The sequence below is a fragment of the Lepidothrix coronata genome, unplaced genomic scaffold (assembly GCF_001604755.1).
Source record: "Lepidothrix coronata isolate B3197 unplaced genomic scaffold, Lepidothrix_coronata-1.0 Scaffold52, whole genome shotgun sequence".
NCBI classification, from domain to species: domain Eukaryota; kingdom Metazoa; phylum Chordata; class Aves; order Passeriformes; family Pipridae; genus Lepidothrix; species Lepidothrix coronata.
Window position 1 is genome coordinate 4,850,506 of NW_016690232.1, and position 265,621 is coordinate 5,116,126.

Here is a 265,621-nt window from a genome sequence, read left to right on the forward strand (position 1 = left end):
CCTCTGAAGTTTGATGTGATTTCCTTTTCTTCCAGCCACATATTTTCCTCTTTTCATCGCAAAAATAAAAGCTGTGAGAAAATCTGGCCAAGCCCCGGAGCTGGTCCCCACCTCCCTTGTCCCAGCCTTCGTGCCCTCCATCAGAAAACTGTGAGTCATCACCTCTTGGCTCCACTAGCTTTGTAATGTTTCTCTTTTTCTCCTCCTCATTCTCCCATCCCAGCTGGGGTGAAGAAGCGAGAAAGCAAATAGGAATAAATACCTCCAGCCATAAAAGTGAAATAAATCAATATCTCTTCTCTGAAGCCAGAGATGCTTAATAGGCAAGGATCACTGCCAGATTGTAAAAAATGTGTTTAGTGTGCGGCTGGGGCAAGTTTAACCCTTGGACATAAACAGCTGAGCAGCTTCTCACATCTCTGAATTAAATAACTTTAACTGCACAGGGCTGTGATTAATAGAGTTGCCTCTGCTTGGGATGCACCAGGTATTTGGTGCCTGAGGATTGTCTGGGAGGTTGGGAGGGAGAAGTTGTTGCCAGGTCACTTCTGCAGGCCCAGTGATGCTTTCTTTCATGAAGGCACAGCTCTATTTGTGGGTAAGGGAGCTCCTGGGCAATGGGCTGAGCTGGTGGGATTTCAGCTGCCTTTCTCAGGAATTAAGGACTCTTTTATCTCTCCATACTGCCTTTCTGTGGTGGGAAAGCAGAGGAGTAAAGCTCAAATGAGGTAGTGATAGGATATGAGGGAATGGCATGAACATGTGCTAGGGGAGGTCTAGGTTGGGCATTAGGAAAAGGTTCTTCACCCAGAGGGAGCTTGGGTACTGGAACAGGCTCCACAAGGAAGTGATCAGAGCACCAAGCTTAACAGGGGGGAAGTGTTAGTCCCGCTGTTAGTCCAGCTGGTTTGGTGAGACCACCTCAGGAATAACGGGGGTACTCTGGCCAATCTTTCTCAAGACCAATGAAGTCAAACGAGAACAGGGTATAAAGAGCCCTGCTCAGAAATTCAGAGGCGTGAACATCCCATCACACAGAGTGTGGCTTCACAAAATCAAGGCTGAGAGGTGATGCACTTCAGGAGAAGAACTATTTAGAGATGTTGGCACCAGGACAGCTATTTATGGGCTGTCCATGAGCTTGGGAGATTGGTGACAAGCCAGAAGGTACAGATCCCTTCCAGCAGTCATGGAACAGGGAAGCACTGGGACTGATTTAAAGTGAAGTTGAGCAGGAGTGACTATTTGATATAACTGCAGCACTGCTCAGAGGCTGGATGCAGGGATGTGGGGTTTCTCACTGGTCTTATTTACCATAATCTGTGTGCCTTTTGTTGGGGCTCGGAGCCCAAAGATAGCCAAGGTATTTCAGAAGAGTATTAGGGTCAGTTTTCCACAAAGCCTTCTTGCACCTCTATAAGCCATTTGTTCTCCTGGCACAGTCTCACACTCACTTAAGTGAGTGCTGCCTGGCACACACATGTTCTCCTGAACTACAGCAGAAGCCTTTTGCTGTGGAGACCCACATGATGGAAATTCACTTGGTATTCAGGGGCTGGGGACATCTGGCACAACTCTCAAAACCAACTTGTTTCCATGCAGAAGGAAGGCAGGTTGAACTGGGAAAGGTGATCCTGGAAACACTTGTGTTTGTTTTGATTTTTTTTTTTTCACAAGTAGAGGAAATTCCATCTCTTGCTAACATAGCCTCTGCTTGCCACAGGTTTGGGAGTTATTAAAGTAGCAGTGGAACAGGCAATTCCAAATGGACCCACTTTTGCTGTTCTCCCATGGAGAGTATTGCCCTTAGTTGGGACAGAACAAACATGTTGAGGTTGTGGTTCACATAAAGTGGGCAGGATTTGCTCCATCACTTGTGCCAGGCATTCTTTATGGGCAGGAGGGGAGAAACCTGGGTCTTAGGCCAAAAAAAGAGCTTTTACTGACTCTTGATATGTTGCCTCCACCTTGCTCTGTGGTCTGTCGGTGGCTCCTACTCCTCTCTGCCAGATTGCAATTTGGACCTGGAAGTCCCTGTAGTTAGAGCAAGGGGGTGTCAGTGGTAGTTCTCCACACCTTAATCCACTTTAAATAATTAAGGCTGGGAAAGGCTTTTCTTATCAAGTCTAACCATTAACCCAGCACTGCAACTTCTTGTTCTCAGTCTCTTGATCCCCTCAAACAGGAAGAAAGGAGGGACAGCATTGCCTGAGTGAGGTCTGTAAGAGTCCACTGCCTCCAGGATTCCAGTGTTTTGGGTGAGGTGTTGTCCTGTGGGCACCAAACATCTGCGTGGCTTTGCGTGTGTCACTCCTTCCTTGCCCCCTCCTCCACCTCCAAACGTGGGAGAAAATCCTCTTGTCGGTGCCTGCAGAGCTGTCTGTGAGAGCCCAGCCACAGAAGAGCTGGTGGATTGCTTTTCTGCCCAAGGCAATCAAAGTGCTCCTGGTGGGATAATCAATCTCCCCAAGAGCTCCCCCAGCCTGAGGCGACCGCCCTGACTTTATGGAGTGTGGAGCATCTCCCCTGCAGTGGCCACGAGTCCCCCTTCCAGGCAGCAGCTCACCCGTGGGATGGGGAACGTCTGTGTGTGTGTTTAAAGGTCGTAAAACGCTCTGAGGAGGAAAGCTCTGGCCGTTCCACGTGCCGACGGGAGAGCTCCTGGCACTCCAGCTTCCTTGGCATAAAATCGCAGCAGGGAGTAAATCCTGGAGAAATAAAGCTGGTGGAATTAGCCCAGAACCTTGTGCAGGAGGTGGGAAGTGTTTTCACAGTGTTTCCTCCTCTCTTGTGGGTACTGAATCATTGTGGGTGATTTTTCATCTTGGCGCAGGTCAAACTAGCTGAGGCTTCTTGTTGGTTGATCCCAATGAGGGAGAGAGGCCCCTCTTTGATGGTCTGACAGTACCACATTCTTCTTTTGTTTCCCAAAATGGTGAGAAAAGAACCTAGCAGTGGTTTTTTGGGGTGTCCTTTTGCTTCCTCTCTGGAGTTTCTGAGGCTGTGCCCGAAGGCAGGTGGGGTTTGGGGGAAGGATGTTCCCCAGTGTCAGCCAGCACTGGGCTGGGTAGGCTCTGCCTTGCTGGCTCCCCCAGGGCAGGAGCCATCACCCAGGCTGGGATTTCTCCCGAGGGTGGGAAGTAGCTGCCAGGCCAGATCTGGTATGGGGGAAGGGAAAGACTTGGTTTCTTTGAGTATCTGCGGGTGGATTAAGTGGAGCGTTCCTTGTTAGCTAATTGAAACAGTCAAAATGTCAAATGAGGCATTTCAATAATAGTGATGTTTAGGAGCTTTACGTTTTTATTTCTGTCCCTCTCTCCTTTGTATTGTGCCTTCAAGACATGGGGACCTAAGTCTCTGCCTTTACAGAAACCCTCTTAAAGAGGGGCTTCAGGGTGATGGGGCAAGGACTGAAGCCGTTTTAATCCCCTCCAATTCCAACATTATTGTGTTTCAGCAAATATTTTGCAAAAGGATTTTCAGGCTGAACTTCAAACAGGCAAATGCCTCACTCCAGTGACTCGGGGAGCTTTGCAAATTTAGAAAAGAAAATGAAGATTGTTTTAGCTGACATTTAAACCTCTTCTCTTTTCCCAGCCTGTCAGGAAACTTCATACACTTCTGGTCAGACACTCTTTCCCTGAAGAAGAAAAGGATATTTATAGCCAGGTAGGACCATAAAGGGGAAATCTCCAGGCTGCAGCACCTGTCAGAGGAGGTTACTTATGGCCCCAGTAGCAACAGCCAACCTGGAACCCACTACAGGGAAGCAAAAAGGGGATGGTCTAGGCCTTGGCCCCACAGGAGGGTTCTAGCCCAAGTAATTTGGGCTAATTCCTTGAGGGTGAAGGCAGGCTTGGCTGGAGTGTGGTATTTTCTAGGCAAATGTTTTCCTTATGGCTCAATGTGTTTTGTGCCCTTCTGAATCTTGGGGAGTGTTGATACAGAGAGACCTTGAAGTGTGGACCATTCCTGGGACTTGGAGAGGTAGGGAAGGGGTTAACTAGAGATGCCAAACCCAAAGAAAACCAGTTTATCCCACAGAGAGGCTGTGGCTTCCTTACCCTGGCTGGTTAGGAGTTCCTGAGGAGCTGATGGAGCACCTGGCTGCAGGTCCTGATTCCTCCTTGCTCGCTCTCAGCCAGAGCTGAAGCTGGGCCAGCGACGCCAAGCAGTGAGCAGCTGTCTGAGCTGTGTTCGGAGCAGTTTTCTCCCAGGGATTAGAGTGATTGGGGTTTCTTAAGGTAAAGACAGCGTGCAAAGAAAAAGCAGCGTGTCTGGGGACAGCAGAGCTCATCTGCAACCTGCTCTTAACCGCAGCTTGTTCTACACAAAGAGTTTTTGTTGGCACGTCACCTCTGATCCAGCCACCGGTCCAGAAGGATGGGAGCTCGCCATGTGGGGCTGGAGGGTGGGGTTGGGGTTGTTTTTTGTGGCTGATGGGACTGCACAGGAGGTTTTGGCACAAGCATTTCTGCAACCCGAGCCCTGGGGCTTGCTCTGAGGCCCCAGGTAGGACACTGAGGGTATTTTGATGTAGCACAATGTAGCTGGATGAATGTTGGTGTCAGGCTGTTATTTCTGTGTGGTGTTGGCTCATTGGACTATAGTGTGGAAATCTCTGATTAACTTAAACTAGACCTGGGAACATCTCCCATGGTGGAGGTCCCTCGCTTCTCTTTTTGGCCAGTATGGGCTGATCTTTTTCTGTGTTTTCCTGTATCTCCCTAGATTTTAAGGGAAAGGAATGCAGGTGCAGTGCCCTGAGAGGGAACCATGACGTGGTCTGGCCAAGAAGGGTATGGGGACCCATTCTCTGTTGAATGCAGGTGTAGATACCACAAAGAGCTGTGTGAGATGCTGCAGGCACGCTTTTCTTCTAGGAAAGCCACCTGGGGTGAAGGAATAACAAAACTCCTCTCACAGACCATGTCTCATGGAGGTGAGACCCAGAGGGATCTTCCCTGGAGATCACAGGCTGATGTTGCTCCTCTGGGCTGTGTAGAAGTGGGAGAGCCCAGGACACTGTGCAGGATTATGGTCTGGGGGACATCAGGTTTGCACTGTTGGCTCTGCTTCCGTGTCCCTTCCGATCCCACTGCAGTCCCAGAGCTGAGCTGCTCAGGTTTTCATGATCCCAGAAAGGAAAGAAACAAATCTCTTAAACACTGAGCTCTCTACTGGGGTTTTCCTGCCTTCTGCCCACCCTGGTGGATGTTAACAAGCTAGTAGATCTAGACCTGCTGTGCCTTGATAGAAAGATTTATTTTTAGAGCCTTGATATTTAAAATGATCTGTTATAATTTCATGCTTAAATAACACTAAATAATGTTCCCTGTTTGCACAGTGTAATTGGAAGAGGTGAATAAACCAAACAAACCAGCTATGACTGAGCTTCCTTAGTATTTTCAGCGTGAAACAAAGAGTAAAAAACAAGGCCTTGGCCAATTTAACACTTTTGGGGTATTTTCAAGTTGGCATTTCACTTTTTCATTTTCACAGGCCAAGAAACACGAGAGTTCTAAAGAGCCAGTGGCTTCTTGCCAAAGAAAACTCAGTTGATCTTAGATTGGAAAAAAAAAAAATGAAAAAAAATTAGAAGTGAACTTATTGTTTGTTTTTTAGGAACTGGCAGGGCTAATGACTCTGGAGGTGCCATGGGATTTTCTGCGAGCGCAGAAAAGGCTTAGAAAATATTCAGCAAGTTCATTTAGGCTCCTTTCATGCTTCTCAAATCCTGAGGCTCCTTTTATTGCTGCTTTATGTCAATTTGGCACTGCTTGATTTCGCTGCTGCTCTCGACGCTGCTGTGATGGCACTGCCGTGCTGCATGTGGAGCAGGTCCTGCCCTGATCACATCCCTGGCATCCCACATAACCTGCCTGGGCTTTTAGGTGATTGAATTAAAACTCCTGCCTTCAGCTGACCAGGTTTGGGAATAGGAAGTTCAGGCCAAGCTGCGGTTACCTGTGTGCAAAGCCACAGGTGGGTCGTTTAAGCAAAGAGATTTTGTGATTAGTCATGAATGGGTTGTGTTCCCTTCTGGAAAACTGCCATCAGAGAGGGAGTATAGCCCGGGCTGAGGAAGCTGCTGCACATCAGCTCATTGGTGTGTCTTTATCTCCATGCCAGAGTTCAAGAAGCATTTGGACAATGCTCTCAGGCACATGCTGGGATTCTGTGCAGGGCCAGGCATTGGACCTGATGGTCCTCATGGGTCCCTTCTAACTCAGGACTGATTCAGTGATTCTCCTGTTAAAAGGGCATGAGTAACTTTTCCCTCTCTGTCCCTGTGTGTAGATGCCCCATGCACCGTCGTTGCTACAGGTTCAGGCTGTGGCAGTGAAGGTGCTGAGACTCCTTAGCAGCCCTGCATCCTGCTCTTCCCTTTCCCTCCAGCCCTCCCTCTGTCCCACCTGTCCGGGTGTGAGCAGGCTTCCCCCAGCACCTCCCCTCCTTCCAGGCTGGCAAAATCCTTCCCCATCTTCCCCTCCCTCCTCTCCACACAAGCCTCGGCTCTGTTTGTGCCCACATTAGCATTTCTGCTGACTGCAAGGATCGGTTTAATTTCATGGGTGTCATTTCCTTCAAGAAATCTCTCTCTGAGCAGCAGCCCGACGAATGCCTGATAAAACATATTTTCCTACGGTAATGATTTTATGGACCCATAAGTCATGAATTTATTATGATCTCAGCCCCTGCTGCTGATTGCTGTAAAATGCAAAGTAATTAACAGCGAGCGGTAGCAGCTATTCCCACCTGGTAGCGTGTTCTTGGGTACGCTGATGGCTTTGATTAAAGTAATGGCTAAAGTGTACAGCCCGGCTGTAAAATATTAGCATGATTAATGCAGTATCCCAAATAAGAAACAAAACTAATGGGCATGGTTTAAGGAATTAAATATATATATATATATGTACATTCCTCTCCCACCCTCTGGCTATTGTTCTGGCTCATTTGTGCTTTCTTTTCTGTTAAATAATGTATGGTCTGGAGGACCGGGGGCCAGGCTAGAGATGCATATTGCAGTTTCATAACATCTTAAGTGCTTGTGTTAATTTTTCACTCCTTCCTCCTCTTTCCCCTCAACCTGCCATCTCCCATCGTGCAGGGGGAGAAAGATAATCAAGTTTCCCGAACTTGGCCTGAAGTCAGATGTGATTTGATTTGGATTGCAGACAGCCCGGGGAAGTGGCTGGGAGGCAACTTGGAGAGTTGGGCTCCCTCTGTGGCCTCGCAGGAGAGAAACCCTGACGCTGTGTTCGCATTCCCATGGCTGGGGGTGATCTCCGGTCTGTCTCAGCAGCCGGGAAGCCCGTAAGGTTTCTGCGCATGAAGGATAACCACATCTGTCCAAAAACTGCAGTGCTTCTGCTGGGAAAAGAAGGCTTTTGCTTTTCTTTTTCTGAACAGCTTAAAAAAACAGCAGTGACTGGATCTGAGTGGAAAAAAATTAGTGAAAATAAGACCCGAGTCAGATTTCTCCCCGCCACCCTTCCCAAAGCTGTGATAAATTTTACTTCTGCCATTTACCAGTGGGAAAGATTAGAAATTACTTGGGCTTGGGGATGAGAAGAGAAAAGAAAAGGAATTAGGCTTTTTTTTATTTTTTTCTTTTTTTTTTTTTTAAGACAAACACTTAAAAAATTTCATTTAGAAATGGAGAAAATACCCAATTGAAAAAAAAAAAAAGGAAAAAAAGGCTTTTCTGACTTATCCATTTTGATCAGCTCTTCCAATTTCTGAAGATGCATACGCCAGTGTCATCTAATTCCCTCTGATCTGCCCCTACCTTTTCAGGTGTATTGATCTGCTCTAGTTTAAGAAGCTCCCGACTATTGGAAAGAAGAGTTTATAAATAACTACAGAGAAACAGGATTCTGTATCACAGGAGTTCCAGCTGGGCTGCTTTTGTTTATCGCACAACACACATTTTTTTTTTGGAACTTTTCTTAACCAGGAGGTTGCAAAAGGAAGCTCAGCATGCCAATGTCACTGAGAATTGTTGTGTTGTGTTGTACTGTGCAAACGGTGTTTTCTCCCTCTTGGGATGGAGAGGTTTCTGGGTTTGTTTTTGTAGATAAGATATAAACTCAGTAGTGGTTCTGCTAGTAAATACAAGTAGCCCCAAGCTCCAGAATGCATCTTGTTGGTCCCTCCAGTAATTTGACAAAGTATCCTTCCAGCAACCTCCTGAAAGTACAACATGAACAATTTTGTTGATCCTTCAGTATCTGGAATAGTTGTGGGAAGGGATGCTGGGCTCCATCAGTAACTCTGCACAGTGGCCACTGACCTTCCAGCATTGGTGTGGGTTTTGGATGTCTCACCTATGTTCAGGAGCGGTCAAACCCAGGAATTAGATGTGGTACCAGGAGGGTGAGAATGAAGCTGTCTCTCTAAAATTGCCCCTGCTGGAGTTGTGACTACCTTTATTGGGAAGAGTATAGGAAAGCTGTGATCAAAGGGGGAGCTTCCATGCAGAGGGAAATTATTCAGATTGAGACGTGTTTGTTGAGTAGAGGGGCAGATGGGGATGAGTACAGAGGAGAGGGAGGTGATCAAACCATGTACAGTCCAGAGAGGAGTAGAAGAGGGGGCATGGATGGATTTGGATTCTGAGGGTTACCCAGTGGACTCATTAGGTAAAAGGTTTAAAGAAAATGAGGGGAAGTCCATTTTCCTGACATGCATAAGTACATATGTATTTCATCACCACGTCTTGCTGTGGAGTCCAAAAGGGGAGAATTAGAGGTGAAGCAGGACTAGATCATCATGGAAGGCAGATCCTTGGGGATGCTGGACGTAGCCAAAGGGTTTGCAACAAGAAGAGGGCCATAGATATCCCATCCCTCGTTTCCTTTTCCCTCTCCTCCCCTCGGCAAGGCTGTGGCCATGTTTCTGTGCCTGCTGTGTCCTCTTGTCTTGATGCCGGGGCTTGGAGGCCGGGAGCTGGAGGATGTGGTTTGACTGACAGCACTGTCTTTCCTCAGGAATGGATGTCCCAGTGTCTTCCCCCAGCACATCAGACTGGAGCCATGAGGGAGCACAGGGCAGGCGATGAAGGAAGGGCGATGATGCCACATCGTGATTCCCACCAGAAACATCCAGCCTCGGGGACGTGGAGGACACCACCAGCCCATGGGGCTGAGGCAGTGGCCTCGAGAGGTAAGAGCCATGTGTGTGAGCGTCATCCCAACTCTGAGATGTGAGGATGGTGTGTGGTGGCTGGGCAGGGGAGGCAGATCCTTTTCACCCCTCGTTTGGGCACTGTTTGAGTCGGCTGCCGTGGTCGGGCAGTGTGGCTGCGGGGTCATATTTGGAAGGCTTTGTCAGCAGTGCACACATGTTAATGATGTTTGAGGAGTCATTTCTGTGGGAGACCTGAGAGCCAGACGGCTCTGCAAATCAGCCCATTAGTATTTTTAAAAGAAAATCTCCATCCTATAGGAACTGCTTTGGCCTCTGGAGATGTGCTAGAACTGTATCCCAGACTGTACTGCATCCATTTCTATTACGTCTTTTCCTCTCTTCTTTTATCTACCCCTGTTCCTTCCCTCCTGGCTACAGCTTTCTATTGCTATCCTATCCAAAACACACTTTAGCTATTGCTTGGGAAGTTTGCACAAGGATAGGTTGGCGTTTACTTTTTCCACCCCCCCCACTCCGCTCTCCTTACTCTTTTTGAAGCTAATCACCCTGGTGAAATTGAGCTGTAATTCAGTTGGCAGTGGTCAGATTGAGCTGAACGTGTGTGCTCCAGCACATCCCTGGATTCTTTGCATCGACAAAAATGAGCACAGACAGTCACAGAGCGAAGGAGAGATCGCGTGGCCTTGTTTAAAACACACTCGCGCAGCAGCGTCAGCTGCCTGAACAAAAGCTGCCTGTCTCCTCTTTGGAGGTGGGTGAAAGAAGAAGTTATTTGGCTTGATGTGCACAGAGAGAGGGGGAGACGGCGTTCCCCCCCCTCCTCCCCCTGCCATCTGCAGCTGTGTGGCAGGTAGAGCTTGGTTTGGTAGGGAGGATTTATAGCTGTCGTGAGTCAGTCAGTGTGTCAGGGTAAATCAAGCCTGACGTTTTTAACATCTTCCCCACACAAAGGGAGGGGCAAGGGGGAATGGAGGAAGCAGTTGTAATTTTATGTCTATATCCTGCTCGACTAATCAAGGTGAGCAAGAGACATGCCAGCCAGGGGAGATTTTTCTCTTGTTAGCGTGAACGTTTCTTTGCTTTGGCTTTCCCCTTCCTTTCCTGGGCTACTGTAGCAATCTCCTCTGTCAGGAAAGAAAGATCCAGCTGATCGATGCTAGAGGTTCATAGACAAATGATTGTTGCTCCTCCAAACTGTCTCTTGTAGTATGTCTCTAATTAGGTAAGTGAAAACTCATGGCAAAACATGTTTTGGCAGAGGTTTGGCTACCTTTGACCCTGTGTCCTGTCTCCTCGCTCCTACTGAGACCCCAAACCCCGATGGCAGTGCTGTAGTGTACCATATCCTCTCCTGCCCTTCTCAGGAGCACCTTGCTCAGGTTTGACAGGCCTACAGGTGGGCTATGGAGAAAAGAAATATCTGCATCATACCTGGAAGGTAATTCCAGGGGATTTCCAGCAGTAGCATGGAAGAGTTTAAGGAAGAGTTGTCTTGGTATGCCTCTTGTCTTGCCTCAGGCATGTGCTGCTGCAAAGCCTCCCCGTGCCTTTACCTTGCTGCCAGCACAGGCTGCCTGCTCCCATACCAGGTGGGCTAATTCCCTCTGGTGAGCAAGGAGAGGAAAGGAGGCAAAACAAACACATAAGTAGGTGCTGCCCTTCCTCTGCCACAGTCCAGAGTATTGGTGTAACATATTAGGAGCATCCTGGTTTGAATACTGGGATTAGCAGAATGCTCTACCTTTTGCCAGAAGTGATGATCCAGTAGGCTGGAATACCTCATGGCAGGGGGCAGGGTCTCTCTGCAGGGAAAGACCTGGGCAGCCAGCCCATGGCACAGGTTGTCCTGAAGGTGAGTGAGGTGGATCATGCACAGTCCTGAGCTGGAGCTGTTGAGCAGCATTAAAACCTGCACGCTGGGTCCATGTGCCATCTAGGCAGGGCAGCATCGTTAAAATTCCTCGTGTGCACAGAAGTGGACTAAGTCATCAGCATAGGGCAGGGAGCCTCCGAGTTCTGTGGGCTTGTGCTGATTTACACCAGCTGGGGAACTGGGCCAAATCTGTCTCGTTCAGTGAATGATCATTCAATTTTTCTCTCTGCTATCAAGCCCTTAAACAAAAACCAATTGAAATCAATGGGAGACTTTCATCATTTTCAGGGTTATAGGCCTAAAAAAATTGGATGCTTGGGGAAAAAGCAGGCAGGGGAAGAGAAAGGGAAGAAGGAATAAATGCTGCTGTAACATTATGGCTTACAACGGAAACAGATGGGAGTGAGAAATGCTTTCGTTACGATTCTCCAGCAGCATCAATTCAGCAAAGCTGTACATGGAGATGTGAACACTGCAGAGCATCCTTCATTATGTAAACAGCTCTATGGGTGCAAAGGGAGCCCGTCCCTCTGTGAATCCTGTCTCTGCGTGTCCTATTTCTATATGTGATTAAGTTCTCTGCTCTTCCATTGCAGTTAGGGTTGTTATTAGTGGCAAGCACATGTTCCACAGGCTGGCTGTTCCGCACAGAAATGCAGGAAGAAGCGCTGCCTTCTGCTCCCAGAAACCAGCAGGATTTTTTTTCGCCGTAGCTGGAAGAGGGGGAGGTTAATATCTCGCCAGCCTCTGGCTGTGTTTTGATAAAATCCTTTGTCCAATGACTGCAAAGCATTTTGCACATACAGCAGGGTAAAGCCCCTTCAGACAGGTATTATCTGGCCTATTTTTACAGCTGAGAATTCGCAGCCTTCGGAGCCATCCGAAGGCACTGCCTTCACCTTGTGATCTGCTCGGCTGAATGAATATGTCAGGATCGGTCCTTTCAAACCCGGCCCCAGTTCGAACACAGCCCTCCAGTCCGTCTGGGCACGGTTAGATCCTTCCTCCCTCAGCCTCCCCATCCGTATAACAGGTGTGACAATCATCCTTCCCCCCGGGTAAACATTTCATTATGCGGTGCTGCTGAAGTACCTCGGAGGAGAGAGGACCTACAGATAAGTCTGCATTCTCATTTTGGCTGTATTTGTGTGCGTGTTTTCTGCTTTAGCTGCTCTTCTCTTTCTTTGCCTGCTCATTAGTTCTGCCTGAGTGCAGGACCTCTCCAAAAAATGCAGTGTTGGCAGCGGGCATGAATTCTTAACGACTCCTGTCTCTAATGACAGAATCCGGGGCCAGGCAGTCAGTTTGCTTGCTGGGAGAAAGGAGAGGCAGATGAGACAGTGGCTCTTCCCCTCATCGTGGGGTGAGTCTGCAAAATCACAGGAGGATCTGCAAAATATGCTCAGGTCTTGGCCTGCTTCTCATGCTGCAAGGAGAATTGCTTGGGATGGCAGACGGAAAGAGATGCCTCTCAGGCTGTTGAATTTTTTTTTAAAGCTCACTCTGGCCTCTCTCTCTCTCCTCTTCTACCCAAGCAATCAACAACAGATTTTGGATTTTCAGCCAAAGCTGAAAATCTTGAGCCTGACTTGCCCAGTGCCCTTTTGTGCGGTCCAGCTTAATGCAGAGGGAAGTATTAAATGGGGGAAAAAACCCACACAAAACAGCACAACAATCAATTCAAAGGAAAAAAAATGCCAAGGGTTCGATTTTTACCAAACAGGAGAAGGACTTCTCCTAATGAGGAGCTTAAAATTTATTTTTAGTAGTGTTTTTGTTGCCTTTCATTCCTATTCTGTCCTTGATTCAAAGTTTCCTCGACTTTTTTGCAAATGCAGCTTGTAACGTGAGTTAGCTTCTCTTTTCACTTTATTTTTTGTTTAGACCAGAAGGAAGTCTTGGCAAGTTATAAGAGGTAGAGGAAGGGAAAGGCATGTGAACCCTGCCTGGGTGCCATTCTTTCTTTTTCGTTTAATGTCAGGAATAAGAAGCAAGAAAGAAGAAAAAACATTCCAAATCCTGAGAGTTGAGTTTTGATTCTTAAAAGCCGAACCAAGGAAAACTAAATTTTTTAGTGGAGGTGAAATCCTGAATTTTCAGTTTGGTGGATTTGCGCTGCAATGTCGTCTGGTGGAATTGTTTTGTTCCTGATGAAATCTCAGTATGCGCTGAGAAAATGTCAAGTTAATTCTGTGCTGTCCAATCCCTCTGAAACGCTCTGGTTATTTCTTTCAGCTTGTCCTGGTTTCTGCTTTCCACCACCATCCTTGCAGATGCCTTTTCCCACTCCTACTCTGTTACATTAAAATTGCCACGAGAAGACAGTTTAAATGCCCATGAGGTGTTTCCTTCCTGGATGGACTAGTTGGGGTTGAGATCTTTGTGATTCCCAGAGCTGTTATCTCAAACTGCCTTCCATTTCACATGCTGATGCTGGAAAGTTTGCATTGTTTAGCTCAGGGTACCTCTCTCCACTTGTTATAATATGGAAGGGCAGATTCTGGCACTGGGATATTCCATGTGGCCCATGGAGGTCGGTCAGGTAGACTGGATCCCTTCCTGTGGCTTTGCAATAATGGAAGTTCAGCTTCCTTGGTGGCTTACTGTTCCTTGTAACTCAGATCAGTTAAATACATAAGTAAATAAATAAAATTAATGAGATCCATTTGGGGAATCTTCAGAACCACAGGCAGATCTTTGATTTGGAGGAAAGAGAAAGCTGGGAGGTGTCTTGCCCATGGATTTTGCTTTCTCTCTCAGTCCCTTCTGTACCCATGGGCCCAGGGAAGTGAACTGGTGTTCAGCCTGGTTCTGATAGACAAGAGCACGCTGAAACACCAGTGTCTTGTACTTCTGCTGATGGTCTTGACAGAGCTGTCTGAAAATCAAAGGATCTCTGCAATCTGGAGCTCCCTTCAGAGCTCTGGGAAAGCTTCTTCTACATAAAGTCTGTGATGGGACTGTGGAGATGTGACTTGCCCATCCCTGGACCAGAATGTTCTGCAGAAATGTGAAGCACCCTTGATGCTGCAGACCAGCTCTGGGATGAAATATCCAATATCCATTCGTAACGAGGTCTTTGGGGATCCCTTCTCCGTGTCTTGCTGGCAGGCAGAAGTTCCTTTCTTGTCCGTGTACGTCCAGCCCCTCGAGCATATATGTTGATTCCACATTCCTCCTGTTCTGGAGGGCAGGTTTTGAGATCCTGTCATAATTATTCACGAGCTATGATTGGAGCCCACGCTCAGAAACACTATTTGCATCCAGGGAGGATCTGATTATAATTGTCACAGGGAAGTTTGTTTGAGATTGATCCTGTGGCAGCCTGAAATTTCTTGGCGATGCTCCTTGGGCAGGAGAACTTTGCAGGCACAAGGTCCATAGAAGGGTAAGGAAAGGGACTGGGACTGTCAGGTTTGGGGATGGAAACTGCTTTTTCTTCAGAGAAGATGGATGTGGTAGGACTGCTCAGATGGAGAAGGAGCAGAGCAGTAGAAACTGGAATTACCTGACTGATCTTCAGGGTACCACCGTCTTCTCCACTTGAAAGGCTTGAGAAGGAGGCATGTTTTGTTCAGGGTGGTTGATTTAAATCACCCATTTTAATCATGTTTAAATCAGCAAGCAGGAAATCTTGATTTAAAAACCACGTTTTAATCTTGTATTTTAAAGTTCATTTCCTAATGAAACCTGGTTTCTCATTGGTTGGCATAATTTGGTACTATTTTTGGCAAAGCAAAAGGGGACGCGACACCCATGCATATTTATTGGCATAACTGTATAGCTTAACATATATCTGTTCTCACTTTTACATCTTTTTATTACATTGAAGAAATGGAAAACATGTAATTTCTGATTTATTAGCCACGGCTTCGTTTTTTACACTTGTCTCAAGCTATACAAGGACAAAAATTAAAATGCAATTAAAAATGCATGAAGAAGGCAGTTAGAAAGTTTGTTGTTGGCATCACAGAGGACTGAAATGAGCCTCTGCAGATAATCTACTCCGTGTGTTGGCATTGAGGAAAGATCAATTACCTCTCTCCCCCCACACAGGTGTTTGTTTAACCTTTACGTAGAAGTCTCTGGTGAAAAGTTCTGCAACTTCCCTGTATCTGTTCTAGGGAGAAAGTTTCTAGTCTTTTTTTTTTTTTTTTTAAATGTCTAAGCTTAAGCTTTCTTTGCTCCGAGTTAAATTGTTTCTTCTTCTGCCACTGAACACAGAGAACAATCGACTGCTGTCTTAATAACCTGCAAGCTACTGGAGGATTGTTATGCCTCTGTGCCTTAGTCTTCTCCTTTTTTCTTTTTTTTTTTTTTTCCCAGGCTGAATGAACCTAGTTCCTTTAACCTTTCCTTGCCAGCTCTTCCTAAAGCTGTGATGGTTTAATTTCTTCTCCTCCAGACTGCCTCCTGCTTTTTCATCTCATTCTGCATCTGCAGTGAAATGACTCTGGGGGTGTTTCAAGAGGAGAAATTGCTTGCCATGCCACAAACTGTGGAACTCATTGCTATGGGATACTGTGGATGCTGAAGTTTAAATGGGTTTGGAAAGAGTTTAAGCAAAGTAATGAAAGATGTTCCTAAGCTGTGCATTGCTGAAAGGCCTTGGTAGATAGGGATAAACAAAGGGTAAAATGCTACTGCTCTGTCTTAAGGTTTCATTGCTGGTTTTGGGGTGCCACTGCCCTAAAGGGGGTTCTACTGCCACCAGTGCACTGCTCTGCATCCATGTCATGCTGTTGTGATGTCCTGGGAGCTTGTTCCACTACTCTGTTTCAGAGAAGTACTGGGATGTGCCCAAGTCCTCCCTCAGAGCTCCTCTTTCCATGCTTCCCAGCCTCTGCCCTCCAACCAGCTGTAAAAACAGGGGCCAGCTCTGACTCGAGCACGCTGGGAGTCAGAGCCTCAGAAAACCCGGGTGGCAGCAGGGGGTGTACGAGTTTCCTGGGATTTGAATGTTAACTAGATGCTTTTTGAGTAATGTTCTGCTCCTTCCCATGGCAAACACAGGTGTGGGGTGGTGCTGGTGACTTTCCCTGAGCACCGCAGTGGTTGGTGCTGCCCCAGCCAGTCTGGGCTGGTGCTTTAAACAGCCTTCGGGAAGCAACATCTCTCCCTTCCCCCGAATGTGCTGGATTCGACAGCTCTCCTTTCATCTGTTCAGAAAGTGCTGAAGTGTTTCTAGCTGCTCTTCAAAAGCAATTCTGCACTGCCCAGAGGGGGCTGTGATTCACGTGGGGAGCCAGGAGGAAATGATGCTCCTCATCTCAGCAGATGTGTGTAAACCACACCACTTCTGGCTTCAGCTCCTGAGCGAGATGTAAATGTGAGGATGGAAATGTGGTGGCAAGGACTCTGTGGGTCATCAGCAAGGTAAGGTGCCCTGGGAAGCCATCACTTCTGGAAAGGCAAGGTTTGGGGAGAGCACTGCTTAGCCCTGTAGCCTCTTCAAGGGTCTTCAAAAAGGTAATTGGAGTCTTTGACTTTCCTGTTTGCCGAGACCTCATGGTGCTCTGTGGTTTTCATAAGAACACCCTGTAATTGAAGGTCTTTAGATGACAGTCTCTCTTTACTCCCATCATTCTTGGATTTCCAAATCCCTTTTTCCTTTTCAGTTTACCTTGTGGAGGGGAACACTTTCTAGAAGGACCCTGTTTGAGTTTAACTTTGCTGAGGCCACTGGAGCACAGCAGGGATGGGGTAGGTCCACTGTTCCTTGGGGGATAATGAGGCCACATCAACATCTAGGGGGAAAGCTGGAATGTGGCTGCTGGTGGGCCTGGAATCATAAAATCATAGAATCCTGGAATGGTTCAAGTTGGAAGGGACCTTAAAGATCGTCTAGTTCTGACCCCCACTGCCAAGGGCAGGAACACCTGGGATGGGCAAAGCAATAAATTGCTCAGCATCTCCCAGATGATGATCCCAAAAGGAGAATGAACGTGTCTGAAAGAGACTTGTCACACTTATTTAATCTCTTGCACCCCTTGAAAAATATTTGCACTAAGAGATGTCTTTGTTTCAAGAAATAATAAAGCTGGGCAGCTTGCAAGCCACGTGCCTGCCTTCTCCCTGGTGTTCCTGTGCTTGGCAGTGCCTTTGCTTTTGCTGGAGGAGTGTGGATCTGTTTTTTAACTCTTGCTGCTCTGTGAAAGTAGGAGAGCATGCAGAGAATGAACAGTTTTGGAATCTGCAGGTAGGCAGGGGGTGCACACCAGTCCTCTTGTTTAATCTTGGGTGCTGAAGGTGATCAGAGCATTTTATATAGACCTTTATCTGTTGGCAGCTTAATTAACTAATGGTCCCAGAAAGCTTTTAAAGAACAATTGATTTTTTTTCACTTCAGTATCGTTATCTCTGTCCTATTGGCACCCAGGAGGCTCTGCAGGCTTTCTTGGGTGCTGAAAGCTGGTCATGGCTTCCTTTCCCAACTCTGTTTTTTATCCATAGGTTTTTGGATTAGAGATTTAGCTCCAGAGAGAATAAAATCCTCTCTGTCTGTAGCTGTGTGGGGAGCACGTGGCTGCAGCTGTAACAGCCTTAGAGTATGAATGGCACAGGGTGAGGGAAACATGATCAGCATTGTTCCACTGCTGTCTGGGCTCCACACCTGACCCGAGGACACACGTGAGAGCACTGCAAGATGTTCAGCCCCTCATCATGTTGTGCCTTTTCCTTGCCTCTGGGCTGAACCCAGGCCTTCTGGTTACTAGTTCTTGCAATTTTGCTGGTAGCCCTCCTGGTGATACATGTCACGTTGAACTCCCGTGTCGTGGGTGCATGTGACAGAGAGAATCACAGCCTTTATTTTAATAAAGCTTAATTCTCCTGCCTCCACGAAAATATCTATGGAAGAAGACAAAGCTGAACCCTCAGGTCTAGATATGAGAAGGTAGGGGAAGATCTCCCCCTGGGCTGTGTGTGTTTAAGCCCTTTCCCAGTGCAGGGATGTGGGCTCCTGGGATTGTTGGATTCACTGAGACTGCTGCAACAGGGATTGCTGGGGTGAACTGGGATTTGATGAGAATTGAAGCTGGCTGTGGAAAAAAAAATTACCTGAACCCTCCTCCAGCTTCATACTAGGTTGGGTTTTGAATCATCTTTGACAAGGGCAGAAGAAATTCATAATGGCAACTGGGGCCAGAGCAAACAGCTTTGAGACTTGATGGAGGTCCTCCCCTTCTCCCATCCCTCCAGCTCCCCCAGACACCTGCTCATTTCTCCTTCCATCCACCCATCAACCCAGTGGCTCATCATCTGGCCAGTGAAGCACATCCACCTCTGGTCCCTCTGTCTGTCCCCCTTCCCTTCCTACAGCATCCGTGATCCTCTTCCATCATGGCAGACTATTTTCTGGAGCTGAGGGTGGTTGGGCCAGCCCTTCCTGCATCTGGTGCTCTGCAGCAGAGGAAACTACTTCTCTTTTATTAAAACACAGTAAAATAGGCCAGCACGTGTGGTGGCATTTCCATGCAGATGAGATTGGGGTCCTTCAAGCCTGGAAGTGAGCTGAACCATTCCCTTTGCCCCCACAGACTCTGGGATAATCAAAGTTGACTTTCTTACACGTTTTAGTCCCTTGGTGGGTTCTTCTGTGCTGCTGGTGTTTGGGGAGATGATGTTGCTTTGTTTGAAACCCAGAAAGGGTCATTAAATCAGTTTGGCTTCCTGTATGGCTGGGTGAGAGTGCCCCAGAAATGTAATGGGCTGCTTTCATGGGCAGGAGCTCATGCTTTATATTTATAGAGAAACAGTTAGAAGACCCTGTGTCTTAGTCCCTCCTGCTGTTCTCTAGCTGGGGCTGAGCCTTCCTGTTAGTAAGTGAAGTGCAGACATCTCTTCTCAGTAAAGGCAAAAAAAAAAAAAAAGAAAAAGAACCCTTTGCTTTCCTTCCCATCTTGTCAGGAGCACCCTGCTGTGCCCCTCCACTTTCTTCCCATCTCACAGAGGGAACAGATTCTCTCTCTCTCTCTTGGCTGTGCTCCTCACTAGAGCACTGGTTGCTGAGCATGTCCATGCAGCCATACTGTATCACTTCAGCTGGCTTTTAATAGCTAGCAAAAAGCAAAGTGCAATGGTCTGGGGGGGAAGAGAGGGGATTTGGAAGACGTGGGGTTAAGTCTTGATTGTGTTTTGGGTTTACTGGGTAGCCTTGGAAAAGTCACTGCTGTGCATCAGCTCTCTACCTGTAAGCATCAGTGTGGTCTGACCAACTCCTTCAGTATATTAAATGGTCGTTGTGTGTTGCTTTTAACCATATTCCATCCACGGAGGAAAATATGTAGGTGTTGAAGCAAAGGTCACTTTGAAGCTGAGCCTCAGCCGTTTGTGTTTCTCAGGTGCTTTCAGTAATATGACCCATGCTTTATGTTACAGGCTGCAAATACTGCAAAAGGCTATTTTGAGCCCTGCTAGCTTTAATTGAGATCCAGGCTCCTACTAGTCCTTGCAAAATGAGCCTGACACTCTGCACTCTGTCGTTCAAGTGGAAAAATGGGTTTCTTGAGCTTTTCAGCTGTGCTTTGGAGAGATGTTTGTGGTCCGAGGTGTCACCAAAAGAACAGGGGCCCTGGCTCTGCAGGGCTTGTTGGATGTGTGTCACAATTCTGCTTTCATTTTCTCTCTGGCCACACAAGAAACTCCGGTGAGAAATTGCTCAGTTAAAAATTCGGAGGGACGCTCCATGGCAAGCCCATGGGAGAATCCATTTCCCAAGCCTCCTCCTGTCTGCAGGGGCTATTAGGAGATTCATTTATTCTGCCTGAAGCCTGCAGGTTTATAAACACGGGCTCTTTTCTTCAGCTGAGTTGAAAGGAACAACTTCCATTTGATTTCCTTTGGGACTGGTGCTGGCTGTCTCTATCACTCAGTTTAAGAGTGCAGCAGTGGGGAGAAGAGGGGAGGTGGGAAAGCCAGGGGAGCACTGAGGGGGTCTTGGTTTGTGCTAGACTAGGAAAACCTGCATCGTGGCAAGGATGGGTAGAAAATCTCATGATTAAACTTATGCTGCTGCAGCACGGAAGGATTGGCCCCATTAGAAGTCTTACTGCAGCATCCCTGGGGTAGGTGGGTGGATGAGGAAGGGGCTGGGGACTTGACTGGGCTTTTAGGCTTAGCTGAACTACTCAGCTTTGGAAGGTGGGGGCAAGGGGCAGCTTTCCCCAGGCTGGTGCAACACCTAGAAGAAAACACTGGCATTTCTGGGGCCTCTGAATGTCACCAGTGTGTTGAAGATGTCTTTGAGCTCATGGCTGAGAGGTTCTACCACAGGGAAACCCACAGTGTCTGAGAGGTTGCAGAACTGAGGCTGGAGAAAACATGTGGAATGGCTTCTCTTTCCATTTTCTTTTTCCTGTGCCGTACTCGGGAAGATTCAAATACTCTTGGGACCTGTTCAGGTCTGAGGCTTCTCAGTCAGTCTGTAGCTGGCGGGGACACTTTCACCTTGCAGGAGGATTGAAAGGCTTTTCACTGGAGCTCCCCACCCTCCTGCACAGGGATCGAAGGGTTGTGCTCCCTGGCTTGTGAGACAGAATGACTGCCGTTGCTGTGAGAGAGCAGGAAATCATCTCTGTAAAGCTGTCCAGAAAGCCTTGAATTCAGGTACAAGCCTCATGTTTATAGGAACATAAAAGGAACCATGGAAACTAAATGTGGGTCAGAGCACCCGCAGATAGAAAAATCAGAGGGGTTGCAGTGTTACCTTAATTTCTCCACCTTTGGATTTCTTGTGCTGGTTTCAAACCTGCCTGGGGTGCTAGGCTCCAGGATCCATAGGAGGAAGGAATTTTCTGGGGAAGGCAGTGAGGAAAAGACCTCATCTAAATGCTGTTCCACGAGGGTCATGCTGCTCAGTGGTACGTGAGATGTGCTGGCTGTGACGTTCCCGTTGAGCCCCAAGGGAGATCAGGTGCCTGGAGAGGAATGAGGAGCCTTACACGCACTGTTGACATGGAACTTAAACTTTGCTTCCTCCCGTTCCCTTTTCCTGGAGGATTACCCTGTGCATCTCTGCCTGCCCTCCTGGGCCCTTCGCAATGATTCAGCTGCTCTGCAGTCCCCAGCTTCATCACGGGGAAGCTTCTTCACCTAGCTGCTGCCAGCATGCTTTTGGCGACCCTGGGTGTCCTGTCAGCTGTTACAGGCCATTAAAGGATTTGTTTCTCGGTGTATGAAAAGGCTTAATTCAATTCTCATTCTCTCCTGGCATTCCTCGGAGGTGAGCGCGTCCCCTCGGCATGAATCCTCCAATGCCGCTAATTGACTTGAAAGTAGCTCGTGTCTCCTTGGAAATGTCACCCAGCCCTTTTCAAGTGCAATTCCAGGCAATCAGGATCAATATGTTTCTTTAGCTAAGGGTATTAGCACATGACTGACAGCCCTGTGGCATTAGCTTATTCATATGGACTTCCAGATGCTCATTTTTCTTCCCTGTCTCAGCTCCAGCCCCAGTAAGGAGGCAAAGAACTTGGAGTGGAGCCATGCCGTGAGCTGCAGTTGTTCACAAAGCACAGGTGGGTATGGTGCTGCCTCTCCCACCCCTGCCCCAAATCCATAGGGTGCTCTCATCCCTGTCTCTCAGGCGAAATCAAACTGCATCACCCCATCCACTTGTTCATCCCATCACGGCCTCGAGGTGTTCCAGAAAGGAATTTCTCTGTCCGTGTCAGTTAGCGTGGCGCTTTGTTTGACATAGGAGAAGGTGTCAGTATATTTTGGCAGCACCTCTGCACGGAGAGTATTGTCAGTGTAACCATCCCTCCTCAGGTCCCAGCCCCCTCGTGCTCCCAGGGAGGCTGTGGTCTGCAGCAGAGGATTTCCCTTGCTTTCCTCATTGTATGGCAATGATGGGATGGTCCTGGTGACCAAAACGTTTGGGATTTCATTACATTTTTCATCAAGCAGACATTCTTCTGCTTTCTTGCCTCAGAAATGTTTGTGAATTCCTCTTCCCAGCACTCTGTGAGGAAGGGGAGTGCTGCTCTCTCTGCTTAGAGATAGGGGGTGAAAGCACTGGGAAATGAATTTAGAGGAGCTTATGAAAGCACTTGAGGCAGTGCTTCTGTGAGTGAATTCAATCTGAGCCCAGGTACGCTCTGCTTTTCTTGCCTCCCCTTGAATAAAAGTGCCACGTACCAGCTCTGCTCCTCTGGAAAGACTTCCCACCCCTTCTGCACCCCACCTGTGCTTCTTTCCTTGGGAAGCAGAGTGGAACATACCCCCCACTTTGGGAAACACTGACTTCAGAGGACTTAGAAGCAACAACTCAGAAAGAGATCATAGAATATTTCAGCTTTTCAAAGAGACCAAGAGCCATGTCCTAGGTGAGATGACATTTCTCAGACTCGACTCTTCTGGTTCCCTGCTACCCTGCCCTGCAGCTAGTGGTGCTCCCAGCTCTCCAAGAGCTGCTCCCTGGCTTTGGCACTTGTTAGAGCCGCAAGGAAAAGAAACCTGAAGTTGGCTCCCAAGAGGCAAATTTAACATACAGAGGAACAAGGTGTGCTGCACTGGAGTGCTGGGAAAACTTTGAGGGCTTCTCTGCCACGCTGTGAATTGGAGCGCAGGGCTGGTGATGGCACGTCATGTGCTACCACCTGGGATTTGTAACTGCTGCAGAGGCAGAGGTGGGGAATCTGTGTCAGGGAGCTGCTGGGAGCATGATCCTGAAAGGCACATCAAGAGATGAACGAGAAAGCCTGGAAGTTTTAATCCGTGAGGCTGCCTGGATACCTGCGCGTGTGTTTGAGTGTTGAGTTCCCCTGAAGCGAGCCAGGAAGGAGTTAAAACGTGCCCTGTGAGGCAGCCAGAAGAAGTGCATCCGAAACTCTGGCAATCAGAGGCAAGCAACAATTATTAACGCCTCGGCATTTAATGTGGCAGATCGCTTACGCCCCCAGTTATGTCGTGTGTTCAATTCCAGAGCTCTCGCAGTTGTCAGTCAGCAGGTCCATAGATCATGGCGACCTTAGCATCATGTCAAGGGGCTTCACTCCATCAGGGATAATGAGCATCTCCCACCAGCTCCTTCCCATCATTCATTTGGGATCCAGAAGTTCATCATGCAAATGACAAACAATGTTAATTTTCAGCAAATAATTCCTCCAGATGTCCGCAGGATTCCAGCACTCCTTGCCCAGAACAGTAAAATATGTTTGTCTTCCTCCCTATAATTCATCACCAGGCACACAAATCTCCCCAAAGTCTCTATAAACAAAGCAGGAAGCAGAGTGCTGAGGATAATAGTTCACTGCAAACATTTCTCCTAGTTTCACCATGCTACATGCAAGAAAAGGAGCGGTGGAAGACGTCCAGAAGTTTCTTCTCATATGAGCTGACTTTGACTGCATTTAGTCTTGCAAAATACAGTGAGTGTTATGGTCTGAGCCAAGCCTCACACGAACACAAGTCAGTGTGTGAGCAGAAACTCAGGAGGAATTTTTCTGGGCTTAAAATTTAGGTCTGGTGTGCTGGAATGGCTCAATCTGGAGTGAAACCTGCTGCAAAAAACCTTGTCTGCATCACTAGGGGACTCTCCATCAGATCCATGCTTTATCATGGATCTGTATCATGCTGTGTTTTCTGATGAGTACTAAAGCAAATAGCCAGAGTTTGGTTCCTCCAAGAATTTCTCAGCTCCCTGGACTCCAGATCCAGCCAAAAATACATGAAGAGCTCAAATCCATGGAGATTTGGGCCACGGAGCACAAGAAGCAGTTTTGGCTTGGACAAATTTGGAGAAATGATACAAGAATTGGCTCCAGCCAGTCTGTCTGGAACAGAGCGTACCCAAGATGAGGCAGACAGAAAAATGCCTGTATTTTTGACTCACACCAGAGGTCAGCAGGCAGCCACAACCCAAATCCAAGGAGGGTCGCAAAAATCCCATTTCCAAGTAAAGTTCAGGAGAATTTGAGGGCACCCAGGTTGGCCTTAGGCTTGAAAAGCCTCTTTTGGGTTTTATTTGGTTGGATATGTAGAAATATACTCTTGCTTTGGTTGGGTATGTAGAAGTGCATGTACTGTTTTATTTTGCTGGACATGGACAAAAACAAGGACATCCCAAACCTCTTCCTCTTCCGGCTGCTGAGAGCACCCAACGACGTGCTCCTGCCTCCTATTGGCACCCATCAGCTGTTAGAGTCGACCTGCAGGGCTCAGTCCTGAGCCACAGCATGGAAACGGCCTGATCTTGGAGCAAGACTTGTGTATGCCGGAGGAGAGAGCATCCAAAACTCCATGGGAGGTCTTGCGAGGGCACAGCTGGGCAGAGTGGGTGAGTCACCTTACATAGGACAGGTGGGTATTGTTGCTCTGCTCTCTGGTTTTCCACCACTCCAGCAGGCCCAGCTTTGCTGTGGGTTTTTGCTCTCCATTCCCCAGCTCCTGCCAGCCCTGGAAGCACGCGCCCACTCCCTCCCTCGATGACCTTTTTGCACTGGAAGGGGTTTTTAAAGGTCCCTCTGAGCAGTAGCTGCCGTGTGGCTTTTTGTTTTTTTTTGGTGTTTTTTATGATGGGCCTGGAAATTAATTTCTTTTTCACTGGTGTTGGACTATCCATTCCCCACGTCACAGTGCAGAATGAGCTCGTAACTCTCTCGACTGCCTCGCGGCTGAGTTATGGGGTCTTCTGCAGCGTAGCCCAAAGGGTTTAATTTAACAGTGGATGTTTGAAGAAAGCAATGGAGTTCTGACAAGTGTATGGTGCTTTTGCTGTCTGTACACTTGGAAAGCTTTTTTTTAATGTTTGACCGAAAGATTCCTTGTTTTAAATTAAGCTCAGGATTTCTTGTCCTTTCCACAGGTAGGATTGGGTTTGGGGTTTTTTTTTCCCTTTCCTTTTCGTTTGTCTGAAGACTGTAACCATGTCTCCATCCTCTCTACGCTCAGCATCACAAATGCTTTCCATCCTTCTTTGCCAGCTATCTCCTATAGATTTCCAGTCACTGTTGTCTGTCTTCTCTGGACTGTCTCCAATTGTTCACACTGTCTGGGAGATCAGCATCCCAAACTGGACAACATGTTCCAGCTGGGACTGTAACGGGGCAGAAGGCACGCAAGGGTAATTTGGACTTACTTAAACGACATCTTCTTCGTGCTTCGATCCTGGTTGCCCTTGGCGTGATCTTGAGCCTGTTTTGGGGCAAGTGGGGTGAAGTGTTTCAGTTACTGTCTGGGCCACCTGTTGTGGTTTCCTTGTCGCCATACATGGGCACTAATAAGGCCATCTGTCGTAGGAACCTGTGTCTCGGATCGGGGATGCTCGGGTGAGCTAATACAAAAGGACAAAAAGCGCTGGCTGCTCGCGGGAGCTGGAGCTTGTTAACCCCCCTGCAGATGCTCCTCCATATACTTCCCTTCATGAGACCATTTTAATGTGCCTGTTAATGTGCATCCTGTGCTGAATCCCACCTTAGATGATTTGCCATGGCTTTCCCAAGTGTCTGTGTGCAGCCGGATCGAGCTTGTCTTGCATGTCCAGAGACTGGAGGAGCCACCAGTGACTTGGATTTAAACCCCTGTATAAGATATGGTTTGAGGTCAGTCCCTGGCCATGCCACTGGTCCCTTTGCTGCCTGTTTAATGTTCCTTCCCTATGGGAGGCAATTGGTGATGTTGTGTCCACTAGAGCACTCTTCTCCTTGCAGAACTGTGGAGGAGCCATGGGGAAAGAAACCAAGTCCTTGCTCTTTCCTCATCCCTAGCTCTGCCTTTGTCGTTTCCCCTCACAACCGTCAGCTGACTCATGCTTTTTTAAGGCCCAGCTTGTTTTTGGTCCCCTTAATGAGCAATAACATCTTAGTGACACTGTCCTGTGGCTTTGTCCCTTGCAGGGCAGCATCTAATCCTGTGGTGTTTGCTCAGTTGAATGGGTCACTAGTTTTACTGGACTTGCATAAAGGACGTGATAGGGATCTGAAGGGCTGGGCTCTTGCAAGAAGGTGATTATAGACTCACAGAATCATTTAGATTGGAGAAGACCTCTAAGATCATCGAGTCCAGCCATTAAACCAGCACTGCCAAGTCTCCAAGAGTCTTGGGGACTAAACCATGCCCCCAAGTGACACATACACATGTTTTTTGGACACTTCCAGGGATGGTGATTTCACCCCTTCCCTGGTCAGCCTGTTCCAGTGCTTGAACACCCCTTCAGTGGAGAAATTTTTCCTAATATCCAATCTAAACCTCCACTGGCAAAGCTTGAGGCCATTTCCTCTTGTCCTATCCTTTGTTACCTGGGAGAAGAGACGGACCCCCACCTGGCTACAACGTCCTGTCAGGCGGTTTGTAGGGAGTGATGAGGTGCCCCCTGAGCCTCCTTTTCTCCAGAGTAAACAACCCCAGCTCTCTCAGCTGCTCCTCACTGGACTTCTTCCTCCATCTTGACTTTGGGGTGTGGAGAGCAAAACTGAGGCATCCAGCTGTGAAGCAGGATGGCAAAAAAGAGTCACAAACAGGGCAGGATTTGATCCCAGCCTGCCTGCTTGTAAACCAGCCCACCTGGAGGTGTAAGAAAGAGGAGGTCCAGCTGGAAAAGGTGAGTAGGAGCCCTCAGCCTCCTGGGGGAACGAGGGACTGAGGTCCTTGAGTTGTTCTCCTCTTGTTCAGGACTGGGCCTAAACTAGAGCAGGGATCTGACAAGCCCTGAAGACCTTACAACATTGCAGCAGCAGGGATGGAAATGCAGATTGACTGTGATGCTCTGGTGTAACTCCTCAGGTGATGCTTTGTGTAACCCCTGTCTCAGTGGAAATGACCGGAGACCCTGAGAAATCCTTAGTATTTCTCAGGATTCACCCCCAAAATGAGTAAGTAAATCAGTGTAACTGGCTTGCCTTGCCTTTAGCAGTGTATTTTAGGCAATCATCTCTTTCTGGAGTCACTTGGACCCTGTTTGCAGTCCAAATACTGACAAGTTCCGTGGGACAGCCCCCGTCTCCACCTCAAACGCGTCTCCTGGAGTCAGACGATTAGATGAGATTCTTTTTCATCTAAGTGCTTTTTTTATCTTTCTAATCTGTGGAGGGAAGCTGGCAGATATCATCTTTGAAGGTAAGGAAAATGGAGCCAACGTTTTGTATTCCAGAAATCTCATTATTTTCCAACTAATATGCTGATTTTAGATGCTGGGGTTTGGCAGTTACACAAAGGTCATTGCTGAACAAAGCAGAAGCAGGTCCATCCTGGAGAAGCCTGCATGGGTAAAATATGCATTTTCTATGGATGGAAAACATGAATTCTCTGGGTCATGTCAAGGAATGAAGCATGGTGGGTAATTTCCCTTTGGCTCTGACTTGATGAAAGCTTTTACGAGAGGAAAAAGTGTGTTTTAAGAAGTTACTTGATACTTATCTGTCCACAGTGCTTTTCCCAGGCTGGATTTGGGGAGGGATTATCTCAGATTTTCATTTAGTTTTGAAATCCTGGGTATTGGTTTTATAAACTAAAACCCCTTCTCAGCAGGTTGCTTGTTCTGCCTTGTTGTTTTAGCTTGATGCATAGGAAGGAATTTAAATTTCCTGAGCGGATGGGGCCCGGGCCTCGCCGGGGTAAATCGGCATCGTTCAAATATTTAAAGGCAGATGCATCAATACTGGCAGCTGAGGATCTGGCTTACTTTGATTAAAATCTGATTGAGATTACTCAGCCTTGCCAAGGGACTTGGATTACCAGTCTATAAAAAGAAGAGGAGGAGAGGAGAGGACATTAAATATAAAAATAATCCAGTGAAGGACGTGAAACTCAACTCACTGCAAATTGAACAGTAATGAAAACGTCCTCCTTAAGCAGGTGGAGCAGCAGGGCTTGCAGGCAAGCAGTGGGCTTGGAGCTGGGGCTGAGGTATAAATATTGCTCCTGGGTTTCTCGTGGGCATGGCCTCATCTTTTAAAGGCAGATTTTTTTTTTTTTCAAAGGAGGGCCTTGCTCATTAAAAAATCCCCGCGGAAACATTGCGGGAGGAGATGTGGGTGACAAATCCTTCGGAAAATCCTTGCCTCTGCTTCCTCAGGAGACCTGGGCTAGTGCCAAATCTCACTAGCAAAGAGGTGATTGAAGCTGAGGAACAGAAAATCAACTCTCTTACAGATTTCAGAATGTGAAATGTGCTTTTGTCTTTAGGGCTTCTTACAGGGGTTGAATTTCAACTCTCTGCTTCCATTGCAGCATTTTTTTCGCCCTGGCTCTTCATTCTTTTTTAAGTGGAAAGAGTATTTAAGGGCTGTTGTTATGCTGTGGGATCAGGCTCAGTGGCCAGTGACTGATGGGGACACTACACCAAGCCCGTTGCTTACTGGGCCATTTCAGGAGTCTGTCAAACAACTTGGCACGTGTCTGGATTTCCCAAGACTTCCAATGTTTGTGGTCCCTAAACCCTGGTCTAGTGGAAGGTGTCCCTGCTCATGGCAGGGGGGTTGGAACTAGGTGATCTTTAAGGTCCTTTCCAACCCATTCTAGGGTTCTATGGTTCCCTGTGCTCCTGTGAAGTGCTGTAGCTGGCACACTTGGGTCCTAAACTAGATGGTTTTGGAAGCCCCCAAACCCCACTGAGGATAGCAGATTTCTCCCTCCATTTTATGGAGCATGCTGGCCTGCTGGGATGGGTAGCACATCCCTTGCTGATCTCTGTAGAGGACACATGGAAGGAGATCTGTGGAAGTTGCAGGGCTTGAGTGTCCTTTTGTATCCAAGACAGGCCATGGTGAGCTGGATGCACGGAGGGCTATCTCGTACAGGACCTCTCCACAGAGACTGGAAGATGCTTTGGCTACGTCAGAGGGCTCTGGGAGCCTGGAGAGTGGGGCTGAGTGGCCTTAAAACACAATATTAGAATCCTAGAATGGTTTGGCTTGGAAGGGACCTTAAAGATCACTTTGTTCCAACCCCCCTGCCATGGAGGGGTGACATAAGCTGAGGCATCTCAGAGAGCCGAGGGGAAGGCAAGGGGGTGGTTGTGGGACCTCCTGGGCAATTACATCCATGGATGGTCAGAGATATCGCCTGAGTGCCCCGGCAGTGATGCCAGTCTGTCTGCGTTCCTTTAATCAGAATCAGGGTCAGATGAGGATAAGATTGTGTTCTAATAAATATTTGTTAGCAAGTGCTTTCCCTTCTCCCCCCTCCCCCTCGATATTGTTAATTTTCCTTGCGGTAACACGTGCGTTCTTCAGCTTCTGCTGCTCCATGTGTCGTGCTCCGTTACTCCGTCTCACTCGCAGCCATGGAGGGAGCGGGAGGAACGCTGCCAAGGCTTTTTCTGGGAATTCGCTCTGGTCCTGCTGCTTCCCTGGGAGTGCTCAACCGATGTGTTTTGTTTGCAGGGGGAATAAAATGCTCAGCTGTCAGCTACCTGAAAGGGCAGTGCAAGACCGAGGCAAGGACCAGCTGCTCCTTTGGCTCCGTGTGCAGGTGCCCACACAGCCAGGGTAAGCTTTGGACAATGGCTTTTGGGAGAGAAAAGTTGCTAAGCAGTAAAATGTGACCTTCTTGCCCTGTTTTAAAAGATGTGAGGCTTTGCTTGAGGCATCCTTAAAATAAAGGTGGATCCCTCCTCACCTTTCCCAGGTGGGGAAGCCACGGGCTACAAACAGCTGTGATACCCCTGGAAGGGCACCCCTCTCTTTCTGGAGACGTGACTGTGTTTGCACCGGGTGTGAAACGGTGTTTAAAAACATCGTTAATTGAAATGCACCGGCGAACACGTTTTTCAGACACCTGCTTTCTTGCTGGAGACAGGATTATCCCTTCTCAGACTGAATGGCTGCAGGGAAGGTGGAGCTGCAGGCAGTGCTCTCTGCAGCGCCTGGGCCCTGCGCTGGTTAACGTGAGGCTGAATTTCTGATGACTCAGAAGGGAGCTTGGCTGCCCCTCAGCTGTTTGCAGATCTGAGGATCAGTGGGTATGAACCAGCACTGCGTTGAACAGAGCTGGGACCAAAAGCCAACTCAGTCTTGAAAGTGCCTATAAAAACAAGCAAGGTTTTTAGGGTTCCCAAGTGTCATGTTTGCACAGGGCAGTCGCAGGCAAGTCCCAGAAAAATAATGAAGTGGATACTGGGCAGGGATTCTTGCTGCTCACTTCAGTTTCTTTCAGGCCATGTGAGGGAGTGGGGGAAATTTGAACCATCTGACGTATGTTAGTAATGAGAGATACAAATGTTGTGTATAAACAGGGGCTTTACCACTGCAGGATCTGGTGATATTGAGTATATTATACTTTCTGACTTATAAGTCCTTCCTGGTCTGGAATCTTCTGTCAAATATTTTTGTACACAAAGCCAGAGGAATATTTGATGGGAAAGCCCCCTTTCCTTGTGGGACATGCCTGGAAGCCTTTGCTACCAGGCCACAGCAACTTCAAAGCTCTTGGCCACCAAAGTGGGCCAGAATGACACAGGATTGGTAAGCAGTGGTCTCTGGTTTGTGTAGCTCCATGACCCACCCCTGTTTCTGCAGCACCTCTGTGCTCGCTCAAGGTGTTTCACCTCAGCTCTGAGTTATCTTCAGGTTGTTCTCTGAGCTCCTGGGCTGTGTTTGACCCACTGTCCCACCTGGATTTCTTCTCTCTGAGGTCTCTAAGAGTTGGACAGGGCAGCTGCCCACACTCAGTTGTAACACCCTTTCCTTCTTGCCTTTTTTTCCCCTGAGAAAACAGGGTTAATGTGGTTTTGGCTCCTTTTTGCCCACTCCTAATAACTTTCCAACCTGATGGCTGATTGCAGCTGTTCATGCCAGAGATCTTAAAGATAACAAGTTCCTACCAGCTTGATATAAATAGAAGGCCAGGGAGAAGACTTTATCTTTGCCCCTCTATGCAAGAAGAGTTCAATCCTTATCAGTCCAAGGGCATCTGTGTGTGAGAGAAGGAGGAAGAGAGATGTTATGAGTGCCTGTGGGGAAAACTGTGCTTGGAGACAGTATTCTACTGCACCCTGGGGAATCCCACCAAGATGTCTAAATCCATGTAAATGGAAGTACTGCTGGCCCTGCGATGGGCTGAGCCCTGTGTGAGGCTTTCTGCTGTTTGCTTTCACCACAGCCTTTCATCAGAGAATGAAAACAGTGATGTGCGTGGTGTTGCCGGCCTGACTCTGAGGAGGAAGCTCAGGAACAGGAGCCTGGCACAGGAGCAGAGGGTTGCAGCCTGCTTCCCAAGGGGATGAGGCTATTTTAGCCTCTGGCTAGTTGATGGGACATCTTTCTGTTGCAACAGCACTTGCTTTCCCTGGAGGATAATCCCTGTTTCTCAGATGGGCCTCTGGCTCATCACCCAGCTCCTTTCCTGCCCTCTTTGCCTTCTACAGTAAGCTGTTTAATCAAGGGTGTATCAAAATCCATCTGTCTACGCTGGTGTCAACAACTTGGCTTCAGGGACATTTTAAATCATTTTCTTACTGCATTGTGTAATGGATTTTGTTGCTGAGAGAATGGAAAGCAGGGCAGCAAAGGTGTTTTAATTACATCTGATTGTGGCATCTTGCAGACTTGCCCTGTCAGTTGTTCTGGCACAGCACTATTTAGAGCCTGCTTTTGCCAGCACAGGCATGTTATCTGGGGATTTACTGATCACAGAGGAAATCATTGCTATTTTTCACTCCTGCCATCATCTTGGGGCTGTGTCTTCTTTCTCTACCTTACTTTTGTGGCATGAACTTCTTCCACATTAGAGGATTTTAGTCCTTCCTTATCATGTCACTTGGAAGCAGTGAAAACCACAGTCACCTGCCTGTTGTCTGAGTGTCATATCTGGGCAGAGCAGAGGTGCTTTTCTTGCTTTAAGAACCTGTGTTGCTGCAAGAGAAACATCCCTCTGAACCTTTCCCTAGCTCACATCTTCGTTTCACAGCCTGTCAACATTAAACCAGCTTCCCTTTTTCTGAATCAGGCAGGGGAAGATTGAAATGATGTCTCCAGCAAGACTATTTGGAAGAAGGAGGGAATGAGACAAGGAAAGTTGCTGGTCTTGCTGGGCTGGGACACCCTGATCAGACCCATGGGGCCAGATCAGTGGGTGGAGTAAATCCTGGGAAGGGCAGGAGTGTGGTAGGTGCAATAAAGCACATTTTTGGAAGTGCCTGCTCACCACACAAGAGGAACTACAGCTCGTACAAGTTGAAATGCCAAGAACTGTTGTACCTGTCCATGTTTTAGGTGTATTTGCACTGACACTCAGGGCTGGTGGTTTGTGCAATGCTGCCTGTGTGTTTTCTGGAGCATTCAGCAGGTAGCAGCTCCCAGTGCCCTTACTTTGACCTGCCTTCCCAAAGCGTTTAACAGGCAGTAACTGTTTGTATCTAACCTGGGGTTTGGAGGAAGGAGAGTCTGAGGAGGAGGAGGAGGGTGGAGTTAGTGTCATTTTTCTGTGTAACTGCTAATATGTGCTTCTTACCAAAGCTTTTGGCTCTGACTTAATAGGTACCAATCCACAATTTTTCAATGCTAGAGCGTGTCTGTGGTCCTGACAACACTCATCTGTGTCATTTCCTCCTCTTAAATAGATATAACCTCAGCTGCAGATTGGAAGTGCTTTGTGATTTCTAGGTGCTCTACACTTGATGCATCATCTTTTGACAGACACAGGGCAAACTCTGCTCCTCCCTTCTGGCCTGGGTTGCAATGATGGATTAAGGAGGTAAGTAATAGAGTGGTAATGAGATAACCACTGACATCGAGCATTAACGTGGGAATAAATGAAGTTACCATCCAGAACTAATGGCCTGAACTATCACTGGGTTGTAATTAATGAAGGTGGTGGCTGAGATTTACAAGGATATCTTAGGATGCTGCTTGCATGCAGCTTTGGGTTTTATGGCTTGGTTGGAGAGAAATCTGTTAATGCCAAGAACTTAATGAATGGGCAGAAGCTGTTCTTTGTCAGTTTATAGTGCCCTTTTTGTGGAAGAGGCCAGACTGGCACATGTGGACTATCTGCCTTTTCATTACTTCAGGATGTGGAAGAGGGTAGGATGCTGTGGCCCCTGACTCTGGGTCGCTCACTCTTTCAGTGCAAGGTATCTTGTAAGTCTTGTTTCTTCTGTTTTATAAGGGCAGATAGCAGGAGTCCTGGTGCAAACAACACATTCGAAGTGAACCCATGGACGAGTTTGCTTGTGTGTAGAAGAGATTGCTGATGACAGGAATTCTCCATCCAGGACCTCTGAACTGAGCAATGACAAGCTGTCCTGTTCTGCCCTGTGAAGGTGGGACATCTGGTTCCTTCTTCAGGTCTCCTCCTCCCTGTGGCTCTGTCTCCTGCATGTCACCCCCTCCCTCGCCCTGCTCTGGTGTCCATGTGATCCACTGATGGCCTGCACCTCTGCATGAGCTTCCTGGAGCAGGAATTGAGGTGTTCAAGCTGCACACAGGCAGTGTGTCCCTGCCCAAGACCCATCCCTGCCTGCTTCCTTGGCATGTAACCCTGCCAAACGCTTCTCCATGTGTGTGTAACACTTAGGAAGTGGTTGCTAGGCTCTTGCAGGAAACACAGCAGAGCAGTCAAAATTCTTCATGGTCATTGGTAGGAATACTCCAGCCACCACACTGCTGCCTCCCTCATCTTTCCATGGCAACACACTCCCTACAGCAGCCCAGGTGCTTGTGGTTGGATATAGTAGGAGTTTTTGAACCCTCCGTCTTCCAAATCGTCCCTTGGAGCATGGAGGGAACATCTGTACTTTTAAAGGATGGGCATCATGTGATACATCAGGCAGCTTCCCTTACTCTCACCACATTCCTGTTTTATGCTGTCAGAGACAGAAAACTTTGGAAACATGCCTGAATTTGAACCCTTGCATATCTTTTGTGGAAAGAACTGTTGCCCTGTTTTCTGTAGTGGGAATGTAAAGGTGCTGAAAGAGTCCTGAGAGTTTCTCTTCCTTCCCATGGTCTGAGCCATCACACCTCTCTGTGAGCAGGAGAAAGGAGTGGAACCACACTCACAGCATCTGGTGAGGAGGAAGAAATTCCATTTGCTGTGCCAGCACAAGCCAAGACCCAAACTGAACCAAGAAGGGACAGTGTATTCTGGAATATGTATTCTCCTCCCCCGGCCTTGGGAAGTTTATTGCCCTCCACAAAGAACACAGTATGGTTGTCATTTCTGAGCAGCCCAGGCGGGCTGTTAAATGACAAGGGAAAATTACCCAGTCTGTTCTCCAGAAGGCAAGTGAGTAGGAATTTTCCTCCAACTGATTCAGGACAAAGTTAATGTAGGGAAAGCCATTAAAATTAATGCTGGTAAACAAGGATAAAAACCAGCAGGGTTGTAACAAAATTTGGATCAGATTGGGTTTCCCAGCTGTCATGCTGCACGCTGTCTTAAAGGCAGTGGGCAGAGGGAGGGGGTAAGCTGAGCTCATAAAATTCTTGCTGGAGGGGGCTGTGAGGTTGGGGCTGGGGCATCTGGGCTTCAGTGCCACCAGCTTTGTGCTCCAGCACTTTAATCCACTCGGGCCTACTGTCATTTTCTGGGAAGCAGTGATGCTGTTGTGTGTGATGGTCGTTCCGTGGGGTATCTGTTCATGGGATGGTTATCTGCTGCTCTCCAGAGGCTGCCCTCAGCATTCAAGCCCTGCTCTAGGACTCTGGGAACATGCCCACGTGGTCGCTGGCAGCAGGTGTTTTGTAAGCGTGTTTGGGAGCAGATCTTGGTCTGTTGGGGCAGTGACTTGCTCCGGGAAGATGATCCTGAGTTCAGATGAGAAAGGTGCAAAGGGGCACAGCAATTCCCCTCTCTGTTTTGACTACTCCAGTGGTAATGGGAGCATGCCCAGGTTGGGCAGAGTGAGGATTACTGGGGATGTAGGTCCACTGTACCTGGAGGAAGGCTCAGGTTTGATGCCTGGTCTCATAGCCATGGTAGGTACAGGCTCAATGGGGCCCAGAGCATCCCAGGGAAAACATCCTGGCACAGGAGCTGTGTATCATGGCAGTCCTCTAGGTAAACAGCTTTTTCCAACCCCACAGCATACTGACAAAAGCCAGTCAACTTCTCCAGAACTCCTGGCACTGGATGTTCAACTGACTTGACACTTTGGAATAGGTCAAATCCAGTATAACCAAGCCAAAATTTCTAGCCCCAGAACTGAAGCAATGGCCCATATTTTCAAAAGCAGTCAGCCATTTCCTTGCAGTCCCTGAGAGAACTGGATATTATGTTTGGAAAGAAAGAAGGTAACAGTCTCATCTCTGAGCACAGCCATCTTCAGCACAGATGAACAACATAGATGCCAATATCCATAGAAAACTTCCCAGTCCACCAGTCAGGGAAAACCATAACAGGAAGATCCTTTGATTCCTCAAGAAGCATCATATCCCTTATACATCTCCCTGATGAGGCTGTGTTTGCTCAGATTTCACAATGATTTTGATGGCTCTGTCCTGGATGGTCAGGTTTTGCAGGGTAGGTTGGGTTTTTGTGGGATCTCCACGCAGCAGCTCATCACAGAACAAAGTGAAGCTGCTGAGATGAGGAGCTGTGATGCCTCCAGCCCAGTGCAGAGAGCTAGAGCTGGGTGTCTGAAGTCATCTTCATCAAAGAGATGAAGGAGAGTCTGGGCAGGTCAAGACCAATGCTGGAATGGGAAGCAGCATGGAGGGAGGCCAAGAGCTCAAAAAGCTCTTCTTTTTGAGCCCTCATCCCTGTGAGAATCTACAGGCTGCCTCTACAGGGAGGCATCAGCCCCTTTTCACCAGTCAAGCTGCTGACAGGTTGGTGCCTCAGAGGTGAGGAACTTTCTTTTCTTTTTCATGAGACTTCACCAAAGAATCAAGGTAACAGAATTATTTTTCTGTGACTATGTGAAACACTTTTTTTTTTCATTTGAATTATTTGAAAACTAAAACTGTTCATGGGTTTTAAAATTCATGTCCCCTCCAGGTTGCTTTACTTTGTTTTGTTTCTTATTCCCTCTCCCTTATTCCTCAGAGGGAACCATCCAAACCTACACAGTGTGTTATTTCTTAAGGAAATGCAATCGTTTTCCAGTCAAACCTAGGCTAGAAATGCTTCTGGTGATTCATTTGTCTTGGATGGAACAGAAACCAGGCTGATTCAGGGAGAGTTTTCTTCTGTGTGAAGACCTACTTGAGTGGGGGAGTTCTTTCAAAAGCTTTTTATTGAAAAAATAGAAGTTTTATAGGCTTTGTCTGGGAGACCTGGGCTCCAGCCATTCTTTTGTTGCTACTTCTTGTATGGTGCCAAGATCTGGAGCCTGGTTATCTTGGTCCCAGCTTCCTGTGCCTGCTGCTTTGAGGGTCACTGCTTCCTCAGGGTGGGATGGGTGGGATGATGGTGATGACATCTTTGCCTTGACTGCTCTTTGCACCACAAGTCTTTCCGAAGAACAAGGGTCACATGGGGGCAGAGCTGCCTTGAGTGGAACCTCCTGCTATCACATGGTGAGGGGTCCAGGCCCTACATTCATTGTTCGTCTCCTCAAGCTCCTTACAACCAAAAACCCCTTTCTGAGGTTTCCCAGCATCCAGCAAGGTTCAGGTCCAGCCACCAGGAAGGCAGATTCAGTGGCAATAACCACCACAAGTGGTTCTCCCACTTTTAAACCAAGCCTGTTTAATGGTGTGCTCTTTGAGACACAGCTTTCTGTTCCCTCAGGCAATGAGGAGCTGTGGGAAACCCCCAGGCAGTGGCTGAAATCAGATGAGCTGATATGTCACATCCCAAGAGGGATCCTGGTTTTTGAGGGCTGTTATTATCATCTCTGTGGGATGTCCCAGAGATAGCAAGACTAGCAAGGGGCCATTGTGGAAACAGGGCTGGCTGGAGAAGCTCAGGCAGCAGGGATGCTTCACGGGGGACAGGAGTGGTGGCAAGTGCTGGTGTGACTGGGAAGAGAGCACTACAGGGGCTGGAGAGAACACCCCTCCTGTAGTGACTGCTCTTCAAGCTGCTACCTCTGCTGTCTAGTGCTGGCCAGATCCATGGTGTAACTGCTCATCTCCAGTCCCTGCCTTCTCTGTGTCCCACGTGCTGGTTTTCCTATAAATAGTCCAGTGGGAAGCCACAGAGCCACCGCAGATGGCCCCCAGGTCCACGTGCAGTCTTGTGTGAGATCCCAGATAGGAGCTGTCAATTCCTTGCCTCGAGCCACCCATGAAACCTCATTAAAAATTGTGTCCTCTTCCTTAACCCCCATCACTTCCTCGCTTCCCATTCTGACTTGCCTGCATTCAAGCACCCTTATTAAACATGCACTTCTAAGCAAGGAGCGCTGACTTTCCCTTAATTGAGGCATAATAATTAGAGCATTAACACATTAGGAGGGTGAGACAGCATGTTTAGCTTTTGTGATTAATTATCTGAGGATTGTAATAAGTTGTTAAGACATTAATTACTCTGGCATGTTTATTGCTCTTTATTGCAGAACAGACACTTGGTGGCTGCAAGTGCTGGTTCATCTGGCAACGGAGTGAGAAGTGGGCTGGAGGGAGGAGACCACCTACCCACCCACAGTGAGTTGCTGGTGGTGGGGACAGGACAGGGGCATCCCCTGGGTGTGCCTTGGTGACCAAATAGGTTTATTTCTAGCAGATGGATATAGAAGTGATATCTAAGTCCCTTAGGGCAATCCAGGACCTGGAAGGTCCTTTCTGATCTTTTCATCTGGATTTTTCTCCTCTTTCAAATGCAGTGTTTCTTTCCTGGTGGTTTGAGCTCCCCCTGATTGGGCTCTTTGTGTTGCCGGGTTTGGTCAGTGTGGCTCAGTCTCTGTCTGGATCTTACCAGGAGGGTTGTCTGTATTAAAAACAGGCTGAAGTTCGGAGTGTCAGCAGTGGGCAGGGAATGAACCAGGACTCCCGTGCCCTCCCTTACCCCTCCATTGGATGAATTTTCTGCTGGATTTTTGGGAAGTAAGTTAGGGAAGGGTTTGGAGAGGTTTGAATTGATATAGCCTCCTCTTCACACAGGAAGCTGCTCTGTGTGCCCTAGGCAACTTCACGCTGGTGAGTAAGATTGGGTCTGATGGCAGAGCTCAGGCCTGGAGGATGAGTAGTTCTTGTGTGTTCCTGAAACTCTGAGAAATAGAAAAGGCAGCCAAATCAGCAGGATGACATGGTGGGCCTGTTCCTAACCTTCTGCTCTTCCCATTAAATACTCCTGCTGAGGGACCCTCCCTGCCCCTGCAGTTTTCTGGGCTAGGGAGAACACTGGAGACACAGAGGCAGCCCCAACCACTGTCATGGGTAAAGAGATTTGGGAAGGTGATGGAAGACAAGAAGACAGGGAAGCTATGAGTGCAGTGTGTTGATATCAATTTCCTTTGGGACCCCTGGACCTGATGTTTCTGATTTCCAGGCTGTTCTGTGCCCTCATGTTATTGCAACGTGGGCTTGTGTCTCGGACAGCAGCTGATGGATGCAGGGGGCAGGAAGGGGGGCTTTCTCTGTTGCCTCTTTTTAAAATTAAAACTTTAAAACATCAGTGATGATCCTGACTAGTCTTTATCCTTCCAGGATTGACCCAGTGGTCACTTTCCCTGTGGCTTCCACCAGCTCAAGCCAGCATCACTGTCACTCAGTTGTCTGGATGGCTGGGGAGGAAAAATCCCTTCCCTGTGTACAGTCTGGGATCAGTCCTGTGTCAGCTGAATGTGATCTGCTGCCTTCAGCCCCTCAGAGCCCCAGCCTGCCTCTCCCCAGCCCAGCCTGGGATTGGCATTCACTGTCAGGTACCTGCTTCCTGCATTCAGAGTATGGGACGTGTCAGCCTGGCATTCCCAGCTCAGCTCTTGGGGGCAAGGCAGGTCATGACTTATGAGTTTTAGCGTTAAACAGAGCATTTCCTCTAGATGTGTGCAATAAGACAATGGCACTGACCTGTGATCCTGGCATTGAGCAGCGTTAATGACTCCCCTTTGCAGGTAATAAGCAGCAAATGTACACATTTTGGGGAGATCTGAATATTTTTTCTTCCTTTTAAGACTGCTGTCTTCCTAGGCTAGACTTAATTAGTAGACCTCATTATTTCCTGAAATGTAACTTGACTTCCATTGAATGAGAATTGTTCAGTGGATGGGGAGCAGCAGAGCGGTGCTGCAATATTCATATTGTTTTAATTGCAACATTAACATTTCATGCCGCTCTTGGCACACTTTCAGGTGCGGCCCTTTAGCTCAATACAACACTGTGAAAGGCTGGATCAGAACAATTAGGATGGAGTGACTGGGTTTCTGGATTTTCTTTCTTTTTTTTTTTTCCTTCTATTTTAGTGAACATAAGCTTGGATTCAGTTCCCATCACTCCTTTTGTTGGGCAGAACAGGGAGTCAAGCACCCCTGGAGTGTAAATCCTTTTTTTTTTTTTTTTTTTGGAATAAGGGATGTGCTGTAGTGCATGTTTGAATTGTCCTTTTGTGGAGCCAAGGCCCCACAGGTACAAGCCATACGTGATCCACCAGGCTGATGGCACCTCCTGGGACTTGACCTTTGCTGGGTGAATCAGTCAAGTCCCAAAATGAGTCTGGCCAGCCGGGCCAGTGTCACCACGTGTGAGCTGGAGGGAAAAAGGCTATTTCTCACTTCTCAGTTACTTCCAGGGCTCTGGAAGGCCTGGGCTGGAAATGACACTGTGAACAGATAACGACTGGGTCAGTGCAGATCCTAAATGAGCACAGATCCCTGCTCTGTCTGCATATTGCATATAGGGTTTGGCTTTCCTACAGCAGGGTCAGACAACCCTGAAATGCTGAGCTCAGCCTCAGCAAGCTCTGGTCACCTTTGCTGCCTTTCCAGGTACCCTATGCTTACCCTTAAACTTCCCCATATGAGAGAGTGGTGAAGGAGTTCCTGGCAAAAGCAACTCTGGATTTCACCCTGGAACAACCTAATGAGGGTCTCCTAATTAGGTCACTGGAAGGGGCTGAGCAAGGAAGGCCAGCCAGCAAGCCTGGTCAGTGGCTTCTTGGTGTTGTTCTCCAAAGGTTGTATCACACTGTGAGATATGTGAACTTTAATTGACTTCAAAGGAGAACCAAGAGGCTGTTGTGTCCCCTTCAGCCTTTAAGAGGAAGAGGAAGGGTCTCTGTGGCTGCCTCTGTCCTGCTGAGAAAGGATAGCCATGCCGCTGGCTCCAGCTTGCAGATCCATATGGGAGCTGGTGTGTGGGTCTGGTGGACAGCAAGGACTTGTGTATGGAGGAACAGGCTCTCTCTCACTCACAGCAAGAGCCACTAATCAGTCAACCTGCTAATGGGTAGCTTGATGAGTAAGTGATCCTGCTCAGAGCTCACCGAGCGGCTGCTCGGGCTCTGGGCTGCCTTCCTGGCATTTGCTGGCAGCAGCCTGTGGATGAAACATCTTGCTGGAAGGTGAAATCTCTGTCAGTGTGGCAGAGAGGCAATGGGAGGGTTGTGGGGAAAAGGGAGCTGGTCTGCCCATCAGTGCTTTTCCTTGGAGCTGGGCGTGTCCCTTCCATTTTAGGCAGCAGCTGAACTCAAGCGTAAGTGTGGGACAGCAATTGAAGTTGGAAATGCAGCAGGACCTTGGCTTGGCCACTAGAGGAAGGGCAAGGGAAGGGCACATATTCCATTTTCAAAGGCTTTCCAAGGGCTAACATGGCATATTAGCTGACTGGCTCTCCTATGAGCTAAAAAGGCTTGAAACCTTCTCCAGCTAGTACTGTGTGCAGTGAAATCCATGAAATCTCATCTCTTGCGGATGTACAGTTTGGGTTTGGAGTCTCTGGTGTCTAGTAAGCTGTTTGTGCTGAATGGAGCATCTCCCTTTCCCGGGATATTTATAGCCTCTCTCTCTCTCCCACGCAGATTGTCTGATGTCTAATAAGGGATGATACAATACAGTTTGGAAGGTGCTAATGATGTCTCTCCTCTGATAGTCTATTCCCATGAAATTTATAGACTCTGACTGTCTCCAAGACCTCTGTTTCTCGGTCACATCAGGTTGAAATCTGTTTGCAGTGTCAGAAGTTGCTGGGGAGTGGGCAGAGGACAGACTGATGCAGCAGGATTGCATATGCTTTCCACTTCTTAGGAAACTAGGCTGAAAATGCGCCCAGCTCTGTTTCCTGCAGATCTGGGGTGGGGGGCAGCTGTGGCTCAGATCATGGAATTGTGTGTTTGGGAAAGCAAGCTGGTTGTGTGGGAGGAAGGTGATGAGCTCAGAGACTACCCAGGAGGAGGAGTGCTCAGCCTCCACTGCCATGCTGTGGGTTCCTCAGGCACATTCGAGCTGCCTGGGGTGGCCAGCGAGTGCAGAGTGTGGCCTCTTGTGGGAAACAGCCCCTGAGGAGGATAAACGAGCCAGCCCAGAGCTCGTGGCTGGTGTGAAGAATTGCCTGGCTAAAGGATAATGAATGCCACAGCAGGAGACAGAGCGTTTCTCTGAGGCCATTCATCCCCTTTATCACCCCGCTAACAAGCCCCAGAGCGCCTCTGGAGAGAGTTCTCTGGAGCAGCACCATCCCTCAGCCGTGCTGCTGGCTGGGTGCTGGGAGTCAGGGGCACAGAAAACCACAGACCATCCCCCCCAAACAGCAGCCCTGAATTTGGGTGTCAGCAGTGAGGACAGTGCTGTGGCTTTGCTGGTGTGGAGCCCATGCCCTCCTTCGTGCCATGCTTGGTGCCACCTGAGAGATCTGGATGTCAAAGCCAAGCATCCGTGTTTTTTTAAAGTACTTCTGGGCAGCACCTGCAGCACCCTTAGGAGCATTGCTCGATCCTAACTCCCAGCTTGTCTGAGATGTAGGATTTATAAGATTTATACAAGACCCAGGAGGAGTTTGGGGCCGCCGGCACAGAGGTGAGTTGGTTCTGCTTCACTTGCAGCACAGCTGAGCCCGTGCGTGAGCCTTGTGCGAGGAGGAAAGGGCAGGAGTGATGTGCTCTTGGTAAAAGCTAATAAAAGCTAATTCATCCCTTTGCTCCGAGACAGTAGGAAGCATTAGTGGCTGGCTGAGTGCCTCCTCCACTGCGGCAGCGTGCTGGGTGCCTCCGCCTTCCCCCTGGCTGGGAGCAGAGCGTGTCCTCCCGTGGAGGGGAAGGCGTCTCTGTCGGAGCTGCGCCGTCTGCAGCTGCGTCAGCAGGCAGCCCGTGGGGCTCTCTGTAGCTGGCATCCCTCCTGGGAAGAGAAACCAGCCTGAAAACCTGGGCAGGTGGGTCTGGAAATGAGGATGGACATCCCTCAGGTGATCTGGACTTCTGCTCCAGGCAAATGCCTTTGGCTCTGCCCCAGGGCTTGGGCTACAGCTCGTGGGAGCAGAGCAAAGCACCATCCCGGATTTAGCTGGGCTATAGGAGACCCTCAAAAAGGCTGGAGCCGTTTGTGCCCAAGGGGGTGAACAAATAGGTTGGAATACCTTCACCAAACATCTTGTGTGCTCACCTTGTGTGCTGCATGTGCAGGTACGTGCTGTGCCACCCTGCATGCCCACCTGCCAGAGTGATTTGTGTCTGGGGCACGGGGCACAGTGGGTGAGCATCAAGTAGAACTAATTGCCAGTAATTGGAAGTTTTTTCCTTTTGTTCTTCCTGTTTGTTTTCTTAATTTCTCCTTCTTATCCTCCTCCAGGTTTGGCTGTTGGAGGATGCGTTTTGTGTGGTCCATGGTAAGAAGAGAAAGCAAACAGGAGAGTCTGTGTTGTGTTTGTGTGTCCTCAACAAATGCTGGTGGTGTTTTGTAGGGGCAAAAAAAAAAGAAGAAGAGCTGCAAAGCTTTGCAGATGAAGAGGGCTGTGATGTGTAATTGGGTTGTTCCAGTGAGGGCAGCAACAGCAGGGAAGCAGCAGTTGGTGGGGAAGATCTGGAGTGTGTCTGCAGAGCTGTGGAGCAGAGGAGAAAGTGTGTCTTGGAGGTGGGTATCTCCTTGAGAGTGAGCAGCACACCAGCAAGAGGATTTTAACCCTAATTTTTTCTCTCCATTTTTTTATCAGGAGGTCTCCAAGCATTTTAAAAGGAAGCTAACACCACAGATTGGAAAACTTTACATTCTGAGGCTTCAGTGACTGGTTTAGAGCCAGCCAGAGGAACCTGTGAGTGCTGAGCCCTCACGCTCTCCTCCCAAACCATTTGCACTCCAGACCCTGGCCTCTCTCCCAGGCCCCTGTGCTGACCAGACTGATGCTGGGGAGCTCACTGGAGGCCAGTCTTGTCCCATAGGGTAGAGGCAGGACATGTTGCCACCTGTGGCCACTGCCATCAGCTGGACTGGCTCTGGGAGGGAGGATGCTGGCACAACAAATGGTCCTTCAAAATGGGGTTGGATTTATAGGGGTGCACTCTAGTCCCAGTCTGTGAGGCCCCTGTTTCTGCCCTGACCTCTCTCAGCATTTTGGGAGGAGTTCACTTACAATTTCAAAACATGTGGTGCTTTTTCTTCTTTTTGCCCAGCACCGCTAAGTGTCGAGTCGAAGGGAAATACAATACATCACCTTCCTCATGGGCTGCCATTCAGCCAAGAGTAACAGAGATTAGCCTTCAATCACAGGGGGGCCAGAGCTGAAGGAAACCTTCCCGAGGACACGCTGGAGAAACATTTTCATTAGTGGAGGAGAAGCTGACGGAGATGGAGTGGCCCTTCACCTCAGCTGCCAGACCTCTCGCCTGCCTGGCCTTAACAGGACAGGGAGATGCTAATGGAGGAGCTGGTGCCAGCTGCAAGTCTTTAAGTGCTGTCTGCATCCAGATGTGAGGAACAGCTGTGACACAGCAAAGCAGTGCTTTTAGAGCCTGGTGGGGGTGGGTTTGTTTTGGGGTTTTTTCCCTGCCTGTGAGCGCTCACTGCTGGAAGCAAAGTGGCTCTCAGTTAAAAGGGAAAAATGGGTGCTGGGCCATATACCAGAATGGATACCCTGGCATGGGCCAGAAAATTATGTCCTTGGGGGATAAGGTCCATAGATCCAGGAGATATCATGGTCTCTGCCTCCTGCAACACGTTTTGCAATTTTAACAGGACTGCCTTAGTGGTAGTGGAGGCTTTCTCTGCTCCATGGAAAGCTGTGGAAAGCTGTTCCACAGTCTGCTGTTGCAGGCATTTGCTCTTATTTTGCATCCCCCCAGAGCAGTTGAGGTACCCAGGGTTCACTTTTGCTATTGATGTCTCCTTTGTGTTGAAGAAACACCCCCTGGACCCCAGCTGGATGCCTGGCACAGACCTGTCTGTCCTGGTTACTGGGAATTAGCCAGCAGGATCCCTGCAGCCACATCTGCCGTCCCCCACCACCTCACCTCCCTGGGGCTGGCGTGCTCCTGACAAAGGCAGGCTCCATCTCTTTCACTCACAGCTGAAGGATGCCTTGCCTGGTCCTGTCTTGCAGGTTGGAGGGAAATCGTTTTAATTTGTGTGGCACATTCCTTTGGGCGGGAGGTGGGGGGAGAAAAGAAACAACAAAAAAAAATCCAACAGAAACTCTGGCTGTTCTGAGTATTTTTAGCTGTTTGTAAAGGACCATTAATATCTCTCTCTCTTTTTTTTTTTTTTTTTTTTTTTTTTTTTTTTTTTTAAAAAATTATTTTTTTTTTTTTTTTTTTTTTTTTTTTTTTTTTTTTTTTTTTTTTTGTTTTTAACTCCCTGCAGACCGTTCTCTCTCGGGGGCTGCCTATGGTGCTGCATTAACAGCACATCTCCGTGGTGAAGGTAAGCAGGTTCTCAGTTTTCTGAGAGACTCCCAGGGAGCTTCATCTCTCCTCTTCCTGTGTGCCCACTGTGTGCACAGCCCTCTGAGAAGGGACTCCCTGGCTGGGAGGGTGAAGGCTCAGAGATATTCACGCCTTCTGGGATGGGTTTTATCAGGAATGGGATTTAAGCTTCCTGAGAGGGAGGCGGCACAGCCTGGCAGCCAGGGAATTGGGTTGGAACGCCAAATCAGATGTGGCTTCTGGTTTTGGAGCATTCTCACATTAAGGTACTTCTCATATCACCCTTCTCCGTTTCAGAACTGAGTGCAGCCAAAATGAGAGGAAAACCTGGCTCCTGAGCACTTTTTCCCCCACAATGCCTTCACCTGGCTTGTATTCCCTTTTCTCCTACAATCTCAGCTGGCTGAGTTTCAGTGCCAGCCTATTGAAAGGAAAGGCACGTGCTGGCTTATGGAGGGAGAGAGACCTGAGACAGGATAAATCTGGAGGCAATGAGATTGGGGGGAGGCAAGTCAGCTGCTCTGACACTTTTATTATGGAGCCAGGCTGCTTGGGAATGAATCTTTCTTGAAATGTGTTGCTGGATGACATTTCTGCCAGGTCTCGGCTGTAACCTTCTCCAAGCCTTGCTGCCCAGCCCTGTGCTTGCCTTTTCTTGGGACAGAGAGAAGGAATATCATCTAGAAATGCCACAGGCTCCATACACCTCCAGTCAGTTTGAAGACACATGGACTTTGGCACCAGAAGCTCCTCAAGCTTTGGTGACTTACAGCTGCATGTGTTGTTTTGCAAAGGAGGTGTCTGCCCTTATGTTTCTCATTTCAGAAACAATGAGGATATAACGGAGACCCAAATGAAATCCTCCCTGGAGTTGCCAAGAATGATGGATAACTGCAAGAAAATATTATTCTATGGCTCTGGAAAAGGAAGATCTACTTTCTTAGTAACCTGGTAATGAGGTAGTGGCTCTGCTCTGTGCAGAGGCTGGAAGCCAGGGGAGATTTGGGGTTACAGAGAGGGCTGGACAGAGTTTGCTGCCCTCTCAGCTCCTTTCCTGTATCACTGTCAACTTAGATTTCACATCAAGAGGGTGATGTTATGCCTGGCAGTGACAACAGCAGAATGTCACTGGCAGAGGTGAAATCTTTCCCTCCGTGAGGGTAATTCTTCCTTTCCCTTCCCCTTGGCTTATGTCAAGGACCTCTGGCTCCCTGTGCCGAGTGGGCCATGCACACATGCTGCTCAGGGGACAACACATTCTGTGCTGAGCTTCGCTTTTCCTGCTGTCTTGGTAAGCAGCTCTGTGTCACTGATGCCTCTTGGCTGCGTGGTGACCCAGGACAAAGGGAAACCCCTTGTCACTGTCTGAGAGAAATTGGGGCCATTGGAAGCTGCCATGTTTGCCATCATGGCAGCACTGCTCAGAGTGCTCCTCTGCCATGCTGGCACACTTATATCATCGTCAGCTTTGCCAGGGATGTCCCTTCAGAGACCATTTGTGCTCTTCAGGGGCCAGGTCTGAGCTAGGTCAGAGTCTGAGGGGCAGACTTACACATGTTAAAGGGTAATGTTCCCCACAGGCTGTCTCTCACCTCCTCTGAACAGCAGCTGATCTTGCAGGAGTGTGCCTGTGCCCACCCTCTCCGGCAACCCCTCTGCCAGCTTCTGTCCCCAAGGGCCGGTTCAGCAAAGCTTAGTGTTGTTCTGGGTCCGGCTTCCATTTTCTAGCTAGTTATGGAGGAGAGGATGAAGGTTGTTGCTGCTGCTGCCAGGCCACACTAGAAAACAGGCAGGGGACCAGCCTCTTAGTGCCCTTAAAGATCCAAGAGTTTAATCTGACCCTGGTTCTCTCTTAGCCCTGAACCTGTTGTGTCTTTTCCAGCTGGTGCCCGAGCCTTTCTTTGTTATTTTTACTTTTTTTTCCCTTTTCTCCTCACCTTATGAAAAATGGCTTTCCCATCTGCATCTGTCAGGAGTGTGCCGAGCCGGGGGTATGGCTCAGTGAATATACAAATGCGCGGTTGGACCGTGGCCCCCCTGACAGGCTGGAGATGAATTCCAAACGTGCAGGGAGAAGAGCTCCTGCTGCCTCTGATGGTTGTTTTTCTTATCCCGAGGAGGTGTGAGAATCGCCTTTGGGAGCAGTGCTTCCTTCTGCTCCTGTTCTGCCTTTACCAAGGATCAGTTCTCTGCCATCCATCATCAGACGAGCCCTCTCCTCGCTCCCACGTCTCAGCTGCTGATGGCAGTGCTGGAGAAGGGGGAAACTGTTTTATCCTGCTTTTTACTACCATCCTTTTTCCTCTCCCTTTTGCATTCCACCTCCTAGGCCTCTATTACAAGGCAGCTGGCAGGCTGGGGCTGGAGGGCACTTGCCTTTTCTTGCTGATCCAGGTAGAGGGGAGGGGATGGTTTCATATAATCATTGGATATCCTGAGTTGGAAGGGACTCACGAGGATCATTAAGTCCAACTCTTAGACCTGCACAGGACACCTCAGCAATTCCACCGTGTCCCTGAGAGTGTTGTCCAAACACTTTTTGAACTCTGTTGGGCTTGGAGCTGTGACCTCTACTCTGGGGGGCCTGTTCAGTGCACGACCACCCTCTGAGTGAAGAACCTTTTCCTAATATCCAACCTAAACCTGCCCTGACAGAGCTTCATGCTGTTCCCTTGAGTCCTGTCACTGGTCACTGCTTTGACCTTACCCAGGGGGCTTAAAATGTCATTTTGATTGGAGTTTTTCAGAGGTGTTGAGCGTGACTCCATGTAAGATGCACTGAAAGCACCCAAGTGCTCCTGCATGTCTCAGCCTTCCCCTGCTGCAGGTGACCAGAGCTCTGGGGCTCTGCAAGGAGGAATTCACCATCTCTGAGTTGTGGAACTCTGCAGGGTCGCTCAGGTACCCAAAGAGAGATGACAGCCTGCCCTGACAGCCATGAATTTGCTGAGCTCTTTTCCTGCCTCTTGGCTTTCTGCAGTGAGGTACATGAGCTGCTTCCCTGGCCTTGATGTGCAGAGAAGCTTTCAGCCAGGTGGGCTCAGAGGAGCAGGCAGGCAGAAAATGAAATGAGTGTCTCCATGCTCTTGCCACAGCTATCTGGTCAAGGAGGGGAACTTTCTGGGTGGGCAGATCCCCTCTTTGGCAGGAAGAGAGAGCAGGCAGCTTGAGCTGAGCTGGTTTTTTTGACAAGCAGATGGATGTTCAGTGGGGACCCAAGAAAACCCTCTCGCTCCAGGCTATCCGTGAGCCCTCCATACCAGAGAGTTGTGCTGACACAAAAGCATCGCTCTGTTGATGCTCAGCTTGAATTGCCTCTTCCAGGTGCCTGATTCGGGACACAGCGACCGTCCCCTCCTGCCACCAGCTCCCGGGAGGAGCCAGCTGCCTGCCTGCAACCGGGCGAGGATGGAGCCAGAGCCGTGGAGCAGCGAGGAGGGAGGGAGGAGAGCGACGGCAGATTCCTCCGGCATCTCCACACCGCGGGGCTCTTGGCGAGCGAGTGCTCGTCTGCTTTGAAAGCTCTTAGTGCTCCTGCAGGTGGGAGCCAATTTGTCTGCTTTCCTGCCCAGGTGCCATCTGTTTGTAGCATTGCCTGTGCGGTGGATGAGCACGACGGGGATGGCGAAGGGAAAGGGCTGCTGGGCTGGGAAAGATGAGCCTAAAACTTTCCTTGAGTATCTTCAGCGCTTCTGGCTGCCGTTGTTCTCTCTCCCCTGCATCGCAGCGGGGAAATCGGAGCCTGTCATTTGCTGTTCCCGGAGCGTAGAGGGGAGCTGAGGCACTGCTAATAGCGAACTATCATTCTAATGCTAATTTCCTACCATTAGCTCAGGCTGGGGGAGGCTCAGCCTGGGTGGAGGGAAGCCATTAGCAGATGGAGAAGGGGAGATGTGTGCGGATTTGTTCTGCACCCCCAGAAGGGATTTTCAGAGGGCAGATGATTAACCACCACTGGGCAAATTGGTAACACGAGCTGGGTTCAGTCTCTGGTGGACGTGGGAGGAAGGGAGAGGATGCTTTGTTCCAAGTTGTCCTTCCTCTAGGGATTTCCTGAGTGCTTCAGGCTTTGGCTTGAGTTTGGTCTTAGCTGCTTGTTGCCAGGCCTCGTGTGTTGTGACCCAAGGGATGCTCAGAGCGCTGGCAGGGCTGCAGCTGGTGGCACCAATGTCCTTTCAACAAAGGAGCCAAGCAGGGTTGGGTTTAGCTGCTGTCTTTTTGGGAGGAGCTTCCCAGTTCAGGAGCCTGGACATCCGTGTTTGGTGGCAGGCTTCAAAGCAGGGAAATTTTGAATCCACCCTTGAGATACCCAAGAGCTAAAAAAGAAACCTGTCCTTTTGCCATGGAAGCAAACCCAGCTGCCCCAAGCTGGAGACCTGTCAGGAGAAACCAGGGGCTGAGTTTGGAGTTGTGAAGGAAAATGAACTATTTCCCTGCCCTTTCCAGAGGTGAGCGTTCCTACATCCAGCCTCTTCATCAGTCTCCTCTAGACAAGTGGAAGAGCCTGTGCTGCTCCCTGGATTGGTGAGGTGCCTGGGAGCTTCTGGGGTGTGTGTAGAAGGTGATTGGCTACAGTAGGACTGTAGGGCCTGTTTGGAATTCTTTGGGCAACAGTCAGAGAGGTTTCTCTACCATTCCTAGACCAGCTTGGAAACCTTGGGACTAAAGGGGTGCAAGCTGTGCCTGGCTGGGAAGAAACTGGTTGCCTGCTACTGAGGACAGCGATGTTTGAAGGCAAGGGCCCAGTAGTGTCCTGATCTTGGTGTGACACACCTCCTGAAGACCCAGCAGCCTGTCTGTGGTGATCTAGACCACTGGCTTCATCATTTCATAGGGAAGCATACAAGGATTTTTTTTTTAAACCACTTAAAGACCATTTTAAAACTCTTCTGTCATCTAGCAGAGATGCAGTGGAGGGACAAAAGCAGCCACAATAAACCAGGAACTGGTTAAATGGCAAAGGGGGGAGTAAGGCAAGAAGGGACTATCCTGCCAGGAGGACAATAGCACAAGGCTCCATTAGCAGAACAGCACTGCTCACTGTGGTTACCAGCTATCAGATCCATCCCGGTGTGGAGCATGACTCACTGTTGTTTAAGAAGCTATTTCCATCTGAAAAAAACCAGCTCCTACCTTTTCTAGAGACTCTTCCCTGCCTTGTTCGAAGAGAGAAACAAAAAAGTGAAGGGCTACTTTTTCCTAGTCAAGGAGGCTCAAACAAACTTTCCCTCAAGTAGCTGAGCAAGGGAATCAGCACGTTATGTGTTCTCGAGAATAATACAATCAAAGTAGTTGTGGGGGGAAAAAAGTAAGAATAAAATAGCATTGCTTTTCCCAGTTCAGCACTTTGAATAATGAGCTTACAAGCCAGAGGCAGAGCTCCCAGGAGAGGAGCTGTGTTCAGGAGATGGACACAAGTGTTTCGGATGGGCCTGGATCTGAAGCCATCTCTCTCTAATTTTCTACATCAGTGAGAACACAGCACAGCATCATCGATCATAGTCAACCTCTCTTCAAAAGCCACCTCCTGCCTCTCTGTATGGCAGGTCCCCCTTTGCTCCTGTCTCCGCTGGGGACCGCAGGTGTCCTGGACAGCAGCGCTGCCGGCACATTTCCCTCACAGGAGGGTTCTTCCTGTTTGAGCCTGCTTGTGTTTCTGCCTTTCTCCTTCCTCCACCCCTAGCACCTGTTCCTCGCCGGTGCTTCATTTCCAGATGTGTCTCCCCCTCCTGGAGTCAGGAAAGGCCAAATACTCCTTTAATCCCCGATGAGGAGAAGGTGTGGAGCTGCCTGTCCCAGTAAACCTGCTGTGTGCTGCGAGGGGGAGGGGTGAGTGTGGTTTTAGTGCCTGTACTGCTCATCCGGGGTCGAAGAGGTTGGACTTCGCAGCTTCCCTGAGGCCATCAGGGCATGTTCTGGGGATTGCTGGTGCTGGGACTGGCTTCTTCTCCCCAGCTCTGGGCGTGGAGCACCTAAAGGGATCATCATTCATGCTGGGCTGGTGGTGCGATGCAGCAGCTTCTGGTCCCTTGTTTCTCCTTCTGTGAAGTCCTCTCTGCTCCTTCCTGGCCTGGCCAGGTGTTTCTGCCAGACCCAGGGGCACCAGTTTGGCAGGAGCACTGGTGATGGGGCTCCTCCTGGTCAGGCCAAGGCCAGGCACTTCTAGGCTGGCCAGAGGGATGTGGGTTTGTGCTTGTGGCTGTTCCTTCTGCTGGAGCGTGGACACAGCTGGTGGGTTCGGTGCCTCTTGCTACTTCATCTGTCTCATGTGCTCTTGCTCAGCTGTGGTGGCTCTCAGACCTACCAAAACCTGGCTGAATGTCATGACACAAAAGTGGTTTTCCAGCCCTGTTTCTGGCTTCATGGGCTCAAGCACTAGCTAGAAAACCAAGGACTGAGCTTCTTTCTTGAGCACAGCCCTAGAGAGGAGCATCTTCTGAAGAAACTCTTGCAATTGCCACCTCCCTCTCAGCCTTTTCACTGGCTTCTGAGAGCTGCAGAGCATCCTTGACCTCTGTCTCAGGCATGGTTTCCTGCATGTATCAGCCCTGCTCCAGTGTTGTGGAGCTATTGCTGGCATCTGTAATAGCTGTGTTGTTTACTTCCCAAGTGCCTGCCCTTTCCCTAATGAGCTGTAATTCATCCTGGTTTATACAGGGCTCGGAGATACCTGGAGCGAGGAAGGTGTGCCATTAAACCACCTTCTAGGCTGCTCTCTGGACCTGGGATTGCTGATCTCCTGGAGATGTAAAACAAGGAGGACAAGGGGGACCAGATGGAAATGGGGAATAATTACCTTGCAGGGTTTTTGCCCAGGGCTGGTTGGGTTGGGAACTGCTGTGAGCTGACACACAGGTGCAGATGGATGGTTACGGCACACAGGGCAGAGGGATGAAAGATGTCTTTTTAAAGCATCTGCCTTTCTCTCTTCCTCTGCTTTATAACCTGTTTTTATAGAGACTGCACAAGGAACACATTTTTTTTATTAGCAGCTTGGGAGTGGAGAGTAATAAAGATTAATTTTTTTAAATAATTCCTTGCATTATCTTTTAATTTCCTGTGGCAGGGTTTGACTTTTAAATCTGCAAATGGTCTTTACTGCTAATGTGCTCATCAGTTCAGAAGCAGCAGCCAAAGGAGCTGTGGGACTTGGTGAAGGGGGGAAAGGCCCCAAGGTTGAGCCTGGAGTCCCAGAAGAGGCTGTTCCATGGGCTATTCCCTGGCCAGAAGGACCCTTTCAGGTCCACAGCTGTATCTCCATCCCAGGAAGACTTGGAGAGGTCTAATCTGTACTGCAGCTCACGGTGTCCATTTTGCTTCCTTCCACTGATGGTAATGGTGAAGCTCCCATGAGGAGAAGGAGAGAAGCCTGGTGGCCATGCTGTGCTGCTGTGGGTGATAGATCCTTGCTGGCCTCCACCCAGGATGGTGTGCCCTGCTGGAACCTGTGCTGAGCGGTGTGGGAGGGTGGGCACAGGGGTTGTCCAGACCAGTGGCCTTGCTGGCATTAAGGGAAGGTGGGTACAGGACTGGGGAGGGGGGAGATGTCAGGAAGGGGGTGAAGTGTGGGAGGGAAGTGACCACACTTGGGATCTGATAGAAAAGACTCTCTCTGTCCCCTGCATCCACACTGCCCTTCCCAGCCTCCACGAGCACAGAAGACCTGATGCTCTGCTGGGCTTTAACCTGCTTGGGAGACTGGTTTACACTGGAGCTGGACAGAAGTGATGCCCAGCATGCAGAGAGCCCAGCCCCAGCTTACTTTGACCACTGACCTTCTTCTCATAGCTTGTTCTTCATCACATGGCCACTCTGGTGGCTCAGAGTTGCTCTGAACTTCTGATCTCCCTGAGGAAAATGTGAAGGAGGCAGAGAGCAGCCGTATGGAGAACCAGCCACTGTGGACAGGAGTGTTTTGGCTCACACAGGTATGAAAGCAGCTGTAGCTCAAGTGCCTGGTGTGGGCTTTGGGAAGGCAGAGGGGAAGCTGAGGGAGGGGGGGAGCACAGCTGGAGCATTGACTGAGTCCTGGAAAGGCATTTAATGGGATTACATCACTGCAGTGTTGGAACCAGGATTGGGATGAGAGTTTATGGAGGTGCCTGGGAGCACTGTGACCCAGACTGCTCCTGGCTCCCTCTGCCAGATGCCATCTGGAGCAGGCTCTGTGCACGCCTGGGTGTCTGTGTGCCTTGGCAGCCCTGATGGCCAGCTCTGCTGACCCAGCGTGGGAGGGCTGTGCTCTCCCTCCTCCTAGTGCTCAGAAGATTGTGCAGGGGATCTCCAGGCTTGATCCAACCTGATCCAGCCTCACTGCTGCTCCCACACCTCCCCTTGCTCCTGGGAAGAGAAGAAGCCCACCTCAGCCCATCCCCAGGTCAGTTGGCCCGTGCCAGGCCACCTGTGTTTGTTGGCATTTCTCTGGGCAAAGCTGTCCCCGATGAGGTCTGGGTTTGTGGGCACAGTGCAGGGGATGTGGAAGGGCTGCCTTTGGATCTGTGTGACTGCCTGGCACCAGGAATCCTGCCTGCAGCAGTAAATGTGGTTTGGGTTCTGGTTTTGTACTTTGGCAGCAGGCTGAGCTCTCATCCTGCTGGCCAGGCTTCATCAGACTGGAACCTCTGGTGTCCAAGGGAATGCCAAAAAGCTTTGGTGCCTGTGGCTTGCGCATGTTTTGGGTGGGAAAGCATTCCCCAGCCCTTTCTTTGGATTCCCCATTTACTGAAGGCTTGGACCAAGAAAAAGGACCCTGCCCTCTGCCAGTAAAAGATGACAGAAGCACGATGTGGGTGCTCCTGATCTCAGGGAGGAAACCGAGGCACAAAGAGGTACTCGATGCCTGTACAGCTGCCAACCCCCATGTCCCAACGTGCTACAAATAACTACAGCTCTGAGTTGTTGTTTTTCAGCCAAAAGAAGCATCATTTTTTAAAGTTCCCAGGCGTCAGGAAAACAGGGGGGAGGGGGGTGCAGTTCCTGATTGTCAATATCTGTCCAAATGCAGAAGCCTCTGCTGTTGTGGTGGGTTCTTTTTTTACCTTCTGAAGTTAGAGAGAGAAAAATGGAAATAAAAAGCAACAGGGAGAGAGCTGTTAAAAAGCTTAAAGCTGTCACAAGGCATTGGTTAGTTTATGTGCAGCGAAGTATACAAACAAGTTTTCAGCTTGTTGGTTGCAGCCAAGGAGCAGGCTTTCTTTTTTGTGTGATAAATATGTTTTATGGGTCTTTTATGGGATTTTTTTAAAATGCCTGTCCCAATAAATTATTTACCAGGGTAATAAAAGATCAAGGAAATTGTTTCAACCCTATCACTGAGCATCTAAATCCCAAACTTTTACTGGGGTGGAAGGACCCTCTGAATTCCTCTGTCCTTATGAAAGATGGTCCAGGTGTGCTACAGTGTTCTTCTGGAGGCCAGGTCCCCGGCCACACTGGCACTCCATGTATATCCAGGAGGTCCCAGAGGCTTGACATTGGTTTTCCATCCCCTCAGCATCTATTCCTGGAGATGAATAGTGTTTCCCTCTGCCGCTGCAAATCTCTTGATAGTGTCTGACTCTTTATTTAGGCTTCCAAAAGGCCTCAGAAGTTTAATGGTCCTTTCTGGGGTGAAATGGGAGGTAGGAATTGCTTAGAGATCAGGGAGGAGTTTGAAGAACGTCCTCAGCTCCTGCAGCACGGGCTGGAAAGACAGTCATGTCTTCTTACAGGCAGCAGGGACCTCCTCCCACCCCAGGTGGCTGGATGGGTTTGTTCCTCCTTGCTTGGTATCCACCTCTGCACAGGGGAAGGGACAGGTTCCGCTGGCTTGGTCTCCATGGCAGACAAACCCAGAATAGCCTTTGCAGAGGTGAAATAAAAATTGATGCCGTTTTTCAGCCACAAAGTCTATAAATACATGTTTTTTGGGCATTGGAGTAGGCTTTGAGGTGTTGTCAGTCCCTCTCTCTGCTCCTCCCAAGAGGAAGGAAAGGGCTGGGGATCCTATTAAAGGTTCCCCCCTCAGGACAGGGTAAATCATTTGGCTCCAGCCCAGACTTTCTATAGTAAGTGGGATTAAGTGTTACCTCTGGTAGGGTTTAAAAGACATCCAGTTGTTAATGTGCTGGCTTTTGTGAGGACTCTGGTTGGGAGAGATGTATCCCTGTGTGGTAAGCTGGTCATAAATAAATTTAGATGGGGTTTTAGAAGCAATTTCTGAGGCTTGAAAGAGATCCTTCCGGAGTGGCCCTCAAAAGGGCTGGTGGGTGGGAAGGGACAGCCACTGTTTCAAGATAGCTCTCAATATTCATGGGAAGGATTATTCACTCAGAGGCTTTCCAGAGGGGAGAGTCCTTGTGTATCTGATGTGTTGAAGCGAGACTGGATTGATCTTTGTTTGTGCTGTCTTTGGTTTATGTTAATCCCTCGCTTCAGGGTGTCTGCTCTCCTCTGCAGGGTCCAGGGAGGAATCCTCTTCTCCCTTGGTGCCTAATTTGGCTCCTGTGTTTGGTGGCGGCCCTGTCTCTCTGAGGTAGTGGGGAGTGGCCACATCTGGGGACAGGGAGCAATTTCCTTAGTCAGCCAACAGGGAGCACAGAGCTTTATTTGGCTTCCTTCTGGTGCCTGGAGGCTTCCTCAGATCTTACAGTTTTGTGAAATAATTCCTCTGCAGTCACGAGGCTGTAGGAAATTCACGGAGCTGCTAATCTTCCTTGTTTGCTTCCTATGCTATGTTACAGTGGTGGCTTTTGGACTTCCCTTGGGCTGGCCCTGCAGCCTGAGGCATGGCTGTGTCTCCAGGTCTATCAGAAGCACTGGGATGGAGACTCTGGGCAGCTCCTGGATGTCCTGTTCTGCCCTTGTGCCCCTCTCATCTGAGAGCTGGGCCAGCAGGAACAGCCCTGTGGCATACATTCCCTGGTGGCTGCCAAAGTTCTGGGGTCTGTTGGCTGCACCCCAGAGGGTGTCAGTGCTGGTGCCCACTTTTGTGAGTGGGCTAAGTCAGGCTGAGGGCTCCAAGCCCATGAATCATTAAGGCTTTAGCCTGGGAAAAGCGTAAATTAGTGCTGTGTCTTGTAGTGGGGGATGTTTGCTGGGGTCAAGGCCCTGTGGTTTGGCTGTAGGCTGGCAGCTGGGGACCAGGTTTTGGAGCAGGCTTTGCATCACAGGGAGCAGAGGCTGGAACAGTGTCTGATGTTCAGCTTTAAAGAAGAAAAAAGGACTCATCTCCCCACATCCCTCTTATTAATTATAAACACATCCCGCTAGTTTGGGAATGGATGCCATAAATTTAAATGAGGGTTGAGCCGGCACAGGGCAGGTGCAAGAGGCCCGGATGGTGTGTGTAGGCCAGGCTTAGAAGCTCCTCCTGCTCGCTCCAGACTGTGCAGCACGACTCCGCTGACTTCGGTGGCATTTCCTCCTGGCTCTCCTCCTCGTGATGGGAATTGGACTGCACGTAATTGAAAAGGATGGAGCGTCTGCCAGCAGACTGTGAGCCACATTCCCCTTGGCAGCTTGAGCTCGCTGGTCGAGGACGGGGGAGACAGGCTAGGGCAGACACCTGTGTTGGGGGGAGATGAGTCTCAGCATCGCGGGGATCCCAAATCCATCTCCATCTCAAGCTCCCTGGCCGTGGTTTCCCCGCTGTGCAGGGGTTGCCCGTGCCCGGAGGGGGACTGATGTCTCACGCTGCTGGTGCATGAGCAGTAATTTGCTCTTACTCGTGATCTCCCCCACACTGGCACCAGGACAGACATGTGAACAGCTGCTCCTCCAGCAGCTTTCTGAACCGAGGACTTGAACTTGAAAAGCATCCTGTGATCCGTCCGGCTGCTGCTGACCCTGGGCTTTGCACCCCTGCCCGGGCATCAGTCAAGAGCAACTGAAGGAGGTAAAAGGCTCCTGGGGTTTGTGTGGTCCTGAACACTAACAAGAGCTCATCACACACGAACGGTGCAGGGGGCCTTGGTGTAAGGCCAGTGATCAAGATGCGAGGGCGTTGTAAATCCGGCACCTACAAAGACGCGGGAACAAAGCCGGGCAGGATCTGCATTTCAAAGAGGGTTGTTTCTGCAGCGCTGGAGCTGCCGTGCTCCTGCTGCCAAGGCAGAGACCAAGCTGTTTGAACTGCGGTCTCTGGGAGCCTGTAAACCACCAGCTCCACGCTCAGGGCACGGTTAAAGGAAAGCTGTGTGACCCCGCACTAATTGCACGGTGAGCTGAGGCCTGTTGGGCACAGCTCTGCCTTACACGGGCTGCGGCAGATGAAGATGTCTTGGAGCTGGGCTTTGCTTTCAAGTGTTCATGGTCCCTCACTCGGCTGCTAATGACAGAAGCATCCCTGCCACCGACTCATAGAATCAGAGAATATCCTGAGTTGGAAAGGAGCCACAAGGATCATTGAGTCCAACTCCTGGCCCTGCACAGGACAACCCGAGTCAAGGCTGGCCGTGCCAGCGCTGGGAGATTCTCTTAGGGAGAGCCAGTTCCTGCCTCAAAAGCTTGTGGTCCAGGCAGGAAGGGCAGTCATGGAAGTAGGAAATGAAATAAGATCCAGTGGTGATGAAATGATTTGGTTTTGTCTTCCAGTTATGACAGGGATTGAGTCAGGAATGACTGGACACAGCCAGAGCTTGGCCATGGTCTCTGGACACAGTGGCCTCCTTCATTACAAATGGCTTTTTTTTTTTTTTAATGGGGTTATTTTTGGCTGTGAATTGGTTTTTTCTGTTGGTATTTTATGGAAGGGGAAATTCTAGAGTGTGGGTGGTTTTGAGCAGTATAGCACCATTTGAATTTCTCTTTGCTGGCCAACTTGGTGGGAGACGGAACATCTTCTTCCCAGCATTGCTGGCTGACATCACACTCCCGGGGCAGCTGCTTCCCTGGGGGAAGAGGGAGCACCAGCAAATCCCAATTTCTGAGTGATTCCAACCTGCCCTGCCTCGCATGGAGCCACGACAGTCCCAAGGTGATGGGTGAGCAGAGCTCTGGGTTCCTTGGTGGCCTTGCTGCCATCAAGACCCTCCCAGACGAAACCAGGAGAAGATTTTGATGTCTGGCTTTTGTTGGAACCTTGTGTGCCTCAGAGGGACTGGAAGGAAGGACAATTACAGGGAGAGATGCTTCCTCTAGGAAGCAAAATTAAATAGAGCAAGGAGGTGGCTGGACATAGGAAGTGAGGCAGTTCAGTGTGTCCACCCATCACCAAATTGAGTGGGAAGCAAGGATGGTTTTGTGAATAAAACTCTGTGTGTCCTGATCAGGCACCTGTCCAGGTCACTGCTGTGCAGTTATTTACATCTCAGAGGGCACCACCAGGGAAACTAAAAAACAAACAAAAAAAGGAAAGAAAGAAAATGCCATCTGTGTCGCTAAACCCCCTCAGTTCACTTGGGCTGTGGTCCAGAAAAGCACTTAAGCGTGTGTGAACGCCTCCCTGGGCAGCAGCGTGTGGCATCCCTGCCCAGGGCAGGTCAGAGGGGGCTTGGCTGTTGATTTTGGGAACCAGGCATCACAGAGAGGAGCCCCTGCCTCTCAGCACCCTCATGAGATGCTCTGCAAGGTAACCCCCCTTGGCCATTCCTGATCCGATTGCAGCTTGGCTGCAAAGTTTCTGCATTTTTACTTTTGTTCCTCAGTTAAGTGGCCCTGCCTGTGAGAAGTTGAAACCTTCCTGGAAATGAGGACTCCTTCCTACTGGGATGGCTGGAGACCTGCAGGATGTCACCCTCAGGCAGGGCGTCTTTCCTTGGAAAAACAGGTACTTTGGGGCCTCTGGGATGTTCCTCTCCAGAAACACCCAAGCCAGGTGGGGTGGGCTTCTCCTCTGGCTCATTGAGCTAATCTAGAGAGCAGAAGGATGACGAGCAGCCCCACAGCTGAGACTCAGAATGGCACCACCGTGGTAACAAGGGGCAGGACAAGAACAGACATCCTCAAGTTGCACCAGGGGAGATTTAGATTGAATATTGGGGAAAATTTGTTCACTGAAAGAGTGGTTAAGCACTGGAACGGGGATATGGTGAATCCCCATTCTTGGAAGTGTTCGAGAAACGCGTAGGTGTGACACTTGGGGACATGGTTTAGTGGTGGGCTTGGCAGTGTTGGGTTAATGGTTGGATTCGATGATCTTACAGCTCTTTTCCAACCTTAATGATTCCATGATTCCACAATTGCCAGGCTGCCCTGGTCTGCTGTGACAGGGCACGTGGCTGAGTACCACTCTGGTGGTCGCTGCCACCACCGTGGAGACATCACAGAACCCACCCTGTGCTGGCTGTCACCGTGCAGGGCATCACACCACCAGTACCACTTGTGCATTTGCTGTTTTACAAACCTTGGCCGGGTCGTTAGCGGAGGAAGGAAATAAAAAAGCAAGGGCTCCAAATGGGTCCCAGAGGGAATCCCTGTAGCAATTAGCTTTATACTTGAAAACATATTTCCAGTCTTTACTGCCTGCTCTCTGTATTTGAAATAATTTTCTACCCAATAAACTTTAGTAGCCCCCAAACATAATTTCAGCGGTGCATTAATTAACAACAAGGTGACCCAGTGGTTCACAGCTGAGCAAAACCTGATGCATCTCAAGGCAGCCAGGCAGTATTTCCTTGGGGCTCACCAGGGCAGCACGTGGAGTTAGGAGCTTTATATAGGACATTACCTAAGGCCTGGCTGGCCCCAGGGCAGTCTGGGCTCTGAGGTGCTGACAGGCACCTTCTGCACTGGATGATCACACTGGAATTCGAGACTTGCAAAGCTCTGGTCTGTTTTTTGGTCCTTCGTAAAGAATAATTTTGGGTATCTATTAGGCTTGAAAAGGTCTCTAAACCTAAAAAAAACCCCACTTAACATTCCTGGTGCCTTGTGGCAGGGAGTTTCAGGGGCTGGACATGTGCACTGTATCCCTTGAGCTGTGGTGCAATTGCTCACCTTCCTTGTGATTTCCGTCCCTGTGGGTGCATTAACCAGCAGGACCAGCTGAAAATCCCTGGTGGCTCCTTGCCTGCTGCTCCCTTGGCTTAATTCACCCTGGAGGGAAGCACAAGCCTGGAGGTTCCTGGTTGCTTCTGGAGATCCAAGCCATTGGATCAAAGCCGGTGAAGGCTCCTGGGCTGGGGAAAGCATCAGGTGGAGAAGGAATATGGACTTGCTGTGCCATGTAGTGCTGGTGCAGCTGGAGCTGGGCTCCCCTGAGCTCAGTTAACCCAGTCCTAAATTGCCTCTGGGACTTGTTCCCACACAGAGAGTGAGTGAGGATGTGGGAGCATCTCCAAGGAGATTGGATCTGCAGGTCTGGAGCTCACTGTGGGCTGGTGGAGAAGGATGCACTGGTGTGATGCCTTCAGCGGGACTCAGCTGTCCATCTGGGAAATGATGAGCCATGACCATCAGGGTGGGGACCCTGCTGGTTGCCACTATTGTGGAGGTAACCAGGGCATGGATCCAGTGCTTCTCAGTCTCTGAGCACGAGGTGAGCGTGTAATCTCCTGCTTAACAGAGAGGGGAGGTGGCATTACAGGCTGCTGCTGCTATCTGGCTTTTCAGCTATCATGGGCTCATCCTGCTTTATCTGTTGCATGTGAAATATCCCATGTAAAGCTACGCAAAGCTGCAAAGCTACCGTAATCCTTCCTAAAGCCACCCTGCCCTTCCCTGCAAATATTACATTAGATATGCTTATTAAACTCACTCAGCTGAAGTTTTTACTTCCAGCCGGTGGTGATAGTCTTGAAATGCCATTAAGGTGATAATTATATCACGTCGTCCTTCATCCAGATTTTGGGTGGCAATTGTTCACACCTGCTGCCAGCTATTTAAAAATGGTGGTAGGTGCAAGGGAAGGTTGTGGCATAGTGGGTGGTGAGATTCCAGCTGGATAATGTGGTGGTGCCAGGCTGGTCAAGGACTCCCTCTGGCTACATGTGAATCAGCACCCCACGCAGGGTGAGATGATGGGTGGGAAGTTCCCTGTCCTGCCCTTGCCCATCAGGGTTGTCCCCATGCCTTGGACATTGAGATGGTGCCATTTAATACCTTCTTAAAATGCCTTAAGTTCTGCTGGCAGAGTGATGATCTTCATGCTCAGAGGAGGAGAAAAGGAAGGGAAGTCTCTGACATGAGGCTGTTGTGGCTCATTCTTACTATCCAAAGTGTTGTGGGATCCAGGTCCCTCTGGTTTGCCTGGTTTATGAGAAGCAGCTGGTTGGCCAAACCCCTGGGTTGGAGGTAAGACACAGAGCCACGAATATCACTTTGCTCCTGGCTCCTCCACTCAGATGGAAGGCTGGATTGACTTCAGTTATTTCTATGAATCTTACGTGGGACTAATTCCCACCAGTTCCACTTGAATCTCTGTGGGGTAAGAAGTTGCAGTTTAAAGTTTAGCAAAATTGCAGTAGGTGGTTATTTTCTGAGTTAAGTGAACTCTGTTTATCCTGCAGTCAGCTGTAATCCCACTGCCTATCACCCATCCCACCCCGCTCTGCCACAGCCCTACTGAAATGATCTGGTTCTGGGTAATCCCTGTGAACCTCCTGGGTTAAAATTGGATTTAGCAGAGATGAAAGCTTCCCCTCACTTTGCTGGTATCGAGTAAGAGCAGAGCACAACCTGACACCCCGGTCCAGTGGGATTTGTAAGGCTCAAGACTCCCAAGATTTGTTGAGGTGTCTCCTTGGGCTGCAGTGACCCTTTACTTCTAGCAAAGAAATTGGTTCAGATTTTGCATGAAATGGGATTGCTCTCAGTGACTTTGCCAGATCCTCCTCCTCCCTTGGCCTCAGTGAGATACCAGGGAGCCTGTTAGGCTGCTGGGTGGCTTGGAGAGGGATCCAGAAGGGAAAACAAGCCAGGAAGGCTTATGGCTGTGGGCTGAGGTAGCACTTCGTTCCTGTACCTCAAATCCTGTGTTCAGTTTTGGGCCTCTGACTACAGGAAAGACACTGAGGTGCTGGAGTGTGTCCAGAGAATGGCAGTGGAGCTGGGGAATGGTCTGGAGCACCAGTCTTGTGGCTGAGGGATCTGGGAGTGTTTATCCTGGAGAAAAGGAGGCTCACCTTGGGGGGAACCTTGTTGCTGTCTACAACTACCTGAAAGGAATCATAGAGGTAAAGAGATGGACACGCCCTGACCCTGGGCTCTGGTGTTGGGCATCCCATCCTCTGCCTTCACCTTCCCACCTCTCTGAACCTCTGGAACAGAAGTTGCTGGCTTGCTACCACCAGCCATGGGCGGGGAGTGATCAACTGGGTTAGCATGACACTGATGTAAATTTAAAGCCTTCTTTTACTCTCACTGCTGGCAGCCCTGTATTTTTGGGAAGAAAGAGAATGGGAAACAACTTTTTTAATGAAGTAGAGCATTTAAATTCTCTTTATATTTAGTCCTATCTGGAGCTCTTTACCCAAATGAAGCAGAAAGCATTTACAGCTGTATTTTCCATTACACCAACCAAGGAATATATTCATTTGCACCAACATGGCACTCAATGAAGCGGAAAATAAGCTCCCAAAATTGCTCTCTCTCTATGAAACTGTCTCAATGAGTAGGAAAAGCCTGCTTGGATTCCACTGACCAGTCACTTTGGTTACGATAAAAATTAATTTGATTGAACACCTGAGCCGTGGCAGAGCAGAGGCTTGGCCCTGGGATCACTCTGTGGTCCAGGTTCAGGGCTGGCTCCTCCACTGCCACTGTGGCTCCCACTGCTCCTGATGGTGGCTTTGCTTGTCCAGGAGACTTAGTGGAGACCCTGGTGGCTCCAAGGGCTGGTCACTGGTGGCATGTGGAAGCACAGCAGCCCATGTCCCACGTGTCCTGCTCCACACGGCCGCAGGAGGGGACAACGCCAGCGCCGTGGCAGGGCTGGCCCGTGGTGGGTGACATCGCTGCCCCTGCCCACCGTGCACAGACAGGCTCCGAGCAGAGGGGATGGGAATGGTTCCCCCTTCCCTGCACCGCAGCCCAGGGAGGACGTGAGCGGAGCGTTAAGCAGGTACTGACCGAACGCCAGTGGAGGGTTCTGCTAATTGCTTGTGATGTCTCGTCCAACTCCATCGGCACGAGCAACAATTGCTACTGGAAACGTGATTAATAATTAAGCACTCGGCGCTGGCAGGTGTCAGCAGGAATCTGCAGGGCCTGGCACCCCCGCCTGGGCGCCTCCCCCTGCCCGCGCCGGAGCCGAGCCGGCAGTGCCGGGCGGGAAGCAGCCCCTCGCTGCCTGGATCGATACTGGGCAGATTCCACACCTTGAAGAAATAACTCGCTGTAGGTGTTTCCTCAGCACGGGTGAGGCTGCTGGCTGTCGGGCAGCGGGATGGGGGCCCAAGGCTGCCTGCCCAGCTGGTGAGAACTGTATGTAGTCCACACTGAGCATTTCAGGGATGCTTCCCAGGTCAATCCATCTCCACCGAGGATGTTCTGTGGGCATTTTCCGTTTTTGCTGTACAGACAGAGCGACTTTGGGTGGAGACAGCTCTGCAGCACTTCTCCACAGTGGTGGAGGCTGAGAGCATCCCCTGCAGCTGGCACAGGGTGGCTGGGCTGCAGTGGCTGAACGATGATGCCCTGTCCCAGCAGTGGAGGCAGCTGGGGGTGATAGGACACCCACGGAGATATCCTAGGCCTAGCTGGCAGAAAGCAGCACCTTGATGGATTGGATGTCCTGCTGAGATGCTGTCCTGGCTCACTGCAGACTCAGGACCCCCTGTGTCCCCACTTGCAGGCTCTGCCAGCATCGCTTTCTCTCGCAGCGTTGGCTGCTGCTTGTGATGACTTACAGCCTTCTTCAAGCTGGCTTTTATTTTTAATTACATTTTGCCTCTGAAGATGGGCTGCTTTGCTGGTTCATTATTTTCCCCTGCTTTTTTTTTTTTTCTTTTCCTTTTTTATTTTTTTTCCCTTCTTTTTCCTTTTAAAGTACAGCAGAGTTTAGGCTCCCTGAGAAATAGCTTCACCCTTTAGAAAAGTGCAGAGCCTTTTCCCTGAGTAGCAAAATGTTGATTTGCTACCACAGGGTTGAGTGATGGTGATTCCCTTATTAAACTGCACTTAGAGGCAGCGACTGTCAGGCAGGGATGGAGAGCTTCTCCGATAAGTTGGAGCTATTCATTATTAAATTATCTTCATTCACTTGAACATCTCATTTTCATTGAACTAGATGAAAAGTGCTCAAAGGCAGCTGCTGCAGCGGCTTGGAGGCTGCCAGGAGCAGCATGCAAATGTCACTGCTGGCCTTTCTGGCTGCATCTGACCCTTTCCATTGGATGGATGGACCTCGTGGCTGGTGTTAAATCTCCTGGAGTTGCACCTGCTGATGGCCTGACCTTGCAGATCTGATTCACCAGCTCTGAGACCTGGAGTTTGAGGAGATTGAGCCCACCAGGGAATAAGGTAGTGTAGCCCCTGGGTTGATGTCTGGAGTTGGAAAAGATGATCAAGGTGGGTGTCACCAATAACTGGGGGCTGGTGTGACCTCTCAGGAGAGCCTGCCCCAGTATTTTGAAGGCTGTGTGTCCTTCTGGGGGGCTGCAGCTGAATGTGGCTGAGTTCCTCCTTAAGCTTGGCTTCAAGGACCTTGTAGGGACCTTGTGGGAGCTCACCCAGGGGCTGCCTCTTGGTGGTGGGTTGTGCGGTTGTCCCGCCAACAGTGACCTTTGTTGGTCACCCAAGTAAGAGCTTCCCCCTCCTGCCACCACCTCTTCCCCACCTTCCCCCCTTTTGTTGCTCCCTTTCTCAACAGCACATGCTGGGCAATCACAAGCCAGGCATAAAGGCATGGCTCACACTTAAACGTGAAGCCAGGCAGACTCCAGGTGCTCCTGGGAAGCACCAGCGATGGCACTGGCTCCCTGCCTGCCTATCCCTGCACTTGGCTTGACCTTGCTCCTGCTGCCCCCTCCCCACCTGGGACATTCCCCCTCAGGGCAGCCACTGGCCACATCGGGCCCAGCTTTAGCCCCCAGTTGCAGATGAGCTGTGTTGTGTCCCGGTGGTTATTTCTGTGGGAAGATGCCATCTGGCTGCCTGATCTCTGCTTTCACCTTGGCATGAGTACCTGGCACCCAGCCCCGTCGCTCGGCACCGAACCAGGGGGCTGCTGTCTGGGCCTGCCAGCCCAACACTCTTCACTGGGCTTTGTGGAGTCTGAGCTGCTTTAAAGCTGCCCCCTAGGAATGGGAGGCTTTTGTTACCAGGCAAAAGACTTTGGACACAGCCACGCTGTGCCCAGGCATCATTGATCTCTGTCCCAGTCGTATGTAAAGTTGCATCTTTCCCTAGGAGAGCCCAGAAGTAGGACGTCTGGCTGCTGCTCAATCCCGAATCTCACAGCATTCCTCTCTCCTGTGACAGCCTACAACCCCACTGGTCACTGAAAATCTCTTTGCTTCGCTGCCCTGGGCTCTGTGAAGTCCTTCTCACTTCCTACCCACCACTACCGTCTTCTTCCTGGCAAGGAACCGTGGGCCCCTTGGACCAGCTCCCCAACAACTGTTGCTTTTCCTTGCCAGTGAATCTCGCCCGAAGAAGCCGCTTTGATCAATGTACTTGGATTTCAGCCCTCAGCCTTGATCAAGGCAGGGGGAGGGACGAGAGAGCGAGTACTAGAAGGCTCTTTGGGGACGGTCTGGAAAACGAAGCTCATTCTCCGAGAGAAACCTGCTTCAAAGTAAGAGGCGTTGCTGTCAGAATAAGAGTGAATCAGGCAGGCAGAGGAGGAGGAGGAGGAAGGCTGCTGGGTGCCCAGAGCCCCAGCTGGGATAGGGCTGGTGTGAATCCAGCACGTGGCATTGCTGTGGGGGCCGGAGCTGCTGATGGCAGAGGGCAGAAACCCATAGTTTGGGAGGTGGGGAGGGGGAATCTACGTCTGCCCCTGCGCTTAATTCTGTGGCAAACCGGGCTTTCTGTACTCATTAGCTTTTTTGGCTCTCCCAGCTTCCCTGGGGGACCTTGGGAGTGAGAAAGTTTTCAGAGCTGAGAACGGACTGTGTTTGCTTCCTTGGGTCAGTGGTTTCCTCTGTCTTTAACTGGTGGGGATGGTGCTGCAGGTCAGGTGTTGCAGACCTGAAGACAGCTCTGGAACAGGGGCAGGGTGGACAGAGCACCCCTTTTTTGCCAGCAGGGTCTGACCATTTCAGCCATAAGGTCTTTGTGTGGGATGAAGGGTTGCATAAGGCACTGCTCAAGGTTGGAGCAGATCAGAGCTTCTGGTTAATGGAAATTAATGGCCAGGAGGAGACTTCCAGAGACTTGCTGACTTTGTTTCCCCTACCAATGCCTGCAGGAATACTGTGTCAGCAGCTGTGGCAGGAATGGGCCCTTCCTTTGAGGGCTGCATTACCTGGAGAGAAGCACAGGACCGAGCAGAGATACAGAACCTGGAGTTCCCCATGAGCAGGGAAAAGCCCTGGCCAGAAACCACCCTCCAGCAACAACCTTCCTTGCTCCAGCAATCCTCCTCCTCCTCCGTTCCTGCTCCCACTCCCTCTCCCACCTTGCTCAGGTGCACACACACACACCTCTCGCATTTCCTTTTGGCTACAGATGGCAGGCAGGAAAACCAGCCAGCCAGATGTGTTTTTCATAGCTCCCAAGCCAGGCATAACTAAACATTTACATTTATTACCAATTAGAGGGGAAACAGACTGTAGTTTTATGTACTGGATGTGTCTGGATGTATTTCGGTGTGTGACCTTACTAAAACCCCCCCTCTCCTCCAGCAACTAAATCTCTCTTGGTTTGGAGCAAACCCCTGGGAAGCACCTGTAGCAATGGACCCCATCCCAGCATTCCATCACCCTGTGACTGGATGACGTGGGTGCTGTAGCAGCCCCTGACACTCGGCCACTGTGCAAGAAAGCCTGTGCAGGGGTTTGATCCTAAGTGATGTTGTGTATCCCCAGGGCCTAGAGTGCCATGGTGGAGGTGATATCCATTAACTCCATGTATGGATGTGACCACAGTGCAGTGGTCAATGGAGGGCTCATGAGTGCCCGGGGCCCACAGCTCCCGAGCCAACATCACAGCAGCTCTTTAACAATGTGTGAGCCAACAGCAAAATGCAAATAAATCCATAACCAGACTCTGAGCCTTGCTGAGAGCAGGAAGAGAGGGGGGGATAAATGTGTGTGGTGCTAGTGATGTCCCAGCCTTTACCAGCAGGGTCACTATGGGATTGATGTCCTAACAAAGACTGGATCCTGGCTGGCAGTGGTCCAGCCCTGAGGTGGTCACGGTGCCACTGCCATGGGCTCACCTCTGCCTGACCAACACCTGAGCCAGGGCTGTTCGAGGCACAGGGGTTCAGGACAGAGTTTGCATGTGCCCACCAAGCCTTGGACGGGCCAACAGACTCACAGTCAGGTGGAGATGAGGACTCATTGTTTCTAGGGGCATACTGGGTTTGCTGTACTGGGTCAATCACTCCTGCCTCTGGGCAAAGAAAAGCATCTCAGTCTCCTTCTTCAGGTCACCTTGGCAAGAGAGGAAGGAGAAATGTGTGGTGAGGCCAGGGCATGTTGGACAACAGTATTCTTTAAATGAGATTGTCTCAAATTCACCCTGATACAGGTAAAATGTTCCCCCACCACCACTTCCCCCCGCCCAGCCACCCAGCTGGGATGCAGGATGCTGTAGGCACTGACCCTGCTCAGCCTGTCATGCTTTCCCTACCTCCCCACAAGTCCCACAGCCACTGATTTATGCAGCAACATCCCAATTCCTTCCTTGCTCCCACTTTTTTCCCACAGGGTGCCCCTAACCCTCCGGCAATTCTGTCTGAAGTTCACCTCTGGCTGTGCCGCCCGGATCCCTGCACCCACCCCTGCTGTTGCTCAGGCAACAACCTCTGGGTTGGACACAGGGTTCTATTTCCCTCTTTTTTTGCAGGATGCAGCTGCTGGGGCGGCAGCCCAGACGTGGAGGGAGAGCCATGGGCGATGCCGTGCAGCAGTTGTGTGCATCCCTCGGGGGATGCCGGGGGGAATTATTCCATCGTGGGGAGCTTCAGAAATGCAATATTTCATTAGAAGTCCATTAAACTGTTCCAACAGGTGATTAAGAGAGGGGTGATGATGCAAATTGGAGCAAAGCAGGGGCAGATTTCCACCTGAGCCGTGGCCGCAGGGCTGAGGTCGGCTCTGTGAGGGCTAGATTAGGAATGGATAAAGCTGAGATGCTGAAGTGGGTAGGAATGAAGGGCTGCAGTATTTTGGGAGAGCTGTTGGAGAGTGGAGGAGTGGAAAAGGTCCACTCCAACCTCAGCCCATGGAGGAACACATTGATATTCTCCAGTAAGGGCTGCATGGAGGGGCAGCATCTATGGCTCCATGCATGGATTTTTCCCATCATCCTGCAGATCAGCAAAAGCAGGTGATGGTTTAACTGGAGAGCTGGATTTAAGATTCAAAAATAAAGTATTATTTTTTTCCTCCTCTCCCTTAACTTTGCTGGAGCATGGCAGGGTGGGAGCTCATGGCAGCTGGGATGTTAAATGTTTTTCCACATGGTCTCTTGATTATTAATGGATTTTAGCACTTGACAAAGTAGAAATTAGGAGATAAAAGCTATTAGAAACTAATTTGGGTAATCACTGATTCTGTTCCCCCAGGAGCTTTTCTGCGAGCACTGCTCCCGTCGCCACTGCCGAGGCTCAGGAGAGAAGGAATCTCTTCCTAAGGGAGTTTTGTGGGCTTTGGGGGACCCCCCCGATTTACAGCCTCCTGATGAGATGACTTGGATGGAGCAGGCACAATCCAAACATCTCTCTTCTTCCAGCAGCCTCCTGGGATTTATAGGATTTCCCACCCCTGGACACTATTTGGGGTGGTTTATGTGCCATACTTTTTTACTGTTATGTTGGCGAAACACCCATAGAAACCAGTTTGGGAAAACAAGGTGGGAGATAAATCCTTGCTGGAGTGGGCTCTCCCAGTGATAAAATGGGCTACAGGTGGAGAAATAGGCCCCTGAGACCCTTTATCTCCCTCAATTCCCATCTCCCTGAGTGGATCGATAATGCCAGGGGCAAGGAAAAGGAGAGGAACTATTGCAGGCAATCATATTAAGGGAAAAGCTGGAAGGTGGTAACCGATGTAGCAACCACTGCTGATTTTGAGGCAGATGGGCTGGGAGGGTTTGTGTATCCCAGGAGGGTTTGTGTACGGAGAAGAGGATGCCTGTAGGCTGGGAGAGCACTTTTAAAAATAATTTGACTGATTTATCTCCTTCTTTCTTTCCATCCAGTCAGTCTCTGCTCCTGGCATGTGTAGCAGGAGCAAGAGGTCTGTCTTGCAGATTTGTCTGGGATATTATTCCACAGAGCTTTACCCTCTAGCAAGATCCCTCCAAAATGTATCCTGTCATCCCACCAAAATTCAACTGTCTCAACCTTTGATCCAGAAGCACAGCCCAGAGGTCCCCTGGGAGCATTGTGGGGGGTTCAGTGTCCCAGGGGGGTTCTCTCCTGAGACCACTGTCCCAGGATGCGGGGTGAGGGTCCAGCCTGATGAGGTAAGTCCTCCAGCCAGGCTCCTGGCCATGAATCAGCCATGCCCCTGGCTCCAGCAGGGCTGATTTACGCCGGCTGAGGTGCCAGCCCAGGGCAGGGCACCCGTATTTAATGCATGGTGGTACCACTGCTGGCAGCAGCAGCTCCCAGCCCTGAGCCTGGGGACGAAACAGCGATTTGCCATCGTCATTCTCAGTCCCCAGCAAATTTCTCTGCTTGCAGAATGGGATGCTGTGAAGAGGCTTTATTTGATGGTGTCTAAAGAGGTCTCCCCAGGGTCTCCTTGAGAGCTGGGAGCAGCTGAGGGCACTCAAGGAGGCCAAGAGGTAGTGCAGGCGGTGGGGTTGGGTGGGTAAGGTTGTGCTTTTCCATCTTTGCTTAAGGAGGAGTCAGTGGGGAAGGAAGAAGGGAACTGAGGAACTGGGATCGGGGATTCCTGAGGTCCCCACCAGTTTGAGCCACCCCAGGTCCTCACTGGGCTCCTAGTGGGGACACGGGAGGGTGGCTGGGATATCTCCTGCATACCTGGGTTCACAGAAACCTCCCTCTTACCTGTACTGTGCTGCTTCTCCTGCCTTCTTCAGAGACTGCGGCAGGAAGCTGAGGAGGAGGAAGAGGGAGGAGGAAGATGAGGTTGTCATCATTTCAAGAGCCTATTAATTGTCCCCTCATGCTCTCTAAGAAGTGGCCATTTACCACAGGCCCTGTGAATGCTTTCTGGAGAGAAAACACCAGGGAGCATGGCATGGGAGGATGAGAGCCTCGATGGATTTGAAAGAATCAAAACCCAGTCCACCGTCAGCGAAGGGAGAAAATAGACCCAAAGAGAGAGAAGCTGAAAATGTGCTGAAGCAGCTGATGACAGCCCAAACAGCAGGAGAAGGCTCCTGCCTGCCAATTAACAAGGCTCTGGTGCTAATTTGCCACCTTGACTGCACTTCTGAGCTTGTCAGGAGAAGGGGGAGGAAAAAAAAGATGAGGCTAAAAAAGAGGTTTTGGCTCATCTCCTGGCTATGCAGATGCCACTGGGCTTCAGAGAGGCAGTGGGAAGCAGGGAGGCTGATGGCAAACCCCACCACCCACGAGCCTGGAGTGTGAAGAGAACAATGACAAGTTTGTGGGCTTGTGTTGGCAGAGCAGCTCCGGAGCAGGACACTGCCCAACCAGGGGATGCTGGTTTCCCAGGGATCACATCCCACCATCTGCTGGGTTAGTCAGGAGAGTGAGTAGTGATCCCATGCGTGCCCAGGGGCATCTCTGGTACCTGTGGTGAAACTGTGTTATAAGGAAGAAGCTGGAGCAGCCCCGTGCTGGCATGGAGAGGTCTGCAGGCGAACTGGTATGGCCTGCCTCCCCCAGAAATGCTGTCAAACAGCAGAGCAGATCTGTTGGCAGCTGCCTGGTGGTTCTGTGCACCTAACAGAGCCAGAGGAGCCCTGGGTAAAATGCTCAGCATGAAGCCTCCTGCCAAGCCAAACATGTGATTCCCACTTCTTGCCCATCCTGCAGCCCAAACCAAGAGACCATGGTGATGGATTTCAAGCAACATCTGCACCAACATGCAGTTTGCACGCAAAGAAAGAGAGTGTTACCCTCCTCAGCCCTCCCTCCTCTCCTGTGATGTTTTATTCCCTGCACATTCCATGTTCTCCCAGGCTGACACAGCATCAGCTGGGAGCTATGAGAGGGTAAACTGAGGCAGGCTGGAGCAAGGATGCAGATTTAGCCCCACAGCATCTCTCCATCCTGGCTCGTCATGGAAAAACTGTCCTGGCTGTTTCGGCACAACCTGATGTGGTGATGCCCTTGGCACACAGGGCTGGAGGCTCAGCCAGTGCTGCAGAAAAGGGGTGAAAACAGGAAGGGGGAAAAGGGTGTAAGTTAGACAGCTGGAGCTGTGAGCTGTTTGGTTCAGCTGTAGCTCATCCCTGGCAGTCTCAAGGCGGGACACGGAGGTGGGACCAGCCCCCATCTGGGAGCCGTTAGCTCTTCCTGGGGAGAGCTCTGCAGATAACCCCCTCCTGCTGCTGGGCCAGGGGGTGAAACATCCCAGCCTTTCCCCGGCCTCCTTTTCCCTGGCAGAGCTGCTGAATAAATGTGTCCAGAGGGAACTGAGGTGTCTGCAGTCAAGCAAGTGAGGAGCTCCGCTCGTTATTTAAAGGCAGTTTTCTGGCTTTTGTGCTGCAGAGAATCTCCTGTGAACACAGAGCCCAGGTAAAGATAAACCCAGTTTTTAAAACCTAATGGGTTTGACGTTGAATTCCTGGTTCAGGGTGGCACACTGGCTGTTTATATCCCGAGGCCAGACCCTGCTGGTGCTGTGCAGCAGTGACTCTCCAGCCAGCTCTGCTGCCATTGGGGTTGTTCTTTGCAGGGGAAAACACTGCAAGGTAATCAAATGCTGACCTCCAGTTATTAACCTCATCCTCTTAATCACCTCCATTGAGTGCCTTAATTGCCCAACAGGGATGGGAGGACCTGGCTGCTTCCACCTGAGATTCCCATGCAGCCTGGCGGTCCCTTCCTGGGACACGTACAGTGCTGCTGCTCTAACTCACACATTTACCCCTCAGCCCCCCTGAAAAGGTGGAAGTGGTTCTCTCCCAAAATACAGCAATTTGGCAGCAAAATTGAAGGAACCAGCCCTGTCTTTTCTTCCAGTGGGTTAAAGAGAGTGTGCAGCCCCATGGTGTTGGGGGCTGATGGTTTTGTCTGCAGGCTCCTATGCTTCCCAATGGGGTGCTTTGCTGAGAAGGTGCTGTGCCAGCTGCCAGCCTTGGAATGTTGTGCACCGCCTCATTCCTGATGGGAACTGGCAATTTTGGGCCAAAATTTTGCTTTTGATCCATAGTCGATGGAATCTTGCTGGGGGGGGGGCTGTGGAGAGAGGAGAGTGCAGTCTTGGGGGCAGCTGCTGAGGATGCAGAGTTGACAGCACATCTCTCCAGCTGTCTGCCTCCCCCTCTCTCCCCCTTTTTATTTTTTGCATTAGATTGAAAGAGCCTTCATCCACCTCTGTCCTTGCATACCCGCCTGTCTCTGGATCCAGCACCAAGGCAGAGAAGCCTGGGGTCCATCCCTCAGTGGACGCCTCAAGAGGCTCCATGAGATGCTGCCAATCATCCCAACAGCTCTTGCGTTCATGTTCAAGTGGGTTTAGGATGTGGGACTGGTTCAGGGCACTGAAAAACACAGTAAGAAATGCTCTGTCTGGAGAAGACAGAGGGTGGAGTAGATCAATGTTAGCCTGACACATGGCCCATGTGATGATGGGGAGAAGAATCATAGCATGGTTTGGGTTGGAAGAGACCTTAAAGCTCACCTGGTTCCAAACCTCCTGCCATGGACAGGGACCAGGTTGATCAGAGCCCCACCCAATCTGGCCTTGAACACTTCCAAGGATGGGGCAGCCACAGCTTCTCTGGGCAACCAAGAAGTGATGTGAATTCAGGCCCAGGAAGATGCATAGCAGAAGCCAAAATAGCCTTACTAGCTGGGAAGCCTCCCAGCAGCCCTGCCTGCTCAGGAGCATTGTCAGCCTTCCCACCTATACCCTCCTCATCCCTGGGCTGATGTCTCCTGGCTTCCCCTGGGGAGCAGAGATGATGGCTTTGACTTCCCATTTCCTCCTGGTGTGTTTAATTGCCTGATTTTTTTCTTTTTTCCTTTAGGACTGGGAGGCAAGGGAGGAGAGGTGGGCAAAGGAAGACAGATGTGTGGAGAAGAGACATCCAGGTGACAGATTGAGGGATGCTACAGCCACAAGAGCCAGGCTGATGGACTGATAGATTAGACAGGGAATATAAATAGCAAGTGTGGTTTATCTATCCCAGTTTTATTTTCCTCTCACCTATCTATTTATCTCTCCTGCTGTTATTTTACTCATGTTTATCTCTTTATCTGCCCAGCCCGAGGATGGAGGAGAGTCGGGTGACAGAAGCAGGATGGATGAGTTTGGGTTACCACTGCTTTTGCAGCATCCAAGCAGGCAAGTCTTGACAGGCGGGGAGGATTAGGGAGCAGGCTCAGATCCACACACTGCTACACTTTTCACACTCCTCTCCTTTTCCCTGGACCATCCCCTCTGTCCACACCTCCTGCTTTGGGGATGCTGTGGGTCAGAGGGTTGATTCCTTCCTCTCCCTAGCTCATCCTCATCCTAGGAATGAGGGCATCCAGTGAAGCAGTGAGCTCCACTTGTCTGGGTACCCATCGTTCCCATCTGACAGACGGGCAGCTCCACTGCTTGATATTCCAGTCAGGCACTGAGCACGGCAGTGGCAGCAGCACCAGGAAGGAGGGAGAGAGGGAGGGAGCCTCACAGCACAGGAAAAGCCAGGGCCAGGGATGACAGTAACTGTTCTGTTCTTTTCTTTCTTTTTTTTTTTTTTTAATCTCAGTTGGTTTTGGTTGCTCTTTTGCTCAAAAAAGGCATTTTTTTAAAAAATATATTAAACAGATACATTTTACTAAGATGTCTCTTGGCTGGAGCCACTGACAAGAAATGACACTCCCCAAATAAATAAGCTTAAAAAAACCCCTCCCAAACAAACCAAATAAATAAATACATAAATAAAACTTTTTTTTTTTCTTTTTTCTTTCTTTTGCTTTAGGGTTTTTTGTTTTTTTTGTAGGGAATTGTGGCCCAGAGGTCTCCGCCGGTGTCTGTGCTGGCAGCGTCCATGGTGCAGGTGCCAGGTCCTTCCCACACAAGGCAGGGATGATGCCTTGGTGCCCCAGCAGGTGTGAGATGCTTCTGAAGAGGGCCCAGGGGAGATCTGCTGGATCTCGGGGCCCTGCGCTGTGGACCCCCACCAGCACTGTGTGCGAGGGTCTGGCTGCAGGATGGATCGTGGGGGATGTGGGTGCAAAGGCGCCTGTAGAAACCTCTTAAAAAGACTACAAAAGTTGGGATGACGAGGAGGCCGCTGCCGGGGGATCCTCACGGTGGGTGGGGCACCTGCTCCAGCAGGACCAGCAGCTGCCTCTGGCCAGGCCACATCCCCCTGGGCCATTGGCACATCTCCCCGGCCACTGACGTGGCGGCTGTGCTGGCATCATCCCCGCACCTGGAGCCAGACTGTGCTGCACGAGCCATCCTTCCTCCACAGTCCCCTGGCACCCTCCATCCACTCGAGCCCCGTGTCTCTTTGGCCAGTCGCTGGGTGTACCATGGAAGCACGCGGTTGGCACTAAGGTAAGGCCTTGATTTAAACTTTTTTAGGGTGGTTGTTTTCCCCCCCCTTCCCCAGGAAGTCCTTTCTCCCAGCCCCCTGGCTCCGAGGCCGTTAGCTGCACAGCTTGCCTGTCTCCTGCTCCAGGGCGTTGGGCAGCCTGGCGTTGAAGGCTCTCAGGGAGGACTGGATCCTTGCCACCTCGTTGTTGGCCAACTTGAGCCGGTGGCGGAGCAAGCATGTGAAGAGGTCGAGGCGGGTTTTGCCAGGGGGTGACAACCTGTTCACCCGGTCCCTGATCTCCAGCAGCTGGAGCATGGCCGAGTCCTGGGAGCCCTGGGTGTAGGGGTAGTCCAGCTGGAGAATCAGGTCACGGATAGCATCCGGCTCAAAGGGCAGGCTGTAGCCGAAGACTTGCAAGCTGTTGATTTTCATGTACCCCAGGTTCTTAGAGGGATCTGACATCTCCAGGGGTTCATAGTAGATTGTCTCATTGGAGCTGTCATCCAGGGACTTGATGCGGCTCCGCAAGTAGACGTGGACCGTTTCAAAGAAGGTCTTCCACTTGTTGCCCAAGGTGAGCGTCCAGTTTTGGCACTGGGCAGAGGCATCTACGTTAGTCCTTTCCCAGTCTGGGAAGCTGCCCTCGTTGACGGGCATGAACCAGCTCTCCGAGTGGCTTCCCCCAAAGGGGTTGACATAGATGGCCATGACGGGCTCCAGCGTGCTGTTCTTGGTGAGGCAGATCTGCAGGGAGAGGGCCAACATGACGTGAACCAGCCCGGGCTTGTACTTGTTGCTCTTCAGGGTCAGGAGCATGCGCTTCCTCCAGGAGGGGTCGAACCAGCTGCCCAGGCGCATGTCGTTGCTGATGAAGATGGAGTGCACCTCGATGCGGCTGTCCCGCTTCTGCAGGAGGTACTTGAGCTCCAAGTCCTGCAGGTCCGTCTCCAGCCCCAGGTAGTGCTCCAACGAGTCGGCCACCTCGGGGCGGCAGAAGCCCTGGGTGAGCACGTAGCCGTGGTTGCAGGTCCCGCAGCGGGTGCTGTTGTCCTCGGCACAGCTGGCACAGGCTGGCCCCTCGCCCAAGGCACACGGAATGGAGCCCTGGCAGGAGGGCTGGTCCGAGGGACAGGTGCAGCTGTGGCTTTCTTCCAGGAAGGTCCCAGGCACGGTGGTCTCGCTGCAGTACAGGAGCGACTGTGCACGGCTCCACCAGTAAGGGAGGGACCTGATGGAGAGCAGACACAGAAGGAGAGGTGCTTACATGGGACACAACTGACTTTCCCTAGGGATGGATGAGCTCCCCACTTTGTGTTCATTTTCTGCTCCGCTGGTGGCCCCCTATAAATTGAGCCCCATTTTCCACCTCCAGGTTTGGACCCCCTCTCAGGGCCACATCCCAAGGTGGCATGGCAGAGGCATGCTGTCTGCTCATCCCCAGGCACCCCTCCAGCAAGGCAGGAGCTCCTCCAGTCCCAGCCACAGGGAGGTGGGCTGCGGATCTGAGCCCTACTCGGGCAGCTGAGCAGCATCCCTGGCACGGGATGGGGATGTTGGGACACCCTACCTCTCCTTCGGCAGCTTGAAGCGCGGCTGCCGGTGGCAGCGCTTGCTGAGGTTGAAGAGCCGCCGGATGAGTCGGTAGGTTTTCCTGGAGAGCAGCTTCAGGCTGGTGCCCAGCTGTTGGTAGCGATGCTGGACATCCAGATCCATAGCCCAGAAGTGGGAGATGGCCGTCCTGTTCAGGAAACGGTCCATGGGGAGCCTCTTCACCAAGGCCTGAAACTCCTCTGTGCGGAGAAAGAGACGGCATCAGGAGAGCAAGCAGCGAAGGTGGGGCTGACAGCCACCTCCCTCCACCCGAGCTCCGAGGTCTTCACGGTAAGATAACCACCCTGGAGCCCCACCGCCCACCCTGGTCTGCTCACAAGGGGAAGGAGATGCTTGGTAGGGTCTCCCCAGCCTCACCTGACTCCTCGAACTGGCCGTGGTGGCTCTCCCAGGCTCTCCAGAGCTGGGCCAGGCTGCTCTCCAGCGCCTGGATGTCGGCCTCGGGGCAGTTGCAGCGGGGGAAGGCGGGCTGGCACTGGCAGCGGCAGTCGCTCCGGCGGCACACCAGCTCCCCGGCCGAGCTGCAGGCGATGTAGCTGAGGGCGGCCGCCACGAACCTCTCCCGCAGGTAGGAGGGGAGCACCGTCTGCAGCCCTGCGAGCGGGAGGCAGCCCCGGGAGCGTCAGGGCACCCGCAGAGCCCCTCAAACATTGCCCGGGCGAGGAGGGCATGAGCCTCCTCCCTGCCCTGGGCACCCACCCTCGCACGATTATCATATCAATTTGCTATGGAGCCGCTTGTCTGGGCTCTGCATCGATCTTGGCTCCTCTTGGCAGACAAGCAACAGCCTCATCCTGCCCAGCTTTCATTACTTTCATCCCCTCTCCTCCCCAGCCCTTAAATTCAAAGCAGCATCTTGTGCCAGCATCCTCCCCTACAACCCCCTGTGCGCCCACAAGCATCCCACGGTGGCACTTGTCCGTCTCCATGTCCCCACCAGCCCGGTCCTACCTTGGAGCTGCACTTTGTTCTCAGGGCTCTGCACCAAGACGGAGCTCACCGAGTCCAGGTTGTCGTAGTTGCTGCAGCCGAGTGGCCCTGTCCGTGTTTCGGTCACCTAAGGGGGGGTGTGCAGGTGGTCAGGGACATAGGAAAGGACCCAGGGCATGTGCTACCCCATGCCCAAGTGAGGCAATGCTTGGAGAGGACAAGTAATTACCTGCTAATTGGCTTGTTGACAGGCGGCAGCCCTGCCTGCAGCCCGCTGAAAAATGTGCCTTTATTAGCGTGCCCAATTTCCCGTAAATAACGGGAATGTGTTACCTTTCAGTGCTCTGCCCTATTTGGTGATGCTGTTTGAGGGTCTCAGCCAGCTTTGAGGGGCCACTGGCGAGGCCCGGGGCTGCTGCTTCCCCGCTCTGCCCCTTCCCTCCCTCCCTCTCTCCCTCCCTCCCGCCCTCGCCCACCTTGATGGCAGCCGTGGCGATCTGGATGTGGTGGAGCCGCCGGAGTGTGCTCTCCCTGTCGATGAAGTAGGAGGCTGCCAGCTGGTGCAGGGTCTCCAGCGAGACCCCCGAGCTGTTCCCAGCCCCCACAGCAGGCTCTGCCCTCCGGCTCAGCTTGCGCTTGTCCACAAAAATGGTCAGGGACTCCTCTCCTGGGGGGACACACAATGCTTTTGGGAGGCTGCTGGGGTCCTCACATTCCCTTTCTTGGCCGTGTTTCCTCCTGCAGTGCTTGTTTTCCCACTCTCCCTCCTTTGCACACTCCTTGTGCAAGGGAAGTGAGTTGGGGTGAGGACCCCCAGCACTCACCTCCCAGCGTGGCAGCCAGCAGGAAGTGGGTCCCATACTTTTTGATGAGGCTGTCAGTGATCTGCTGGGGGCTTGGCCGGCGTCCCAGCAGCCGGATGTTGCGGATGAATTCAGGGGCCAGGGGAAGTGGTAGGCTGAAGAAGTCTTTCCTCTCCAGGGCCAAATTATTCACCTTCCAACGAGCAAACTCTCTGCGGGAGGAGAGCAGCAGTGGGGAGACAGTTTGAAGCAGGTCTGGCCATGCCACATGCATGCTCTCCCTTCTTCTGTCCCCAGTTTCCACCTCAAGACGGGTGGTGAGTAGCTGGAAAACTCCTCTCAGGATCATTCCCACCTCCCTATCGGAGGTGAAGGATTTGCTGTGTGCTCGCCAGGTATGGATCCAGCCAGGACAGAAGTGCTGTCCCTCCCTAAGCCATTGATGCTGATAACGAGCTACAAGCAGCAGAGATGCCTGATATTGATTAATCCAGCACCTCCGGCAGGCATTCATCACAGCCCAGGGCAGGGCTGGGCCAGATGGATCTCATCCATCCTCCAGCCCCACGCCTACAGATCCAAGTGAAAATCCAACATCTGGGGGTATCATGGTGTTAAGTATAGGCAGTGTTTTCTTGGAAGCTGGAGGTGCTGGGATGCAGTGGGTTGTAGCCTCAGAGGCTGTGAATGGGCCCCCTGGCCTTGCCTGGCCCCAGGGAGCAGCACCAGCCTGTCACTGCCTCCAACAACTAATGGCCCCGTAAACAACCGGCGGCAAATTTCAGCCTAATCTTTGGCATTTTGCTCTAATTAAAACCAGGTGGTGGCTTTCAGACAGTTTAATTAGGGCTGGTGGGGAAAGGGAGGGAGAGGGAGAAGGAGAGAGGGGTGGATGGTTGCAAAGCAGCCGGTGGGCTTGGTGGATGTCAGGTTGCCTCCCATCATGATCTTTGGGCCTAGAAAGTGGGATGTTGGTGCCAGTAGCAGAGCTGAGGGGGATGCTGCCTCTCCCCTTGCAGGCACATTCCCTCAGGACTGGGGCTGGGGTGCCAGTTTCTTCCATCCCACAGACAAAGCAAGCCCCGGAGGCTGATGGCATGTTCTCTGCCTCAGAGGAGGTGTGAGACAGCTGCTGTTCCTCCAGGTCCTCCTTCCTGTCCCACCACCGTCACCAGCAACATCCCCGGAGGATGCGGGTCCCTCGGCATGGCAGTGTGAGCACACAGGAAAGGGGAGAGAAGCTCTCTGGGGGTGCCAGGCTGCATAACAAGGCTGCCATCCCAGCAGCCATGTCAGCATTCCCAAGAGGCAGCGGGCAGGCTGGAAACCCCCAGGGCTCAGCACTGGTGGCGAGGAGAGGAAGGAAAAAGGGCTCGTTGGGAGGTGACAGCCCCACTTAGGTCCTGGAGGTAGGTGGAGTGGGTTTCCCAGGGCGGCTATCATGGGGTGACCCTTTGCTGCAGTCAGTGGACCCCAGTGCTGCCAAATCTGGTTCTCTGCTGACAAGAAACCCCCTCCAGCTTTGGCCCCACACATATAGCGTCCCACTGCAGCAGTCCAGGGGGTGATGGCACTGGGGACATGCCAGAGGGTCAGTCAGGGTGGCTTTTCACATGCTGGTCAGTCAGCAGCACCCCAGCCCCAGATGGCTGCCAGTCCAGGTAGGCTCAGTAACTTGGCACAGAGATGTCTCTGTGCATGGCAAAAGGACAAAGGGGCTGAAGGATGAACGCCACGTGCATGCTGGCCCTTCTGCTCTCCCCAGTTTCCAGTTCAGGGCAGATCAGTAGGTGGAGGATGTCCAAAGGGGCTGGAGTATGCATGAGACCCATCCAGCCCTGTGGGCTCTGTGCCTCCTGCCCTAAGGGCTGATTCCATCCCAGCCTCTGCACCAAAGCCTGCCTGGCTTAGGGCAAATCCTATCTGAAGCCTAGCCTGGCCACACCACGAGCATCCCTGGGAAAGCAGCATCTCACATCCACCCACCCACTGTCTGTGCTGATGGGCAGCCTCCTCCCACACATTGGGGTCAGCTCACGTGGATTAGGGAGTGTCTGCCATGCCCCCTGCAGCCCCCCACCCCACATCTCCCTCTCGGGGTGCCCATGGCCTCTCTCTCACCTGTAGATCCTGTACCTGGTGGTGAAACCCTGCCGGTAGCGCTCCATGAAGTCCACGTACTCCTGGGCTCGGTAGAAGGGTCCGCGGTCGGTGAGGAGCCAGTCGAGGGGTGCCCGGGTGGACGAAGAGGAGGATGAAGAGGAAGGGGTCGAGGGGGCAGCATGCTGCTGGGGCACTGCGCTGCCCGCCCCACCGGCCACCCCCCAGCGACAGCACGCGCTCAGGGCCAGCAGGGCCAGTGGCCACGGGAGCATCGGCGGGGGCCCGTCAGCGCGTGGGAGGTCCTGCCGCCCCATCCTGCTGCTGCCTGGCAGGATTCTTCATTCTCTCACCCCACGGAGATCCTCCAGGACAGCCCTGCCCTGTAACACGGAGCAGGGAAGCCCATGAGGACTTGGATATAAACCAGGAGCAACCACAAGCTTTGGAATGCCTGCTGGGATGCTGACACGGGGAAAGCTGCGATCCAGGGAGGGCATGGACCGGTTGTGCCACAGGAGGTAAGGGTTTATGGGGTTAGGGGTGCTGGCTGCTGCTGAAGTTAAATAAAGTCCTGACTAATGGCTGTTTAAGGAATTTGTGGCTTTCTCTTTATGTTTTTCTCTGCCACACATCAGCCCATCAAGCTGAGTTTGCTACTGTGGTAGGACAGCAGGGTGACTGTGCTCCACATTTTGGGGCTGCCTGTCATGAGCGTGTGCAGCTCATTTCAGGGGGAGGCTAAAAAATAACAATCATAGGGAACTGGAAAAATGAGCTTCTCCAGATATGGATTGAACCATGTGTGGTTAATGTTAGACTTTTCTTTGTGTCCTGCTAGTGGCTGAGATGATAAATGGATGGAGGTTCACCCCAAGGGTGAGTGAGTGGATGAATGGATGGATATTCACCCCAAGGATGGATGGATGGATGTCCACCACAAGATTGGCTGGGCTTATTGCAGCGGTGTTTCGAGTGCAAATGATGTTTATCTCGAGTCAAGGCTTTTCCACTTTCAAAGTCCAATGTAGCAGTATCTGCAGGACTAAAGACAGAGTTTTTCTGGAGGCAGCAGCCACAGGGCCAGAGCCTGAATTTGTAAGTGAAGGTGGGAGATGGGGATCTGCAAGGTCTGGCCAAGCCAGGGTGAGGCAAGGTGTGCTGTCAGGCAGCAAGAGCTGTTTGCCTAAAAGCAGGGACCCTGTCACTGCAGTGCTTCCAGGGCAGGTGATTTTTATTCCAGGAAGGTGGCTGGTGGGGGCCTAGAGCCCAGGCGCTTGTCCCTGCCGAGCACGCACCAACCCCGTCTTCTCCCAAACGGGGCTTTGCCAGATGAATCATCATGCTTTAACATGTAATAATATGGTTTTTAAATTTTTTTTCCTCCCTCTTTTCTATTTTTAAACCCTTAAGGGTGCCCTTTGATTACGTTTTCTCAGCTTCTCGCTCAGCCCTCGGGGCTGGGGCCCTGTGAATTTTAAACAAAAGCTGAGATTTTCGCATCACCAGGTTGGGGTGCTGGGGCAGTGGGGCAGGCAGGAGCAGCAGGCAGGGCTTTTTCTGTCCCCCCACACTATCTTTTCGCATGTCACCTTGGTTTTTCCCGTCCTGGCAGGGAGCCACATAACGCCCTGGCAGATGCCTCCTGCTCCTGGCAAGTGGAGTCGCCCATGGCCACAAGGTGGCCAAATCCTGGCCCAAAAAATCAGGACCCCATGCTGGGGTGGGATACAGGGCAATGCCAGGTTGGTTTCCTAACTCTGTGTCACAAGTGTTGGAGGGGGCATCTGCCACCCCCAAAATGTGGCAGGACCTGATGCCGGCTGCTCACAGAGCTGCTCGTGCGCTGTCACGTGTGGGTGATGGCTGAGCAGCTGAGGCACTTTGGCTGCTCTGTAATCCTCCCTGCCTGCAACCAAAGCTGGCCCAGGGGGGAAGCAGGCAGCCGGGATGCAGCGTCTGTCTGAAGCAGACAAGCACCTCGCTCCCCTCCTCAGGAATATCTGCTGGTGGACTTTAAGTTGATGTGGTCTGGGGACAAAAGGGGCCCTCAAGGATCAGGATTGAACCCCCCTGAACCTCTGCTGCCTTGCAGCAATGGGTCCTGCTGCCGCACTGATCTGGGACAAGCTGCTGTGCCCAGGAGGCAATGGTGGGAGCCAGGGTCTGGCAGGAAACCCTGTGGATGTTTTAGATGCTGATCATGGGCTAAACTCTCCGTGATTTCATCCCCTTCCCACATTGCAGGGAGGAAAGCAGCGCTCTGGCTCTCAGCTGAGAAGCCAAGGCGAAAGCATCCTTGAACAGCATCTTTCTAAACCCTGCCCATGGAAACACACTGCTTGTAGCATTAAATATGGCTGTGACAGCAAAACACCTTGTTTAAATATCTGGTGCACTGGGAGCCTGCCTGTTGCCTCACAAACAGGCTTGGCGCAGCCGATCTCATCATCCCGTCACCATCCATGGATTTTAGGTGGCTCCTGACCCACTTCCAGCTGAGGTGGGGCTGGGCAGGGGATGCTCCCTGGCTGGGTCCCTCTCCCCTCTTCCTCCACCTGGGTCTGTACAGCAAAGGGGATGCTTTTCCACAAGGTCCATGGGACATTGGCCTCATCCATCGCCACTTCACACCGCCACAGACTGGTATGGATGGTCTTACACCAGTCACCCCACAGCCTTCCCTGGTGTATATGAGGACATGGGAGTATCCTTTCTTTGATTCAAAGCACAGAGGGGGTTTTTTAGTGGGTGGGCACACCAGGCAGAGCAATGTCTTTTCCAGCAAACCATCCTGGGTATTAACAGCTTCCCCTTTCCACCACTACCCTGGGGGACACCACTAAATGCCTTCCCCAAAAGGGCCTCCCCATGCTCTCCTTCCCCTCCAAACACCCTCTCCCACCCAAGCACCACACCTAAGGCAGGAAGCATCTGGGTGAGCATTGTGGAGATGGATATTAGGGATAGAGCCAGTTTGGGTCACCTCTTTCCTTAGGCTGTGGTCCCTAGAGCAGCTAGACCCCAATGCCTTCCCTGGAAGGCTTGTCCTGAGATTCAAGGCTGAGCATGAGACATGTCCTTGTGGAGGCTTCATGTTGTACTACAGAGCAATAAAAATAGTCAGGATTGGGCATTTCCAGCACTTGACTGGGGTCAAACTGGTGCAAAACCAGTGAAGGTCCCCTTTGGTATGGAAGCAAAGTTTGCAGCTGTGCTCAGTGAGCTTTTATTTACACCTCCCTCTTATTTACACCGTGTGTGCCGGCACCTCCGAGGTGGCTCCTGCTTGGGGACACGCTCTGACGCACACCAGCATCCTTACCAACGGGAACTTGAAGCCCCAGGTCAGGCAGGAACAGCCAAGGAGAGAGCCTGTGTGGGGGCTGCACTGAGCTACCCAGCAGCTTTTCCTCAAGGAACAGCTCTCCTGCACCACCCTTAGCTGGGCTGATTTATTTCCTATCGATCAGGGGTTATAGAAAACAAGTATGTGCAGATGTTGCCATAGCTCTGTATAGTCCTTAGTCCAGACAGCAGGCTCTGATTTTGCTGGGGGGGGAACTGCACTGCTGCTCTGTGGGGTTGGGGCAATGCTTTTTGGGGTGCACCTCCACGTGCTCACACCAGCATCCTCCTGAGATGCTGGGGAGAGTAAAGCTCTTTGGAAAGGAGTAACCCCCTTGACCTTACTATAAGAGCTGGAAATAACTTTCTAATCACTTTTCCTTGATCCAAAAGAATGAAGATTTGATGAGAAGCATCTGACTACTCTTTTTTTTCCATCCTTTTGATTTAGGGTTTTGCATCACAAAAGTTGGAAAACTTCCAGCTTGCTAATTTTTTTTTTCCCCTCCTTTTCCCCCTTCTATAAAAACTCCAAAGTGAGGGAAGGAGAGTGCCAACGCAAATACTCTTGGCAAATTTTCCCAGGACCACAACCTCCTTCCTGGCCAAGTCCTCCTGAGCTTGTTGCAGCCCTCAGTGTCTCTGTTGCCTGCAGCAGAACACCCTGGTGCCTCTCCAGTGGTGCCTGATGCATGACCCAGACTGTCATTCATCACAAGCTGCATCTTAAAAATAACTTGTGGCAATTTCTGGAGATGGCAATGTGTGGTGGGTGTTCTCACCCAAAATGGCTCAAGAGAGACCAAAGCACTGGTATGAGGTGTGGATGGGGATGCCCAAGTGAGCTGCAAAAGCCTCTCTACTGCCCTTGGAGTTGGCAGTGGCAGCAGCAACATCCTCAGCACAACACCGGAGCTATGCCAAGGTCTTGCTTGCTTCCATGCCGACAGCATCTCCAGAGCCACGTGCTCCACCACTAATCAGGCTGAGTTCGATAATTAAGACGTTAGCTAATTGTTAGGGACATTAGCATTGATTTCTGCCCTTTCATGCTGCAGGAGCAGATTTAGAGATACAGAAACTGGGAAGCGTGCACTGGGGAGAGGCAGCAGTGGTATTTGCCAGGTGCCACGAGGAAGAACAGGAAGATTCCAGATGGACTCTGAAACTACCCCCTGTACACGCTGAGTTGAAGGCCAGAGCAAAAGCGAGACCCAACATCTGTGCCAGGTACATGATACCTTTTGGTGGTGGAGCTGTGGGATGTGCCCAGTCACAGGCTGGCCCCTGGGGTGCAGGGAGAGCAAAGGTGCATCTGTGTGGGAGTGATGGGGAGGGGTCTCAAGCTCCTTGGGGATGCCTTTTAGTGGGAATGAACGTAAAACCTAGTGACTGAATCACTTATTAAATGTGGGAAAGCTTTATCAAATTAGGGCCCCTTAAGAGAGCCCGGGCAAAGGCTAAGTGCAGTTTAGTTTCTGAAGTGGATTGGCTAAGCTGAGCCTTGTCTATGAATCCATGCAGGCGCCCAGGGCACCTCTTGCTCTGCTGCTTGCACCCCCCGGGACAGAGAATCCCAAAGGGCTCAGTTTTGCTGGATTCTCCCACTGCTCTGGAGCCACCAGCCTTACTTGGGGCTTCGTGGCACCCAGCTTCCTCACACCCTGCCTTGCCTCTCCTGCCTGCGTCGCCGCCCCCTCCCCGGCTCTGTGTGGTTTGCAGCGAGCTGCATCCCCAGGCTCGCATCCGCACGCTCCCAAGGAAGCGCCAGGGCCTCATTGATCTGCCGGGGTAATTAAGAGAGCGAGCCAGGCACCGCCGGAGCGACAGCAGCGTGGTAATCACTGGCAAAGTGGGCACGGCGGGGTGCTGTCAGCCGCCTGGCACCCGGCCCCGGAGACACGGCTCCAGGCGGCGAGTGTGGGGACAGCCACCTCGGAGCCTTCCGTCCTGCCGGAGCAGGGATGCTGAAGATCACGGTGGTGGCTGTGAACTGATTCTCGCTGGGCTCCCGCAAACCACCCTCTGCAGCTCGTTCAGTCGCTACAGCCAAGGGACTTTAAGTCACCGCCTCCCTCCCGGCTCATGAGACTGGTTAGAAAACCTGCAAGACTCGATGACTTGGGTTCTTTTTATTAGCTTTTCTTCATATCCTCGAGAGCAAGACACTTGAAGATGAGAGTAAAGGAAAATAGCAGAAAATCCCAGGACTCGGGGAGCCAAGGATTTGCATAAGACATCAAATGAGATGAAGCCTGGGCTGCCACCAGGGGAGATGGCAGCTGCGTGCAGTGTGTCGTACCAGTGCCATGTGTTCTGCCCTCTGGCTTTGCACACCCGAGACTTTCACACCCACAGGCGAAAAAGCCTCTTAAGTAAAGCAGTGTGCAAAATACAACTCCCCCGAGCGTGGTGACAGCAGGAGCAGCCCCGGCTTCCCCCACCTTGTGCTGAGGTCTCAGCCCAAAGCATCCCTGCAGATGGATCGCTGGAGAAGAGCACTCCCCTCCACAAGGGGCTGGGGGAGAAAGAGCACCCCTGCAGCCCCCTCCCCAGGGAGGACGGCTCCTGCCCCTCAACGGACCCTGCAAGCCCAGTACCAGCCTCCTGCAGGAGCTGGAGGCAGTGCAAGGTGAGGACCATTCCCTCCCATCTCTCCCTTGCCTTCACGCGGGTGACAAGTGTCACGGGTGGGCAGTGATGCACAGCAGCAGCTCAGCGTTAGCGGCACAGGATAAATAAGGTGGTGGGTGGCTGGTGCTGGGCAGAGAGAGGGAGGAGATCTGGGCTGTCAGAGTGGGGCCACTCCCCTTCCCAGAACCCTGCTGCTCCCCAGGTCTCCAAACTGTCACCGAGCGGCCACCAAAGACAGCTCCGCTTCGAGAAAAAGTGCAGGGGCCTCCTTGCAACATTTCCAGGGCTGGCAGGGACCCTCCTGGCTGCTGACAGAGAGGGGACACTGACATCTGCCGGCAGGTCCCACGCTGCCCGGCAGCGCCCGGGCTCACCCTGCCCGGCCCCGGGACCACAGCGGGGGCACCTCGCGACCCGCCACCGCTGCTCCAGGACAGCGACACGCGGGTCCCCTGGGAAGCGACAGGGCAGGGTGGGCACTACTGCGCCGAGAGCTGACGCTCTCCAGTGCTTTAAAGACCCAGAGTTTTGTTTCCTACTGAAAAAATGTGTGTTTAGGGAAGGGAACGGAGCCTCGCAGCGGGAACCTCCCGATCCCTGAGCTGCCGATGCTGTGCCCCGTAGCCGCCCGCGGCGAGAAAACACCGCCCGACGGGTCACCCGCTGCTCGGCCCGGTGCTCCGGTGAAGCGGGGCCCTGCGAGGATGAAAATGGGGGGAAATTCCCCCCACCGGCTATTGATACAGCGGTGCCCACCGGAGAAACGCGTGTTTAAACATTTCAGGAGGCATCTCCTCCGGTCCCTGCGGGCGCAGGGTGTCTCACACGGGCATCTCCCACTGAGCAGAGCCCGTTGCATACAGCAGCAGGTCCCCAGCATCCCGGGCATCCCGTTTATCCCGGCAGTCCGCCAGCACCCGGTCCCACCGGGCCGGTCGCAGCTCCCTGCACCTGCAGCGCCCCGCACCGCGATGGCTCCCGCCCGGGAAGGGCTCGGTGCCTTCCCCGACTCCAAACCTCGCAGGAGAGGCTGCAAAGCGATCCCAGAGCAGGGACACAACTTGACCAAGGTCACCGAGCGAGCCGGCGGCGGTACCCGGCATCTCCGCCGTGCGGGGCCGCCACGGCTCCTTCCCCATCCCACCCCCGGCGGAGTCCCTACGCGGGCTCACCCCGATCCCCAACTTCCCCCCCGCGACCCCGCAGACTCACCCCAGGCTCCGGCTCAGCGCCGGCGGGGCACCGGCCGCCTCTCCGTGCCGTCCCGCTCCGACCCGCTCCGCCTCAGCGGCCCCGGGCGCTGCCCCGCCGCCGCCTCCCGGCCGTCCCATCGCCAGGCGGACAGGCGGCCCCGGGCGGCGCCGCCATCATCGCGCGATCGCGACTGTCGCGACTGTCGCGACCGGCGCTGCCGGTGCCGCGGCCCCGCCGGGTCCCGCCGCGCTCCGCGGGCGCCGCCGCCGCACCGCCGATAATATATGCAGCGGCCGCAGCCAATCAGAGGCGCCGCCGGCCTCCCCGCGGCTCCCCATTGGCGGGCGGGGCGGGGCGGGGCGGGGCCAGGCGGGCGCGCGCGGGGTTCCCGGAGCCGCCGCGTTCCCGCTCCCGCCCGAGGGTCCCAAAGGAGTGACCGGGATCGGGGCGTCGTTGGGTCATGGGTTGGTTTGGGTGGGAAGGGACCTTACAGGTCACCCAGTCCATCCCCTGCCACGGGCAGGGGCACCATCCGCTATCCCAGGTTGCTCCAAGCCCCGTCCAACCTGGCCTTGGACACTGCCAGGGATGGGGCAGCCACAGCTTCTCTGGAAACCTCATGCGTTGGTGATCAGCAGGAGAACGGCGTTGGTGACGCCAGGTTTACTGCTCTTGGCTGTTTTTTGTTGTTTGTTTGGGTTTTTTTTCATGTATGTTTTATTTATCCACCTGTATTCCTCATACCTCCCACCAAACTCTTCTTCCAGGGGCACCACTCCTGGAGATGCACCTAATTTCCAAAAGGGGAAGCCAAAAAGACCTTCTTGAAGACACCTTCTTGCATACTTCTGAGTAATGCAATTGCACCTTTTTTTTTTGGGTGTGGCTTTTTTTTTTTTTGGATAAAATAGCTTCTTTTAATGAGTTTGTGTGTCCCCCGGTGAAAAAAGAAGAGCAGCTAAAGGGCCTGGCAGAGGACATCCAAAGGGATTACCTTATGCTCCCCAAAAGCAGGGCCATGTCTGTTACTCTTTTTTCCTTATTTTTTCCTCTGATTTTCCCGGTTTTCCCAGATTTTCTCAGTTTGGTTTTCCCCCCTTCCCCGATTTTTCCTAATTTTTACTTTTTTTTTCTGGCAGCTGCAGACGGTTGGTGCCGAAGGGGGACAGTGCTGCTGATACACATCCCGCTACATTCTCACTGGTTTAGTTCAGTGCTTGGCTCTGACTGTTGAATACAGGTAATATCTGGTAAGCATGGTTTTTCCTTCCCAGAATATCACGGAAGTTATAAATACGGGGTGTCATAAATCAGCCTGGGGAAAAGCACCCACTGTGGCTCCTCTGCTTGGGGTGTCTGGGGCACAGCACTGTCCCTCCTGGATCCCAACTCTGGCGCATGTTAAGCTTCACAGCTGGCATGGATGAGGGAGGAGGAATTTGGGAAAACCCCTGCAAGGGGAGGAGAAGAAGCACTACAAAAGAAAAATACAAAAAATTGCAAGAGTATTTAAAGTAACGTCCTGTGTGTGGTTCCACACAAGGAGACAGGGTGGATCTGTGGGGTGGGAGCTCTGCTTCCAGGTCATCAATGCCTCCATACCCAGGTCCAGAGATGTCTGCCATCAGGAGACTCCCCGGGGAGGAAAACCACACCGGCATGGTCGCGTATTCCTGCTGGCATGGGGATTGGGCCTTTCCCCCAAACTGGAAGAGGAGAACGTTTTCCATCAGAACATTTTGGCTGCAGGGATGACCACAGATGTTTGCAGGAAGGTGTGGCTGTCGGACAAGCTGTCACTGCTGCTTTGTGCTCAAAAAGTGAAAATAAAAAGCATCCAGTGCAAAAGGAGACAGATCCGGCAGGTTTGGGGTTGGCTCTACTGCTCCATATATGTATGTATATGCATGGGGGATTTGGAGGTCTGTGACTTCTCCTGAGCTTTGGAGTCCATGACTTCTCCTGGGATTTTGGAGGTCTGGGATTTTAGAGGTCTGTGACTTCTTCTGGGGCTTTGGGGTCCATAACTTCTGGGATTTTGGGGGTCAGTGACTTCTTCTGGGACTTTGGGGTCCATAACTTCTCCTGGGATTTTGGAGGTCCATGACTTCTCCTGAGATTTTGGAGGTTTGGGATTTTGGAGGTCTGTGATTTCTTCTGGGGCTTTGGGGTCCATGACTTTTCCTGGGATTTTGGAGGCCTGGGACTTCTCCTGGGATTTTGGAGGTCTGGGATTTCTCCTAGGATTTTGAAAGTCTGTGATTTTTGGAGGTCTGCAATTTATCCTGGGGACGGGGGGTGGTACCTGCACGCTCTTCCCAGCGCAGAAGCAGGCAGAGGTAGCCGGGCCGGGCAGCCCCGCATCCCTCCCGCCACCGCATCGCTAAAAACCGCAGCTCTCCCAGTTTTTCCAGGGATGGGGGGTGGAAAGGGCGAAGCGGAGGAGGGGGGAGGCGGGGGGCCGGGAAAGCCGATCCGTGCCGAGCCGCGCCGCACGGGGAGGCGCCGGGCCGCGGTGCCCGCCCCTCGCCGCCGCCTCCCGCCCGGCGCCGGGAGCGCGGCGCGGGGCTCCAAGATGGCTTTGGCCGGGCTGTGCTCGCTGCTGGCCGGCTGCTGCCTGGCCGCGGGCAGCGGCCCCGCCGAGGCGGCGGCGGAGGCGGCGGCCAAGGAGCTGGAGTGCAAGCTGAAGAGCATCACGGTGTCGGCGCTGCCCTTCCTGCGGGAGAACGACCTCAGCATCATGCACGGCCCCTCGGCCGCCGAGCCCAAGCTGCTCTTCTCTGTCCGCAACGACTTCCCCGGCGAGATGGTGGTGGTGGATGACCTGGAGAACACGGAGCTGCCCTACTTCGTGCTGGGTGAGCCTGCGGGAGCGCGGCGGGGCCCCCCGAGCATCCCCTGCGGCGGGGCTCCTCCCTGCCGCACCGGCGGGCGCCCTGCGGCTGCTCGGCCCCGGGGCCGGTACATCCCGCTGCAGCATCTCTGCCCCGGTGTCATTTCACCCCGCCGCAGCATCCCGGCCGCGGGGCCGGTTCGCCCTGCTGCAGCATCTCTGCCCCGGCGCCAGCTCACCCACTGCAGCATCGCGGCTGGAGATGCTGCAGGCCTGGGGCACCTGGTACATTCCCAGGTTGTCATCCGCGGGGCTCGTCCCCAGCTCGATCCATGGCCACCGGCGACTTGTGCTGGCAGGAGGCCCACAGTCAGCTCCCAGCGTGCCCAGCTGGAGGTGAGGGTTTCTGCTTTGTCTGCCCCTGAGCAGAGTCACCTTTCCTGCAGCTTGATGGAAAAATACTCGGGTGCCCAGTGTATCCCAGTCTGCCTGGTTGTGTGCTGCCTCCAGCACTCCTGCCGCCAGGTGTTGGGCTTTGGCCTGCTCACATGGTCTGGGTGGTTCCCACCTGCTCTTCACCCACTGTATGAGGCTCATCTGCCCTTATCTCATGGACTCCTTCAGCTTTCTTCCACTAAAAAAAGCCAACAATTTGCTCCTTTGTTTATGCTGGGATCAGAGCGAGGCCTCCACCCCTTGTGCTCAGGGATATGCTTCCCTCCTCACCATCTGGAACAAGTCACTGAGATGTTTAATTTTGGGTGACATTGGTGCAGAATACCAGTTCCCTGCCCACACATAACCTCCCGCCCTGGGCAAATGCCACCAATGCTTTTGTAGCAGGCCCAAGGTGGCTGTGCCACCTCCTGCAAGCCTTGTCCATCTGTTGCTCCTCTAGCAGCACCTTGGGTGTCCCATTAAGTTTTTAAAATGCCATGCTTGTTTGGATGTTGGCCCAAAAATGAGGCGCTGTGTGTTGCTTGATGTGATGCTCCTCTCGATGCTTCTCTGTACCACCCTTGTGTGTAGCGGTGACCCCAGACTGGGTTTTCTCCCCAGCAATTCATCGCCTCCATGGCCTCTAGACCCTTCCATGTGCTAAAAAACCCCAGTCCTGGACGCTGGGTGGGCTTGGGGCAGCTCTGGCTGCTGAGTGGGCATCCCCCTTCTCCTGGGGGGAAGGCAGAGGCAGGCGTGGGGCTGCTGATGCCATGGGGGAGGTGTGTGGGGACACCCAGGGATGTTTTGCTGGAGGCCAGGGGCCGTGTGGGGAGGGGGCTGCAGGCTGTGGTGCCCCCCTGTCCCCCTGGTCCAGCCCTGTGCTGCGGGATGCTGCAGAGGAGGCCGGAGAGCGTTGCTGTGGCAACAAGGCAGCAGCTCTGCGGATGCGGGGGACGCCGGCATGGCCGCCAGCCCTGCGCCACCTTGGTGCCCCAAAGGCCACCCAGGCTTGTGCTCTGGCCCCCTCAGACCCGATCCCGAGGAGCTGGACCCCGATGGGCCCCAGGGCCTGGGGCGCTGCCAGTGGGGAGCATCTGGGCGGGAATCGGGAGGGGGTCCCTGGGCACAACCCTGGCTGGTGCTGTGGGATTTCCCCAGGGATTTTTCAAACCTTCCTGTGCTGGGCTGTGCAGTAAAGGACCCTGACAGCCCCCTGCTGCACCCGTAGCTTGCACTGATGGTGCTTGGCAGGGTTTTGTTTTTGCCTCCTGCTTTCTGCTGCCAGACAAATGCAAGGATGACTGGCCCCGTGCCAGTGCACCCTGATGTCCTGGTGGTGGCTGGGCTCCCCGGGGCTTTGCAACCTGGGACACTGGTTCCCCAAGAACCTGGGGATGCATAGGGCTGTGCCAGCCCCCAGCAGGCAGGGGTTTGGGCTGTGGAGACACAGCGGGGATCCCAGTACAAGTCTCCCTGCCTGGAATGCTGGGGCTGAGGGCTGAGCTGGCAGGGTACCCTGTACCTTTCAGGCTCCCTATTTGCCAGGGTTTTGGCTTGGTGACTTCTGGGAAATGGCACGCTACGTCTTCCTCTCTCCTGTGAAAGAAGAGCTTGCTTTGAAGCTGGTATGGCCCCTTTGCCATGTGTGGGTGTTATTGTTGTTGTGCTGCTTTACCATGAGTGGGTGTTGGTTTTATTATTATTAGAATCATTATTATTATCATTATCATTATTACTACTACTGTTAGCCTGGGCACTGGCATGGCAGAAGCTCTGAAATGCGCAGGGGTCTTGCAAGACCCAGACTTGGTGATTAAGAGGCTGAACCTCTGGAGCTGGAGAGCCCTCAGCCCAAAAATCCCAAGAGCATCACTGTGCACTCGGTGGGGACGTGGTCAGATCAGTGTATGGAACTGATGTGGGTGGTAAGTTGCGTTTCCACAAGCCCTTGTGCATGGGCTGGGGGTATGTTTAAACATCCTTCCAGGAATATGGCTTCACACAGTGCTGCTTGCACCATTCCTGGCAAACACCAGGCCCATTTGTGCCCACCTCGTTGAGCTTGAATGTGTCAGAGGGCTGGATAATCCCCACACCCACTCTGAGCCTGGTCTGGTTCCGTGTCTGAACTGGGGGAAGCTGGGCAGCTGCTCCTTCTCCTCTGGTGTCTTTCAGATCCAGGGCTTGTGCACAGGGAGCAGGTTCCCAAGGGAAAGTGAGCTGCCTCCCAGTTGGCAGAGTCTTGGACCAGACCCAGGTGCTGCCCCCGCATCAGGGAGGGCCTGGGTTTGGGCTGGGAGCACCAGGAAGTGCTGCACAGCGGCTCATGGCAGTGGCACCTTGGCTCTGCCACATGGGCTCTCAATCAACTCCCCCGGGGGTCTCCCCATTCCACCGTTTCCCCACAAAGAGGGTGGGAGCACGTGGGGAGGTGGCTGCAGCAGGCCGGGATCATGGCAGGGGAAAGGGTGAAGGGAGCAGCTGGAAAAGGGTCTGGACTGGGGAGCCCAAGGGTGGTAGGCTGTCATCCCATTCTGATGCTGTCTGTCCCCCTCAAATTCTCCCTAAATAATCCAAGGGCTTTCAAGCTTGGCCAGTGTTCATGGACACTGTTGTGAGTGGTTCCCCTGCCTTGGTGGCACCTCCCTGCCACAGCGGCCAAACTGACGGGCACATGGGTCAAGGTTTGTCCCCCAGCTAGAGATGTGCTGGGGTGTTTGGAGAACGGGGTCTTTGGAGAGCCACGTATGGTGCTTGTTAAAAATAAAGTGCCGGGGGAGGTGTGTGTTGAGCGGGGCATCCCAAAACCGGCTCTTGCTCCTGACCCCTGATGACTCCTGATGAGATGCTCTGGTAACATAAATTAATGATGAGCTCTAACTTTATAGTTATCTTAACACTAGAGGGTGAGGCATCGGTTGCTGCCTGCTTTCCATGTGCCTGATTTAGACCTCATCCTCCCTGTTGTGGCCATCCTGGTGCCAGAGGTGGGCGCGTTGAGTGTGTTGGTGCTCAGCTCTCCTAAACGTTGGGACCCTGAATCTACTCGTGTATTCTTCCAAAAGCAGAGGGACAGTGTGTGGGACTATTACCTGTGGTTTAGGAGGGGAGGAGACACTTGGGCAAAGCTTTCTGCTGCTTCGTAGCTCTCTTTGCTAATGAACAGAGAGAGTTTTAATTGCACTGGCTGCCTTCCTGTGCACGTGCTGCCTCACTGAGGAGCAACTTGGCGCTCCCGCCCATAAACCTGCCTTATGTGCCTGTCCTCAGAGGGACTCTGACAGCACTTCCCTGTCTTGCTGTGGATTTGCTGAATTTTCCGGAAGCACCAGTTTTCAGGTGGGAGCCGGGATAGGGCCACTTGCTGGTGCACACCGAGCTGCCTGCATTTAAAATCTCCTGGTTTCATCCTGCTTTAAACCAAGGAAACCTTAATTTGGAATGGTTGCCTTTCATCTCATTTTGTGTTTGTTGCATTAGCTGTATTTTTTCCTGAAGGGAGGAAGCATTTCACTGGTCGGTGCCCATTAAGAAATGCTAATTTGCAGCTCAATATTCCCTGTCCGCTCACCTTCACACCCCCTTCTTCCTCACTGCTTGGCTCGGCGGCATCCAGCCACATTTGATATGTCATTAACTGGATTCACAGTCCTGCAGGCTGCTAATTTTTTTGGGCCCCATCCTTCTCAGCTTATAAAGCAGCAAGAGGGGTATTTATGAGCACCCTGGCCTCCCTCGGGCTCGGTGGAGATTTGCGATGCAATTAAAAACCGCGCCAAAGACGGTGCCTTTGACTCCTTCGCCTTCTCTGTAGTGCAATGAATGTTTGAAAAGTGAAGTCTTGAAATACCTTTTCGAGTGTAAAATTGACTTGAGGAATGGGAAGGCGCAGCTGATGTGTTGAACTCGTGCTTTCTGGATATTTCAAGATCTTGAAATGCTGGGTGTTTTTTGCATCCTGTTTTTTTTTTTTTCCCCTGAGTGTGGAAGAGCTGAAGGAGATTTTTCTGCCTCTCCAGTTTCCAGCCCAGCTGCTGTGCCCTGAAATAGGGCAGTGCAGCCCCTCACCCCCGACTTCCCGCTCCCCATCACCCTCCTGGGACCCTCAGCAGCAGAGGATGGGAGACGGTTCTTAACTTCAGTGACTTTAATAGATTATCATAAACTCCAGCATTAATACAAGCTGTCATGATTTCAAATTATCTTACTTTTAAATGAAATAGATCCCTTTTTAAATACAAAATCAATTCTAATTTTTTAGAGGGGTGAGATTTTTCAAAGGCACCGATGAGCTGGGCATATTTAACTGCCCTCGAATATCTCCCCGAAATATCTAATGATTTTTTTTTTTTTGTTAAATCCTAGCTAAGCTTTTTGGTTGTGACTTCCCTGGGTTAATAGCAGGGTAGCACAGGGGGTTGTGGGGTTGTGAGACAGATCACAGTGGGGATGTTGGCTGCTGCTAATTGGGACGACGGGCCACCACAGAGCCTGCCCGCCCCGGCTCTCCTTCCAGGCTGCGCAGGGACGCGGCCAGATGTGACACCCGTAGGCTCTCATCCTCATCCCACACATCTCCCCGCTGCTGCAGACTGCAGGACATGGTGTCCTCCCCCTCTGTCCTCAACCCCCAGCTCCTAAAAGGCCCTGGAGGAGGGAAGCAGGAGCCGAGGGGCTGCAGGGTTGCATTATCCCTTTTTTTTTTCTTTTCCAATTCCACGTCTAGTGAGAAGAGCATCCCAGTGAATTTTTTTCCTCTCACCTGGATCTGGATGCTGGTTGTGATCCCAAAGCTGTTGGCACGCGGGGCAGCCCTTTATTCCCAGCTCTCTGCGTTAGGAAAATGGTTTTTGGGGTGTTGCAGTGCCAGTCCCCAGCTTGACTTAATTCCTAGGGGAAACAGTGGCACCCTGGCATCACCACCAGAACTCTCCTTCCCCATCACAGGGACCAGGACATGACAGAGGGCTACAGCAGAGCTGATCCCACCATGGGACCCACAGCATCGCTCCAGTGCGAACCCTGCACCTGGAAATAGGTGTAATGGTGAAATAATGAAGCCAATATTAAGAAATTCTTAAGTACCCAGAGAATAACCAAGTTAAATTATACCAGGGGAGCTCAATTGCCTTGCTTAGATTGATTGAATTACTAAATGAGCCTGACTAATGGAATGGAGTGGATATATCGGACTTTTACTCAAGATCCTGAAATAATTTCTCTAATAAGATTGTGAGCCATTAATTGAACTTGGCTTTGATCCTGGACACTGTCGCATGCTCTGAAACCCGCCGGTGTGATCTATGTGCCTGGCCAGGGGGGAGGCTGCTGTCATCTTCCTGCTGGGTGGCTTGGAGGGCAGCCAGGGAATTTGCCTCAGGGGGTCCCAAGCAGGAGCTGCAGTGGGGAAGGGACTCCAAAATGCCCTGTCCCAGCAGCCCCCCTGCCCCTTGGCAAAATCTGCCTTGGCAGTGGGATGCACTGAATTCCCTCCTGCTTGGGTTTTATATCTACTGAAAATCCATGAATGTTATGTTCTTCCTACATCCTCCTGGAGTGATTGCTGCTGGTGATGGGGCATGATTGTAGCATCCAGAGTGCTGCTGGGTGTCCACTCTGCTGTGGGAGACGTTTATCACCAGGGCCTGGGGGCTTGCAGAGCAAAGCAGAGAGGGATCTGTTGAGGGGATGCATCCTGCCCTGGACCTGCCCTGGAGCACCTGGTGGGACAGGACAGGCTCATCTAACAGCAATATCTAATAGCTTACTAATAATTGGGTGCAAATTGCTGGTGGGACCCCATTCCAGCCCTTCCTCTTGGCCATGCAATGTAAATCTGACCTCTCCACATCCCTCTTCCAGCTGAAGGATGGAGCCAGAGGGGTGAGCCACTGGAGCACTGAGGGCACCCCCATGCTTGATCACACGCCCTCCTCCAGACAGTGCAGCCCAGGACCAACTTCAGCTACAAGCAGGGGCAGCCCTTAAAACGCCATAACGGGGTGGAAAACGCTGCAGGACAGCTGGCAGCATCCCAGGGAGGAGCAGGGATTCCCCCATGGCGAACCGGGAGGTGATGGAGTCTCAGGAGGGAGGCGCAGGGTGCAGGTCCCCATCCTTATCCTTGTCCCCATGCTGTGCCCCATCGCTCTCTTGCTGGGCACAGAGGTTTCAGTGGCACTGTGGATGCACAGGGCCTCTTGTATATTTTTTCCTTAGCCAAGGGGGAAAAAAAGTAAGAAATAAGGATTTCGTCTCTGGGAACCCGTTGCCACAGCAACCGTGCATCCAGCTGGCTCCAGCGGCAGCGGGGCTGGGAGGGGATCTCGCTGACCCAGAAAGCAGTGGGGGGAGTGGGATGTGGGGCTGGTCGGGGGGGTGTCAGGGTCTGGCAGGGCAGGCAGGGAGCTCAGCCAAGGGGGCTGCAGGGGGCCCAGACCCAGGTTTCAGCTCCCTTTAATCACTCCCAGCCTGAGTTTCTCAGCCCACCTCCAGGCAGGGATGCTCAGGCTTGGTCCTGTTCCTGCCCTGAGACCCATCCCAGTTTTGGGGGCTGGGCTGCCCCTGTGGGTGCTCCTCAAAGACCCCCGAAGCTTTGTGGCAGGTTTTACCCCCTGGAATTGGCTGTGGTTCCAGTGGTGGAGGGGACCCTTGGGCAGCCACACTCTTTATGATGCCACCATCTCACCCCTGCTCTTCTCTCCACATGCTGGTAGCATTTGCTTCTGGGCTGCATCCCTTTTCCTACCTTTTATTTTATTTTATTTTATTTTATTTTATTTTATTTTATTTATTTTATTTTACTCTATTCTGGCTTATTCTGGTTTATTTTATATTCTGTTCTGTTTTATTTTTTTTCATGGTTGCTTAGCCAGCTAAACAGAGGCTCTGAAATCATCTCTCTTGGATCCTTGCTGCAGAGCAGTCCTTCAAATGAAGGAATTTTTGCCTGGTGGGATTAAGGCAGTGCTTGGATGATGACGGCTCTGTCATTTAAGACTGGTTGTCCTTTTCCTTCCAGATTGCTGGGCTCTGGCTTCTCTGCAGCAGTGGCCGGTGGCTCACCCCAAGCAGCAGCTGGGGGATTTGTGTAGATCAGGGAAGATTTTTGATTGCCAGGTTCTGGCTGTCCCACTACGGCTTAACGCTGAGAAATCACCCAGAGGAGAGTGTGCCCTGCTCCTGTGGGAGTGTGTTGGTATTTCTGATCCCATTTTCCTGCCCTGCAGCTGGGGGGGTGCTTGGGATGGAGGCTCACCCAGAGCTGGGCTCTTTGGAGCCTGCTTTAGGGTGTGGTTAAGCTGACCCCACGCTTTGCTTTGCTGTGAGGTCTTGTTTGCTCCTGAGACAGGAGTCTAAGTCTGTCCCCTCCATGTCTGCAGAGCCTGAGATCCGCTGGGGAATGGGCATTTTTTTACCATTCTGAATCAAAGGGGAGTAAAGGATCCTTGAGCTGGTGATGGCACATGTGTCACAGAAGTTTGGGGTCTGCAGCCCTGATGCAAGAGGTGACATGGTCCCTTTTCTGGCCGACCCTGAGGCATTTCAGTAATTAGGATGACTAATGAGCGCAGCAGAGCAGCAGCTATGGGGGATGCAGAGGGCTGGCTTTGCTCCCACAGGGAGCTGATCCAGCTGAAAACTAACCTGGTGGAGGAAAGAAATTGGAGAATCATAGAACTGTAGAATGGTTTGGGTTGGAAGGGACCCTAAAGACCATCTTGTTCCACCCCCTGCCTTGGGCAGGGATACCTTCCACTAGATCAGGTTGCTCCAAGCCCCATCCTGGCCTTGGACACTTCCAGGGATGGGGCAGCCACAGCTTCTCTGGGCAACCTGTGCCAGGGCCTCATCACCCTCACAGGGGAGAATTTCTTTCCAAGGGTTGGAAGAAGGGTAGGAGAAGGTGGCAGAAGATGTCAGGGAGACTGTGCCTGTGATCTTGCTTGGCCACGTCACTTCTGCTTGGCCTGGCAAGGGCTGCATTGCCTTGGGAGTGCTTCCCAAATCAGGTCAGTGGTCCAAGTGAAACCACAGCCTGGCTGCCTGAGCCCTTTGGGATGGAGATCTGCCTGCTGGGCAGGGTAAACCAGGTACAGGCAGGACCTTGACCTTAGTTTTTGGGAGCGGCACCCCCTTTTCCTCTCTCCTGAACCCTTGCCCTCCTCCCTTGCCAAAAAAACCCAGCTGCGATGTCACCGTCACAACACAGCAGCTTCCTGGGAAGGCAGATATTAGCAACCCCGAAATATCCCCGGGACAGGCTCTTGTGTGATGGGAGACAGTTACCATGGAAACCTCCTTCAAATAAAAAAAAAAAAAAAGGAAAAAAGAAAAACCCACGAAATTTAAAGCAGCCCTTGTAGCTCAGAGGAACTGTAGACCTTATTATGGGTTTTGGCAACCCCCCTTTTTCTTTTATTTGTTCCAGCTAAAAGCTCCGGGAGACAAGGCAATTAATTTGGCATCCCAAGGGGAGTGAGAGAGGGAGGGCACAGTGCTGGGAACGAGTTCCCTGGTGCATCCAAGTGCTGCTGCCCCACAGCCATCAAATGCCCTCTTGTAACAGGGTTGCTCCAACACAGAGGAAGAAGCAGGGTGGGTTTTTAGAAGAGGTGTCTAAAGGCTTAAAAAAACCCTTTCTAGCTCCGTAGGTGGAGGGTTTGGGGAGGGACTGGTGTGAGTGAAGGGTTCAGGGAACTGCAGGAGGGGTGAGGATGTTGGAAAACACCACAGATTACAGGTTCAGCATGGGGATGGGTGGCTCAGCGTGTGTCGGGGGGGTGTCTGTACATGGGTGGCAGTAGAAGGTGGTGCCCTTTCTCCTGCAAGAAGGAGCAGGGGAGCTCCTGCATGGATCAGTCAAACTGGCCAACTTTGGTGGGGAAGGGGAGATGCTTGGGAGAGGAGACATCCCACTGCTAAATTTTCTTGCCAGAGTCTACTTCGCAGCAGTGGCTGCAGGGTCTTTAAATTGCTGCGGTGCTCTCAGCCCGTTTGCTCCCCTAATGATGTCCCCAGTGTCCACAGCCTCTGGGAAATCTCCTGGAAGCTTCAGGTTTGGACTGGAGAGCCTTTTATGCCTCCCACTGCCCTGGGCTGGCCCCGAGCTCCCCTGAGCGCTGCTTTCCCAGCAGTGGTTGTGCTGGTGCAGAGCTGTTTTCCCAGCCTTTCCTGTATTGCTCAGCCAGAAATAGCTGGGCTCTTCCTTTTGCCACTTTGGGAGAGCTCTGGAGAGGAGCAGGGACGGGACTCAGAGCCATCAAGCTGCCGTGGAGCTGCTGGCTTTCCTGCTGGCCACGGGCACAAGCCGGGGAGTTTGTCTCTGCAGACAGGACATGTATGGCCTGGGAATTTGGGGTGAATTATGAATGTCTCTGCTGGTGCATGACCAAGGAGCTGCAGGGGTCTCATCCCAGCTCATGCCAAGGCGCAGCTTTAGTGGACTGGGATGTCTGTCCAAGCATCTGCAAGCAAGACAGTGCCTGAAACATCCTTCCAGGGAAAAATGAAAGCAATTTTATTACTTCTTCAGCAGGATCTGCTCTCCTCCTGGGTGTGCTGTGCTCCTAGTGGACCTGAGAAGTAGCTCAGCCCCTGTGGTGGATGGTGGGAATGCCTGTGAGCCAGGGAGGGGAGGGGAGTCAGCCTTGGAGCCAGGCTGGCTTCCACACCTTTTATTATCATGTTTCCACCTTTTCTTGCTTGTAGAGTGAGGCACATCTCTGGTTAACAGTTGGAGGACTCAGCCTCAGCCCCAGCATCCTCCCACAGTCCGTTCATGCCTGTCAGCACAAACTGGAATGAAGGGATGTCCTGTGGGCACTGGGGCTGGAGGCTGAGTGAGGGATGTGGAGGTTCCTGGGATGGACCTGGTGCAATTCTCACCATGGGATGGGATTGGTGTGGGCAGCCTGGGTTGGATCCAACCTCCTTGTAATTAAAGAGCTGGGAAGAAGGGATTTCACATGCTGGTGGATGAAAGGCAGCATGGATGTGAAACACCAGCATGCCAGGAGCAGGGAAGTACTGGGGTGATGGAGGGAGGGCAGGAAAAGGCAGACCATGAGGAGAGAGGAGAGGCACAATGTCAGGAGGTAGTAAATGCAGGAACCAGGCAACAGCCAAGGGGCATTAGGAGCAGTGATGGCAGAGCCACTCGCTCTGGGTGTGAGCCACAGCATCCTTGGTGCCTTCTTTAGGCTGTTGGACACAGAGCACAGTAAAGTGCCTTTTGGAGCTAATCACAGCAGGAATTAATGGCTGTTTTCACACCAGGTGGCAGTATCCATGTCCTGGGAATAGCACTGCGAGGGCTGTGTGTTCAGTGGGTTTCTGGCCAAGGGAGGGAGGAGGTGGCAGGAGGAAATGGCAGGATGACTCGTTGAGCCCTGGACTCAGCAACAGCCAGAGCTCGCAGGGTTAAGGCAAAGATTTGGCCATAAATGCAGTAGTTTGCAGTTACTGGTGCTCAGAGTCCAGCAGGGCTCTTTGCTCTTGAGATACTGAAAATGCAGCTCACTCCTCACCTTGATTTGATTTTGTTTGCTTACAGAGATGCTGCTTATTTGCTAAAATGGGCTGCTGCTTCTCTGGTGCAGGAGAAGCAAGAGGCAGCAGCCTCTTGCTCAGAAATGTTCCCTGGTCGTGGTCATGGGGGTGCTGTCCTGGCCAGGGTGACTCTTGGCACTTGACAGGGTTGGAGCATCCCGACTCCATCCCCTTTTTTTCTGGCCATCTCAGATTTTAGCACTGGGCTAAGAAAATCAGTAGATTTTCCTCCTTTTTCTCTTCTCGTGCAAACATAAGGGAATTTTCTTCCTGTGGCTATGACATTGGGATTGCCTCTTCCCTACCAAGGGTGCAAGCCCTACCTCAAAAGGCAGGCAGGTAAATACAGGCAGGGTCTGTGCTGCTGTGTGATGGCACTAAAGCTGATGGGTGCTGAAACCCGAGAGCAGTGTTACATAATTCGGACTGCAATGCAGAAACTCTTCCTTAATTTTTAATTATCCAATTGCCGCACGTACGTAGCCCTCAACTGGGGACGTGGACTTGGCCCGTGGGCACGTGCGAGGGGGCTTGGCTGGCAAAGATGACAGGAAACCCTTCCCTCGTGTTCCTGTCCCTCATGGCATGGCGGGAAGAAGTGTATCCCCATGGCACCGAGCGGGGCTGCTCTGTGGGGGCTGGAGAGGATGCTCTGCACCCGCCACAGGGACTGAGGGACGTCCCACTGAGCAGTAGGAGAGGGAGGTTTCTCTGGGCTGCAGTGATAGAGAAATGGGCGACACCCTGGTCAGTTTGCATCCAGATTTCCCGTAGCTGCTGGTAAAAGAGCCCCGAGTGCCTCCCAGGATGGGTTTGTTGGGATGCGGGAGAAACAGTGAAGGAGCTGTTGCAGACCTCAGCTGTGAAGCACCGTTTTTCCCCTCCCTGTTTCTCTCCCTCTTTCAAATTCCCCCTCTGCACTTTCTGTCCTTCCTACAAAGGCAGCTGCCTCAGAGCAGCTTAGGCTTCAAAGTTCCCAAAATAACAAAGGTTAAAATAAATTAAAAAAAAAGGGTCGCTACAAGATCAAGCCAGTGCCCCACTTGCACCTGGGCTCAGAGCTTCAAAGCAGCTGCAAAGAGCCCCCCACAGTGTCCATGGTCGGGCATCTCAATGCTTGTGGTCCCATCTTCATCCTCCTGCAGTCACAGGAGATTTTGTAGTAGCCAGGAAGAGGCTGCAGGTAATTGAAAGAGGTGGGGGGTCCAACTGCTTTTGTTGCCTGTGAGGGCAATTGGAGAAGGTCTCTCATGGAGGAGAAGGTTGTGGTGGTGGTTGCAGCCCCAGGGCTGTGTCCTGTGCCCATGAGCCCTGTCCCCTGGCCAAGTGCGTGGGCAAACAGCTCCTCTGAGCTCAATGTGGTGGTTTGTGTCTCTGCTGGCTCTGCTGATTTATATAGATCATCAATATGACAATTATATACACCTGCAGGTTTAATTACCTCCATTTTTGTCAGGCAGCGAGAGATTTATGCCTCTATTCAGTTCCTGTAAATCTGAAACAAGCTTGACTAGACCCAAAAGTCCTCCCATTGATCACCGTGCACTGGCTGGTCTCTGGCCCTCTTGACAATCTCTTCTTTCAAGAGTGATAAATTCAAGATGCACAGTTAACTTTTTCCCCTTCTACATCTTTCTTCCTCCTTCTTTCTTCTTCTTTTTTTTTTTCTTTTTTTCATTCTCACTTTTCCATCTTTCAAAGCCTCTCCACAAACTTGAAAATGGAGCTTGAAGTCAGGTAAGAGCTCCTAAGGCACCAAAGAGTTTGTGGTAGCAATATCCCTTGCCTGCCTTGTCCATCCCAGTAGAGATGAGGTGAGGGTTCTTCCTGCTCCAAAAGCAGCATCAGTCCCACCAGGGGAGGTGGGAGGAAGGGGAGGATCACCTCCTGAAAAAGCTCTTGGTCCTGCTGTGGATAAGTGAGCAGACAGGGTTATTTTGGCCCAGTTTACACCTCTGGGAAGGCCACCCTATCCCTCCTGTGTCCCAGAAGACCGACAGGTGCTGGCTCTCCCCCCAGGAGATGAGAAATGAGCAGCTGTTCCCGTTTCCTGTGCTGAGCACAAGAATGCCAAAATAATGTCAAATTTGCGTGACCTCTTGGCCTCGGCACAATGAGCACTTAAACAAATTAGTGTGCAGGAGCGAGCTGAAGTTTACCCTTGAAGTGAAGTCCATGTCACGGCTGTAATGCCTCCCCCCACCTCCCCTGCCAGTCCCACCACCATAGCCTGACCTCTCCTGTACGATATGCTCCAGTGTCCTGCTAAGTGCCTGGCAGATGGGCTGGAGTGGCCGGCCATTACCTTCCCTGCCAGCCCACGATGGATATAAATAGGCCTTTGCCCCCCCATGAAAATTGCTGGCTGGCTTGGAAAGCTGAAGGGAATCTTGGCAAGAGCCTTGGGTCTGTAGGGCCTGGCAGCACGGAGGGCTGGAGTTTGGACAGGGGGAGTTGTTGGCTGGATGTTAAGAAGCTCTCTCAGTGTGAGGGAGCTGCCCTGGGGTCTCCCTCACTCAGCGAGGCGGTGCCTGGGGGAGCAGAGGGTCTCAGCCTGTCCTTGAAGGGACATGTGGATGTGGGATGCATTCAAGAAGGGTGGTCTGGGTAGCACCTGGCTGGCTTTGCAGTCACCCTTCAACCCCAAGAGACTGGGCAGTGTGGGGACAGTGGGTTGTGGTCTCTTGGCATCTCCAGCCACAGCTGATTATATGGGAAAAAATGTTAAAACCACAGCATACCTGTATACAGTCCTTTCCCTGCTGCAGGGATTTCCCAAGCTGGGAGATGCCTCTGGGCTCTCTGGCTCAATAGCTGTTGGTGACTCTGTCTTCCCTGAATTTGATTCCTTTCTCAGCGCTTCCCTACTTAATGCTGGTTGAAAAGGAACCTATTGTTAGTTTTTACATGCCTAATTTTTGCAAAGTGAGAAAAGATGAATAACCATTACCTTTCCCACTGCTCCACAGGCCTGCTGATTTTATAGGCTTTTATCATGTCCCTGCTCAGTTGTTTGCTTCCTTTACTGAGGAGTCCTGACACAGTTGGCTTCTCCTCTTCACAGAGCTGTTTGCAACATCTCAAATTCCTCGTACCCCTCCTCCGAACCTTCCCAGCTTTGCCTCCTCCTTTTCGAGATGGTTGACCTGAATACCACTTGCAGGATTCGAGATTGGCTTCTTTCACCAAAGTTGAATTTCACCTGCCCACTTCCTTGCCCGCTTTCCACCAGCACTTCACAGCTTTAGCTTTGAGGAGACTAAATTTAGCCTTGGTGACCAACTTTGTTGTTCGCCTCCTCTTCCAGAATGTTTCTTGAGCAGCCGAGGTCCTGACAAAGATCTCCGTGGGGCTTCTTGGTAACCTCCTTTCATCGAGAAAAATAACCTCTTACTCCTCCCCCACCTGGTGGGCTTCAAGAGGGCTTTCCCTCTTATCCCAGCCCCACTTTGGAGCTTTGGGAAAATTTGAGGGTGGATTTTGACAAGAACTCTTTGAAATGAGTCCATCACCCTTTACAGCGTTGGGTGACCCGTATTTACCCACCTACCAGTTCCTCTAACAAAGTGTCCAGGGCAGAAGCCGAATTTACTGCTCTTTAATTTCCATGATGCATGAGAGCTTGTTTAAGAGGTTGGGGTCTCCTCTGCCAGGTTTTGCTTCCCCAGTATCTCACCCTTTTGGAGTGATGGTGATTGTGCTGGTGGAGTTCAGCAGCTCGTAAGCGAACACCATCTGAGCTGAGGGGTTCGTGCCTTCCATCCCATTGGTTTGCTGGGAGATGATTTAGCCAGGGCAGTAATTTTCCATGGCTGATTAGGAGCTTCTTAATCATTTGGGCTCTTTCCATGGAGACCTGAGTTCCCCTCTGGAAGAGGTGATGTGATAGCATTGCAGAGTGGGGTATCAGCTACAAATGTGGTCCCTTCTGGAGTCTGTATATCAACCTCACATCTATAGGCTGTTGTCACACATTCTCTTTATTTTACTTTTGCTCACTGTCATCGTGTGGGGCTTTGGGGTTTTTGTTTTACATGAGTGTTGTTCCAGGAGGTGGATTTGGTCTCTCTTCCCACAGTAGTTCACAGTTATGGCAGATGGGACCAAACTAACAAGACAGGAGTGGAAATCAAACACCAGCGAACGTCCCAGTCTGCTTGTTTTTTTTCCCCAGCTTTTGGTCAAAATTGACAAACGCGATGGAAAAATAACCTTGAAGGGGATGTTGGGCAGGTGTGGTTGGGCACATCCTTAGGTCCATGGGGAAGAGCAGGGCAATGGGGCACGTTGTGCTGTAAGGTCAGCAGCTGCAGAGCAAACCCAGTCGACTGAGACCCATTAGTGATGAATCAGTGTCCTTCTCTCTGGAAGCGGTCGTGCAGCACAGCGTCACTCCCAGGGTGACGGAGGGGTTTGTTAAAGAAAGGGATGAATTAGGGCCGTGGCATATTTGGGACAAAAATCCCAGTTCAGGCGGGGCTAAAGCATGGCTACAGCTTTGAAACGTAACTCCTTGATGACCTTCCCAAAAGCAAAGGCACCCTATGTTCTGAGGAGACACCTGGTTATCTGTCAGCCTTGCTGCGGCTTCACGTGTGCCAGCCTCACGTGCAGACATCATGGGGGGGTGATCTCTCTGACACAGCCAGAGAGTGGCTCCAGGGAGATCACCAGTGCCTTTTCCTTGAGCCTTTATGTTCTCCCGTATCTATGAGTCTTTTGGAAATTTTGTCCCAGGACCGAAGCAGGTTCCTAATATATAAAGTGAGGTTTATGTTTGCTGGTATGGAAAAGCTGGATTGTCTTGGAAAGGTGAAATGACCTACAGAATGAGCTGGTTTTCCTACCTGAGATGGGAGGCAGGGGAAAAAAAAGCAAATAAAATATGGATAGTCAGTGATGAATGTGGGTTTTTTTAACAGGCCCATAAAAACATGAATATTACACCATGAGTGATGTGTCACTAAAACCTTGGAAGTATAAATGAGTTAAATATCAGAATAAGCATTTTGACATCTGAATTGATAGTAATCAAGGCCTGAGATGACTCATGGTGGGAAAGTCTCCTCAGTCTCTTCAGACATTGGAGGCCCTTGCACAGGAGTGCAAGACTTGCTTTAGCTGAATTTGAGCCCTTTAAAGGATTTGTGAGATTTAGACATGGAGCAAAAGCCTTAGCTAATGGGGAACTTAAATAAAAACACAGTCAGGTTCCAGATGGAAAATAAGCCAGGTTTAAATGTTAACAAGGAAATACAAGTCCAAGTCAAAATCCGTGCTCTGCTGTATGAAATGAGTCTGTGGAGACAGGCATTATGGCAGAGTTGATTTGACTTATTGGAGGCACCTATTAGTGCAAAACACTTCCAAATGGAGAGGAAAATTGTTTTGCTGGGTGGTTTTTTCCATCGAAATGCTGACGTGAGGTTTTAAGGAGAGCTGTTTTCTTTGTGTGCCACGATGCCAGGGCCCAGTGGGGAGGTGAGTACATGGAAATGGGTCCATGTCAGCACTGGGCTCCCGGGCCATGGTTTTAATGTTGCACCAGCTCAGGTGCAGAATTGGGCTGTGACAGAGCTGTTACCTCCCAAAATTGGGAGATGCAGTGGTGTTGCCTCCAGGATTGGGTTTGCTTTGGGTGGGACGGCTGTCCCTCGGGAAATGAGGTTGTTTGGGATAATCAATATTGAAGCAGGTATAAATCCATGCACCTCCAGCACCTTCAATCTGGTCATTTGTCCTCTCCTCAAATCACTCCTCCAGAACCTTTCCTTCCCTGTCCCTCCCCTCGCAGATGGTTTGGGAGGGGAGCAGCCACAGCTGTTATGTTGAAAGCATCAGCTGGGGCCTTTGGAGGCTGCTGCTCCTGTAGATATGAAGGACCTGGGCCACGTTTGATTCCAGGTGAATGCAGCACAGCCTAATTAGTGGTCTCCTACTGTTATTAACCTCTGACTCAGGCAGGCTATTTTTTAACAGAGGTGCAAGAAGTTAATACTCGTGCTAATGGCTTCCTATCCAAGGCCTTAATGAAAGCCACAGAGGGGCCAGGCTTTTCATCAATATCCTTCAAACTTTGAACTTGAAATTATCCTCTCCCCCTGGGCTTTTTTTTTTTAATTTTTGGCTTTCTGCCTGCTTTTCCACCTCCTCTGGGACATCCTGACCCCATGGTACAACCTGGTTAGGAGAGTTGGCACCTGCCAGTCCCGTGGCAGAGATGACTCCCTGTGGCATCCAGATAAATGGTCCTAGCTGGCTACATGGGTCACCGTGGCATCTCCCACCAGGTGATGAGATGTCTGCTTGGAGAGCAAGATAAAAGTGGAATGCATTGGACTGGGAGAAGAGATAACAGAGAAATGCTGTGTTAGGGAGGAAGCTTGGGCTTGTCTTGGTCTTGGTGTTGCTGGAACCAAACTCCATGAGAACTTCAGAGGTGCAGGAAAGCATTTATATGTGTAATTTTGTCAAGTACAAATGGAGTAGGATTCGGGCAGCTGACGTGTTGCTAAGGCACTTGAGGAGAGGAGGAGAAGATCCAAGGGTGAAGCCCATTCATCCAGGTGCTGCCTCAAGAGCCCTTGCCCAGGGCAGGAGCAGCGATGGTGGATCAGCCTTGTCCTGCAGTGTGATGAAGAGGTCACAGCCTCCCAGTTTGGGGTGATGGTGGTTGATTTTTGGGGTGTTTTCTTCTGTCTCTAGCATTTTTAACTTGTGTGCAATGTGGCTGCAGGATCATGTCGTGATGTCTGGTGAGAAAAGATAATGCACCCAGGCTCTGTGGCTGGATTCTGCTCTTTTAAAACAAGAATCCATTTTTTACTGGAATACATTTTTCTTTTAAAAAATAAGCCTGTTTAAATAAAATTGAAATTATGACAACCTATTTTAAGGCTTAAATTTACTATAATCTATTAATCATTTAAATAACTTCCATCAAGGATTTCTCCTCAAATATTAATGAGCTGGAGGGTGCTGCTTTTACAATGATATGTCAGATCAGGGGAAAAACATCTCTAACTCTAGCTTTCTAAATGTCACAATGTCACATTCTTAGTATCTATTATTTTCACTCTTTACAATGAAGCAAATGCTGATATTTACATTTTTTCCAAATGTCAGTATGTTGAGTTCCTGTTGTGCATAAAAGCTCTTGCCTTAATTACTCCTAATTTCACATTAGCAGGCAGGTGCAGGGAGAGTGTTTTCTTCCATTTGAGCTGGTTCATTCCAAGTTGAGAAGCCGTGGGGAGTTGGGAAAGCGGGCAAGCTTGTTTCCCCCTTCCAGCCCATGAATAAAGACCAGGTGGGAGAGGAGGAGATGTGCCGTTTCAAACCCTCCCAGCTCCCAGGGCCAGCTTTTCAAAGGGGATGTGTGTCCCTAAACACGCAGCTCGGCAGTTAGAGGGAATTTCAAAAGTGCTTCTGGCTTCCTGGTGACTTTAACTCCTCTTGGTTTTGCTTCCCGGTGGCACCGCAGAGCGCTCGGCATCCCTCTGCTCGGGACACTCCAAGTGCACTGATTACTGCCAGAAATGCGGCCCGTGCTGAGCACAAACAATCTGCCAATTCACTCGCTGTGGCTAATGTTTCCTTTGATTAATCAAATCAGTTTGGGAGGATGAACCTGGTTCCTCACGCAGATTCCCCCCCCCCCCCCCCCGCTGCCATCCCCGGCAGCCGGCTCACTTAAGGCAGCCTAATGAAATTAATTAACAGCAAATTTAAAATGTTGCTTTTCGGCACTGTAATTGAATTCCAGTTTTCATTTGAAGGCAGCATGAAACAAGCAAAATAAAGATGTTAATTTGCCCGAAGTGAGCCAGGCTCTTTCCCACTGCCCTCAAAATGCGTGGCTACGAATGGGATGGAGCGGATGGGTCTGGCTGGACTGTCTCCACAGGGCCGAGGCAGGAGGGGGAGTTGTGCCTCACTGGGAAGCTCATCATGGTATTTTTTGTTGTTCCAACAAAATCTGCTATTTTCAGGAAAATTAGCTAATGGGCAAATGGCAGGCTTGAGCTGATGGCTGAGATCAAGGTAGTGTGAGATGGTGATCGAGGTGATCTGGCTGGAGGTGGAGGTAATGATTAAAATGGTGCCCATGTCTCCTAGGGATGGGCTGGTGTGACCCTCTCTTTGGCTGAGACCCAGCCATAGGATGTTCTTGAAATTTTGGAGTCAGCCAGGTGAATTTGGTTTGATTTAGCATTTAGTGTACTGGAGCACATGTTGTGTCCCTGTCCTCAGCTGCTCCTCCTGCTTGGGTATCCTCTACTGCCATCACTCATCAGCACAGCTCTGTTGATCTGACCCATTGTCCCTAAACCTTGAAGTTAAAAGCACTTAGGGAAAGTCAGGGTACTTGGGCAGAAGCTGCAGGTACCTCTGCAGGTCTTTGGGCTGAGTCCCATGTGGGGAGCTGTAAAACATGATTGAAGACTGAGAACCTCTGAAATCACCTCAATCAAAGTCAGAGCTTCAGGTGTGACTGCAGCTCCGTGCATGTTTTATTGTTCACAAAGGATGGGAGATATTTTGTCTGCAATAATTTGTGACGTGGCCCCGGTGATCCCATCAGTGCTGCTGAGAAGTTGCTCTGCTCCCAGTGCCTGGAGCTGTGTTGAACATGAGGTGTGTGGGTGAAACCTGCCCAAATTAGAGCTGGAAGGATGCTGCTGGGTTCCCCACCTCTGGCCCCAAGATGCTGTCAGTGAGTGCTCTCTCCCTGCACCACATCTGGATTTTTGGAGAGGCCTTCATCTGGGTTATAACTAGAAATATGATTTCACTCTGCTTTAACCATTTAGGTTGTGGTTTGTGTAGGGGCAGCCATGGTGCTGACAGGAGGTGACCAGAGGGAGCCTTCTGTATGTAACCCTGGATCCTTCCACCCATTTTTTTGGGAAGAGGGGAATGTCCCCATCAACCCTCTCCTCTGTACTTCCCCCCTGACCAGCTTTGCTTTCGCAGAGATCTCAGGCAACACGGACGACATCCCCCTGGTGCGCTGGCGGCAGCAATGGCTGGAGAATGGCACGTTGCTCTTCCACATCCACCACCAAGATGGGGCCCCCAACCTGCCCGGCTTCGACCCCACAGAGGAGCCCCAGACCGAGTCGGCAGAGGAGGAGCTGAGGATCCTCCACATCTCCGTCATGGTACGTGGTGGGAAGGCAGCCCCTCCTTAGCTGTCCAGAAGCCTGTAGAAAATGTAGTGGCTTTTGAAAGGCCATTTATATTCCCCATCTGGCTCCAGCTGCCCTAGGATGGGGAACTGAGCCCCCCTTTGGGGGTAGTTGAGATGCCTTGGGCACCTCTCCGAGTGATGCTTTAACACTGAACTTCTTTAAACCTCTCCCTTAGTTTGCATCACTTTGAAAATATGTTTGCGGGGTGCCTTTATCCCCTGGGGGGGGGGGGTGTTCTGTGCTTCAAAGGTCTCAGCCACCCTAACCCAGGGTTAATTCACACTAGCTTTGTCAGGAGCCCTTTGCCCATGGATGGTGCCTGCTGTCCACTGCTCTGACACGCAGCGGGTGTCACGGTGCCACCGGGCACTGTCACTGCCGCTTTTGTCAGCGTGGCAGCCCCGTGGCCGTGGTGTCACAGCTTGCAGCCAGAGCATCCCACCTGTCGAGGTTGGACAGCTCTCCTCCTCCCCCCAGACACACGGAGACAAGCTTTTGATGGCAGAGAAAGGAGGGGTCTGCATGTTGGAAGTGAGTCTGTGGTGTGTTGATTGTTTGGGGTTCTTTTCGTTATGCCGGAAAAAATTAGAAGAATCCTACAATTTTTGTGCCACTGGAAGATAATTAGCCGGAGACAATGTGTTGCCGAGGCTGCAAACAGGCTGTTTAATGGTGCCTACCCTAATGAGAGCTTCAATTGCTCTTCCAGATTGCAGCCCCAGGCCGGGTTTCTCCTCCATCATTTGTGCTTGATTAGTCTCGAGGAAAAAAAATAACTGGCAAAGCCACTCCCCAAAACATCTTACACCATTATCTCTATTTTATTGTCCATTCCCAGCTGCTCCTGAGGGGGTGCATCACCTCTGGAGAGCCTGGCCCCACTCTGCTGCTGTGGTCTTGGTCTTCCTGGGTCCTGCTGGATTCCAAGATCAAGGCAGGAGTAACTGGAACAAGGCTCATTATCAGGATGATGAAAAGGATATCTGCAACTCGTTACTCCCCTACCAAAATGTGCAAATACAGATTGAGTCCTCCCTCTGCCCTTTTTTCCCATCACTCTCAGCTCCGCTCCAGCAGCATCCTTTCACTCTGAAAAATAGAGGTTGGATTTTGTGCCAGGAGTGGGGATCACGTGGAGTGTTCAAGGCTGATTTTCTTTCTTTCCTGTGTGGTTGCCAAGAGAAGAGATGTGAGCAAGGGGCTGTATCCATTGTGACTGTGGTCCTCACATGGACTGTGCAAGGAGCACTCCCACAGCCATCAGGTGCAGGGCTCCTCACAGCCATCGTGTGGGTCAGGGGGAAGACAGAATGGGATCTCTGTGCTCCCATGGAGGGAACCAGGGGCCTGAGGTGGTGCCCTGGTCCCCTCCAATGTGCAGTGGGTGGAGAACACTTTAGTGCTGGCTTTCATCCTCCCCACAGAGCCTCTTGAAATCTCCAGAGGCCACAGGCAGCTTTTCCTCAGGGACAGTTTTAGCTCTCAGACTATCAGGGCAAAAGACATCAAATTTCAGTGAAATAACAAGTCTTTTTTGAGAACCCGCAGTCACAGTCTGAAGCAAATGGTTGTCCACCAAACTCAAGTCTCCCCTGTTTAGCAGAGGCATATGGCAGAGCTCTCTGGTGTCTGGGGGATTTTATGTGCATAGAGAGAGTGAGGAAAAGCCAGGAATGCCCCAGTATTCCTCCCACCAGCTTGTCACCCCATCTGCAGATGGGCCTTTTCCCAGGGTGATGGAGAGCTATGACACAGGAGGCCATCTCCAGTAGGGATGGGGATAGCCCCCACTTATTTATGGATCAGAAGAACTCATAGGGATTGGACATGATATGGAATTAGGCTCTGACTTTACCACTAAAAACCTCTGCGTGAACACGGCCAGGCACTTTTTACAAGGGCATGTAGAGATGGATTTAAACTGAAAAAGAGCAGGTTTAGATTGCATATTATTGGAAATTATTTATAGTGAGGGTGGTGAGGCCCTGGCACAGGTTGCCCAGAGAAGCTGTGGCTGCCCCATCCCTGAAGTGTTCAAGGCCAGGTTGGATGGGGCTTGGACCAACCTGGGATAGTTGAAGATGTCCCTGCCCATGGCAAGGGCATGGAACAAGGTGACCTTTAAGGTGCCTTCCAATCAAAACTATTCTAGGGTTCTAGGATTCTATGGTTCAGTGCCAGTTTTCAGCCCCAGCAAGAGATTTCCCCACTTCCTGGCTGCAGACTCCTAGCCAGAGAGAGTGTGCCAGCCAGCCCCACCTTTGCAGATCCTTAATCAATGGAGTTTGTTTGTTCTTTCTTTTTTTTTTTTTTTGTTTTAAAGAAAGTTTGGAAGGAGGCTCAGAGGGTACATCACAGCTCCATTATCCTGGAAATGAAAGAGAGTTAAACTGTAATGGCCATTAAACTTCCTTTTCCAGCTGCCTCTCCTGCTTCTCATTCAGTAATTCCCTTAATGTTTTATCCTAATGGAGCAGATTATTACTATTATTTTATTTTATCAAGATCACCTGTTGCATAGAAAAGAGGAGGGAGGCTGGAGCCGTGGATGGACACAGAGCTCTTAGCTGGCTCCACATGCTTTTTATTGTTATTATTGTTATTATTCTTGGCAGATTGTGCATAAAGGGCCAGTTTGGGGCTTTCATCTCACCGCCTCCATCTGTGTACAGTGACGGGATGTCGCAGGAGGGCGGCCTTGGGGACAGTGGTGAGATGGCAGGGCTAGGTGCAGTTTTGGGGTCTGTCTCTGTGGAGCAGGAGCTTTTTCAGCCTCTTCCTTCCAAGACATTCCCCAAACAACACTTCAATCATCTGTCTCTCTTGAGCCGTGATCTCCTTTAATCTGTGCTGCAATTTCTTCGGGATGCCCTGGGAAAATCTCCTAAGATTGAGAGTGACAGCACTGAAACCAGTTGGAAATGGGTCAGAAAAAGTTGCCCATAGGAGCATTTGCCTGGAATAAATCTGATCTCTCTTTTCAAAGGCATGTTGCGGGAGAGCAAAACAAAACATGCTTTGCTTTAAATGCTGCTTTTTCATGCCTCGGTGGTGACTTCAAAGCTGGTCCAGACCGAGGCAGGATTCAGCTGGGAGTGCTTGGCCAGCATCGGGTGCTCCTGGTGCCAGCAATTCCTTATCGGCGTGACCAGGCTCCTCTCGCCAGTGCCTTTGCTTTGGCCACCCCGGGGTGTCTGTGTCCCCAGGGATGGCTGGTGCTGGCCCCTGGCTCAGCCCTGCCCGCGTTTGCGCCCGCAGGGAGGGATGATCGCCCTGCTGCTCTCCATCCTCTGCCTGGTGATGATCCTCTACACCCGCCGGCGGTGGTGCAAGCGGCGCCGGGTGCCGCAGCCACAGAAGAGCGCGAGCGCCGAGGCAGCCAACGAGATCCACTACATCCCATCGGTGCTGATCGGGGGCCACGGGCGGGAGAGCCTGCGCAACGCCCGCGTGCAGGGCCACAACTCCAGCGGGACGCTCAGCATCCGAGAGACCCCCATCCTGGACGGCTACGAGTACGACATCACCGACCTGCGGCACCACCTGCAGCGCGAGTGCATGAACGGCGGGGAGGACTTCGCCAGCCAGGTCACCCGCACGCTGGACTCACTGCAGGGCTGCAACGAGAAGGCCAGCATGGACCTCACGCCAGGTGGGCACGGGCTGAGCTGGGTCCCTTCCAGCCCGTCTTCTCTCTGTTGTTCCATGCACGTGTTTTCCGTCGAGCGTTTTCCCTGTTTCTCTGGGTTTTCGTTGGGTGTGAGATGTTGGTGCCCCTCAGGAGGCACTTCCACTGCTGGGAGGCCTTGCAGCCCGTTGAGAGCAGTCCCTGCTGAGCTGGAGCTTTGAGGGAAAGGACTGTGGTTCCTGTGGCTTGATGAAGAACCAGAACCAGACCACTGTGCTTTCTGAGCTCCCCATAGTGACCCCCTAAAATCCCTTCTGTATCCCAGGATTTCCACTGTCTTTTTCAGCTTAGGTTTTGAGTAGCAAAATTATACATGCCATCAGTATGATTCAGAGTTAATGCCACCTTCTGAGCACCAGCAGGGATTCTTTGAGGCTTGTTACACACTTGTTCTTTGGCCATATTACTAACTGGGCCATCCATCTGGAGCCTTCTCAGCTGAGAAGGTTTGGGAAGACCATAGTGTGGTGCTTAAAGCTTTGCAGGGGTTTTCTTCACAGATTTGGTTATGAAGAAGTGCCCTGAGAGGCTTAGTGTTAGAGCTCAGCTTTTGGCTAGTTTGGTGAGGTGCCAGTCCCCTTCAGTATTTGAGTTGCTCCTGAGGGTGCATTGGGGGCAGCTCAGCTCATTGGCAGCAGCACCCTGATCACCTCAGGATGATCTGGAGATGGATCCAAGGAAACCTTTCTCTCACCTCCCTCCCTGTTTTAAAATCTTTGTCCTGAGAGATTTTGCCTTCAATTCTTCCTGCTCAGGGAGTGATAATGCCAAGCTGTCCCTGATGAACAAGTACAAGGACAACATCATTGCCACCAGCCCCGTGGACTCGAACCACCAGCAGGCCACGCTGCTGTCCCACACCTCCAGCAGCCAGCGCAAGCGCATCAACAACAAAGCGCGAGGTAGGGGGGTCCCCGGGGTGGGTGGGGTGCTCTGGGCTTCCACCCACCCACATTCCAACAACTCACCCTCTCCTGGGATGGATAAATAGGATCAGCGTCGGGCAAGAGCATGGAAAGGAGGGTTTGGGTGGGGAGACACAGCAAATGTGGTGCCTGCAGGGAAGCAAGTCCTGTTGGGCTGGTTGGTTGCAAAGATGCAGAGGGTGTCTGCCATGGTAAATATTTCAGGGTACTGGCACAGCCACGGGGAAATGTTGTAAGGTAATGGGATGTGTGGCAGGTGGGGGCACGGGTGTGTGAGGTGGGAAGGGGAGAAGATGCTGTCCCTGCCGCACCTGGCAGATGGGGCTCCTCAGTGTAAGGCTTTCCCTGAAGGGTTATGTAGGATGCCAAGGCTTGGGGTGGCACGGTGCCAACCCCTCCATGACTACACTCAGTGTCCCCTGCAGCTGGCTCAGCATTTCTCAACCCCGAGGGGGACTCAGGGACAGAGGTGGACACCGATCCCCAGCTGACCTTCTACACAGACCCCTCGCGGAGCCGGAGGCGCAGCCGAGGTGGGTGGGGAGCCGTGACCTCTTTTGCCATATTTGCTGTTGCTTCTCTGCGTTTGGAGACTTTCCACTGGCAAGAGATGGAAACCCAGGTGTAATCCCAGCTGCCGCAGGCAGGCGCCGGTCCCCGCTCCGCAGCGGGCTGCTGCTGCTCTCCGGTGGAGCTTCTCAGCAGAGGATGAAATATATTCTGATGTTTTGCTGGAGGCTTCTGCCGGGCACTGGTGTATATTAATAAGTAACACGCTTCAAAGGCCGGCCCGTGCGTTCCCAGGCTGCTGCTCAGCACGGAGCTGCCGCGGGTTCGCTCCGGCACCGTGCACACACGAGCTGTGTGTGCAGCAGAGCATGGGGACAGCCTCAGTCCCTAGGCAGGAGTCTTGCCCCACTGCCCTGCACTGTCCCTTCAGGAGGTTTTCTCCTCCCAAGAGGAGAGTTGGTGTCTGTTTTCCCCCGTCGAGCCTCGTTTGCTGGATGATGCCTTGTTTTCCTGGGAGCGGTGGGACTGGGATCCATCTCCTTCAGCTGGTGCTGAGAGGCTCGTTCAGGCTTTGTCTCCATACAGTTTTTTTCCACTCAGCTTCTTCAGCTGAGAGTTTAAAAGTCAAAGACCTGCATGCCCTGAGCAGTTAGGGCTCTCCAGTACTTTTACAAAAGCATCCACGGGCCTGTTGTCATGACAAAATTAACTCGAGTGAAGTGCCAAGAAGGAGGGGAAAAAGCCAGGACACTGCATTTACCTTTCTTTTCCTCAGTATCTCAGCTCTGCTTTAAAGCTCTGCTGCTGCAAAGTTCTCAGCCTGCTGCAGTGCAGGGTGTGGGAGAGCTCGGGCTGAGGGGGATCAGGAAGACCCCAGTTGCAGCAGGTGGGAGGGAGGGTCCCATTGCAAGGGCTACTTCATGCTCTTCAAAATCCAAAGTGGCTCCATTTGGTTGGATTGATGCTGGATTTTCAGGGGGCTGGGCAGGATCTCTGCACCCTGAGGTCCCCTGGCTGCACCCCAAAGCCTTCCTGGGTCCTGCAGGTGTCAGGTTTGACTGTGCTTCCATGTTTTGCAGTGGGGTCCCCCCGGAGCCCTGTGAACAAGACCACCCTGACCCTCATCAGTGTGACGAGCTGTGTCATCAGCCTGGTGTGCTCTTCCCACATGAACTGCCCCCTTGTTGTCAAGATCACCCTCCATGTCCCCGAGCACCTCATCGCTGATGGTGAGCATCCCACAGTCTCACCCACCCCTTTCTGCCCCATTCTGTGAGGTGTGATGGAGGAGAGGAGGGAATGTGGAGAGGACGGGTGCAGGATGGGTGCAGGACAGAGGGGACGGGCTGGATGAAGATCACCAGTGTGGGAGAGAGGGGATGGGCATGGGATTGAGGGGATGGGCGCAGGGCAGAGGGGATGAGTAGAGGACAGAGGTGGCTGTTATGGGATGGAGGGGATGGGTCCTTGACAAAGGGGACAGGTGTGAGATGGAGGATACCAGTGTGGGAACAAGGGATGGAGGGGTACAGGATGGAGGGGATAGGCATGGGACAGAAGAGACAGACACAGGATGGAGATGGCTGTTGTGGGACACAGGGCATGGTGCAGAATGGAGAGGATGGGCCTGGGACCAAGCAGACTGTTGTGGGATGGAGGAATCAGAAATGGGACTGAGGGGATGGTTATAGGATAGGGGTGGCTGTTGTGAGACCGAGGGGACAGGCACAGGATGAAGGGAACTGTCATGGGATGGAGGAGACAGATATGGGATGGTGGGGACTGTCATGGGGCAGAGAGGATGGGCACAGGACAGAGGATCCATTGTGGAACAGAGAGGGCTGTTGTGGGACAGAGAGTACTGTGTCAAGCTGGAGGGAATGGGCAGCAGATGCAGGGATCAATCACAGGATGGGGGGAAACATCACAGGATGGAGGGGTCCATTAAGGGATGCAGGGGACAACCATGGGATGGAGGGGACAGCATCAGGTTCCCCTGCTGATTGCCCTTGTCTCGGTGCCAGGGAGCCGGTTCATCCTGCTGGAGGGGAGCCAGCTGGATGCCAGCGACTGGCTGAACCCAGCCCAGGTCGTCCTCTTCTCTCAGCAAAACTCCAGCGGGCCCTGGGCCCTGGACCTCTGCGCCCGGCGCCTCCTCGACCCCTGTGAGCACCAGTGTGACCCCGAGACTGGTAGGTGGTCCAGCAGCTGAGGTGGGTTTGGGGGCTCACCTCTGCCGTCCCAGCCCAGCTCTGATGGGAAGATGCTTCCTTGCCTTGCTCCCTGGGCAATAACAGAGCTGCCAGGTGCCCTGGGGTGGCTGCAGGCTGCTCTTGGCAGGGAAGCACATGGAAAGCCTTGTCCTCCCATATCCCTCATGTCCCCCCCTTTCTCTGTAGGTGAGTGTCTCTGCTATGAAGGATACATGAAGGACCCCGTGCACAAGCACCTCTGCATCCGGAATGAGTGGGGAACGAACCAGGGGTGAGTGTGCCTTCCACAGCACGCCTGGGCTTGGGCTGCCCTCACAAGCTGCTGGGCTTCAGCATCAGCATAGGAGGGCTGTGGTAAACTTCTTGGATGAAAGAGTTACAGGCATCTTGGTGAATTGTAAGGTCAGTGCACGGCTGGGCTCTGCAGCAGGTCTGCGGGAGGCGAGGATTTCTATCCTTTGAAATAATCAGAAATGATGTAGAAGAGGCCATTGTGGTGTTTTACAGTAAACACCCCCTGGAGAAGATGGAGATTGTTCCTCCTCCCCGTGTGAAGACTCTCCTTGGCATCCTGCACTTTGTGGGGCTTTTGGTTTGGCTGTGTGAGGCATCAGAGGACAGCTGAGGTCAGGCTGAGGTCCTCACTGAAAATTGGGCAAATGAGATGCTTTGATACCATAGCTGAGGGAACAGAGTAGTCGCTGTCTGCTCCACACCTTTAAACCCCTGGAAGTGCCAAGGGAAGTTTTTCTGATGCTTTGGCAGCAATTTGGTGGTCCTTAACACTCATGGGTCTCTGACATGCAGCTGGGGCCTCCTGGGGATGGCTGGAGGTAGTGTGCAGAAACCCAAAACACCCTCAAATCCAGAGATCCCATGTGCCCCGGCACCTCCAAGCCCTCATTTTCCCCCCTTGTCTCACTGTGCTGCAGCTGGATCGGCGGTGGCCCTGCCCACGTCAGGATACCCTCTCTGAAGTTATTAGTCTTCACAGTGGGAAGGGAAAAATCATCAAAGGCTGGGCTTGGCGGCACCCCCGCGGTGTGGCTGCGCTGGAGGATGGCAGCGGTGGGGGGCTGTCTGTGCCAGCTGGCCCCGGCTCTGTCCCTTTGAACTGGGGGCCCGGGGAGAGCATCCCTGCTCTGTCTCCACCCCCACTCTCTGTTTTTTATCATTTTAAAGGCAATTTAGCAATTAAGCCCAGTGTGGAGCACCCACTGTGTGAGACGAGGGCGGTTGTTGCTGTGAGTGCCCTGAGCCAGGGCGATGCTCGGGACACAGGCGGTCCTGTGCTGGGGATGTGCTGTGTGCCGTGGTGAATGTCCCCAAACCTCTTCAAGGTACCACTGCTGGGTTGGGAAAATACAGGCAGAAATACAGCTCCCTGTCCTGCTTGTCCCGAGAGGACAGTTGTCCAACAGGGATGTTCCCAGATCCTTTGTGCCCATCTCATAAGAGGCACTGAGTGATGGGGTCTGGGGTGTGGGAGAGGGTATCCCCCTGCCAGGGATTTCCCTGTTTTAGGATGTATTGTGTTTGGGAGTGTCTCATGGTGGGTTGGAAAGAGCCCATGGCCACTGATGACCACAATGGCTTTGGTGCCAGCCTCTGCCTCCGTCTGCGCTGGACTCACCACCTTGCAAAAAGCAAAGTAGCAAATGACTCTGTCCACTGAGGCAGGTAATAAAAATGGATAAGCAGTGTGGAGAAACATTTGCTTCCTTCCCCTCTACTTTTCCTTTGCTCCTGGGTGTGGATCTGCAGCTTCACACTTTTCCTCCCATGCACATTGCTCTTCTCTAGCTTTTTCCTGATTTAGCTGCTTCACCATCTTAAGGGAAAGGGGAGAAAAAGCTGCTTTCAGGTGAATTGCTAGAAAATACAGGTGGTAACAAGCAGGAGAGAAGCCAAGGGCAGGAAAGGCAAATCCATTCCTGAAGCCCTCTGGACCCATTCACAGCTCCAGACCAGCTTTGGTCTCAACTATGCCAAACCAAAAGGTGCTCAGGACCCACTCTGTTCCTCTGGGGAATTTGGGGCTGCTTTTCAGACCCAGCTCCAACTCAGTGCCCCCACAGGAGCCTTCTCCATGCTATGCCTGAGCCTTTTCTCCTGCAACAGTGTTCATACCTGGCCAGGATACAGCTTGTCTTGTGTCTCTTCTTGTATACTAAAGTTGGCTATGACAAATTATGTGCAGTATTTCCAGCATAGTTTTCTGTTTGGGGCAGAGAAACTTGGCAGATCTCTTTTTCCCCAAGGTGCAACACAGCCCCAGACAATGGTGAGGCTGTCAAAGTCCTCCTGCCCTTCTCTGAGCTCTCAAGAAGGCTCCGATGCTGCAATGTTGCGGCTTTTTCAACACCATCCTTAGAGAGCTCCTCTCTTGAGCTGCTTGAAACCGGGGTTATTTTGTGTTTCTTCCTTGAACTTATCAGGTTTTTGTTTCAGAAAATGGTAGCAGCTGAGACCACACTTCACCATCCCTGCCTGCAGCTTTCACTATTTTTAGGGGCTGTGGAAAGCATGTCCACACTAAGCATCATGATGCTTGGGGTAGCTTGGTGTTTAATGAGCGTTCTTTTCCTTCTCTGTAGTCTGTTCTGATGTCCAGGTGCTGCTTGGTGCAGCTCTGCCTGCAAGGGCTTGTGATGCTGAGATCCCTTCTACCTGTCCATGGTGTCCCCTGTGAACTCTTGGCCTCCACAGGGTCATGACTGTGATGAACTCTCTTTAGTCCAGCAGAACCATCTTGTCAGAGCCTGTTTAACTGAATAACTTGTAACTTTAAGCTGGTATTTATGTTTTTTGGGGTGGAGGTTGAGCTGCCATGCTGTCTTTGTCACACTCATCAGCTCATTCCCAACTCTAACCCGACAAGGCTGCCTGCAGGTTCACCTGAAGGAGATGTCTGGAAGTCTTTTGCCCTCTCCCCCCATCCCAAGGTGCCTGAATAATTTCTGACACTGTTTTGTCTGATGTGCTCCTAAACCCTCCAATGTTGGAGTGATGTGCTGCTGCCACAGGTCAGTCCCCAGAGAAGCCACGTTGGCTCTTGGTCAACAAAGCAGGACTTGGAGGCTTTGCCAAATCCCTCGGCGTGCTTGGGAGCGACATGTTCTGGTTATGACCTCCTCCGTTTTCCCAGGGTGGCTTTTTTATCTGAAAACTCATTTCAACCCTGTGGTTTAGACAGTTTTGCCGTTGGTTTGTTTTTATTTACAGTGATGACAAGTCGACTCAGTGCCTGTTCCCTCAGCAGCATCTAATTTTGCTCATGAAGGCGAGCTCATCTTTGTGCTTTATTGGCGATGGCAGGGAGAGGCTTTGTGTGGTGTGTGTATTTTGGGTACCAGACTGAGTTCCACGCCTCCGCGGTGCCTCTCTTACCCAACACATCCAGACCCTAAATCTTCATCCATTTTTCAAAAAATCAGATCTTTTTGATCATGGGTAGCAGATACATTTGATCAGCTGCCTTCCTTTTTTTTATTTTTTTCCTGTGCTGCTCTTCAGCTGTTTTAAACAAATCTGTCTGGTGCTGTTTGTGTGTTCACAGTCTGTCTCCCTACTTTGATATGCATTGTTAATTAGCTGCTTTTCGGCTCTTACTCTAATGTTTCCCAAGTAGGATGCAGTTTCCAGCAATCCAACCAGGTCTGCCTCATCTTTGCTCATCAAACCCATTTTCTGTGGTTCTTTTTGTGGTATGACTTGGCCAAAGATCAAATCAGCTCATTCTACCTTTAGTTAATAAACTGTTACCTGTCCACATTTGTACTTATTTATCTCAGCCCTTAGATCCATCATGGATGGTTTCCCCTCTCCACCTGCAGTTCTTGCCTGGGTGCCCTTTTCAGACTCCCTTGATGAGATTTAAGATGTTCTGCATTTAAAGGGTCTTTATCAGTGTGCTCTTTCAACTCCTAATGGGTTCAGCCTGGCATGGGGAGGTTTTAGGCCAGTTTAATGTTATAAGGCAAATGCATCTGGCTGGGTGCTCTCATCCTCTTGTAGCGCTTGGCAAACTGGGCTACACCAGCCCTGCTCCCATGCAGGACAAGTTACCTCCTTCTGCCCCCTTGCAGATGTTTTTTTCCAGCACAGGACACAAATTAGTGCAGTAGCCCATGTCCTGTTCACCCACCTCCCCTCCCCTGCTCCTCCCTCCCCATGATGCCTCTTCTCTTCTGCACACAGTTATCCCCCTTCCTGCCCATGCACCTGCTCCTCTTGTCCCATCCCCACACATCATCCACTCCCCACCCCACAGAGGAGCCAGGGACACACTGAAGTGACAAGGACAGCACTTTTCCTGCTTAAAGTCTTCCTCTTTTTCTTTTTTTTCCCCCACCCCTTTTTCTCTCTCTCTCTCTTTTTTTTTTTTTTTTTGCCTCTCTCCATTCCCTGCTGTGTGCCTCGGCTTTGCAAGCTTGAAGGACAGCCAGATAAAAAGCTCCTCTTTCTTTCAGATCCTTTCACCAAACCACCCATCCGCCTCCTCCTCCCGCCTCATTCTCCTCGCAGATTTATGGGCAGCCCAGGGAGAAAGTGCCGGCATTAGCATTTTTAATAAAGCCCTGCTTCCAAGGGATGGCAGGGGGTGGGGAGCTCGGAAGGGGAGAAGCATCGGCAGCTGAAGCCCAAGCAAAGCTGTTGCAAAGCAAAGCGAAGTTGGGGAGGAGCCACAACAGGCATCACCGGTGGGAGAAGTGGGCAGCTCAGTGCTTGTGTCACATCTGCTCTCTGCTCTTCCCCCACCAGGGTGGTGTTGGGTCTTCATGGGTCCCCCCTTTGGGGTCTGGCATGCAGGAGGGGTGCAGCAGCTGTGGGGATGCTCTGGTCTTTTCTCCCTGGGCTTGAACTCCTGAGCTGCCAGTGAAGGGATGTGGGGGACCATTTTGTCCACGGCACTCTCTCCCAGCACACACTTGGAGCTGGTGCTTAGGTGCCATGATGGGGTTTGGCATGGCCCTGGTTGGAAACCCCCAGGAGTACGGAGGATCAGGGAGCCAAATGTGTGGTCACCTATTTCAGTGTGTGACAGCCAACCACCTTCTCCTCCAGTGGCATTTCAGCCACGCTCACGTGCAGCGACTTGTGCCTTCTGCAAAGACCCTCTCCTGCAGCCCCTCCGACCTCCTGACAGCTCCCCTCAAACCAGCTGCTCCAGGTTAGTTCATGGCAGTCACATCCTGCTAGTGCCAGGCTTTAATTCTCCATCCCACCCATCTTCTCTGGAAGGATTTTGCAGGGAGCACAAACAAGCAGGAGCACAGTTCTCGATGCTAGAAGTCAGTCTGGCCTTGGCCCCTTGGGACTGCAATTTGAGCATGGCCAGGGGCCTGTAGAGGTGGTTCAAAGCATCACCAGCAGCAACAGGTTTGGAAGGCTTAGCCAGAATTTCTTGAGCTTCCACTCAAGCCCAGATGTGGAGCAAAGCATAGCTGAGGGTCCATCTGGAAAAAGCCAAGAGGCCTGAAAATTGTCTTGGGGATGCACTGGCAGCGCTTTGGCCATGGGAACTTGCTCACTGAGCATGAGGAGTTTCTGGTTCTCAGCTGCCCCGGGTTTTGTTGTTTCAGGTGCCTGCCTGAATGCCAAGGCTTGCCAGGGGGACGAGAGCTGTTGTTTCTGGCCCGTTTAATCCAACCTGATCATCTGCAGGGCTGCTGATCAGTCCCACTTTCCCCTGTGAGCTCTGAAGACCACACAACCAAAATACCCACCGAGAACAATAAAAACCAAGCAAGTGATCACAGAAAGCAGGGAGGGAGACAGGCACGTGGGGACACACTCACGTGCATGGGAGAGGAAGGAGGAGGTGAAACAGCAGCAGAGGCACAGGGGGCAAGAGGCGGAAATGGAGGGGGTGAGGTGTGCCTGGGAGAGCAGATGCCACCCCATCCTCTGCAACAGAAGGTACAAGTCAACAAGAGCGTGTGGGTGGAAATGTCATCACTGAGCTCCTGGAGAGCTTCCTCAGAGATGAGGATGGATAAGTGTCTCCTGTTGAGCTGGAATTCTTGTGTGGAGGACCTTTCAGGGCTTACCCACAGAAGGTATCATGTCCTCCCAGATCCAATGGTGCCTGGCAACACTGGGTCTCCCCTGCCAGGTAGACATGTAGCTAAAGGCTGAACATTATTTTTAATGGGCTTTTTTTGACCCCAAGTAAAGACTGAGTGGGGCAGGCTAGGGAGATGCCACACAGTCCCTTTCTGGAGCATGGAAACCTTTTCCCCATCTCAAAGCCATCACTGCATTTTGCAAGAGTAGGTAGGAATAGGACAAGAGGGAATGGGTTCAAAGTGACAGAGGGCAAGTTTGATTACACATCCGGAAGAAATTCTTTCCTGTGAAGGTGGTGAGGCCCTGGCACAGGTTGCCCAGAGAAGCTGTGGTTGCCCCATCCCTGGAAGAATTCAAGTACAGGTTAGATGGGATTTGGAGCAACCTGGTGTAGTGGAAGGTGTCCCTGCCCATGGCAGGGGGCTGCAATGAGATGATCTTTAAGATCCCTTCCAAACCATTCTATGATTCCATGACCTCAAGAATTTTAGCCACAGTTGGAAGTTGCACCCTGGGTGGACACAACATGGCTGCTGATTTTGATCTCCCAGGTGGGTCCAGACACACTGGCTGCATGTCCTGGATGTCTTGACTTCCATGGGCCGCCAGATGTGTCACCTGACAGAGGTGCAGCAGCCACCGTGTCCCTGCAGCACCTGCCCCAGTGCTGAGCCCTGCTGCAAGCCAAGAGCAGCTCCTCACAACCGCTTTTCTGCCCGAGTTGATGCGGAACAATACCTTGCCTTGGCTTTTGTTCCCGGCCCCACGTGCTCCTCAGAAGCAAGAATAAAACCCATCTGCGGGAGCGCTGGAAGGCGGAGGCGTGAAGCATTCAAGGTGTTGCTGAAGACACAAGGAGCACATCTCTTTCTGGACGAGGCTGACCTCATTCAGGGCAATCGGATCTGCGGGCTGAATGTAATCCCCCGCTCCCAGCCGACCGGACGGGAAAACGGCATTGTATCCCAGCGAGGAAATGAGACGGCACGCTGTAATCCTGCAATCAGGATTTTTTTTCTTTTGTTATTATTATTTTTGTCCCTGCTGAAGTAACCCCGGATTAGAAATTAAAGTGCTTGTGCAGGAAAACTGTAATTGCCTCTGGAGAAAACCCCCGGGCTTGTCGGTGGCACCTGATACTCTCACCCTGAATTTTACCAGCAGTGATGTGATGGGATGGCAAATCTCTTTCTCTCTCCAGCTCTGAGCTCTTGCAAAGGGGATTTGGAGTTTTAGGGTTTGGGAGCTGGGTTCATGTTGCCTGATTCAAAGTCCACCACAGCTGGGTCTCTTGTCAGCCTTGGTCTGCAAGTGGGTCTGTGATGCTGGGGGTGCACGTCCCAGAAGTGTCATGGCCATGGTTGTCCCACTGAAGGGCACTGGCCACCAAATCTTGGTGGCTCATCACCCTGTGTATCTACAACAACAGGTAGGGAGTAGTTGGGGCCAACAGCTCTCTAGGCTGCCCCCTTGACTCCAAGCTTCCAGCCTGTCTTCCAATCCCCTTTGTTAGGCGTCCTCAGTTCCTCTCCTGGAACAATGAAACCCAGGGGGAATAAGGCAGGTGGTGAAATTGTGGACTCGGACCTGACGTGCTCCCTTGGAAAAGCCTCACAGAGAGAGGGTTCAGCTGCAGTTGGGTTTCTTTTATTAGCAATTCAATAGCTGTGATGCAAACCCCTAAAACAGGAACAGGCACACAGGGATGCAGGGATGTCTGGAGTGCACTGTACTCCAAAATAATGGATGCGATACACTTCTGCACCATTGGCAGGTTGGGGCTGGTGTGAGGATCTGATGTTATAGGGACTCCAAGATTAAGATCTTGAATGAGGGGCTGTTTTATCCCATTGTCCTGACTTTGTTTGAGTCGTTTTATGCGTGTGTGCTGGGGGCTATGCAGGGAAAGCATTTTGGGCTCTGAGCAGCAGTGGGGGCACAATATCAGTGTGATGCTCCTGGGTTTCTTTTCCAGGCCCTGGCCATACACCATTTTCCAGCGTGGCTTTGACTTGGTGCTGGGCGAGCAGCCATCTGACAAGATTTTTCGGTAAGTGGCAAAGGCAACTCAGTCAGCACATTTTGGGGCTTAAAATATGACCCAGGGCATACAGGCGTGCAGGTAGCCCAGCTGGCAGGGCTGAGCACAGCTGTCCTGTGCCACCTCCTGGGGACATGTGAGTATGGCTGGGAAGTGTGGGATGCTGGATGCCCAGCAGTCAGTTCCTTCTCTCTATTCACAGTGAGAGCGAGGTTTAGGCTCTGCAGGAGGATTTCTACTGAAAAAATGAAAGTGCCTTTATTTTTTTATGTATTACCTAAGTTGCATGTGATTTTTGGTGGTCGTTTGGGTGCATTTGGAGAAGCCACCTCTCTTTAGCCTGCCCATCCACCTTTGTTCAGGCTGGCATCCCTGCAGGGCAGTGGGGAGGTTCAAGGGCTTGGTTTTGGGCAGAGACAGCCCTCCAGGCTCAGCATTTCCCTCCTTGCCAGCCTTTGCTGCTCTCCCTGGCAGGTTCACCTATACCCTGGGGGAAGGCATGTGGCTGCCCCTGAGCAAGAGCTTCGTCATCCCACCAGCTGAGCTGGCCATCAACCCCTCAGCCAAATGTAAGACGGACATGACAGTGATGGAGGATGCAGTGGAGGTCAGGTAGGTGCAATGGCAGGATGATGGAGTTTAGGAGGAGTTTCAGCAAACAGAGCTGAGATCCCCATCCCACGTTTTGCAGGTGGAGATTAGTACATCCTTTAAGCTGCCCCGCTTTGGTACCTGTAAAGTTGAGCCATTGGAGGTACCTCCAATCATCTCAGTAGCTCCTGCATCCCTCTAAAAGCCTGGCTGCCATCCAGTTCACTGTCAGCCCGAGGGAAACCTGAGCTCTGGAAAAACCCACGCAGCAGCCACGGTCATGCACATGTTCACAACGTCTCATCGGAGCAGTGACACATCTCCTTCTCCTCCTCACAGGGAAGAGCTGATGACCTCCTCCTCCTTTGACAGCCTGGAGGTCCTCCTTGACTCCTTCGGCCCTGTCCGTGACTGCTCCCGGGACAATGGGGGCTGCAGCAAGAACTTCCGCTGCATCTCGGACCGCAAGCTGGACTCGACGGGCTGTGTGGTGCGTGGCCCCCTGGGGACCTGGAATCTCCTTTGGTGTGAGCAAGGAGGGGGAGGGCAGAAAGGAAATCCTTCCTCCCTTACCATCACTTTGGGACGGATATTTTGGGGTTGATTTCGTAGCAAGAAGATGTTTTTGGGTTGGCATCTCCTTTGTTGCTGCATGCACACATGAGGGAGAGAGAGTCCATCTGCTTGTTGGCTCTCTGGGAGGTCCCACATCACTCACGTGTGTCCCCTGTCACCACCACAGCTGCTCTGTCCCAAAACGGAGGGGCTTGTGGGACTGGGGTGCCCTGCTGTGATGCCACCAGTGCTGGGCATTGGGATGGAGAGGCTGTGAGTGTGGGGCAGACAGTGGGCTTGGAAAGGGCAGCATTGCTTTGGTGGTCACTGGAGCTCTGTGCTGGTGTGTGGAGTTGATGCCAGCACATTACTTTGGTGAGGCATGGCTTGGGGGGCTCTCACTTTGGAGGATACACTCTCCAGGGCTGCAGAGAGGCTGTGGTGCAGGAGGAATACCTAGAGCTGTGGGTGGTGGTGCTGCTGTCTGCCCCGCAGCCTCCGAGCACTGCTCCTGCTGCAGTGTCCAATGGAGAGCAACACTCCCCTCTGCCTCAGCCCCAGGGCCAGATTTCCCTGGGGGTTTCACCTCTTGCTTCCCCCACCCCTGCCAGTGCCCGACGGGACTGAGCCCCATGAAGGACGGCACGGGCTGCTACGACCGTCACGTCGGCGTGGACTGCTCCGATGGCTTCAATGGGGGCTGCGAGCAGCTGTGCCTGCAGCAGATGGTCCCTCTGCCCGAAGACCCCCTGCTCTACAACATCCTCATGTTCTGTGGGTGAGTGACCCAGCACCCACAAGGTGCTGCTGTACCTGGCTGCTGCCACCCTGATCTCCTAGGGTTGGCATGGAGGGGGGCTGCAGCTGATGGTGGGCCCTGTGCTGGCTTCCCAGGTGCATTGAGGACTACAAGCTGGGCACGGACGGGCGGTCATGCCAGCTCATCTCGGAGTCGTGCCCCGAGGCGGGGGACTGCGGGGAGCCCCGCGAGCTGCCCATGAACCAGACACTCTTTGGGGAGATCTTCTATGGCTACAACAACCACTCCAAGGAGGTGGCACCAGGGCAGGTGCTCAAAGGGACGTTCAGGTGAGCTGGGGAGGTGGGGAGGTGACCCCAGCAGGGTCAGACCTCACCATCCTCTCCAAGAAGAAGGCATGGTAAGGAGCCTGGTCCGTCCATGTCTGGCCAAACTTTGCAGGAGATGGAAGGGCTGGTGGAGAGAGCACATCTGATGCTTTCCATCAAGAGTAGACACCTCTGTAATCTGTGCCTGAAGGAAAGGCTTCATGCCAGGTGTTTTTTTGGGATGGGTCACCGGCTGGTGGGGATGATCCCAGGCATTTCTCCTGTCCTCCAACCCTGCCCTCCTCTCTGTGATTAACTTCCAGGCAGAACAACTTTGCCCGGGGCCTGGAGCAGCAGCTGCCAGATGGGCTGGTGGTGGCCACGGTGCCCTTGGAGAACCAGTGCCAAGAGGAGCTCTCTGACCCCACACCTGACCCTGAGTTCCTCACCGGTGAGTGGGTCCAGCCCCACACCTCTCCCAGCTGCCAGCATGCCCAGCTAGAGCCCCTAAATCTCCCAGGAGATACATCTCCTAGAGGATATATCTAGTCAGGCTTTAGCATCCCAGGCTCACCTGCAGCAACAGCAGCAGTGATAAAACAAAGGCATTAAAAATGAAGGAGAGGCAAAGGCTGCAAATTAATTGTGTGGTGTAAAAGCTCAACCATCCATTGAATATTTGGGGCATTTGCAAAAAGTATTTTTTCTTTTCTTTTTCAAGGCAGAAAAAGTTTTCCAGCTACCTTTAATTTGATTTCTTTGCCCATGTAACAAACATTCAAAGCCTGCTGCCACCAAATTGAAGTGTTTTGGTTTGCTCTGCCAGAGCATTGTGGGCCACGAGCAACAGGGTTATCATGGATTCCTAGACTGCCTTCAAGGATTTACCTTTCTTCCAGCAAGTTGCCAGAACCCCTAAAATAGCCCTTGTTTCCTTGGTGTTTGTTGCTGTTGGCTGAAATGGCTCAGGGCATTGAGGAGCCACTAAGGAAAGGATATGGTTAATGAGGTGTTTTGGTCTCATACAAGACCTCCTGCTTTTGCTTTGTTTGGCAGAGCTTCCAGGATTTTGGGAAGCACCCATGGGCTGCACCCAGGGTCCAATGGACACTGGTTACCCTAACAGGGTGCATGGAAATGTAGGGGTGTGTATGCAGGCAGATTCAGGCAGAGGGGAGAGTGCCACTGGGTCTTGAGTGCTGAGCTACCCCAAGAGAGCTGTGTGGGTGGGTCACTCCTGCTTCCATGGGGATGCTCATCCCTGTTTGGAGGTGCTGGAGGACACCTGCATCCCAGTGAGATTCTCTTGCCTGTAACATGGGTACACGGATGTAAGGAAGGCACTGCCTCCACAATCCCAGCATCATCAGCAGTGTCAGTGGGAGCAGGACTTTGCTGGCAATTACGCTGGGGAGGCAGAAGCCAGTAAATTATCCTATTCATTTCCCACCGCTCTGCTGGCTTTGTGGCTGATTAAGGCAAAAAAAAAAAAAAGGAAAAGAGGTAAAATATTCTCTGCTTGTCAGAAGCAGATCTGGATATCGCTGTGAATACACGAGAGGCAGAGCTGCTGAGTAAGGAAGGACTGTTTTTGCATAAACACTTTGCAGGAAAGAGCAAGGCTTTGAAGCTGTCGGGAGCAGCCAGCACTGAAGAGAGAGAGGCGCTGGAAGGCAAAGGATCTTATCCTGCTTATCCTCTGCCTTCAGTTCTTGTTAGAGGGGGGGATGCCTGCCGTTATCCTCCTGAACTCCTGCTGGGTGCCTGTTTAGCAGCAAAGTTGCTACTTTGCTGCCAAGCGGAGCTGTGAGGGAGGAGGTGGCCGTGTCCCGGCATCCTCGTGTGCCACACCCAGGTCACCAAAGTCAGAGCCACGATTACCCTTGAGTTCCCTTTCTGGGCCTCTGTCTGAGGCTCAGTGGCCTCTCTGTCCCTCTGCTCATGGAAGCTGAGCTGCCACGTGCCTTGGGCAGAAGTAAGTGGCCGCCCAGCCCTGTTCTCCATGAATTTCTGCCTTCTGTAGCTCACAGTTAAATGGCTGAAGAATGACAAACGGCTGGAGAAGGACAAACCCTGGGTCCTGCTCAGCCCCAGTATTGCTGTAATGTCCTGGGGGAACCTCAGCATCAACTCTGCAGATTTCCCCTGTCCATCTGTGCCCACTCAGCTCAGTCCCAGCCGAAAGGGACCCAAGGCCCCTTGGCTGTTTGCACTTGGGTACACGTGGCGTGACGGTGACCGTTCCCAGGCCTGCAAACAGCTCATTAAAAAGCGCAGCTCTCATTAGTGAAATAATTAGCACACCTGGGCATGCCTTGGGAGCAGGCACCAGGAAGGAAGCAGGAGGGGATGCAGGAGGAGGCTCGTTATCTGCCGCCGCAGAGCCCCGGACGGCAGGATGAAACGAGCCTACGTGTGTTCCTTCAAAGCCATCATTTTAATTGCTGGGGAGCAGCTGACCCTCAGCTCTGAATGCTTCCCTGGGGGGGACCATGGTGTGTGAACAACCCTTTTCCCTGGCTTCTTCCCACCCTGCTGGCTGCATTGCCCCAGGTATGAAGGGGTGCAACCATTCCCAGGGAGAGTCATCCCCGGGCAGTGGCACTGAGCCCCCATGTCCTTTCTCTGGCAGGGATGGTGAACTTCAGCGAGGTGTCCGGGTACCCTCTCTTGCAGCACTGGAAGGTGCAGTCTGTAATGTACCACGTCCGGCTCAACCAGATGACCATCTCCCAGTGTAAGCATGTGGGGATGGGGGGAATGGGGGAAAAAGGAGTGGCAAGAGGATACATAGCTTTCTGCTGGCAGGTGATGGGCTCAGGGGTCGGTTGCCCATCACAAGTGTGTAGGGAGGTGATAAGGGCTTGGTGTACTCTGGGATCTGAGCATCTCCTCCATCTCTTCTCCTTCCCAGCCTTCAGCAATGCCCTCCACTCCCTGGATGGGGCCACCTCCCGTGGAGATTTTGTGGCACTGCTGGACCAGTTTGGCAACCACTACATCCAGGAGGCAGTGTATGGCTTTGAGGAGTCCTGCTCCATCTGGTATCCCAACAGGCAGGTCCAGCGGCAGCTCTGGCTGGAGTACGAGGACATCAGCAAAGGTAGGAGCCCTGCTGGTCCCCAGAAAGGATTTCTACAACACCCCATGGGATTGAAAAGCTCACTTTGCTTTCAGCATAGCAAGGAAAGCACCCAGCCTGTCCCATCTCACCACGTTATTTACACCCTGCTCTCTCACCCTTGGAAGCCAGGCGAAGGACTCCCGTGGATTGCAGCAGGCACTGATCTGGGCCATAAAGAAAGATCAATACCCACATCCCCAGGGAGATGAAAGATGAGTGCACTAATCCCACCAAGCCATCCTGCCTGGTTCTGGACTTAACTGTTGTTTGTCTTTAATCCTGTTCCTTCCTTCCTTTTGTCTCCTCCATATCTGCTCTCTTCCACTTGCATCCCACAGCCTGACTTTTCTCTGTTTAATGTATTCCCTTCTCCTGGGCTGTCAGTGCCGTGCTTTTAATGCCTGGAAACCAGGTAGGAACTGGGAGATTCCTCGTGGTGCAGAGGGCATCTGGCACTGCTGCATCCCCTTCGGTGCCCTCGCTGCAGTGAGCTCTGATGGATCCCCAGTAGAAGAGCTGATGGCTGGTTTGGATGCGAGCTTTACAAAAGCTGAGGCAGCCTAAGGCCTGCCTGCTGCCACCTGTCCCCAGGACCACGGGCAACCTGGTCCAGTGGAAGGTGTCCCTGCCCATGGTAGGGAGGTTGGAATGAAATAATCTGTAAGGTCCCTTCCAACTCAAACCATTCTAGGATTCTATGATCTCTTGCACTGCCGCCTGCAGGCGCTATGCTGCCTGTGTGGGGGACATTGTTTTGCAACATCCAGGCTTGGGCAGCAAGCAAGAGCCAGCTCCCAAACCTGGACACAGGGGATTCTGAGCAGAGCTGCTGCTTTTTAGGCGACCTTTGGTTGCTGCCGGTGCACGGGAGCTGTCGGGTGTGGGCAGCGTGAGCTCGGAGCTCACAGGCACCGTGACCGAAACATCGTTTCCATCACAAAACTTCCTAGTTCTCAGTATTGGCACCAGCCTGCAGTGCTGCCCTTGCTGTGCCCCAGCCACGGAGACATTTGTTTTCTCCCCAGGGCTCTTGTGTGGGAAGGGCTTCTTTCAAAGCCTGAGTCTGGATCCTGCGGGCTCAGACCTCCTGGAGCCTGGACTTCTTTCCAAGCCCACCTGGAAGAGTACAGACCCATTGCTGTTTTGCTGTGGGCTGTCTCCAGATGTAGCATCTTTTGATTGCAAGTGCTTCTTTTTCTTTTTTTTTCTCCTGCAATTTCCTCCTCTTTGATTTTCCTGCTTGGAGGCTTTTCAGGTCTGGCAGTCTTTTTCCACCCACAATATCACATTTCAGTTTCACTCTGGCACCTGCCACTTTCCCTCCTTTGCTTTTTGTTTGCAAACGTCAGGAGCTGGATATCGATTGAGAAATTGCAAGAGACAAATCATTCCCTGGTTCCTCTGCTTTCCCTCAGTGCCTGCTAAGCTGCAATCCACAGCCAACTCAAAGTGATCCAAAGCTTGCTGGGGGAGCAGAGCAACACTTTTGTATCCTGGTTTTGTTTAAAAGCTTTGTTTCCTTTGCAGGAGTCTCAAAGATGGGCTAGTGCTGACCCATTTATCTGCGAATCCTTGCTATAGGAAGATTTTCCTATTGAGCCACGGATGTGCTCCATGGTGGCTCCCCACAGCAGCCAGCCTGTACCAAACCACCACTAGCGATGGCCTGAGCCTGCTCCAGGGGCGAGGCTTTGCCTGGGCATCCTTCAGCTTCCCCCACCCCCACTGACCATCCTCAATGGCCCCTCTAGGCCCCTCTTTCTTCTGTGTAAAGCCAGGGTTATCCTTTAGCAGGGATTTTGTGTGAAAAGTGCAGGACGATGCTCCCCAGGGCACAGCAGTGATGGACAGGTCCTCCCTTCTTGACTTCTGGGCCAACGATTTTCCCCTTGTGCCAAAATATTTCCTGCCATGAGAATGCTGGAGAAAAGCCCACTGAGTGCAGGGTCTGGCTCACTGCCCTGTGTGTTGGGAGCACAGTGGCACCAGTGTCAGGCATCTCTGCGTGGAGCTGGGAAAGGCATAAACCATGGCACTGCTTTCCTGCTGCAACTTTTTTTCCGAGCTGGTTGCATTTCACGGTAACCTGAGGGTTGGCAGCATCTGCTTCCCATCTCCATTTCCTACGGTGGATTAGTGGGATTTGGGGAGACCTCCAGGCCTTAGGATGCTGGCCCCATAACCTGCGAGGTGAATGCCCTTCCCCCCGCCCCTGCACGTGGCCCGGCGACCCCGCAAGGAGCACACACAGACCACACAGGGAGGGACGGACGAAAGAGAGCGTTTATTGTGGGGTTGGGGTTTATAAGGCTTTTAGGAGGGTCAAAAGGGGACCAATTGCAAGGTCAGGGTCACACAGAAAAAACCATCAGGTAAAGGGTCAACAACCAATAGAAAAAGGGGTTAACAAGGGACCAATGAGAAACATCTCAGGACACCTTCCCAGAACACCTTGTGTGAGACAATAGCTTCACAGGGGGTGTCGGGAAGAAGGAGACAGTGACACTGCAGAAAATACAAAAAGCCATTTTGAAACATGTTTAAACCACAGTAAAAACTTCTGTCTCCATAATGTTTGAGCTGTTTTCCTCACCAATCCATCTCTGACAGGAGTTTTTCCATCCTGCATATGGCAAATCCATTGCCACAATTTCCCTGTGTGGGGACCAAGTGTAGGAGAAGTGGAGGGTCTGGAGAGGCGCTTGGTGGGTCTGTAGCCACCTTGGGAGCTTTCTGGGCATCATGAGGCACTGGCGTGTCTTCCCTCCTCACTCTGAGCTCTTCAGTTCTGCCAGCCTTTGCTGGGGGCGGGGTGTGAATCAAGTCAGCATCATTACTGTGCACCGTGGTCTGACACTCCTCCTCTCTGGTCTCCAACCCACCCTGTCACATCAGCTGTGGTGGGGATCCTTGGGATCTAAAGGAGAAATCAGCCGTTGGGCCAGGAGGGCTTTTGCGGGGGAGTGGTTTGGCAGAGGGCTTTGGCGGGGCGTCAGCGTGGGGTGAAGGTGCCCAGGCAGGTCCTTCACAAGTCTCCAGCCACGTGAAGGAGGCTCCCTCTCGTGGGCACCTGCTGCAAGGGTGGTCTGTCCCACCACCTTCCCAGTGCCAGGTGAAGGGATGGGGCTGGGGGAACTGAGGCACGGGGAGACCAAAAGACCTGCGATGGCAGAGGCCAGGGTGGGCTTTTCAATTCTGATTCCTCCTCTGAAGACCAGTGAGCATTTCATCCCTACAGAGCAAACAGCTCTCAAGGATACAGGGACCTGCGGGCAGTGCTGCCTCTCTGCAGGGTGGAAGGCAGAGCTCTAGCCCCCTCACATTCCCTTATCAGTGGCTCGGATCCCACGCTGGTGCCTCTCTTTTCCCCCTTCCCCAGGCAACTCGCCCTCGGACGAGTCAGAGGAGCGCGAGCGGGACCCCAAGGTGCTCACCTTCCCCGAGTACATTGCCAGCCTCTCCGAGTCAGGCACCAAGCGCATGGCAGCCGGCGTGCGGATGGAGTGCCAGAGCCGCGGGCGCTGCCCCTCCTCCTGCCCGCTCTGCCACGGCGCCGCCAGCCCCGACGTGCCAGCCGAGCCCATCCTGCTGGAGGTCACCAAAGCAGCCCCCCTCTACGAGCTGGTCACCAACAACCAGACCCAGCGGGTGAGGAGCCACGTGCTGGGGGTGCTGGGGTGGGCATGGGGGGTGGCAGGACAGCATTGTGGTGGTCTTTGAAGGCAGCTTGCCCTGATAGCACCATGTCAAGCCGAGGGAACCCTTGCCCATTGGCCTGCCTTGCTCTCAGGGTGAATGCACTGTGCTGAACCCACCGGGGGAATGGATGAATGCTGGCTCAAGTGGGATGGGAGGTCACCAGGTCACCTGCCCAATGCTCAACCCTCTCCTCTCTATCCCAGCTCCTGCAGGAGGCCACCATGAGCATGCTGTGGTGCTCAGGCAGCGGGGATGTCATCGAGGACTGGTGCCGCTGTGACTCCAGTGCCTTCGGGGCTGACGGGCTGCCCACCTGTGCACCTCTCCCCCACCCCATGTAGGTCTCCACGTGTGCCCAGTCTGGCCTTTTGGTGTGGTGGGTCTGTGAGGAGGTGGTAATGGCCAACAGCATGGTGGCAGGAGGTGGTGGGACTGGGTGCTTTTATGGGACAGGTTTGCAAACTGATGGTTGACCTGGAAAACAAGCAGAGAGTACAGAGCTGTAGTGTCTTTTCTAAATTCAGCTGAGGACTGGCGAACTGGTTGTGGATCCATCCTGGTAGAGCAACCCTAGGGAAGGAATCCTTTGGACCAGCATTCCCAGAGCCAGGAGGGGTAGGGCAGGGGCAGTCACTTCTCTCCTGAAGTTGCTGTCTCCCATGTGTTAATGGCTTTGAATCCCTTTTGTTGTGAGAGAGTAACACAAAAATTTTTCCCCAGCCTGCACCTCTCCACCATTCACGAGCCCAGCAGCACACTGGTGGTTCTGGAGTGGGGGCACTCAGAGCCCCCCATCGGGGTGCAGATTGTCGACTACCTCCTCCGCCAGGAGAAAGTCACCGACAGAATGGACCACTCCAAGGTGGAGACAGGTGAGTGGGGACTCCACTGGCGCTCTCTGGGGAGAGTGGGATGGAGATGCTGGAGGAGTCTCCCTTTTAGCAAGGGGATGCTGCAACATATCCAGTATCCTGTGGAAGAGACAGCAGCCCCTCTTGCCCACCCTGCTGCAGGAGTGGCATCTCCACACCTCCGTGGTGATGAGCCTTGCTGGAAAAGCAATGTGTCCATCTCTACAGCAACCAAGGCACGAGCCTTGGTCCCCCTGGGCACCAGGCAGCGTGTCAGTGGGCACAGACCTCAGTGGCTCTCCACAGTCCCAGGGATACCCATGTCATTGCCTGTGGCACATCCTCCCCTCTCTCCCTAGAGACAGTGCTGAGCTTTGTGGACGACATCATCTCCGGTGCCAAGTCACCCTGTGCCATGCCAGCCCAAGTGCCTGACAGACTCTCCTCCACCATCTCCCTCATCATTCGCTGCCTGGAGCCCGACACCACCTACATGTGAGTTTCTTCCCCCATGCCATGCCCATGGCAGTGCTGTCACCCTCACTGTGGTGATCCTGCCTGATGCTGCCTGTATTTCCATGAGGTCCTGGGAGTCCAGAGCTTCATTTTTTTCCTTCTGATACAGGTTCACACTCTGGGGAGTTGACAACACAGGAAGGCGTTCCAGGTCCAGTGATGTGACGGTCAAGACCCCCTGTCCTGTGGTAGATGATGTGAAAGCTCAAGGTGAGAGGGAGGGAGCTGCTGGACTGTGGTCCTTGGGACCAGCAACAGAGATTTCCCCCTTCCAGTACATCCCTGCACTTGTCTTGTGTCTTGGCTATAACATCTCCTTCACCCGTGGTGGCCCAGGAGCTGCCATGTGTTGTAGAGGGTTGGGGTGGAGGGCTGCAGGAGACACATGTCCTCTCTGAAAACAGACATGGATGAATGGTATTTCACTAACAGTACCTGATGGCACCACCCATTTCTTTTCCTAATTAGCCCAAACTGTGGGAAGCTAACCTGGACTGAGTCCAGGGAATGCCATCTATTCTGTTGCTCCTCCACTGAGACCTTGCCTTGATATGACATAAATCATAATTCAGGGGACAAATCTTCATTCTGGTCCTGGTTTCCCTAGAGCTGAGCTTCAGACTGGTGGGCTTAATTCACGCCTCTCCTGGCACCCCACTGAATACCCCCTGTCTTTCTGCCCAGAAATAGCAGACAAGATCTACAACCTGTTCAACGGCTACACGAGCGGCAAGGAGCAGCAGACAGCCTACAACACTCTGCTGGACCTGGGCTCCCCCAGCCTCCACCGAGTCCTCTACCACTACAACCAGCACTACGAGAGCTTTGGGGAGTTCACCTGGCGCTGTGAAGATGAGCTGGGGCCCAGGTAGGCTCAGGAGCTGGGTCAACTAGGCAGGCAGGTCTGCCCACCAACATGCTTGTCCCTTGTAGATGTTGGTCACTGGGACCAGCTCTCTAAAAATCTCATGAGTTAATGACAGATGATAGGGCTTACAGTCTCACAGTGGGGTTTCTGTTTTGCTGGATGATGTGCATGTGTTCAGAGACCAGTCATCTCCCCTGAAGGACCATAAACGTAGGACAAGGTGGAAAGTGGTTGACCACTGTCAACCCAACATCCTTGTTCATCCCATCAGCCCTTTCCTGCCTCTGGGGTTTTTCCTGCTATGTTCATGCTATGTAGAGTAGTGAGGACATGGGATTTTCTTTTCTCCTTGGTAGTTGATGCCACAGGCAAAAAGGGAGAAGGTCTCAAAAAAATAATGCACCTTTGAGGGATGGAGACTCTGCTTTCCCCCTTTTCCTGGGCTTTGGCTTGAGTTGCATGCATCTCTGTGTGCTGAACTCACTGTCAGTTGTGGTCCAAAGCAGGCAGTGGCCTGACCTTACGTCTGAATTGCACGTTCCCTCCCTTTTGATTCGTGTCTGTGGTTGTACAGGGTGACACAAGTGTTTTTGGTGCCCAGGCAGTGCTGAGCTGCCACGGCAGGTTTTGGAAGAGATTGTCCTGAGCTCTTCCTGGCTGGAACAGTCCTTTTGTGGCTGAGTAAGCACCATGTCTTCTCCTAGGGCTCCTCCAGGTCATTAAAGGCCTCCAGCTGCCTGAGAATGGTACACCTCATGTCCCAGGCTTGTGGAGGCAGCCAGATGTTCCCTTCTCCCCACATCCTTCAACATCCGCTTTAGTCTGCGTGGTTTCCCAGTAACGTAGATGTTTCCAGTCAGTTTAGCAAGCTGGACTGGGAGACTGTGTGTGCTGCAGTGGTTTTTCACAGCATCTGGCCTCCAAAGAACCAGAGCTGTGAGCTCATCTGCAGAGTTACTTCAAATGTGCGTCAGCAACAGCTCCCGTGTATGAAATCCATGGCCTCCACCTTGCCCTATGCCCCACACCTCCTCTTGCTGGTCTCACCACTAGATGTCTTCCAGCCCTGCTTCTCCAGGTGATCACTTCAGGATTTCTAGCAGAGGATTGGAGATCCTCCAAGTGCCTTCTTTGTGCTCCAGACCTTTGCTAACCAGTCAGAAAGACTCAGCAAATAGCTGGTGGCTGTCTTGCACTTAATGTCTTCGACATGTCTCCTAGTTCAGCTTTGGTGGGAGACTCCAGATAGATTCTCCATGCCCTGGAGCAAAGCTGGGGGCTCTCTCTTTCCCCTCTTCCCATTTATGTCCTAAGAAATGTGAGCTCAGCCTCAAAGCTCAGTAGCGACATCTCAGTACATGGAGTCTTGTTAAGGCAGAGGCTCCCACCAGCTCCTCTGCCCAGGGTTGCCTCATTCCCATGACACCAAGTAGGATCAGCAGGCTTGGGCTTACGTCTCACCTTTGTCTCGAGCCCAGCTGCAGTGATGCCGCTCTGTCTCTGCTTCCAGATGTGAAATCCAGCCCTGGTTTGCACAGACCATCCGACATCTGTTGTGATGATTTGCAAAAGGAGTACATAGCATACCTTACGTGACACGCTGGAGTTGTCACACAGCCACTGCCATCACTGGGGATGAGCTTTGCCATCACTGCTCTCTGCCCCGGTGAGGAGACTGAGCACCAGCCAGAACGTGGCGTGGAAGCCACCTCCTCGAGCCCCGAGAGGCAGAGCTGCATTGGCATGGAGCAACCAGAAATGCCACTGAATTACCCAAGGGATACCATTTGCTGCGTGAACCTACGAGCCAAGAGGGTTAATTCCACCCTCTGGAAATGCTGGAGCGCCGAGGATGGGATGACGCAAGTTGCTGATGAAGTGTTTGCAGCTCGCACTACTTGGAAAGAGACATTCAGGCAGCTGCAGCGGGTTCTGGTGATGACAAATCTTGGAAAGCAGACCTCCTGTTTGATCGTCTGTGAAGGCAAAGCACCCAGACTGGTGGTGACAGGACAAATCACTTGCAGATGACATTATTTAGCCAGCAGACAGAGTTTGTTTGACTGTTACTGATGCTCCTTTGAAGTCCTGGATGTGGACCCACGCGACTGACTCTACCGTGTCCCTCCTCCGCGCCTCCATCCCATCTCCTGCTTTGCTCATTTGGGGTGCACTTGCCTCCCTTCCTGGCAATGCTGGCTGCTGGACTGAAGGAAGATAACTTGTCTGAGTGCAGATAACTTGTCTGGGGTTATGAAAACGAGTCACTCCCTCCTGGTCTGAGAAGGGCTGCAGAGAGCCCTGGACTTTGCATAAGGAAAGGAAATGGAGAGAAAAATGAGTAATAAGTGGAAGCTGGACTTGAAGCAAAGCCTGGTGAAATGTGGTGTCTATGGGCTTCAAGCCAAAATCTGTGGGATCATATTTGGCATTCCTGTGAGGCATATTTGGCATGCTGGAGGAAGAGAGGCAGTTGTAGCACCTTGCCTAGGTGTCCAGATGCAGGGACCAAGGCCAGTGAGACCTCGGTACCTTCTCATGGCTGGAAGACCTGACCAGCTTGGGTGGCTGTCTCCAGAATCAGCATCATGCTGAGCACCTCCTCCTCTCTGCCATGCTCTGGTTGTGAGCCCTGGGGTGGCAACTGTCAGGTGGCTGCAGAGCTGGAAAACCACTCAGTGGCTCCAGACTGGCCCCTTGGAGCTGCAGCCACATCTATGAGGGACCTCTTGAGAGTTTTCTCTCCAGGAAAGCTGAGGTTGGCTCTGGCTGGACTTGAGGTCAATTAAATCCTCTCTAAGCAGCTCTCCCACAATGTACCCTGCCTGGAGGAAGGTGTGGAGGGGCTGTGGATATTCCTTCATGGTTGGTAAACGTGCCCTTGAGCTGTCAAACCAGGCACAACACAGCTGTGTGCTCCACACACCACCCCTGCTTATCCAAGTAAGAATGTGGCAAGGAGGGATTCTTTTCTCCAGCATCATGATTTGTGCCCCCACTGCCTGTTCTGTGCTGAGCATATGCTGAGTTAAAGCTACCAAGGGGATGTATCCTCTCTTCTTTGACTGTACCAACCCACCAACTGACCTTGAAGCTGTATAGGAAACTTATCCCAGCTCTTCAGACGCTTAAACTTTTGTCTGGGTTTCCAGGCACAAGATACTCACCTTCAAGACACTTCATTTGAATCCATTACCTCCACATTTGCCAGAATCCCTGGAGATCACCCAAAGTGCTAGACAAGTTTAAAATGAACATAATGTGTTTTATCTGTACAAACTGATTTTCTTCATAAAACCATTAGAAGCACAATTTTAAGAGGAAAAATTTGAAGAGAACACAGTTTAGGTCATATTTGGCCGGGATCCTCTGAGCTCTTCCAATATCTCATCTAACACGAGAGGTTGGTAGTTTAGCACTTTCTCACCACCAGAACAAGCCTGCACTGAGGCCGTGTTGCCCTGGGGGTGCTGTATGTCTGCTGCAGAAGATGGATTCATCTTGGACCTACTCTCCCTCTGTCATCCAACCTCGTCTCCTGGCTGGGTTGCAGCTTTTCAGGAAGTGCTACTACTGTGACTTGTCTTTCCTTGATTTGCTCTCTGCAATTGGAAGATGCAAAATGCATATACAAAGAAGTGGGGAGTTCTGCCACGTCCTCTGCTCTCTCAGAGCTTTTTGGATTAAACCTGTGTTTGATGTATACCTCAGTATATCCCTTCTAGTTTGCACACTGTCCTGTGGGACATGTTTCCCAAAATGTTACTAAACATCACAAGTCATGTACCAGGAGTGTTGTTCACTGCACTTATGCCTTGTGATATTGCATCTTACGAGGATCATAGTTTTTATCTCACTTTCAGCTTCCATACAGATCCCCACAAGCCAGGCATGACATTGTGATTTGGTTTTTTTATTTCTTAAATCTCCTTCATCCTCAGTGGTCCAATTGGGACTGCTCATTTCTGGTACTGGAGAAGCTGTAGATGCCCCACTCCTGGAAATGCTCAAGGCCAGGTTGGATGGGGCTTGGAGTAACCTGGTCTAGTGGAAGGTGTCCCTGCCCCCATGGCAGGGGGAGTGGAATGAGATAATCTTTTAGGTTCCTTCCAGCCCAAACCTTTCTGTGATTCTATGTGCTACACCAAGTCATGAATGACCAGCATAGTTCTCAAACATGCAACACATGTACTTCATGATGACACGTGGTGACTCTGGTCTGGGCTGGCTCTATGTGTCATGCCTGACACTTTTTAGCCTTTGTCCCCACTGCTTGCAGTGCTGTTGGCTCCTAGTTTCCCATCCTGTTGTGTTTAGGGTCCAGTAGCTGCAGCAGGGACAGGTGTTGCCCTTTGAGTCATTGGTGATGTCCACCCCAAAGGGGGTTTCACAGCTACGCCTGTGACTGTCTCCTCACTCAACACTCAGCAAACCCAGCCTTGTTGCACAGGTGAAACAAGAAGAGGGGACATGACAGGGAAATGTGAGGGGAGTCCCAGTGCAGCAGGTCCAGCACCACTATGGTGACATGGGCATCTCTGCCCTGGGTAGAGGCTGTTCTCACATGCATTTAGTTTGCAGTGCTGCCTTGGGGATGGTGTGTTCCTGCAGCCCCGCCACCCCTCCTCATCCTGGCAGCATCAGCCTCCACTCACCTGCTCTGGAGTTCTCTCTTCTCAAGAAGCTCCCATCATGTCCTTAACTGTCTTTACTTTTCTCTCCTCACACACTCCTGCTGCCCATCCCGCCATCCCCCTCCGTGGTGTCTCCATCCCTCCCGCCACCCACTCGCTGTCCATCGTCCCCCTTGGCATCTCCCCTTGCCCGCCCTCGCTGCAGGAAGGCCGGCCTCATCCTCTCTCAGCTGGGGGACCTCAGCAGCTGGTGCAATGGCCTCCTGCAGGAGCCCAAGATCAACCTCCAGCGTTCATCCCTCAAGTACCTCGCCTGCCGCTACAGCGAGATCAAGCCCTATGGGCTCGACTGGTCGGAGCTCAGCCGGGACCTCAAGAAGACGTGCGAGGAGCAGACGCTGAGTGTCCTTTACAATGACTATGGGGACAAGGACTACTGAGGGTCGCGGGCGCCCGCTCTCACGCTGTCCTTCCCATGGGCATTTGTGAGGGTTTTATACGTGGACCCGTGGAGGGGGAGGGTGTCACTGATGTTTCTGGAGGCAAAAATTTGGACTGGGGAGCAAAACCGACTGCTCTATGCAGGACTGTCTCAGTATTAGTTTCTTCTTTGACTTGGGCAAAAGCCTTTCTAGTTAGAAGTCTTGTGGGACCCAGTTTTCTTGGTTTTGTTTTATTCATTTTGCCAAGAGGTTCCTCAGCACTGGTGGAGAGGGCAGGCTGGGAGGGCACAGCCCTCTCCTCCTGCCCCATTCCTGCCCTGGCTGTGGGGACTGTCCCCAAGGGTGGGGGACACCAGTCATGAGAGAAACACGGTGACACAACCAGGATGGGAGAGCAGGTGATGCAGGGTTGGGAAAATGGAAGCAGGGCATGCAAGTCAGGTGGAGATGCTTATGGTTATGGCTGAGCTAAACAGCCACTGGATGGCCAACAGGGCTGGGATGTGTTTTTTTGCAGCTGTGAAGCATGATGTCTGGATGAGACATGGCCAAGTGATGGTGTCATTGGTGGGCAGGGCTGGCGCGGTGTCACCGTCTGGGGTGAGGAGAGAGGGGCCTTGGTGAGCCCATCTCCTCAGGTTCTGTGCCACGGTCAAAGCCCACGTGTGCTCCAAGATGCAGAGTCCTCCAGAACAAAGGCAGCTTGGCCTCAGGGCTGGTGGTCAGCTGGACATCACGAGCTTTCTTCCTGTGGGACCACGTTCCTAGGAAGTCAACTTTAAAATCCCCTCCGTTACTTTTTGTTCTTTTTTTACCCACCATAGTAAAGACTTCGAAGCAATGTCAAACTGCTGCTGTGGCCCAACCAGGAGAGCAGCAGCCAGATGGTATGGACAGGGTGGCCATCTGCACCAGCCAATATAGCTGTGGTGTAGCCCAGGCTCTGCATGGGGAAGGGAGAGGAGTGCGGGGTACCCCAACACAGTGGTTCAGGATGGTCCTGGAGGGCATGGAGGGCAGGCTTCTGGGGGTATTGCTTGCCTGTGTTCGGGCTCACATCTGCAGCTCTCAGTGGCTTTTTTTTTTTAAACCAGAGAGCTAGGGTTGTACTGGGACACTGGGCTTCGTTCGGAGCAAACTGTTCTCCAAAACCCTGTCACTGCTGATGGTGTTGGAGGCAGAAAACAGCTTCCTTTCAGCTTCAGCTTCCAGCCTGGTTTGCAGAGGAGGCGTCTCTGGACTTGCCAGCTGCGCACCTTTGATCTGGACAAGCCCGTAGCCCTACAGTGGGATTTTTACGATGCCTCTTCAGAGAGAAATTTCCTTTTAATTTTTTTCAGTCTTGGCAGGAGCAGTCTTCAGCCTGTCTCATACAATTTTCTGCCTCATTCCTCCTCCTACCTGCCAAGGACATGGTTCGAATATTTGCGTGGTGCTGAGAGGGAGGCGGCTGTGCTCTGCCGCCGGTCGCAGCCCACAGCGCTGTATCACAGCACTTTCTCAACAGCAGTATCTCCCTGCAGGACCACACCGTGCTTTTCTCTTCCCTTTTAGTGGACAGACCTCTCTCCAGGGGCAGCTGGCCTGGACTGGGGAGCTGCTGGGAGCAGCCACCAGCAGTCAGTGTTACCTGGGCATCCCTGTGTCATTGCTGTAATGAATGTGTCTAGCAGGGGTCATCAGACAAGCGCCTGCTGTGTGCAAGAAAAAAGTCTGCTGGATCCTTTTGGCTTTTTCTCATGTTTGTCCTTATATTTTGATGTGCCTGATGCTGCCAAGGACTTGGGGCTCAGAGCAAGACCAGCACCACCTCCATGCACAGATACATACAGGCAGGTGATCCATACTGAGCCGCCACTCCTTTTCCTTTCAGCCGTCGAGACTCTTGGCCCAGACACTTCAGTTTATCCTTTTGCTTATCCCAGCATATACTGGGGCAACTTTTAACTTCCAGCCAGGCAGCTGTCCAGGGTTGGGCAAAGGGCACCTCCGCCCAAGGCCTCGGTGGGATGCTTGAACGAAGGCTGCTCTGGCCCAGATGCCGGTTGGTTTCTCGCCAAGTAATACCGCATATACGGCCTTTATATGAAACACAGACTGTTTTTCTTTGAGTAGCAGACTCCTTTCTTTTATTGCTTACTAGGTGCAGCAGCAGGGACGGGAGCAGTGCCATGTGCCAGCCACTCGCTGCGACGCTGCCAGGAAAACCCTGGACATCCCATGTGTTCACACCTGCCTAGGTTACTTTTTCATCTGGCCTCAAGATTTGCACTGAGGCTCTGCAGAGATTCCTGTTCTGCTCCTGTGCTGACACTTCAAAGCCCTTGCATGGGCAACCGACACCCTGCAGCATCATCAGCTGGCTGGGCTGGACTCTGCTCCCTCGGCCCCAGTTCCCCATGGGCTGGGATATGGAGGGCGAGGGGAAAGCCACCCCTCTGAGATTCTTTGGCATCACCCCTTGCATGGCTGGATGGGGCTCAGCATCCCCATCCCGTTATGGACAGCACAGTCTGCTGGTAGGGCTGTGCTCTTCCTGGACCGCTGTGGTGTCCCTGCAGCCACTGTGCCGGCAGGTCCTGCCAGGGTGGCACATCTGTGGGGCCACTCACACCATGACCCTGGCTTTGGGAAGGCTTCCCTCTTGGTTTCCTCACTCTGGCTTTGCCAGTCAGAATTCTGCCCAAACTTGGATTTTCTTGCCAAAATCTCTCCACTGACACACGAGCCCATCTCAGACAAATGCCAGCATCCTGCCACGGGGGCCCAGACCAGAGCAGGGGGTTGCACCATGGCTGTAGACCTGGCCTTGGTGAGATGAGTTGTGTGAGGCTTGCTCACCCAAAACAGGTGTGCCCTGGTCTAGTGAAAGGTGTCCCTGCCCATTGCGGTGGGGTTGGAAATACGTGATTTTTAAGGTCCCTTCCAAACCAAACCATTATATGATTCTGTGATTCCCTGCAGAGCTGACACTGTCCACATCTGGCACAGGGTCCTACGGTTGGGTCTGCACAATATTTTCTCTCTTGGACTCCTGATTCTTCCTATGCTGCCAGCGACATGAAAACTGGATAAGGCACTGTTTTCCATCCATTTCTGCAACCTCCTTTGCCCCCCTGCCCTCCCTTTATGTTTTATTTCTGAATTAATGAGCGATCATTCACCTGAGATGAACCTCTGGGTCGTTTCCTTTTCTTTGCTACGTCCGTACCCCTGTAATAGCATTACTACCTTTTACTTGTCGTGGAGTTATTTAACATATAAAGATGGTTTGGTCCTTTTCTTTACAAAGATGGCTACAGTTCATGTTCCTTGATGTTCTATTAAAACTCTGATGTGACGTTTTACTACTGTAGATTGAAAGTAGGGTGCTTTAGGGTGAGATAGCCATGTGGCAAGAAACACAAAACCCTTCCAGATTACCTTAAAAAAAAAAAAAAGAAAAGAAGAAAAAGGTTTTAAACAACAGCAACAAAAAAAAAATAAAAATCATTGTAACACTATGTAAAACTCCAGATGATAATTTAACTGACTATTAAATGGAGCTATTAGTAATCCCTGGCTCTGGCAAACTGGAGTGTTTGTTTATAGTTTTGGTCCTGTTGATGTCATCTTTTGGTCACGGATGAAACACTCCCAGCCTTTGAACTTGGTGAGTCTTCACACAAGTTTAGCATTAGCCTGTCTGCCCACTGGGTTAGCCAAGTCCCAGAGCACTCAGCACACACAGATGGAGCCGTGTCCTGCTCCTCGCCTTGCCCACCTGCTCTGCCAGGCATGGGAAGGTGTGGATGTCTGCAGGCACTTTTGGGTTTTGGGGGGGAAAAATGCATTTACACATCCTTGGCAAGGGTGTCTCAGTCTGCAAACCTCCACAGGGGCTGGGAATTTGGAAGCAGAGTCCAAAGAAGCTTCTTTTAGTTGTTTTTTTAGTACAGAAGGCAGATGGGGTGGTGCTGTCTGGTGGTCAACCACCCCCCCCAAGAACATCCTGGTCCACCTGGCAGACTTTTGACAGAGGACTAGGAGCATCATGAATATTAACATCCTTCAAATGATGTGAAAACCAGTGCCTGAACAGAGATGAGAGCTGCAAAGGATGCCTTAAAAGCCACTCATAGTGCAGTGTTGTGTCTAATGCTCAGGCCATCAGGACTTAAAAGGGCTGGTCCCTTGGCCAAGCCCAATGTGTATTCCCACCTGCCCTGCCAGATGGGTTGGGAGACCTGGGGAGGGCCAGGGATTACTGCAGGCAGGCAGACAGGATGCCTGGGAGGACACAGGAGAGTGGGAATTTAGGGGCTATAGCACACAAACCCATAGGAAACCAGACTTCATTAAGTCTCATGGAACAACTTGATTTTTATTTTTTTTTTCTCTTCCTGCTGCTAAAATGCAGGAAAATAAGCTAAAAATACACCCAATACTTTCCTTCTGCTAATTTCCGTCGCACAGTAACCTGTGGCTGTGGAATGAGACATGAGGAGGAGGAAAAGAAAGGAGGGACAGGATGGGAAAGCAGCTCTTCACTTGGCTACTGCCACAGACAGCTGCTCTTTATGTTTTATATGCAAGACCCACAAGTGGGGTCCTTGTTTGCTTGGGGCTGTGGGGGATCCCTTAATGTGCTCTCTCCTTCATAGCAGCAAATCTGGCTCCTCAAAACGCGTGATTTGGGGAGCTTTGCCCTAGAGAGGACATTCAGTGTCACCAGGAGATGCTGTTCCTCCTCTAGGAGTGATGAGAAAGTCCAAGCAAAGACTAGACATAAAGAGGAGGCCAGTGAGGAGCAAAGGGGCGCACATGACCATCAGAGATGGATAGAAGAAGAGCAAGGTTAAAACACAGGACAAGGGCTTTTTGGTGTTTCCCAGTCAATATGTACAAAGTTTATCTGGTTACTTACAAAAAAAAAAAAAATTCCCAAATCTTTAATTAATTTTTTTGATTGTCTTTGGTTTTAACTCTCTTGCCAGGATGTCACATGGCATGGCCCTCTGGCTCCAGTGTGAGCCACCCTCTGCTCCCCATCCCCAGGGAGGTGGTGTGTGAACATACACACACACGCTTTTCCCTACATTTAAAGTGGATTAATTACAAAAACTGATCAACCTTGGACCAGTCTGTAGCATAACCAGCAGAAGACCTTCTGCAAAAGTGTTCTCGCACCTGGTGGCACAGCAAAAGCTGCCTGGGTGGCAGCCTTGAATTGTGGGGGGCATTGGAGGTGAGTGTCCCCCTCCAACTAAAAACCCAAAGGACATCTTCCACTGGGCTGGGACAGCTCTGGGCGAGTCCATAGTTTGGGGCAGAGGAAAAGCATGTGGGATCGAAGGTGCTGGGAGCAGCCAAACCACCTCCCTGGCCCCCTTTTGGGTGAATCAAGGAGACAAAAGAGATGGAGGATGAGAAGATTATTTATTTTTCATAGATTTTTATAAAAAATAATTATCAAATACAAAAAAATAAAAATAGCAGCAGCCTCCATTGTGAATAAAACCCTAAAGGGGACAAAAACCGCTCAGTGTCGCTATAGAAGAACAATATTTCAGTACATAGAAGCTGTCCGGTCATGAGAAGCACAAATGTCTACCAGCCAAGCCAGTGCCTCCAGTCCCACCCTCCCCAGCTCCCCTGTCCATGGGTCACAGTCCCTTCCCTGCACACACAGGTGAGCAGGGACAAGACCAGGATTTTTGTGCCAAAAGGGTAATAATTTGTCATCTAAACACACAGGTATCTAGATAACGCTGCCGCCAGGCAGGGAAGGGTTTGGCATGGCAAGATGCTGGGACTTGAAACTCTCTCTCTGTGTGTGTTACCCTCATACCACGTCCCCACCGTCCCCACTGTGGGGGGCTGCTGGGACCCTCACTCCATCTCTGTTAGGACCCCTGGATCTCCCCTTCCCTGCACTGGTGGAACGGTGCAGGCTGCCCAAGCTGCACCCCCTGGGGATGTTGGGCCAACTTTTATTTAAATTTCCTTGGCTTATCTGAGGGGTTTCTTTTATTGAAAAGTGGATTATCTGACAAAAAATTGCCCAATTGACAGCGCATATTGGGTGAAAACCCTGGGGTCACTCGTTTATGATGGGAACAGAAATGTCAGTGTCCCTGCTGCAAAAGGAGATGGGACCCACTGTCCCCCACCTCTCCTCCAGTCTCTGCTTAGACCAGAGATCAGGAACACATGTGATCAGGAAAGGGCTTGGAGAAGGACAGGTAATCCCCTGCCTGGACGCTGTGGGATGTCCAGGCACCTCTGCCCCTACTCCTGTCTTCCAGTAAAGCACAACTGTAGGAAACGCCTGACAAAAAAAGGATGGGGGAGATCTAGCAGAAGCCAAACGATGCCCTGAAAATCCCCAGTCTCTCCACACCGTGTCACCCTCTCTCCACCACTCCTTCACCAGACAAACCCTGGCTTGGAGCCTGTCTCCAACAGCACAGGCTATGCAGGGAGAAGGCAGCAGGGCAGCCCGGAGTCCCTTGGTCCCAGCCTGCAGCTGAACCTGGGGGACACCATGGGCTGTGCTCCTACTCTGTGGTCCCTTCTCTGCTCTCTTCTCCTCTTTCTATCCCTTTTCTCTGCCTCTTACAGCACAAGACCATCAGGGATAATCCCAGCAGGAGCCAGGCACCTTCCCTATTGCTGCCTCTATGGGGCTGGGTCCCGGCTGCCAAGCTGAGCTTCTGGGAATCAATTATGGGGGCAAAGTTTCTTGATGGGCTTCTTTGGGGCTTGAAGTGAATCTGAAGATTTTTCTCTTGGTGCCTACAAGAGCAAGAGACTCATTACAATCAGTGACTGTATGTCCAGTGTGATGGGCTTGGACACAGGTAATAATGATACTACTAGGAAGATCTCAGTGGGAAAAGATGATGTTCAGAGTCTCCTGACAGGTTTTTTGGGTCTTGTCTCTCCTTGCACGACAGGATCTGATCTCCTCTGAGAACTGCTGACAACACTGTTGAAACTCAGATGTGGGGAAAGAGAAGGACCACCTCATCATCCTTCATTTGAGCACCACACAGCTACTCTGGGTTGCCCACTACAACCCTTGTTTAGTTGGGTCCACAGTGGCCGGGGCAGCGAGGCAGAGGACTGTGGTGAGTCTGCTCCTACTGACCATGCAGTGACCCCATGGACACATAACCTTTCCCAGAGGGCTTTGAAATAATGTCTGGTGGATGCCTGTGGTGCCCTTGGAGTCCATTGTGCTCGCTGGGGTGATTCAATGGCACAGCAGTGTTTTTCTCAACCCCAGAATCCTGATCCAGGTCTCTAAGCAGAGCAAGGCAAAGCATTGGCAAATCCCAAGGGTAAAACTTGGTGCCTGCAAGATGCCCAAACCACCTTCAGGTGGGAGCCTTCATGCCTGGGGAGCTCTCTCCTGGCATGGTCTGGGTGTTTGGCTTCTCTCCGTGTCCTCCTTCCAGCTCCCCCTCAGCAAGGAAGGGGAAACTGCCTGCTCCTCCCGCCCTGACCTGCGCTTTTCCCAATGGTTTGTACTTCACAGCAGCATGGGTGTGTGACAAAGGATATCCTTTCTCAGCTTCATCAAGAGCAAAGAAAATATAATATATATTTATATATATATTATATATATGTATATAGATATAATTAAGTTTAAATATTTGCAGAGAGATCACAACTACCTCGACCTTGCTAAAAGAAGCCTGTACAGCAGAGGGGGGCGAATAGTGACGAAATCCAGAGCAAAGACAGACACCCAGGTGCTGGACCAGGACAAACACCCATGGCAGCACCTGGGCTCTCGGCGTGGACCCCAGCTCAGCGTGTGGCTGAAGCGGCACCGGACCCCTGGCTGAGCCCCTTGAGGGGGTTCGGGAGGGAGCAGCTTTGGGGAGGGGACCGCTCTGCCCTCCTGGGCTCCTCGGTGGCCTTGATCCTTCCCCTCTGTGCGCAGCCGCCACATCCCTGCCTGGCTCTTCCGTGGCCTCCTGCCCCCTCACATCCCGCCGCTCCCCAGCGGCCCCCGGTGCTGCCCCTTCGCTCCTCCGGTGCTCGCCTGACCGAGAGAGGCCCTTCCTGGTGCCGCTACTGGTTCTCCTCGGCCGCCGGGTCACGGCACGTGCACTCGTCCTGGTCGCAGTCAGCAGCAAACGGGATCACCTGGGGGGGCCAAAGGGAGAGCTCAGCCTCTGCCCTGAGATACCCATCTCCTGGCGCCCCTATGCCCCTGCAAGCCCTCTCCACCCCAGTATGGCCAATAACAATGGATGTGTGGACAGACAGACACTTTGGGCTGTGCCCCATTGTTGGCGTTGCAGAAACTGCCAGGCTCCAGGCTCACTGAGAAAGGGGCACAACCTGTCCCCAGCTCAGTGTTATTCATAGCCTTTTCCTTTTTGTTAGCTTGTGTTTCATAGAATCATAGGATATGCCGAGTTGGAAAGAACCCATCAGGATCATCAAATCCAACTCCTGACCCTGCACAGGACACCCCGGCAATCCCACTCTGTGCCTGAGAGGGTTGTGCAAATACTTCTTGAAGTCTGTCAGGGTTGGTGCTGTGACCCCTTCCCTGGGGAGCCTGTTCCAGTGCTCCTGAGTGAAAAACCTTTTCCTGATGTCTAACCTAACCCCCCCCCGACTCAGGTTCATGCCATTTCCTTTAGTCCTGTCACTGGTCACTGGTGTTCAAAATTTGCAGCTTGAATCTTGTGCCTCAAATGTCAGACCCTGGGAAGAAGTCTCCCCTGGTGGATATAAGACATTTGGACTAAGGCAGGCTGTGGTAAAGCACCTCTAGATTTAAGTTTTACTTTGGCCCCTGTTAGAAAGCCCCCTCTGTCCATATCTGAACCCATGGACCTGTCTTTAAAGCTACTCCTGGCTCTTCCTGGCTCAGCAAAGCATGAAAGGACCATAACCTTGCCTTCTGCAGCTCTTGGAGGAACTCAACCAGGCTCCCAGCTGCAAAGCTGAGCTCTACACTACCCAATACAGTAGCCAAGGTAGGTGCATATAGTCCTTGTGCATTGTGGATTAAGAAAAGCCAGGCAGGATGGAGTCTCTGTGAGCAGGAACAGCCTTCAGTGGGGCAGGCAATGTGTTTATTCAGGGCTACCCACCAGCTGTGCTGCTTTGAGACACCCCATGCAGGTCGGAAGGCTCATTACATGTTGCTTTCTCTGCAACAACTGTATGTGGCAAAGCAAGATTATGTCACCTTAGCTGGTGGCAGCAGAGAGAGGAAGGAGGGCACCCACCAAGCATCTGACTCCTGGTTGCCAATTGCCTGGTCATGGGCTATGGGAGCTGAGAAAAGAGTTTCCTCCAGAGGTTTTATACACACCAGGCTCAGAGCCAAATATGGAAACACATTTGATTTTTCACAGCCTGGATCAGTCATGAGATGGAGTGTTTTTGGTTTTTTTTTTTTTTATGATTAAACTCTGTATTCCTGCATCTGCCTTAACAGAGATGTGCTGGAGGCTTGTTGAGCGGAAGATCTGGGACCTGTGGGGGATGCAAGCTGGGTCTGGGTCTCCTGAGAGCCATGGGACCAAATCCCCCCACCTTCCACAGTGAACCCATCCTTTATTTTGGCCATGCCTTGCTCCAAGATGTCATGATATCGTTGTGGGGATTTCACTCATCACTTGGGTGTAAAGCCTTTTCTTTCCTATCAAAAGGATCTTCCCAGGATTTTATTTTTCCTTTTCTCTGTGTGTGTATGTGTGATGAAAGGAAAAATGATTCAAGCTCCACAACAAAGATGAGAAGATCCAAATTCACATATTTTCGCAGTGAGAAATTATCTCATGCCCTATGATTTGTTTTGCTGTTGGATATGATTAGGAAGGATGGGCTGTGAATGCTGGATAGCGAGTTAGGTGGGAGGGAAGGTTGTGATGGGAGACAAAGAAGGGTCTGTACAACCCCAATGCCAAGTTGCTCCCTCTACACTATTCCTCCCTCCTTCCTTCCCCAGAAGAGGGAGGGAAACATAGCCCACAGCAGAGGCCAGTGGACCATACCAAAAATCCCCTGAGACAGCTCAGTTGCATGACAAGGTGACTTCAGACTCACCATGTCTAGCACTGTGTCCTATGGAAGTCATTTCTTTGGGACTCATTTCCCAAAACGAGAGGGAATCCCGTGAACCTCAGTGGGAGCTGGGCTGAGGTTTCAATCACGCTGGCCCAAGTCCAAACCCCACTCTTAATCAGTGGGATGATGTCTATCAGCTTCAGCTGGCTTTGGTTTAAAATCATGGGTTTGTTCTCTGTTCATGGGAGAATTGCACTGCAGGCTCGGTTCCACAGCCAGTAAGGCTAAAGAGCAGAGCTAGCAGTCACCCCTCAATCCCAAATCCTGGCCAATGCCACAGAGGGTGCTCTCTTACCTTCCTGGAGGACAGTGTGGAGGCGCAGCAGTCCCCACCGTCGTACTGGCAGTACGCCCGGTTGTTGATGGTGTCACACCAGCCGTCTGCTTGGAAGGGCTAGGCAGGGAAATGAGGATTTGTGAAAGGGTTAGTCAAAAGCAGAAGGTTGACTCCCCAAAAGTAGAGAACCCAGGTCCTCAGCAAGACCCCTTCCACAGTACACAACCCCCTCTTCAAAGCCAAAGGGCACCAGTTGTCCCGGCTGCTGTGGATGGAGCAGTGGGTGTTCCGAGGCCAGCAGCTGGAGGATCAGAGAATTGTGTCAGAAATGTTAAATGGCACAAGCAGCCATTCAGAAACCCATTTTACTTGTTCTTTAGTTGCATGAGTCATCTGATGAGAGAAGAGAAAGAAGCATCTGGGGCTGAGAAGCAGCCAACGATGGCCGAGGAGCAACGCTGTGCCATGGGTGCAACAGCGACGTGCACGGGAATGAACTGTTCACTTGCAGTGAACTGTCAGGAACGGCCAGCAGTTGAGCTTTATTTGTCACAGATGCACACCAGCACTGCCAAGCAACAGCTGAACTAGGTAGCTGAATGGAGAAGCCATTCAGTAACAGGGTGATTAGTAATGAAATGCTTCTTCTGCTTCAGGCTCTGGGATTGGTAGCTCCTGGCCCAGCAACCTCCTCCAGGAGGACTGCTGTCATCAGAGTCATAGAATCACAGGATGGTTTGGATCGGAAGGGACCTTAAAGACCATCTCGTTCCAACCACCCTGCCATGGGCAGGGACACCTTCCACTAGACCAGGTTGCTCCAAGCCCCATCCACCCCAGACTTAAACACTTCCAGGGATGGGGCAGCCACAGCTTCTCTGGGCAACCTGTACCAGGGCCTCACCACCCTCACAGCCAAGAATTTCTTCCTAATTTCTAGTCTAAACCTGCCCTCTACCGGTTTAAAGCCATTGCTCCTTGTCCTATCACTCTATGCCCTTGCCAAAAGTCCCTCTCCAGCTCTCTCGGAGCCCCTTTAGGTACTGGAAGGTGCTTTAAGGTCTCCCCAGAGTCTTCTCTTCTCCAGACAGAAGAGAACTCTTGGTGGAAATCTTGGTACTCCATTGTTCATGGGGTACAATGGGCTGACCCGTTTCATTGGATCCGGTGGCCTTAAACAACAACAAGCTTCAGAAAATACCCAGACTCAGCCTTTGATGATGGACACCCACCTGCAGCACCCCTAAACAGCTGAAAAATGTCACTGCACCATGATTGCCCTGCATCCACTGTGCCAAAGCCAACTTGTGGGACTGGTGATTATACCAATAATTCACACAAAAAGGCCATGCCAAAAACAGGGAACCGATGTGGCTTTTTGTCCTCATGACTCACAAGGAACAGAAACAGGGTCAACGCAGGCTAGGCTAAACTTTAGGAAGTAGCAGCAGAGATTACAGCAAACCACCGAGCCTGGTCTCCGCTATCAGTACCACAGGCCAAATCCAGGCATCCACAGAGAGACTGCATTTGCCTGGAAGATCTCGGAACAAGGAGGAACACACCTTCCTGCAGCTGGGTGTTGAGGCACAGCCAGATTAGGTAGCTCAGAAACAAGAAGGTGTTTTACTCCCATCATTGCTGTCACAAATCATGTCCAGGAGACCAGGGTGCAATTTCATCAAGGCAACAGGGTTAACAATCCTTTTTCACTGAAAAGCATCAGGTGGGTCTTAAATGATGGTGATCAAAGAAGGTCTCTGAGCCTCCAAGCAGCTTTGAGTACCAGGAGGGCCAGGGCAGGGATGTCGGGGCTGGGGGGTGCAGGGATGCAGTCAGGGGACCAGCCAGGGCCACTGGCAGGGGAGAGCTCTTCTGGGTGTGATTTGCTTTTGCAGCCTTCCACACGGTGGAGTTTTTCCTTGAGCTTTGCTCCATATGTCATGACTCACTGGCAAAACAACACCCATCGCTTCAGTAGTTTCCATACAATTATGGGAAGGTTTGCCCATCCCGGCTGCACAGGTCTGAAACGATTTCCAGATCCTGTGTGCAAGGTGGGGGGAGGACAGACACAGGGACAGGATGAGGAAGGAGAGGCTCTCAGTCTCTCTCTACACCCATTAGGGCTGACTGCCCCCTCCTCTCAACCCACTGGAGCCCGTACCCCACCCTAAACAAATACAGGCTCCTATGGCAACACTCGTTGGGGAAACTTAACAACTCATGCTCCAAATTACATTGGAAAAACATATGAGGGGAAAATAGAAAATGACTAATTGGACTCGAGGCTCAAGAGAGCCAGGCACAGGGTTTGGGGACTGCTGTCCCTGCTCCTTGCCTCATGTTTGGAGAACACAGTGACTCCTGTGCCTTTGCCTTGTTGAGAATCTCCAGCTGGTTTTATCTTTGCAAGCAGAGAGAGCAAAGTAAGGTGCTGGTGGGTCACCCTCGAGGGCACAGGAGACATACATCAGTCTCATTTTGGCCTTGCAAAAGTTACTGCCAGGTAGGACATGGCAATGCAATGGACTAAGAGCAGGTGATGTGAGAGAGGAAAACCCATACAGACCCTGCGCTTCACACATGTGGCTCTGCAGAAATCAGCTCCAGGGGAGGGAGAAGGGAGGTTTGCCCAGGCTGGCGACTCGCAGGAACGCTGGCAGGAAAAAGGAAAACACCGATGCCCAACTGTGCCACACCTGGATGTGATCCAGGGAGATGGATATGCATCATCCAGCACGAGGGGGAAAGGAAAGGGCTGGTCGAAATATCTCTTATAAATGGGGAAAAAATGAATAAGGTAATTGCTGCGACCGCTCCACGCCGCGTTAAGTGACGGGACTGCTTGGCCAGGCCGAGTGCCACCAAGGCAGCCGGGCTGCGTCAGCGAATCTCCCGGCTCCCACCATCCATCGTCCTTGTTTGTTCAGACAGGAGCTTCAGCGGGGCAAGTGTTAGCACGTGGAGGTGCAGCCTCTGGCACCGCCAGGCCCGAGCCCTGCGCTGCCGGCACAAAAATAGTAACCACGAATCAAGTGCTTGGCAATTTGAATAGGCTAAAAAAACACAGGCTCTCAAAGCCGGGAGCAGGCACGAACGAAAAGAGAAACAATTAAAGGGGAAAAAAATAAAAGAGGGAAAAATATCACAGGCAAAGGAGGGGTGTGAGAAAGGACTGGTTAGATCCCGATGCGTCCTGGGCAGAAGCATCTCCGAGGGCTCAGTGGTGCTGTTTCTCTGAAGCCTGCCAGGAGATGCCATGCAGGGAGCAGTGTCTGTGTCCAGTATTTTTCCACAGCCCTTGCAGAGTGCCCGGACTGGCTCCCTCCCAAGGGCTTTCATTCTGCCCAGAGGGAGAATAGGGAGTCCCCAGTGCCATTGGCAAGGCAGGCAGGGTCCAGGCACTTTTCTTCAAACTCAATTTATAAGTAGGTTGATTCAGTGTAAAAGAGCATGAAAGGGTGCAACAGGTGAGGGAAAGATGAAGAATAAATCACAGGTTCCATCAGTCATACATATTTCAGTGCTGCATCACAGGTGTTAAATTAACACCATTTCCCAGAAATGCAGGTTTTGCTCTGGCTGAGCAGATCTGAAGGCTCAGCACCTTGCTTTTGGCCACTACCCCTTCCAGGTGCTTCAGAGGAAGGTGGAAAAAAGAAAAAAAACAACAACCAGCATTCACCAGGCCAAATGTGTAACCAAAGAGCTGAAAGACTCTCCTGCTCTGCCACTGAGATGGAAAGTGCTTGTCATTTCTATCTGCCCACAGCCATTGAAATCCCAGATCCCAGTTTCAAGGGATCAAGTCTAGCCTTAAGAAGCAAAATGTTTTCTCCCAGCCTGGTCTTGGGCTTGTGACTGTGCTGATCCATCCAAGGAGGGTGCACAGTTTGCTTTCATGCAGCTTCTAAGTCAGCTTGGATTCTACTGTCCTTTCATTTTTCTCTTTGGGAATTGGCACTTTGGGCATCAGACCCTTTGCATGCTGACACAACTATGTGTGTCCCTGCAGCTGAGGAGGTGCAGGTGTCTTCATCCTCAGCTGTCCCCGTCAAGGCCACCCCAGAGAAACAGGGAAACCACCATTTCACAGGGAAAACAGGCAGGGATCAGCCCTGGAAAAGCTGCTGCTGCCCTCAGACCCACGCCTTGTGCATCAGCTTCACTGCTGTTAATTCCGCTCTTGAAATGGATGAGTCATTAGTGGTGGGAAGATCAATTGGAAACCCCAACCCTTTGGTGGCAGGGGTTGTCAGCCCAAACCAGGGCTCACAGAACCATGGAACACGAACCTGAGCTGCCCCAAGGCTGGAGAGGGCTGCAGCTTCGCGGGTCTAAGATGTGCAAGAGAAGTGACATCCCAGGTGCAGGGTGATGCCCGTGGCAAGGAGGAGCAGGCAGGGATGAGTGGGGAAAGGAAAGCATGGAGAGGCTGCAGCCTTGACCAGGGAGAGACAGAGGGCAGCTTCTCCCTGCCAGATGCCTTCCCTTCCTCCCCATCTCAGCCACTAGCCAAGATATTTCCAAAAGCTCTGGGAGGTCCCTGGGAGGACTTGAAGAGTGCCCAAAGCCTTGTTAAACGTCTGGTTCACTTAAAGCACCAACACATCCACCACCCCAGCCTGGGTCCCTGGAAATTTCCCCTCTCATCCCTGGCCCAACATCCTTCCAAACCACTGTTCCTCTACAGAAAACTGGGGCTAGTGTCAGTCCCTAAGGCCACCGCTGTGACAGGAGCCAGTTAAAGTGATGCCATTAACACCGTGTCCCCAGGACACATCCCTTTCCTTACACACACTCACGCTGGTGAGGCAGAGAGCCCGGCCATTCTTGGCTCCCCATGCTTGCCCAGGGAAGTTGACTGGGAATGCAGACTGTGGGAGGAAATGACAATGTTCATTGTTTGGATTAAATATTTTTCTTGGCCCTCTCTCTGTTGTAGTGTGTCTTTTATTTTATTTTTTCTCCCCCCCTCTTTGACACCCCAAGCACATTCACTTTCCCTCTCTCCTTCCTGAGGCTCTCCAGCATGCAAGGAGGAAATCAGCTCTGAAAAACACAGGGAGGGACAGAGAGGGAACAGGGCTGGCTTCTGCTCAGAAAGTTTTCTGGGATGCCTCTCTGCCCTGAGCCACCCTGAGCAGTGAGCGAGCTCTACCTGGCCCATTGCGGAGAGGGAGGCAGAGTGAGCGTTGCTCAGAGGAAGAGAATTCTAGAAATTTGGAAGACACACCTGGGACCAAGTGGCCCGAACAAGAGAAAAGAGAAACAAAATCCTACAGACCTAGTGCTTCATTCCCCATTTTTGTGTCTTCCAGTTTCTGTCCCCTGAGCCATCCCTCCACTCCTTTGGAACCATGGTAGCTGTCCCTTGGAGGCACATGCCTGTAGGATGGTTTGTTGGAGACACCATGAACCTGCCCCACCACCTCAGACACAGCCAGAAAGCAAAATGGAGAAATTCCAATTGCTTCTATGCTTGCTGGTGTACCTGAGCCATTCACCAGCTTAGCATGCAGGTGGCTTTCATCACACCTTGGGTCCCTAGAAACATCTGCTCCAGCTCCAGTATTCTTCCCCCCAAGCCTCACTAAGGAAACAGAGGCTTGTTGCTTGAGGACATACTCCATGTACCTGAAGGAACACTTCAAAGAGGGGCTGATGGGCTGGAAGGCAGCATCCTGCTATTTGGTTTCAGCCCATGTGCCATCACTGGTACTGCTGTGCCCAGCTCCCAACAGTCCTGCTGTGGAGGTCTAGGTGTTCTTCAGGGGTCCCTCATACTCAGGATTCCTGACAACAGCTGGGCCCTGTTTGAATCAGTGTGAGTTGAGGTTGGACAGGACTGATGTCTGAAGAGGGATGGAGAGCAGAGATGAGGCTGCTGCTCGGTCTACAGCCCGAATGCTGCTGTAGATGGCCATACTGGGACAGCAGGTCTTGCCTTCATGGTGTCTGAAAGTGCTTCTGTGTCCCAGGCCAGCATTTGGCTCAGACACATTTCTGCTACAGAAGTGAGCATTTGACACTTTGGACTACTGAATGGGGATGCACTTCTTTATCCCAGTCCTGCTCTGCACCGTGTTCCTCAGGGACCTCCTGTCTCAGTAGACAGCCATGTGGAAAGGGCTTTGCACAGTCCCTGGGGACAAGAGGGAAGAAGGGGATGGAAAGCTGGGGTAGATAAACACCACATCAGAGCACGCCTTTGCTTCCAAAAAACCATCCATGTCCATGAGGTATTCTCAGTGAAGTCCCTAGCCTTGTCTTTTTTACACCCTGATCTCAGTGCTAACTGGAGAAAAAAAACAGAAGCGGGAAAGAACAGGCAGAGGGAAGCAGAGGAAGACGCCATGTGTCAGTAGTGCTCCTGGCAAGCATGGTGGTTCCCAGAGACAGTCCCCAGCACTCACCATTCCCAAGGACACTGCTGCACACACACGAGACCACGAGCACCAGCCTGCCATCCTGCCCTCAGCAGCTTGCCTGCTGCATGGATCAGATCTCCTGCCAAGCCATTTGTGCAAAATATGTTGCAGGATAGAACGGGTTATGGAAAACAAGCCCTGAAAACCACAAGGGCCTCCTGACCCACTTGTATCTGGTTTCTGCCAAGTTCTTGTTACAGATCTTAAACAGAAAGAAAAACAATGTACGAGGGATGAAGGAGCTGAAGGGGAATGAATATTCGTGTTGGAAGAGCAGTTGGCTGGGCTGTGCTTGGGGATGTTTGCTTATTATCAGAAACGACTCATTGATTTTTATTTCAGTGGTTTTCCACTCCCTCGGTATCACCGGCTGTACGACTGTGACTGCTGGGAGAGGGGAAAGAGGGACATGGATGGGGATGGAGGGATGGCACCTGAGCTGGAGAGGGCAGCGAAGCAGCTGTAGGTCAGGGTCAGGGCATCCCAAGTGCAGGGCTGCTGGCACAATGTGGCTCAGGGAAGCTGAGGCTGCTCCCACCTCTCTGAGGCTGCACCACCACTGGTGGTGTGCCTGGATGCTGTAGTTCTACCCATGCCAAAAGACCCCCATCTTTTGGGGTCCTGTCCCTGCAGGTAGGGGAAGGATGCCTGTCCCTCGTCCTTGCACTATGCTGCTGTGTGATCATTTTATTTCCCTCTGCTTTGTCTCTTAAGAAAATGAAGCTTCTACAATCACACTCTATGTGTATGCAGGGGACAGAGATCTCACTGTTTAGGAAAAGTATTACTCAACTGAGATTTTTGGAAGAGGAATAGATTTCTTTGGGCTCATCCTGGAAGGCTATATCCCACCTTATAGCTACATCCTGCAGTAAGCAGCCTGACTGGGCACGGTCTTAAACTGTGCCAGGGGAGGTTTAGGTTGGATATTAGGAAGAAATTCTTTACAGAGAGAGTAATCAGACATTGGAATGGGCTGTCCAGGGAGGTGGTGGATTCACCGTCCCTGGAGGTTTTTAAGATGAGACTGGATGTGGCATCAGTGCCATGGTCTGGGAACCACGGCGGGGTTGGATCAAAGGTTGGACTTGATGATCTCGGGGGTCTTTTCCAATCCAGTTGATTCTATGATTCTACGACTGCTTATACCAAGAGCAGCATGACAATGTACCCAGCAGGTATGTAGAGAGCTCCCCATCTTGCCTTCCACCTGCCCAGCATGAAGGGCTTTGTTTTCACCAGCCAGGGGCCAGATCTGACCCAGAAGTGACCACTACCTGCAGTCCATGCTCCTCGTGCTGCCCCACCATCTGCATTAAGCCTGGTGGAAGATATAGCACTGCCTGGTGCAAGAGGTGAGAGAGTGATGATGTGAGAATCATGAGAGGGTGACTAAATTCTGGCCATGCTGTAATACCTCGTTGCTCCAGAAAGTCTCCTTGGAGAAGCTGGGGTGTCTGTAGTCCTTATTGCCTTAAGCCCCAGAAATACAAAACAGAATCTTTTCCAGAGCAGAGCATTCCACCAGCATCAAGTTTCTAACCAGTTTCTTGTGCTGACCTTGCCATGGTACAGAATCAGAGGCCCCCAGGTCTGGGATGAGGGACAACCAAGGGTCTCCAGCCCCACTGATGTTGAGGAACAGAGGCAGCTGGACTGGCTGCAGTGCTTTGCCCAGGGAGCAAGTTGCACCCTGTCTCCTATCACATCAAAGCACAGCAGAGAGATTTTAGGTGAGGCTTCCCACTGTCCCTATTTCATGCACCTTCGAAGGGGTTAATTCTGACTGACAAATGCTGGACACAAGCTACAAATGTGCCAAGTGAGGGTTTTGAACATGCCGGTGGGAAGAGCCAAGGATCCATCGGGGTCCTTGACTACCTGTTGGATCGAGAGACTCGGGAACAACTTGCAACCACAAATGCACTTCAGTCCCTATTTCATCATTTCCATTGTAATACCTCAGGAAAACCACAAAACAGGGAACAGATTAGTGTTTTACGACCGTGATAACATGACCAGCAGCACGCACGAGGGCAGCGAGACCTTGTCCTCATGCAGGGAAGACCTGAGAAATTCCCAGCAGCTCATGCTCCCACCAGCATTCTGGCATGGCCCATCTTCACCCAGGGTGTGAGGCAGAGAGCTCAAGCCAAGGTCCCTTCCAACTGACCCTTTGCTACGTGTATGTAATGATGACATGAAGCAGGAGGTGGGGATGAGGTTAGCACGTTGCACAATTTGTTGGCTGCCCAAAACCCCTGCCCAGCACTGTCTCTGATCCCTGCAAGAGCAGCCTGCCTTCCTCTGAGTGCATTGGAGCAGCATAGCAGTGGTTACCCCGCCCTATGAATAACACTGGGTAGGCACGATGATGATAAAGTACGTGAACTTTTGCACCTAAACCACAGCCACAACATGAACCACAGGAGTCCCTGTGGTGGGAGGTAGAGGGGTACAGGGATAGAGTGTTGCACAGAGTAGGAGGTGCTCTATAACAGCCATGGCCAGGCAGACTATTTTGGACCATGGCAGGAATAGTCCAAGGGAGCAACCTGGATTGCTGTACTGACTGATTGTTGACTTCTCCTCTGAAGTCAACGGCCTCAATTGCTTTAGGGTACAGGAAGAGGATTTATCAGAGGTGGTCACCTGGGAATGGCTTAGAATGTGCCCCAGATACCACAAACCCCTCCCTCATGGCGGCTGAACACACCACCAGGACCAAAACCACCTCCTCCCAATGCATGGTGGGGAGGAGGGGTTTCTCTCCTCCTCCACTCCCCTCTCTCCACAGCCCCAAGCCCCCTCCCTTGGTGCCACCATCTGTTTTTCTACTGATGGCAGGGGACGAGATGTTCCGCTGGCCCTCGAGAGGCGAAGCGCGCTCGGCACTAACTCGTATTCCTGATGGGCTCCTGGAAGGGTTTGCATCCCTCCCTCCCTCCCTCGCCAAAATATGTGCCTTGCTGTTCCTGCACTGGGGAACTTGGCAAGGCACAGCGAGAGACAGGGAGGCAGATGGACGACCAGATTAATGGAAAGAGAAGGGAGGTGGGGAGAGGAGCGAGAGGGATGAGCAGGCAGGCTGATCCACCGCCAGCGTAGGATAATGATGAGCGAGAGTCCTTCTAATGCCATTGCATGGTGACCTGGACTTTCCAATGTGAGGCAGAGCTCCAGCTGGGGCTGGGAAGGTTGAGCCTTGGCTACTACTCCCATGCCCCGGCCTGAAGTGACTCCACTAGGGACAGACGGTACAAGCTGCCAGGTGGCCTGGATTTCTCTTATGTAGGGTTGTTCCCCTCACTGAGGCATCCAGAAGAGAAAGCTTCCTGATCCAACACACACTTGGCAGTCAATGGGGAGACAACGGAATCTCCAAGGGGTGACTCAGACCTGAGCTGACATGGACAGTCCATTGGAATAGCATTTTCACTGCCCAGTGGATGGCAGAGTCTGAGCTCTTAAAGGAGGTGTCTCCATTGAGGGATTCCTGTGAAACGAGGAGGAACCTGGGACTGAGATGTCCCATGGACATGTCCAGTGAAGCTGAACCATGTGAGGTGGGGGGGCACCATGCAGTGTCTCCCTCTGTCTGATATATCTGATATATTCCTCCATATCCCCCAACAGATTGGGTTCCAAGTGAAATGGTCACAAGGATGGGGGCAGGAGAGGAATAGGAATGAGGATGGAAGCCAGCACAGATGAGGTGGAAACAACATTTAGGGCATTTTCTGTGGTCAAATGGGGAGACTGATAACAGCTCCCTTCTTCCCAGTGCCAAGTAGCAGCTTCCAGAGCAATAGTTTGAACGAGACACTTTTGGTAAGAGTTATTCTTTTTGGCAAGACAATGACTACTGTAAAACACAAGTTTTAAAAAAAAAAAGTTATCTAGGAGGATTTGTGTTATTGGTTCAACCCTAACAATTTGCAGCACTGTAGGAGGAAACACAATGAAAAGAATAATCAGACATGCATGGGTGAGGTGAGGAGGAGGAGAACAGGGATGAGGAGGAGGCTGCAAGCTGTATCAAAAAGGGGAGCATCAGGGTGAAAGAAACTATCTGAGGATGAATCTTCATTAGTGTTACAGCGAGTGACTGTGACCTTAAAAATAGGCCTGCACTGATGAAACTGCTAACAAGGAAGAAGGCACTGTTCCACAGAGGGGGATCAGGATATCTAACAAATAGCTAGATGACCTGAAGGACTAGAGAGAGAAACAAGATGACATTCGCTCATATAAAACTGAAGGGCGACCTCTTGTACTGATGGCAAAACATCTGCTGTTAGCCTGGCACTCATCAGCTGGGAACAAAGGAGGTAGAGAAAGATCTGGGTGTACTTGCTGACCTCAGGATATCTGAGCTGCCAGACTGATGCAACTGCAGGAACAACAGATATAGTCCTGTGTCCCATCAAAAGAGATGTTTCCAGCACAAGGAAGCTTTGTACAGGGCTTTAGTGAGACCTCAGATGGAAGAGCATGTACTGACTGCTTGGTCATTCCTGATGAAATATTAATTGAAAGCAGAAAAAGCATTAAAAAGTCCACAGAGGTGATGGAGAGCATGGACTCTCTCTCCATCTTCTAGTGGGACAGATTTTGTCTTGCTTAACCTCCTGTATGCCAAGAGTGCTGCCTAGAATTGCTTTCTAAGAATAGGGAGTGACCAGCAAACTGGAAGAGAAAGAGGTCATGTTGGCCATGACCATGTTTGGGTAGCTGATGAGAAGACAGTAACTGTTACAGTGAGATGTTGGGACTTCAAGCAGTCAGTGTCCTTCTCTCACACACACAAATAAGCTAGCCTTTTTCATCATTCCCTACAGGAACTCTCACTGAAGACACAGACCCAAGATGAGGAGCAGGGACTACAGAGGAGGAAACACAGGTCAATCTGGTGTACCTGACCATAAGGGAGCACCAGCTTTCTGTCCCCTGAGCCACATAGGAAGGGAAGAAGGACTACCTCACACTCCATCTGCTTATTTTTTGGAAGGACCAACTCCCAGAGAGCACAAGGCGAAGTTCTCCCTTGCTCACAGAACCACCACAGAGATGATCACCACAACCATCTGGGCTGCTCTTCCACATAAGCCATCCCACTTCAAATATGTTACTCCAGATCTGAGCTAAAAGATGTGGTTTAGAAGACCTGGAGCTCCCAAAACGCCGGAGGATCCATCACTACCCTCTGGCACTCAATCACCAAACAACTCTCTAGCACACAGCACCTCATTCCCCTACTCTTTCTGCCTGTGTCTTGCAGCAGACACGCACAACACAGCCATGAGTTCGGGAAATAACTGCTGCACCTTCTGTAGACCATGAGGTTTCCTTCCTGGGGACATGCCCCCTGCAGCATTGCCCTTTCTCCCACACTTCAGTCGACAAAGAGCTGAGCTAGGCAGAACCGGGGAGCAAAAGCAATCATTCGCATTAAAATGAACACATAAAAAAATATAATCAGCAAAACCCAAAGCTATTTTTGGTGTGCAAACTCCATTTACATTTTCCTTTTTGGTAAAAATCCCAAATTTTCAGCATACAACATTCCAAAATTCCCCCACTTTTTCCTTTTATCCTCAATCATAATAACAACTAGTGCTTGACAAAGACTGCCTATTTTTAATTTCCTTTGCGAACCGACTCCAGGCTGCCTATGATTTTCTCCTGCCTGGTCATTATTCAAAGCGAAATGAGTGGCTAACCAATTTCTGCAAGGAATTCTTTGTCTGCAGATTCTTCAGGAGCAGTTTGTTTTGCATGTACAAGGCTGGAAATCCTGGTTGTTTGGGTTGGACGCGTGAGTCACACAGGGCTTTTCTGGACCCATGTTACTCTAGAACTGCGGTTCTGGTTAAGGAAATATTTCAGCTTGGAGTCAGCTCGGGTTTTTGGGGGATACCCCTTGCCAGTGAAATCCTTTTGCTAGAATATTCTTCCCAGGTTGGCCAAGAAGCAGGCAGGCAAGGAAATGGGTTATTGTGCAGCTCTTGCTCCCCAGCATCGCCCTTGGCTGTGGGGAGACCGTACCCAAGGACACTTCCTCTTTTATCTCCACTCATCCAGCAAGACCTGGCCCAGCTCAGAGCAAACACGAGGGCAAAGCCATCTGGCTTTGTGCTGGAGCAAGTCTTCGTTGCCAGGAGCTCTCCTGCAAGGGGCAGGCAGCTCGTGCTGGGGACAGGGAGGGCTTACCTCACACGACTGGATGCAGTGGATGGCGGAGGGGTCGGGGTACCACCGCAGCCTGCCCGTGCACACAATGTTCTGGGAGGGAAGGAGAAGAGAGCTGTTAGGCGAGTTGGCAGAGGGAGGGAAACAGCCACCAGTGCTTCCTGGAGCTAGAGGGTCTCCTACAACACTGCATTGCTCACTGTTCTGTGGGGCAGAACAGCAGTTACACCCCCCAGGACTGTCGCTGCACCCTTTGAGGCCCAACAAACCCAGGGCACCTGCAGCTGGATCACCCACTAACAAGGGTGTGTTGCTCAAGGCAGAGGCCACCACCCCCCCACACACGTGTGTGGATATGCAGATGCATATTGGTTTGACTTGGTCTTGGAGGTCTTCTCCAACCTTAATGATTCTATGTTCCTGTAGTGATACAAAACTGGAAAAGGACCAAGGGAGATGGCAGGGACCACCAGAGAAGTGGGTTTAGATGGCACTGCCTCCACACAGTGTCTGACTTGTCCAGGTGCTGCTGCTGCAGAAACAATGACAGGCTGGAGTCTGCCAGCATCTCCCCATGTAATGCTGGATTCACAAGCTTCTTGTTCATACAGGATGGGGGCTCAGCCAGTCATCACTCGACATCAATTGACCCACTGATGCCTGCTCAGGCTCCAAAAACTGCGTCCTGGAAGGACTCATCTCCCCAGACCTGACCTGGAGCAGATACACCAGACTCACGGTCACTCTGAGGTTCTCTCTGGTATTTACGAGGCACAAACTCAGCTGTTGCAGCCAGATGGACACAAGAGCAAGATGTGAAGGGCTCGGTTTCACGGCCCTGGAACGCGCCGTCCCGCTCGTTCAGCTGGGGTTTGTGGGGAACACTCATGATTACACAGGGGGAAGAAAAGCCCCACCGCACATGCAATTTCCTCCTTGTAAAGCTCAGGCAGGCTTTGAAATCTGAGGCCCCATAAAACAGCGTCTGGCCTGTGAAAGTGTCCTAGGATGCCCTTCGCAGCACGGGAGTCACACAGAGGGGTAGGTATGTTCTCTCCCAGCCTCCTGTTTGACATCTGCAGTGGCAGGCAGACCAGCTCCAGCATTCCCAGGTGGCACAGCAGCTAGGGATGGGGCAGCTGTGCCCACACAGAGCTGCTGCAGGTCCTTCTGCTGCATCTTTGGTCAGGACCGTGATGGGGCTGGAGCAGGATGAGGTCCTGGTCATGCTCAGGTGGTGCAGGGAGAGCAGACCCACACAGAGCCATCCTGATGGGGCAGAGGCTGAGGATGCTGGTTGAGCTCACCAATTCCCACTCAGCCCAGAAGATCTGTGCATCCCAACCTTGTTGGGGTGGTTTGTATGTGGTTGTTGTGCAACTTGGATGCCATTTTAGCATACTCATACTAGTATACTCATGTTCCAGGCTGGGAAATAAGGGCAGAGGGACAAACCTGCTCGGATGTGGGATGCAATGAATCAGACCTGAATGCAAAACAGGACTGTGCCCTCCCTGAGTGGCCTCTGCAGTTCCATGTGTTGTTCTCCTCATCTTCTCCATCACCTCAGGAGCACAGCAGCTCCCAGGACAGAAAACTGTTGGATACTTGGGGGACAAAGTGGGGACCAGAGACAGAAGCCAGGGCAGAGAGGAAAACAAGACGGTCCAGAGAGAGAGAGCTCCTGGCAAGGGGCAGCGCTGCTTCTTAAAATAACGTCTCCTCTCCCTCCCCCCTCCTCTCTGCAAAATGCCTCCCTTGCACGAAAGCCCACAGCAGTGGTGAAAGGGAAGCCGAACGCCACTGCCTCCATGGGCCAAGCCATCCGATCCCTCAAAGGCAAGGACTCCTTCCAAGGCTCGTGCTTAACCATCCCACAGAGCCCAGGCATCCTCACCCCCCCGGCAGCCATCCGCCGTGGGTCTGATTCAGTAGTATCCACAGGCACGATGCTGGGCCTCCTGTGGGTTCCCAGGAGGAGGCGAGAGCGTTTGGATGGGAGCACTGGCTCCTGTGAAGGTTGTTTGCTTTTCTTTGTTCCACCTCCTTCCTTATGCATCTCGTTTTTATTTTAAGAAATATTACCCCGGCACAGCAGCTTTTTGGGAAAGTCGTGCCATGAGGATCCAAACTATTTGAGCTATTTGAGCTGCTTTGCCTACAAAGTGAGTAAGAGATGGGGAGGGAAAGGCTCCCCCGTTCCAGCAGCAGAGGCAAGCGGCTGGCCAGCAAGTCCTGGCAGCCAGGGATACCTTTCAGCTGACAGTGCCCTGCCTCCTCCTTGGCAGGGAGATGCCTGCCTGGGCTTGCATCTCTGCTGCCAGGTAACTGGGGACCCAGGCTCCTCACACAGTGCCAGGGGCAGCTTTTGCTCTCCCGGCACACTGGCTGACAATAATCAGCAGCTTAGCAGGTTTAGGCACACAGCACGTCCTGAAAAATCAGCGGGATTCTTGCAGTAAAATTCATTTATTGTGGTATCCTACAAGTCCTTGAAAGCTGGCTTGGGAGCTGGTAACTTATGCTGAACTTTGGTATGGGAGAGCAGGAGGCTGTGCAGTAGCTTGTCTTTCCAAGTCTTACCCTTCTTCACCCAAGGCAAAAATATTTTTGGTTTAAAATACCAGATAGAGAGGAGGGGGGCTGCTCTCTATACTGCCAGCAACCCCCTTGCTAGAGGAATCCATCTCTCCTCTTACCTGGACTCTGGTGGGTTGCAGTCGGTGATCCATTGTCTCAGCAGTGACATTTTTGGGCAGTATGACGGGGTCACTGGGAGGGATGACACAGGAAGGTGTGCACACAGCACCTGGGGGAGGAGAGAGCCTTGAGGACCAAACTGGGAACCAGGAAGTGATGTTTTACAGGAGGGCACCAACCCAGATTTCAGGTTCCTCACTGAGGGTACTGACAGATGTAGAGGGGACCCTTTTCCTCCCAACCTGGAATAGCAATTCCTTCTCCAAATCCTGAACTATCCAAGAGCCTGCAGGAGTTGTGCTCAAGTCCCTTCTCCCAGATGAGAGGAAAACTGAACACAACCTAAGAGACAGATTCACAGCTTCATGGCTGGTCATGGGACCCAGCATGAAAATAAGTCTGGCCTGGATGCTATGAGATGTTTGTTGACATATTAGGAAGCATCTTTCATAGTTTCTCTGCCATGCAGAATTCCCACTGCCTTCCCATGACGAATAAAAGCTGCAAAAACCATCTTGGAAAATCAGGTAGATCTCAGCCTTAAGCCCAGCCTGACATCAGATCTGTCCAAAGCTTAACCTTAGCAGTCCCTGCCATTATATAGACTCGCCTCAGCCTGGTTTGATCAGACTGGGATGACTGCTGTGTTTGGTTCAGAGTGATACAGGCTTTGCTCGAGCACCCTGTCCGAGGGGATGCCAGACAAGATGCAACAACTGTGCCTGAGCATTGCAGCTTTTCCTGAAAGCATAAAGTGACTCAAGTCCCGCAGAAAGAAACGGATGATGTGGTCCCTCATCTGGTGAAAGTGCCCTGTTACACACAATTGTCACTGCAGCTTTTGTGGCTTTTATCTAGGACCTGTCACATTAACCCTGCAAACATCAGCAGCAGTAGCAAGTGGAGAGACCTCAGCTGGGATGGAGGGCTACAGATCAGGAAAATTACTGTAAAGGGCTGGGTTTGCCCAAGAGACAAGTCCCTGCTGCTTCTGAAAGGAGAGAGCTTATGCTGGAGCCAGCTTTAACTTTGTGTCTTGGCCATGAGTACAGTCAGGACATGAACAAGGCTAAAGCAATCCCCATTGAAGAGAAAACAGGATATTTGTCACGGATTTAATGGGAATTGGTAAAAGAAGAAGAGTCACTGTGACCTTCAGCTCTCTGGGAGCCCTGAGTCAACATAAAGTTTGGTTTTCTGTTTAGCTTTCACATGCCCTCACCTATTCCATGCCCCTGCTCACACTTGTACTCCACGAAGTTCAGCTCTGGGGGTGGTGGGCAGGTGCCCCACAAGCTCTCACACAGTTTGAACTCCTCTGTCCACGAGCCTTCCTTGGTGCAGACGATGGGAACCTGGAAAGCAGAGGAAGAGCAGACAGGGTCACTGCCCGCAGCGGCCGAGCTTGGCCTGCCTGGGCACTGCCCAGCTCCAGGGGGGCACAATGCAAGGACATCCCTCCTGCCAGGGCAGTCCAGAGGGAAGTTCCCCAGAGCAGCTGGATTGCAGCCACCTGATCCAGCCTGTGTGTACTGACCAGAAAGCCAACTGTTTTCCAGCTGCTGCCGGATCCCACCAGAGAGATTCAACCACACTTCTTTTGACAAGGCTCTTTCTGTGCGTTGGATGAGGCACTAGGGTGGAAGAGCTGGCAGGCAGCAGCCTCCGACCTCAGGGAAGCTCCTTGGTGAGCACATCTGTTGCAGCAAGGTTGCCCACCATCCCAGTTGAAAGCACTCACAGCAGCTCCCAAGACCCACTAGAGACCCTCTACTTAGGCTTTCTGGCCCTTATCTCCCAAAACAAGTCGACTTTCTTAGGACCACTGCTTTCCAGATAAGTCCCCAGGAGCAGAAGAGCATTCCCAGGAAGTGGCGTACCCTGTGCCACGGCTGGTAGCCAGCAAGGAAAACTTTGGGCTTACAGGGCACCTGCTCATCGCTGGTACAAGGGAATTTGGCCTTTGGGATGGTCAAGCAGCTGCAGGGCCCAGGGAGCCCTGTGTTTTCCAGGTGCTCTGTAACATAAGGTGTGGCTGATCTCTGCCTCTCCCCAGACACTCACCTGCTGTCCCTGTGGCTCACAGCTGAGCACACACTGGCTGTCCAGCTCAAAGCCCTGGGTGCAGTTGTACATGCCCTCAAAGACGGGAGGTGGGGGCTCACACACCACGGGGACGCAGCGACCCTCTTCCCACTGCCCGCTCTCCAGGCACTGGACTTTCAGGAACTTCCTGGGGAAACACAGACATGGGCTTCAGCACCACAAACACACACCACCCGGGCTGTACCAGGCATCCACAGATGTCAGGAGCAGCCTGAAGACTTTGCTGCTGGATAACGATCAGACCTGCCATGTGTGGGGCTTTCCTTCACCAAACCACATCTCACCACAGGCAAGTCCTTCCAAAGGGGCAGTCCACACTTAACAAGGACCTTTTCTTCTCCTTATTGAGGGGATTGCACTGATCTAGGAGTGCTGGACGCTTTTCCCTTGCACTCACCACCCCATTGCTCCCAGCTTCTCGTGGTGCCCCTAAACCATTCCTCTCTGCCTGGCAGCCCCTCTGGGTCCTGGGCTGCTTTGTCCCACAGCCAGTAGCTACATACTTTGCTGGATGGAGTTTGCCTCCACCAATAAATCCTCTGGCCTGTGCCCAGCTACTCCTGAGGCTCTTCTTTGTACTCCAGCCAGACCTGTCAATCCCGCTCTCGCCGAGGGGCTGCCGTACCACAGCAGACCAATACCATCCCGTGCTGCTAAAACAGCCCAGGCACGAACTACTTGCCAAGAAAAGAAAGAAAGAAAAAGTCCAGGAGTGGAGCCCACCCGCTTTCCAGCCTCCCTTCCTTGGCAGCGAGAGAGACACCACATCTTTTACACAGAGGCATCAAAACCGGTGAGGCATTGGGCTGGCCAGGGAATGCTCTTCCAGCAGAGAACATGTCAGCGCCCTGATGGGCTTTACCTGAGCCAGAGCCCATTGCTCCATCCTTAATGAGGCTTTTCCCCCACTCCTGTCCTTCTTTACTAGACAGCCTGCTCCAGCTGCCAGCCCCTGCCCTCTCTCACCCTAGGTGCCAGCAGGCTGGGCTCCAGGCGCCGTGTTACGGAGCTTATAGCGTGCCACAGGTATGTGGAGCGGGGTAACTGGGTTAGAGAAACACCTGGGGGGAAGAATTAAATTGCCCCTTGTTTCAAGAGGCAGCAGACAGTGTGTGGGGCCACCCATGTGCCTCCCAACACACGGTGCAGGGTCACACAGCCTGGAGCAGCACCTGCACCCCTCTGTCAGGCCTGAGGCAGGAGCTGGTACCCATCCCCATCACACTTCTGCTGGGAATTCCTGGATGTGAAATTTTTGAGCTTTTTGAAGCACTCTCCTATCTTAAAATATTTGCAGCTCCCTTCTGCCTTCAGGAATTAGGGATCTGTTTTTCCTGAAGAGTATATAAAGTGATGGGGGGTTCCTGCTGAGGTGAATGTGGGGTCCAGCAGGTAACACAGAGGCAGGCAAGGTAGGGAATGGGATGCAGCAAGTCCACTGTCAAAGCTCTGCACAAATCTTCCCACCAGCCCACGCCAGAAACAAGGATGGCTGTGGTTTGAGCACCTGAGCAGTGAGGGGTGCTGCAATGTCACCCTGACAGCAGGAGCCTTGAATTGACTAAGGAAACTGCAACTACATAGTGTTTTAGAAGGCTGGTGAGGAGGAGTAAGTCTGGATCCCAGCGCAGGCATCTGTGGTTTTACTCCATTCCTAATTTAACTTTCTTTGCTTGCCCTTTCCATGGGGATCACTGTCACTGCCTTTCAAAGATGTCCCCATCAGACCTTACCTCCTCCCAAACCTGATTGAATGCTTTGCTCTGCCCAACTTGAAACATGAGCAAAAGGACATGCCAAGAGGTACTAATCCATGTGGGATGTCCAAGCCTTTAAGTAGCATTTTCTCCTTCTTGAACTTCCTGGTACTCAGGGTGTTATCCAGCTGTACGACTTGCAAGGGGTAAATCACTGGGGGTTATGGAGATAGGAGCAAACAGGTGGTGTGAAGTCTCACTGCAACAAGTGATGCCTTGGGTGCTAAGCAAACTCCTTGACAAACCAGGAGCATCCCAGCCACACGCTATTTCTCACTCCCCCACTGGCCACTGGGGTATAACTGATGAAGCCACTGCACCTCCCTGTTGCTCTCCAAATCATGGTAGAGGCTCTTTGCCCGGGAAGACCTGAGCAGAAGGGCTAAGCACAAGAGGAGACGCGGTGGGAGCCGCAGTTTGCACAGGTGCAGGCCGTGGTTTGCAGCCCCATCATCCTCACCGGGGCTCCTCGTTCTGATGTGGGGCTGGAGTGACCCAGCACTGAGCACAGCCTCTCACACCTCTCCATGACCTGCACCCCCCTAGACCACCTTGCTGTGGAGGCTCACCCCACCCCCAGCATCCGTGCAGGGACTTCAAACACGGCTGGCCTGGGCTGACCCCGGGGCAGATGGCGGCATGTGGGTATTGCCACACCTATGAAGTGAGCAGTTCACAGAAAAAGGGAAGGCAGAGGCTTCTAAAAAAAAAGTATGTATGTAAATACACACAACTTCATAGGAGCTTGAAATTTCCAGCCCACCCCCCTCCCCCAGCTTCTTCTGATCTGGGTTAGCGGCATTGCTTGAGGATTAACAAGGAAGCAGGAAAATTGGAGTCAATGCTTCACCCTCCAACCAGACACCTACTTTGTAGAGGAGGCAGGGAAGGCATCTGAGGCCAGTGAGGGCTGTATCTGAGGTGAAGGCATGAGTGCTCACCCAGCTCCAGGAGCTGTGCATGCAGGAGCCTGGCAGGGATCCAGCCATCTCCTGAGGCAGCCAGCTTTGGGGGGACTAGATTTTCTGTACAGGAGTGGTGATAAATGAGCCTAAAACCTCCTCTCCCATGGCAGGAGACTGACATCCTCAAAAAGAATAGAGGGGACAGAGGGAGATTTGTTTGTAAATTGAAAGAAAGATACACCAGGTTGTAGGACCCTCCAGTGCTGTGCTTCAAACAGCCTGGGCAACCTGGACTGTAAATCTTCATTGGAGACCTTAGAGGTGGAAGTAACAAGGGAGCCCAGATGACAGCCTGTGTTTTCTTTACCTGGCTCCCACACCTGTGCAGGTGTTTGCCTTCTGTTTGGAAGGGGCCAGACGTGGGTAGAGACAGTGAGTGGCCCGTGCCTTTGTGCCTCCCACAGATGTGCCTAGTGCTCTGCTAAACTGGGATGCATTTGGATCAGGCTGTCCTGCTTGGCCTGCTCTGAACTTTGTTTTGTGCTAACTCCTTCCAGTCCCATTTTCTCCTCCACATTCGCCCGCCTCCTCTTCCTCTTTCCTGGTCTCTGTAGTCTTTGAAAAGGGAGAGAAGGCAAAGAGGCTGACACCTCCATGAAAGCTCATCAGGGGGCTGTGCTCCATTGATCTCTGGTCAAAATGCAGGCTGAGACTTTAAAAGCTGCCTGAAAAGACCTGGGTGCCAGATTCTTCTTTGCCTCATTCCCTCAAGCTAGAAGAAGAGGTTCAACCCTTCACAAAGGCAGCTTTGAGATGCCCAGTTCTCTTCTCTGCAGGGAATTATCCCACAATGGGCAAGTGAAATAAGCCCTCTGCAGGGTCTGACCTTTTTGGTCCCCAAATTGAGACCATGCTCTCAGCATTAAAGTGCTCCTCTAAAGGATCTCCTAGACATTATCATAGAATCATGGAATTGTTGTGGGATGGAAGGAACCTTAAAGATCATCTTATTCCAACCCTCCTGCTACAGACAGGGGCACCTTCCACTGGGCCAGGTTACTCCAAATCCCATCCAACCTGGCTTTGTCTATTCCTGTTGGAGATCTGCTTCTCATGGCACTTCATGGTGGAAGAAACAGCGAGGAGCACTGAGGGAGTGATGGCCATTTTCCCCAAAGTACCTGACCCCTGACTTTCAGGCCAACACTTTTCAATGCTGCAGCTGTGGGTGATGCCAAACATTTCTCCCTGACAGTTCATGTCTTTATGTGATCCATGAGGTGGGTTGCTGCCTTTGAACAGATCCTGCCTAAATACAAAGAGCTCCCATCACAAAGCACAAATGCATACGTTAAGTTCCCCTTGTTACCCTTACTTTGGGATTAGAAGTGAAATATTTTGGCAGCTGGAAACCTGCCTGTCACGTGGCTTCTCCAGGCTGAAAACATATTTCCTTTAGTCAAAGAATCTTTACCCTTCATGTCCGCATTGCCAGTTAGATGATGCTGCCAGCAGAAAGGCAGCAAATCTCTGTCAGGATCTTGATTACACAACCAGTATTTCCTCAAGGATCTCTTGTTGACAAGCAGTGATTTCCCGGGGGCCTTTCCTCACCCAGGTTAATAGAGAAAAGCATATTCTCTGAGACAACAGATATTTCTCTGTCCCCTTGCTCTTCCACTTATGCTATGGGAAGTGAACTTCAACTATGATCTCATCACCTTCTAAGCATCCCTACTGCTTCTCCAGTAAAATTCAACTAACAAAACAGAAGTGAGGGAATTGCATGAACATCTGTGTCCAAGATCATCTTGGCTTGGACAGAGACAGCTGGATCCCACCCATGATTCAGGCCTGCAAAAGGTGGGCACTGTAGTGCTACCACATGAGAAGCAAAGAGAAGAATAATTCAAAGGCAGTTTGACTATATTTCCAAGGCTGAGCTAGGTAGTGGGCATGAGGCATCTTCACTATCAGTCATGGATCATGCCTGACTTCTGTTCAATTTATAGTACACAGAGTCTGCCTTCCCCGTGCCCATCAACACCTGTATGGCACTAAATCCTTTACCACGGCTCATGTTTGCTGGGTTGATGGACAACAGGGAGTCAATAGATCAAGAATTCAGTTTTCTGAACCCAGAAGGACAGCAGAAGTCCCTAAAACCTGATGTCCCAGTCATCAGCTCAGCCCCTGCTTGCACACTGGGAACCTGCACCCCACCAGTGCCAGTCACTTGCAGAGCTTTCCATCACCTCACATTTTGCAAAACTGGCCTGATCAAAGAAAGAAACTTCTCACTCTGGCAGCTTCCATCCTCTCCCTGCCAGGGCTGAGACACCAGAAGGATTTCCAGCAATCCAGCAGCTGATTGGCCCAGTTACTGGCTAGTAGCTACTACACCATGCCAAGGGGTTTGTACTCGTGCTGAGCGTACATGCAGAGCTCCAGATGAGACCGTACAATGACATTTACACTTCCAAGAAGAGGTTTTTGCTTGGGATTAGGCCACTCACATAGGAGTTAGTCTGCACGATAAGAAAGCAGTTTATGTGGTTTTTGTATTCCACCATCAGAGATGTCAGATGAAATAGCAGCAACAATAATAATAATAATAACAGCAAATGTGAAAATGCGATGTCAACAAGCAATGCTATGAAATTGCAAACCACTTCACATAGTTTTCCTTGACTTGTCTCACAAGCTGCTCAGACCCATAGGGAACCTAATCACACATCAGAGGAGCCCCAGGATCTCCCAGAGGACATCCTTTTTACCAGCAGTTGCTGCAGCAGGACAGAGGTGGCCTAACTTTGCAAGCTCAGTCAATCTGTTTGCACGTCCAGTGCCTGAAGTGCCACAGGCATGCAAGCTGCTCTGCAGTTTGCAAAGCAGTCCATGTGATCACAGCCATAATCATCATTTGCTCAGCTCCCCTTGGCCCAAGAAATGCTCCTAACACTGTGAAAAGCTGTTTACAGAAACCACTTCCTTCATTACAAGGCAAGAAATTTGGCAACTGCTTCCCACTGCACAACAACCCTACCCCAGAGCAAAGTAGAGATGAAGTCTGCATCCAATTAAAACTGGAAGGGGGCATTAAACAATTAGCACATAATTACCTGATCTGGGCTAGAATCAAGACTCTGGGGAGGACCCAGCCAGTGCCAGGGAATCTTTAGTGACCAAACCCAGTGGGGACTTCGGCTGGAGGCGTCGCAGACAAAATGCTGCTTTACCCCCCAGTGTCGCGATATTGGCTGAGCAGGGCTAGTGAACCACCAGGAATTTTTCCCCAAAGCATCGGGAAGAATCTTCTCCCATTGAAATGCCAGTGCTAGAGATTAAATTTAGCCAAGAGGCGCAAGGGGGTAAAATGTTAACCCTGACAAAAGGCAGCCATTCGTTCTTACAGTGCCTTGTTCTATATTTCATCACTTTTAGGAAAGACAGAAGCTCTAGGAATCTTCTCGCATCTTCCTACATCTAATTACCTGGGAGTCTGCAAACACTTAATTTGGTGCTTGATTTTTCACCGAGTGACAAATACGTTGGAGGTGCACAGGAAAATTTGCATGTTTTGGGTTAAAGCACTTAACATACACAACAAGATTACACCTTGTTCACCTAAGCCAAGGAATGCCTCTTGTATTTCAAGAAATCTGTATGATCAGAGCAAGACGCTCTGCCTTCTACCTATCAATTCAGCTCTTCAGGACTGTCAGTGCACCATCACCTCTGCTCCTTGCTCACACTGGGAGAAGAGGAGGAAGGAGAGAGTGGTAACAGACCTGCCACAGACTTACCTCTTGGGCTTGTCCACCGCGTTCTCAGCCACGTGGTATCCAGGCTTGCACTTGTAGCGACAGACCGAGCCCACGTCGTGGTTCCCCTGCAGGCACCGAGGGACCAGGAGCTTGGCATTGGCCACGGCGGGCGGCGCGTCGCACTCCAGCTTGCAGTAGGCCTCGGGCAGCGACCAGAGACCGTCCTCCAGGCAGGTCAGCCACTCGTTTGTTCCTGACCCCAAAAAGAGAAGCAGTGTGTTGAGGTCACAGCTGAGCCAGGGATGGAGTCCTGCTGAGGAGAGCTCAGAGCAACCAGCAGAAGCCCTCCTTAGAGCATAAACTGGCACCAAAGGAGGCAAGAAACGTGAAGGCCATGGACTTCATTGTCTGCTTGGTCCAGTTGTGGCAGAAAATACTTGAATGCAGACAGAAGTAGGGAAGGGCCAATGTCTAGGGGATGGAGAAAGGATCTTGGTTCTGCAAAGCTCCCCAGAACTTTCCCTTAAACTTCCCCTCTCTGCCTTAGGTAGCCATCTGTGGGCCAGGGGCTTTTGTGTAGGACACCTATCTGTCATACTTACTTCAGCCCGCCTTCATTCTCCCCAACTTCATTCTCCCAAGCTTTTTGCAGCTTGTCCTTCCTCCCTTATCAAGCTGTAACATGTGCAGTGCAAGGTCACGGAACAGTTTGTGTTGGAAAGGACCTTTAAAGGCCATCTAGTCCAACACCTCCTGCTATGGGTAGGGACACCCTCTACTAGATCAGGTAGCTCAGAGCCCCATCCAACCTCACTTTGAATGTTTCCATGGATGGGGCATCCACCACCTGTCTCAGCAACCTGAGAGTCAGGAAGATGGAAAGTTCCAGGAGGACAGGCATGGGAGGCTTCACTGGTGTGACTGGGAATTCAAACCATCCATTATTAAAGATTTCAGTTGAGTGTTACAGACCAACTCTTTGTTGTTGCTGGTAGACCCAGCTAGATGGGTGGCCAAAAATGCACAGATGCCTGCAGGAAGTGTCCAGGACTGCATCACCCACATGGTGTGGATGATGGATGGCTCCCTGGGAACTGCTGAGCAAGAGGAAAAGATGGACTGGAGTAAATGGGACTCTTCCTACTGAGAGGTTTGGATCAGCAAGTTCCTGGTGCAGCCAGGCTGCTCCACAGTCCCTTCAAACATCACTTTCTTTTCACAGGATCACTGCTTTTGGACTGGAAGCAAGACCATATCTCCACTCAGTGCTTTTGTTCCTGACAGGTCAGGTCATCCCCCACCTCCCAGTGCCACACAGCCATGTCATCCTTTCCTTGCCTATTCTTAGCATTTATTAGCCTTGAGAGCCCATAAGGACGTGAGCCTTCGGGGAGAACAAGCATCGAGCACGTCCCTGCCTGGGCAGCTCAGCTGGACCTCTAAGAGTTTACCCACATGGCTCAGCAGCCTTGGCAAAGCACCTCCAGCTATCCTGCTGGAAGGGTGCTCCACTGAGGGGATGCCTTCCCACCGAGGGAGCCCATGGAAAACTTCCCAGTGACTTCAGTGGGAACAAGAGGCGGCTGTGAGTGAAAGATCAGATTAAAGCTCTGCCCTCAGCTGACCCACCCAAGGCAGCAGGCATCGGTTCATGCAGAATTTGGGCTGTTTAGATGCTGATGCTACCCTTTGATCAGCTCATTCTGGGGATCTGCCACCATCCTCTCTGTCATGAAATGAGACCTTAATTCCCTGCAGTTTTCGCTCCTTAGATTTAACTTTTTTTTTTTTTAAAAGTAAATGATTCTCATACGTTTCGGCTATAAATGTCTCCATAAAATAGGGCACACATTAAAATGATTTGTTGTATGTGATTGTTCAGAGCAAAGGCGTTGGTGGAAACTCACAAAGTCCCAATGCTTGAAGCTGTCAAGGCAATTACTCCCGAAATCCCATCCAGCTCAGCCCTTGCACAGACAGGAACAGTAGCTCTCTTTCTCCAGCCTGGCTTAAAAACATTCCTGCGGCTATCGATGGAGTCGGCAGAATGAAAGCCAGGCCATGGTGTGTCTGGGGCACTGCTGTGTGTCTGGGTGGTGAACATCTCCCAGACTGCTCTGCAGCTGTGGGCATCAGTCTCTATGGCTTTATACAGCCCCAGGCCCCCTGAACCACAGGCTTCCCCACAGCCACCAGGCACCCAGCCACTTCTGGCTCTCTGAAGTCCTCTCTGTCTGTCCACACTGGCCGCCTGCATGTTTCTTGTCTCCCTCATCCCAATAATACTTGAGGCTGCTGGGCCTCACCAGCTATCAGGAGAAGACATTGCAACACCCTGAGGTGGATGGATAAGGGCTGCCAGCCAGGGGATGGGAGTCAGAGGGAATTATCCCCACACCGTGGTGTCTTTGCTCGAGGGGGATGGACACCCACCATTTCGGGAAGTAAGAGCCCACCTGGCTGGCAGAAGCCAGGATAAATGGGAAATTCCAGTGGTCTGAACAACTTGGGATAGGCATGGAAAGGTGGCATGAAAAAGGGTGGTTAAATCTCTCAGCACTCCAGACCGTACCTTGAAGCTTGGCTGGGTGGATGCAGGAGAAGGAGCATCTCTGCAGGTAGGTGGTCCCCATGGGGCAGGAGAACTCAGCATAGTACACGTGGGACTGGTCAGGGACACCGCAGTCGATGGGGTCACAAGTCACAGATCTGTCCCACCGTCCGGAGCTGCACATCAGCACCACCTCCTGCAGCAGAAAAAGCAAAGCTCCATCCAAAGTTCCTGCAAGGGAACTTTAATCTACTGGTGTGCCATTGCAGCAGAAAGGTGCAACACAGGTTTCAGGACAAAGAGAGCTCTCTAGCATTTTTCTTCCACCATTGTGCCCTTTCTCCCCACTCTGGACACTGAGTCACAAAGGCCTTACCTGTTCACAGGGTGGCACGTGGGGTGTGAAAGCAGCAAATGGCCCTTGGGGTAACCCTCCAGTCACTGTGCATTGTCTGAGCAGTGCCAGAGCATAATAAGGGAAAAAGGAAAGTCCCTTCAAGATACACTCCAACTTCCTGAGTTAAGTTATTCCCAGCTCTGTGCGCTGCAATTTTCTCCCCTAAAAGATCAAGTCTTGCTTCAGCTGTTGTCAGGCAGCTCTTCTGTTGATTGTTTTTCCCTAAGTGCACCAATTCCCTCATGCCTCAGCCCACAGACCTCACTGAAATCGTAAAACCTCATTTACCAATCCTAATTAAACAGCCCTTACACAGATGGGGGACTGCATGAGAACATAAACCCCCGTGGCCCCACCACTAAACATGGTCAAAATGTGCTACCAACTTCATCAAAACTGGGTGGTGGACGATGGTTTGTCGTGAGCAACCTGATCTAGTGGAAGGTGTCCCTAGCCATGAGGAGAGGGTTGGGCTGGGTGATCTTTTAAAGGTCCCTTCCAACCACATCTATTGATTTCCACGCTCAGACTGCTCACCCCAATCCACCAGCCCTCAGCCAGGGGCCAAGGATCAAAGAGGTGTGTTCCTGATGTCCCTTCACTTGCTGAGCACAACCACGCTGCTCGTACAGTCAAACATGTGACCTGTCCTCCCTCTCAGCATGTTTTTATTGAACCTGGATGTGGTGGCTCTCAAGGACATCCCCAAACTTGAGTCTGGTCCTCTGGAGTGTGCAGCAGGATAATAGTGTAGCTGAATGAGGCGGAAGAGGATGCTCAGAAGAAGAGCTGCGTGCATTTTCCCAAAATGCCTTGAGATGAGTAAGGTCACAGCCAGACCAGTAACATCACTGGAGGGCTCAGGGCAAGGCATTTGCAAGCTGCCATCTGCTGTGACAGCCACATGGTGAAGCTCTGTTCAGAAGTTTCCCATCTCGTTGCCAAACATAGGAAAACTGTCACCCAAGGCAGATTTATTTTGTGCGGTTTCATTTCAGAGAATGGGAACATTTTGTTTTCCCTGGGCATGCCTCGGCCCACAGAGCCGTGTGACCATGTAATTAATAACCTCCCAGTGACCAGGGGCTGAGCAGGGCATCCCCAGCTGCCCTACTGCACTTTCCAGTGCCCACCTCTCCTCTGGCCAATGCCAATGGCCAGAGCATGGGGAACGTGCCTACCAGGAGTCACAAGCACTTGCAGATCTCCACGGAGAGGAAAGGCCCTCCCTGCTAAGATGGCCCAACTCACCTGCATCTGTCCACACCCCACACGAGTTCACGCTCTCACTCAGTCTGGCATGGGAACCACCTCAACCCTGGAGACTCGAGTTCCCCTCCTGGAACATCCTAAGGACAGGACATGCTGTGCCTACAGCCCTGCCAAGGTGACTGCCCGGATCCAAGGCAGCTCAGCTCCCAAGGACACATCAGTCCCAGGTCTCCTCTGTCAACAGCTAAGAGCTGTGCGGGCGTGTGGCTTTCCAGAGGCATCCCCTAGCCTTCTGGAAAGTGGGACAAAGTCTTTCATGGTGACCTCTGTGCTGCCCCACTGGCATGGGCAGCATTCCTGCAATGCAACACAAAGGAAAAAAAAGCTCTCCGTGCTCTCAGCTGCCGCTAAATATAGTTGCTCTGCAATGACTTCATTTTTTCCTGAGCCATTAACTTCAGCTTTAAGAGAGAAAACATCCCAGGGATGTTTAACCCTCCCAGCGATGCCCAATGGAGAACAGGAATGCCTACCTCTCCCTCTGCAGGGAGTGCATCACCCTGGCTTGGGACATCCCCTGCAGTGCCTTTCAGCCTGGCAGGGCTGTGGTCTGCAGACAGCACTAGGCTGGGAGAAGTAGGACTGCAGAAAGGGAAGGAGGTGGATCTCCAGAGCAGGACCACCAGCCATGAGCCCAGAGCTCCAGCACCGGAGCAACACTAGGCTGGGATTTATTGGAAAAGCAGTGAGGAGGTTGGAGCTGGAGGAACAAGGTGTTCTGGGGTCACTCCTACTGCTGCAGGGTGGTTAAATCTTTCTTAACTAGGTTGTGGTCCAACAGGCCATGAGGTCGCCCCCACCTGAGGGTCCACTCACCTGGTTGAGGCCCAAGCTCTTCCCATTGCTGGAGCGGGGGACAAAGCCCCTCTGGCAGGTGACAGTGCACTCCATGTGCCCCGGGCCATCCGATGTGCAGTTCAGGGTGGCAGTGTGAGCAAGCAGAGGCTGTGTGCAGCTTCCTGACCCCACACAGGCACCGTGGGCACAGCTGTGGAGGAGAAGAGAGAAGGAATCAATGAGTGGGTCTTCAGCAAGGAAGGGCTCTCTCCAGGTGGCCCCTGCATGGAACACCCAGCAGGTCGCAGATTCCTGGAGATGCACACCTATCCCTCAGCCCCAGCTTCTTCCAGGCTTGAAGTCTCCTTATAATGGTGCCAGGAGGGTACTTTTTCCCAGCTCTGCCTTGGCTGGACCTCATCCCAACCCCATTTCACACCTTCCCAGCAACCATTGTGTTCTTTCAAGTGGATGAAAGGAGGCACAGCTCAACAACATTCCAAAATCCATGCTGCCTGGCGAGGCTACTCCAGCTCCTCTGCTCCAGGGTGTGCAGGCTGCGTGGGACAGAGCCTGCATACAGCCTGGCACCAAAGGGCCTCATTGCAGGAGGACCAAGAGAACAAAAAGAGAGAGGTGACAAAGAGAGGGGAAGCAGGATGTATATTTTTGTATGAGTTTCGAATCCACACCTCAATTTCAGTCAGCCTTAGTACAGGATAAGACAAAACTTGCAGAAACAGATGGTCAGGAAGAAAAAGATGAAGAGGCCTTTTTAAACCCTTTGCTGATAGAAGGGTGTTGGGTATGTCAAACTATGTATTAGACATCAGAGAATCCACAGAGGATTCTCCAACTGTGAGGAAAAGTTTAGCTGGAGAAGAAACTCTTGCAGATATTAGGGAACCATCCATGAGAGACTCTTCAGATGACGTGCAGTCCCCCTTCATGTCCACACAGCTACAACCACAGCTTGTGATGGAAGGGAGAAGCTGGACATGCAATTGGCCCTTCCACCCCACTCTTGTCACTTCCCCACTCTGCTGTGATGGTCTTCAGCATCTCTGCTCTTTCCACAGGCCCACACAGCATTTCAAGCCTGTGCATGCTGATGTCAGACTTTTTGGGATTAAGACCTTCCCGGCATGCACCTGGTCGAGCACTACAGACTCACCCGGGGCCACTAAGGTGAGACATAGCTAAAAGGAGGAGTAACCTCCCCAGGGCACCACTGCAAGCTACAAGAGGTCACAGGAAAGTTTGCAATGCATCACCAGCTCCTTGGAAATAAACATCCTCCTCCTCCTCCTTGCTGCGGCAGCTTCCCACTGAGGACCAGTCATTAGGTACTGATTATTTAAGCATCACAAACAATCCCACAGGGAAGAATAGTGTTGGCCAAAGGGTTATGATCTCCAACAGTGAAATGCAGCCAGTAGGTTAATTACTTGGGATGGAATGGGCACAAGACACGGGGTTGACACAACATGCTCTGGTTATCCATCAGCCTGGCTTTATCTGTTACCAAGTGGTATAGGTGCAAAAACTGACTTCAGCCCTCCTCAATCAGGGGCAGAGCTGCTGCAGCTTCATGCATTAAGTGGGGAGAGAAGGGAAGGAGTTGTACCCGAACACCTCGCTTCCCTCTGCTCTCTGCTTTGCACAGGGCTCCTGGCCATTTCCATGGGCTGCCTTTCTCCCAGCGAGGCAGAGGCAAGCCTCTGCCTCTTGCCTTCGCTCACCCTCTCCAGCCAAGGATGCACAGCTAGAAATACCACAAATGACACCAAAAAAAAAAAAAAAAAAAAAAAAAAAAAAAGAAGAAATCGGTGCCGACACAGACGTTGAGGGAACACAATGTGCTGTTGACTCTGGACCAGTCCACTGAGCCAAAGACACGGTGGAAACCTGCAGGCCACAACCCTGAAAGAGCCGGTGGGCACAGGAGGGGACCACAAAGGAGAACAAGAAGAAAGGGGCTGTTTTTTCAATGCAGACCTGTTTATGAAGTGAGAAATGGTTTCAGGGCAGCTGCTGCAAATTCTTTCACTAGCTTATATTTCCATTTGCTTCCTTTTTAAAGAATTTGTTTTATGAGCAACAGCGTTTGTCAGGTCATTAGCTTCTGAGGGCATCTGGTACCAATTGTAGCCCTCTCCCCTCCCTCCCCTCCTGCAGTCACCTTCTCCGAGCAGTTGCTTTGCTCCCTGCCTGTGCCCCCAGCACACACATCCTCCCATCCCTAAACTCCACCTCCCTGTGATGGAGCTGCTCTCCTAAACTTCCTGCAGTTCCTCTGCAGGAGCAGAGGAACTTCTCTTTCCAGCCTTGCTTCTGCATCCCATCCCCTTCCACGCCAGTCACAGGTACTCATGAAGATGCACCTTTCTGCTAGACCAGGTTGCCCCATCTCCAAGCCCCATCCAACCTGGCCTTGGACACTTCCAGGGAGGGGGCATCCACAGCTTCTCTGAGCAACCTGTGCCTCCCCACCCTCACAGTAAAGGTTGATGGTCATGATGTTGAGTTATGGAGCATTTGCTCATCACAGCACTGGATCAAGGGTGGGTGGTGGCATCCTCCAGACACATCCAAAGCCAAGAGCTCGGCTGGAGCAGCTCTGCTGGTGCTGATAGAGGGACAGCACATCATCTGGGGCAGCCTCAGCAGCTGGGACAATGCTATTATTAAATAACAATAAAGCAAGAACTGATCTTTTTCAGCAATGCTGGGCACATCATGGTTTTCCACTAGCTCAGAAGCATAACTGGCAATGGGGCATAAAAGTAGATTGAGAGATCAGCAACTTTTTTACTGTATTATAAATACAAAGTGTTATATAGGGTAGTTATACATAATTACAGGTCATAAATCAAAATATCAAAATATTTCTTTTTATATTTATCACAGGTTCTGTATGTGCAAGTAGATATATTTTAGAAATCAGAGTAAGGTTTGGGTTGAAATAATTACCTTTTTCTTTGTCCCAGAAAATGACTATCACTGTTTTCTCTCTGATTAACTACACCCCTAATCCCACAAATACCCACTAGATTTTATTTTGGAAATGATCTGAGAGCAATCAGCTCAAGTTCCGAGAAGCTGTTCTCATCCTACACGTAGCTTTGAAGTCTGGTGTTGCTATTCCAGACCTAAAGAGGGGCTCACGTCACTGAAAGCTGTCTGATTTTCTCAAATATATCCCTAAGCTTAAAAAAAATATACATCAATTCTACCTAAAAACTTTGACTTGATTACTTGCAGGTCCCTTCCAACTCAGAATACTCCATGATTCTGTGACTTCCTTTGTCATTATCAGCATCATCGTTGCTGTCACTGCTTTACTCCAGGCCAGGACACTCTTGAGCCTGGTGGTGTACAAGTGCAGGTCAAAAAAAGAAAAAAGCCCTGTGGCCTGGCCCCATCATGATCCACACACTTTACCAGGACTCGGGTAAAGTGATGGAATAACTCGCGGCTCCCAGTCCCTGGAACACCCTAGCGAAGGCTGGACAAGGAAATGGTGCAGTTAGCCCAGTTCTGATCTCAGCATGAAGGAGCTCTTTCTGCTTTTGATGATAAATGAAATTCCTGTATCGCAGCTGCAAACTCCTGACTCCTGCCCATTTCTGATTCAGGCCATATAAGATGTGGGATGAGCCAATATTTTTTTTATTTTTTTTTTCTGCCTGAAACATCCAAAAAAATTTCCACTTCTACCCCAGCATCTTTTGAAGCTCAAACTAATGATTTGTCAACAACATTTTTACAAAATACCAAGATTTTTCTTCTAACTTATTCCATGTCAGCACAAGCCTGCACGATTTTCTGGGCTCACCAAGTCCCATAACTTATACATCAAAGGAAGTTTCAGATCTGGAAGGCTGTGAAATTCTGCCTAGCAATGGCCCTAACTGCTCCAAAATGGTAAGAGCCTTGTCCTGAAATGAGAACAATTCTAAAAACTAGAGCAAAACTTTTCCTTCGGAATCCTCCATCCTTCTAGGACAAAAGCCACTGCCAGCAATGGAGCATGTTGAGCCAGTGGTGGCAAGGCTGATAGGGAGACATTGCTTTTGTTGTGACAGATCCCAAATTCTGAAAAGCTGAAATTTCATGTTTTACAGCACTTATTTCACAAAACACAGAGAATACTGATAGTTTTACCCACGTCAAACTAAGCCAAGTCAAATGCAGTGCAGCTGCCTGAAGTATAATAAATCATCTGTGCATTGCTGTAGCATCTACCCAAGCTTTCGACCCAGAGATTGCTGCTAAAACATCCCTTATCATCAAGCTCCAACTCCTAGCAGGGGAAACTTTTAAGTTCTTCTCATGGTGCGAATTTTTGGGTAGAGGGGGTTATAGGAGATGTTGACAGAAAGGTAAAGGCTTCAGCCAAATCTCCTGAAGTTAAAAGTCGTCACTGCACGTACGCTGGTGGAGCCTGGATTGTAGCACTCAACATCAGTGAGATAAAAGATGTTTACCCCAATGTGGTCTAGCAAAAGAGAATAGCTAGGAAATGAGGAAAGGTGTTTTGGAAATACTTGGGAATGTCTCCCTTCAGGCGTGTTTCCCGTGGAGGTGAAAGGTCTCACTTTTCCCGTAAATCTGATGGCAACAACCCTTGTGGGAGCAGGCTACGTGTACAGACCCAACGGTGCTGATGCCTCTTGATTACGATCTTCACTGAGGTTGCCATCCCAAGAAAAGGTGTTTGCTTCTGTACGTGACTCCCAAAGAAACTTGGCAAAAAAAATAACATCCCTGTGAGTCATCCACTGTCATCTGCCTCAGAGACAGGGAAAAGGCATCAGGAACACATCGAATGACCTGTTGGCCCCTCTGCAGCCACAAGGGGAAAAAAGAAGCAAGAGTAAACCAACTCGATATATTTCCAGAGAGTTCGTTTCCATCTTTTTTTGTTGTTGTTGTTGTTGTTTGCTACACCAAAATAGATGTACAGAAGAACAGAAAGGGAGGTTGAATGAGATGGCAGGTTTGGTCTAGTCAGCTTCCCAACATGATCCAGGACAGACTATACCTAAAGAACACCTTTATCCATATCCAATCCCCACAGGAACACACTGCACCTCATTTTCTCAGCTTGCCCATAGGAATTCATTTCTAATCCACATCCACCACCATGAAAGACATAGAAATAGCAGAAAGATTTCAAAAGGGGAGCTGCAAGCAGAAGCCATAGCTAAGCTACAAGACTTATGCTGTAAGATTTAAGGAGGAAAAAATATTTATCACGACAGAGAGGAGACAGTGAGAGGATCTGACGGCTCTGTACAGACACATACACACAGAAAAGTCATCTGTGGCAGGAGGCACTGAGACCTTTCTGACAAGGATGGAGCAAAAGCAACACCTTTCATCTTGAAATCAGAGGCACCTTCTCAGCAGAGAGGGTTACTGGGTATGAGAACAGCTCAGCAGGGGAAATGGTGGACTCATGACCTCCTGCAGCTTGTGACAGGAGATAAGAGAACTTTCTGAAGGATGAGTTTAATCCAGTTCCTGTGAAAAATCCCTGTGCCTGTATGACATTAGGAAAGGCAGGGCAGAACAGGGGAGGCTGCCTGTAGTGGTACACCAAGGGTTCTGCAGGCAAACCTCAGGGGTTCCCAGTTCTTGTTGCTTCTTCATGGGACACGGGAAGGACAGAGGGCTTTGCATGATTCGCATAAGATCCATACTGGTAAGAGAATAAGGAATCAAGATCAAGCTCCAGGGTATCACCAGGAGCCAAGGTCAGAAAGGAAAGCTGCCTTGCACCTCACACAAATGCTCTGTGTTGTAATCCACCTTCCCTCGATGTATCAGGGGTTGGCCCTGCTTGGAACAAGTTTATAGGACTGGGTGACCCTTTCCATGAGGTGACACCAAGCACGCTGTTTCACAGCTCCTGTATTTGACTCGAGATCAAACTGGTGAAAAACTTGTGTTGGGAGATATTTTTTCCTAGGTGAGACTGGCTAGTCTCAGGGAAAGGCAGAAGATATCTTGAGCATCATAAAAAACCCCCATATACAAAGCATTAAACTCAATAAGCTGAATAGGCTGCAGAGAGTGAATGGAGTGGGTTGCTCCATGAAAATGGTCCCTGTCCCTCCAAGGGTTATCCCTGATACCTTCCATCTGGACACTGAAGCCACCAATTGAAGTGAATGATCAAGTCCTACAGCAGAGCCTTGGGCACTGCTGCCCATCAGCCAGTCAGGGACCCACAAGAAAAGTGCCAGAGATCAACAGGCTTTGATGCTGAAGGAGAAGCACCTTTAGAGGTCCCCGTGGCAGAGGCAAAGGCTGAGGTGATCCCATGCTCCAGGAAAGGAGATCAGCAGGACCCCAGAATCATACAATCATTTAGGTTGGAGAAGCCCTCGAAGGTCAAGTCTAACCATTAACCCAGCACTGCCAAGGTCACCACAAAGCTATGTCCCCAAGTGCCACATTTACATGTCTTTTAAATCCCTCCAGGGATGGTTACTCCATCCACGGGGCACTCTAGGCCAGAGGGAAAGAATCGTGATCTTTAAGGTCCCTTCCAACCCAAACCATTTTACAGTTCTATGAAATAAGACCCCAGCATCCCTACCCAGGGTCCCCATAAATCTTCACAACAGCACAGATGCAGTTTGTAAACTGACCCTGCATAATTTGGTGCCTGGAAGAAAGAAAACAAAACAAATAAAACCTGTTTGGGAAACAGCCCTCTTTGCTGAATGAAGTTTACAAATTGACAGTAAGTAAACAACCTCCTCCTCCTCCATCTGATTTTCTCTCCCTGACATCCACTTTCCATACAAAAGGAATCCAAACCAGACTACCCTTGACACCTTACAGCCACTTTTGGGGGGTGGCACTACACAGGAAACACAAACACAGATTTGCTGCCTGTAGCACCTTTCCTGTGAACTCACCCAGGCCCTTCCCAGCATATGCTAACAAAAAATAAAACACATTAAAAATAAAACCAAGTTAAAAATAAACATAACAGAGGAAATGAAATATGTTCCCCTGGTTCAGGGTATAGCCTGTACCAAGGAAAACAGGAGGCCCTGTGGCTCAGTTTGAAAACGCAAAGAAAAAGATGAAAGCTGAGAGAGTTTGAGTCTTCTGGGTGGAAACTTGTTAAAAGTCTGATTTCTGCCTGACTTGTTAAGGTTGGGAACAGAAAGCAAAGATGACCCCTGATCTGCTGACAGAGACAGCAGAGAGGGGTTCCTGGTGACAACAGCGAGGTGGGATGGGTGGATACCACTGCTCTGGTCTGCAAGTTTTCTGCCAACCTTCAGCACCTCGAGTGGCTGCAAAACCAGAAGACAACTCTTGCTTCAAAACAAGGATGCACTTTTCCAGCACCAAATGCCTGCTGCACCCTGACCTGGAGAGGGCTGCGTTTCATCAGCACAAACACGACCTCGATGTTTTCCCCAGCCTGCGAAGCACTGCGAGATCCTTCAAGATGAGAGATGCTACAGAAACACTAAGCTGTCATGTATTTATTATTTTGGCAATGGAGCATTTCTAGGCTGAAGTCAGGAAACCTCGTTTCTTTGTTGCTTTTGTTACTGTCCCTTTCCCGGGTTATTTTAGGAAAGCACTCACATGCACGTACTGTGTATGTGAGGCTGGGCGCGTGCAAACGGCCAGTTCGAGTCTGTGCAGGAGGAACATGGACCTTCCGTGATCTTTTGCAGTTGAATGTCTCTCAACCTCTGAAGATTTTCTATTCCTGGACTTTTACAGAGGATTTTCTTCTCTCCCAGAGTCCTCCTGCTTTATATGAAATGAATTGTTAGCCCTTAAAAGTAAAAATACTGCTGTGCTATTTTGGAGATGTAACAGATTTTAAAAAATATAGTAAGGGGGGGATACTTGGATGTTTCCTGACTTAACAGAGGAAGATCCCTTATTATTAGTGTGGCTACTGGAAGCTGTAAGCCTAAAATCTCTAAATATTCAAGCCTTTAAGTCCAGAAAATCAATACCACGAATAGCATTTCCTACTCTGAAAACTCTACAAATCTGATTTACTCTGAGTATTTGCTAAGGGCACGTGTGTATCCTGCAATTCAGCATATTGCTGCTAAGCCAAGGCCATGGGGAGCCCGTGGGATTGCAGGGAAGGAAAGAGGAGACATGAGGATCCTGCTGTGCCCATGCAAAGGGGACAGCACACTGCTCGGTGTGTCTTGGTGATATGGGGACTGGCTTGTGCTTCAGATATAATGAGACTTTTAAGAGAAAAACATCTATTTTCCACTCTATTTGCCCCTATATGGGCATCTCCCCATCCCTAGTCAAGGCTCAGCTGGGTCCAGTCAGTCTGTTCCTCCTTGCAGTCACTTCTGAGGGGGAGGGGGAGGCTCTCAAGCAACGAGAATGCAGAATTATTTTAAGGGATGAGAAAATGTAATTGAAAAACCACATCAGTTGGCTGGGGTCTTAGAAGCATGTGGGTACATAACTGTAACAGCTACCAGGAGGAAACGTACTGCATTTCAGGTGGACGCTGATCCTTTAATGTAAGGCTGAGAATAATATTTACATGCTGACTCACTAAGATTTATGTTTCTGTATAAATCACACATGCACTTAAAAAAGAAAAAATAGTAAAAAAAAAAAAAAAAAGAAAGAGAGACAGAGAAAGTAAAAAGGAACTTCATGGCTTCCAGAACTCTACATAAATCAATTGTACCACAATCTCACAGGCTTTTAGACAAACACACGCACACTGGTTTGTTATCAGGGACGTTCATCCATCCAGGGCCATCAGCAGGAGAAATACAACAGTGGCAGTGATGTGATGACCCTGGTCAAACCCCTTCCATGCTTAACACCCCCACAATTCCAGCAGAGCTCGACTCAAAGACCGGTATTCCCAGCGTTGCGGGTTGAGTAACTGGCTGAGCTGGAGCCCTGGATCAGCACACGCGTGTAACTTCAGGGAGCCTGGGATCCAAAAGCAAAGCCAGACTTGGCAGGTCTTGCTGTCGTCAGCCCTGCCACCCCTCTAGGACACAGGCTGAGCACCAGCCCTTTGCTCCTCCTTGGGTCTGTGCCTCCGCTCGGCACGATCCTACTGCCTTGTTTATTTAGTCTATTTTGGACATCAGTCCTTCCCCATCCTTTCACCAGCACGACCCGCTAGGAGAGCGGTGCCCCTTCTGCAAACACTGACTCTTGCTTGCTGCCTTATGAAGGCAGACATAATAATAAATCAATAAATTCAAGTGCTGATTGCCACTATTAGTGTTATCGTCGAGTTATGACGGGGACAGCGTGAGACTTGGCGAGGAGCCTGGGATAGGCCGGGAGTGAGCACAGAGAGGAGGGGGAGAGCTTCATCTCCACCTTCCACAGCGTGGAGGAGCTTGGGATGGATGGAGATGGAGCTTGTAAAACACATGGTGAAGAAGTCAACACTTCAGCTTTAGCAACAAGCCTCAGTGATAACTTCTTAGCTGAGGGAGCTTGCTGTTCCCACCAGGAAACAGTCCTTTAATACAGTTTTGTGCAGATGCACCAACCATGCACAAAATCTGTTTTTGTGCCTTTCCCCCCAGAGAGATAAGCAAATCAAGACTCGTTGCCTCAGAACTTCCAAAAAACCCTCAAAAGCCACCTGGGAACAGTCACAAAATAGTCAACGAGAAGATAAAACCCCCAGAACTCAAGCACGAATCCCCAGAGGAGAGAGGTAACTCGGGGTGCCCACTGGGATGTGCCCTGATGAGACCATACCTGTAGCACTGCTGGCCACAGCCCTCCTCGTGCTGCAGGAGGCAGGTGGTGGGGCCAGAGGAGCCAGGCTGAGCTGGGGTCCGCAAGGCCACAGCTGCAATGCCCACGAGAGGGGAGGAGAAGTTGAGAAGCACCGAAGCAACCGGGCGGGATGGGTCCTCCTGGCCACGGGACACGTTGACGACGAGTGGGTTGTGCTGGCACGACAGCTCGTACGTCCCTGCGAGACGGGCAAAGAAAGAAACTACTGGCTCAGCCCCAGGGCTTCGCTTTTGATTTACCTCATGTGCTCCTGCCCCGCATCCCCACAGACCGGCGCGGGAGGCAGAAAATGCCACAGGTGGGGACAAGGGATGACAGCACCGAACTCAGTGAGAGATCACAGCTGTAGTGGGGGCTCCAGGTGTCCCTCTCGGTGTCACAACCCACAGGTTGCTCACCCAGAGAGCGGTTCCATCCGTCTGTGTCAGTCAGCTGGACAGTGACCGTCGGCTTGCGCTGCCGGCTTGGGACAGTGCCGGAGGAGGCCAGGAAGAGCAGGAGGGAGGTGGGCACTGCAGGTCTCTCAAAGCAAACCTAGGAAGGAGGGCAGGAGAGACCCTGAGAGGAGGCACAAACACAGTTTTTCTGATCCCTTATGTGTAAGGGAGAGAGAAAGAGGGAACATGGTGAGAGAGCAGGAGTAAGGGGTCAGAGACTGCAGAGGTGCAGGGCTGCAAGTGGGTGGAAAGAGAGAAAGGAAGGAAGGGAGCAGAAAGTGGCCCTTTCCCTCCTAATTCCCCTTCTCCCTTTTACTAGTCTTCTCCATATCTATCAGTCCCACCTTGCCATAAATTAATAGCATCTTCACAACACCCACATTTGCTGCTCTTAAAACTGAGCAACACCTGGGTGACCCTTTTTCTGCCCTTTCTTCACCAGGCTTCAACTCCCACCCCACACAGTGCAGGCCAGGCCAGCGAGGCACCCAGAGCACACAGCTACCAGCCCTGCCTCCAAAACGTTTCCAGTAAAAAAACCCCAAAAAACCCCAAAACAAGCCCGAAGAATGTCCCCAGTACCCACAGCAACTGCAAACTGTCCGCCAGCCAACACGCAGAAAGATTTGTGGGAAGAAGCCCTGCCTGCGAGGAGAGCCGACAACTCGCCACTTGCCTGCAGCCCTGAAGGCTACAGGAGGCAGCTGGGAGACTCGTGGCATCAATCATGGCAGGGCAGGCGTTCTTGGGGAGTAAGAAGACAGAAATGTTTTCCTCCCCCACCCTGGTACCCCCCCACCCAGTGCAGAGATGCATTTTGATCGAGATCAGCCCGATAGAGTGTTTGTGTTGAGCACTGGCATAGAGGAAGCTCACAAATCCAAGGCAAAGGTGTATTTGGGAAGAGGACAAGTACCGGCTGGCCCGGCACAGCCCAAGGAGCCAGCTGTGGGAGTGGAGGGGACAACCACGCCATTTGTGGTGGCAGCCCAGCCTTGGGGGCTTTGTGCCACGTCAGGCATTGCTCACTCACGGGAACAGGAGAAAACCTTGGGCTTCAGCCCAGGGGTCTCACCCTGCAGGGAGGTGCTCGGCAGCAAACGCCCCGTGAGCGAGTCCCCACTGCTGTCTACTTGCTCCCTGAGCCAGGGCTTGCTCTCCTGCAGACCTGGCCTGGCTGCATGGAGTCACCCGAGGGCTCAAACATTTTTATTTGGTATATCCCCACTGCCTACCTCAGTGAGACAAGCAGAGGAAGGAAGGAAAAGAAACAGGAAAGGAAGAAGAGAGGAAAAGAAAGCAGGAAGAGCCAGTACTGCTCACAGCCAGCTCCAAGGAGCACCCAAGGACAGAGCTACAGCTGGAAAGTCCCAGGGAGCCAGCCTGTTTTATCCCAACCACCTCCTCCTCCAAGTGTGGTTCCTCAGGGGAGGAGAGATGGTTGGAGAGGTCAGGTGAGGCTTTCCCTGGACTACACAGCTTAAGGTGGAGAGTTTAGTCTTTCTCTTCCTACAGTGCATCTACATGAGTGTGAAGGACGCTGGCCCCAAGTTAGACCAACAGTAGCTGACTTGATTATCATCCCAATCCTTTTCAATACCTATTATGTGCTTGGCCACAGCAGGCTATCTTCTTAATTTTCCTCCCTCCCTCTCCCCCTTTCTGTTTCATTTCCTGCATGTTACACATCCTGACTTGCTTACAAGTGATTTTGATGTCTCTCCTCATCAGACGTATTAAAAACTGAGAACAAAGCATGGCTGGATATCTGTGAATCATAACAATTCCCACCTGCAGACAAACCCACAGGGCCTGGCAGATGCTTTGTTAGGCGGCACAGACAAACACCCCACTTGTTCCCAGCACGGCAGTAGGCATGGTAAAACACTGGTACAGGTTGCCCAGAGCAGCTGTGGATCCCTGGAAACATTCAAGGTCAGGCTGGATGGGGCTCTGAGCAACCCAGTCTAGCGGAAGGTGGGGTTTGGACTAGAGGGCTTTAAGTTCCCTTCCAACCCGAACCATTCTATGATTCTTGGGCCCAGCCTTTCCCTTGCTCATTGGTGCCACCTCTTGAGAAACACTGCAGGAAGCAATTCCTACTGTCCAGTGAGTTTTGTGGTGCAGCTCTGACCTGGGTGACACAGGTGCAACAGCTTTAAAATGACCATGGGAGTCGGTGGCCACAAAACACCACGTGCACGTGGGTACACATGTGCAACAACAGCACCATTCCTGCCCGGGCAGGCAGCTGTGCTAGGCAAATTGTCAACAAAAAGCTGTCTTTCCTAACCCAATATGTTACCAATCAGGCCAACTCCATTAAAATGAAAAAAAAAAAAAAAGAAAAAAAGAAAAAGGGCATATTTATTACTAGTCCATAAATAATTTTATGGGCGGAAAATAACAGCACTCCTAGAGAGAGCACGGAGAACCAGTAATGAAAGTCTTTAATATAAACATCCATAGAGGAAGAGAACTGACCACAAGCTCCAATAAAACTGGAACATGCTTTAACCCCTGGTGAGAAGTGGAAAGCAAGCTTTCATCGAGGTAGGGCAGAGGGGGAGGACTGCTGCTTTCTCACTAGCAAAGGAAGAAAGGAAGCACATCTGTCATGGCCAGACATTGAAGCCAGAAAGTGGGTTGTGAACACACAGACAAGGAAGAGAGGGAAAAGTAAAAGAAAGGTTAAAGGAAGTTTTTTTGGAGAGACAGAGGACCTCAGAGCGATACCCATGTTTACTGACTCAGGTCTGATGATTCGCCAAGTCATCTGAGAGTTTTGGGAAGAGTCCTCTCTAGAGGACCTTGAACAAAGCAGGGCAAGATGTGTCTCAGACTGCAGAGGGAGCACCATGCCAGAGCCTGGCTTTTCAGAAACACCAGGCAGCAACCACAAAACCTCTAAGCTGTGCCTGTGGTCAGAAACCCAACGCTGTAAAAGTGCTCTTGGCCTAACCCTCAGTTCTCCTCTGTCCTGCTCCTTTGCTTGTTGGGACAGAGAGGTTTGATCCTCCCAGAGGCAGCGCCCCAGCTCCCCAGGTAGCCCCTGAGCCCCTGTTGGGCTGCAGGACCAGCACCTTGGGGCACAGAAGTGTCACCTTTGCTCTGGAGTTATCAGAAGGACCTGTGTGCCACAGCTGGACCCCTCAGGATGACAGAGCATATCCACATACCCTCTGCTGCTCTTCACGGCCATGGGGGACAAAGGCAACAAGGACTTGAAACACAGCCTGTGCCCTCCTTTTGCAGGTGTTAAAGCACTGCTTGAATGCAGGGGAGAGAGACAGGAGCAAGTTGTTTCTCAGCCTCGAAGCATTTCTGTGGGATTTTGGTTTCATGCACTGTCCTTCTCCTGGCAATCTGCCCCAGGATGGGTCTGCCATTCACAGTGAGAAGGAGGCAACTACAAAAAACCCATGCACAGGCATTTGGTTTTTGCAAAGAGGCCTATCTGAGTATTTTTTAAGGTTGCTGTAGCTCCTACAGGACAGAAAAGGATGGGGTTTATCACCAAAGTTCTGGATAAAGACAAAAAAATCCTCTGTGCCTGATCACACATCCTCACTTACCTTGAGCCAAACTCCCTCATCACCCAAGGGCATCTTTTCCTCATCTGGATCCTGAGCATTCTCTTGGCTGGGAGCACATGGGAACCAAGCAGCCTGCAAAAGGTCCTTTGGCACATCGTGAAGGTGGGATTTACACACCTGAAATGAGAGATTTATTTCAACTCAGAAAGTTGCAAGGAAAGAGAGAGAAAAACAGCACTTACAGAACCCCAGGGAAGACTCAACAACCATTGAGAAGGATCCCAAGGTGGTTTCCAGCATGAAGAGAGTTAGGATGTGATTTCCTAAGGGACACCTCACTGCCCACACATGTGCACAGGAGGCCCTTGACACTTTGGAGTGCTGTAAACATGCTGTTTAAGCACCTCACGGTGTTTGTGGGACCGAGTAAGAAATAATGAGCCAAGCTGTGAACTGGTAGGTAGGACCAGAGCATCCTGATTTTGGCTGTGCTCGAGATACAATGGTGTGATTCATTTGCCTGAATACCAGGGTATTCCAGACATTCCCATAGGCCTGGCAGACAAAACCTTGGAGACACGTGTCATTATAGAGAAGCAGACACTGGAGCCCAAAGCATCTCATTAGACATGTACATCTGGAAAACTTAATCACACTGCAGGTTCTCATCACTGTTCCTTACATTGCGTCAGTAGAAACACACGTATAAAGGACTAAATACAATCTCTTTACATATTTCTTGCCCTTCTTCAGCCTGCTAGGAAAGAACATTACACACCACGTTAATGCCAATCAGGCGAAATCCCCTCCAGGCTCTGCTCCAAAGCCCATATGAAAGATGGGAACTCTCCCATTGATTTTTCCTTGGCTTCAGATCAGAGGGCTTGAGAGCAGTACAGATGCTGATGTGTGTGTGATTTCATCCTTTCAGGCCCTGACCTTATAAGGTATCAGACTTACAGGATATTTTTTTTTTAAAGCCACCAGTGGGACAAGTTACATGCTCCAAGTTGTGCACTTGGCTGGTGGGATGGGGGTGGTTACAGGGGAGGTGCTCCCTGTCTTGATGAAACACCCCTCCATGAACTGCAGTTCCTGGGCTTAGGGACTGATGAAGGAGGGGTGTGAGAAATGCCCAGGTCATCCACTGGGTCCCTGTGTGGGAATATTGTAATCAATTAAAGCTTCCAGAGCCGCTTTGAAGGTTTTGTTTGTGCTCTTGCAGCAGTGACCTCCCCAGGATGGGCTTTGCTAGAAAACACTTTTTTTGACCATGCCTTCACTCACCTTCACAACAGGCTCTCCAGTGACCAAGGAAGCAGGGCAGGACTTCACATCCTGATGGGAGGCATAGGCTCTCACTGCCCACAGATCCAGGTATCCATCAGGAGTGTAGGGACCACAGTCCAGGATGCTGCTTGTCCTCTCGAAAGGCTCACACACACCGTCCCCGTCATGCACATAGCACAGGCTTGGTTCCCCTATAGGAAGAATGGGAGGAGCTGTTCACAAACCAGGCTCCAGGCACACACACCTCCTCCTGTTACAGGAGTTTTGCTGGCTGTTTAGCCTGGGGTTTTCCCACCACAAGGGCCTGACAAGATCCGTGGATCAGTCCAACCACAAACCCAGGCTTTGTGGAGATAAGGTGCATCACCCTCTGCTCTAAGAAGCAGGGTGAATAAGGTACAGGTTTGACTCCTGCCTCAAAAGGAGTCAATCCATTTGGAACTCTGTCTCAATCCACTTGGACTCACCAACACAGTTGAAGCCTTTTTCCTTTTTACACTTCCTGGAACAGCCATCTCCATCCAGCAAGTCCCCATCATCACATTCCTCCCCCAGGCTCCTAAGGGGACAACAGACATATTAACACCCTCTTTCACTCAACACTCCTGTGCTTCTGCCCAGTCATGAGTGAGGATCCCATATATTGGTTCCAAGTCTGCAGAAGCAGGGAAAAGAGGAATGTGGAATAAGGTATATATGTGGAATAAGGTAGAAAAAAGAAAACATCTTGCCAGGTGATAAAGAGAGGTTGAATCACAGCATATGGGAGAAGGCATGACCATACTGTGACTTTCCTATAACACTTGAGGCAAGAACTATTGGGAGAACAGAAGAATTAGAGAACCAAGCATCAGGAAGGCTTGTTGCTGGAGTAAGCAAGTGTTGGAGAGGTTGGGAGGTTCTGAGACAGAACTGGTGTTTCAGTGGGAGCTGGAGAAGGAGAGGCAGGAGAAAGGAGAGAAGGATCCTCTCCCTTTTCTCACACTGCTAAGAAAACTGTTTTCAAAGGAAAGTGATTCTGAATAACCTGGAAGTTAAAGTCTGAAAAAGCTATGTATGGAAATTTGGCATAATTAACCCCCAGGCAGAGGACTGGAGTCTCTCAGTGTAGAAATGGTGCATCCCTCATCATTTGGGGTCTCTGAGCAGTGAGCAGACAGCTCTCTAAAGATCCCACACTGCGTGGGACTGTGCTTGTTGCAGAACTTACTTCTGCAGGGCCATCACCCTGTGCCCTGTGTAAGAAGTTATACTGCCCAGTTCCAAAGGCAGATCCTCTGTGACAGTTCACTCAGACGGGCCAAAATTCAAGCACTGCAGTCAAGCTCAGAGGATATTCAGGTTGGACCCCTCAAAAACACCATCCCCTGTGCACACAGCCTTTTATGAAACACAAGCTCTACAGCCCAGTCTGCTGCAGGGATTCAGTGCAGCACCTTCAGCCAAGGACCCATGGGTGGAGGACCAACCCACTGCTTCCCTCTGGGGCAGGACAACCTGGCAGCTTTAAAGAACCTCCACTGAGAGCTTGACTTACGTGGTCACCTTCCCATCCCCACAGTAGGGTGCTCCGTGGACATGGACAAGCGGTGGGGAGGCTTCTCCTAAGGTTGTCCCAGAGACTACCTGCACCTGGTAGTGGTACACGTGCCCAGGTGTGACTTCCCTGCAGGGACAGAGACAACTTGAGGGAACAGCAACATCTGCAACAGATTTGCTCACCACAACTCCAGATACCATGTGCGTGTCCATGCAGCATCACAGTAGGACATGTGTCTTCATACTCTGCCAGAGGCAGAGACTGTGGGAAGAGGGTCTCTTCCAGGTCATGCAGAGGGGTCTGCTGCCTGTTTCTCAGGGGTCTGAGCTGAGGAGAAGTGACATTATCTCAAGCAATCATTTTATTGGTTGTATTGTTGTGGAAAAGGTCATTTTACTGGTAGTATTGATGGGGAAAATGTAATTTTAGTGATTGTATTGTTGGGGAAAATGTTTCTGGGTTGAACAAGCTGCTTCTAGTTAGCCTGGGCTCATGGGCAAGGGCCATGGTGGGTCTGCGACACGCTTCCTTAATAGCACTGGATATGGTAATTCCCAGAGAAGGGAGAAAAAAAAACCCCTGAAACACAAGCAAAACCCTCCAGGGATTTAAAGAGGTGGGACCTGAGGCCATCAGACCTGTCCCAGCCACGCCCTGAGCCCAGGATGGAGCAGGCTCATCACTCACGTGTCGATGAACTGGCGATGCAGCTGCACGGGGGCAGCGGGGGACCCGCCTGCAAACGGGGGATCCCTCAGGAGCCGGTACTGCACCAGCCTGCAGGAGGAGCAGAGGGAGCTGTGGGGCATGGAGGTCAGCAGGGCCGTGTCGATCTCCATCCTCTCGTCAAAGGTGTAGATTTTGACTCCGGACATCTTTTTGGGGATGTTGAGCTTCACGGTAAAGGGGACATCGCAGAAGGTGTCCAGGGGGCCCAGGTGGATGGACTCCCCCTGCTCTGTCAGGATTTCAATGTCAGACAGTGCCTTGGGAGAGCCTGTGGAGAGGTACGTGGTCCAGAGGGTGAGGGAGTCGGGGTAGACGGGGTGCAGGAAGCGCAGCTCCAGGATGCAGCCGTCGGGCTGGGGACACGGCACTGTCATGTTCATGTCAGACAGGTGGAGCTCCGGACTCCAGGCCTGCAGGCTGGGCCCACAGGGCTGATCCACATCTGGGGGGCCTGGGCAGAAGCAACAAGGAGGAGGCTGGTGAGAAGCAGGGGACAGCTGACCTCACAGAGGACCCAAAGGCACAATCCTCTCTGTAGGTGCTTACACATCTCTTCACACCTACTATGGTCACGTCCCAGAGCTGGTGGCATCTGCCTTAACATCCTGGAAAGCAATAAGCACCACTGGTCTCCCAGCTCCTGGGTATATGCTTACAAGCACAGGGCTTGGTGCATCTGGTGTCTCACAGCCCTCTCAAACAGGGACAGCGGTATCCACGCTGCAGTTGGATGCAGTGTCAGGCTCATGGGTGTAGAAAGCTTGCCAAGGGCACCTGAATGCTCCAGGCAGAGCAGAGACTGAAGCTTTCCACAGGCACATGCTGGAAACAAGTCACAGACAGGGACAGACCAGGTCCAAAGCAGGGAAGCAGGTCTGGAAGGCTGTTCTCCCACCAACACCTCCAGAACAGTGCCCAGGTTGACCTCAGACCCCCCAGCCTGCCTCCTCTGATGGTGGATTAGCACTCAGCAAAAGATATGTAGTGTTGGGCTTTCAGACTCAGAAAGCATCATATTCTCCTGTAGTAAAAATACCCTGGTCTTCATTAACCATTGGAAGCATTTCTTAGGGACCAGCACCAATTCAAAGCCTGCATCCACTTAATACAAGTCTAAAAGTTTCTAAGAAACCATAAAACCTCTCTTTTTCACCAGAACAAACACAGGCTTACTGCAGATGCACAGAACAACCAGAAGCACGGGGAGCCAGAGGATCAACAGCAGCACATGCACCACACACAGCCCACAGGATCATTTCACCTGGTCTCCTGCCTCCTCTGCCTTGCTCTTGGAGGAGTTCAGGCAGCATGAAAAGCCCAACAGCTCCTGTGACAGCTGTGTGACCTTGACAGTCACCACCATGCCCACAAGATGGGTCTCTAAACCAATATCTGGATCTCAGCACAAGTTGTAACACCCTGCTGCTATTCACCTTGCCAGGGAGGAATGGCATCCAACTCAGACTGCCCAGGGCTCAGCAGAGACTCAGTGGGATCAGCACAGAGCTTCTCTTACTCTCCTTAGACAAAGCTGCACCAAAGCCTCTGAGGTTTTGAATGAGGTCCCCAGATCTATGTTTTAAGACTTATTTCAGTGAAATGCCCCTCCTTTTGGCCAGTATCTCTCAAGAACACCTGTCTGAACAATTATTTGGGTTGATATTGGGGTGTCAGTTGGTTTGTCCAAAGCCAGTTGGCCATTTCCAGGTATCTCCTGGGCACCAAGATGTCCTTCCTGCACTACAGAGCCCCCACAGAGGGAAGACAACTGATTCTCTAAAACAAAAAGAGACTCTTTTTCTTGTCCCAACAAGATCTCACCTCTGTCTGGGGATTCACAGAGAGGAAAAGAGGGGAGAAAATTACCTTCTGCTTCTTCTGGGGTCCAGTAGCCGGAGGAGTCGCAGACCCGAGGGGAAGAGGCCTCGTGCACATACTGACGGAAGGTGCCATCCTCTGCACAGCTGTCACAGAGCGTGTCCTGCTCCCTGCTGACAGGAGACACACACTGGCATGTCTAATCGTGACCAGTCAATTTTCCATCCACCTTTGTCCAGGTGGGATCAGATGGGAACTTGGAAAAGCAAAGCTAAGCTCTCAGAGAACCCCTGGGCATGTCATCCCGGCTTGGAATAAACTCCTTCAAAGACAGGGAAATAAGAGTGGCCATAGGAGGCTGGATTTAATCCCTCCTCTTCTCCATGCTCACTGTGTAGTCTGGGATGAATAACCTGTCCCCCACTCACCAGTCAGAACTAAGAGATCCCACGCTTTCCAGGGCAGTGCCTCTGGAGTTGGGTGGGTGCTCTTGGGGCTGTCTCTGCTAAACCCGGAGTCAGGTTTTCAGCACTACTGTAATACAAATCAGTCACAAATATGTCAATTAAAGGTTGTCCCACTGTGCTCTCCAGGAAAGAAAAAGGCATTTTTCTGTGATGAGGGCCAGCCTCAGCCTCTTTCCTTGACCAGTTCATCTCAGGGGATGCAGACCCCTCACCATAGATCAGCTGCTGAACCAGTTATAAACGAGAACTCGGGGACGGTCGAAGGACCCAGTGCCTCCCTTCTAGAGTCACGTTTTCCTGCTTCCAAACCACTTAATTCCCCACCAAAGCAATTTGTTTGGATCACTAGAGGCCACCCAGTACTCAGAGCCCCTCATGCCTGGGGTGATATGCATGTGCCCTTGTTATCCCTGAGCAAAAGGCCCATCGTGGAGAGCATCAGCTCTTTGAAAAGGCAGCAAACACTGACCCAGGAGTGTCCCAGCTGCCATCAAACAGCACTTGCCTTTTAATTACAAGAGACAGCCTTGTGAAACAGCTTCAAAACAAATTCAAGAGCTCTTTAGTATGTGCTAATGGCCCTATAAGAAAAAAAAAAATGTGGTCCCACCACCTAAAGCCTGGTGAAAACCAAAATGTTTTAGTAAGAGGGGCTGCTGAACAGAGGCACTGGGGGTGTATCCAAGTTTTGGTGGCTCCCAGGTATTGGGGAGAAGACAGACAACCACCCAACAGTCGTGGCCACGCACTGCTCAGCGGCCAAACAACTCTAGTTCCTTGGCACCGTTTCTCCGGTTTGAAAAGTTTCCTGCCTTACCCCCAGTTTGCTGCACTGCGAGTCCGTGACAGCGCTGGAAACGAAACCCAGCTCTTGCGGTTCGAGCTCCCTGCCTTAACCACAGGGCTGCATTTCCTCCTGGTAAATAGCTACTTTATACAATAAGTGCTAAATGAAGCTCATTTTTCATTCCCCGATTGCACTCTGGGGTTTAAGAGCTGGCTTTGCCTCCTGATGCTCTTTGGCTTCCCCTCCCGGCACCCCGACAGCGGAAAGCTTGCGGGAGAGCCCATCTGCCAGCGGGGCCACGGCAGCAGCCTGGTTCCTGTGTCTGAGGGCTCTGCTGGAGACGACCGAGGGGGAGAGGGGTGGGGGGTCCACACCAGAGAGGGTCCCTTGTCCCTTCCAGCAGGCTCCTGTGCGATCCCAAGACCATTGCGACAGCAGATCCCTCACCTCTCGTGGATGACACCACTGATGGGAGGCAGCCAGTAGATGCTGAGGGAGTCCTGTGTCTGCCCCGTGACCATGGGAGGGATCGGGATGGGTGCCGGTTTCTTGCCGTGCCCCCAGCGCTGGTACACCAGGTCCAAGTAGCAATGCATCCGGGCCACTTGGTTGGGGGTGAAGGAGTTGGTGCAGTCATCATCTGGGGGGAAAGACAGCCCAGGCTGAGGGTGGTGGGGATCAGCCAGTCGGACGCGGCAAGATGCACACCTTCTTCACGGTCAAACCGTTCGGGGGACTCCTAGGGAGAGCTGGGAGGCACCAGCACGTGGTGTCTCTCCCGCCGGGGCTCTCTGGTGTCGTGTGTCCCCAAAGCCACAAGATGGCACTGCCTCAGCAGCTCCACAACCCTGCACCTGCCCAGCACCAGCTCGGCTGGCTCCGACACCTGGGAAGGGCCACCGCCCGCCTGGGGCTGGCCGTGGGTCGAGCAAGGGGACATGGAATTGCTCCTCAGGCTGTGGTCCTCCTGGGATGCCGGGAGGAACAGCAGCGCTCTCTGCAGCATGCCCTTGGGAACCAAGCCAAAAGGGTTCAGAAAGATAATAATAATAATAATGATAATAATAATAATAATAATGATACTAATAATAGTAGCAGCAGCTTCAGGACTGGAGAATAAAGGCACAACACCACGCAGACAAGAACAGCCTTGCTGCACTGCCAATGACCCACGGGGAGGGAGGGAGGGACGGATGGAAATAGCCTGAAGCAAGAAAGGGGTTAAGAAGCCACTGCAAGCACTGCCTGCCACATCCCAGTGCACCAGGAGGGGCTACATAGGTTAGGGAATAGGGAAAGGGACTCCTGATGGAGGTGGAAGGGAGGAAAACCCAAGTTTGAAGGAAGGTGAGCCCTCACAACCCCTCACGATGATTACTCGTTACCTGTGTAACTCATGTAGTTGTTGAAGGGTGTCCCTGTGAAGTGTGTCTGGCCGCAGGTGTCGTTGGCAGGGTCTGGATCCCGGCAGAGTTTGCTCTTTGGGGTGGGGGCAGTGTCAGCACAGAGGTCTCCTGTCTCCATAGATGGAGTTGTCTCCCTGCAGGGATCATCGCAGGATTCCCGCTCGCTCACTCCCTTAAAGACGTGGTACAGCCCCAGGACGTGTCCCACCTCATGGATCATGGTGTTGGTGTGGCCGTGCATGCCGTAGTAGGCAGGGTTGAGGACAACTCCACCTGGAATTACAAGTACAGAGACTATCAGCTGCCATTACTCACCTGTGAGAGGCAAAACTCCTCTCGTTATGCGTCCAGGTCACAGACAAGGTGCCAGATGTAGACCTGAAGATGGATGTATTCAGCCTCTTGTAGGATGGGATGAGGCTCATCTGCCCTCTTGGAGTGGGGAAGGTGGTTTTTCTTCCCCTTCTGACCATATTATTCCCCCCTCCACACCTTCAATCATTTCAGCTACCATTTCCCTCTGTGTCTTTTTGCATATTTAGAATTCAGCGTCTGCTTTGGATGACACTTACAACTCCAAACGAGGTTTGGAGCCAGGGCACCAAACCGAGCCACGATGCAACTTTAAAGGGATCATCTTTTGAACCAGAGGCCAGAAGTTCTTCCCTGGCCTAGACAGGTGGCTTTGGCATGCCAGCCCCCTTGGCAAGTGAGAACAACGAGGTGCTGAAGTCCTGACACACTTGGCTGCGCCAACTGGAAGCCACCTTCAGCACAAGTCCATATGGAGATTCCAATGAACTGCCTCTGGCCCAGGCTGAGAAATCATCCGTGATCTATTGCTTCAACCTCCAAACCAGACCCTGAGGAGTAAACTAAATCTCTCATGAGGTTCTGTTGCAATCCACTAAACTTCTACCACAAACCTGACACAAATGTAGTGTATTTCAGAGTGGGATTTCCCAAAACACAGATTGTGAAGATCCTATCATCCCCTTCAGAGGGATCTGTGTGTGGCAAGGTAGACCAAGTGAACCAGGCAGGATCCCTCCACCCCTCACAAACCCACTCCTCTTCACTGGGCCACCCCAGCCCCTGACTCCAGGGGGCACAAAGGGGGCAGTTCTTCTCCAAGCCAGCATGACACAGGTTCAGCTGTCAAAGATAGCGGGGCATGGGCACAGAAGAAGTACCCCAGAAACTGCCAAGCACTTCCACCCCATACTGACAGCAACAGCACAGAGCCGGGCAGGACCCATGACGATACTGCCCTAAATCTCCCCGTGGCTGCAGGACAAGTCGCTTTTCCTCTCCTGCAGGCCTGTCTGAGGGGAAGAGCAAGGATGAAGGATGCTGATGAAAGCCATTAGGAGCAGAGCTTTCCCTTTGCTCACTGCCAGCCTCTCCAGCTCCTGATCTGGCATGCACACTCTGCACTGACAGCTCTGTGCCACATCTGCCGGGAAACTGTCCACAGAAGATGCTCAAGAACAAAAAAAATTTACTTCTCTGGCCTCCTTTTATTTGCCTCCTTTCTTTCATCCAGATTAAAATATCTTTGAAATCTCTGCATTTTTCTCCCTGCTTTGAGGCTTTTCGCTCTCCCTTTCCTCCCTTTTTCTCCTCTCATTTTCATGCTCCATCCACTTTTCCATGCTGCTTTACAGCAGAGGAACAAGGGCTGGGGAGTATCAGCAAGACAAGTGGGCTAAAAGCAGACCCCAGCATGTGCCAGGCTGACTCCAGGCAACACCTCCATGGCTTGGGAGGCTGTTTTTACATGACCACTTTTAACCCAGACAGCTTGGATGGCAGCGTAGCGAATAGTTGGCTCTGGCACAGCTTGCTCCCTCCATTGCAGGGCCCTGGGGGATTTACTGTGCCAGCTACCTCACGGCAGAGCCCTCTGCCACTGCATCTCTGCTGATGATCACTGCCCCTGCCAGCAAAGCTAGAGCTGGCAGGGGGCCACGGCGTGATCCTGTCTCCAGCCACAGAGGCTGCCTGAAATCAGCTCCGTGCGCTACCGGAATACCTCATGTCCTCGAGTACAGGGCATTCCTTCCCAGAGAGGGTTTTCTTCGGAGCACTGTGTCCCTGGCAGGGCACCAGCAGGTCTGTGACTGCTCTAGGGGAGCCATGCTGGGTGAACACTGCATTTGGGGCTGGAAAGGGACCTTCAGAGACGCCCATCAGCAATTCTCTCGAGCCCTCGCAGCAGGGTCGTGAGAGGGTGAAGAAATAAGGGTGGCATCTTCAATGGAGCATCCTGCGTGTGTGGCCCATGGCAGGGCTGAGAGACACCACTGACCTGTCAAGAGGCACCACTTCTTAGCTCAAAATTCATGTTTATTGCTCTTCCTTCCCACAGTGAGGATCTTCTGCCCAGGGCTTGAGGCAAAGGATGGGTCACAGAGTAGCTGCATTCCCTTTCTCTCTAGTTGTAAGACAACAGAGCAAAGCACTTTGCATCCCATCAGTCAGCTCTTGACCCTTTAGCTGCCTGGAGATGGGCTACAAGAAGGTAGAGAGGTTGAAAAATCCTTTTGGGACCCTCATGTTTTGGCCTGTCAACCATCAGGTTTTGGAAGCCATCCCCCTCTCAATCACCACCCTGGTAAAGGCTATAGATAGCAAAGGGCATCCCACTGATGGAAAGCCCAGTGGGCACATAAAAAAAAAAAAAAAAAAAAAAAAACATACCAAAAACCAAACCAGGGCATGAGAGAAGAGAGAATAGAAAGAAAAGGCATCTCTGCAGCCAAACCCAAGCCTGAGCAAGGCAGGGGGCTGCCTGCCCAAAGGTCTGAAAGGAGGAATGTGCACACAGAAAGAAAACAGTGTTCATAAACAAGTAAATGGGATGTGAAAGCCCTGCACACATCCTGCAGCCCTAACCACAGGGAAAGGGGCTGAGCACCAGGGCACGGGGGGCCTTGTGACCAAGCAGCCTCCTCCCAGCAGAAACCCAACACTCTTCCCAGGCGTGGAATAAATGGGATTCCGGTACAGGGAGGGAGAAAACTCTCACAGGGAAGGGATGCCAAGGCTGGGATACCCTGTCCCTCCCCTCCTCTCTGCTGGCTTCCCCTATTTCATTCCTTCCCCACACTCCACAAAGATGATCATATTTTGAGTACTTTTTTTAACAGCTAATTAAATGGCAGGATTAGAAACAGCATGAGAACCCTGCCTGCCTTCCAGAACATCCCTATCCCTTCATTCCCTGTCCCCACAGCTTCCTGATGAGTTGGGAGAGCTCCCAGCTTTGGACCAGGAAGTTCTATTTCCCCTCTGCAGGATCCTGGCTGTGAGGGCAAGATGTGGAAGAGTTCATAACATCCTGACGGGATGAGTCTCCCCTCTCTCTCCTCTGTGGATCAAGCATTCCTTCTCACCTCTGCCTCCTCCTGCCCTGAGAGATGGGCTAAACTGGGCTTTAAGTGCCTGAGAACCAGCTCAAGGAGGTTCCCAAGGTCAGCATTTACACAACAAAGCTAAAATCTTCAATATCCCTGTGATATAAAGGGGGTCCAACACTCCAAGGCAAGTGAACCAGAGACTTCTTTGGACTTGCTCACCCAAACAAGTCCAGACAGCTGGAAAACCTCAGTTCTGACCTCACAACACCTCGTCCCTCCAGACCTGACCTACCAGCTGCAGAGCTCGTAACATCCCCAAGGCCAAGCCCCCACTCTGATCAAGGAACAAAAGATGCCCAGTCCACAAGTTCAATGCATGATTAGCACTGGTGTGGACCCCACTTCTCCTCACACACCCCTGGAGGCTCACACTCCCAGGGCAGACTCTGCCTCTAGCCATGATCAGCAGCAATGCTGAAGGACTCTGGTCCACGCCAGCTCCCAAGAAGCCAACCTGTTCCTGTGTCAGGGCTGTCCCAGAGGACATTCTCAAGCAACCACGGGACCTTTAAACAGCAAACCACAAAGCTGAACCTGCGTGGCAGGGCCAGTGTTCCCCAAACACTGAGTCACAGCCACGGATGGAAGGAGCGCATGACAGTTAGTCAGACAGGAAGATGGCCATTGCCTGAGGTACCTTTGATGGAAGGGCTGGCCCTCCTTCAGGATCCACCGACCTCTGCCAGATATATGAGCTGGCCCCAGCTTATATAACTGCAGAAAGTATTTATAACATCAACTGTTCACAATTCCCCTGCCCTTCGACCATGTTTATGCAGTTCACATGCAGCTACACATGAAGTTTAAAGCATCTGCATTATTATGTTGCTGGGGCTTCTGAACAAGGCTTTCCACCACGGAAAGCTCAGGGTGTTTTAAAGGAAGTTCTTTGATTTCTTCTGTCTTGTAGTTAAAAAAGATTTACTTCTAAGTTCTCAGAAAACTCACTCCAGACTCCAAGAACTCTGAATTTGAGAGGAACTCATTGTGATTATGGTGGAAAGACTGAGACAGACAGTATGGTCACAGGGAGTGGTGCAAATAGACCTGAGACTTTCTACCTCTGCTGCTGGCTGGCTGCAAGCTGTCTCTGTCTAGGAGCTCCACAGCAGCTGAAACGCTGTCTATAGAAATTTCATAGACCATTTCACTCTCTCCAAGTCAGTAATTATCTTTTATGCTTCAATGAAAGTAGTTGCTGTTGGCTGTATTATTGGTAAACCAACCCTAAGCCTTCAAAAAGGCTGTCTGAAAATCAAATTTACTCAGGAAAAAAAAATCTGGAGGAGAGCAATAGAACTGTAAGTCATCAGCACAGGAATGGCCACATAACTTCTGGTAGCCCCAAATGAGCATCATGAAGAGAAGGGGGTGAAAAACAAAGTTCACTGAAGGTGAGGATGCCAATGGGAAGGTGAGGAGGACCCTCTTGAAAAACACACTCAAAGGTAATGAAAGAATATTTTCTAAGGAGGTCAAAGTCCAGATGGCATATTAAACAACTTCTTGAGAAGAACTGATAGAGAGCAGTTTGGAAACAGTAAGTTTAATGATCTTTGGCCTGAAGCAAAGTGTTAAAATAGAAGAAGGGAAGGCAATCAGAGAGCAAAAAGTCTTATGGAGCTTCTCTTGAAAACATCTAAGAAAGTCCAGTTCAGGGAAACAAAGAGAGCAAAATCTGACCAAAGCTCTCTGGAGTCAAGAGGCAGTTTGTCTTCTTGGAGAAGTCAAGTCAAACTTGAGGAACCAATTTGATTCATGCAGGGAACCAAAGCATGAAAGGGTCTGTATGCGTGGAGGGAAAAATCAGCGTGGCATTTCTGCTGCATGGGAGCAGCCACTGGCAAGGGGGAAGCAGGGATTGTGTGCTGACCTTAATATTTTAAGGTCAGGATAGACAGGAGATTAGCATGATTCAGTGCAAGGGAAGGAGTATGTCCTTTTGGAGACAGACCCCTCTCTTGTGTATAGATCTGTCTCCACCCCTGGCCACTCTTAGGTCCTTAAAGCTCAGGAGTTTTTCTCAAACTGCTATTCACTGCTACCAAAGTTTTCCTTGCTCTTTCCTCACCGCTGTGCTTTCACATCTACTCAGATTATCCAGTAGCCTTCTGTGAGAGGTTTTGTCAGCAGGCACATATTCATGGCCTCCTCAGCCCTAAGTTTTGTTTTGCTGGACAATAATATACACTGTGCATGGTACCAAATACATGATGATGTGGTGGAGCTCACTGTTTATGGAGAACAGAGTCCACCACCCACCCTCTCGAGTTCATTAAAGCTAAAACCAAGGACAGCCTCAAACCAAAGTCTTCAGTCTGTGCCAGAGCCCCAAAGAGGTTCAGATCCAGCTTCATACTTCACAGCTCTGGCACCAGAGCCAAGACAACACTCCTTTTCCCCTGAAACTCCCTGATCCAACATTTCCACCATGGTACCACCTCTCGTGTCCCTGGCTGGACACAAGCTCCGAGACTGGAGCTGAATGCAACCTTCTGATGAGACCAGTCACCCCAACTACCCCTCTGTACAACTTGTGAGCCACTGGGAGGGGTCTGAAGAGAACATGTGTGGCTGAAGCACTTGCTGCAGTCAGATGATTGTCAAGCTGAGCCTTGGAAGTGATTTCTGGAAGCCAAAAGAATAAATTTCATGGAGATCTGCCTTCCTCAACAAACGGCTGTAGCAATGCACTATCGAAAAAACAGCCCTGAAACTCATTGAGGGAGGGAAACTGGCAAAAAGGCACTTTAAAACAGGTCTTTAACAGCAGTGTAAAACTTTTAAGGGTTGAACACCACGCACTTGTAAAAGCAGAAGGTCTAGGTCTGCTGTGCAGGTGTCAGGAGTAATTATTTCCAGTTACTTATTGAGAAACACTTTAGACATTTTGACTGCAAAGTGTAAAGGGCTTTGCCAGAAAACTCCGACATTGAAGAGGTGAAGGGAGAGGCAGGAAAACGAAACAGCAGAAATAGCAGAAAACACACAATACAGCCACATTCTAGGCAACCAGCTGTCATTCTGGCTATTTTGTAGCCTACGAGGACTGGTGATCTTAAGGGTCTGCCTTGAATCCACTGAAGCCAAGGAGAACCTTGCCTCCAGCAGGTAGTAAGCCAAGTTATAAAAACATGGTAAAATTTGATAGGTATCCTCACACTTGCAGCTGGATTCAGAAGTGGCCAGTGCTGGCTGCCTGGTCAGCCCTGGAGCTCAAATCTGGAGTCTCAGCTCTCAAAACACTGACACTCCTGGTTTATCTGTTCGTTATTACACGCTGCAAAAGCCAACTTCGCTGTTTCCAGAATCCTAGAAGACAGACCTGGAAGGTCCCAGAGAAGCCAAATACGAGTTTAAAGCTCTCTGCAGAGCCTGCACTGATGGTGAACCTGCAGTTCTGCTGTCTCTGTCCCACTGCCTCACTGCCTTCACTGTTAGAAGTTTCTCATAACCTGGAAGTACCTTTTCAGTGTATAATCTCACCATCTTATACATATGAACATGGAACAGCAGCTCCTTTCCTTACAGCAGCAGCTATTGGTACACTCAGACCCTCTTATTGTGACCTTCTTATTAAGCATCCTCAGTGTTGAGCCACATCACACACACCTCTTTGTCAAGTCAATAGAGAAAGAGGAAAACCAACAATCCTGAGACCCCATGAGTGGGATAACTTACTTACCCAGGTGACTAAGGGCCTCTTTATCCCATGGCCAAGTGGCAGCACCAGCCAACTCTTCCCTCACGGAGCTGGCGAAGTACACGTTGAGGAAGTGGGTGCTGTTGAGCTGCAGTGCCTCCTTCAGCTCCTTCACGCTCATGTACGCCCTGCAAGGACAAGGGAGAGGAGACAGTCAGCACAGACCCCAACAGAGGAAAGAGGAAAAGCAGGAGCCACCCACAGATATCCTACAAAGGGTGCAGCAGGCCTGGAGACCCCATCCTCAACTCTCCAAAACAAGTAGTGTTTGGTAAAGTGCGGCAAAATTCAACATTTCAACAGGATATTTCATGGCACTACTAATTCTGCTCTGCAGGGAGCGAGTTCTGCCAGTGAGGGTTTTGGGTGGGAGGCAGTCATGCAATTGTGAATAAGTTTGCTAATTGCAGCCACCAGGAAATTCATTCTTCCCTCTGTGTGGCTGTTCCTGCGCAGATGAAAAGTCTGTATCACATTCACCAGTACACCAACAGTCCCAGAGTTAGTCTTCAGGGAGTTCATGTCCTCAGCTATGAAAAACAATGAGACTCTAACCTAATAACAACAATAATAATTCCAATAATAATAGCAGTGGAATTATAGGGCCTTGGGCTGTGCTGCAAATGCCAGGTACTCTTTTAAGTGGACTTCAATGATCCTTGTGTGTCTCTTCCATCTCAGGACAGTCTATGATTTTATATTCTATAAATCAAGTACTACGTTTTCATCACTGCCACTAACCTCACAGGCTCAGACAGGATTAGGACAGGTAGCAGACATTGTCCCTCTATTTCTACAACTTGTTTCTGTCTTCGAAACCTGAAGACCCTGCCCCAAGGTTTGTGAAGCCATCAATTTAAGAGATTCTAGACAGGGGGAAAAAAAACAACTCATGGAAAGGCTTCAAATACATCACTGTGGAATGATGATGGAAATGCACCATTGTGGAAATATGTCATAAGAATGACTAAACCTGCAGCATAAGGCCAACAGCAACATTAAGGTGGTGGAAAGCATTTCACTTATTCCCATGCTTCCAGGAGCAATTGGCATCTTTGAGCTGCATGGAGAGATTATGAAGGGAGTGCGGTCAGTACTTCACACTGGACTCGCCATGAAGGCACAGCAGCTCTATTTGAACAAGCAGCTTCTGTAGAAGTGGTGTCCATTAGGGCAAGGAAGGAAGGAGGGACAAAAAGCCGAGCATGGGCTAAGGGGGGAAAGGTGTGTTCTCATCTGAGATGTGACTTGAGAAAGAAAACCAATGAAATGTGCAAATACGCTGTTTGAAATGGCAAGAGCCCGAGTCAAGTTATTACACCAATAGGCCTGTTTAGAGAGAGAGAGAGGTTGCTACAGCAAATTGAAGAGAAGGAGGAAAAGTTGAAAAAACAGAGGATTCCAGAAATAAACTAGAGCAGGATGGCATGTGGAACAGAGCTGGATAAACCCAAGGGCCTCTTCCCTGGACCTGAAATAGCAGAGACTTTCAGAAGCCATTGCTGACTTGGGAGATGTCAGATAATTGGGATCTGCTGACTGCCTCTCCCCTACCAGTCAGCCCCAAAAGACCATCCCGAGCTGGAGGCATCTCACCCACCTTCCCATCAGCTCTGAAACTTCAGTTACTTCAGAAAAATCTTGGCTGGACTATGTGGCGAGATGAGATGACCAGCTTGTCTTCAACAGGCCCCAAGATCTCCCACCACAAAGCAGCATTCCCAGAACACTTTCCCCAGCCACATCAGCTTGCGGAGAGAAAACTCTCCCAACCGGAAAGGACAAATTAGGAGAACATGATCTCTTGCCTGTGATGTCTCGCCTGAGCATCCCAGACACGAGCCACGCTGACGCCATCCCTCCAACCCAACCAAGACGGGAGCAGGCCGGGAGGAATAGATAGGGAGAGGAATAAACAAACCTGAAGGACATATTTGTGGCATGACTCGGAAGAAAGAGAAGCAAAAATTTCGTAGAAATAGAGCACAAGGAGCAGGGAGGGGGAGAGAAAGTCTCCTTCACTCATCAGAGCTGCTCGGGGGACACAGACTTAAAAATAACATCAATTCCTGACCTATGATATCTCGGAAAAATAGCCCCAAACCCTTCCAGGCTGTCCAAATTCCAGGAGCCGACGTCAGCCCTATTCAGAGGGATATTCCTGCTGCCCCTCTTCTGGAGACATGATGTTTTTCTGGCTGTCGCCTGCCGGTCCCTTGACATTAGCAGCATTTTTTGTCAAGCCTTAATTATAAATAACTGTAGTTTCCTCCATTGAGAGATTTGGATGGTTGAGAGATGTGTCAGGGTTAGAGGGAGCAGTTCCAGCACTGAGATGCTCAGATGAGTTGGAAGAGGAGAGGAGAGGAAAGGACCCCAGTTTCACCCACTATGGCACGGAAAGCACAGATATCCTGCCGACATCCCCAAAGACACGAGCGAGACCAAAACAGCTCTAGAATGGGCAACTCCAGTTCCCCTCAATTCACATTTCCCACTGGCATCCTTAGGTTAGACAAGGAGCACCCAACTGGCGTCTGAGCCTTTTGCTTACTGCCAAAGGTTAAGCTCTCCTCTTGTCCAGCGCTTCTGTGACTTTCCCTGGGGAGAAGGCAGAGCAGCCTTTGGTCTCCACAAACAGCCCAAGTGACAGCCCTCTCCTCTGCTCCCCAAATAGCTTTCCAATGCCTACAAGACCAGAGTATTCCAAATTAGATGGCATTTACAGTAGGGTGGGCTCTGCAAGACAACATGGAAACACAAGGAAGGAGAGGAGGACAGCAGCTGACGAGTAAAACCCAAACAAACCCCAAAGAATAGGGCAGAGGATAGAAGAGAGATGGAATAGGGACACCAGGTTTGCCAGACGAATGACACTAGTCAATGACCTGACTCTAAGGCAGGCTTCAGCACCACACTGCATCCTGCTTTACTTGTGTGGGACAGCTGTCAGCGTGGGGCTCTTCTTGCTGTCAAAAAAAGGAAAGAAAGATGAAGTCTAGCAGTTTCAGTGACTGTGTCACCACAGAATAGTGGAATCAGACTTAACTGGCAGGTGAAGAGGATCTCAAAACAGGTCTAATTAGATCTGGTTGTTCAAGGTCAGGTCCAGCTACAAGGACAGAGGTTTCCCAACCTCCCTGGGCAACTTATTCTAGTATTTAACCATCCTCAAGTTAAAAAAAAATCCTAATCCAAATTTCTCACATTCCCAGTTGTGCCCATTGCTTCCTGTCTTCTTGGAGTCCTGCTCCATCTTCTCCATGTCACCCCATCATATCAAAGGGGAAAGTCATCAAATGACTCCAGCTTTGCATGGTAAACTTATACTGCACTAGACCTTACCTTATTAAAGTCTAAAGACCCAAAACTTCCTTTCTGAGCAGTAAAAACATCACTCTCATCCACGATGCCAGACCTCCCTGGAGAACCCTCACATCCTTTTCTCATGCTTTTCCTTGGACAATTTTATCCTAACCTATAAGGGGGATAGCAGCATCTTCCCACTCATGACTGTAAGTCAGGCTCTGGGCTGGCTTGGACAAAGGAGAAGGCTTGACATACCCTGAGGAGGCAGAGCTGTTGCTGCTTTTCCAGCAGAAATTTCTGGCAGCAACAACAGGACCACTGCTGGTGCAGAGGTGGGTGAGAGGAGAGGATCTGATGGTCTGTGGGGCAGCAGAATGTACAATCAAGCTGTAACACGAGCCTGACGTGGTTTAAGGTGGGAGATGAGGAGCAAGAGTGGCATTTTTTAGTGACAGCCGTATCATACCAGGAAGCCTCAGGGCCACAAAGGAGCCATGACCACCAAGAAGCAAAAGATGGCACCTCCAATTGAAAAGCAAGGCCAGCATGTATCCTGTGCAGTACCATAAATTAAACTGAATTCTCTGGGTACTGCAAAGGATGCAGTGTGTAATGCTACAGGAATTCCACTGCGACTCAAAAATAGGAGTCTTTTCCCTGTAGACATTTCAGAGGGGATGTGGGAGTGGGGCTGGGTGGAAGCCGTCCAAGTGCCCTCCATGGACAACTGGAAAATACTTGAGAGCCAGCCAGCTCCAGCTAACCATACAGCCTAATGAAGTCACAGGGGATTCCTGGCTCTGCTTTCATGTCCTTCAACCACCGCAAGGAAATTCCTCTTCCTACTCCCCGCAAGCAGAGAGGCTCCCTTTTCCCCCAAACCTCTGCTTGACAAATGAGGAATCCCTCAGACTTCCCAGAAATGAGCACCAGTCAGCCAATAACACTTTCAGCATGCAGATGACACATTTCTCCGAGGCTGCAAAGGGTTAATGCAACACACAGCAACCTCGTCTCTGAGGCAGCAGACACAAGCCCAAGAGCCACAGCTCAATTCATGAAGACAGGTGGCTGGTTCAAGTGGCATGAACATATTTGGAGAGCAGACACTAAATTCTCCATATCCTCCACGAAGGGAGATGCTCCTCCAGATGGGGAGCCGAAGTGATTATCTTCCAATTCACGCCACTGAAGGGCTCCTCTCCACAGTGGCTCTTTAGCAGGGAAGTCTAAAGAGAGAATCCTCCAGTCCTGGGCTCTCCGCTTGCATAAGTGAATCTTCCTTGCTAGAATTTGTTAACCCTCATCCCTGTTCCCATCCTGTCTCAGCCTTGCCTCCCTTCTCCCCTGGCACAGGCAGACAGAGCCCACCACCACAACCTAAACACGGCACCACCCTGGCACAGCACACAAGCCCAGGTGGGTTACTTGGGCTGCCTCCACGCTGGGCTGATGGTGGTCCTTTGTAACTGAAGCTGCCTCACACTCCAGGTTTACCTGCCCTGGAATTTCTGGTGTTAATTCAGTCTGGGGAATGCTGTATTTTTAAGTCCTGCACTTACTAAGACTCCTTGCATCCCCATGACCACGGTCTAGAAGCTCTGACTCCAGTCCAGCACTATGCTGGTACGCCACAAACATCGTTGCCAGCATCATGACAACTTGACAAGGCAGCAACATCCAAATGACTCTCATCTGGACAGGCTTTGGTAACACAGCCAGATACAAAACACATGCAAGATGTGAAGGGAAGGCTGAGAAACAGCCAGACATTCCCCTGGGATCACAGGAAGCACAACACTGCTGGAATAATACCCTCTGTAGTGCTCAGGAGTCTTTCATCAGCCTCACTGTGTGTTGGACTCTGGCCAAAGAGCATTTGAGTCCACAGGGGATGAGGACATCACAGCTCTTGGGCATGCCTGGAAAAACCCACCTCTGAGGCACAGGCAGCATGAGGAGAACAGCAGCCTAGGAAGCAGCCCTCACTGGCAGCACCGTTTAAACTTTGCATGAGTGACTGAGTATCAAGGTGTCAAAGAGGGCAATAGGGCAAAACAGGGTCCCTCGGGATCAGGAGGTTTCCTCATGCATGAGCAAATCCAGTTGGATTCAGAGTTAACCCTCAATCTCCATGTGTGAGCAGGACCTGGCCTGGGGACCAAAGCAGTAGCAGGTGCTGCAGGGTCAGAGAACTGCCCTGGCAAAGCTGCAGATGGGATCAAAAAGACACATTGTTGTTCAAGCCTGTGACCCTTCCATACAGATTTACTGGGGAAAGGGAGCAAGAAGGCTGTGGATCACACAGCAGGCAAGCTCCCAGTTACAGCAGAGGGTAGTACGCAACTTCTTGAGGTCAGATTTGGGAAAGAAAGACAATAACACTAGTGTCAGACCAGAAAGCCTGAAGGGCATTTTGCCCTGAGATAGGCTGAAGAATAAGTGCTGCTAACAATGGCATGGCCCAGATATTCCTGGAAGTGTTGGCTAAAAAGTTATTCACTAAATCATCAGTGAATCAGCCAAAGGCAGTGCTATTTTAGACCTGGTTTTGGTAAGCGTTGTAGAAATTATGGAGGGGCAGATGAGAGAAAGAAAACTTGGCCTGAACTAATAATGAATTGATTTAGATCAACTTAAATTGAGGGATGAACACAGGTCTTGAAAGAAGAATTGAGAACCAGGACTAATCAGCAGATACTGCTGCATCTGAAACAACAGAGAGGATGGGGTGAAATGGGAATTCCCTGAAATCGAGCTGACTCCAGTGAAAACAAAGAAAAAAAGACCTTTTCAGAAATAAAAAGGGCAAAAGAAGGAAGAATCAAATCTGCTGAGCAGGGAAGGTGAAGCTGAAGCTCAGTATAATTAAGATGCATCCCTGGACAGTTACAGTATGGTCTTCACCTTTATCCAAGATTAAACACATGGTAGAGGAGCAGAGCTCAAGATAAAGGAAAGGAAATAAAAAGGTGGCAGCAGCTGGATGGAGGCTGAAGTGCCATCTGGACCGGGTGGGAGGGAAGATGAACCTCTGGGGAGGTGGCAAGTCCCAACTCTGAAGGTGTGGGACGTAGGGATACAGAACAGGGGGCAAACAGCAAGAGGGAAGAGTGCAGAAATAGAAACCCTCGTAGATAAACAAAATTCAGTGGATGTAATACATTGGCAGGGGAAATGCCACCTCAGATCCAGAAGGGCTGACCTCAGGACATGACTGGAGAACAGCTGATATGGTACATGCAGTGATGTCTAAGGGGTGAACAGAGATCTCAAGAAGACAGGCTGATCTGGTTGTTCTCTCTCTGACAGACTTTAAATCCATATGAAAATTTCTGCAGACTTTCAGATATAAAGGTCTCCATGTTATTACTTTCACCTTCCTGCCTCGTCTTTCAAAAAAAAAAAAAATGGAAATGCTTAAACAAAGGGACTGATGCAGATGTGATCACCTGAAAGTCAGTGAAGGACATGCAATGCCCTCTCTGAGCAAGCTCTGAATAACTCTGCCAAGGATGCCAAATTTTTAACCAGCCACCTGCACTGAGAGATCCCAAATTCTGCCAGTGGGAAAGCAGGCAAAGGTGTGCTGCACTTGCTGGCCCTTCTCCTGGGAATCATAGAATCAGAGTACTGGGTTGAAATGGACCTAAAGGATCATCTGGTCCAACCTTTTTTGGCAAAAGCAGCCTAGACAAGAGAGCCCAGCAGCCTGTCCAGCTGAATCTTAGAAGTGTTCACTGTCAGGGAATCCACCACTTCCCTGGGGAGATTATTCCAGTGGCTGATTGTTTTTGCAAAAAATTTTACCCTTTCTTCTAGTTTTTTATATCTGTGGCCAGTTTCAATTCCAGCTGAGCTTTTCCTTTTCTAAATGCATCTCTGCACACCTTGGCAATGCCCTTGCAGTTCTCAACAGGTATTTGTCCACTTTTCCATCTCTGATATGCTTCTCTTTTAGCTTTGAGCAGACTCAGAAGCTCACATTAAGCTAAAGGTATCTTTTTATCTGCTTGATTCCCTTACCTTTAAATGGGAAGAACTGGCTTTGGCCTTCCAGGAGAGCGTTCTTGAAAAATTCCCAGCACTCGCTAGCTCCTTTATCCTCCATGGTAGCAAATCCCTCATAACCAAGGTCTGAGCAGGCTGAAATTCACTCTTCTAAAATCCTAAATATTTGTCTCAGAACCAACCACCAGCATCTCAGCAAGATCCCAAATCGAGGCTACCACTGGCCAAGATATAAAGCAGGCTTGCCTGGCTTGTGAGTAGCAAGTCCTGCAGTGCCTCATTCCTGGTTGGCACATCCAACACTTGTACGAGGAAGCACTCCTCTACACATTCCAGGAACTTCACGGATGACCTGTGAGCTGCTACATCATTCTTCCAACAAATATCTGGGTAGTGACCCTCAAGAACCAGGCTCTGTTGACACATAGCTTAAACGACTCAAATATTGCTTTGCTGACCTTATCATGTTGGTTTGGAGGTCAATAGCAGACCCCTACTGTAAGATCCCCCTTGCAGCTGACCCCCCTGGTCATGACCCAGAGGCATTTGACAGGACTTCCACAATCACCACAGCTGGCCTCTTTACATTCAAGGTTCTCCTAAACATAGAGCAAAGCCACAGTTGGGCATCAAGGACTTGCCTTTGCCTCTGGATCTACGACAGAGCACCTGACTTTAGGAAAGCCACATTAATTCCTCCCCATCAGCCTGCTCAGAGACTGCTTGCTTTTCTGCCACATGCTGCTTTCCTCTCTGGATCTTGTTACAGCTCTGTTGACAGCTAACGTGCAGGGCAAAGGGGCAGGGACCAGTTTTAAGGCTGGTTGCATATTTTAAGGCTGGCTCCATGTGGCACACTAGTACCCATGTTTTTGGAGTTGAACTGAGGACAGTCCCCCACTTGTATTGAATCCATGAGAATAAGCCTCAAGAGAGGTTTACCCCCTGCTGTGCCCTCACAGCATGGTGGGCACCCTCGGGACACCCACACCAGTGGGGTGCACATGTGCATCAGATGATTGGATCATGGAAAAACACTGTTTTTGGGATGTTTGCACCCTGAGGACATGGCTGGCTCACTGTCTCACTCAGCTACTGGCTGCCATGCATGTGGTGGGCGCCACAGTCTGTCTGAGGGCCTCCTGGGATGGCTCTGCTGGGAATCCCAGCACATCTCCATGTGCCTGGGTAGGCTTCCCGGCTACAACTGAGGTACCACCAGTGCTAGGACACCTTAGGAGGAGGTAAGGTTTTTGAGAAACACTCATTTGGACCCAGGCACCAGCAGAAACACTTGACCACTTGCATTTCAGTTTCAAAAAAAAATAAATTCTGATGTCTGTGGGTATTCAGTAGACCTACAGTCTCTCCCGAGCTCCTGGAGGAGCCAATCCTGCACTGCAGGAAGCACCAAGGCCGACCACCAATGACCCCAAATGGTCAAGTGGTTCTGATGCCTAACACAGAACCCATTACACTACTATCCCAAGATAAAGTCCTTCAACACTTGTTCTAGGGACAGTTGTCTACCCTCTCCCTAAGGAACAAGAACCCACTTGTTCCTCTCCACCCACCTCAAGTTAAATTCCCTTAAGGAGGAGGGGACTAATTCACCACAGTGCCTCCTCCACTCCCATCACAAATACCATCCAACATCACCACGTTGCTGGAGGAGAAGGGGCATCTTTTCACAGTGGCCTTATGGAGGGGGCACCTAGACCTGTCCCCGCAGCAGAAAGGGCTTGGAGAGGCGAGGGCAGCAGGAAGAGGAGTGCTGGTTTGGGATCAGACACACATAGCAGAGAAATGCAGGGCTGTGGGAGGGAGCAGAGGGCTGCAGTGAGGCTGATTGAAGGAGGCATGAAGGGAGACAAACAAGGGGAGCGTGGCCTCTAGCTCGGCAGGGACCACCTGACCCCTCCTGCACGGGGGCACAGCAGCTCTGGGCTGACACCGGCAGCCTGCCTGTGTCCAGAGAGCTGCTGCTGTCTGGCAGGGATGGGAACGGCAAAGCCCTAATCGGGGAGGACAGCTGGACTGCAGAGCTCCCTGGGTGCTGCTCTGCCAAGCCAAGATGTGGGAGCCGGGGCTGGGACCCCTTTCTTCTGCACTGCTCTTCTCCCATCCTTGGTGCACGTCCTGAAAACTGGAGACTGCTCTCAGAGGGGACAACAGCCACACTGAGGGGCTCCCAGCCCTTTGGGGCACCTCCTGGGGTGGACCTGCCAGAGCTGTAACCTTCCATGTCCAGTGCTCAGCAGGGGCACACAGCCTCTCTCTGCTTCAGTTTTAGGATTGGGACATGCATGGAAAGATGTGTGACCAGCAGGACAAAGAATTGGATTCCTCCCCTCTACTCCAGTCTCATGAGACCCCACCTGCAGTGCTGCATCCAGCTCTGGGGCTGCCAGAATAAGAAAAACCTGGACCTGTTGGAGCAAGTCTAGAGGAGGCCACAGAGATGATGAGAGGGCTGGAACACCTCTGCTATGGAGACCTATGCAACAAAGGAAACCCTGTGCCACCAAGAATCGACCCACAAATTCAACATTTCTTACAGCCTTTCACCCCTAAAGCATCATTTGGTTCTGCCAAACAACCAAAGCCTGTACACACTTGAAATTTAATACAAAATAAGCCAAATGTTTCCCAAAAGGCTCCTGCAGGAGCCTGGGTTTGAGCTGGTGATAGCAGTGGTGATTCTACCCATAAGCCTTCCTTTTCACCCCCCTCAGGGAGGACAAATCCATGCAAGTCCCATAAACTTCCTGCCTTATGTGACAATCCTCATGCTGCTTAAGCATAATGGGCCATCAACTTTCCCCTGGGATAAATCTGTCCTGGCAAACTGTCTTTTAGTGCTCTACATCTTGGGGGAGTTGATAGCATTTGGGGTTTACTTTAATGGGAGTCGGTAGCCATGATCAATTGTAAAAGCTCTATTTCCACGGAAATGGGAATTTAATAGATTTTTGAAAATGGTGGTTATTGACCCAATGGGCCTTAATGGCTTAAAAACCATCCGATTGGAACGCGTATGAGTAAATGCGCATGATTTTCAAATGAATACTGGAATAGGTAGTAAAAACCCATTTAAACTGCCGGGACCTGGTCAATAAGGAGTTTCCATTTGCTTGTTCGGCTTTTCTATTTCTATCCGAGTGAATCACGGCCGCTCTCTTCCTCGGAGAGGCTCCACCGTTCCCCCGCAGCTGAGATCATCCCGACACACGCGGCCCATCTGAGCCCCACCAGGGCGCGGGGATGTCTTTCATTAGACATCGGGGCGGTGATGCAGAGCCAGATGCTCCCAGCGTGGCACACGTGGACCGTCCCTCATGGGTGATGCAAGCCCTGTTGCTCACAGGGAGCTGAAAAGACACGTGTGCCTCAGGGGTCCTGGGTTTAAAACTCAACCTGCGGGCTCACAGCAGATGATCCTACGGGGAAGCGTCTCAGACAAAAGCCTTGGATTGTCTGGGGTTAACACATTCCAAAAACATCGAGTGAACTCCAAAGGAATGTACTAATTACTAAGCAGTAATCCTGGAAGCAATGGACAGACTAAGCCCTGATATTTATTCCTGACTGAAGCCCCCCTGCCCCAACTAGGGAAGGTATTTAGGGTTATCACCCCCACCAGCTCTCCAAGGCCTACCAAGGCTCAGCGCAAGGCTGAGCTATTCCCCACTTTTCTCACCCCTCCTCTCCTGTCTGCCTTTTTCATGAACCTGCAGGGGCACAGATGCCCCAAGATTTTTACCTGTTTGAAAACAAATGGTGGGTTCAGCCACTGCAAAGAGGAGATTCAAAGCCACGTGTGTGCAGGGCAGCAAAGCTGAGTGAATGTCATGGGCACAGAATAAGACAAAAGAAAAAAAAAACAAAAAACAAAGACTTGAAACTCCCAAATTTCAAAGGGATATCAGTCCTCCTGCTCTCTCTTACCTTCCCCTTCAAAAACCCAACATAGCAGGAATTAGAGAATTCTGAGTCACAGCCTGTTGCTTATTCCACCAATGAGGAGGAGAAGCAAAGGAGAAAAATATTGTAGGTTACCATCTGCTTCCACCCCAGTAATGGGGCTGCCACTTCCATGCCCAAGTATAATGGATTGGTTTGGGTTGGAAGAGACCTTAAAGATCATCCCATTCCAACCCCCTGCCATGAGCAGGACACATTCCACTAGCCCAGGTTGCTCCAAGCACTGTTTAACCTGACCTAAAAACTTCCAAGGATGGGACATCCACAACTTCTCTGAGACATAATCAGTGAAAACAGGGAAAGAGTAGTATTTGTGGGGAGTTAGTCAAAAGATTTCAAAAGAAAGAGTTAAAAATCCACTTTGGAACCATTTAGGAGATGGAAAAGAATCCTGCCAGGCAGAAAGGCAGTGAAGCAGCAGCTCGGGGAAGGAGGGGAGCCCAGTGTTGCCCTCTGAAGCCCAGCACAGGCAAAATCCCAGCTCCAGCACCCACCAAAACACTCCAGAAAGGCTCACTATCCACAGCCTGGGGTAAGCACTCGCCTTTTTTTGACAATGTTGATGCTGGCTGGCGTTACACAGAACATGTGTGAGAGAGGGCGAGTGAGAAGCGCCAGGGGAAATGGAGAAATATGTTTGCAGCCCCTTGCGGTTTTGGGAGGCAGAACTCAACAGTGGCAAGTTATTCTAGAGCAGGTTCCAAGCTAAACAAAGCCAGGTATGGTTCCCTTTCTGCCTGGATTGTTTGTTTCACAGCAAAATAATAAAAAAAAAAAAATCTCAGGCCAGGACCAAGTTTTACAGCACTTTTTGCCCGTCTTAGGCTGCACACAGATCAGCCCTGTCCCACCTAACCCACAAGAACAGACCTGTAAATCAGTTTTCTCTTACTTTTTGCCTGAAACAAAAATATGAAGCAACATTCCAGGTTTAGGGAGGTCTTAAGGTCTCTGAACACAAGTCAGGGTTCCCCAGGAGCCCAGATTTCACTGCCAGTTTTTACAGTGCAGTTCACAACCTGCCGAGGGAGGTAGAGGGGATAACATCAGTGGGTGCAATGCTCCTGGTCTCCCACAGCACTACATGGGCTTCTTGTGGCTGAGCAAACTCTCAGGGCCAGGAGGCTCAGCAAAGCACTCCAGACAAAGGGAAGCAGTGTAATTCTTTTGCCTTGCATTTAGCCAGGACAGAGAGGCTTCATCCCCCTTCACTAAATGCCTCCCATCCCCACCCAGGGACTAGGAGGCAGGAGGCCCCACGGCAACATCAGTGGCAGCACCTCACTGCTGCACAACTGGGGGGAAGACACCCAAGACTTGCGTGCCTCAGTTTCCCTTGCCCACAGCACAAGCAGGAGTTTGCAGACATCTTAGAACATGTGATCTCCGCTGTGCAGGGCTTTCCAAGGAGCTCAGGAAAGTTAAGCTCCCACATCCCACTGCTGTTCAACGGAAAGCAAGTGTCCAGCTCTTCACCGGGGGCTTCCTCCTCTCCCACCCGTCTCCCATAGCAGGGGGAGAAGAAAGACCCTTTAACAGGGCTGCCAGCAGTGGATAAATTTGCTGAGCAGGGATGATGCTCACAGGGAATTGAGCCAACAGCTCCTATTTCCTCTGCAAGTGGAACCACACAGCCCTGTGGTCAATAACCCCCTCCTCAGGCACTCTTCACCGTGATGGCAATGTTCAGTCTTCCCAAAGGATCCACAACTTTGCTACATTTGCCCTAAACTGCTCACTGAAGGGCAAAACTTGCAGTCTTTATATTTGTCAGTAAAGGGACTGAGACGCAGAAAAAAAATAAATCTATTAAAGCTAAATATCTCGTCCTTGCTTTATATTTATATATATTTATTTTTTTAAGGGTAAAACCAAGTCCCAAGCCTGCAACTTATTTTTAGATCCAGGCAATTGGGTGTCCCAGCCGGAGAGCACAAGCCAGCATTCTAAAAATGCCTCCCTCACAGATATAAAAAGGACACAAGATAATTTATTGGGGAAATTCTGTAACGTAACGATCATACACTGATGGCAAACAAAACAAACGAAGAAAATCCAAGGCTGCCTCTGGTCCCCAGCACAGCCCTTGGGAGGCGACAGTCACAAAGATTCAGCACCCTCATCCTTCCTAAAAACCTCCAAAACAAGTCCTCTGCCTCACATCGTCCCGGCGGGTTCGGGTGATGCTGGACTCATTCCCTCTCGCCCCATCACCCTCTGCAAGGGGGCAACTTGATTTCCTAAATAACAGTGGTGGCTGGGCCAAGGAAAACGAAAAGCAGTATGTTCACTTAAGGACTCCAGTGGCCGCAGCTCAGCCTGCCAACCCAACATGGATTTAATCATACCAGAGACCCCACCAGCGCCTGGCCAACGCTGTCCCACCAGACATCCCGGCCAGGGTGGCTGCTGAGCTCCTGCCATTTCGGTTCCTGTGGTCTTGCCAGCCTGGCCAGGGGCTCAGCCAGCGTCCTCCACCCACAGGGTGGGTACAGTGGGATGAGGAGGAGTCCTGGGGAGGGCTGACAAAGAGTGACCCCTCCCAGCCATCGGACACACGCTGTTCCTTCACAATTGCCATCCCGATACAATCGGCCCCCCTCAAGTGAGCCCCCGAGTCAGTGGTGTTTGCTAGAACAATAGCTCACATCTGGGACAGCTGTTTTCCCCGAAAGCACCCAGGCTGCCTACAGCCACTGGGCAGGGGTCCTGTGCCCTTGCTCACACGCGGATCGTGTTCTCCCTCTCCCGTGGAGATGTGGTCACCCCTGGGGGGACCTGGCAGGTTCCTCCAGGAACACGATGCCAGGCTGCTCCATGCTCACAGGAAGGCTTGGGGGACTGAGTGAGACTCATCCTCCAGCAGAGGCTTGTTGGAAATTAACCCCTGAGCCTTCTACCTTGGCAAGAAAGGGAGTGTGTTACTGTGACTTTATTTCCTACTTTTAGCACCCCCAAAAAAAGCAGGGAAGAAGATTTGGGCACATGAACAAGCTGCTTTGGTTAGAGCTGAAGCCAAAGACTGGGAGGAACCCCTTGGACCTGGACACCTCTACACTCCTGTGCTCCTCTTCCAGCCCCACTGCTCTGCTCCCTGGGCTAACAGAGCCCAGTTCCCACCAGAAGCCAGTGTGAAATGGAGCCTTCTGCTTCTGAACAGTGTTCCCAAGACCTGATACAGTCCCTTAGACAGCAGCACCTTAATGCTTACTTCTTTACTCCTGGAAAGACGTCACTCCCACAGTCTTGCTGGCCTGAGGGAGGGGCTGAGTCAGACTTTGATCTTGCCACGTGTGCCCTTAGACTGAATCTCCATGCTGGAGCCCCCATCACCACCTCCTCTGCCATAGCAATGCAGTGTCTCACCATTCCAAATCCTCCCTCTTTGGAGCAAAATCCCACTGCTGGGCTCATGTCACTGGCTGAGCCACCCCAAGGCACATTCACATGGATGTAGCCTCCAAGTCCCATCATGAGCAAGCAGCTTGATGGACATCCTTCCTATCTGATATAATGTCCACCAAGGACATTCCCTCCTGTCTTTGACAAGTTTTGAAATCATTTATCCATGGGAAAGCTCAGAGAGTGAGGACTTTCCTACAAGGAAAGAATAAGTTTTCCAATGAGCCCAAATTCACTCTCATGAAATTTTAAAGCATCCACCAACCATCAGGCTCCAGCAAAATGTCCTATTTATTTCTGCATCCCCCCAGTCCCAGCAGATCTGCTAGAGAGGAGAAGCAACAAGCTCAGAAGCCATTGAACCCAAAGCACCCATCTCCTCAAGCCCTGAGTCCAGCACTTGAGGCTTGGTTCTTTGGGAACAATATTTGGGTAGAGGCCAACAGAACTCCAAGAGGTGCCAGAGGGTGCTCAAAGGCAGCCAGAGCTCAGGTCCTGAGCAGGGGACCTCCCAGCCCTGCTTTCCTCATGGGAACATCATAGTCTCTTCCACTCTACACTTGACAGGCAGTGAAAATCACTGAAAACACCCTCTCCATTCATCCTTCAAGTGACCAAGCACCACAAGCAGCAGCCACCTCCCACCTCCAGTTGAATCTGTGCTCTGCAAATTGTTAGTGACCTCAGGTTGTACCCAAATCTTGTAATTTTAAAATAACATTGCACATACCAGCCCTCTTTCACAGTAAGAAAGGTATCCTGTAGCAAGGGAAGAAGAAAGGGAAGTGAGCAGCTAATTTGAACGTTGTTTTAACATCTGGTTGGGATTAAGGTCTGAGCAGGTCAGCTGTGGCCCCATAAATGCCATCATTGCCCCACCTGCTCTCAATTTGATACCGTTTATGCCCTCAGTTCCATCCACTTTCAGCTGAACATCTCCTGACAAGGGGCTGCTCAAGTGCCAGGGAATAGCTGGGAGTGATTCTTTCATCTTCGGGGGTTGTCCACCAGAGATATTTAGTGAGGTTAATCTGGATCAGCTTTTGAAGACAAGGCTTAAACAGCAGGAGGTTCCCAAGCAGCCTTAACCCAATTAAGCACCCTTCCCTTAGGACTGGAGGCCAGCTAAGCTTGCATTAAAACCCATCAAGTGTCCTGTTAATCAGGTACACTTTAACATCACAGCCGTGGTCATCCCAGCGGAGGCCACCAAGACTGGAGACACCTCGTCATTTTTCACCTCCTTTTGTCACTTTGGTTATTTCTGCCATTACTTTGGGCAGCGAGATGAAAGGCCCAGCAGCTCAGCCCTTAGCCACTCTGCTCTCCAGACTCCCCTCTGGTTTTTCTTTTCACATTAACTATGTCACACACCAGACTCTCATTGACTAACTGCCCGAGGGGGACCCTTGCTGAGTGTTAATTGCTGTTAATGAGCTGTTGCTGCCTTCCTTCCAAGAAAATTACAGCAGCACTCAGGCTCTGCAAGAAGATGGGAGTCTGCAGAAAATCAAGGCAAATTCTACTTCAGGCCCTGACTTTACACCACCAGAAACTCCTGGAATATGCTTTAAATCAGGATGAGACTGGGTGAAGGATAATAGTCGGCAGCTCTCCTGATGTTGCCTGTCCCCTCGTTCCTCATGTGGTGGGTCAGGGTGAATGATAAGTCCCTGACTTGCTTCCCATGGGTCCTGTCGGGGTGCCTTGCAGGGATGTCTACACACAGCTCTTCACCAGAGTTCTTGCTCAAGTCTCCCTCCAGCCACAAGTGCACAGTCTCACTGATGGGGTTTGCACGTGGGTGGTGGCCCAGAGCACAGCAGGGCTTGTCTTGTCCCATGTGCTACCAGAGGGCGTGCAGGAAAGACCCGACAAGATGCCTGAATGGCCACTGCCATCATTTCAGCATCATCCCCTACCCCAGAGCTGGGGGCAGCTCCTGCCTCAGCCACAGTTGGCTGCATCCCCACCAGAGTTTTTATGGAATCTTAGAATGGTTTGGGTTGGAAAGGACCTTAAAATTTGTCTTGTTCCACTCCTGTGCCATGGGCAGGGACACCTTCCACTACTCAAAGCCCCATCCAGCCTGGCCTTGAACACTTCCAGGGATGGGGCAGTCAGAGATTCTCTAGATAACATGTGCCAGGGCCTCACCACCCTAACAAGGAAGGATTTCTTCTTAATAGCTAATCTAAACCTGCCCTCCTTCAGCTTAAAGCCATTTCCCCTTGCCCTGTCACTACATGCCCTTTTAATAAAAATAATAATAATAATAATCATCTTTTTCCAAAACTCATTTCTTTCCCCTGCTAAGCATAGGTGAGGGTATATGGCAGCACCAGATGTGGCCCTGGTTAAGAAGCACTGGAGCCATCCACTGTTCCTCAGGCTTTTCCCTCTGGTTTGCCTCTCTCTAAGCTGCAGCCCAGGGGAAGGGGATTTGAAATGAGGGATGTGTTAGGACGGTAAAAGCTTTTGCATGAGTGCTTAAGGTCGTTCAAGTCAAGACAAGGTATTGAGCCCCTTCACAAAAACGGACTCAATCTGTCTACAGTGCTGGCAAGAAATTGCCCGGTGTCTCGCTCTGACTTTCTCATTTTGATTATTTTTGGCCATACTAAGAAACACTCAAATCCAAACCACTCTTTGTGAGAGCCTTGAAATGAAATAAAGCAGAGATGATTTAGTTCATGAAAAAAGATCCTGAGATTTTTGCCTTGCCACCTTGATCTGAAAGGAGATGCAGAGAGCACCGTCCGCAGCGGGGGTTCCCTCTCCCCCAGCTCTCCCAAAGCCTCAGCTCCCTCCTGGGCTCTGGCAGAGGGATGAAAAAGCAGAGGCGTCTCGGGGAGCAGCAGCCAGCTCGCTCGCTCGCTTGCTCTCCTCCAGTTACAGACCCAGAGCTGTTGTTCCCATCAAAGCACCTGGCTCCCATTGTGCCGCCTTTCTGCAGTTTGTTAAATTTTATTTCGCATTATTCCTCCCGTTTTGGCTTCCACCCTAAAAATCCTTCTGCAACTTCGCCAGCTGCCCCGCTCCTCATAAATGTTCATTTAAGTATAATACCTTGCACTCGCTCGGCAGGAGCTCTGCCTGAACAAAACCCCTCAGGCTGAGGTCTCCTGCTCCTGTATCTTGGGATTCATCCTCCAGCTTTGGGGGAACACCACCTGCCTGGCCGTGCTCTTGGGCAAGCTCAATCTCAGCTTGGTTTTTCCCAAACCCAGTTTCTCAGTGGTTTTCCCACAAACATATGTATTCTTCCCCAGGAAGACTAAGAAGAGCACCCTCAGCAGAGTTGAGCCCAGGGAGGGTGGGTGTCCACCAGTGTCACGAGTTTGGACCGTGCTTGGAGCAACCTGGTCTAGTGGGAGGTGTCTCTGCCCATGGCGGGAGGGGTGGAAAAAGATGGTCTTTAGGGTCCCTTCCCACCCAAACCACTCCACGACTCCTTTATTCTGTGATCTCTGAAGAAGCCGGCCCAAGGCAGCTCAGAAGAGCTCAGTGGCAACAGGATTCTACTCATGCCCCCACATTTCCCAAATGCCAGGCACTTCAGATTTCGTTTTTCAGAGCTTAGCCTACAGACAATCAATCTTGTCTTCTGAGCAGACCAATGAGGTCTGCGGAAAGAAAATTGCAAAAGATTTGTTATTTCCCTAGTGTTCCCATTTTCCCATTCCTTTCCCACAGAAGCAAGGTTTTTGTTTTGTTTTGTTTTGTTTTCTTTCCCAACTTTCAGGGGAAAATCCTGACAAATGGAAGCCCTGATTCATACCAGCAAAAATTTGGCCTTTTTTAATTTAAGGTGGAGCCCTTTTTGTCTGAGGATGAAAACATTTCTCTAAATGCACACGGAGGGCAAGGACTGAGCCTTGGCCCTGCCAGAGCCAAGGCCAAGTGGTGTTGGGTGCTGATGGCCACCACGAGGGGAGAGTTGTTGTGCAGCCAGGAGGGCTATTCATCTCCTCCCTGCTCAGGAAAGCAGCTCTGTGCTGGCTCACAGAATGGGAAACAAGAGGACAGGCAGGCACAGAGCGACAGTGGTGGCTGTCACCACAGAGAATTCCAGAGGTGAGAAAACATCTTCTGGGGGTGTTACTCAGGCAGAGACACGGTGTGATGCCTCCCTCTGTGGCTGGGATGCATTGGAAGAAAGGATCCTCATCCTCCTCCTACATTTTCTCAGACAACTGAAGGATGGGTGAAAAAGGCTCAGGAAGGGAGGAGGGGAAGCCCTACTCCTCTCTATCACCACCACCCAAACAGAGACACCTGCTCCCCTCCTCCCTCCTTGTCCCTCCTGGGAGGAAGCAGAGCGAAGAAGCAGGTTTGGAAAAAAAGGATTTATGGCCGCAGCCTACCTGCTCACACAGCACAGGGAAAAAAAACTGAAGGAGAAAGAAGATCAAAGGAGCAACGTGTCCCTAAAACCCTCCCTTGCAGCATTTCTCCATGGATGCTGCCATCTACACCACACCGCTCCCGCTCCGGTGGGCACCTCTGCCCGGCACTGGGAGCTAGCAGCTGGGAATGAGCAATTTTCTCTGACACTGAGACAGAAACGGCTTTAAAAAAAAAACCACCAAAAAAAACCAAAACAAAAAAGGAAAAGACATGACTTTTTTTTTCCCTTTTTTTTCCCTTCCCCTGCCAGAAAGTACACCTGGTAGAGGCCCGAGCGCTGGAAGCCATCAGCGGGGCCGTCGGCACTTCAGAGGCTCTGGTGAGGAGGGCAGGTCACCAACCACACTGAGGACACTGTCCCCAAAACCCCGGGGTCCCCCAGCATGGGGGGCGGGGGTACCCCTCTCCATCCCGCCCCAGCTGCTGCCTCCAAAGGGCCCTGAGGAGAGCAAGGGTCCCCTGGCACCATGTGTTGATGCTCCATGGGTTTTGTTCCATGTGGATTTTACAAAGTATTTTGCACCTGCAGCACAGAGTAAAGGCACTACTTCCTACTCTGACCAAGGGAATCTCCCTATGGGCATCACTCCCCGGGGCAGGATTTGGGAAGGCTCATGTACACCCACGCACAGCACCTCACATCTACACCATGACCTCCTTCTCCCCTCTCCAGCACTCAGGGGAAGGTATTTTGAATACAAATTAAGAAATCAGGCTTTAGGCATATCCAGGGAAGTTGGGGAAGGGGCAGCAATCCTCTTGCTGCATCCTGTGTGTGGGATCAGGGTAAGCAGTATCCTTTGCTCGGGGCCACTCTGCTCACCCTGAGGATGCCCACAGTCCCTCTGGCACGTAGCCAGAGGCTGGCAGCCCTGCACTGGGAATCTCCTTGCAGGGGTTTTCCTCATGACCCCTCACTCATTTTAGGGCAGGGGGAAACACGTAACGACAGGGCTTTACAGAGGGGGTGCTATGTCACATTGTAGGATTTGCTTCCTTTGATGACAAGCACATCTATCCCACAGGAAAACACCCCTCTGCCTTCCCACGCTGGGAAGCCACTGGTTGGAAGCGATACCCAGATGCAGGGCAGGTGTTGGGGGGAGGGTTCACCCCATCCCTTGACCTACCACCCCCCATTAGCCCCACACCTACCGATGGGGCGAGTCAGGGTCGAAGCAGGTCCTGGCCACGTCGGTGGCCCAGGGGTCGCAGCAGTCGCCGTCATCGAAGTCGTCCAACACGTTGTTGCACTCCATGTGGCAGACGCCGTCGCGGCGCTTCCAGGAGAAGCAGCGGCCGGGCCGCCGGCAGTCCCCGCCATCGTAGCCGGTGAGGGGGTGCTCACACTCGGGGTCGCAGCGCTCGTTGCCCACCTTGCTGGGCTCGCAGCCCAGGAGGACGGCACGGCGGCGCAGGGAGGAGTTGTGTACCTCCAGCAAGCTGAGCTGCCAGGAGATGTTGTAGGGCCGGAAAGCCTCGCTCAGTGCCCGGTGTTGCCGCCTGATCTGCTCCCAGCTGACCGTCGGCCGCCCGCCGTCATCCTCTGCCAGGTTCACCACCCGGTACCGCACCACCTTCCAGCTCTGCAGCGGCCAGTGCCGGTTGTAGTGGGAGACCAGCTCCACGTTGTCGCAGGCAGTCTGCCCGCACGCGGGGGGGCCCAGCGGCCGTAGGACGGGCGGTGGCGGGGACAGCAGCACCCACTGCTGGGGGAAGGCGCCCTCCCGAAAGGGCACCCAGCGTTCCTCCGGGGTGGCGAAGCCCGCGGCCAGAGCCAGCCCTGCCACCCCCTCGGCCACCTCCTCTAGGAAGGGACGCTGGAGGTGGGATTGGGGCAGGGCACCACGCCACAGGGCCAGCCCGGCCAGGTGTCCCCGGAAAGTGTGTGCGGTGCCCCAGGCATCCCCCCCCAGCAGCAGCGTGCGGCAGGAGGACATGAAGGCGCTGTGCAGGGGTCCCTCCTGCCCGCCGGCACGGCCGACCCGCACCCCGTCCACGTAGAGGGCCATCCAGCGCCCGTCATAGCTGGTGGCCAGGTGTGTCCACGCCTCGGGGCGGTAGCGGTGGTAGGAGGTCACCTCGGTGGCAGTGGCCGCCCGGTCCGTGCGGAGGGAGAAGAAGAAGCGGGCATCCTTCTTCCCACCGAGCTGCAGGGCACGGATGCCCAGCGCCCAGCCCCTATCGCTGGCTGTGTGCGAGCAGTTGTCGAAGACGCCTGTAGTGAGTTGGGGATAGGGGTGGAGAGAGAGGAGAGCTGGTGAGGACCCGAGAGCATTGCCACTCCTCCCCGGAGCACCAGCTAGGTCCTTGGTGGTGGGTAAATGAAGGTGGGCAGAGGCTGGGCAGCGGGTGCTGCATCAGGGGGACACCACAGCCCCCGTTCAAAATCATTTGGATGAGTAGGTGGAGTAGCCAGGAGGGATGGCAGAGCCAGAGAGTCGGGATGGAGAGGGGAGGAAGAGCATGGATGGGAGGAGAGGCCGAAGAGCGAGGTGTTTCTGAGCTGCTCTCTGTAGGAGTGCTCTGGCGGGATGGGATTAGAGGCTAAGCTTTTTATCTGCGGGCCAAAGCTTTTAAGAATTAGAGCACAGCAACCCAAAGCAAAACAGCCTCCTCCAGGGACTGCTTCCCCAACAGCTTCCAGGCAGATTTACAGCTCTCCTTTACGCTCCAGTTTCCCTCCCAGTCATGCATCCAGCGCAGGCGGGAGAGGGTCCGAAAGGGATGCACTGCCTGGCAGGTACACTCCTCAGCCCCTGAGGTCACCTGAGCATAAATCCATCCCCAGAAATAGCTTCAGGCTCAGCCTCTCGCTGTGTGCCCAGGTGTGTTGCAAACCTGTTTGAGGCTGGGCAAGACCTGGAGCTGTGCTGACTTTCCCCCAAACTCAGGCTGCTGAAGAACCTCAGCCAAGAACTGGAGGCTTGCAGGCACTGAGTGCCCTTGGGGATTGGTGGCCATAAGACACTTAAATACTGGCAAGGGCAAATGGACCACTCATTGCTTGAAATAAATGCCCTCTGGGTTCCTAAACCACCACAGCCAGGATGTTCATGCACATCACTGGCTAAGATGGATGAGCTTGAAGTTACTCTTTGAGCCCCACCAGCAGCATCTTCTGGGAGCCCCCTGCTCTCCCATTCATCACTCCAACAGCGTCCCCATGCTGGTGAATCCTGCATCCATGCCCAGAGACCCTTTTTATACTCCTGCTGTGGCATTTCTTATTCTCCATCCTGCTTTTCCTTGCTGCCTGGGTTCTCCTGTCCCTCACCATTCCCATTGCAGGTACTGCCTGCCCATCTCTGTGGCATCAGGGCATCGTGGGCCAAAACAAAGCACTCCTGTCCTGCCCTGCTGTCTCACCTTTCCCAGAGGATGCTCAACACGACGCCGTGGGGAAACTGTACCTGCTGCCAGGATTACAAAGAAGCCAGCAGAGAGAGGCAGAGGTGTAGAGGAGCAGGAGCTCCAGGAGGAGCAGGAGCTCCTGGTTCTCATCCAGGTGATGTGACTGAAGCCAGGTTACCATGACCCCACGTCTCCCCTGCCAGCCCTCATAAACGTGGCCGGCAAAGGTCACGTCAAGCCCCGCTGCACCCCAGGAAGCTGCACCCCTCCCTCCATCCATCACTTTCACTGAGGGCGAGATGGGTGGTGGCCTCTAAACCATCCCACAGTCGTAACCACCCCGGGCAAGGATCCCTGCCACTGCTCACTACAAAGGCAGCCACGCACAAAGCCTCCGTGGGCGGATGGGCTTTGGCCAACTCTTGTTTTCCTGTGGATTGTGAAAGGGAAGCAGAAAGACCAGGGGAAGCTGAGACAGGGAGAAGCCAAAAGGCGGGAGGCAAGTAGAGGAGCCTTGCAGGAGTGAGAAGGCAGAGCTGGAGAGTACTTCTGGGCTGGGTGCTGGTTGAAAGGTGCCGAGGCCTGCACGCTCGAAAGCCAACTTCTGGTCCTCGCTGGGGTTGGGGAAACAGGGCTTGGTACCTCTTCTCTTAGGAAAACTCATGCATTTCACCTTGAAATGATTCAGAATGCCTCAAATTTGATTAAACACTAAGGAAAATACGGGACAAACAGTGTCGGGGGGGAACAGCCTCTGGGGTGAGTGAGGTATCATCCTCCCAAACCAGTGCTGGAGCCAAGCCACACCTGGCAGTGCCTGATGATTTCAACACTGGCCAAACGAAATTTCAGTGAGCCTAAAACAAAGTATGAGGACTCCATCAAAGTCCTCAAAGGGACTTCATCCAAGTGATGTAAGTAAGGCCAAAGTCAGCTCTACAACAGGGGTGGAAAGCCAGTAAAGTAGCAGCTGGTGCTTCCTAGACATGGCTGGGGATGGCATCTCCACTGCAGTGGCAGTTAAAGGAGCATGAGGCAGAGCAGCACATCCCATAGCTGGGAGCCACAGCAGAATGGTGAAGCAAAAAGGTCCAGCAGCAGGTTCTGACATCCCCTGAGGGCTTCCATGAGAAATCATCAGGGGAGCAGTTTTAAGACCCCAGAATTTGCCAAGGAGCTTGGTATTTTGTCCTGGGGCAAACCATCAGGAAGGGAAAGAGCTGTTTGTAGAAGAGGTGTGAGGTACTTCCTCAGCACCTGTAAATGCAGCCCCTGCCTCCTAACCCTCAGATGGGAAAGGGGAGCTCTAACCTGGTTTGTGCTGTTCACCAGTGCCTTAGGGTGATGACTTTGGGGTTTGAAACAAGAGTTGTTTGCAACAGCACGAAAAAAATTGAAGAGAAGGATATCTGTGAGGGAATATGTCCCATGGAGAAAAAGCTTCCAAAGAGATGAAGTGTGCTGCTTTGTAAGGACCACACTCCAAGCAGCTTCTCCCACTGAGGCCAGGAGACTTGCAGCACAAGGAACAACTTTCAGCCATGCTTTGAGACAGATAATGAGGAAAATCGTCTGCTAAAGCTCTGGAGGGTCTGACACAGACCAGAAGCAAAAGACAAACATCAGCCTGGCACAAAGGGGAATCCCTTGGGGTTCACCAGAAGCAGAGCAGGTGTGAATGGAGGGAAGACAAAAAAGGTGGGAAAAGAAATGGCATCACATGAGAGGACTCTCTTCTGCTGCACAAAATGAGAAGGACATGGAAGAAGGACCACTGTCCTTCCCTGACAGTGTCTGTGGCAGGGTGGTGGTGTTATACCCCAGCAGAAATCCCCCTATGCAGGAGGAGCTAAGAGGGATGAACAGCCCCATCCAGGGTGGCCCTGAGGCAAAATGTGGCATGTACAGGAAAAAAAAACGACAACCCTGAGCCTTCAATCGAAGCAGCAGCCACACCAGATGACAGGACAGCTTGCTTTTTGTGGTCAGAGCTGCTCAGCCTGGCCTCACTTCCCAGGCACTGATGCTGAGATATGCTCAGCTCTGCCCTGCTTTCCTCCCGCCTTCCCTCACACGCAGACACCTGGAGCATCTCCAGCTCCTCCACAGCTTTGGACCACCTCACACTCGGTCCCCTCTCTCCCGATGGAGCAGGAGCAGCAGATCAGAAGCAGACTCAAACCTGCCGAAGGGCTGGCAGCTGCTTGCATCACCTGCTCACATGAAATGCCAGCAGCGCTGGCCTGTCCCTCTTGGCCACCGCACCCGGTCCCAGCTGCAGGGAGACGGTGGGAAGCGGACAGTGACTCAGGCAGCCGGAGGTGCCTGGGGCTGACTCAAACCCTGGAGCAAGGAAGCCGGGGGATATTACCCAAGTGAATGCCAGGGCTCACGGGTGGTGCTTTCAGCGCTAACAACTGTCCCACCCTCCACAAGGAAATTAAAAAAAAAAAAAAAAAATAAAAAATAATAATCATAAAAAACTGGAAATGTAAAAGCCAACACCTGCAGGCCAGACCTCCAGTTGCAAACAGCTGTGCTGCTGATGTGATGGCTGGGAAGTGCATTCTCTGCATCCCAAGCTGCTGCCTGCTAGCAGGGAGGCAGCAGGGACCCAGGTGGGAAGGCAGGCAGTGATGTGCACGCTAGGTAGTTTGGTCATTTCTTTGTCCACAGCAGCTTTTACCCTCTGCCACCAGCCTCCAGCCCACCCCTCCTACCTCTTCTGCAGCACAGGTGCCATTATCACCCTAATATTGGGGAGATAAATCAGTGAAAGAGGCCAGGCAAAGCAGAGTGAGGTTCAGTGCAGCGATCACGAGCGAAGGTAGAGTTAGCATAGAGAGGGGGATTCCCCAACCAGCCAGCTTGGCTGGGGCAGCACAGAAACACAGCAGCCCCCACTGTGGGGACCCCAGACATCCCGTGGGACCGGTACATCTTGGCGCTGCCATCTGTTCTCAGCCCTTCCCTGCATCCCTGCACTGCCCTGCCGTGCCTGTACCCAGCCACAAACACCCGTCCTGGCACGGCTGCACGAAGCACCAGTGCAGGAGGCACTCCGTGCCTGTATGCCAGGCCGTCTCCTCAGGCCCCCTATAGGATCGCTTAAGTTGGAAAAGGGCTTTAAGATCAAGTCCAACAGTTAGCCCAGCACTGCCAAGCCTGCAACTAAACCACGTCCCTAAGCACCACATCTATACATTTTTTGAACACTTCCGGGGATGGCAATTCCACCACTTCCCTGGGCAGCTTGTTCCAGTGCCTGACAACCCTTTCAGTGAAGAAATTTTTCCTAATATCCAATCTAAACGTCCCCTGGCACAACTTGAGGTAATTTCCTCTTGTCCCATAGCTTGTTATTTGGGAGAAGAGACCGCTACAACCGCTATAACCTCCGGTCAGGTAGTTGTAGAGAGCGATAAGGTCCCCCCCGAGCCTCGTTTTCTCCAGGTTGAACACCCACAGCTCCCTCAGGCGCTCCTCGCAGGACTCGCTCATCACTTGCCTGCTCCTTAGCTTGTGGGGGTGAGGGGGCAATCCCCGGTAGAACGAGCCCCTGGGGTCGCCCCCCGCCCCGCGGAGCCCTCGGGGCCGCCGCCCGGGGGGGCCGGTCCGGGCCGTGCGTGCGGCGCGGCTGCCACCGTGCGGCCACCGCCCCGGGGACCCGCCGGAGCCCCGCACAGCCCCGGCGTGCCCGGAGCCCCGGGAGGGGACACCGGGGGAATGGAGGGGGACCAGGGTGAGCGTGTCACCCAAAGGGACCTTCCAACTCCAGTCGAGGCGAAGAGGGAGAAACTAGATGGGAGATGGGAGATGGGACGGCGGGGCGGGGGGGTGGGGGGGCGGGCTGGGAGGACGGGGCGGGTGGGAACAGAGGGGAGGGGATGGTTTAGGGTTTGGTCTCAAGGGAAGGAGGAATATTCCACGCCCGCGGTGCTGAGGACACGGGTGTGGGCGCGGGGTGTCACCTGCCGGAGCGGGGAAGGCAGGGAGCCCCGCGTGGGGAGGCTGGAGGTGGGGGGGGGTGTCGCGGGATTGTCGGGTTCCCCATCCCTCCCTGCCGGGGTTTACCTGCGATGATGGCCGGGTTGCTCTGTCCGCCCTCCGCCTTCACCCAGAGCTCCAGGGTGAACTCCTCCCGCGGGACGGCGGGCAGCGCCTCCGCCCGCGCCGCCAGCTGCTCCCGGCCGCCCGAGAAGTACAGCGCGGGCAGCTCCCGGGGGGAGCCCGGCACCTGCGGCTCCCGCCCGCGCCGCCTCTCCCCCCGGCCGCGGTCCCGGCCGCCCGCCTCGTCCCCCGGCTCGTCTCCGCCTGCCCCGGCTCCCCGCGGTCTCCGGCCCCGCGGGGGAGCAGCGCCGAGCGCGCCGTGCGCGGCGGGACCCTGCGGGTACAGCCCCAGGGGGTGATGCGGGGGCGAGGCGCGGCGGCTCGGAGCCTCCATCCCGCACCCCGGGGCCGCCGGGGGGTCCCCGCGGGCCAGGCTGAGCGCCGCCAGCAGCAGCGCGGCCAGGGGGGCCCCGCCGCGCAGCATCCTCCTTGGGCACGAAGTTTGGGGGGCGGGAGGTGGCGGGCGAGCGGCCTCGGGGGAGATGGGGGCGCTCAGGGGGGCGGCGGGCGGCAGCGCCGGGGCATAGTCCCCCGGCCCCCGCCGCTGCCGCTGCCCCCAACTTTTCCCCGGCACGCTCTCCTCCCCTCTGCTCCTGCGGGAGGAGGAGGAGGAGGAAGAGGAGGAGGAGGAGGAGGAGGGCGAGAGCACCGCGGCGGGGACCCCCCTTCTGCCCGCAGCCGGGGCTCCCGGGGCACGGCGGACCCTGCGCGGCTCTCGGCGCCGGCCGGCTCTGCCTGCGGGAGCGGGGGATGCGTTAGTCGCCCTTATCTAGAAAGCCCCGAGGCGCTCCGCTCCCCCCCCACCCTAAGGAGGGGTGTGGAGGGGGGGGGCTGCCCTTATTTAAAGATGATTATGTCCAATCTAATAAACCCCGAGCGGAGCATCGCCCTCCCTTCCCTCCGCCCTCCCGGGCGCTGCCCAGGATGCTGTCGGGGAGGGGATGCGGAGGGGACTCAATGCCCGGAGGGCGTTGGGTCCCCTCCGCATCCCCTCCTCCCCGCCGGCGTTTTGGGACAGCACCTGTGCTGTCCCTGCCCGTGTGTTCTCCTGTTGTAGCTCCCACCTCGCCTACATTCTCCATCTCCATCACCTAGAGGGGAAGAAAGGAAGGTGAAAGGAGGGGATACCCTCCCTCAGCCCTCCCCCGGGCGAGGAGAGAGGTGGTCTTGGGCTCAGGGTCCCTCCTCAGGTGGAGATTTTTCTGCTTTTTCTCTCTTTTATTATTTATTTCCTTTCCCAAACAATGTTCCCATCTGTTTGACACATGCAGAAAGGTGGGCTGGAGGTGCCTTATCCGAGCAAGCCACATCCAAAAGCCAAAAAAACCCCCTCTATGAATGCACCAAGGGAGTGGGCAGCGGTGTGAGAAAGCATCTCCCACCTCCCTGTCAGAGGGTACGGCACCGATGCTCCTGGGGAGAGCTTCTCAAAGTACCTGGGTGAGAAAACAAGCCCCGAAGTTTCCTCTTGGTTCCCAAGACTCCCTCGCAGCATGGGAGACTAGGAAAACTTCAGCAAGGAGATCCAGCGAGAAGAGAACTTTTTTTTATTCTTTCTTTAAATTATTATTGTTTTATATATTATTTTTTTTCGCTCCCAAACACTATCTGTGGCGGTCAGTCTGAAGCAGGGTTGCCAGCGAAAGCTGGGAGGCCCCTTCCAGGGTGCAGGCTTTCAAACCAGCGAAGCAGGAGGGAAGGGATTTAAGAACAAACGGCAGGAGCTGGCTGTGTGGGGTTGGGGTCAGGGGTTTTTTTTGTCTTCTCAAGGTGGGAGGGTGATGGGAGGAGGTGGGGGGGGCCTGATGCTCTTAGTGGGGGGAGATAGAAAAATAGAGTGATGGAAAAAGTTGAGGGTTAGGAGGGGTGAGCACAGTGCTTCTCTAGCCCCTCAGGAAGGAGGGAGGTGGGTGTGAGCACCTGGAGAGGTGAGGGCACGGCAGGGCTGGGCTGGCAGTGTGTGGAGAGGAAGGGAGGACACAGCGGGAGCGAACAAGGCCAGGCAGAGCAGGGATGGCTCATGCAAAGTTGTTCAAGCAGCTCCCAAGGACACTTGGGGCGTGAACCACATCCAAGCACAACACCAACACCCGTCGCTCACGGGGAGGTGGTGAGAAGAGGTCTGCAGCTCTCCTGCCTTCTCCAACTGCACCGGTGCCCATCCAGGGGCAGTGGGGGGATAGAGACAACCTGGCTCACAGCTTGGCACTGGCAAGGTGGCCCAGCAAGGGTTGTCCTGGGGCCAACACCAGGAAGAGCTGCTCACAGTGCGTATTCATTCAGGAATGAAACAAGCTCCTGATAGCCCTGTCTACCAGGGCCTGATAAGAGAGGATCCCACGGGATGGCTAATTTTGAATGGTGGTGACCCTATTAAGCGGTTATTAATCATCTTGTCACACAAAAGCCTGCCCCAGGTACTCCAGAGAAGCAAGGCCACAAGACCCTCAGCAGTGTAGGCAGCCATCCGAGCAGTTCAGCAGCTCTGCCTCCTCAGGGACAGCCTGACTGGGATGAATCCAACATCAGCGCAGTAAAACCCTCCAAAAATGCACCCAGGCAAGGACTCTATATATAGGCTCTGGCCTGGGCTAGGCCACTCTCTTGACAAAATGACACCCTCCAACAAGTAGCTCTGATGTTTGCAGTGTTGGGATGCAGCAGGAGCTGCAAAGCCCACCAAGGAGCCCGCTTTTTGGAGTGAAGATGGGTGAAAGCAGCAGAAGGCTCCCTGCCACACGAAGCCCCTGGCTTCTGCCTACCCAAGCCTGATTCTGGATTTAGGAAACACTGGAGCAGGCAGCTGAGATCGTGAATCATTACCCTGCACTGGCTCCAGCGCACTCTCCATCCCCACCCAGGCAAGTTCCTCTGGCAGCCTCTGCCAAGGTGGCACTTGGAGGAGAGTGTGAGGGTGAGGAGGGCAGGACCATGAGGGCATCTCACTGGGTTGGCTCAGCATCTGGGGAATCCCAGCACCGTTGGGGGCTACAGAGTAAATCCTGTAATTTGGGTAGTTTTTCTTTGCTTTCCAAAAAGAAAAAAAAAAGGCAATTAACTTGCCCCGTGTGATGATTTTGCTGCCTGTGAAGCAAAGACCAGTCCTGTGGATAAGGCAAGGGATTCCAGGATGGCAAAGCCCTCAGCATGTTTTCTGTCTCTCAGGAAAGCAGGGTGGGCATCTGTTAGAGATCCCAGGTCAGAGCCAGGCTGTCTTGGCTGAGGAATGCAACAGCCCTGCATCTTCCAGGGATCCCTACGTGCAGCATCTGGGTGGAGATGCTCCTCCCAGGCAGAGTCTAGCTGCAGTTCAAATCTGCTGATGACGCTCAAGAGCAAGAGAAAGGATGCTGGGTCGGAGGAAGGAGGAGGGCAGAGTGGTGTCAGCGGGTAGGTTTGGCTGGATATTCCTCATCCCTTCCCCATGTGTTGTCCTTCCTGGAACATCCCTGCTATTTGGACCCTTTGGGCTTACAGTCCCTGCAGACAGGGCTATTTTTGGGGTTGGAATTGAATGAGACAGGTTGCCAGTACTGGACAGGGGCAGAGGGCCAGGAGCCTCTGGAAGGAGGTAGAGGGAAGGGGGTGGCCCCATCAAAGTGAGAGGTTGAGTGGGGGCTCTGGGGTGACCCCAGCACAGAAGTGGGGTTCCCAGTGCCAGGTGAGCCCACACTGGGGAAAGGTGAAGAGCAGCTCTGGGGAGCACTATAGGGGGATTGGACAAGATGACCTTTAAAGGTCCCTTCCAACCCAAACTATTCTATGATTCTAGGATTTTAGCTGGAGCAGAGCTTTTCCCCACGCCTGTCAAAAGCCATCAACAAAAGCCTTCCTCTCTCTCCACTCCTCCTCGGGAAACCACCAGCGATCTTGACATGGGAATAAAGGCTCTGGGAGAATCCAGCTTTTTTGTTCGTGGCCAGGCAGCCAAATCCCACAAGCCCGAGACAGCAAGCCTCAGCAATCAAAGCCACGAGCAACAGCCGACCCCGCTCAAGGGCACAGCCCCAGCCCTCCCTCCTCTCCTTCCCCAGTCCTCCTGCTTTTCCCAAGCAGATTAGGAGCCTGTTCAAACGCTCAGGACCCCCGGAGGTCAGAGACGCTGGCCTCCTGCACCAGAGGTTTGCTTGGGAACTCGCTGAGTTTCCTGCTCCTGGTAGGTCTGGAGATAAGCCCTGGTGTGCGGCCGCTGTCAGTGCCAGCACCAGCAGGAGTCCACAGTTGCACACTGAAAATGCAGCAGCAAAAGCTCCAGAGCCATGGAATCACAGAACCACAGAATGATTTGTGTTGGAAGAGTCCTTAAAGATCATTTAGTTCCACCCCCCCTGCCATGGGCAGGGACACCTTCCGCTAGCCCAGGTTGCTCAAAGCCCCATCCAACCTGGCCTTGGACGCTTCCAGGGATGGGGCAGCCACAGCTTCTCTGGGCAACCTGTGCCAGGGCCTCCCCACCCTGACAGGGAAGAATTTCTTCCTAATACCTAACCTAAACCTACTATCTTGCAGTTTAAAGCCATCCCCCCTTGTCCTATCACTACATGCCCCTGTCAAAAGCCCTGTCCCTTGTGTGTTTGTGCCTTGCAGTTGAGCACATCTTGTAGGGGATGAGAGACGATCAGGGAGACCTCCCAGAGGGAGAATCCCCTGGATTCTCCAAGGCCTAATAGGAAGGCTGAGCTCCCCCCACCCTGAAGCACCCAGTAGGGTTTCCCTGTGCTGCTCAGTCTCATAAGTTTGGTGACAACAGTTTCTCTGCTGCATTCAGCTGTACCAGCCTCCAGAATTCAATGAGCCACGTACACAGCCTCAGCTCCTCTGGCAGTGGAGACAAGGAAGGAATTTTAAGTAACAGTGAAGAACATCCAGCCAAGGATATGTCTGACCCATCATCCTCATACCTCACAGCTGCCTCCTCGCCTGTGCTCTGAGACACACAGCCTGCAGACAGCAGGTGGCACCCCTAGGGCAGCAGGGATGCAGGGAGCCCATGGAGGCAGCCAAGTAGCCAGGCACTGATCAGGGCTTCAACTGAGATGCTTTGAAGCCGGTTTGGTGCATCACCATCAGATGCGGCAATTTCGGAGCAGCCTTGGATGTCACACTAGAGCCTGGAGCTAGAGCAGAGCTGTGCTTTGAATGGTTCTTGCAAGCCTCCAGTAAAAACCATTGGCTTCCAGCTGGGAGGTGAGGATGATGCAGGTGCTCAGCAGCTCACTCATTTCTCTGCATAGGGAAGACATTCCATACACAGCAGCCTCCAATGGTCTTCCGGCGTCCCAAAGTTTTGCACTTCACCAAGAACTTGCAGGTGCTAAATTAAGACCATCTAGAGAACAGGGCATGACCTTTGCCAGACGGGGTGCCTCAGATACTGAAAATTATTCCAACTGCTGACAAAAGGCAGGGACTTATCTGCCTTTACGTAATGCAGCTCTTCCAGCAGCCACGGAGGAAAAGCACACATGAAAAAGCAGGAGAGGAAATGGAATCAGCTTCTGACTTCCATTCTGCCACTGTCGTTGGGGAGTTTCAGCCCCATTAAGTCAGGATTGTTCAAGTGCAGTCCATATCCCAGCTGGATGGGAAGCGTATGCCAAGGGAGAGGCATGATGCCACACAGCTCCTGTGTCAGCAGCAGAGGCAGGATCCCAAAGATGGGATGTGAGCTCTGCAGGCACCCACAGGAGGGGTATATTGGTACAAACACAGCAGGAACCAGCTCAGGCTTCCAAAATCCCACCCCAGCAGAGCCAAGTCCGCTGGCAGGAGCTCCAGGGGAGCACCACACTCACGGCAGCTCCGGCGGTAAATCCAGGTGGAATAATTACACGACCTTGCTGAATTTTCATTGTCCCTGTGCCCACACCAAGATCTGCTTGTTAGTCCTGGTTGGATGTGCCACTCACACGATAGCATCTCTTCCCTAGTCGAGCATGACTTCCCTTGCAGGAGAGTCAGAGCAATTACTTGTACAAGCAGCCCTCGCCATCTCCCGATAGCCTTCGCTCTGCTCCTGCATTTTTAGACACTTCCCATGTGTTGCCCAGGCAGAAAAGTCATTTACTAAAGCCAGTTGATAAGACACGGAGCGAACATTTAATCTGCCACAGGTATCTGAAGGACAAGGAGAGGGAGGAAGGGCTTGTGCCACCCCAGCGCATGGCTTTGCGCATGCAAAGCTCAGCAGCTCCTCAAAATTGCCATTTTAAGATCTCTCCATCTGACCCCAGCCAGGGAACAGCTGCGGCAAGAAGAGATGGAGCAGGAGCAAATGAGCACGGTGGCTGGGGGGAGGCAAAGGGGCTATATCTAGCTTTGCCTGCTCTCTATCCTTGCTCTCAGGGTAAAGCAGGATTTCTGGCACTGTGAATTAGAGGAGCCTCCTGATTGCTGGTCCAAAACTCACTGTCATTGGGACATCCTCTGTCCTGGGGAGAACCTGCTTCATCATTTGGCAGCGAGCAATAAAGAGAAGCATGAAAGAGTCAGACTCAGCTCTTAAAAGCTGGCCAGCAGGGTTTTAAGTATTTGGGGTTTGGACAAGTTCATCACAACAAGGAAACACCTCTGCCCTCCTCATTCATTTTTAGAAAAGACAAATAAAAATAGACTTGCCAGGGGAGAGAGGGGGAAGGAGCCACATGCCAGCTGCCAATGAAGCCCACAGCCTCCAGCTCACAACCGTGCTGTGGACCTGTGCCCCCCAGGCCATTCATGTCCCACCTTGGGGCAGGTGAGAGCCCTGATGAAAAGGTGGAAGAAAGGAAGAGCACCCGCACACACATGCTCTTCTCAAGCAAGAGGAAGAAGTGGTTATCTCCAGCTGGGGAAAAGACAATTCCTGGTTTTCACTGGACCAAGAAGGAGACCAAGAGATGAACTGTGGCACTATCTGTTATCCAGCAAGTTTCCAGTTGCATCTTAGTTTGGTTGTTGGACATTGCCCACATGACTGTAACCAGTGTGGTTTTGCACCTGCATTGCAGGAGGTGGCAGCAGCCCCAGTTGTGCCCCCCCAGGCCAGTACCATCCTGATATCTGTGAGTTTACACGAGTAACAAGAGCTGGAGTCACCAAGAGCACTGGCTCCCTCCAGCCTTTGCAAGCAGAGTGGTATCTCCATTTCCTGTAAGAGTGGCACTGGGGTGCGTCCCTCCACATTGTGCTTTCACTGCTGGTTCACTGAAGCCCTTGAATCTTTGGTTTCATGCCCCTGAGCCCTTAGCCTTCAGTGTCTCATTCAATGGTGTCATGATGATAGTCCACCCCTATGGCCCACCTCAAAGCACAGACACATCTTCTGAGGATGTTTGGCACCTTTACTTCTGAAATGTTTGTGGCATTTTCTGCCTAATCTTAACCCTGGTGCCACCGCAAATCCATCTCAATCCAGAGCAGTCACTGTGGCTCTTGAGAAGAAGAGGGCAAGGCACAGGTATAAAAGCCTTGGTCCAGACAAGTCTTTGCTGACAAGGACCACCCCTTCCAAATCAGTGTCTTCCTGGGTGCTAAAACCCATTGCAGCTTTGTACCCTGCGCTTGTAGTGTTTATCTCAGCTCAGTCAGACCTAATTAACTGTTTTAAGATTTGTTCCTTGGTCAGAAGGTCCAAGGATGCAGGATTCCCTGGAGCATTGCCCATTGCCTAGTGGGGTCTGTGGCTGGGTGCTGATCCCAGCTGGAGCACAGCTCTCCAGCATCACCACAGGACTGTGGAGGAAGGTGCTGCTCCACAGGCTGAAGGCAGCTGGGATGAAGAAAGATAAAGCTAAAGCTTCATTTTACTGGAATATCAGCGTGCTGGCACTCATGTAACCCTCTTAGTTCAAGCTGGTTAGCTGTGCCGAAAACCTCAGGCCAAACTCATCCAGCAAAATCCCTGAGTATAGAAGGAGTTGTCCCCATAAGGGGCTATTTGGCAGCATGGCTGTCCCACACCACTTTGAGGGATTAAAACAGAAAGACCCTTTTGCTGGTACGGAAGGTCCTCTGTGCTGGCTGCCTTTTTCCTGGGATTAAACCACGCTGGGGAACGCGTGCTTTACCACCTGCTGCAGCCCCTGGGCTGAGAGGGGATCCTGGCTAGATGGGTTTTTCGGGTGACCCCCTGCCCCTCGCAGAACCGCTTTCCCCTGCCGGGCTGCCAGAGCACCACCAGCAACCTGGAGGCCGAGAGGTGTCCCCACGCCACCCCGAGGGCACCGCGAGCCCCGTGGAAGCTGGTGAAACGCCCCACCGAGGGGACCCTGGGTGCGAGGCGGGCAGCACTCCGGGCACGGTGCCCGCAACCCATCCGCGCCAGCGCGGCGGGACCTGGCACCCACCGCACCCGGCGAAGGCGCTGCGGTTCTTGGTCTCCCCCCAGTGACCAGACCACATATAACAAAGCAGCAGGTCTGGGACTCGTGCTCGGGAGGTTTCCAGCTCCACGAGCAGAGAGCTCCTGGCTCCCAGAGCGGGGTGTATGATTACCAGGTAATTATACTAATCATTATTTCCCCGAATCCTCCCCACGGGTGAAAGTCCTCTCTCTGGCGTGCCGGCTTGCGTTGCAGTTTTTGGAAGCAAGACCCTCTTTCTTCCATATGCCAGCGCTTGAAATGTATATATTCATTCATTAAGGAGCACCGACACCGCTGTGGCAAATGACCTGTCAACAGATTTACAGCAGGAAGTAAGTCACTGCCTCCGAGCCTGCGCTCTTAATGTAATTAAAGTCCTCTGTTTGGAATTCGTTGTTAATTAATATTCATGCTCTGTTCCCCATCTGCCATTCCCACGTTGCTGGTTCCTTCTGAGATTGATCAGAGGGTTATTAAGGCAACAAGCAGACAGAGAAGGAGGCGGGTGGCTGGTGGGAAGGGGTTGGATGAGCTTTTGGTGAGGGAGCAGGACTGCATCCAGGACCTCGACTGCTCTGGGAGGGAATGGCTTTCATCCTGGCTTTCTCCATTGCCGAGGGGAAATTAAAGGGATGGTGAGAATGATGGATCAAGGGACAGACACCATTGGTTGGCTCCTGAAGTCTCCCAGGGCTTGCTTCAGCACTGAAAGGAAGATGAGAAGCATCTCTGGAGTTGGGTGCTGAGGACAAGCTGGTGGTGTGAACTAATTAGCCTAATTGAAATGAGACTAATTGCTGACCCTTGTGGTTTGGCCTGAGGGAGCAGCCATGGCAGCCCAGCACCATGAACCAGACCTACCAGCAGAGTTAATTGGGGGTGGAGGCTCAGAGGGAGCTTCAGATGAAGCAGTGCTCACCTGGGCATATGTAAGGAGGGCACAGATGTACAGAGTAGCAACAGACACCAACAACTTTCCCCAGCCCAGTGCAGGTCATGAGGGGACATCTGTGAGGACAATGTGGCCAACTTTGGGTGGGCACAGCCTTTGCAGTGACAACACACCAGGTGCTCCACTTAAAGCAGGTGAGAGCTTGTCCCACACCTGCACAGGCTGGAGGTCTCCTTCTCTCTGATCTACAGCTGCTGTGGTGTTTCCACAAGTGCTCAGCATGGATCCCAACAGGATCAGACACACATGGGAAGAGCCACAACTCCTTTACCAAAAATGCTGAAACTAGGCACATGCTATCCACCACTTTAGGTGAGAAAGATGTTCCCACATCAAAGGGTGAGAGCCTGGTGGGTGCCATCCTGCCGAGCTCATGGGCTGCTGTAAATGCAGTGCTCTGCAGCAGGAGCAGGCCAGGCTGGAGATGTGTCCCCAGTGGTGGCCCTGTATCACTCCACCACCCCATCTCCAGATGCTGGAGTGTATCCTTCTCTCCTGACTCTGAATCACCCCATCATACCATCCCCAGATGCTGGAGATGCCAGAGCCAAGCATCCTTTGAAATTAAGGGCACTGCATGCACTGCAAAACCTCTTGAAGACCCTTCCAATTCCCAGGATGCAAGCCAGGATAACTAGGGGCCTGTGGTTGGTGCAGACAGGTAGGCAGCTGGAAGGCAGGTCTTGCAGTCAGCCTCCCTCAGTAGGAGAACACTGTAGCTCTCCCTTTCCTAGGCAACTCTTCTTCCCCAGGAAAAGTGTCACAGGGATATGGTATCTCAGGATGGAGGTTCCCAAGGGACCAGAGGGACTGGGGCTCTCAGCCAAGCTCCGAGCAACCCCAGCTCTGTCATAGGAACACTGAGTGGGGTTTCCTCAATCGACAAAGCCCATTTCAAATGGCTTTTAGATCTTTAAACACAATCGTAGGGTTTAAATTGGATAGACCCCGCTCAGAAAGCTGAGTCCCACTGGCACCTCCTGTTTATACACGGACAATCAAAGTGATTTATTCATCTGCCTAAAGCAGGGTTGCTCTTTGACCATCCATCCATTATCCTTATCTATCTGTCCTGGTTAGGAGCCGAGCAATCCATCTTGCCGAACGCACGCCGCTGCTCTCCGAGAGGGCTCTGCCGGAGCAGACGACATGGGCCCGGCTCTCAGCGGTGCTAACGCAATTCCATTGACGTCAACCGGAGCCGCCCGTCGTCACCCCCCCCCCCCCCCCCCCCGAGAAAATTGAAGCCCAGGGTGAGCAGAGCCAGGTGGGCACTGAAGGGATCCGCGGTTGTAACCAGGACTGGAGCTGCCGCCCAGCCCACGGCGGAACGCACAGACCCTGTGCCGCCAGCGTGCAAAGAGCACCGTTAGTCCAGGGGAATTCTTGATTCCCCTGATTAAGTTGCAAAAGGGGACCAGTGGTGCGGTCCTGGGGCACCATCCTCCATCTGTGATGAAAAGCCCACGTTACTCCTGTGCCATGTGGGTAACCAGCAGTGGCACCTGCACCCTGAGTCCCTGCTGTCCCTGCCTGGGACAGGGCGTGTCACAGGTGATAGCAGGGTACTGCCCTCCTGCCTCCTGGAAATGAAAGATTCCACAGCTTGTCAAAAATGCAGCACCATGAGGATGTTTCAACCCTGAAAGCGTCCAAGGCCAGGTTGGACGGGGCTTTGAGCAACCTGGTCTAGTGGAAGGTGTCCCTGCCCATGACAGGGTGGTTGGAATGAGATGATCTTTAAGGTCCCTTCCAGCCCAAAACATTTCATGATTCTATGATCTATGACCACTAGAAATTAGCTCAGAAAATATGTTGCCACCTACCTTCTCATCTTGCATAGGGGACAAGCAGTCGTGACAAGCTGAAGCCCCTTGTCTGCAGCAGGCAGATGCCCAGCAAGGAAGAGCAGGATTCCTGCTCTCTGTCCCCTCATTTGTCCCCAACCTGGGCTCTGTGGGGACTGTTCAATCCCACAGCCATAGATGGGAGACTGATGAGGCTCAGTCATGCAGGAGACATGGAGGGTCTCCAATCTGCAGAAGACATGGCTCAGGGAGGATGGCACTAGAGCTGCCTACCATGCACTGAGCACCTCTTGGTCAGCAGGCTGAGTGACCACTGCTGAAACTGTAACTTAGAAAAACAATCCTACAAGCTTAAATAAGCTGCAAAGGGCACCATGTCCCTCTAAGGAAACTGGGAGGGTTTCACAGCTCCCCATCAAGAAGTTCCTCTCTTGCCAAATTTCACCTCCCAGGTGAAGCACAGGCTGCAACAACTTTCCTAAGGAGGTTTGGGAAGGGAGTGTGGCCACAGGCAAACCAAATGGCCTTCCTCTTGGAAAGATACTGACCCAGTTTGGCTGAAATTTTCTAAAGAAATTCAGGTTGAGGCAAATCCCTGGGAGACAATTTCTGCCTAAATGCGTGTGTGTTTTTGGCATTGTTCTAAGCAATAGGAAACACAGCCCCATGAGGGGAAGTATTGGGCAATCTCAGTAACAAGCAGTGTTATCTACTCCGTCTACAATAAAACAATTAATTCTCATTAATTTACAGTCTTGGAAGAGGATTTCTAGACTGGGAGAAAAAAGTACAAAAAAAAAAAGGAAAGAAAAGAAAGAGGAGAAAGCAATGGAATTAGCCAACCCCCTCCAGACTTGAATCTCTCCAGATCTGTGTGATGGCACCTGGCAGAGCAAGGAGAGGTGTGAAGGGCTGTGGTTTGGAGACCTCCAACTCATCTAATAAAGAAGAAAAAGGCTTCTGCTGCTGCCATCCCTGAGGACCTTCAACAGTTGGGTAATGTCAGAGGAATCTCCTGGGCCACAGAGAAAAAGCAGGGAGTGGTAGGAACAGGTACCAGCACTTCCAAAAAACGGTGCTGGAAAGGGAAAAGCAGGTTCTTTCATGGTATTTGAGACCATTTCCATCCGTGCAGAGTGGGCAAGGAATGCTCTTGCATGGGAATTCTCCATAGCATCGGTGAATGTGGTTTATAACCTGTCTGAAAGCAGGACGCACCAAAGTTTTGTGACTATTCATTTTGGAAAGTTTTCCAGCCTGAGAAGTTCATGGTTTGGATTACCCAGAGAAGTTCCAAGCAAGCATCTAAAATTGGGGGAATCAAAGCAGATTCAGACCCTCAAGGCCAGTGCCCACAACTGATTGCCAGGATGCACAGCCTGTGCCCCCAGTTCTGCAGCCAACGTGGTAGGTCAAGGTGAGGTGAGATCCCTCCCCAGCCACACACCTTCTCACCACTGCCCCGGGTGGAAGGAGACACAGGTACTGAGCATCACTGCTGCAGCACTCATACACTCTGACCCAGCAAGCCACCAAGATGTTTTGAGCCATGACTGGTTGTCTTCTGGAAATTCCTGGGTAGATTTGGCCAAAAGATCACCCAAGTTTGACAAATTTAGCTTGCTGTAGTGTCAGGTGACTCTGTCCACAAGCCAGGTTGATTTTGTAGCTGGTATGAGAGCAGGGACAATAACCACATGCTTGGAGAGAAACCCACAGGCCAAAGAGGTGTTTTTGTGTAGTAAAACTATTTTCACCAAGCTTCAGTCAAGCAATGAAATATTCATAGGACACTAAAGCAGTGGGCTCCCTGGCTGCCTTCTTATGAGAATCCAATAATACTGGAGACAGCCTTAATTCAATATTCAAAAAGCCTCTTTCCTCTTCCCTCTCTCCATCTCCCCAATGTCTCTTTGGGTTCAGAGACCTTTTCGGAAACCTCACTTTTATGTGCTGGATGCATTAGTGGAGAGGAGAAATGGGGGGAGAAAGAATGGGAATGGCAAGGATGGCGACCACATACAGGACAGCCAGGGATTTCTGGTCCCCAGGCTGCCTGGTGATGCTTGGCTGGATGATCTGAGACAGCTCTTCCCAAAGACATGTCTGCACAGCTTTTTCAGGGCCAGACCCACACCTGTGCTCAGACTCAGCAGGTTTGGAATCAGTTCTGGTCCAAGAGCTGTGTAACCACGGATGTGTGGTCCATGTTCCCACTGACAGACTCACAAACAGGCTGCCTGGCTCAGCTGCAGTGGATGCCAGCAGGGCTGAAACCATTTTTGGCTCAGCATCTATCCTGCAAAAAGAAAACAGTGGAGATAGAGCCTTTATCCACCAGCATGGACTGAAAATTGGGACAGCTGGGCTCAGATGCTCTCGAGGAGTAAAGCCCTGTAGCTCCAGTGACATAGGTGATGTTCATGTGGGCAGTCATCTTCACCCAGGGTGAGGACACAGGTGCTGACAGGGTTTGAATGAGCAGTTTGATGCTCCCAGCTTGCCCTGTTGATGTTACAACTCTCACTCCCTGACCTGGAACAGCAGTACTGACAGACATTCTCCTCCACATTTCAGAAAGAGCAAGGCCAACCTGCAGACCTCTTCCCAGAGGTCATGTTTCCTGTGGAATTGCACTGAGCTAACCCTCAGAAGCCAATACTGACACACAGCTACCCCATGCCAGGAGATGGGCACTGCTTCATGCTGCAGCCAGGTGGGAGGCAGCTGTAGCTCTGCTGGCAGGGCCTTCCTGCCCACTGTGGGGAGGGACAATACTCAGGGATGTGAACTGAGGGTCCAGAGGATTGCTTGCTGCCTCTCCAAACACAAAAATGGGGGGCATCAAAGGATTACAAGCAGCAGGACGTGGTTTTCCACACTATCCATGGACACCAAGGGGCTGGATGCTGTGGGTGCTGAAGCTTCATGGAAAAATTCAAAGAAGAAAATCCCCCACTTGCCATCTGTAGCTTTGGATGATGATTCTCTATATGTGTTGCAGCAAAGTGAAGATTTAAAAGAGCAACAGCTTTCCAAGCACTTAGCAGAGTATTCCCCCCTGCCCCCCCCATAGGATTCTTTCCCAGAGAATATTTAAAATCCAATTATTTACTCCACAATGCACTGGTTATTTGGTTTCTTCTGGCATCTCCCAGTCACGAATGCCCTCAAGCAGATCACTTTCAACCTTCAGAAAACCTCTCTATTAGCATTTGATCCTGTCAGGCTCTTTTTATAGCCACTCTCCAAGCTAAGTGGAAGCTGCTCAATGGCTACCTGCCACGCTGGGGCATGGGGGCAGATGCCAGATAGCAGGGACAGGGCACAGTCCCCATGAAGGAGGCTTCAAAGTACCAATGATGTACAAACAATGCACAAAAATTGGGTTCATAGTCACATGCTGGGGTGAGTGTGGAGAGCTCTGTACTGCTCTGAGCTGCTTCCCATCTCCAAGGCAAGGTGAGAGCCCTTTGGGGAAAAGCAAAATGCTCCATCCTGTTGGTGCCATCACCCTGGACTGGAGGCTGTGCTGGTGCATCCCACAGAAGGACAGAGTGAGCAGGAAGCCTGCAAGTCCTTTCACACCTTCTGCAAGAGCCTGGCACTAGCAAGGCCCTGGCCAAACTCCAGCAGGAACCTGACATGCTGCCTCCCTTTCCATGACAAGAAAAAAAAAAAAAAGAGACTTCTTTCTCTCTTCCTTATTCTAGCACCTACAGGCCTGATGCTGATGATTCAAACAGTGAAGACACTCTCTTTGTTGATCTTTTATAGATTCTGGTTCCAGCTACACTTGGTGACACATCACTGAAGGCAGGTGCTTACTCTTAGAGTAGTTGTTTTGTGATGAATAGAGATGATAAAGCCAGGTTTTCTCCAGGTTTTGAGTCTTATACTTTAGCTCCCAGTTTTAGAGGTCCAAGCTAGGTATTTTCCAGTATATGGGGTGTTGACTGATCCAATATGACTCCTGGTGAACACCAGAATATAGTTGATGAATCTCACAGACTATGCTGGGAGCTGAAAGCACATATATACACCAATGTTTCAGGTGGGAAAGTAGATTGTAAAACACACCTAAACTAGGTTACATGGGAGTGGTGTGGCAGAGCAAGGACAGGATATGGGGTCTACAGTAACCCCCCCCACACCTGACATTGATCCCTTTCTTCCCAAGGAAAGCTGAAAAACCTGAACGTCCATCCCTCTTTGCCTAAAGCACCACGGCTCTTGGGCCACTGGTGGGTGAAGGACCAGCTCTGCCCCTGGGCAGCAATGTGGGCCAGAGTATCCCCACAATCCCAGCTGCCCCCAGCTTCTCCCTTGGTGAGCCCTCCCCCTCAGGTGGAGCCACCAACAGGCATCATAAGCCTTCCAAGAAGACCTCTGCGAGGAATAATGCCGCTGATGGATGATGCCTGTCTGGGTGGATCGTCTGCCGATAGGTCACGAATTACTCAGATGTGTCTGTTATCCCGAATTATTCCCTGATTCACGCCGCAGCTTACGCAGGAGCTCCTTGATTAGATTCCTCAATATCAAACGCCCTGGCTCGTTGGCCTGACCTTCTCTCCACGTAAGCCTCCGGGCCATAAACCGTTCTTATCCAAAAATCTTGACCTCATGTTTAATTTTATCACAGTTGACGTTAACGGAGGTTAGTTGGGCTTGAGCAAGCTCTGGAAGTTAAGTGTTCCTGCACCAGGGCCTCCGTGCATTTCCCAGCACTGACTGATGACCTGAATTCAAGGATGCCTTTTCCCTGGCTTCGACAGGCTTCAGCTTGGCACACGCAATTCCTGGAATCAGTTCTCCACCGCTGATGATGATGAATCAATCATTTGCTTTCTGAACGTGTTCCACAGAATTCCCTCAGCCTTCAACACGCTGGCAGGCTTTCCCACCACAAAATTAGTTGGCTCAACAGCTCTCGGGACAGTGAGCACCCCGCGTATGGTTCCTGTCTGGAAACAAATGGATTTAAACATTTGAAGTGAACTTTTGTAGGCAGACCTTTTTCAGCAGGGCCTCAGACTTGGTGAGAACCAGACTCAACAAAAATGGGTTGGTGGGCAGAGGGTGGTTGAGGAGAAGGAAGGGTGCACGAGGGTTGGTGTATTGACATCAGTCAGCCTGGTGGAGTCTAGGCAGGGCTTTTACAGGTTCAGAAGAGCCCTGGATACCTGACGTCACCTGGGTGGTTCGATGGAAAATCTCTGTGATGCTCAGGTTGAATCCACCTCACATCAGATACCTGTAAGGTTTTGGTTGGCTTGCTTGGCTGTGTAAAGCCATAAAATCATTCAGGCTTCCTCTCTGGTGAGCAAAAAAACAAGCTAAAGTTCAGTCCAGACCTTGATTTACCCCAGGTATTTAGGACAAGATGGGATGAATGAGTCTCAGACAGCTGTTCATTCAGCCCTTTGGTCATTGGGGGATATTGGACAACAGCTTTTGCTGCAATAACTAGCTTTTGGGTGGCTGAAGGTAAAGTGAACCCTACCCCTTGGTTGGTGCCCACCTACACTCCTGCAGGTCTCCAGATCCACTTCCACACTTTATCCTCTACAGTTGCTGCATGAGGAAGGACGAGGTACCTTCAGCCAGCAGGGTACCCCATACAGAGGGCAAACCTCATTTAACAACTCCCCCAGAGGTGCTTCAGCAGCAAGATTGGATCCTGCTGCCAGGAACAGGCACTTCCCACAACATCTCCTCCACAAACTGATTGCCAGCATCCAACACAAGAGCCCAGACTTAGACTGAGGTCAGCCTTATAGAGAAGGACTTGGGATATCAGAAGGTGATGTGCACTCACAACAGCTCAGAGAGCCGCTTATGTCCTGGGTACATCCCTGGCAGTGTGGCCAGCAGGGCCTGGAAGTGATGTTCCCTTCTACTCTTGTGAGACCCTGCCTGGAACACCGTATCAGCTCTAGGGTCCCCAGTACAAGAGAGACTGTGGACCTGTTAGAGGGTCACCAAAGTGACCCAAGGGCTGCAGCACCTCCCCTCTGAGGAAAGGCTGAGAGATTTGGAGTTGTTCAGCCTGGAAAAGAAGGTCCAGGGAGACTTTATTGCAGCCTTTCACTATCTAAAGGGGGCTTATAAGAAAAATGGAGACTTTTTCCCAGGGCACGTAAAGATAGGACAAGGAGGAATGGCTTCCCACTGACAGAAGGCAGGTTTGATTAGATATTAGGAAGAAATTCTTTCCTGTGAGGGTGGGGAGGCCCTGGCACAGGTTGCCCAGAGAAGCTGTGGCTGCTCCATCCCTGGCAGTGTTCAAGGCCAGGTTGGGTGGGGCTTGGAGCAACCTGATAGAAGGTGTCCCTGCCCATGGCAGGGGAGTGAAAATAAGTGATGTTTAAGGTCCCTTCCAACACAACTCATTGTGATCCTCAGAGCACAATTTAGACTTCAGATTGGTGCCCCTGCTTTCCTAAAGACACACAGCTCCAAAGCCAGGTAGGGAAGTTCAATGGGGCAGGGGATCCCCAGCACCTCCGGCAATCACATCACACCAACTTGAGTGCCAAAATGGGGCTGGGGAAAGCTGAAGTCTGGACACTGGGCCAGGTGTGGGTGTTTAAGTTTTGGCATAATGGAGAGCACATTTGCAAAGAGGAATTAATCATTTTTGCCGATCATTTTAATTGTTCAACACTGCCTCTCTGCAAACTATTCATGAACAGACAACAACTTTCTCTAATTTAGTCATTAGTCCTAATTATTCATTCCATCTCTCCTATTAATAACATGCAGGCAGCAGACTGACAGCAAACAGCTCCATGCAATTATTTTGCTCAGTGAAGTTTGAAACACAAGCAGTGCCAGGTATTTCTGATGGGGCACAGATTGCCCAGTGCATCCCTGCCTACCCACCACGTGGCTATGAAATCCTAGAACCACATTTCTGGTGTGAATGCCCCTGTTTGCAAAATGAACACGTGCCAAGAAGCTGCTGGTTCCCAGACTCAAAGGCATTTGTTTGAATACCATTGAACAGTGAATACAAAGAAGGACCAAAGCAAATATATTTTACACAGCTCAGAAAATCACCAATCTCAGCTTTGCAGGAAACAGCTTTCTCTAGGTCCATAGCGTGTCTGTATATTGACAGTGAGAAAGTTTGCCACCTGAAACTGAGTGATTCATTGCAAGGGTACATGAGGAGTATCCAATATTTAATTACCATGTCAATTAGCTACATCACATTGCTTTCCTCCACCCACACCATGATCTAAGCACAGTCAGGCACCTGAGCAGTATTTGCAACCCTATGCCTTTCTTTCCCTGTTACCTGGGCAAGGATCCTGAACACCACCAAACCATCACTAAGGTATTTAAGGCTTAATAGTTTTCAGAGCATTTGAGGCTGTAGCCCTAGATTTCACCTTTAGCAAGAAATAGAAATTGGGATCTCCTTTATGCACATAGAGACTAAATTTAAAGACTCAAAACAGGCAAAAATTGACTGCCCCCAAGCATATCCTCATCCCCTGGAAGAGGCAGCTGCAGCATTAACTCCAGACAAAAATCCCTGCTAGAGGAAGCATATCGACTTCTGATGGGGAGAGCTCCTGTCTTGGTTTTAAATTCACTCAAGATGTAGAGTTTATTCAATTATCAGCCATCTAGAGACTGAAATGTGGCTTCGCTCCAAATATCAACCGGGCAGGGGAGATGATGACAAACAGGTTAACCCTTCATCTACCCTTCAGCTAGACAGAGGGTGGGCAGCAGGATGGCACTGAACAATCCAACACACATGCATCATGAATTTCCAAGGTTAAAGCTATTGGCTCAGTCCCTCACATGCAGAAAGAGCTTTGACACTGGCTATGCCTAGGAGGGCAGGTGGAAAAAAAAAATCCCTGTGGTGTGGTACCCAGTGGGAGGATGCTCTGTTCACAAGCCCCCTTTTGTAAGAGGACCCCGTGCAGCACAAAGAGCTCTCTGTCCTCAGGGGAGACCCACGGCTGTAAAAACAAAGAGAGACACCGGGAAAGCGTCTGGTTCATTATTCCCCTCTGAAAAGCTCTCCAGCATAAGGCCTTTTAAAGGAAGACTCTGGCTATGAGGGGGGTGTGGATTAAGACTGAGATTCATTGGAAGAGGCAAAGGGGGGAGCTGGCAAAATGTAAATCCTCACCAAACGCCTTGGGAAGCATGGAGGGTCTTGTGCTGGCAGCCAGGCCCACATGCCAGCACATGAGGCTCCTGGGAGAGGTCAGAGCTGCAGCACTTCGCTCCTCTAGGATGCATCTGAAGCACTTGAGGGGCAGCACTCCCACAGAGGTTACACCTTAATGCCACTGGTTTTGCTGGGGTTGCTCAGCCCCACTCACTAGTGGCTCTGGAGAGCAGGAAGATGCTGGAGAGAAAGCAAGCCCAACCAGCACAGCTTTTCCACATGCTGCTCAAAGTCTGTTTTCAGCCATAAATACCGTTTCTGCTGAAGGAGGAAGGTTATTTAGTATTTGGGATGTTAAAGCCCAAACCTGGTGCTTTCTGAGAGTCTCTTCTGTATTACACTGCTCTGACTTGGAGCTCTCAGCATCATCCTCACCGGGGCGTTCCTGCAAAGCGAGATTTGCTCTCGAGGGAACCGGAGAGCAGAGCCCTTCCCGGCAGCAGGAAGAGATGGGAAGCTGGATCTGTCCCCTGCGAGCGGGGTGGTAAATGGCCTCTTGCCTTTGTCATTACCTGGCAGAGATGAGTCTGGGAAGCAGCAAGCTGCACTAACCGGGTATGCAGCATCTTCGCCTGAGCTGAGCTTGCCCTCTGATGGCAAGCACCGGTAGTGAGAAGTAGCTTGCTCCCAAAACCATCCCCTCCCCTGAGGGATTTCCCTACTCCAGTTAATCGCCCTGGTGCTAAACCAGCATTTTAGGGTGCTGCTGCCATGAAGGCATCGTCAGCTCCCGAGCTGAGAATTGTCCCAGTGAGGGCAGCTTCTCCTTGGCCGAGGCAGCCCACGCTGTGCCCTGCAGGGCTGAGGGGGTAGGGGCTGGCAGAGGGCAAGTGAGGCAGTGCAGAGTTCCTGCAGCAGCTCAAAGAGGGTGACAAGGTCACTGAACTTTTCTTGGAGCACTAATTTAAGGGTATCAGGAAATATGAAGAAAAAACTGCTATGAAGACAGGCTGACAGAGTTGGGGTTACCCAAACTGGAGAAGAAAAGGCTCCAGGGAGCCCTTAGAGCCCCTTCCAGCACCTAAAGGGGCTCCAAAAGAGCTGGAGAGGGACTTCAGACATGGGAATGGAGTAACAGGATAAGGAAAAATAGCTTTAGATTGAAAGAGGAGCAATTTAGATTAGGTATAAGAAAGAAATTCTTGCCCATGAGGGTGGTAAAGCAATGACACAGGTTGCCCAGAGAAGCTGTGGCTGCCCCATCTCTGGAAGTGTTCAAGGCCAGGTTGGACAGGGCTCGGAGCAACCTGGTCCAGTGAAAGGTGTCCCTGCCCATGGCAGGGAGGTTCAAATGAGATGACAAAGTTCCCTCCAACTCAAACAATTCTAGGATTCTATGAACTTCTGCCAGCCATCTACAGCTTACCCAAAACAAGCAGCTGACTTTTTTGGGGGTCCTTGCAGCACTAACCCCTGTCACCTGCCCTCCAACCACTTAGAAAAACCATAGCAGGCAGGGGAAGCAGCCAAGGATCAGTGGGCTGCTCCATACAGGACAACAAGCCATGAGCCAAGGGTGGCCCCAGTACTACAGGACACTCACCAAGAAGGGTCCAGCCTGAGCACAGGAGGCAGGGCTGGCTGCTGGCAACAGGGTCCATCAACACACCCAGGCACAGAAGAGGAGTCAGGCCCAAGGTCCATCTAGGAACAAGATGAGGCAGGACCAGAGAACAGACTGCACAAGCATGAGGTCCCACCTACAAACAGGGAGAGACACCATTGCCCTAAGGATGACCTTAAATACAGTGCCTGGGCCAATTGCCAGAGGGTGCGTGGGTGCAGGTCCCAGGTGAAGCTGCTCAAGGCAATCAGTGCTTTTTGGTGCCCCCAAAGTCCTGACACCTGATGCTGCCTCTCCTCTATTTCTCCAATAACAGTCAGACCCCAGGACTCATCCTGTTTTTCCAAACCCCATTGGTCTGCACATGGAGAATCAATCACAATCAATGAAAGTGCACTGCAGAATGCTCAGGTTGGTCAACCCTCAGATGCTCATTCAACAGGCTTGAAAATACCAAGAAAGAGATTTCTCGAGATGTGTTTCACTTCTTGATTTTTTGAAATCTTACGGCTCACTTTTTCCGGTCTGCCCCTGTAACCATGTAGAACGGGCAAATACTTCCCTAAAAATGCTGCAGAGCAACATGGCTCAGAGAAACCCTGGATCTAGGCAAGCTGGGGCTACAAGAAAACATCAGCTTTTGCAAGACACTCAGTAAATCCTAACAGGTTGCAAGACTAAAGACAGATGTGAGAACCTCATGAAGTTCAACAAGGTCAAATGCAAGGACTTGCACCGGAGTCAGGGCAATCTCAAGTACAAATACAGGCTGGGCAGAGAATGGACTGAGAGCAGTCCTGAGGAGAAGGATTTTGTGGATGAGGAGTCCAACAGGATTCTGCCACATGCACTGGCAGCCCAGAAACCAACCGTGCCTGGGCTGCATCCCCTGCAGCACTGGGAGCAGGTGAGGAAGGGGATTCTTTGTCTCTGATCTGCTCTCGTGAGACATCATTTGCTGCATCCAGCTCTGGAGAGCCCAACGTCAGAAGGATGTGGAGCAGCTGGAAGGAGTCCAGAGGAGGCCCCAGAGATGCTCAGAGGGCTGGAGCACCTCTGCTATGGAGAGAGGCTGGAAAAGCTGTGGTTGTTGAGGCTGGAGAAGGCTCCAGGGAGACCTTAGAGCCCCTCCCAGTGCTTGAAGGGGTTCCAAGAGAGCTGGAGAGGGACTTTAGACAAGGGAATGGAGTGACATGACAAGGGGAAATGTCTTCCCACTGTCAGAAGGCAGGGAAGAAATTCTTCCTTGTGAGGATGGTGAGGCCCTGGCACAGGTTGCCCAGAGAAGCTGGGGCTGTCTCTGGATTCCTGGAAGTGTTCAAGGCCAGGCTGGACAGGGCTTGGAGCAACTTGGTCTAGCAGAAGGTGTCCCTGCCCATGGCAGGGGGTTGGAACAAGGTGGTCTTTAAGGTCCTTTCCAACCCAAACCATTCTATGATTTTTGCTGTCTATAACATAAAGGAGGGAGTTCTCAGGATATACCAGCACATGCTAATGCTCAAAAAACCAATTGCAATCCACTAAATAGACCTGTTTGAAACCATAAGGGCACATAAACTACATCAGTGCCATCATATTTTGTGGGAGAGAAATCACCCTAGACGTAGATACCAAATTCATCTTTATTAAAATGGTTAGTACATTTAGTCAAGGAGTTAATTTGATCACGGTTGTATTTAGACATGTGTATTAGCTGAGGGTGGGAGGGACAGCAGGGGCTGGGTTTGGCCAGATTTGGGGGTGTCCATGGGAGCAGGTAAGGATCAGCTAAGCCTCACCCTGCACTGTGTGAGAAACAGAGAGCTCAGCAGAGCTTCACTGTCCCAGGATAGACCTGGGCTTGCACAAACCAAGCTTGTGTGTGAGAGAAACCACCTCTGGCCCTGTGTACACCAAGCAGAGGGTTTAGTTAACATTTGCCCAGAAAGCTGATGCCTTAGGATTTTTAAGATTTTTAGCAAATATGGATTTTTAATACGGCTGTAAAGTTTCTCACACTTCAGAATAGCAGTTGACAGTCACCAAACCTGTTCTCACGCTTCATATTGAATTTTCTAAATTCTTTAGACTTGTTTAGTGGTCTTCTCAAGGAAAAGACTCCAGCAAACACATCTTATTTAGGACATATGCACCTGGACCGGGACAGCAAGATATCATTATAGGCAAAGCAACCTTGGAGGCCTTCATTAAAAGAGCTGCTCTCTATCTTATCTATACTAATATTGCTTGGAGAATTTTTTTCTTCCATTTCAGGCATCAAAGCCCATCTTTAATACAAGGTCAAAGGCTCTCAGAGGAAAAGGACGAGCCACAGGGGAACCTTCACTCTATCCCTGGGCACGTGCATTTAGTGTGGTGTTTAATAATGAGACAGTATCTTTTTTTTTCCCCCTGTAAATGGAATTTCATAGTTCTGAGCAGTGAATCAGGTATTTACACTGCTGTAGGTCAGAAATTAAGTCATGCTCCTCCATAGCTTTGCCTCAGGACACACATATTGAAACAGCAGTTGCAGGACATTTCTCTTCAGGTCTCTGTAGGGCCTGGAAACTTTGGAGACAGTATTTCAGTATTACAGAAGAATCACCAAACTATTCTAACCTTATTTTAGCTTAATCAAGTCAAATTCCTCTTCAGAAGACCTGAATGATGTAGCTGCTTGCAGTGTAAAGATGACTCTTCTCCCAGATACCTTTTCCTTTTGGTTGTTTTGTTTTGTTTTTTTTTTTTCTGTAAAAGATCAGGGCTTTTTAAACACAGCAGCAAATGTTAATATTTCAGTTTGCTGATTCTTCATTTCTCAAAGTGGGTAAGCCATTTTTGCTTAAAATCTCTATGCCAGCTAGGAGTTAGCCCGAGGCCGAGGCATAAAATTCCATCTGCAAGTGGCAAAGGTGTTATAAAGCATTGAAAAAAATCCTTTCTTTATAATAACTCTGTATAATCTTAACTATAATAGTTGTCACTAAGCCTCTTCCCTCTTAGCACTACTTGCTTCTGCACTATTAAACTAGAAAAGGAATTTAAAAAAAAAATCAACCAACCCAGTTCTCCATAGTTTCTGCTCTACTCATATCCCAAGCAGCCCGAGTTAACCTAAATTGTACATTTTAATGACCAAATATTTTTTCAAGTCAAGCTTTAGGTGATGACCAGATATGTACCTGAGTTTCTACATGAGCAATTAGTTCCAACCCCTTTCTCAAAACATCCTCCCTCCCCTCCAGATTGAAATTCAGAGAGATGTGTCCAGGTTTCTCCCAGTATCCCAGGGAGGGATGGTACCTGATGGGTAGGAACTGGGCTCCTGGACAGCTTTGCTGCAGGTTCGCTTCAGGAGAAGTTGCTGACAGCCTAATTTTCAGATTTATGGAGCATTAAGAATTCCCATTGACTCTGTAACCAGGTGATGGATCTGTCTACGCTTCATTTTTCTCAGCTATAAAATGGGAGAAATGGCATTTCTGTCACTGGCTAGCTGGGAGGTTAATGCAATGAGTATTAATAAAGTTCTCTAGTGACCTCTGGAACAGCAGTTCCCAAGCCAGGGTGGCAATTCCTTGCAGGGGTTGCTGTGCTCCTGAATGGACTGACAGACCCAGTGGAAATTAGGTGGTGGTGGTAGCTCAGAAATGGAAGCAGAAATAATTTTCCTAATGAGTCATCAGCAGTCAGGAATGGAGCCCGGGGCCTGGGAGGTGACTGTCACTTCCCCCAAACACATGGCCCTTGAGCTGCTCTGTGCAGGAGAAGTCTCAGTCTCCCTGCATGGTGACCAATGCAGAGCATCCTAAATGATTTCCAGGTCTGTGCTGCCACTGGGCATCCTGGCTACAGCTGCTGTAGGTAAATGGAGCTGCAACCAAAATGTCACAGACTCGGGGCTTATATTAAGTAGGATTTATGTACCCATAAGAGCAGAATCTTATATTGATATTAAGGTTCATTTATCTATAGACAGTACTTATCTGCTCCGTCCTTTAATGCTACGAGTAGTGTGTCCTCCCTCCTTGCAGAGGATCAGAACTGGTACTTTGCTGCCTGGGACATGGTCAGTGACCGGCTTTGGAGGCTGGAAAATACAGAAAAACTAGAGCAGATTCCTACAGTCAGTCTTACAAAATATAAGTCTGTCAGAAATACCCGTGTCTTTGTGTAAAATAATCACTAAGGACTGTTGCTGGAGACAGCTTATCCCAGAGGAACTGATTTGTTTGCAGCCTAAGTTTCAGGCCACTCAGGAATGGGTGATGTTTGCTGGCTGGGCAGGAGGTGCTTTCCTTGCTGTGCTGCACACACCTTTGAAGGCAGACAGACATATCTCCTTTAAGAGGACATACAAGGGTAACACCCAGATTAAATGAGGAAACACAAGCAATCCTCTGGGAGCAGGAACCTAGGAAGGGTGTGCTACATGAGGGTGCAGGTGTCCCCACACCAGGACTCTCTCCTGAACCTATCAGAAGTTGTGCTTCGATGCAGAATTCCAGCCTGGAGGCAGTGCAAGGGCACACTGCTGGCTGGAGGAGACAGGGAGAAGCCTCTCACAGCTGATCTATCCTGTTTCACCCTTGCACCCCTGCCATTGAGATTAATAGCAGTGTTGTCAATACTTTGACAATTCTAAATTACTGTCCAATACTTGGACGATATTAAATTAATTCTTAGAGCTCATTTTGTGCTAACAAGGACTGGAAGATAACTGACACATCCCTGCTCCAGCTGCGGTGAATTTTAAAACTGGCAGACTTTATTCATGTCCTTCTTCCTGCTACAACACAGAGTTATCTCCAGGAAGTAGCATCTAACCTTCCCTTAGGCTGCATACAGTGATCATGGAACTGGTAGTGCAAGGCAATCCCAGGAAAGAAACATCTCCAGGAGCCAGAGGTGGCTCAGTATGTACACGGGCAGTGAAATCTCTTCACTTAGAGAGTCTCCAAAAGCTCAGGAATTAGGGAGTTGTTCCTTAGGTGCTGAAGGTGCTGGGGGACACACTCACTGGCAGGGCTGTGGGTGTAGGGGATTATATATAGGCATAAGTGGGTATATATTTGATCTTTAACAGCTTTTACCTGTGTTATTTTTCCTCCCTGGAGCACAGTCAGTAAGGGCATCAGCAAGACTTTTGAAGGATCAGCCAGTATTTCAGTTCGTGTGAAGAATGTGGTTGTGCTATTGCCAATACTACTGCTTATTAATACTTTGTTCTTCCCTTGGAAGCCCGAAAGTCCATTGCAGACACTCATCCACAAGGCTTTTGATCCTTCTGGAAGACAAGGAACTGAGGCTTTCCTTTCTCTTAGCAATAGGAAACATGATGCACAAAGACACCGACAGTCAGGCTCAAAGAAAGGTCTAAATAACAGTAATTCCCTTTTGCTCCCACTGAAAACAGGGGGAATCGCTACATTTCAATGGCTTTATAGGGTTAGTCCTTGAGACCTGCCAGTCAGAAAGCTATTTACAGAAAGCAGGGGATAAAATAAAAATTAAACCCAGACCAAAACACCAAAAAGGAACTGTAAAAACTATATTCAAAAAAAGCCTGTTAATAACAGCAACAAAGAGTTAAATCATGGGAGCGGCTCTAATGGCAGATGTCAGCTTGTAAAGCTAAGACTGCTGACCTGGATCTCACAGGGAAGCTGCCTCTGAATTTCCTGGCTTGAATCAAATTCCTCAGAGAGACACTTTGAGTTTTGCTGACTGTCTTGTTTTTTTTTCCCAACATGGGGGACAAAAATACAGAGGCAAATACCCAGCGGTACTTGAGCACCCTTGAGAGGGCAGGTCAGGAGGAGCACTCCACAGCTCACACCCCCTTCGGCAGCACCTCCAGAGTAAACCCAGAGCTGGTTTTGGCTGTGCTTCCTTTGGGATATTTGCCACCCAGCATCCCTGCCACCCTGCTGCATGCCTGGGAGGTCTCCTGACCAACACTGCCTACCTGAAGCCACCTTTTTTTTCCCTCAGACCAGTTTAACCAGCTCTGATACTGGTTTTACAGCCCACTCAGGGCTCACTCTGCTGTCCCTACTGGGAGGATTGCTGCAGAGCTGATCTCTTTGGGCATTTTCCCATACCTGGGTTTACTATTACCCTCTTTAGGGAATGCCCTGGTGTTTCACCAGTTGCTTCTTTAACCCTAGACAGGTAAAGCTGACTGCAGACAATACAGTTACTCAATGCAAAGCAGGCAATCCATTTCCATAGGTTGTTGGAAGAGAAATGAAAGGGAACTGCAGGTTATCTCTCTGCAGTACTTTGGGCCAAGCTGAGGAGCTGACACGTACAGTGTTCTTTTCAGTTTGGCTTGCAAAAGGCTAGGTCTGGGGGAAACGTTTCCTTCAATACCCAAAACATCTCTGGGACATCGTTCATCAATTCTCTGTCCATTAACTTATGCAGAAAGTGGTCTGCCCTTGTTTCTGTAAAACCCTGGGCTGCTGTCAGGAAGCAAGAACACCCTGTGGGCCTTGCTATTAGGATTCCCACCTGCCCAGGCAGCAGAGAGCTGGATTCCCACCTGCCCAGGCACAGAGAAGCTGTGCACTCATTACCAGACACCTTTCACGGAATCACAGAATCATTAAGGTTGGAAAAGGCCTCCAATATCACGGAGTCCAACCTTTGACCAATCACTACCTTGTCAACTAGACCAGAGCACTGAGTGTCATGCCCAGTCGTTTCTTAAACACCTCCAGGGATGGGGACTCCACCACCTCTATGGCCAGCCCATTCCAGTGCCTGACAGCCTGCTCCATGAATAAATTCCTCCTGATATCCAGCCTGAACTTCCCCTGGCCAGGTTGAGGCTGTGTCTTCTTCTCCTGTCACTTGTTCCCTGGGAGCAGAGCCCGAACCTCCCCAGCTCCACCCTCCCATCAGGGAGTTGTAGAGAGCGAGAAGGTCCCCCCTGAGCCTCCTTTTCTCCAGGCTGAGCCCCCCCAGCTCCCTTAGCTGCTCCTCATCTTGTGCTCCAGCCCCTTCCTCAGCTCTGTTGCCCTTCTCTGGACTTGCCCCTCCATGTCTTTCTTTCAGTGAGGGGCCCAGAACTGGACACAGCACTCGAGGTGCAGCCGCTGTTGACCAGCACTCCCGGGTCCTTTCCCAGCTTTCCAGCCACTCTTCCCCCAACCTTTAGCACTGCAGGAAGCTGTTGTGGCTCAAGTGCAGAACTCAGTACTTGGCCTTGGTGAACCTCACACAATTGGCCTTGGCCCATTGATTAATTTTTTTCTGTGGGGCTGAATGATGCTCAGGAGGCGTAGAGCTGCCTTTCGGGGTACCCATCTAAGGTGTAAGTGCAGATGAAAAACCCTGTGAGAGACGGATCAGTCCTGGACCTTCAGTGGACCCTTCTGTGGCGCTGTGGGCTCCGGGCAGGCAGGGAAGGTATTTGAGGGAGAGCCTGGCACCTCAGTGCTCTGAGGGAGATCACAGAATTACAGGTTGGAAAAGACCTCTAAGATCATCGAAGTCCAAGCTGTGACCGATCATCACCTTGTCACCCAGCCCAGAGCACTGAGTGCCACGTCCAGTCTTTCCTTAAACACCTCCAGGGACGGTGACTCCACCACCTCCCTGGGCAGCCCATTCCAAGGTCTAATCACCCTTCCTGCGAGGAAATTCCTCCCCCGGTGCAAGTTAAGACTATGTCCTCTTGTCCTGTCACTTGTCGCCTGCGAGAAGAGCCTGTGAGCCCCCCCCCAGCTCCCTCAGCCGCTCCTCACAGGACTTGTGCTCCGGGACTGCGCACCACCAGAGGCGGTGTCGGGGGAACGGCCTCCCCGTGGCGCGGGCAGAGTTGCTGGCAGGCTCCTGTCCCACAGATCCCGCCTGGCTCCCTGTCCCTCGCCGGCGCAGCCCCGGGCCGTGGGTGTGTGTGCGGACCGCTGTGTGTTCGAACCCCCGACCCCGCAGGTGCCCCGGGCGCTGAGGGGAGGGGAGCGCGCCCCGCCCCGCCCCTCGGGGGGGCGCGGCCCCGCCCCGCGCACGCGCGGGCGCGTCGTCCGCTTGTCAATAAAGCTTGAACGAACCAGCGCTGCGACCGCCTTTCGGCTTTTTTTTTTTCTCTCTTTCTTTCTTTTTTTTTTTTTTTTTTTTTTTTCCCTCTTTTTTTTTTTTTTGCTCCTTTTTTTTTTTTTTTTGTTTCTTTAGAGGAACTTTATTGTGCCCCCGCCCCCCCCTCTTGCGCGCGCGCGGGGATGCGCTGAGGCCGCTCCGCCCGGCCCGGCCCGGCCTCGGCATGTCGGGCAGCCGCCCG

At 51.5% G+C, this 265,621-nt stretch overlaps 3 protein-coding genes and 3 long non-coding RNA genes across 13 annotated transcripts; 3 read left to right on the forward strand and 3 right to left on the reverse strand.

Annotated features, from left to right (window-relative positions):
• Positions 1–9,024: 9,024 nt before the first annotated feature.
• On the forward strand, positions 9,025–33,349 carry LOC108497733. Of its 2 annotated transcripts, none has more exons than XR_001874948.1 (4): positions 9,025–9,168; positions 29,350–29,454; positions 32,569–32,659; positions 33,074–33,349. It is a non-coding gene; the product is annotated as an uncharacterized LOC108497733 (long non-coding RNA). The 2 variants fall into 2 exon arrangements; XR_001874949.1 differs by lacking the exon at positions 9,025–9,168 and adding an exon at positions 12,349–12,389.
• An 11,230-nt stretch (positions 33,350–44,579) lies between these two features.
• On the forward strand, positions 44,580–51,636 carry LOC108497734. Its single transcript, XR_001874950.1, has 3 exons — positions 44,580–44,633; positions 45,461–45,586; positions 47,960–51,636. It is a non-coding gene; the product is annotated as an uncharacterized LOC108497734 (long non-coding RNA).
• A 21,895-nt stretch (positions 51,637–73,531) lies between these two features.
• Positions 73,532–87,002, reverse strand: BRINP2 (BMP/retinoic acid inducible neural specific 2). The gene is made up of 8 exons (XM_017815630.1): positions 86,947–87,002; positions 79,774–80,135; positions 77,674–77,864; positions 77,326–77,516; positions 76,871–76,976; positions 76,277–76,513; positions 75,876–76,098; positions 73,532–75,536 (listed from the first exon to the last, which is right to left on the reverse strand). The coding sequence occupies exons 2-8, from the start codon at positions 80,067–80,069 to the stop codon at positions 74,420–74,422; spliced, it is 2,361 nt and encodes a 786-aa protein (XP_017671119.1). The 5' UTR covers positions 80,070–80,135; positions 86,947–87,002; the 3' UTR covers positions 73,532–74,419.
• A 2,501-nt stretch (positions 87,003–89,503) lies between these two features.
• On the forward strand, positions 89,504–148,777 carry ASTN1 (astrotactin 1). Of its 4 annotated transcripts, none has more exons than XM_017815905.1 (23): positions 89,504–89,786; positions 109,730–109,917; positions 113,206–113,599; positions 114,391–114,537; positions 114,987–115,094; positions 116,151–116,300; positions 117,096–117,263; positions 117,471–117,555; positions 125,332–125,406; positions 125,872–126,009; positions 126,328–126,478; positions 127,155–127,321; positions 127,438–127,632; positions 127,935–128,062; positions 130,244–130,348; positions 130,526–130,714; positions 134,115–134,383; positions 134,638–134,771; positions 135,155–135,306; positions 135,645–135,780; positions 135,911–136,011; positions 136,486–136,669; positions 148,685–148,777. In XM_017815905.1, exons 1-23 carry the CDS (start codon positions 89,504–89,506, stop codon positions 148,689–148,691), a joined length of 3,654 nt encoding a protein of 1,217 aa, XP_017671394.1. In that variant the 3' UTR covers positions 148,692–148,777. The 4 variants fall into 4 exon arrangements, with proteins under 4 accessions (XP_017671394.1, XP_017671392.1, XP_017671391.1 ...); XM_017815903.1 differs by lacking the exon at positions 148,685–148,777 and adding an exon at positions 143,890–145,307; XM_017815902.1 differs by lacking the exon at positions 148,685–148,777 and adding an exon at positions 141,509–144,004.
• A 132-nt stretch (positions 148,778–148,909) lies between these two features.
• Positions 148,910–237,571, reverse strand: PAPPA2 (pappalysin 2). Its single transcript, XM_017815651.1, has 25 exons — positions 237,548–237,571; positions 237,187–237,218; positions 236,448–237,076; positions 230,175–231,237; positions 209,886–210,031; positions 202,758–203,051; positions 201,820–202,012; positions 200,167–200,288; positions 198,259–198,751; positions 197,569–197,697; positions 196,499–196,590; positions 196,029–196,222; positions 194,781–194,918; positions 191,167–191,302; positions 190,727–190,946; positions 181,004–181,175; positions 178,540–178,714; positions 176,007–176,220; positions 169,497–169,665; positions 168,655–168,787; positions 167,432–167,541; positions 164,754–164,825; positions 154,679–154,765; positions 152,125–152,223; positions 148,910–149,885 (listed from the first exon to the last, which is right to left on the reverse strand). Exons 1-25 carry the CDS (start codon positions 237,569–237,571, stop codon positions 149,811–149,813), a joined length of 5,211 nt encoding a protein of 1,736 aa, XP_017671140.1. The 3' UTR covers positions 148,910–149,810.
• A 21,438-nt stretch (positions 237,572–259,009) lies between these two features.
• LOC108497834 lies at positions 259,010–265,283 on the reverse strand. 4 transcript variants are annotated; one of them, XR_001874978.1, is made up of 4 exons: positions 265,115–265,283; positions 262,428–262,621; positions 260,638–261,424; positions 259,010–260,082 (listed from the first exon to the last, which is right to left on the reverse strand). It is a non-coding gene; the product is annotated as an uncharacterized LOC108497834 (long non-coding RNA). The 4 variants fall into 4 exon arrangements; XR_001874977.1 differs by having other exon boundaries at positions 265,089–265,283; XR_001874979.1 differs by lacking the exon at positions 265,115–265,283 and having other exon boundaries at positions 260,638–260,791; positions 261,317–261,424; positions 262,428–264,025.
• Between the last annotated feature and the right edge of the window lie 338 nt (positions 265,284–265,621).

Coding starts and splice junctions, on each gene's coding strand:
- BRINP2 (XM_017815630.1), bottom strand. CDS start 80,069: ATGGGGCGGCAGGACCTCCCACGCGCTGACGGGCCCCCGCCGATGCTC. Junction 77,865..79,773: donor ACCAGGTACAGGATCTACAG/GTGAGAGAGAGG, acceptor CTCCTCCCGCAG/AGAGTTTGCTCGTTGGAAGG. Junction 76,099..76,276: donor CGGCCAGTTCGAGGAGTCAG/GTGAGGCTGGGG, acceptor TTCTCCGCACAG/AGGAGTTTCAGGCCTTGGTG.
- ASTN1 (XM_017815902.1), top strand. CDS start 89,504: ATGGCTTTGGCCGGGCTGTGCTCGCTGCTGGCCGGCTGCTGCCTGGCC. Junction 114,538..114,986: donor CATCAACAACAAAGCGCGAG/GTAGGGGGGTCC, acceptor TGTCCCCTGCAG/CTGGCTCAGCATTTCTCAAC. Junction 117,264..117,470: donor CCAGTGTGACCCCGAGACTG/GTAGGTGGTCCA, acceptor CTTTCTCTGTAG/GTGAGTGTCTCTGCTATGAA.
- PAPPA2 (XM_017815651.1), bottom strand. CDS start 237,571: ATGGAGATGGAGAATGTAGGCGAG. Junction 231,238..236,447: donor CAACCCGGCCATCATCGCAG/GTAAACCCCGGC, acceptor AACTCACTACAG/GCGTCTTCGACAACTGCTCG. Junction 164,826..167,431: donor TGCAACCCACCAGAGTCCAG/GTAAGAGGAGAG, acceptor CTTCCCTCCCAG/AACATTGTGTGCACGGGCAG.